We start from the raw sequence: 204,774 nt of genomic DNA on the forward strand, positions 1-204,774 counted from the left end.
AGCTGCAGTGGGTCCACGATGCTCCCCACCCTTGGCACTGCTCTGAGACAAGAACCAGCACAGGCTGGAAATCACCATCACACGACTGTTGTTTCCTAAAGGCTGTTGACAAAGGAGCCGGGAAGTTCAGCAATACCTTGCAGAGAGAAAATATTTACACAGCCCTTCACTTTGTACTAATATTTACCCCTGGTTCCCATCACTGGGGTGGATGTGACGACTGCGCCATGACCCGGACCCCACAGGCAGAGATGGGATGCAGTGCGGGAGGAGGGACCCAGGGAGCCCCAAAGCTGCGGTGTGGCACAGCCCAGGGATCCCGCTTTGCGGGAGGAATCCTTGGCCAAGTTGATGTTAGGAACTACCTCAGTGATGTTAAATGGGATGAGGGATGGAGGGAGGGGGATTTTGGTATCTTTGCCGTGGCATGGGTTTGTGTTGCCAGGTGTCCCTTTGGCTGTAGGGTCCATGCAGGTGTGGGCTCCAGGCTGGCACATCTCCATTTCCATCTCCATCACCATCTCATCTTCATCTCTATCTCTATCCATCTCTATCTCCGTCTCATCTCTATCACCATCCTCCTGCATCTCCAGACACCAAAGAGGAGAACCAGGAATAGTCCTACCAGAGACAAATGAAGTCTGCAAGAGCTGAGCTGTGCAAACACTCAGCTTAAAACCAGCCCTTGGAGAAGCCCTCCATTTGCAGAGCGTGGATGCTAAGATCCAAACCAGATGTTGGGGGACACTGGTCCCCATTTCCCACATGCCATGAGCCCACAGGCTCCAGCTGACTGTACATTTCCCTTCCTTTCTCCATTGTAAGGTGCATCGTAAGACGCCCTCAGCCCTGCAGGGTTTGGATGCTGTGCTCTCCCCATCCCAGCAGCTCCATGCTGCAGTGATGGGGAGCAGCCGGGCTGACACTAAGCAGGAGCACGACCCTTCCTTCCTCCCCTGGCTCCACCTCTGATATGGTTTATCTGAGCAGAGCCCAATGTAAACGCTGTCAGCACGGGATTAATTCCCAGCGGTTTGGCAGCCGAGGGATGTGAGAGCAGCGCCAAGGGAGGGAAGTGAGCATCTCAGATAGAAAAATCCTCTGGGCTTATTTGCAGCCAGGTTTCCTTCTCTCCTGGATGCTGAACTGAAGGCAGGAGGGGACTCAGGAGGGACAGTCAGCTGCATCCTCTTTGTCCTACCCCATGGGAGAGCCCTCATGTTGTCCCCAGGATGGGGAGAGTGGGGAGAACTGGGATGTGGAACAGGGATAATTGGGATATGGAGTGGGGATAACTGGGATATGGAGAGGGGGATAGCTGGGATATGGAACAGGGATAATTGGGATATGGAGTAGGGATAACTGGGACAACTGGAATATGAAGCGGGGATAACTGGGATATGGAGAAAGGGATAACTGGGATACGGAACAGGAATAACTGGGATATGGAATAGGGATAATTGGGATATGAAGTAGGGATAACTGGGATACAAAGTGAGGATAACCAGGACATGGAACAGGGATAACTGGGATGTGGAGTGACGATAACTGGGACATGGAGCAGGTCCCTCACGCTGCAGCAGCTCTCAGCCTGTCCCTGTGCTCAGTGTGGGGAGGACGGGGCTTTCAGCATTCCCCAGGATTTATTAATGTTTATTATGAATCCTTTCTTTTTAATATAAAAAACCTGGCGGTGTGTTTGCTTTGAGGCAAAGCTTCAGAGGACCACCTGGCAGATGCTGTTTGTGTGTTCAGGCGGCTTCGAGGCTGATCATCCAAACAGATCCTCAAATAAAATAAGCATCGGCTCTGCTGCACGGCGGTGTTTCTGTATTCGAGCAGGACAGCGCAGGGATTTGATTCAGGGATGTTTTCTATTCAATAGTGCCAAACCATTCACCCGGTCTGAGGCACGGAGAGGGGCTGCCAGCACCAGCCAAGGTCAGGCTGTGCAGGAGGAGCCTTGGGAAGGCAGGTAAATAGCAGCAGGAGATGAACACTGCTCCTCAAAGATCAGCCCCTCTGTGCTGCTGTGTGTGCCTGCTGCAATCCTTCCTCCTCCCCGTGCCATCCCATCACAGCGGGCATCAGGCAGAGCCTCCCTGCACCGCCAGGCAACTCCTAGCCTTATCAGAGCCATCTAGCCTTATCAGAACCCCCATGGCCAGCATGTGGCCCTGCGACAGGCACCAAGGGAGCAGCCCCTGTGCCTTCCTGCTCTGCTGAATCACCCCAGTGCCTTCCCATAGGTTTGTTCTATGGGAAAGCAATAATAAAGGAGGAAAACCCAAAGGAGAAACTCCCACCAGCCTGTCTCGGTTTCCCACCGCAGGCTGACAGAGGAGGGAGCAGCAGTGAAGGGGGTACAGATGGGAGGAAGATGGGGGTGTCAGCTCACTGTGACAACACATCCCACATGGGCTGGGGGTGACAGCTGTGCCACCGCGCTTGGCACTTGGATGGGACACAAAGCTGTATGGGATGGACACAAGTGCCAAAGCTGCTGCTGGGCGGTTGGAAAGGCCGAGCATCCTCTGCTGCTGCTGCAGGGAACAGCTTCAGTGCCTGCAGCGATTGTGGCCTGGCCTCTGCTGTTCGTGCTGGGAATGGCAGCACTGCAGGCAGTGAGCTCCAGGCTGTGCGGGTGGCACTGGGCCATACTGGTGGTACTGGGCCATACTGGTGGCACTGGGCCACGCTGGTGGCCCTGAGTCGTGCAGGTGGCAATGGGACAGGTGGATTTCAAACACATGGGTTGTGCCCAGGAGTTCCACACCTGGCTGAGAGCTCTCGGATAAGCAGCTGCAAACAGCCTCAGCACATCTCCTGGCCCCAGCACGAGGTGCACAGCAACGTGTCCCCTCCTGCAGCTCTTTGGGGACAATCCAGCCTAGGCACACTGCCCGGCCGCAGGTGACTCAGTGTATGGCACCCAGGCACACTGGTGCAATGCTGTGACGTTGCTCCCTTGGGGTTTTTTCAGTCCCTTGCTTAGCTTCCTTATTGCCCAACGCTCTGCTGAGTTCACAGAGGTGACCCTCATGGCCTCTTTGTTCCCGAGCCTCAGCACAGCGCTCCCACAGGGAAGGATGCATCCCCTATCCCAGCACGGGCATTTTTCCTGCAGTCTTTGCAGACCAAAGATCAGAAGGAGCTGTGAGGGTGACACAAGGCAGAGGACAAGTCTTGCTGCTTCCAAAGTCCCCTCTCAGGCACAGGGAGATGTCGGTACTTGGCACCTTGGCACAGGTCCCCACTCTCCTCCCTCCTGGCCCAGCTTGCAGCCCATCCCAGGGAGGTTTAGTGCCAGGGACACCCCCACCTCACCACTCCTCATTGTCACCCCAGTGCCACAGGCACCTGGCTCTGCTTTGCTCCACCCACCTCCAACCGCAGCTTCCAAGCAGCTGGGTGAAACCCAAAGCTTTTTCCACCCTCATTTCTACCAGGAACAGATTTGCTGGCTGGTCTCACTGACGTGAAGGTGCCAAGGGGAGGGCTGGCTTGGAGCCTCGCTTCTGTAGGATGCGACACATGAGAAGCTCTCAGAAAAGGGCAGGGACTCAGTGCTGGGAGGAGGCTGCTGGGGGTGCAGCTGAGCTCTGTGCTGCAGGGAAGGGGGCTGCAAGGTGTGAAACAAGGGCTTATGTTATGGCAAAACCCAGGAGGTGTTTCCCCATATAGAAGCCTCAGCAGTGCAGGCATGCCAAAAGCACGCTGCAAAGGTCTCAGCACCATAAAGCTTATCAATAGGGGTGGGATGAATCTCAGCTTAGGGCTGTTTTCCTGGTGTAAGGGACCACAGCAACAGAGGTGTTTCCCCATGGAATTCACTGCCAGCCCTTTCTGGCCAGGTCACCCCGTGCAGCACATATGACTGGCTCTGCAGCCCCACAACAGCCCCAACTTGGAGAATGTCTCACCCCAAATCCAGCCCAGCCAGCAGGATGTGCCCAGACCTGCAGTGCCCTCTGAGGTGCAACAGCCACAGTGTGTCTGCCAAGCTCCCAGCAGTAGTGCTGGGGGTACCTTGGGGAGGACTGGGGGGTCCTGATGGGGCTGCTGGAGGACAGGGGGCAGGCAGCCCCAGTGTGGTGGCTGAGGTGGGGAAGATGTTCAGCTTTACAGCTGGATGTGAGCAGCGGGTGCCCTCTGCCTGCACAGAAGCCATGCCTGGGAATGCCCCGTGTTGAATTTGGCCTTGAATTGCACCACACAGCACGTGGCTCCAGTGCTCCCTGAAGAGCCTTTTAGTGCTTAAAACCCAAAACTCCCCCCGTGGGCTTGCAGTGCTTGGTCCCACTGCGGCAGGGACTCAGACCTTGTGAGCACCAGCCGGAGGGGGGAGGAGGGCTCCACCAGCAGCCTGCAGGGAGCACCCATGTAGGGCACAGGGAGTAGCCACATGCAGCACCAGGAGCATCCACGGATGGCACTGGGAGCACTCATATGGCATGGGGAGCAGCCATGTATGGCACTGGGAGCACTCATATGGCATTGGGAGCAGCCATGTAAGGCACTGGGAGCACTCATATGGCATGGGGAGCAGCCATGTACGGCACTGGGAGCACTCATATGGCATGGGGAGCAGCCATGTATGGCACTGGGAGCACTCATATGGCATTAGAAGCAGCCATGTATGGCACTGGGAGCACTCATATGGCATGGGGAGCAGCCATGTATGGCACTGGGAGCACTCACATGGCATTAGGAGCAGCCATGTATGGCACTGGGAGCACTCATATGGCATGGGGAGCAGCCATGTATGGCACTGGGAGCAACCACGTGTAACACCAGGCGGGGCGCTGTAAGGGGGCGGGCCCAATGCGAGACCACGCCCCCATCCCGATCACGCCCAATCGACGCCCCGCCCGCTCGCATAAGCCCCGCCCCCTCGGAAAGCTCCGGCCCAGGTGGAGGCGGCGGCGCCGAGGAGCTGCGGTGGGAGCGGGGCGTGAGTACAGCGAGGTGAGCACGTTGTTACCGGGCCGGGTGGGGGCTGTTTGCTGCTGCTGCTGCTGCTGCTGCTGCTGCTGTTGTTGTTGTCCTGCATTATTTTGTCCCCCCTTCCCGCTTTGTTCCCGGCCGCCTTCCTTCCCTCCCGCCTTCCTTCCCTCCCTCGCTCCGCCGAACGATCCCGCCGCTCTCCCGTCGGAGGGTCCCGAAGTTCCCCGTAGCGCCGCCCGCTGCGCACCCCCCGCCGTTCTAACCCCGCTCCGGGACCGGCTTTGCTCGGGGGATCTCAGACGGAGCTTTATGGCCTCCGCTCCCAACGGGAGGAGGAAGTCCCGGCCCCGCAGCGTCACCGTCCCGCGGCCGCTCGGGCACCGCCGGGGGTTCCCGCTGGGCCTGGGGGGGGAGGGCGGATCTTTTGGGGTCCTCTGTAACTTTACAACCTCGCTTTGGGGTCTTTTGGGGTCCTTTTTTGGGGGGGTCCTTTTTTGGGTCAGCCCAAACCCTCCCAACCTCTCCCGTTCAAACAAAGCTGGACCCGACCCCACCTGCAGTGGGATGGATGTCCCCGCAGCCCCGTTCTTTGTGTTCCCTGGGGGGGTGGGCTTTGTGCTGCAGGGGGTTCACACAACGCCAGTGAGTTATTGGAAGCTGAGACCTCATTACTTCTATCCATACAGCCCGGTGTGGGATGGTGACAAGTAGCTGTTGGAAAAGCTTTTATCTAATGGTTGTTGGGGCCTGGGGATGTCCTGCAAAGCAGTGTGAACAGCCAGGATTTAGGGTCGTTGTGGACCTTCTGGTGTTTGGGGTCGTAATCTTTTCCCCGGCCTTTGAGTAGTGCTGAGAGCTGAGCTTTATCTTGCAAGTATCATATACAGCCTTGCCTTTCTCACCCTGGGTCCTTCCAGTACCTAAAGGGAGCCTATAAACAGGAGGGGATCCAACTCTTTGAAAGGCCAGATCATGGCAGGACAAGGGGGAATGGTTTTAAGTTGAAGGAGGGATATCGGGGGAAGTTCTTTACTATGGGAGTGGTGAGGTGCTGGAGCAGGTGTCCCATCTTTGGAGATGTTCAAGGCCACATTGGATGGAGCCCTGGGCAGCCTGGGCTACATAAGGAGGCTGGTGGCCCTGCATGCAGCAGGGAGGTTGGAGCTTGATGATGCTCGAGGTCCCTTCCAACCCAATCCATCCTGTGATTCAGTTTCTCACATGATTGCACTGCAGCAGGGCTCAGCCTTGGTGTGGGGGGGACCCAACACCTCCCTGCTGCCTGCCCACCCCTCACTGCCCTCATTTTGCTCAGAGATTTCCACATGTGTTGAGCGGGCAGCTCGTTTTTAACACATCGCCTCGTGTTTCTCCACCTGTGAAACGCCACATCCGCGTGGGTGCAAAGCCATGTGCTGCATTGATGTGGGGTGAGCCATGCAGAGATGCTCAGCACCATCCGTGACCCCAACCCGGGGGCTGCACTGTGTGCCAAGGGACAGCAGGTCGGCTGGGAGCTGTGGGTTTGCCCATAGATGGAGCAGCTCGGAGCAGGGCTGTGTCCATGCGGTGTGCATTCATGCTGCCCAGCTCCGAGGTGCCGCCGTGCGTCATGCGGCAGCTTGTGCTGGGGATTTGGCTGGGTTATCCCTGTAATTCACTGGCTGTGGGAATGCTGGAGCTGAGGGGAGGGCTGGGAGTGAGTGTGCTGTGGGTGGGGGCCCTGTGGATGCAGCCTGTGCGCCAGCTGGGAGAGGGGAATGAATGGCAAAGCCTCCCTGGGGAGAGAGAGATGGGTGAGTGAGTGCTGGGACCACACCAGCTTGAGGAGGAGGAAGGCAATGGCTCATGGCATACAGCTGTGATGTGCAGGAGTGCTGGGCCTGGGGAGGGCTTGGCAGCTCACAACCATGCAGGGAGTGGGGCTGGGGTGGGAGCACAGCGTTGTGTGGTGTTGCTGTGTTTGGGTGCTGTGTACTCCGCTTGTGCTGCATTGGATGGGATGTGTGGGACAGGGTGGACCTCTCCCAGCTGGGCTTTCCCATGGGGAATGCAGGTCTTGCATTGGGAAGGAGTGGATTAAACCTTCCTGGGTGGAATTTGGGAGAGATGATGAGGCTGCAGAACTGGCTGATGCTTTGGAGGAGGGGTGGGTGTGCGTGCAGTGGTGGGACAGTGACACAAGCCTGGGGGTGGCTGCGTGCAGATAAGCATTCTGCTGCAGGAGATATGAGCCTGGGGCCAAGTGGTTCTCCTCATTGTTTGTCCGTGGTGAGGGCTGCACTAAACGCCCACAGGCATCTCATGCATGGGGTGAGTGGAGTTTCTGCACAGGGCTGAGCATTACCTCCTCCTACGCATCCCATAGTGATGCTCTGAGCTCAGGGGGAAACCCCCAGTGAACACAGGGACCCCCCCAGGATGTTTCTCCCAGGAGCAGAGCACTGAGGGCGATTGCAGATCCTGCCTGTGTGCTCTTTCCAAGAGCAGCTCTCAAAGCAGCAGCGTTTTGCAGATGTGGGGGAAGGAACGGCTGCCTGTTGCCCTCTCACACAAAGACTTTTGCATCAGACAGGGAAGCGAGAGCAAAGCGGGGGACAGCCCGTGGTGTCAGAGCCATACCCTGCATGGGGGGACCCAGAGCCCAACCAGGAACTGGGGAAGCTCTCAGGGACTGTGCAGCTCAAGCTGAGTTAATGAAGCCCAGCAGCTTGGGCAATCTGTGCTGCACGTGGTGCTGGGATGCATGCACAGGGAGGATGTGGAGCTACAGCTGGGCTCACAAAGAGCAAAGCAATGGGGTGGGGGGTGTTTGGGTATCAACCCATTGGGCAGAGGGGGACGTGCTGGGAATGAACGTGCACATGCCTTGGGAAATGGGCTGGGAAAATCCCCATCCAGCTATTGTGGGTGAGACCTTCCCTTTCCGTGCAGATAGTGGTTCAGGAAACCCAGAGGAACACGGCTCCTGGAAGCATTGCTGTGGGGAGAAAATGGTCCTGATAGGGGGGGGGCAGTGCTCTTGTAGGGATGTGCCATGGGGAAGTGCTCCAATGCACGGCAATGCTGCAGGCACCCGCCTGTCCTCACCTCCTTAGCCCAATGCCCGAGCCATGTGCAGGTGGGAGGGGAGGAGGAAAGCCTGGCTCAGCGTTATCACAACCACCAGCACACCCCGTGGGTTGGCTGCCTCTATCTCGGCCGCGTGGTTTTGCTTCCTTCCAGGGTGTGCCGAGTGCCTGAAACTCATCCGGGATGAACAAACCACGCGGCGGTTGCCCAACGTCCTGCTTGCTGTGGGAATAGGCAGAAGGAAAGTAAGGAGCATTTCCCAATTGTGCGCCCAGGGAACCTGTCAGGCTCCTGCCTGGCCCAGCTGCTCCCGGTGAGGTTTTAGCTTTGGGCGGTCATGCTTGGGAGAGCCCGTGGAGGTGCTGGGTAGGTTGAAGAGGTTTGCTTGGCAAGGCAAAGGCAGCTCTATATTGCAGCACAACCAAGAGCAGCAAGGCTCCAGTGCTGATGGGCAGCTTCAGTGTGCTCCTGAATCATTTATGGGCGTGCTGGTGGTGTGCTGCTCTGCTAATGGAATGGCTCTTTGCAGAGGGGTGTCTGCAGTGTCTCATATAGGGGCTCTGTGGGTTGGTGCACGATACTGCTGCCGGTCCCTTTGCTCTGGTTCCTTACACAGAGCATCCTGGCATCGCCCTGCCCTGATACCATGTGTGAGCTGCGTCACTTTCTCCACCACTTTCCTCCCTGGGTGTGTTTCCTTGGGTCAGCATCTCATGGATCAGCCCAGAGCCCCAGCCCTTGCCTGGGTGAAGGCAAAATCCTCCTGCCTGGCCCCCATGGGGACTCTGGGCTGAGCAAGACTGGGCCCTGCAGCGCTGACAAACCCCTCTGTGCTGTGCTTTGGAGGGCGAAGGGCTGTGCTGGCTGTGGCTGCAGCTTCTTGCAGCTTGCTTTGGGCTCAGGCTGCCTTTTCTCACGCTGAGCACATTGAGTGAGAGCTGTGCCAGCGCTTGAAGGGCTTCATGCCAGTGCCAAGCACGTAGGGGAACAGATAAATGCATTCCCAGCCCCATCCCAGAGGCTTTTTGCTGGCGTGGGGTGAAACTTCCCACACCTCATGGGATGGATGCTGCCCAGCCCTGTGTCTGGCTAACCCAGGGGACTTAGCTGGCAGGGGCTGCTCCCATCCTCCTGCTCTCTGGATGCCAAGCATTGCATTAATTCAAGGAGCCGTGAAAAGTGCTCTGGCCACATGACTGGGCCCGCAGGTGCCTGATGGGGTACAGCTGCCCAACTGCTGTGCCCACGCTGCGTGGGAGGGCACTCGGGTGCTTGGATGCATTGCAAACGTGCTTCCACGGAAAGCATGAAGGTTCTCACCTGGAGCTGTGTGGGAGTCTGATGGAGCAATGAGGGATGGGATCAAGGGCACAAACAGCACCGCTCCTTCTGCATCACCAAACGGCAGCATTGGCTCCAAGTTCTCCTTCAGGTTCCCCTGCGTGCTGCTCGCTGTGCTGGGTGCATCCATAGCAGGGGCAGCACTCAGGATGCTGGTGGCCATAGCAGTGTCCACAGCTGTGTGTCCCCATGCCCAGCTTGTTCCTGCCCCCACCACCTCCTCGGGCTCCCTGGAGCCAGCCCTGCCTGCAGCTGGCACCTCATTGCTGGCTGCCCTGGGAGGAAAACAAACAGCATCTGCAGTTCCCCTGTGAGATGGAAAGTTTCACTTGCTGGGGCCGGACCGCCTGGCTGGCGCCTTCCCAGCTCAGTAGTCATCAAATACTTCTGCACAGCACTTGTGTTTCTTTCCTGCTCTTTTCTCACTCTGTTGAGAGCTTTGGGTGAAAAAATTCCCCTTCAGCCCTGTGTTGTCTCAGCCAAGGCGCCAGGTGCAGTGGCTTTCCCTCACCCTATGCCAATGACCACAGCATGGTCTCCCATGTCCTGTGGCTGCCCGGGGCCATGCAGTGCTGTGGCTTTGTGGCTTTGTCCCAGCATCCTGCCCTGATGTTTTTGGATGGCTCTACCCTTACCCTGATGCTTCTGCTCCCTTTCACAGCTCTGTCCCCAAAGCTTTTCTTGGGAAGGTTTCTGCAGGCCAAACCTGATCTCTCATCCCTGCCTTTCTCTTGCAGCACCAGGCAGAGCAAGAGAACCTTGGCCATGCCCTGGGGCTCCCCTGCATGAAGGACAGGAGAAGGAAGAAGGAGCCTGTTGAGAAGCACTGCGCGGGATCCCTGCCACTCTTATGAGGTAGGGACATCCTAGATAGGCTCAGAGATGGGGGGCTTCAAACATCTGGTTCTAATCACATTTGTGGCAGTGGTGCCTCTCTTCTTCCCATCCAGATCCCCTCCATCGATGACCCTCTGCAGCCCCATCAAAGCTGCTGGGGATTGGGGTTAAGTGGGGAAAGGGAGCCCTCTAAGCTCTCTGTCCTTCACTATGGGTCAGCAGTGTTGTGATTAAGCCCTGCATGTTTGGGCTGCAGCACTGGGCTGTGCTGGGTTGTGGCTGCCCTCTAGTGCCAATGTCCCCAGGGAGTTCATCCCATGGGATGCCAAGCTCCTAAGTGCTGGCACATGGATGGGGAGAGGCCAGAGGGCTGAGCATCCATCCCAGCAGGAGCCCCCTCAGTCCCTAATAGGATTTAGGACTGCTCCCTCGTGCTCAGATGGAATTACCTCTCCCTGCTGACTCATGAGGCTCTGTGTGGTGTCACAGGGCAGCGGGGGGACTCTCAGGAAGGGGTTGCCTGAAGATTTAACTCCTGGCTGTTCCGCTCTGTGCGCTGGGAGGATTTTGGTGTGCTCTGCCTTGTCCTGCTGGCCCAGAGCCCAGTGTGTGCATGAGGGAACATTTTGCGTGCCTGGTCCTATGGACACTGTGCTGATGCAGTGGCCAAGAGGTGCTGAGGATGCAGCCTTGGGGCTGTCCCCTTGTCTGGGATGCCTCAGCGCTGCCCTTTGGGGGCTCCCAGGTAACTGTAAGCCATTGGAGGAGAGTGAAGCACATCCCTCCCAGTGCTTGCAGCATTTCTCTTCCCTCTGGGGTTCTCCTCAGGCAGAGCCCCATTAACATTAATGCTCCTGCTGCCATTTCCACACCAATGCACTCACCCTGCAGAGAACAGGAAGAAGGGATGCAGCAATAGGGCTGTGGCTGCCTCCCCCCTACTCACTCCCTGCTCCTCCCCCAGCCTACTCCTTACTCAAGATGGCATCCAGCAACAAGAATGGGAGCAGCCGCGCCAGCAGCAGCCGCCTGCAGAGCAAGAAGCCCCCCAACCTCTCCATTGTGATCCCCCCATCCCGGGAGGCGGAGGATGATGGCACCCGCAAGGAGGTGAGTTCAGGGGGGCATCTCTCCATCCTCCATAGGGTTTGGTGTGCCCATTGTTACCCGCTGTGCTCTGTAACCTCGTGTTCTGCCTCCCAGCCCTCTAAGGTGCCCATCTATCGGAAGAGCAAGAGCCTGCAGGAGCCACGCTCCAAAGGATGTGACAGCTCAGAACGGCGGCCGGCCTTCCGCAGACAGACATCTCTGTCCCAGAGCATCCGCAAGTGAGGGCTTGGGGGGTGTCCATGGCAGGGATGTGGGTACCAGCCCAAGGGAAAGCCTCAGAGGAGCCTTGTGGCTCAGCTGTTGGATGAGCCCGTAGTAGAATTGGTTGGGAAATGTCTTGGTGCTGTAGGAGCGAATGCCTCGAGGTGTGTGCATCCTGTAGTAGGGTATCTCAGTAGGCTTAGTGGAGCAGTGTCCCACCTGCCCCATCCCATGGATCTGTCAGCTTAGAACCAAGCTGAGCCACTGAGCTCCAATCTGCAGTTGGAGGGCAGAGTGGGACGGTGGCACTGGGGGGCTGACAGAGTGCATCCATCGCATTGCACACCCAGGAGCACAGCAGAATGGTTTGGTGTCAGCGGCGACTGGGAGGGGAAGCGGCAGCACTGGCAGCGCCGGAGCTTGCAGCACTGCAGCATGAGGTACGGCAAACTGAAGGCTGCCTACCGCGACATGGAGCTGCCCAGCCAGGAGGTGCCTTCCTTCCAAGGCACCGAGTCACCCAAACCAGCCAAGATGCCCAAGGTACAGCTCAGGGCACGGGGACGGGGCCCATTAACCCGTCCCCATAACCATCACCAACTCACCTCTCTCTCTTCCAGATCGTGGACCCGCTGGCCAGGGGCCGTCCCTTCCGCCACCCCGATGAAACCGACCGTCCCCATACGCCCCACCACGTCCTGCCCCCACACACCCCTGGCGTTGCATCGTTGGCATCCCTGGGCAGTGCCCGCTCTGGCTATGGCCGCCTGCCGCGCCGCAAGAGGCTGTCTGTGGCACACATGAGCTTCAGGGCGGCCGCCGCGCTGCTCCGTGTGAGTGCTGGGGAAAGGGATCGTCCTCCTGATTCACTTCTCTGCTGTCTTTGTTTCTTGGCTTTTTGCTTTGCGCGTAGACCGTTGTTGGACTCTGCTGCGTGTTGGGATGGGGAGGTGGTGGGTTTTAACCTGAAAAAGAGAAGTTTTGGTGGAAACTGGACCAGAAAGTGGAACTGTCTTGCACGCCATCCCTCGAAAATAGCAGCCTTTGTGTCAAACCAACAACCTTTTGCTGCAGGGGAAGTTTCTCTGGTGCTTTCTGTCACCTGGGGAGTCCTCTGCAAGCCGTGCAAATGGGTCTGTGTGCAGAGACCAAAAAGGGGATTTAGAACTGTGCCACCTATCACGGCCGTGGCCCAACACTGATGGCTCTCGGGAGCAACAGGCAGCTGTGTAACCTCTGCACAGGGCCATGGTTGGCACTTAATGTTTGCCACCACTTGCTGGGCTTTGGGGGAGGCTATGACAAAGCCCCCCCACTTTCTGCAGCACTGAGGCTTTGTGTTCCTTACCCTCATTTGCTTCCCCTGTCATAGGGCCGCTCTGTCTTGGAGCCTCTGGCTGAGAAGCAGAGGAGCACCAAGAGGAGCTTCATGTACCCCAGCTTCATGGATGAGGACGTGATGGATACTGCTGACACACTGGACTCCTCCTTCTTCAGTAAGGCAAGCGCTGTTCCACGCCAACAGCTGGAGCTGGGGGGGGTCCCAGTGCCCCATGTGGGGCTGAGCAGCGTTCTGACTGGGATGGTGGCTCACTGGGCAGCCCTGTTTGTCCCACCCCCTTTGCTCTTAGCATGGCTCAGGGTTGGTCTCTTACTCAAATGGGGTTTGGAGCTGCATGTGCCAATGGCCCTTGTTGTCTGTGCTTTAGCCCTGCCCCAAGAGCGAGGTCATCAGCGGGTGTTGTGCCCTGCGCTGCAGGGACTCAGTGTTGATTGCTGGTGATGTGATCATGGGCACTTCGTGTGGGTGTAACATGTGGTCACTGGGATGACGCTGTGGTCCCCCTCCCTTCCATGCTCCTTCCAGATGGACACACACGACGAGATGTATTCCATGCCGGATGACGTCTTCGAGTCCCCACCGCTCTCAGCCACGTATTTACGCATGCACTCAGTGGGGGAGGATGTCAGGGCATCCCCAGAGGTGGAGCAGATTGCACTGTGAGTGCCAGCCCCTATTTCAGGGTGTCTCAGGCTGAGTGGGGCTGCCCACGGGGCTGTTACCTTGCTGATGGGTTTCTCTCCCTGCAGACGTGAGGGTGCCCGTCTTGCTGCTGCCTCAGCTGGCCCAGCCCCGCAGAGGGGCAGACGCATCGCTTCCAAAGTGAAACACTTCGCCTTCGACCGCAAGAAACGTTACTATGGGCTGGGGGTGGTGGGGCAGTGTCTGAACAGGACGTACCGCCGCAGCCTCAGCAGCATCGTGCAGTCACAGCTGGAGATCACCGACAGCCACCGGTGAGGGCACAGCTTGCAGCCCACCAGGGTCAGCCCCGCTCCTTGGGGCTCCCCCAGGTGCAATTTGGATTTATGTCCCCATCAGAGTTGGGCTCTGGGCTCTCCCCAGGTTACTTCAGCATCCTTGTGCCAACAGGAAGCTGTGACCATGTTCCCTTTGCTCCCCCAGGCCTTATTTCACCTACTGGATCACCTTTGTCCACATCCTCATCACCTTGTTGGTCATTGGCACGTATGGCATCGCTCCCATTGGCTTCACCCAGCATGTGACGACAGAGTTAGTAAGTTTAAGAGCTACCAGCTGGGGCTGTCCCCTCCTGGGTGCCTGGCTCCTGAATGCCGTCCCTCAAGTACATAGTGGGGGTAATCCTGTTGGGGTGAGGGATGCAGCCCCTTGTGGACAAAAGGGCTCAGCCTGTGCAGGTGGTTGGAAGGGACGTGGCACTATGGGGCTGTGCCCTCCATCTGTGTGAGCCTGGTTTCATTCTGCAGGTGCTGAGGAACAAAGGTGTGTATGAAAGTGTCAAGTACATCCAGCAGGAGAACTTCTGGATCGGACCCAGCTCAGTAAGTGATTCCCCAGCCCGAGGTGGGGCTCTCAGGGTGCTCCCTTCTCTCCCCTGGCTACATGGTAATAATCCTAGTCCCAACCTGCTGCTCTGCTCCTTGGTTCTCTGTCTGTGAGCTCCTCCTGCCTGCTCCCAGGGCTCTGCAGCACTCCCCAGAACCAAAGCATCACCGTGGGATGCTTGGAAGACAGCCTGTCCTCTGCCCACCCTCCATTCGTTTGGGTGGGATCTCATCAGCAGGACAGCAGTTGGGAAGGGAGGTGGGGATGGGATGCAGCCCTCAGAGCATCCCTTCCTTCCAGATCGACCTGATTCACCTGGGAGCCAAATTCTCACCCTGCATCCGGAAGGATCGCCAGGTGGAGCGACTCATCCAGCGTGAGCGGGACCGGGAGCGTAACTCGGGCTGCTGTGTCCAGAATGACAAATCAGGCTGTATCCAAACACTGCCACAGGACTGCTCGGTGAGGGCACGGCTGGGGCACGGAATGCACGTGGGGCAGAGCAGTGCCCACATAGCCACACTCTGAGCATCTCCATCCCTGCAGGAGACGCTGGCGACGTTCATCAAGTGGCCCAACAACAACACGCCGACCATGGGCTCCGGTGAGAAGCGCACGTCAGGGGCTGTGTGTCACCAGGACCCCAGGTGGGTTGTGTGGGGCTGGGTTTGCAGCTTGAATGCCTGGAGTTGATTTGCCTCTGAGGGGTTGGTGGCTCTTCCGTGCTGTGGGGCAGTGATGAGGAAGAGAGAATTGGTGGGGAAATGGAGGTGAAGTCTGTTCTAAGTGTGGTGGGTGAGACAGAAAGCTGCCCGAGGAGCATTGCTGTCCTGAGCTCGGCCCTGCCTGCCCCCATCCCTGAGCTAAGCAGGGACACGTGGCATTTTAAGGGGACGCTCAGTGGAGTTACCTAATGGCTGATCTGGCTGCAGTGCGTTTCACTGTAGGATATTGAGCATCTCTGAGTCTAGAAACTTTAAGGGGGATGGCTGCAGGTCCCCTTTCTTTTGCCTGGCCTCAGGCTGGTGGCAGGGTTGTGCAAGGGGAGACTCAGTGACCTCCACATCCTCCTCCTGTCACCAGGACATGTGAAGAGCCAGCCTCAAACCCTCCCCATGTGTGGCCAGACGACATCACCAGGTGGCCGGTAAGAGCCTTTAGTGAGGTGCCCACCATCCACACCAACACAGCCCCTACAGGAGGTGAACAGCCTCAAGCGTGGTGTGGGGGCTGTAGGAGGCTCTTAGCAGCCCTTGCACTGCAGTTCCTTTCCCTTCTCATAGATCTGCACCTACGAGACTAAAACCAACCACACAGGCCTCCCTCACATGGACTGCCAGATCAAGGGCAGGCCCTGCTGCATCGGCACCAAGGGCAGGTGAGGTACAGCCAGCAGGCACCAAGCCCAGCAGGTTGTGCAGTGTTCCCTGCACCTTGGTGCCCCCCATTGATGTCCTGAGTTGTACCAAGGATAGAAGGAGACTCTGGGGGTGAGGGTGGGATATGCAGTAACAGCAGGGCTGCTGCTGGGGGTGCTTGGAGCAGGGAGTGCACCCTGCCCCAGGTGAGCCCACTGCCTGCCCTCTGCCCAGCTGTGAGATCACAACGCGGGAGTACTGCGAGTTCATGCATGGCTACTTCCACGAGGAGGCAACGCTCTGCTCACAGGTGAGGGGCTGCGGGGGGAACACAGGGGGCTTGGGGTGAGCAGTCTGGCTGGGCATCACTGTGCTGGCACTGGCAGGATGGGCTGCCTCCTCATCACCTCCCACCCACGTCTCCCTTGCTAGGTGCACTGCCTGGATGAAGTCTGTGGCCTCCTGCCCTTCCTTAACCCTGAGGTCCCCGACCAGATCTACCGCCTGTGGCTGTCCCTGTTCCTGCATGCAGGGTGAGCAGCAGGCTGCGGGCACCGGGAGTGGCTTGGGATGGTGGCATCCTTTGGGACAGCCTGTCTGTGGTCCCTGATGGGCTGGGAGGGGAGATGGGGGAGCGCTCCCAAACTACAGCAATGCACGGCATCAGTGGGGGACAACTTGTGAGCTATCTTGTGGGTGGGAGCACTGGGCAGGGGCTGTGGTAGGGCAGGGGTCTAACAATGATCCTCCACCTCCAGCATCATCCACTGCCTGGTGTCGGTGACCTTCCAGATGACGGTGCTGCGGGACCTGGAGAAGCTGGCGGGCTGGCACCGCATCTCCATCATCTTCATCCTCAGTGGCATCACAGGCAATCTGGCCAGTGCCATCTTCCTGCCGTACCGGGCGGAGGTGAGGGCAGCTTGTGGAGCTGGGGGGGCTCTCCCCATATCTTTGCTCCCCCCTCAATGAGCTCTGGGTGCATGGAGCATTGCTGCCCTTAGCTTCGTGGGGAAGGGGCTGCAGGGCCCAGCACAGAGATCTCACCTCTCAGCAGGTTTTGCATGCATGGGGAGGGATGGGGGGGGTCTGTGCCCCACGTGCGAGGCTCACGTCGCAGTGTGCCCCACGTGTTGGTGTGTGCAGGCTGGCAGATGGCTAATCTGCTGGCAGCAGAGCTGGCAGGCTTTAGAGGGGATCACACCAAGCTCCCTAATCCCCCCCTGCTGTGTGTGATGGGTGTGGGAGGCACCCTATGCCTGGCTCTGCCAAAACAGCACCAGCACTGCCCGTGGCAAATGTGTTCTGTGAGGGGAGACCCTGGGGATGTGGGCACACAGCTGGGTGATGTAAGTGGGCTCTGACCTCTTGCAGGTGGGCCCCGCCGGGTCACAGTTCGGTTTGCTGGCCTGTCTCTTTGTGGAGCTCTTCCAGAGCTGGCAGGCGCTGGAGAAGCCATGGAAAGCTTTGCTCAACCTCTCTGGCATCGTCCTCTTCCTCTTCATCTGCGGCCTCCTGCCCTGGATCGACAACATTGCCCACCTCTTTGGCTTCCTCAGCGGCCTCCTGCTCTCCTTTGCCTTCCTGCCCTACATCACCTTCGGCACGATGGACAAGTACCGCAAGCGAGCCATGATCATCGTGTCCCTGCTGGTCTTCCTGGGCCTCTTCACCTCTCTGTTCATCTGGCTCTATGTCTACCCCATCAACTGGCGCTGGATCGAGTACCTCACCTGCCTGCCCTTCACCAGCAAGTTCTGTGAGAAGTACGAGCTGGAGCAGGTCCTGCATTGACCCATAGAGGGGCTGCAAGGCTGAGGCTGGCCTGCCCAGGCCCTGCTATAAGCCCAGGACATCTTATGGGGTGAGGCAGCAGCCGGACCCCACGGTGCCAATCCTACTGTGAACATAATGCCCTTTTTGCATGGGGCACTTTTGTACCTACAGCTCCTGGCCGTGTCCATCACCTCTGGGCTGACGGGGGCTCTGAGGCTGCACTCTGGTTCATCCCTTTCTCCAACCTGCCCCAGTGGGGATGGGCTCCTCCAGTACATCTCAGCCCTGGGGTTTTTAATTCTGGGAGGGCTGGGGGTGTTTTCCTGAATGGGCTGTTTGGGGACCCTGGTGGTTTCCCCACTGTTGGACTTTTGGAGTTGGGTTTTGTTTTGGGTTTTTTCTTTTTTTTTTTGCAGTTCTGACGCTCTCAGAGCTGAAGATTGAAGGTATTTGTCAGCCCCCTGTTTGCTCCCCAAAGGACTCAGGAGCAAAGCTGGGCTCCTTGCTGGGTGCTCCCCCACTGTCACCTCTTGTCCTTCAGGGTGTAACCAGGTGGCTCATCCAGTGCTGTGGGTGACAGCGCTGTTAACAGGAGCAGCACGAGTCCCCCATCAAAACAAGCATCTAGTCTAGGTGTCTCAACCCCATATATCCCCCCCCCTTTCTTTGCCGCAGGCCGGCTGCAGCCCCATTCCTTGCTCCTGCAGTGCTGCTCCAGCCAAAGATTGGCGCCTCACCTCACTTGTCTCTTTTTGATACTTTTATTATTATTATTATTTTTTAAGAAAGCTGTGGAATTTTTTTTCACCCTGAATAAATTTCTACCTGTATTTAATGAGCTCCACGAGGCCTCGATTCCCCTCCGTGCTTTTGATGGGAGGGATTTGGCAGCAGTCAGTAGGGCTGTCCCTGTTCTGCTCCCTAATTCCCCTCTTAAAACCCCCTCTTGGGGCAGGGATTTGAGGATGGTGCTCTTGGCTGAAGGTAAATGATCCACGGAGCCTCCATCCACTGCCCCAGGGCAGCATGGCCCCAAGTGCGTGCCCCACCTTCCATCAGCTGCCCTGTTCTGCCCCTTTTCACTTCAAGCTGAGCCACCCCAAAAGGCAGTGGATGGCTCTGGGCTGTTTGGCTGGACCTATCTGTGCACGGAGCTGGGGGGGCAAAGACAGGCAGGCGTGTAGAAAACAACCACTGCGTCTTTATTTGCTGCTTCACAACAGACCAAGGCTTTTGCAGGGGGCTCTTCCTGGGCAGGTGATTTCTGCATGCATGACTGGCCCTGCAGGGAGGATCCTGGCTGTGCAGTTTGGGGTGGCTGTAGGTGGGGGGACACCCCAGGGGTTTTGTGCCGTAAAGGTGCCTGCAGGCAGGGGGTGGCTGCAGGGGCTGCTCAGAGCAGGGCTTGGCTTCGTGCGTGGTGTTGGGCTGTGCTGGAGAGGGGGACCCTGGGCTGGGGGCTCAAGGTTTTCAAGGCTCTGCTGAGGCTCTTGGCTTTTCCATCCCTAACAGATCCCGTGGGGGCGCAGCCCTCCTGTGGGCTCCCCTTCATTGCCCCAGCTATAGAACTGGGGGCGCAGGCTCGGTGCTTGCAGGCTGGGTATTTCCCCAGCCCTGGGAGAGTGAGGCACAGGGATGGGCTGGGGGCCAGGCTCATCCCTTGGCCAAAAGGCAGATGTGTGTGAGCAAGGAGCTGCGGCTGGGGCCGGCAGGGAAAGATGTGCAGCCACGGTGGGGATGGAGAGGGCTCACAGGCTGCCGCGTTAGCTGGGCTGCGGGGCTCAGCAGCCGCTGTTCCTGCGCATGAAAGCGTGGCCCCGCACCTCGTGCTGCATCTCAATGAAGGCCAACGCGCCCACCGTCACCTGGCAGGGACCCACAGCCTTGAAACCGCACTTCTCATAGAAGGGCACGAGGAAATGTTCGCACATGAGCACGGCGCGCCGGGCGCAGGGCAGGCAGCGCAGGTACTGCAGGTACCGCCACATCAGGATGGAGCCCTTGCCTTGCTGCCGGAAGGTGCGGTGCACGGCCAGCACGTGGATGTGCACTGCCGTGCCCCGCGGCTTGTGCAGGGTCAGAGCTGCCTGTGGGGAGGGAACGGGGCCGTTAGCGGGGCCGTGCAGGGCAGACAGAGCCTCCGTTCCACGTAGCCTAGGCCCGGCTCCTACCTGGCTGAGCCTGTCCTGGTCCCAGAGGGAGCCGATGATGAAGGCCACCAGGCGACCTTCCTCGAACCAGCCGAGAGAGAGCTCCGGGCACAGCGTCAGGAAGTGCCGGATCTCATCCAGGTGCAGCGGGCAGTCGCCGGAGACGGAGATGAAGGCTGGAAGGGGACGGCGCTGAGCTGCCGGCTCTGACACCGGGCTGGGGTAGGATGGGGACGGGGCAGCTCCTTACCTTCCCTTTCGATCTCGAACACACTGACGGCATCCTCGGGGCTGAGGCAGCGGAACTCGCTGGCGGGCAGCGTGTGCCGGCGCTGGCGCCCGGGGGAACTGCGGGGACCCTGCGGGTGGGTGGGCTTCAGGAACGGCACCGCGCTGAGCACTGGCATCCTGCTCTGCTCCCGGCTGTTTCTCTAGGGCAGCTCTGTCAGCTCCGGGCCCCAGCAGTGGCACTGCAGCCTTAATTTCAGCTTAATTTCAGCCAATCTCTTCCTGAGCTCTTAGCTGTTGAAAATACCTGTTTGATTATGCATGGGATTAGGCTACCTGCCATCCTTTAGCTATATATGCACGTGTGTGCATAGATACAGCAAATACCCACCCACAGCAAACCCTGCTGTCACCCCTGGGAGTCAGCACGAGCTGTGAACTGCAGCCAACCTCCAGTCCCAGGGGTCTGGGCAGTGGGATGGAGTTGGGGCTGAGCATCTTGTTCCTGTCCAGGGCATAAAGGTGACATTGGTGCTGTGTATGCACCAGAGATGACCAGCCCGGAGCTGCATCAGGGGATCAGGTTGGGGATTAAGGAAAGGTTCTGCATCAGTGGGTGCTGGTTGTGGAGCAGATTCCCAGGGCAGCAGGCATTGAACCGCCAGAGCTCAGGGAGTGTTGGGATACTGCTCTCACATGTAGGGTTTGGGTGGTGCTGTGTGGGGCCTGGGCTTCCACTTGATGATCTTTGTGCATCCCTTCCATCTCAGGGTGTTCTGTGATTCTGTGTCATGCTTGTGCTGTTGGGGGTTTGTTTGCTTTCCCAGCTTGTTCAGGAGGTAAAATGACATGGCTTAGCCCCAGCCTTGCCCAAAGAGCCCTTATGTGTCCCACAGCCATACCCCAGGACTGTCCCTGCTGCTCTGTCCCATCCATCACCACCCGCCCTACACAGCTCAGCCAGATCCCTTTGCTTGAGTCAGATTCTGTGTCATAAATCCACCTCATGTTTCATGCCCGATCAAACCAAGTTAATAAACCCAGAGAGAAGCGCAACCCGAGCACCCCTGGCCTGCGGGCAGGAATAGTGGCAGCAGCTCCCAGCCAAGCGGGAGCCACAGGTCAGCCAATATTCAAAGCAATTCACAGCAAAGCCAGCATGGAGCCAGGTCAGTTCTGATTACTGTTCAAGAGGTGCCGGCTTTCCTTGCTAATTATAGGCTTGCCTCCAGCTAATAGGATTTATAGAAACAAAAGCATTACCAGCACAAGCCTTGCACAGGGCAGAGCCAAAGCAAGCTGGGAATTTTCCATCTGGAAAGGCTGAGAGCTGGGTGCTGGAAGTGGTGAGACGGGGTGTTGCTGTGATTCCCTTTCAGTGAATCACTGGGTTAGCTGTGGATGTGCTCTCTGGGCACAAAGGCCATCAGGGACAGGGGAAATATTTAGCATCCCTCGTGCCAGTTCTCATTGCCAAGGGGTAAGTGCAAGACTGGTGCTGGGAATGAGTGCTTCGTGCTCGCATGGATGGGATGGGAGCGAAACAAGACAGCACTACAGGAATGGGGCGCTGTGATGTTTGTAGGATTCGCAGCTTGGTGTCAGATCTGCTCACCCCCTGATTGCATCAGGGCTATGCAGCAGGCTGGGCTGGCTCAGACACCCCCCGTGCTTATAGGAACTTCTCAGCACCCCAACACAACAGGAGTGCTGTGGGGTACAGCCTGCTCTCAGCTCCTTCTCATTGAATCTTTTTCCCCTCCAGCACTTTTGGCAGCTCAGGTCACACAGTCAGCAGGCTGCTGGAGTTGTGTTTCTTTTCTGGAAACAAGCTTTTGCTTTTTGCTCAGCTCCTCAGCTCCCTGCACACACAAAGGTCTTTGGCATGCAGGGAACGTGCACACTGAGATGGCTGCAGGTCGCTGGGAGTGCAGTGAGGGATAACCAGAGTTAGGAGGAAACCCCTCCCATCTCCATCAACCCATCTCCCCCACTCTAACACAGCTCCCTGCATGTTCCTATAGTTGTTTATACCCTGGGGTATATTAAGCTTGTGGCTCCTTTCCACATCCCCGTATGTCAGGGTGCACATATTAGCACACCAACTACACACCGTCACATTGTCCCCTCCTTTAGTGTTTGTGCATTACAGAGCCCAAAGCACCTGCACGGCCCACAGAGATGCTCTCACCTCCAAAATCCAAGGCAAGTCAAGCTCAGTGTCCCAGCTCCCTCCCTTCTGGGGCAGTTCCCCATAGCCCAAAACAGCACAGCGACCCCCATGTCACCAGCTATCCCCAAGGCCACGGGGATCACCAGGTCCCAGAAACTCTGGGCTTACCGGCTGTGGGATGGGGATGGGGATGTGCTGCTGCTCCTCTCCAGCCTGATCCTGTGACTCCTCGTGGCCGTGGGACAGCAGGGATGGGGCTGCAGGAACACGCAGAGCCTCGCTTATATAGTTGTTATTTATGGAGCACGTGATGAAGTTCTAAGGGGTTTATAACCGTGATGAAAGACGAGGTGAGAAGCTTTAAGATGACGAGCAGGCAAAGGATCCCGCCAGGCAGCTGAGGCTGATTTCTTTACCCTGGCGTGACTGACTGCGGAGGGATAAAGCTGATTTAGCTGATTGCTGCGTGCTTGGGCTGAGCTGACAGGGAGAGCCGGGCTCAGGCAGGGAAAGCCACAACGCATCCTGCTGTGTGCCAGTCCTGTCCTACACCTTCCTCTGCCTCCGCTGCAGGGATCCGTGCATCCGTACATCCGTACATCCGTACATCCGTACATCCGTACATCCGTACATCCGTACATCCGTACATCCGTACATCCGTGCATCCGTACATCCGTATATCCGTGCATCCGTACATCCGTGCATCCGTGCCTCCCTGCCGGCCCGCACACACACACCGTGCAGCGCCGGGCAGCGCCCGCGCGATGGCAGCAGCGCCCCACGCACCGGAACCGGGCCGAAAAGAAACGGGCTCTGAAGGGTTCGGTGTGTGCGGAGCAGCGCGTGGAACGGCTCTGAACGGGGACGGTTCCGTCTGCGCTCCGTGCCTATGGCACGTGTCTGTATTTCAATCGCTACGTGCAGCGGGGGGTGGTGAGAAGCATCGCTGCCGTAGCGGTGCTTGGAAACCCGTCCGTGGAGCTGTGAGGACACAACGTCCGAGCATCGCTTCTCCGCTCGGAGTCTCGGACAGAGATTACAGCCCATGTAACGGAGCGAAAGGCCGGGACGTCCCGGAGCAATGAACGCACCCCCCGCCCGCCTGCCCTCCTCCCTCCGCTCTGCCCCTCCCACCCGATGGGCGTGGCATCCCCTCGGGCGTGTCCAATCAGCGGCCACGCCCGCCCCGCCAGCGTCGCCGCGCAGTGGGCGTGGTCCCGCCAAGCCCCGCCCCCTGACGTTCTATGCGCGCCGCCCGCCCCGCCCCGCCCCTCCCCCATCCCGTGCCGGCGGCCGCGCGCTCTCCCGCTCAGCCCGGCGCCATGGCGGAGCTCCCCGCTGAGGTGGCTCCGGCTCCCGCCGCCCCCGCCCCGGTCCCCGCGCTGCCTTTACCTCCGTCGGCTCCTCCGGGCGGTTCGCAGCGCCTTCTCTTCTCCCACGACCTGGTGTCGGGTCGTTACCGAGGCTCGGTGCGTTTCGGCCTGGTTCGCCTCATTCACGGCGAAGACTCCGATTCGGAGGAGGAGGAAACGGCGCCGGCGCCGGGGGGAGGAGGCCGAGGAGCCGGAGGAGCCGCCAGCTCGGGGGGCTCGGAGTCGGGCGGCCCCGGGGCGGGCGGCACGGAGGAGGGCCGAGCCAGCCCGCTGCGGCGGGGCTACGTGAGGGTGCAGTGGTACCCGGAGGGCATCAAGCAGCACGTCAAGGAGACCAAGGTGAGGCCGTGCGGGTTGAGCCCGGCCTGGGCCGGGGGGCTGCGGGCTGCCGGGTGGGCTCTCGGCACACGGAGGTGCCGCGCTGGGCCTTGTTCCCTGCGTGAAGCCTGCGGGGCTGCAGTGTGGGGCTGTGTGAGAGGCCTGGCTGGCGGGGTGCAGCGTTCAGCCTGCTGCCGCATCCCGTGTGCGTGTGGAGCGATGCTTGTAGCATCCCTGCAGCTATAGGGAGCTGGCAGCGCAGCAGCCGTGTGGCTCTGCTCTTGTTTACGCCAGCGTTGGTTTGAGCTGCACGTAAATCTGTGTCCTCCAGCTGTGTGAATGCGACCCTCCGGCTCCGTCCTGCAGGGCTGGGTTTGCGGGTTGGGTGTTAGGAAGGGTTTCTATTCAGAAGGAGCGGTGAGGCAATGGAATGGGCTGTGCGGGGAGGGGGGGGAGTCACCATCCCTGGAGGTGCTTAAGGAAAGAGTAGATGTCATGCTTAGGGACACGGTTCGCGGTGCTGCTGGTGGGGAGGCAGCTGGAATGGATGATTTGAGCCATCTTTCCTCTCCTTACTGATTCTATTCTGTGTTTCTGGGGCATCCCTGCTACCCAACGCTCCGACAGCGCAGAGACAAAAGAGAGAGGGGCACTGTGATGGAGCACAAAGGGGCTGCCAGGCACGGGCCTTGTGCTGAGTGAGGCAGGAGGCACACACAGGGGCTGCTGGGCTCTCTGCTTTGACTTCTCCCAGCAGCTCAACATGCCAAGCAAGGAGGTGTGCGGTGGTCCTGCGGGGATGGGTAGGATGGTGAGCAGTGGCAGGATGAGCTATATTTAGGTGATAGTGTCATTAAACACGTGACCGTGTTGGAGATAAGCAAAATGAAAACGGGCATCAGGGAGAGATATTGCTGTGTTGTGTGTTTCCAGCTAAATAATAAAAAAAGCCTTTTCTTTCCCTAAAGGAATCACGGTTCGATCGCTGCAGCTTTCAGATACAAACTGTGTGTGCTGTAGCAGCACAGATTGGCCCAAAGTGGGCTGTGTTTTCTGACATCCAAAGCCACCCCAGGTTGGGGGGAGCTAACATGGATTGAATTGCAAAGTGCTCATTTTGGTGGCTGGATAGCTGTGCCCCTGTGCAGCATTAGGGAGAGCTGGGCTGGGTTGGGGGGGGATCAGAAGGCAATTACATAAATAGATGCTCTTCCTTTTTGTGGTCTTGCTGCTGTGGTGTAGGCATCTCTGCACTCAGGTAATAGACCCCGGGGAGAAGTTTCTTAAGTGCTTGAAGAATTCAGGTGTACTTACCGTATTGATTTTTCCATTTGAAAAGCTGCCCAACAACCAAATTGCCTGGCATTGTGTACAAGCTGCTCTGCAGTGTGGGATTACTAAAAACAAACCTGACGCTGCTGGGAACACACAGGGCTTGCCATCTCGTGGTGGTAAGTGAAGTCTTTTGGCTGTCTGCTGACCCGGCCCCTTTGTGTTATGGCACCAGGTGAGCCTGATGTCCCTACCTGGGCTGAGGGGAGCAAACCACGGGCACCACGTGGTTGTCTTGGGCCTGAGGTTTGCTGGCTTGTGGCTGCTGTTCTCAGCTGTGTCTGCAGGTACATCTTCTGGCTGCAGCTCTGACTTTCGAGTACCTTTGGCTGTGAGTTTGTTTGATGCCTTCAGGAATGTTAACCTGGCCTGGTATAGCCGGACCATGGGTTGCAGAGGATGCTTGTTGCCATCCAAAAAGCTGCTCTGTGTACCCAAAACTGGGTTATGATCTGAGAGCTTTCCTGTGTTTTCTTTCAGCTACTGGGGGCAGGATTTATTTTTTTCTACTAGGGAAAGGTAAGCTGATAGTGGTTACTGTTGCCTCTAGAAGCTGAAAGCTTTTGCTCTCTCCTGTTAGAAGTGGAAGGCAGGCTGCTGCTTAAACCCCACCACGCCATTCCTGATGTTAAGAAGTAACAGAAGCTTTCTCTTGAGTTTGAGCTGACGTTTGGGACAAAGACCCATTGGCTCTTCCACCTGAACAAGGGGTTTTTCCAAGCCTTTGGTTCTGATAGTCATTAGCAGCATCGTGACATTCACGTGAGTAAAAAGGAGCCAGGATTTCTTCTCTCTCTCCTCCTTTCCTGCCTTCCTCGGCTGCTTTCCCAATTCAGAGCATAGGGAAATCATTGTTGCCAAGTAATGTAAAACCCAGACAGCCCTGGAAGGAAACACTTCCCTTTCCAGAGAGGTGTGCCAGCCATGTCCTGTCTGACCCAGGTCCTGTCACACAGAGAACCTGCAGAGCAGTTCTGGCTGCTAGAGCCACCCTGCTTGTCTTCGTGGTGCTGCCTCAGTGCTGGATGGATGCGTTGCTCAGAAGTTGCATTGCTAAGAGCTGGGAGTACCTGCTGCTTTTTCTAATCAACGAGCAGAGGTTCGGACCCAGCAGAATTGTAATGTCAGAGTTGCTCAGGTGTAGGTTATATTCCTTCTGCACACTTGAGCTGCCTTTGGGTTCTTTGCAGAAGTGCTTGACCAAGTTGGGTAGTAGTGAGTCTTGTAGGGTGCTTTAAAACATGGCTACCTTCCTCCCTCTTCCTCTCACCTGGAAGCTTCACTGCTCTTCCCTGCCTTTCATTTTCCCAAAGCCTGTGCAAGGCAGATATGCCTCTTCTGCAGATGGGGGAAGCAGAAAGTGCAGGTGTTGTGTTTCAGCACCTTATCAGAAGGCCTTCAGCAGGGCAGGCTGCTGAATTCCTGCCTTGCGCTCTGCCTCGGGATAGAACTGCTTGCGGCAGCACCCAGGTGTGATGCTGTGTCCCAGCAGCACCTTCTGGTTTACATGGCAGCCTGTAGAGACCCCATGGGGTCTCTGGGGAGTATTTAGCTTCCAAACCACTTGGTTTGAATGGCTCTCAGTCTGTTCAGCTTCACTTTGCTGCTCAGTTCAAACTGTCTGGGGCTCCCCAGGCACAAATCCCATGGCTGATCAGCTCACTGGCTGCAATTGTTCTGATGCTATCTCCTCGAGTCTGAATTCAACTCTGCTTCATCCCACACAGCCCTTCTGTTCCTTCTCAGCCTCCACTGCTGTGATTTCTTGACCTCAAACATTGAGATATGAATATCAGGTTGCAGGAGAACTTTCTGAAGGTGTTATTCCCACGTAAATTCAATATTTGCATGAATGCTTGTCTGAATCCTCTCGTGCAGTCACTACTTTGACCTAAACTTAGGAGTCATGATTTTTCTCTCTGTCCCACGGGAGAAGGAGATGCTCCCATTCACTGAAGGTCTGTGCTTCCACCTCTCTGTCCCTTTGCAGCCACCACCAGCCCAGTGTGAGCACTCCAGACACAAGACCTCACTGATGACCGCCTTGCAACTGCAGAGTGAGCGCATAGAGAGCCTTAAAAACCTTCTGTCCCTAAACCTGGGCAAGGTGTCCGCTGCCTAAAGCATGGTGATGCAGAACACTCAAGGCTCCAGCAGGTGACAAGGGGCAGTTCTGCTGTGTGTGGGTGCAGCTCCTTCTCCAGAGCCAGCAGTAAATGCTGCTCAGTGCGGCTCTCGGATTCCACACACATTAACCAATAGCACTGGTTTGTATCCCTTGTGAAGCTATATCCAACCCTCTTCTTGCATCTGATGTTTCAGTCAGTCTCCCAGGGGTGCTCTGAAACCACCTGACATCCGTAGCCATTAGAGACAGGAGGGAAGAAAGGACTTACTGGAACTGCATAAAACAGGAGCCACGTCAGACAGTCCTGCCTGTGAGTGCTCACCACAAGGTCACGTACCCACAAGTTGGTTTTTTTGCTTTATTTGATGCTTGCCAGATCGACTTGGGGATCATCATTACTATTTTACTGCAGAATGGACTCCTGTGCAACACAAGTATGGGTTGTTACTGTATGGAGAGTTATTTTGTGTGCGTGGTGAGCTGATAATTTGGGAGCACAAGCGGCCACCTGGGCTCAGCAATTAATTAGTGCTCCTCCAGCCCCAAGCAGGAGTGTTATTCTTAAAATGGACAAAGCCTCCCCCTGAGCAGGCAGGTCTGTGGCTCACAGGTGTGCTGGGTTAGCTAAAAGGGAAGGGAAAGAGACAGCTCAATTAGTGATGCTCTTAGGACTAACACACAGCCTGAGGTGTGCTAAAAGCTTCAGGAGGAATCAGTTGGATCCTGAGATACCTGCATGAGAACGAGCGAGGTGTTTTGCTGTGACTTTCTCATGAAGTTTCCCTTTCATCTATGCTGTGCAGCTCCAGCAGAGGCTTCTGCAGGGACCTGGCTGTAAGCGACTCGGTGAAGTTGCTTTTTTTGGCTGAAGTCCTGTGTTGAAGTTAAGTGGCACAAGCTTGCAGGGTGGTTTTTGGGACAAGGTCTTGCTTATGCCAGCTGTCCTCAGCTCCCTCCTCAGAGCAAAGACGCTATTTTTACTGCTCAGCATCTGCGTTGGTGCTGGGAGATAACTGGCATTTGTGAAGCTCAGAACCTCTTCTCCTGTGTTTAATTGCTTGTGGGATTTCAGGGGCTCTGAAGGCGATGACACCTTCCTGAATGCTCCTTGGGAGGAACCTGCCTCGTTGTTTGCACACTCCTTACCTCCCACCGTCAGTATCAAACTGGTGCTCTGAGCTGAAGCTTCTACACTTGCTTTTGGTGTTGCCAGCAAGGCCTGGAGCTGAGATGTGAGATGACAACGTGGGCTTTTCTTTTCATGTGGTGGTGCTTGGAACGCATAACACATAGCTCAGGTTCTGCCTTGTGCGGGTTGTATGTCCCACTCCAGAGGTCTTCAGGGCTGCGGTGAGGTAGGAGGATGCTAACTGTGTCCTGGGACAAAAAAAAAGCCTGCAGGGAGGCTTTGTGGTGGCACTGGGGCTTTTTTCCATGCACTTTGCATTTAACAGTGAGGTCATTGGGCTTGACCGAATGAAGGCAGTTCTTGATAGAAGGTGTCTCAGTGCTCACCTCCTGCATTGGAAAGCTGATGGGAACCCAGAGGGATCCATGTCAGCCCGGCTGAGGGCTGAGCGGGCAGAGGAGGGCCCAGGTGGAAACTGGAAACCAGGCAGGAATCTTCCATGTATGCTGGTGTAGGTGGAAGCTAGGATATGCTCCTTGATGATGTGTGTGGACTCTGGTATCAAACTGCCTTGGATATATGCCTGTGCAGGGAAAGGATAGGTGGTGCTACGTTGGTTCTCTGCCCTTTGTGGTGTGGGCTTTGACTCCGCTTTATGGAGAGAAAAGAGGTGAACAGCTGCAGCCCTGCTCCCCCTGACTGCATGGCATGTGTGCTGGGATCAGCAGTGGGTAAGGTCTTAAAACTGAGCAATCTGTATCTTCATCCACCGTGATTTCTTTTTTCTTTCTTGGTTTTTGAGAAATGGCTTTACCTGCAAGCATGGTTCATCCTTCTGTGTTGTTGTGAGGGCAGAGATGTGCAGGTCAGGAAGGGTGGGTGCTCTGTTTTGAAGCTTCCAGACAAGGAGAGATTGAATTCACAGCTCCGTTGGCATTTGCAGCAGTTTCCTTTCAGAGCCTGTTGCTTGGCTGAGGAGGAGCTGGGCAGCTCTGCCCTCACTCTGTTAGGCAGCCTTCATTTTGTGACATCAAATTGCAGCGCTGTGCCATGTGGTGCTGCACTCAGCACAGCTCCAACACAGCCATACGTTCAGCTGCTGGAGGGAGAGTGCTGCTGAACCTGAGGGGATGGGAGCTGCATGCTTCTAACAGCAGTTTTGAGCCCAAAGCTGGGACTTGCATGCACATCACTCCTGCTGCAGCGACCAGCAGCGCTGTCTCCTGTCTGTGGCTGAGCCTTCTGCTTAATGTGAAGTACACTGATTGGGGGAGAGCTGGACTTAATTCCATCACAGCCGATTTCGGGTTTCTTTACTTACTTTGGAAAGGATACAACTGCAGGAATAAAAGAATTTTGCATACGAATCGCTTTTGTTTCAAGAAGCAGCCCTGTTCCTCTGATGATAAGGATACTTAGTAAGTAGCGTTTTTAATCTTCCAAGTGTTTCCTGGTGTTGATGTGGCAGTGCCTCTGGAGCTGTGCCTTGGCAAGGTGACAAATCTTCCCCACAGGTGACTCCAGCTAACACCTGCGTGGTCAGTGCTGCTGGGCCCTGACCTTGCTTTGCTGGTGCTGTGGTTGTGCCTTTTCCATTTGGCCTTTTCTTAGCAGGGCTGGAGTGCACGAGCTGTATGGGTGGTGGGAAAACCTTTGCCATTCCTCGGTGTAATTACAGACTGTGTCTATTGAGACAAATTATTCTCACTCCAAACTGTAATGCATGGGTTATTCTGAATGTGGAAAACGGAATGCTTGGAAACTGGCTGGCATTTTATATACCTTTCTATTGAGGGACTCAAGCGTGATTTGTTTCCTCAGATGTGTGAAGTGATGGGTAACCTAGCGGCTTTAGACTTAATTTGGGTATAACTGCTGTAAGCTGTGAGGATATTGCAGGAAAGCAATGCAGCCAGAAAGTGCTGGATCCGCAGTGAAACTGTTGACTGCAGCTGTGCTGGTACAGGCACAGAACCTGAGCAGCACAGACCAGAGGCACCTTTGTGCTTTCCTTACCCAGCTTCACTCCACAGCTGCCCTAAACCATCCCCTGCCTTCCCTGCTGCTCAGAGAGGAGTTCTGCTCACTGCTGCGCTGACTGTGCTGCCTTCCTGGCTGCTCCCCCCAAAATCTGGCTTTTCAGAATGAGAGGTGAGTGCATAGAGGAAGCACTGCCCAATAGTTTTGCTCTGATCAGATTCCCAGCAGGGCCCAACACTGCAGTCATCCTTTGGCTTTGCTCTTCGGACAGCTGTGGAAGATGGAAGTTGTTTTTCCCTGGAAGGTAGGATGCACATCGCATCCAAGTGAAGAGTTCTCATGGCTATTGCAAGAAATATTCATGCTTCTGTTCAGCATTCGAGTCCAAGTTCCTTGAAACACCATTAGAATTGAGGCAAAATAGCCACGTTTTCTAAATTTAGAGTTACTACACGGTTGTGTAACTGGCTGTAAATGAAGCAGCTCTTCAAAATGATTGTTCTGTCCTTAAGTCAAGCAGCTTCTGTCCAAAGCCTTTCTATCCTCCTGCCCCAGGATGCCTGCAGGGGCTGAGCTGTGGAAATTCCCATGCAGAAGTACCATCTCCTCTTAGTGAATGGTCTGCAGAGTGGAGATGTAAGCAGAAAAGCGGGGCTGGAGGGAGGGGGGGAATCTGTCCTTCTTGGAAAACTTCTGGGTTTGTTGTTGTTGAAGTCTGCAGATGTGGATGATTCATTTGCTTCCTGTCAGAGCAGGCTGAGCTGCATTGTGGTGTTCCAGAGCTTGGGAAGCTCTTCCTAATGAGGTGTGGTGGTATAGAATGTTTCCTCCTTGAGGTGTATTTAATGCAGCCTGGGAGTGATGAACACATACCCGGTTTATTCTGACCATGGAAGCTTTCTGAACTGCAGCAAACCTCACAGGATGCACCGGGCTGCTTCTCAGACTGTGCACAGACTGCATGTTCCTGAAACATAAGAGAGGAGGACACCCTGCAGGATTACCCAGCAGTAAAAGTGATGCCGTGCAGGAAATACCAGAACCTGATACCTGGGTTCCTGGATTTACCAAATAAAGAATCCTGAAGTTTCTGTTGAGCACAGCAGCTGATGCTTTTATCCCCTGCTGGTGCTGTATGCTCTTACTGTGCAAGTTTGGCAGTAAGATTCAGGCTGTGTTGCTGAGTCGGTCACTGCCTCGTCCCTCAGGCACATGGGGCTGTGCTGGCCTTTGCCCCTCTTACATGGGGCTGGAAGCTTCTTCCTCTGTTGAGTTCTATGTGCTGGTGGGGGTTGTTCTGTTACATGACAGAGCTGTCTCTGCTGCACTGGTCAGCTCAAGGACCTGGTTGGATGGCATTAAAGCTCCTCACCTGGGGCTGCTGTGATCCCAGTGTTAGATGAAAACTTAACGCTTTCCATTACGAGCACCCTGTGTTTCACAAGAGTGTTGTGCCCTCAGCTCTCACGTTTCTTGTTTTGGTGGCATCTTAGAGCAAGGTTAATAATTTATAGGAAGTAAGCATCACAAGTAGCGTTAATTGATGTGGTCACTGTAACGCATACATAAAACCTTTAATCGGAGGAAGCTTTCTTTCTCCCTCCCCCCCATCCCCTCTGTGTTGACACTTGGAGATCTGCAACAAACCCAGCTTAGGTTCCTGGCTTCCTTACTCATGTTGTGCCTGTGCTTTTTCTATTCTCAGCAATACGGTTTGGTACCAGGCTGTCATCTGTCACCACTGATTACCATTTGGAATCTATTTGCTCCTGTGCAATGATTAAAAGAAGCAAGAGTTGAGTTATGTCTTACAGTGACTGTGGCACGAGTGTCAGCACTGCACCAGTTCCATGTATTCTCCTCTTTAATTGCCATTCAGATGGAAACACGCTTTATATTCACACCTAATGTCATCTCTCCCACGGTGCTCCTTCAGCTCCTTTTGTTTTTGCCCCGTGCAGCTTTTCTTTTCAGATTACAGCCTCCTTTCTGATGAGCACATGTGCAGCCCTGCAGACTTATAGGGAAAATACTCTTATCTGAGAGCTCCCAGCACTGCCGTGCTTGCTGCAAAGTGAGTGCCCGCTGCAAAAACAGGTGGGTTTTTTACTTAACGTGATTGGAAAGTGCTTGTGAGCCCTGTGTTGGGTTTGACAAGGTGTATTTAACCTCCTTGGCCGTAGCCTATGGGGTGAGCTGCTCCACCCAGCCTGCTTCTGCAGTTACAGCTGCTTGCTTTGCTGCCTGCGGTGACTGACATGAGCCTGAACTTTCTCTCGCAGCGGTTTAATTTGAGTTTATCTTAATCTCTTCTAATCTGGCACTGAGAAGTGTTTGCTGTCAGAGGAATCCTCCAGGGACTGAAATGATGGCCTGGAGAGGTGGCAGGTTCTGCTTTGCTGCAGGTGCTGCTTCTGAGCTTTGCTCTCACACAGCTAAGGGTAAGCGTGGGATGGAAGCAACAAGCAGTGGGCAGAGCTCTTTTTGGAACTGAGATCTTTGTGCTTACCCCATTTGAGCTAGCAAGGCCTTTTGAGAAGGCATTTGTGAAGCCTTTGAAGCCTGCTGTGCAGCTCAACATCTGCCTCCCCTTGGTGCTGTGAATATGATGATGTGAAGTGAGAGTCCGTCCCAATTGTTTCGGAGAGCAGTCAAAGGAATCCTTGCAGAGTGCAGTTTGTTCCCAGTTGTGTTGCTAACTTAGCTCCTTTCCAGTTCAGCACGGGGTGACTGCCTGTGGTCTGTACTGCTGGCAGTGCTTAAATGAAGGCTTGGAACAAAAGATCAAGGAGTAGGCACAGAGTGATGTCTGTAGCATCATTGTCCAACCTGTATGTGCTATTGAGCATGGTAGGAAAGGCTTCTTGGGTCGTGGCTCAGCTGGTTCCTGCTATGCTGTAAGATCAGGTTTGTTGCTGCTACAGCAGACTGATGGGTGACACTGTGCTTTGTTTTTAGGTCTTCTCACTAATGAATAGCACTGGTATGTGAACTAGGAGGGGGCTGGAAGTGGAGAGGTTAGCGTTATCTGCATTCTGAAGAGTAAAACAAAGGATGTTTGTTGTGTTCCCATGTGAAAATAAGGCCCTGGTAGGAGCACCACAAGGTTAGTGGTGTGTGTGTGTATCTGGTACTGCTGCTTCTGGCTTCACCTCATCTAAACATTGCCTTGGAGTTTATTTGAGGTTTGCAAGAATAGGAGGCACTTGTCATGGTCAGCTAGGCTGTGATTTAGCAAAGTGGCAAATCTACTTTAGGGACCGGGAAGAGGAAGAGCTTTTAATCACAAGTGACAACATGCAGTGTGTGATTGGAACCCAGGCCCTGAGCAATGGTGAAATCCCTCTGCTGCCACCTGCCTGGCTGCAAGGAGCTGTTATTGCAGGCGTGGGGGCTTCTTGGTGCTCTGTTCCAGCAGTTGTTGGGATGTCACACAGAGCTGTGGATTGCTTTCCTCCCACCCACACTGCTAACTTGTTTTTAGGAAGATGTGCTCTTTCATTTCCCTGCTTTAGTGCACGTTGGTGCTTTGTTAGGTGAGCTAGGAAGGGGCTGGTAACAAATCTCTCAATATTCAAAGCCCGTGGCACTTGTGAAGGTGCTTCCAAGTCGTGCTCTGCTTGTGACTGTCAAGGAGGAGCAGTGCTGACTCCTGCACAGTGCTGTAGCTGTGACACTGCAATCACAACAAGGTTCTGGAACGTGGCCAGGGCAGCAATGGACAGCGTGTGCCACACCACCATATAATGACTGTTGTGACTTCCCATCTTTGTGAGTGACCTGAAAGCTAAGAGGAACTCCAGATCTGGGGCTACAACATGTATTTGCTTTCAGTGAAGGACGTAGATCTGGTAAGGATTCATGAAGGCTACATATGTCGGTTTCCTCACCCAGGAAAGTAGTGTTTGCTATTCTCTTGTGGGTTGAAAGTGCAGATTTCAGACAGGAGAACTGTATGGCTGTGTGCTGTTCAATCCATAGGCTGCTGGTTATTGCAGCACTGCAACAGAGACATCCGTCAGCACAACCCATGCAGAGGTGGGTCGTGAAGAACTGCCTTATCTTATCTGAAGGTGTGAACGTAGCAGTAAAGAGATGAGATCAGTTTACAGCAGCCCTTAGGGCTGTCACACAGCTGTCTGCACCAACCCTGGGTGACAGAGCTGAACCCTGCAGCGCAGTGGGTGCTCTCTGCACGAGGAGACCTCAGCTGAAGGCTCTTCACTTGGGAGCCCACCTTGCAGCCATGGCTGTAGGGGAACCACAGTGTGAAAGGGCCTTGCTGCTCTCTCCCTGCCTTTTCTCGCTCCTCTCAACATGCAGCCCTAATTGCAGCCCTAATTACAGCCCTGGCAGCTTACAGCTGGAGCTGTTGTCCTGTCCCAAAGCTGCCTGGCTTGGCCTTTCTCAAATCTGATTGCAGCTTCACCTTACACATCAAAGCAGCTAGCCGGGCTCCTTGGGCTCTATGCATTTGCCTGCCCCAATCTGCATCTGGTGGCTTTCTGTGCTCTCTCCTGGAGCTCTCATGTGTTGTGTTGGATCTGGAGAGACACGAGGCTGTTTCATCTATCCCTGCTGAAGTGCTGGAGCTGAGCAGCCAGCATCCCCTCTGGAGATGGGCCTCCCTGGAGCCAAGGAATATGGGTCAAAGTTAAGTATGTAGAATGAAAAAGAGACCTCATTGTAAGGCAGCGTTTCACCTAGATAATCCAGTGAGGTCCTCACACTGATGGGAAACCTGTTCTTACATATACGATGTTTTATATGACTCATTGAGCAAACCTAATTAAGCAGCAGCATCAGCCCTGCTAAATGCCATGGCACGTGGTCCTGAAGGCTGCAGGGCAGGCACCCATTGTGTCCTCTGTCCAAATCCATGCTTTCAGTGCCTGAGGCCGTGGGTAAAGGATGAAGGAGTGGAGGTGTGAGTTCAGCACCTGATAGGATGAATGGAATGGTGCTGCATGGCAGTGTGAGCCCAGCGTGGAGCTGCAGGGAGTAAGGCATGAATCTGGACAGGTGAATTGAATGGGCTGGAGGGCAGTGCTGCGTGGGGAAGGCAATGCTTTCTGTATGCTGGGTACAGCTGCTGGAGGTGCATGGTGTGCCATGCACACTAAGTGTGTACCAACGCAAACCTGACATGGGTAAGGAATGCCTGTCAGCAGCCAGCATAGGGCTGGCTGTGTGTTATGCAGATGTTCATGCCTGAGGGCCTCTAGCTGTGGCTTTCTGCTGAATCAGGTGCTTTTTGTTTTAAGTTTCTAATAAGAACAAAGCATGTCATTTCATATGCAAGGCCAAAAAGTCTTCCTTTTTACTGCCTTCTGTGTGTATGCTTGGCATGCTTCTTAATCTTGACAGTATCCTGAGCAGAACATTTACATGCAGGTGAAATGCTTTGTTCTGACTTCTTGTCCCCAGTGTAATGATGCATGTATTCCTTCCTGGCTTCCATGTTCCACCCCAGTGCCAGCTGCCCCAGAGGGGCTGATGGAGCTGCAAATGTGTGTATGTGCAGCCTGCAAAGCTGGGTGATGCTGCTGGGCAAAGGCACTGTTGTGAGCATAGGAGCATCCTGCTGGAGGCTGGGCTGACTTGGTCTGGGCTGTTGCACGTCCTCATAGGGATCTTGCCACATCTGACCAACATACAGTGGCAGTCAGTCAGCTTTGAAGGGAGTACATAGAATCTATTCCTCGTTAGGAATGACAGCGCTTACACAGCAGCCTAAGGCTCAGCCACCTTCATGCCACGTGGCTCCTGGGTGCCCTGCAGTCTGCAGCCAGCTTTGCCCATCTTTGCAGGGTTCCCAGGACTGCCCCCACCGTGGCATTCAAGCAGAGGTTGTCCAGCCTGGGCTTTGGGATGAGGAGGGAGCAATGCACCTCTCCAGCTGTCACAGCTTTCTAAATCATCTCGAGGGTGTTTTGCTATAGCGTTTGCAAACTCCAGCTGCGCTTATGGCTCAGTGTTTCATTGGGGTTGTGAAGGGCTGGAAGCCCTCTGTGATAGCTGAAGTCATTAAAGCAAGGAGCACGTTGTGTGTATGGCCCATAACAGCCTGATGTTAAAGCAAAATGCTCCCTTTCTCCCTGTATGTGTTCACAGAGATATATCCTCATAAAAAAGTCATTGTAGGAAGTAGACATGGAGTGAATTACAGCTCCAGGAAAGATGGGGCTCCCTGTCAAGGATAACTGACTTGGTTTAAGAAGGTGAAATGTATCTTGCAGACGGTGGCCATTGATTAGTTGTTCTCCAGCCTGTTTTTATTGGGTGTGTGGATGCGAAGGCATCCAGATGTACAGAGCATCCTCTTGGAGCCATGCCGGGATGGGGATCAGTGCCTTTGGAACCGATGAGCTCCATCATTCCTCATCAGCATTTTTCCCTCCTGATGCTGACATCCCCAAGAGGCCGTTAGCACAGGTATGGAGTTCTGTGTCTGAGCTGGGAGTCAGTGCCTTTCTGCTCTGAAAGGCAAACTCTTGTTAAAGAAAGGGGGAAAAGCATAAACAACCTCTCTGTGTTTGGAGGCAGATCTGCTGACTCCAGGCAAGCAGGCTTTTACTGCCTATTGGTCATGCTGTCTGCAGTGAGCCCTTGTTCCTATAAGCAGAGCTGCTCACAGCTGGTGAGTTGCACCTGGGAGAGGCCCCCAGAGGTGGTGATGGTGCTTAAAATGAACCCTGTCAGCTTGTCCCAAACCTCAGCAGTGAGCAGAAGGAGGGCTGGGAAGGATGGAGGGGGACAAAAGCACTTTAAAGTGCAGTGTTTGTCAGAGCTATTGAGTCAAATGTGATGCATTCCGATGCTATCTGAGCATCCTTTGTAACCAGCTCTGCGCTGAGACATCTTACAGGTGCTTCCAGGTGGTGATACCTGCTTGGTGCTGTCTTTGGCGTTGGTGGGAGGATCATTATCTGCTGAGTTCTGTTAACAGTCAACCTCCCCCTTGCTTTTGTCTCTAAGATCTGTTAGTGAAGGGGCAGCAGAATGCTTTTAGTGTAGATCCCAATGAAGGGGCAGTGGTACGCTGCTTAGGGAGCCTGTCCTCTTGTTAAGAACAGGAGGTTTGCTGCTTGGCCCAGAGGTGCCTTGTGGCCCTGGGAGACTGTGGGCCCTTCTGGAGCCTAAGCTGGGTCTGAATACCTTGGTCCTGCAAGCAGCTTGTTGATGTCCATGTCCTATACCCAGAGGATGCCAGGCTGGCAAGGACTACTGCAGGTATAAAAGATTTTACTCATAAAGCCCATATGCAGAGGGGGCCACTTAATTCACCTTCAGCATGTTTAGAATGGAAATTCAACGGACTTTAATAGGGAAAAATAATAATAATCAGAACATCTGACTTTTGTGTCACATCCAGTGGTTGAGTGACAGCCACACAGCGGGGCTTTCTGCTTGCTCAGCTAAGAGATGGGGCAAGCAAAGGATCCCCAGGTTTATCACCTTCAATTATTATTGCATCAAATGTGGCTCCAGGAGTGTTAGGTCGGGCTCTGGAAGGCTCTCTCAGCCCTGTCCCTGTTACATCATTGCTGTCACCAGTACTTGGGGGTTTTCTCTGTCATTGGAGGGAATGGGAGGTTGTTTGCTGTTGCGTTGCAGGGTGCACTGACAGTGAGTACAGCCTGCTCTGGTTGGAAGTGTTTGCATCTCCCTCAGCCATTCTGCAAGTGGCGGATTCCCTTCCTGAATAAAAAGCTGTGGAACAACACAGCAGTAGCAGAAACTCCATTGTGAAATCAGAGCTCCCAGAGCCCTCATACAGATTCCATAGGGTCTGTGCCTTTTTGTAACAGCCAATACAGCACTTCTGCACAGGAGACATAACTGGAACTCCATCAGTGAATAGAAAACGCAGTTGAGGTTGGTTGGTTTTTTTTTTGGGCAATGATGCAATTGTGCTGCATTGTCCCAGCAGCATTCACACACACTCATCTGCAGTGTGAGCCGGGGGAGTGGCTTTGCTGTTTGTCAGGAATGAAAGCTGTACGGGGTGCCCGTGTTGGCACTGAGTTTGGGGTGGGCTCTCTGTAGCATTCCAGACTGTGCATGAGCTGGTTGTAAAGGCTTTGAATTACTGGTTTGTTTGTTTTTTCCATGATACCTGAATGCATCTGGCTCAGAAGGCATTGTTAGATAACAGAAAGCCATTGCAGAGCACTCGCTGTGGCACGCAGCCACTGCTAGCTGCTGCACCCCCTGAGTCACTGCTTGCCTTTGCTCTGTGCTGGGGCATTGGGGGTGAGATGAGCCACGCGTCCCTGTCTGGAGGTTTGCTCTCATTGCAGGGCAGGAGAAATGGCTCAGCTCTGTGTGCTCACTGCTCGGGAGCGTGCCATGACACAGCACTGCTGTGCTTTCAGCTTGAGCTATTTATGCATGGGTTTTCAGCGTGGTTTTATCTGCTCCACTGTTTACTCCATAAAATAATCCCACTTCAGTTCAGTAAAATTGCCAGGGTTCCTTACCAACTAAATGAGAGTTTTTTCAGGCAGCATTGCTGCCGCTGAGGCTTGCAATGCATGAGTCTGTGAATCACGTTAAGGCACCTTAAACTGTTCTTCCTTCCTTGCCTGTTGCCTCAAAGCTGTTTGCAGGTCCTGCTGTCTCAGAATAATTGTGAACAATTAGAAGCTAATTTAAATGGCTGGTTTGCATTCACAGCAGCGGTGTATGAGCTAACCAGCTGGAAAGGAGGCAGGGTGATTTTGTTGCTATGTCTCTGTCTCCCTCTTCTTGTTCCCTGGCAGCTTTTGCAAGGCAGATATTTGCATTGGGCCAGCATTCAGCTCCCCATGTGCATTGCTGACCAACTGCTGTGTGCCCCCCATGCACCCAGTGATCAGTGACTGATTCCTACAGCACACATGCAGCCCAGCAACAAAGAACCTGTTGCATGGTAACCACCATCTCCATCCTGAGGCAAGGATTTGAAGACAGGTAAATCAGAGAGCTGTTAGGTGCTCTTCTTGCACAGGGAAGAGCACAAGCTTCATCAGCATGGCTGCTGGGTTCCCAGCAATTGGGCTGCTGGCTGCAGCGTGCTCCTTGGTGTTAGGCAGTGCCCAGAGCAGCTTCTCTTTGGGGTGGGTCTCCCAGCAAGCAGGTACATCTTGTTCTTTAGACCCACTTAGAGTCTAAATCTGGAGGTCCTGCACAAAGACCAGCACAGCTTCTGCTTGCAGTCACTTTCTGAGGTTCCCATTCCTTAACCAGGCATTGCTCAGCAGGGTCAGCATGTCTGCACAGGGCAGTGCTGCCTTCCCATTGCAGTGCACTGCAGCTCCAGCCTGCTTCACAGGCTCTGGGGGAGGGATGAGTCCATCTGCAAGAAGTGTTGGCTGCTGTATAGGCAAAATGCTGTCTGCTTCTAGCCAGCATCTCCTGTGTCTCTTAGCTGCAGTCTCATCTGGGTTTTTTCAGGTAACAGTGCCATCTGGTGCTGGATCCTTGCTCTTTATCAAGCTTTTCTCAGATTCTTAGGCAGAGGTGGTAGGAGAAGGGCTGCTTTTAATCAGCCATCTTACTGTGAAGCAGTGGGTGGGGGCTGTGTAGCATTGCTCCTAGGGGGAGCAGCTTGGTGGGCTGCCTGGGCTGTGTGTTAGCTGCCCCAGAGTCTGGGTGTGGGAAGCAGGGCTGTCAGAGCTGGGTGCCTTCTGTGTCTTTATGCTAAGTACCATTACCATTATTGTGCTGTTCCTGGGCTCTCTTTCAGGTCTTTTGTAAAGCTTTTTGTCCTGGCTTCTCTACCCCTCCTTCAGCTCCCACTTGTGCTGTTTCCCATTGCCTCATCCCTTTTGTGATGGCTGACAGTGCTCTGCTTCTGCAGGCAGGACAGAGGCGGTGGGGATGACAAGCTGAAGGTGCTACTGCCCATTCCAAAGCCATTTTCTTTCCAAGCAAAGCAGAGGAGTGGTGGCTCTGTGCAGCTCAGGTCAGTGCTCACCTGCTGCCCCTGTCCTCCCAGCCACTTCTGCCAGTGCCGTGCTCCCTCTGCTGGGAAATGCCTTCAGACTTCCTCCTGTCCCATCCAGCAGCAGCCTGATAACCTTCCTGCCTTCTCATCTTCCTTCTCTTAGCTATTGCCCTGTTCTCAGCCTTCCATTTTGGATCCATGGGCTCATCAGGCCAGGGAACGTCTTTGCAGTGATTTCCAAAATGTCGTGTACATCTGCAGAGCTACAGCAGTGATGTTAGTGGTACAATAAATAGCGTTTGACATTCTAGGAGGAGGGAAATCTAAGGAAAAGATTTATTTTTGCTGAGAGAGATATATTATGAATCCAGATTCCTCTGCTCTGGGCACTGTGTTTACCCACGTTATAATTAAACTGAACTTTTGCTGCATCTGATGATTTACTCATATATTTATGTATATGTATTTTATCTTTTTTAGCCAAATTCCTGTTGGAAAATGAAAGCAGAGCCTCTCAGGGAAAAGGAAAGCAGAGCCCCTTGGTGTCCTGCTGCCATAGGACCTGGAGGTGTTTGTTGGGAGTGAGAATGCATTGCTGTAATTGCTGTAAGCAAAGGGCCTGCAAGAAAGGCTTGTTACTTCCATGGCAGCGTGGGGCTGAGGCTGCTGCTGGCAGTAGGATCCCTATGGACCACCTGTAGGTGCTGCCTTCTGCTCTGAACACACGTGCTGGCTGCAGAGTAAGATTAAACCCAAGGTTTGCTGGTGCTGCTTAGGGTAGAGGGGGGCGATGCATCCCACATCATGCTGAATGCCAAAGGGTTGGTATGTCCATGGCGCCGTGAACAAGAGTTGTAATGGCAGCAGTCTGCAGGTAGTGCTGGAGCAGTACTGATGCCATCTTAGGTTCTGTGAAGTCCTTTAAAGCCTTTCTTTGAGATTTAGGGAGAAGCAACCACTGTTCTGTCCTTCTGCCCCTGGAGTTAATCATCACCTTGATCTCATGCAGAGCATTGTTTGCACTGCCCAGAACAGCCTCACCAACACACTACTGTGCCAAGTGTAGGAAATGAAGGTCCTGTTTGCTGTCCTTTTTCCCTCCTTCCTTCCCCAGAGCAGCTCCTGTCTGGAGCCTGCAGCCGCTTCAACTCAGAGCAAACCAAGGCTCATCTTCAGCAGGATTCTCCTTCTGCCTTCTTTCCTCCCTTCTGCCTTCTTTCCTTCCTTCTCCTGCTTTCTAGACAGCTCACGTGCAGCAGAATACGATCAGTGTAATAGAAACGTCTTTCAAGAAGGGTGAACTCTGTTATGCAGAGCATGTTTTTATAAGTTATCTTTGTTGCCACCGATAGCGTTGATGGCTGAAGTTCTCTTTAAACCATCTCAGCTTCAGATCTTTGGGATCTTTGAAACTCTCAACCTTTGTCATCTCACTCCGTGCATCCATGCTGCATTTGGACAGCTGACTTGTTATTTTGGATACCTCGTTTGGGTTTAAATGAGCAGCTTGTGTTGATTGCCGTGCTGCTGTTGTAGCTGAAGAGAATTTGGGGGTGCAGTCAGAGTTTAAAGTAGAAATTAAGGACTGAAAGCAACAGTGACGTGTTAATGAGGAGACCTTGGGGCAGTGATGGATCTGAAAGGTGTTTTTTTCCTATCGCCCTTTCTTCTGCTGAGGGAGCTGACTGTCCCTATCACAGGACAGGCTTTATGAAATTGCAAGTAATGCTTTCTCTATCTTTATTTGCAAATTCAGCAGGGCTGTGTGGAGATGGCTTAAGTGAGAACAGTTACACAAGCTGGATGAGGTGGAGAAGCAGCCAAGAAGGAGCCGCAGGTCTTTGCTGGTTAGGGCCTGGAAGCCAGGCTGCTGCTGCTGTGCTGCTCCCATGCTCTGCTTTGCTCATGGGGAAGCACTTCCACACTGCACAGAGCCCATGTGGCTGCTGGTAGGTCACTGCTGGGGGAGCTCATCCATCACATGGCAGCACAGCCAGCCGCCAAGGCTTCATGTGCAGCAGTTGTGCATTCCTATCTGTTAGTTATAAGCAGTTACCAAAAGGGAGGGTGGGTGTCTGCTGCTTTTTCTCCTCCATGCTTGTGTGTTTATTCACAGAGTTCTTGTTGTAGGGAATTAAACCTTTGTCTGGCATAGGAGCTGGGACTGTGTTGGAGATGGGGGCTGTGGGATCACACCAGCACCTTTCCCAGGTTTGATTTTTTGCTGGACAAACATTGCAGCTGTCAGAGACAGCAGTGGCACAATGTGAACTCAGTTTAACTCGCTGTTGGCGAGAGCTGTGCTGGATCAGGTGTCATCCTCACAGCCAGGCTGAGCTGGGCGCTGTTGGGAGCTGAGCACAAGTACCAAAGTTGCACTGCTATGGCTCACCCAGATGGAACATGTGCTCCCAAATCTTTGTGCTTCTGCATATTGAAGGCACAGAGTTGAGACATGGTCAGCCTTGGGCTGAGGTGGATCACAGTGCTGGGAGGTCTTGGCCATCCTGGTGCCCACACTGTGCTGTGGAGATCCTCAGCACGGCTTGGTCTGCATGGTGCATGGAGAAGTCCCCTGAACATGGTAAGGAGCCCCTGAGCTGCAGGCTGGTGTGTGTGAGAGCAGCAGGCAGTGACTGTGGGAAAGGCGTGCTGATTGCTGGTGTAAGAAATCATTGGGCTGAACAAAAGCTTAATGATGTGATGTTCTTTTCTATCTCCCAGTTTTAGGGTCCAGCAGCTACCCATCAAGTGAGAGTATTCAGCTGAGAGTGGGAACATGGTTATGTTGGTGCTCGTTCCCTAAGCAAAAACCCAAATGCTTTGTACCACCCCCATGCAGTACAGAGTATGACCAGAGCTGGTGGAGCAGTCCAGGTGTTCCTGCTTTGGTGGTGTTGTGCCCCTGAGCTTGGACCCTGCTTCAGTGCTGAGTACCTGAGTGCCAGGACTGTTGTGCCTCTTAGGAGCTGCTTGGCTTGTAGTGGTCCTTACCCATGGACCTGGTGTGTGTGTGCTGGCCTGCCCTTCTGCCTGGGTGAAATGTGTATGTGGTTATGAGCATTGTTTGCTTTTTGAATGTAGGTTAATGCGGATTAAAAAAGGTGTGAGGGCAACACAAACAGAGCATCCCTGGAATGAGAGGTGTTGGAGGTGTGTGGAGGATGCTGAGCTCAGCTCTGTGTGCTGCTGAGTGCATCTCTGGGGAGCTGAGAGTTCTTGTTCCTGGGTCTGTTGGCAAGGCACTTGGCTAGAGCAGAAACAAACCTTGAGCCATGTTAATGCTGACTTTCATGGAGGCAAATATAGCAGCTGAGCTGTAAGTCCCTGTTTTAAAAGTGTATGCAGTGCTGAGTGAGAGGCCAGCCTCCCATGGATGATGATCACACCACAGGGATAACATAGTGCAGTCACTCTTCCTCTCCTGCTTTGTATTCAGGAACAGCCACTCTGGTGTGCTCCGGTTGGGTTTGTTTTGTGCTTTTAATGGTCTTTGCATGATACCAGACCTGCAAAGTATTTATTTCTGGGCTGGTGTTCTGCCTACTGCTTGACTTACTTATCCTAGCAACTGAGGCAGGTGGGTCTGGTGCACAGAGCTGAAAATAGTCGTGCTGCCTTTGCAAATAGAGCCATCAGAGAGCAGGTTAAGTGTGGTCCCCTGCAGAGAGAGCTCGATGCTTTGCTTTTGGAAGGAAATGCATGGTTGCATCCTTCAGGTGCGGGTGGCTGGGAAGGAAATGCTTGTACAGCTTCCCTGATTTACCTGGGATGCCTAATGTACAAATATTGCTCATGCCAGGCAGCGTCAGCTTGGGTAATTCAAGTGTTGTTCAATTTAGTACGAAGCAGAACAGCTCAGTGGTGGGTGATGAGTTGGTTTAATCTGGCATTGCCCTAATGCGTGTTGAAATGAAGCTGTCATTACACACCAAGCTTTGCATTAAGAGAACTCTTCACTTAAAACCCTCAAACTGCTGCTCACAGGTGTGCAGTTACCGGCATGTGACTGTTGCTGTGACTGTGGTTCTGGATGTGAAGGGCTCTCTGCACAGTGCTTCAACAAATAATTTTAGAAAGCATGATAAAAATGGATCTCTATCTATGCCCTGGTGGGCTGTGGGAGGCTATGAATGCTTCCTCAGGCTGTGGGAGGCTTCAGGTTTCCTTCCTTGCTGCAGCTGAGACTCAGGAGCTGCCCTAAAAGCCCCACTGGCTGCCTTGCTTCCTGCCTTACTGAAACAGCACCATCAAGAAGGCAATAAATACTCAGGTGCTTCTCTTTGATTCCGGATCCTGAAATTATAGATTTATGTCTTAATTTTGCTGTGCAGGCTGTAAGCCAGGGTGTGGGCTTGGATGAGATGCTGACAAAGCACAGTGGGTTTGGGGATCAACCAGCAAAGTGATGCACATAGCAGGAGCAGGGAGTCGAATGCTGGAAGTGAGATGTGAGGGAGGCTTTGTCCCTGATCCACAGCTCATGTGGTGCTTCCTGAAATGCTTGGTATGTAGTTAATGTGTTTGTAGGGCTCAGATTGATGCAAATATGCTCCTGAGCACTGAAATGCAGATGAGAAGTGGCCCTGTTCTGCAGGGGGAAATCTTAACCAAGCAGCCTTGTGTCCTCCCCATTAGTATGCTGAGGACGTTATCCCTCATACAGCATTTTTGTCATGCATTAGATGGGAATTGGGTTTTGCTGTTTTAAGCCTATTAATAACACTTAATGAAGCAGCGTGCTAGTAGACTTCAGATGAGTGAAGCAGCTTGATGAAGGGTCACTGCTGGGAGGACATGGACAGATTAACCGGCCAGGAATTGTTGGGTCCATGCAGTGCTATCTCCCCTACCAGCAATGTGTGGGGAGTGTTGGAAGCCTCTTCAGTCCAGGATGAAACGCTGTGCGTTTGTTTGCCATGTGAAGTGCCAATGCTAAGTCCAATCTCTCTCTTTTTTTCTTCCCCTTTAGCTGAAGCTTGAAGATCGCTCTGTGGTCCCTCGAGATGTGGTCAGACATATGAGCTCCAGTGTAAGTGCTCTTTTTCTTGTCCCTGTTTGATCGTAACGCTGCTGCATGGATTTCTCAGTCTTGCCAAATTGCCTGAATGGAACTGAACAATACTGATTTGTGTTCTATTTTTAGTGTGTCTAATAGAACTAGCAGCATCCCTTGAAAATGAGATACCGATAAGGCTGCTTCGCTGCTGTTGTGTATCTGCAAAGGTCTGAGCACAGGCAGCCTGGCAGTGTCAGCTCATGAGACAAACCTGCCCATCCGGGTGTCCTTTCAGTTTCAAGTCAAGCTGCTCTGAGATGTGGGGAGTGCAGACCTGCAGCAAATCCCAGCATTGCTGAAGCAAGACACGCACCAAAGCATCTGACACAGCTAGGTTGGCAGAAAACAAGCTGGCTCTTAATCAGCAGCCTGTAATCGTTACCTTGATGCTTTCCTATTTAAGCCCTAGTCATTGTACGCTAGCTTTATGGTATTTGTGCACATCTGAGTGATGGAGATTTGTTTCCTTGTAGGGCATACTGGGTGCACTGTCCCAGTATTGATCATCCAGTGAGATGGGATCCCTCAGGAGCTTAGCTGGGCTGGCAGCTCGGTGCTGCTGCTCACAGCTAACCTATAGCCCTGAGCCATATGGGCTGCCAGGTGGATGCTTGCATCTTCTCTTGACTTGCTGCCCATGTGGTGCTGAAACAAACAGGCACTGGTTGCTGTGGTTGCACCACATGGGGAGCTGTGTGCTTGGTGAAGGCCATCCTCTGACCTGTGTTTGAAGTAAAGCCTTTTTTCAATCCATTAAGGGAAAAAAAAGGCAACCCAGTCCTTCTGCACAGGATGTTCCAAAGAGAAGAAAAAGGTAGGAAAAAAGAAAACAACGTGAAGGATAACTTGAGAAATGCTGAAAGCAAGCATTTCCTTGAGAAATCGAATCCTTGTTTGAAGTGGAAATTTGGATTCAACGTATCTGAGTAAAACTTGCAGCTCTGTGAAAACATTTCAATCCAGAACAAGGAGCTGCTGTCAGATGGAAATATCAGCTGCTCACGGTGCTGTACCTGGCACAGCTGGACCCTGCTGTGTATCCTCTTGCTCAAGGCAGGGTGTTCTCTGTGTCCTGCCTTTCAGTTGTCTGTTTCTCATGCTTTTTACCATCCTGAAATCTTAAAGTCACTTTGAGCTTTTCTCTTCTTGGCAAATGAGGATACGCTGCTTTTGTTTGCGATTTCCATACTCTTTGGAGCACAAATGGGCTTCTCCAGCTTGCTGCACATATGTTGGTAGGTACACTGGTGTGTCCCAGCAGGCATCCAGCACGCTCTTATTTTCAGTTTGCATGTTTAGATGTTGGCTTTTACTTGACCATTTGTGCTAGTGGCTGATAGCATCATTTTATCAATAGGATGGTAGCTAAATAACTCGATTTCTTTCCTCCCCTCTATTCAAAAGCATGGTGTATCTGGAGATGACCCATGCTTCATTTCAAGTGTATATTAAATATCAGTGGTAAATAAAGCAATGAAGCCCTTCTGTCCCAAAGAAAAACATTAGATGTATTGCAAACAGTCACTACCACGTTTACAATAGGAGAGCTGTGGGTGTCAGCCTGCCCCACACCGCTTAGCCTGGCAAGCGCACAGTGAGGAGCTTGCTCTGTATGCACTGCACTCCCAGGGCTTGTTTGTAACCTTGGGTAGGAAGGACTCGAAATCCTCTGTTCCTCAAGAGAGGAGCTGACTCCAATTCAGTGCTTCTCGTCTAGCGCTGAGCGCGAGGAAGGAATGCCTAATGCATGAAATGAGGTCATTTTCTCTGATTGCGGTTGGGCTCCCATGAGTCTCATCCAGATGGATACAGAATGGTGGCAGACTCCATTTTTTCCAGGTGATGCTTGGGGGGGGGGGGGGAAGATCAGAAATAGGGCTGCAATCTGTCAGGGATCAGGGCTTGTTGCTTTTGGAGGTTTTTGGGTGTTGCTGCCCCTTTAAATTAAGCGGTGGTGGGTGGAGATCTTGTTAGAAGGGAGCATTGAGGGAATGAGTCGGATGGGAGATACGTGGTGTGGGGTCTTGGAGCTTGCTGAGCTGCTGTGCTCTCAGATGGGAGTCTGATGGGGTCAGGGAATGAAACTCCTTTTGCTTTGGGACCGCATTGCTGAGCGCTGCTGCAGCCTTGCAGTGATTCAGCAGAACTTCCCTGCCCGCAGCACTGCCTCTGTGGCGCAGGGTGATGCTTCATGTGACAGCGAGGTAAATAAACCCAGAACAAGCAGCTCAGCAGCAGATGAGAGAGGAGAGCCAACATCCAGTGCTCCTGTTGCTTCTCAGGCCACTCGCAGTGTTGATCTCTGCTTTCTTAACTGTTGCTTGTAAGTCTGTTCTCACTCAAGAACTTGGCAACTGGAAGGGGACATGAGCTGAACTAAACCCTCTGCTCCATCCCGTGAGCAGGAGGCACCCAGCTGCCTGACTCAGGTGTGGTTCTGGCACAGCCTGCTTGGCTCTCTGCAGAGGTGTCAGTGGGCAGCAGGGCTCTGCAGGGCTCCTCCTGGCCCTGTGCAGGCTGCTGGCTGTGCCAGGCTTTGTGCGGCCATCGGCTGTAGCTGAGAGAGTTGGGAAGCAAAGGGAACCTCTCTAGAAGTGGCAGTAATCTGTAGAGCAGCTGGAAGGGATGAAACCCTGCTGCCCTGAGTTGTGCCAGCCCAGCTCCCCAGCCCTGCTGATACACTGGCATGACTCTGCGAGGACGTGGCACGAGGACATTGCTGTCTTCATTGCCTTGGGAGCTGTACCCTGCAGGACACAGGCTGCCGTGATGCCAGGACGGAGACTGCAGCATGCAAGGTGGAAGTGCAGCCAACCTGCGCTGAGCAACCTGCCCAGGAGCCATTCTGGGCTGTGGGATGTCTTGGCTCCCAACAGGAGGTGGGGTGAGATGAGCTGAGCACCAGCAAACTTGTGGCCTTCCAAAAGGGCCGCCCAGAGCTCTGGGTGAAAGCCTTGAATAAATATTTGCTGTGACCAAGAGAACAGCATGCTTATAAGTGGACCGAGCAAACAAATCCACCTCTCACCCAGTGTAAGCCCTTCCAGCATTGTGCTCAAGTCCTCTTGGTGCAGTGACCTTCGTGTTTGAGATAAGGGCAGCCTTGAAGTTGCTGATAGGAGGGCATTTGTCACACTGCCCCTCAGTCCCACTTTTATGGTGACTGTGGGCTTTAATAAATGTAAGTATGGATTGTCCCAGCTGTCGAGGGCCAGGGCAGCTGCAATGTCTGACAGTGTTTGGGTTAGCAGCCTGCCCTTGCAGGCTTCTGCCATATGTGTAAGCAGTGTACGTATTGCCAAACGATCCCCAGAAGGCTCCCGACAGCATGTGGTGTTTTCTTTGGGACAAAAAGGATTAAAACTTCGCTCAAAAAGTGGCAGAGGCAATGACAGCCACCGCATAATTGGATCAGCTGTAAATTATCTGATGTGAAACCTTGACATCTGCAAGGTGCCAGATTTTTTTTAGCATGGCAGCAGGTGAAGCCCATTTATAACATCCTGCACAAACAGGCTTTACGTGAGGAGTCATAGATTGCTGTGTGCAGGTTATGCACAGAGTGTGTACATCTGTGTGTAGGACCTCCTCTTGGTTCTAAACCCTTCTCTTTTGTGCTTCCAGGACAGCCAGTGTGGGACTGTAATTGATGTCAATATAGAGTGTGCTGTGAAGCTGGTAGGAACCAACTGCATCCTGTACCCTGTCAACAGCAAAGACCTGCAACATATCTGGGTGAGTACGCAGCCAAAACAAACAGAGGAACCAGGGTTTTGGTGATGGGAAGAGTGCTGCTGTGTTCCAAGCGACTTGTGCAAAGGAAGCATCTGTGCAAGATGTACCTGCAGCTTGGTTTTATTCTAAAGCATCCTCTGTGGGAGAAGGTGGAGCATCTCCTCTTCTCCCCATCTGCTCTGTGTTTCTGAGCACCTGACTGAGCTCAGGCTGACTTAGAAGACAAGGTTGTCACTAAGTTGTGAGAGCTTCTGTATGGAGATTGCCAGGTGGCAACACGGTTGGAGCAGCCCCGCAGCACTGGTGCAGCAATGTTGTTAGTGCTTAAGCAATTGGAATGCTGAGGGGAGCCAAGCATCTTTCTGTTGAACTGAAACATTCCTGGCTCTCCCATTTGTGCAGGTGGGGGATTTTGGGCTGCTGGGTGGTGTAAGGTTTTATCAGCTACAGAAATTCAGGGCTGTTTAAGTGGAGAATCTGTACTGTGCTCTGACTCTTCAGTGTACCTTAATTCAAGCTTACAGCAAGGTCTGCAGCTGCTGCCTGAAATCCCCTCTGAGGTTGCTATCCAGTCTGCACTGTGTGAGGATTTGCTCGCTGGTTCAGAGTGGAAGGGCTGATGTTTATAAGGCTCGTTTCCCGTTTTCTTCACAGCCCTTCATGTATGGTGACTATATAGCCTATGACTGCTGGCTGGGCAAGGTGTATGATCTGAAGAACCAAGTCATCCTTAAGCTTTCCAACGGAGCCAGGTACTTCCTTCTGTCGAATGCCCCCTAGCTTTCATGATCATAATCTGTTTTAGGAGAGCTAGATGCAGGCTGAGCTTCTCATTCATCTGTTCCTGTTAAGTCATCTGCTTGCTTTATCCTCGGATATGGAGTACAAATACATCTTTATCTATAAACGCCACTGATTACCCTCTGGAAATGTGTTATCTGAAGGGTGTTATTTTTGTCAGTCCCAGCAGATCAGCCCTCCAGAACTAAAATAAGTTGGTTTTTAAAACTGCACTTCTGCCCTGGAAGAAATGGTTGTTTTGACATATCGTGAATCCCAGACTTCTCAGTAGGAGAGCGTGCCTCCTCCGACAGGCAGCGAGGGAGGATTCTTACCTTAAAGCACCTGCAGAAACGCAGGAGCTTGTAGGCTGGTGCTTTCTGTGAATGATGAAAAAGCAGCCCAAGGTTGAACTTAAGTCGCTACGTTCAGCACTGCTCTATCTGCAGTGTTATTTACAACAGCGTTAGGAATGTTTTTAACAAAGATGTAACCTAAAGCCACACCTCCTGAGGGAGATTTAACCAGAAGCATTGCAAGAGATTTCTTCTTACCTCGATGTGTAGTTCTGCAGAGCCAGTAAATGGTTTGAATTTGATCCTTGAGCGTGTCAGACGGGAACGTGTCAGTTGAAGCCCTCTGAACTCTGTGATGGTACTGAGGTCTGTCTGGTCTGAGTGATGCAGAGGAAGGAAGGAGCCAGCGGAGGGCTGGGAGGCACGCAGGCATGGCAGCTGGGAAACAGCCCATCTGTCGTGTAAATTGGATGGTAATGATTTAAAACAAATAGAGAGGGGGAAAAACAGCTTTGCATGCAGCTTTTTTCTAAGATAAGTGAGCATTTCAAAAGCTATAAAAGACGACTGGCGGATGCTTCTGTGGTTTTCTTGACTGCTGGAGTTTTTGGTTAACCCAAACTGGAAGGTTCTTAAACATCTGTTAAACTGGGAGTGAGAAATAGCTGCTCTTCTCTATCTGCACCACCTGCAGTTACTGGTGGAGCTTAAAACCTTTCTGTTAGCGACTCACACATAGCTGTGTCAAATGAGGTAACTGTTTTTGAAATCTCTATAATGACTCATTTGAAATCCCCACAGAACTTAGTCTGGACATAAAGCTGTTACTGAAGCAAACGTACCCAAACTGCCTTTAGTTTCTTGCGCCGGTGTGGATAAGCAATGAGGCCTCTGCAGCAGACAAATCTTGACCAGTACCTCACATATTACTTCATTTTCTTGTCTTCATATTACTTCATTTTCTTGTCTTTTACTTGCTGAATGGAGCCTTTGAATCCCAGGCAGTGTTTTTTACAAGCCAATTCTGTTCTGGACCATAAAGGCTCAGCAATATGCGTATGGACAGACCCACTCAGGCAGCAGCAGTTAATCTGGTGCTGTTTGGCTCTGGAAATGTGACTGTGTCTCTTGTCTGCTCTCCAGGTGTTCTATGAGCACAGAAGATGGAGCCAAGCTGTATGACGTCTGTCCTCACGTCAGTGACTCGGTGAGCTTCTGGTTCTCCCGAGAGCCTGTTTGGTCAACTTTAACTCATAAGGTTTTTGCATAGGAGGGAGAGGGGGAAGGCAAAACCACAGGTATTTATAGATGCTGAAAGTTAAGTGATGCATTACATCTGAAAAACACTTGGCTGGATCTTCTCTTAAGTAAGGTGTAACAAGCTGTAGCTTAAAGGTATCCCTGCCTATAGCAGAGAGATTGAAAGTGGATGATCTTAAAGGTCCCTTCCAACCCAAACCATTCTAGGATTACTAACAAGTAGGTTTTCAGCAAATACTAAGTGTATCCCACTGTGTGTTTTGCAAACAACTTGTATGATGCTCGGTCAGATGGCTGATGTCAAAGAGGTTCACTGTCTGCTCATTACATCTGTATGTGCTCGAAAAGGCTCTTGCTCCATTTAATACTTTCAAAATGTAAAGCTTTTTTCTGGAAAAGGGCACGTTGTGTAAAAGATGTTCTGCTAGAAGCACGTTTCTAGATGGTGTAGAATACTCTCTTGCTGTTGTTGTCTGTTGCATTCTCTGAATGGAGAGCTGCCCTCGTGCTGGAGTTTTCCATATCGTGGTGGGGAAAGTTCTGCTGGCATTTCAGCTTTGTGCTGATGGAATCTCAACTTCCTCACCTTCCAAAGCAGACAGCAGCTTGCTTCTCCTTCCAAACGCCATCAGCAGGGCTTCGCTGCATTCCCAGCAGCTTTATTTGGAATTGGCTGAGAGAACGGTGTGTAATTCATAAAAACTAAAATGCAGCCAGGCTTTATCCATCCCAGCCTTCATAGCAAAGATCTCAAACTGCATTTCTGTTCCTGTTTCATGAGGAGCAAATGGGATATAATTGTAATATGATGCGCTGCTGTGGCTTTCTTGTTCTGCACAGAAAGGTGTGGTCTGTTGCTAGACTTTCTCTGGTATTTTAGTCTCTGCTATTTTGGGTTGCATGGCATTATTGTGCTCGCTAAATCCGCATTGAAGCAGCATCCAAATTCTGAGTTGATTTTGAGATCTCTTTTTTGAGCCAGGCTGCCTTCAGAACACATGGAGTCCTACAGAGGCTCACGGTTTTGTCTTAAACTTGAGTTATCTCCAGTGTTACCCTTGATTCCCACGCTCAGAATTGCTGTGTTAAGTGCACACCTGGCCTGGATCTCATTGCACTGCTCTTATCCTTTCTGACAAATTACAAGACTTGCTACATTTCTGTGCTCTGTATTCAATCTACTCTAAACTGTTCTGTCCGCCCCCACATCCTGAATCTTGGCTCATCAAATCGCTCTGGATATCAGTGGAAAAGACTTCTAGGAAATAATTGTTTTCTTTACAGCCCTGTTATGTTTGCATAGGATTGTTGTGTTGACTAATCCACCCCAGGCAGGAAGAAGGCTTTCAAAGTTAGTCTGACAGATGGAGGAGTGAAGGCAGGAATCCCCTGGCTGGCTGATAGCTACAGGAGCTTGAACTGGAGCATGGAAAAGAGATCAGGTGTCTCTGCCCAGGACTGTGGCCTCTGTGGCTGCTCGTTACTGAGAACATAGATGTGAAATCCATATCTTTTGTTTCTTGCAAATACCTTTGCTTCTCCCCTACTGAGTCATAATCCTGTATGAATGTGTGATAGAACAGGTTGCTATAGAAACTGCTGGGTTGGCTTCAGGAATGAGCTTTAAGAGATGGGCAACTTGCTGGTGAGACTTCTTCCTTTAAATTAGTCTTGCTGATCACGAACAAGGGAAGGGAAAGGCTGCAATATAAAACTTCTGTCCTTTATGCTGTTTTTTCCTCCCTTTCCCTCACAGGGTCTCTTCTTTGATGATTCATATGGCTTTTATCCTGGGCAAGTCCTCATTGGGCCTTCTAAAGTCTTCTCCAGCGTGCAGTGGCTCTCGGGTGTGAAGCCTGTTCTGAGCACAAAAAGCAAGTTCCGAGTGGTGGTGGAAGAGGTAAGAACTGCCAAGCTGACACAGGGCTGCTTTCTGCACAGAACATCTCCATGGCTGGCAGCTTGGAGCAGAGTCAGCTTGCCATGGTAACCTCCCCAAGAGCAAATGCACCGTGGTTCTGTTCTGAAGTGACAAATTTCTCACTGTGGGCTGACAGGACTTTTGAGCATGGTTTGGCTTTTCCTCCCAAGGGTCCCTGCTGGCGCCTTGTAAGGTGACCATGTGCCAGTACACTCAAAGGCTTGTAGGGCTGATCATTAGGGTAGTGGAAGCACCTCTTCCTTTGAAAGTTAATGTTGCGTGCTATCCAGAAAGGGAGGAATGTTGCTGACTCCTTGCTGAAAGAGGGAGCAGCTCCAAGTCCTTTAGTGTGTCTTTGTGACATTGAACTGCTGAGCTGTATGAACTATAGCTTCCTTCCAAAGCCAGATGCCATCTTGAAGTTAAAAGCTGTAGGATCACTCAGGGTTGCCCACAGCCATGCTATGGAGAAGCTGAAGTGGTTCTGGATGTTGGGAAACTACACTTTGCCACCTTAAATGACAAAAGCAGATTTGCAGCTTTTCTTTACTTAAATTTTCAGATCCAAGACACAGATTTGGGAAAGCTGAAAGATGAAACCCCTTTCTCTTTGTGTTGCAGGTACAGGTGGTAGAACTGAAGGTTACTTGGATCACTAAAAGCTTCTGTCCTGGAGGTACTGACAGTGTGAGTCCTCCACCGTCGATAATCAGCCAGGAGAACCTGTCTAGGTGAGAGCAATTGAAAGCCTTTTGCACTGTCAGGGTCTGCATGAAGGTGGGTGACATGCCTGCAGCTGGTTGGACAAAGGGCTGTTTGTTTTTTCCCCTCTCCTTGTTTATATGCCTGTATTCCAAAACTGCAAAAGAGTGAAGGAATAACAACGAATCCTAATGCCCCACCGTCCTCTCTGAATGCTTTCCAGTCAACAAATGCATACCCTTGTCCTTCTGTTTGTGCCTGAAATAGGCTTCACCTGTTAACTGTGTGTGCAGTAAAACAAGGTGTCCTGCTCCGGACCCACACTGGTGCTTAGGGAGCATCTGGTGCCCTCTGCAGGCTGCAGCTGCAAAAATGGGCTGGATGAAATTCAGAAAGAAAAGTCAGATGAGTAACAGTGCAACACAGCATAGTTCTACCTGGAGCTCATAGGGAAGCTGGAGGAGGGGAGCTCTCAGATGGCATCAAAAAGCACTGCCCACTTGAAATACATCTTGGCAGCTGTCTCTGGGAAGGAGAACTAGAAGGAGTTACTGGTGTTCCACCCGATCCCTTTGTGTCCCTAAGCAGTCCTTTGAGAGACTTCCCACTCCTCCTTTGCAGCTGTGTGCCTGGGAAGGCTTGGTGTGATGTGAGCTTCTACCACCCCAAAAGTGCTGTTACTATGAGGATGTGCCAGCCTTGTGAAGGCCCTGGTTGCAGTTAGGTTCTATTATTGCCTTTTTGCTTTGCTCACGACTCTCCTTTCATTCTTTTAGGGTAAAACGTCTGGGGTGCTTTGACCATGCGCAGAGGCAGCTTGGAGAAAGGTGCCTCTATGTCTTCCCAGACAAAGTGGAACCTGCAAAAATCACCTGTGAATGCCCTGAGAGGAACTGTGTCCTGGGTGAAGGATCTGTGGCCAAAAAGGTGAACTTGGGGGAGGATAAAGGGAGGGGAATGTGTCTTCTCTGACCGGTTCTGATTGCTGCGGTTTTTAAAGCATAAATCTTCCTGCGGTCCAAAATGTGACTCCTGCAGTGACTGTAAAGAGTAATGGCTTCTTGATGCCAGCAGCGAAGTCACCTTGTGCAGCAGTCTGGCTGCACTGGGAGAGGAATGCAGCTAATCCATGAGGACACTGAACATAGGGGTGTTGTCTTGCAGGGGTGAAGCTGTGCTCTGACAGCCTGGGCTTATGCTAACAAAAGCACGCACCTATCCTCAGGTGTCTCCTGGAGCCAAAGCATTCAGTCCAATCCTTACTGCAGTGATACTGAGGAGTACCTGCTTACTAGGCCAAATGAGTCATGCTGTGACATTACATGTTGGCTGTAGAGCAGTGGTGTTCCTAGAATAACAGGATATCAGCAGTGTGGATGGTGACCTCCCTGCGCAGCTGCGTCTTGCATAGATTAACTTGTGCAACCTGTTGTGACCTTCCAAAACAAGAAAGTTCAGAGCTTGCTTAAAATAGCTTGAAAGAGCAAAGCTGACTTGCTGCAGACTAGTCTGCTGCTGGTATTTGCTTCTAAGAAGGTGAGATGGTTGTAATGTTACCACTAGCATGACTCTTCCTAGTTTGCACATTTCACTACACCAGACTATTCTGCAGAGACCCCTGGAGTGCCGTGTTCCTCTGTGTATAGAGTTCACCGTTCCTGGGTTATCTGCCGGTTTGCTGTGTATAAGCACGTTGTTTGACCCAGATCTGCTTTCTGCAGGTGAGGAGACTGCTGAAGAAGCAGATAGTGAAGATCATGTCGTGCTCCCCAGAGTCTCAGGGTACCGCTGAAGCCCCAGACAAAGAGCCTGCTACAGCTACTGACCAAAAATCAGAAGACCTTAAGCCTGGCTCCAAGTGTGAACTGGAGGACTCTTCCAACGGTGCACCGAGTGCAGGGGAGAGGAAGGAGGAGCAGCCTGAAGAAACAGGGAAGGACAAAGTGGGAGCAGCAGTGAGACAGCAGCAACCTCCCTTTCTGCTGAAAGATGAGGGATCAGCTGATTACAGGCTGCAGTCCATGGAGCAGGATGCTGATGATGAGGCAGCTGATGACACGGATGATACCAGCTCTGTCACCTCTTCTGCCAGCTCCACTGCCTCATCCCAGAGTGGCAGCGGCACCGGCCGCAAGAAGAGCATCCCTCTTTCCATTAAAAACTTGAAGCGGAAGCACAAGAAAAAGAAGACCAAGATCTCAAGAGAATTTAAGCCAGGTGACAGGTGAGTTGGGTTTCCAAACCTAGGCAGAGTTGCTACAATCCCTTTCAGATGTAAACCACCTCCTCAGCGTGGGTAGAGGAGGATGATGGTGTGCCTCACGATGGGACACTGCTTGTTAGCAACCAGGAGTGATTACCTTGCGATGACTGTGCAGTGGCCTATGTGAAATCAGCTTGATCTCAGTCCAGCTTCTGATGAAACTGTGGCCACGTGATGTGACTCTGATGCTGGTCCGGCTCAGTTGTGCCTCAGGGCATTGGCGGAATATCTGTGCTGCACTCAGCTCTGTGCACAGAGCAGGAGGTGAATAAAGATCACATAGCTTAGATGTGACACTAATTGGGTACTTGGGTGGTGGTTCTGCAGAGAGAGGCTGAGGACAAACCACAGCAGTGTGACTGGACAGCTCATCCTCACAGAGCTCAGTGCTGGCAGGGCTTTGTACTGCAGTGGGTTCTGCTTTATCCTCATCCTGCTCTGCAAAGGTATCTGCAGCTTCTGCCAAATTCTGTTTTTTAATGGACAAAATGCACTGCTTGAAAGCCTGGGAGGAATTGATTTCAGTAGCCTGGGAGAGGGAGGATTGCATCTTATCAGCCCACTTGTAGAAATAACTGCATCTCTTGGCATTTTCTATCTCCTTCTGAACTTGAGAATGTTTGCACTATTTTCAGAGGGAACAAGGACACCTGGCAGCTGGGGAACCTGCCATGCTGGTTTTCCTGGATGACTTGTATAAAAATACTGCATCAGAAATAAACTAATGCAAGTAACATGTGACAGTCCTTCCAAGAAAGTGCCACCAGGATTGAAGGGACCCAGTAGTCTGAGACTGCACTGGACTTTGTTCACACTGAGTTTGGGTATTTTAGCTTTGCTGTTCTTATTCCTCCTTGAAGGTCACAGTCCTCAGCAGATCGCTATTGGAATGGAAGCAAAAACAGGAATAGGGGATAGCATTACTGGGAATGCTGTGGATTCTTTCTCACTTCACTTACATTTTCTGCTGAGCATCTCTCCTTCACTAAAGGCTTCATTAGGGAAAGCTTAGATGGGAGAAATCCCCATGGCAGTTCTGACTCCACACAGAGAAACTCAGAGACCTGGCGTTGAGACACTGCAGCCATGACTGTGTCTCCAAGTATAAGACATGCTGGCTTTTTCAGCTAGGGTTTCATCTGTGTTTATACTTTACAGGACACATGCGGCAGCTGGCCCACAGCTCAGTGTGAGTGCTCTTTGCTGTCTGAATATTCAGATGAAGCTCTGGTGGGTGCACTGCCAAGCACTGCTGAGAGATGCAGAGCAGATGGGTCACTCACCAGATCTGATGTGTCAGCTCAGGGCCGCCTCTACCTGCAGGGTGCCAGCTCAGCACGCTGCTTTACCGTCATATTGAGACTTCCTGCAGCTCTCTGGGCAGCACGTGGACCCCTGAGAATGCAGACTGATATTATTTCCACTTAAAAATATTTCCCTGATGACTTTGATTAAAAAGAGGGCTGGGGAGGGATGGGGGGAGCAGCCTCTTGTGTCTTCTTCACATTTTGACTTGAAACCAATGCAAATGCAGCACTTGTGTTGTGTCTGCGAGGCCTGGCCAGCAAAGTCAAGGTTGTGCTTCAAATCAGCACAAGATTGAAAAGGCGAGTTGTGTGAAGCCAGGCAGGATGGAGTGCAGGCAACTTGGGCAAGCTCTGCTAATGAGATCTTCATCTTCCACACGTCTCCTGCAGCACAGGATGCATCCAACCTCTGTCACGCTCTGTGATGGAGTACCAGCACGTGCTTTGTGGCTGCATGCTTGGGATTCATTTTTGAGCTGCAGGCAGATGTTATACGTGTTTGGACAGCTGGGAAGGAGCTCATGTTCAGCATGTCTCCTGTTGTGGACGGGCTGATATAGATGCTGAAGTTCCCTCTGGTAACTCACTGTGGCTCCGTGTTTGCAGGGTTGCAGTGGAGGTGGTGACCACGATGACTTCAGCTGACGTGATGTGGCAGGATGGCACCGTGGAGACCAACATTCGTTCCAACGAGCTGATTCCAGTCCATCATCTGGACAACAATGAATTCTGCCCTGGGGATTTCGTGGTAGACAAAAGAGGTATCAAGTGTCAAAAATATGCCCTACTCAGGGAGCAAACATGCTTTGAATGGCAAAGTTTTCTTCCTTCTGGACCCCCTAGTGTGTGTTGCAGCCCATCTCATGGTAGCTGTTAGAAATGGTCAGGTAAAGGTAACAGAAGAGCCTTACCAGGGACTGGCAGTGATTCAGGTGACATGTATCAGCACACAGCTGTTGTTTAATACCAAGGTTGAACTGTGACAGGCAAGCTGTGAAAGGAATAAACACCAAGGAACAAAACCAGGATGCTCAGCGTTCTGTAGAAGTTGCCTGCTTTCTCCTTGAAAGTGGGAATGGCACCGAGTTCTGTCCCAAACCCAGGGCAGGAATGAACAGCTGATGCTGTGCTGCTTTCCTTGAAGGACCTGCTACTGTGCTGGGTAAAAGGGCCCCCAAAGTGCTTACACTCTCCAATGCACCATCATCTTGTTTCACCATCAATTCATACCCTATTCAAATGCAGCTCCTTAGCTGAGGACAGTTTTGACTGCTTAGGAAGAACTGTTTCCTACCACTATTCACGAATGGAAGGTTTCAGCTGAGAGCTGAGGCTCTGACATCCTCGGGTGTGTGCAGAATCTGTGCTCTTACACTGAACTTGCTTATTTTTTTCCCCTCCTACCTCTGCATCCAAAAGCTCAGAGCTCCCAGGACCCCGGTGTGTATGGAGTCGTGCAGTCTGGTGACCATATCGGCCGTACCTGCGTGGTGAAGTGGTTCAAGCTGAAATCCAGCGGAGATGATGTGGAGGTAAGTGCAGGAGCCACGCAGTAATGAATCCCTATAGGTAAACCTGGCAGTCAGATCTGCAGTGGAGCTGGTCCTTGAGGCTGGGAACAGTCGTGTGCTTTTGGGCCTAGAAGTAATCACATACAGTTGGTTTCACATACAGTTGAGTTCAGTGTCAGAGTTTCTCCCCCACGGTGTCTTCACCAGTTGGTGGAAGGAGAGGATCCATCAGGATAGTCTGGGGAGGCATTCCACTTCACTGCTTGTTTGCTGTGACTTGGGAGCTCCTAGCACTCCTCTAATAAAGAAAAGGAAAGATATTTTCCATCAGTTGACAGGCTTTTTATCAGACATTTCCTGTTGCCTCAGATTGTTTCTAAAGTAAATGCTCTTCTTTGGGCCCCGCTGAACTGCCTTGAGAAATGTGGCTGTTCAGAAGGGAATGAAACAACCTTGCGTGTGATTGATGTGGAACCGGAGGTAAAGGTGAGGGTGAGCAGGGAAGAGAGATACTACCCATTTCCTTTCATTAGAGCTCTTTGCTTGGTGTGCTACAGGATGAGATGGCAGAAGGAACGTGAGCAGTTCCTTCCTGCAGTTTAAGGCAACAGAAGAGTGACAAGATGGAACACAAAGCAGTTCAGGTGTTGGAGGTGCGCTGGGAAGATGAACTCAGCATCCCAGGGCTGACGTGTCTGCGTTCTGTCTCCAATGCAGCTGATTGGGGAGGAAGAAGATGTGAGTGTGTATGACATTGCTGACCACCCAGACTTCCGCTTCCGCACCACTGACATCGTGATTCGCATCGGGAATTCGGATGGAGCCACAGCTAATGAAGATGAGGTTGGTCCTCAATGCTATTTATACGACTGTTGTGTCACCTGGTGTTAGTGCTGGGGCATGTGAAAAGAGTCAGTGGGAGAACCCTGGCCTGGAGCCTTAGGTTCTGCGTGGGCATCCTGGACTCTCCAGCTTGATGGATTATTGTTATTGTATCCTCTGCTGTCTTGAGAAACATAGCACATCTCCTGGGCTGGCAGAAAGAGTGTGCTGAAATGCTTTGATTGGGTCAATGGAGACTATAGCAGAACAAGAACAAAGTTAAGACGAGGCTTAAGGGTTGCTTAGGATTTGAGTAACCTCTAACATGAGAACGTTCTGTGCATTCCTGTGCAAGAGTGGAGGCGAGTTTGTTGTGTAAACCATTTCATTGGGCCGCAGAAGAGTGGGGTTCTCATTTTTAGATGACTATATATGTGTTGATTTGGATCATTGTGCTGATCTGGGGAGAGAGTGAGAGCACTCAGTTTTGTAGAGGACACAGTTTGCTAGGAAGCAGGTTTCCTTATTTTACCTGGAAGCCCTCCAGCCACTGAGACAGCTGCCCTAATAAAGGGATAGCTGGTGTAGGATGGCTCTTGCTGCGGTTCTTGTTTCAGCAGCACGGAGCACATCCACGCTTGCTCGGCTGACCCAGATAACCTCCTTCCAGTGCTGCTTAATGAGCACAACCTGGGCCAGCTGCAGCTTGTCTGTACCTGTCTGTGCACTCTGGAAAAGCTGCTGCCAGCCTTCCTGGGGGGGCCAAAGTGCAGGTCCCGGCTCGTGGCACCCCACTAGAGGGCAGCCTGCTCCAGGGGACTGCCGTGTCCCTTTTCTGGCAGGTACCCCAATGGTGCTGCCCTCGGGAAGGCCGTAGCCCCAGGGCTGCTGTTACTCCTGCTCAGCTGGCTCTCCAGCCAAGCTGCAGGCATTGCTTTGGGGAGGTCCAGGTTTGCAGGTCACCAACATAAGGGGCATCTGTTTCTCAGAAGCTTCCTGCTCTGCACTGAAGTGCTTGGAAAAGAGATGAAACTGACCAGCTGCCCTTGTTTCCACAGCCTTCGGTCGGCCAGGTGGCTCGTGTGGATGTCAGCAGTAAAGTGGAGGTGGTGTGGGCTGATAACTCCAAGACTATCATCCTGCCTCAGGTGAGCTGCTGTTCCCAGCTTGTGACTCCGCAAGTCTCGATGTCAAATGCAGGCTGCAATGAAAGTCGGTGTGCGAGGGAATCCTGCTCTATTTATTATTGCCTTCCCATGACAGCAGGGCTTCCCACTTCTGGTAGCACACAGAAATTCTCACTTTTTTTAAGGCTGACTGATCAGTTAATTAGTCAACACGGCTTTAGAATATACAGAATATTATGCTGCCAGGAAACGGTAGGCAGACTGCTGGTTGTTTTGCACGCACTGCACTGCCTGTTCATGTCTCTGACCACAGCCTACAGCACCTGCTGCTTTGCAGAGTGGGTTGCAGAGCTCAGCGATCATCAGCTTTAACTTGAGCCCAGATTCACTGTGTTGCACAACTAAAGCACAGCTGAAAAAATATTGCTGCTTCTGTCTGGCTTGTGAAACAGCGCTGTAGTGTTTTGTCTTAAGAAGCTCCCCCAGAAGCTGGATGAGAGCCACAAATTGTGACCTTACCTACATAAGGGTGAGATCCAAATGTCTTCCTGAGGCAGGGAGGGAGAGGAGTTGAGGGCAGGCCAATGTTGCGCCGTGTTGCCAATCCATGTAACCCCATTCATTTGTCCTCTGCATTGTTCTATTTTCAGCCTCATATTGTATGGTCTTGTATTTGTGTTCGCTGTTCCACTTAGTTCCATCCCACATCTCTTCTCCTTGTTGCTTTAAATTAATCCAGACAGCCTGAAGAGAAGAGCAGATTTGCTTCTGTAGGGTCCCATCTCCAGCAGCGTGACAGTGAACAACGTTGCTTCTGCAAGGAGAAAGTCCTTGATCAGGATTCCATTTTAAGCCAAGCATCTCTGCATTAATTACAGTAGAATAGTCAATGCCTGCACTATGGCAGTGGACAAGAGCGTTACAAAGCAGGCTGCTGTCTCCCTTCCCCCTGTTGTCACATGTGCTTGGATGCCAGGCACAATCAGAGGTCTGCTGTGTGCCCCACAAAGGGCTGCTCTCACGCCGCAGTGCTGGGGCTCCAGCAGCTCCTGTTGTGTCACGCTGGTCCCTTCCATTCTGCTTGTCTGCGTAATTATGGGAGTTGGGGAAACGTCAGGAGTGAATTATCAGTTAGTAAAACTGTGATTTCTCAGTGCCTGCCCGTATGCCATAGACAAACTGCCTGGGTGCTTTTTCTCAGCTCTAAAAATAAAGATGGCATAACTGGCTAACTTTCCATCTCAGAGTTGGATTAGCTTTAAGGGCGCTGCGTTTTGATGGCTTTTCCTGCCTGCAGTCACTTGTGTTAAACCCAACCAACCCCCCCCCCCCACTGGCTGCCTGTCTCTGGGTGGCACAGAACTGGCTGAGCAGGGCTGGTTCAGCTCCAGGCTTTGACAAGAGAACTGAGTGTCCGTGTGCTTTAGCATCTGGGATCATGTCTTGCAAGATTGGGAGGGCCCTTGGGCCATCATTCAAGCGTCAGAAGCAAAGTTGTTCTTGCTCTTCTGCTTCTGTGGTGGAGTCGAGTGCATCTCTGAGCCTCTGCAGGGAACCTCACGAGAGATGTAGTGTGTGCAAAAGCATGATTAGAGCAGATGAGGCTGGATGGAGCGTGGATGGGTTCTGCTTTCGGTACTGAAGGGGAAGAGAACATTTTGTGTAAGAGCTTATTCAGCAACTTGAGTTAGGCTTTATTGTCCCAGCTGAATTTTAAGTGGTAGTCACATACAGCAGCTAAAGCAGCATAGCAGAGCTCTGACAGCAAGCTGTGTGAGCCACAGAAGGAGAAATCTGGTGTGTGAATTTTGTTTGCTGCTTCCAGCATTGTCTGTGGAAGGACAGAGTGTGGAGGCAGCCAAAGCAGCATATTCTGTGCCAGCGCAGCTAGAAACACAAACTCCACTCATAATACCCAGCACCTTCTGAGTTAGCTCTGTGTTCGGAGCCCCTGGGACATTCGGGTAGCTGGTTGGCACTAACATGCTCTTGTTGGTGGCTCTGTCCCAGCCATTGGGAAGGTTGCAGCCCGCCTAGACCTGCCCTCATCTCCCCCCAGTGCCCTGCTTTGACAGGTGGAGGATGGGGCTCTGCTGGTTCAGTTTGTGTGGGTCATCCATTAAGATGTTCTATGGATCATGTCTCACCCACGAGTAGATGGAAGGGGTTGGAACAGCCTCACAAACTGTAGCTGGCAGCTCCCTTTTCATGGGTGGGGGGACCTGACTTGTCTCCATTTAATACCAATGAAAACACTGCACTTTGGCCTTAAGTACTCGGTGCCTTTTCTAACTCTGCTCTACTTTAGCACTTATACAACATTGAGTCGGAAATCGAGGAGTCGGACTATGATTCTGTTGATGGCAGCACCAGCGGGGCGTCCTCTGAGTGGGAGGATGAAAGCGACAGCTGGGAGACAGACAACGGCCTCATGGAAGACGACCACCCAAGAATCGAGGAGCTGGAGCCCGAGGAGCCGGCAGCAGAGGAGGTGAAAAAGGTGGAGGAACAAGTGCAGGGAGCCGTGGCTATGGCAGTTGCAGATCTTGCTGCAGAGAAAGCTGGCAAGGATGGAGCCCCAAAGAGCTTCAGGGAACTGAAGGAAGCCATCAAGATCTTGGAAAGCCTGAAAAATATGACTGTGGAACAGCTGCTGACTGGTTCTCCCACCTCCCCAACTGTGGAGCTGGAAAAACCCACTCGGGAGAAGAAATTCTTGGACGATATTAAAAAGCTGCAGGAAAATCTCAAGAAAACCTTGGATAACGTGGCTATTGCAGAGGAGGAAAAGATGGAAGCCATGGTGGAGACAGAGAAGAAAGAGGAAAAAGCAGAGGCGCAGACGCCGGTGAGGTCGGAGTGGCCCAGTGAGACACCAGTGCTGTGCCAGCAGAGCGGGGGCAAACCTGGAGTCACCTTCACCAGTGCCAAGGGAGAGGTGTTCTCTGTGCTGGAGTGTGCTCCAGGTGAGTGCACCAGGGCAGGCCATGGGAAGGCCCTGTGCTGCCATGGGAAGGCCCTGTGCTGCCATGGGAAGGCCCTGTGCTGCCATGGGAAGGCCCTGTGCTGCCATGGGAAGGCCCTGTGCTGCCATGGGAAGGCCCTGTGCTGCCATGGGAAGGCCCTGTGCTGCCATGGGAAGGCCCTGTGCTGCCATGTTCCCCTTTGCATTTAGGCCTCTAGGGTTGGATATTCTGTTATCTTTCTCGTAGCTGATTAAGTGGGGAGGAGAAATTAAGGCAACTTTGGTAGAGCAGTTCATTCTGGGAGCTTAAACCTGGCTTCCAGGTGGCATCTCTAGGCGCTGAGCTACTTCCCAAGTCTTAAGATGGATTTCCCTTTCTTCTGCATTGAAAATGAGCTTTGGAGGGCTGTGTAGATCAGACAGTTTAAAGTGCTGGAGTTTGCAGGAACAGCTGGTGCTCTTGTGCTGGATGTCCTTGGTTGGGTGAGCGTCCTTGTTAACATTCATCTGCCAAAAATAAAGAAAGAGCATCTGGTTGTGTGGAACACAGGTGACAGCAGAGCCCAAAGCACTCGGCAAGCCCACCAGCTAAGCAGTGCTGGGGAGGAGATGTGGCCGAGCTCTTCTGAAGCTGCAGGTGTGTGCAGATAAAAGCAGGGAGCTGGGCTCTGGTTCCTGCAGGTCATGGCTTGGTGTGCATTGCTGTCCCAGCAGAGTGACAGGGACCTTTGCAAGACCAAGAGAACAGGAGCTGCAGGTTGTGGCTGTTGTACCGTGTGGGGAAAAAGCAAATAATCACTGGACCGCCTCCTGGCTCAGCACCAAAGTAAGCTGAATTGCCCTGGGCTGATGTGTGAGCTGGGCTATATTGAAAAGCTTTAGGGCTTCCTGTCTTTGGGGTTCTTCAGGAAGATATTTGTGCAGCTTCTGCTGATGTCCCCTATCTCTTTTCATCTGAAGGATACGCTTAATGCATGGATAGATCTGCCTTCGTAAGGAGCTGGTGGTGGTTTCCAAGGCAGGCTTTAATTCTGCTCTCTTCCTTGACTCACAGATAGCCATGCCTTCAAGAAAATGGAGTTCCAGCCTCCAGAAGCAAAGAAGTTCTTTAGCACCGTGCGGAAGGAGATGGCTCTGCTGGCCACTTCGCTGCCAGATGGCATCATGGTTAAAACCTTTGAGGATCGAATGGCAAGTGTTTGCTCTCCGATTTCTGTGTGTTAGAACTGGGCTCAAAGTCCAGCTGGCTTGGAACTCCCTGCTTAGCCTCAATCCCTTACATTAGAGCCACAGGAATGTGAGCAGCATGTGAAATCGTAATTACTCTGAATGGCTGCTTTTGCATTCCCTTAGTGGGGGTGGCAGACAACAGAGATTCTCCACTCTTCTCACTCTCTTCTTTCACCTTTCTCTGCAGGACCTCTTCTCAGCACTTATAAAAGGGCCCACACGCACACCCTACGAAGATGGCCTCTTTCTCTTTGACATCCAGCTCCCCAACATCTACCCTGCTGTGCCGCCTCTCTTTCGCTACCTCTCCCAGTGCAGCGGGAGACTGAATCCCAACCTGTATGACAATGGCAAAGTGTGTGTCAGCCTCCTGGGGACGTGGATAGGCAAGGTAATGCTTCCTTCTACCCATCCCCACAGGTCACAGTGGTTGTGCCAGGCTGCTGCTGGAAGGAGGTGCTTCCATCCAGGCCAGGAGTCCTGGGTGATGTCTGCTCTTTAGTGCTTAAACTTGGTGCAGCTCAGGCTGTCCAGATGTCTGGAGGTGGATCGGTTGCAGTGCTGGGACTGGGACTGATGTGGTGTGTGGTTCTACACCATTCCAGGCAGACGGCATGGCCAGGCCACGTGCTGGGCTGACAGAAAGTAAGGAAGATGACTTGGTGTTGCAGGGCCACCAGCACGTCCTGTGTTTGTTGAGTCAGTCCCTTGTTCCTGCTGCAAACCACAGGATCTTAGTGGTGGGGATGTAGAGAAACTGGGGTCTTGCTTCATCCAGTGGTTATTGCTGAGCAAACCAGTGGTGCTTCTGCCCTCTGATGCATTTGTGTGTGTGTGTGTTTCAGGGGACAGAAAGGTGGACCAGTAAATCCAGCCTCCTCCAAGTACTCATCTCCATCCAAGGTAAATGCTCCTGCAGAACCTGTGGGACAGGAAAAAGCAGGGGGGAGTGCAAGCTTCTGTCTGGCAGGGGGTTGATACGTGCGGTGCCAATTGGGCTGCTGCTGCCTTTTGCTCTCACCTCGCTGGACAAAGCAGTGTCCTTATCTCTGCAGTTCAGCATTCCAAGCAGGTACAAGCTTTTCTCATGCCTTGATTTTTCTTGGCTGTGTCCCAGCTCTCTGAGACAATGCTTTCCCTTCTTCTTCCTGCAGCCACTGAGCTGTTCTGCTGGTTACTCGGAGCTGACAAAGGTGAACCTTTTTGTTCCCAGCCAGTCACCGAAGTTGCTACTAAACTGGACTTAATTTACAGGACTGTTTTAACCCCCACTGAGTCATCTACTTGGGGCACATTTTTGCTCTTGATGTTGCTGTTTACTCTCCTAAAGCAGAATAATCAGGGGTGTGTCGAGGCCGGCCCCAGGGCTTCCTGTCAATAGAGCTTTGCCCTATAATATCCAGTTTGGAGGCAGTTTAAATCGGTTCTCCACCTTAAGGCCAACTTTCTATGCAGGGAGCCCAGGAATGTGACTTGAGAAATCTTTGACACAGAACAAAGGCTGCAGCCTCGAGTACACGGGGACTTTGCTCCTCCCAGCCCGTCTGTGCCCTCCTGGACTCCACAACAAAAGCCTTTTCTCATTTACAGAGCTGAGCATCCAAATGTAGGGGCTGAACTGCTGGATGTTTCACTGGAGCAACGCGTGGTGCTGCTGGGCAATCTCCCTCCCTCCTTCCTGCTGCCTGGTCTTGGAGAGACTCGTGTTGTCACCTCCACCAGCTCTAATGCAGCTTGTGGCAGTATCAGTGTCTTTGCTACCTACATAGAACTGCAGCCTGACAGAGGCAGGCAGGGGAAGCTCCTTGTGGGTGGTTTGTCACTTTGTTCCCTGTCTCTGCACTGCCCTGGTGGGACTATACTGGGTAGGATGGTCAGGTGAAAATATGGCTTCCTTTCTTATTCAGAGGAGGAAGGGGGAAAGAAAGCATGTATTTAAGAAGAGTTTGGGTTACGTTTGCATTCTCTTTTTGGCTGGGAAGAGAGGGAAAGTTGTGACATGTATTTCCTTCCACCCTGTTGACCTCTGCTGCTGTGTGCCCTCTGCACCACACCGGTGGAAGCCTGTTCTCCATCACTGCTCTCAGTGGTGTCAGGGATCCTCCCATGTGTGAGCAGAAGGCTGCAGAGCCGTTCCAAGTGCTCCTCTTTGTGATAACACCTTGTGCAGAGTGCTGGCCTGCCTTCAGAAGCAGGAACCAAAGCATTCCCTCACGTGTTCTCCTCCAGCCCTTCCTGCTGCTGGATTTGCCTCCCAGCGAGGCGCTGTGGGTGCCGATCAACAAAGCAGGCCCCTCCTTTAACCCACCGCCCTCCGTTTCCTTCTCCAGGTCTCATCCTAGTGAACGAGCCCTATTACAACGAGGCTGGCTTCGACAGCGACCGGGGCCTTCAGGAGGGCTACGAGAACAGCCGCTGCTACAACGAGATGACTCTGATCCGGGTGGTGCAGTCCATGATGCAGCTGCTGCGCAGACCCGTCGAGGTCTTTGAGCATGAAATCCGCGAGCATTTCCGCTGCAACGGCTGGCGCCTGGTGTCCCGCATCGAGTCCTGGCTGGAGACCAACGAGCTGGTGGAGAGGAGCCACGAGCAGAGCAACGGGGCCGATTCCGCCTCCCTCCTCTCTGCAGGCAGCACGCTGGCCGACAGCCCCGGAGACAACAACGTGGTGGGGGAGTACGGCGGCTCCGCAGAGCAGGGAGCGGCGGCCGAGCTGTCCGACTCGGCGCTGGATGGGAAGGAGGAGCTGGACGAGGCGGAGTTCACAACCTCGACACCCAACGCCAGCGACCTCCACCAGAACTCAGACTCGGAGAGCGCGGGCCAAGCCAGGGGGGTGGACCTGGCCAGAGACCGAACGGACGAGGGGAAGGCTGCCCAGGACTCTGCCTCGCAGCCGAGCGTGAAACCAAAGAAAAGGAGAAAGAGCTACAGGAGTTTCCTTCCGGAGAAGAGCGGTTACCCCGATATTGGGTTTCCCCTCTTCCCTTTGTCCAAGGGGTTCATTAAAAGCATCCGCGGTGTCTTGCAGCAGTACCGGGCTGCCTTAGCAGGGGCCAATATCCCAGAGTGGACAGAGGACAAGTAAACCGTCGGGTTAGGGACAGGCAGGTGCAGAGGAGAAGGGAAGGCAGCAGAAAGGAAATTGGCAAATGCTGTTACCAGTAAACTGGCTTCTCCTTCCAGCTTTTCTTCCTCAGCTTGGTTTGTTCCAAAGAAGGTGGTAGGCCTGATTTGCTCCTCCGAGGAAAGGTTGTCTAAGCATGGATCTGCCCCCAGCCCTCCTTCCTTCCCCCTGTCCCACATAGTTGCTCCTCTTGCGAGTCTGACCCTGCGCTGGTAAGATGGGAGCCCCGCACAGAAGCAGTCTTGCAGCCACGTTCCCTCTGCACTTTCATCTTGGGGCACCTTTCCACGCAGACTCTTCCCACCCGGCAGTTTCTGCTGCTGGGGTTGGAGCCAGAAGCGATTGCTGTAGGATCTGGAATTGAAGGGCGCTGCCCTCTTTCATTTTTCTCTGCATTACCGTGGGTTTTTGAAGCATACCCGAGCTGATACGTACTGAGACGTTGGATTGTTTGCATTGAAGTTGTCTGCACCGTATGGAGTTGCTCTAGTCGTAGTTGTTCACCGATAGCTATGAGGTTCTGATCAGAACTGAACGGGCAGAACCAGAACTCTGTGCTGCCCTGTTAGTGCTGCGGGGTTTCCATCCGCTCCTGTGACTGCTGCTCTTTGTCCTGGGATCAGCTCCACCATCCACACTCTATTCTCCTAGTAAGGCGGACTTCCCTTTCCCCCCCCATGCATGTCTAGAAACACACGAGACGTGGGGCTCTGCCCTCGTTACTCAGCTGTCCAAACCTTCCCTTCAGCCCCGTTGGCAGCACTGGGTGTACCTCAGCTCTCGGCCTTGTGTTGCAGACCAGCGCCTGGTTGAGGAGGGGGGGAAGCATGGCACACCTGCTGCCTCTCCATCACCTGCTGCCACTGGGTCTGGGGGCTGTTGGAGCCGGGATCACCCACAGGCAGGAGCTGATGCAGTGTGGTCAGCTCGTACGGGAGCAGCAGTTTGTGCTGGTTCCTCATCCAGTATCTGGAGCTCATCCGACACTGGTGTGGGCTGCTGCTGTTTCCTCCCCTGGCCAAGTGTTTCCTGTGACTGCCTAAACCTGCTGTGGCTGGTAGAGCTGTGGGCGCAGCGCATCCTATCTGTGTGCTGCTGTTGGGCCTCTGGGAAGCAGCTGGGCAGGGCAGCACAGCACTGACAGAGCCGGGGACCTTCAGCACTTTGCAGCAGCAGCTGCCTCCTGGCTGGGCACCTCGCTGGAGCCTTTGTGTGCACTCAGCGTTCACTTGTGGAGCTGGGGGGGTCCCATCAGCACCCAGGCAGCAGTCGGGCTGTGTCCCTCCAGCCGTGACAGCAGGGAGAGCTGGGAGCATCCAGCAGTAAGGATGGAGGCAGATCTGTTCTGTCAGCGTGGCTGGGGTGGAAGGGAACACGGCCAGGATGCGGCCGCCTTCTGCCCCCCAGCACAGCAGTCTGCTCTCAGCATCTCCCCGCTGTGCTTCTGACCTGCACTGTGGCTGCCCTTCACTCCCTCCACGTGGCTGCTTTGAATGCTGTTGGTCAGAGGGATGAACCAGCTGCTGTCTGAGCTCCGTTGTGTCCCTTTGCTCCCCAGCACACTCAGCACAGCCTGATCTGCTCACAGGGATCCGGGCCACTTTCCCCCCCCCCCCCCCTTTCTTTCCCATCACTCAGAAGCAAAGAGCTTTGGGCTGGGTGCCCCCCCAGCAGTTGGGTGCTGCCCTGCAGGGGGTTTCAGCCCCAGCACAGCACACGGAGGTTTACAGGTTTTCTAAGCTTTTGATAATGTGAAGCTCCCTGGTGACCGGGTTGTGGTGGCTGAGCAGACTGCAGCTCTGTCATTTACCCCCCTCCCCTTTACCCCCCCACACCCTGTGTATGTATGTAATATTTAAGGGTAACAAGAGTTACAAAGGCTTCGAACCTTAATAATAATAATGATAATCATTAAAAAAAAAAACCACACACATTAAAAAAAAAGGAAAAAAAAAATAACAAAAAAATAATAATAATAAATAGCCAAAGCATGCTGCATTTTGTTGGCCTTAAAACTGGCTACACGACTGTGCGAGGTGCAAAGCCGAGCAGCCTGTAACTGTTTTAAGTGCTGGGGGTTGGGGGAGAGGAGAAGCATCGCGAGGTGGGTTTGTTTGTAGCCTTGGATTCCGTTGTACAGTATTTAAAATGAACTAAAAACCAACCAAACCAAACCCCGGACCCGAGCATTGAGGCCATGCTTAGAGGTGTGTCGTTCACGTTGCAGATGTGGATGCTTGGTTGCTTTCAACGATATATGTATAAAGTGCTGTGTGACCATTAAAAAAAAAACCCTTTTTTTTACCTGCAGAATTGTTTGGTGGTGGTGGTGGTGGTTTGGCCAACCCAGGTGTAATAAAGGAGGGACGATGACTTGCCATTAAATTCCGCCTCTGTGAGTAGTTTGGGCTCAGTCTCTTTTTCTTCCCTCTCCTTTATCCCCCCCCCCCTTTTTGTGCAGCCCCTGCAGGCTGTGCTGCCCGGGACCCCCCAGCTGTGTGTGTGATCAGTCAGGCTCTTCTCTCCATCCCCCCATCCTAATTGCATGCTTTGTAGATGAATAAACGTGGCTCTTTGCCCTCCTTTGTGCCGAGAGCTGCCACTGAGCTGTAATTACTGCACAGAAGGCTGTGATCCACCCCAGCCCAACTCCTGGGAAGGGCCCCTCGATGAGCTGTGAGGGGAGCTGTGGGTTCCCAATGGCCGCATTCAGCCTCACCTCCCCCCCTTTAGGCACTGCACACCCAGGGTGTGTCCTTGTGTTGGGGTTGGGTGGCGTTGGGTTGCTTTTTTTTGTTGCAAACGCTCCGTATTTATTGCATTTCTCACAAGAATAAACTCTGCTTCTACGGGGAGCTCTTGGAAACAAAACCAAACCAAACCCGGCGGGTGGTTGATTTCTCCTGGTAGGTGTTGATTGGTCCCGGCTCAGCCCGGCGGGGACACGAGCGGTGCCACCAAACCTGGGGATGTAGCTGTGCCGGCGCAGCCACCCAGGATGTGGGGACGTCGTACCGATGGCACCAGGACGGAGCTGGCACTGAGTTACCTGCTGCGGCTCACGGCTCGTCAATGGGACGGTGCCGTCCCCAGCAGGGTAAAGCTAAGCAAAAGGCCGAGTGCCCGCGGGCACAGAGAGCTCCATGGGCACAGAGAGCTCCATGGGCACAGAGAGCTCCATGGGCACAGACTGCTCCATGGGCACAGAGAGCTCCATGGGCACAGAGAGCTATTGCTGGAAGAGGAGGTTCCTGAGTGGAGGAGGGCTGCCTGCCCGCTGCCGGCCCTAGGAACCAGTGGAACCAGTGACCACGCGGCACATGTGGCCGTGGATCTGGCCCTGCACGGGCTCACACGCCAACGCCTCCCCGTCCACCGTCATGATGCCGGCGCTGCTCCGCGGCTCCAGGCGGAAGGCGCGCACCGGGACGCAGTGCAGGTGGGGGCAGTTCAGATCCATGTGCGTCCCCCTGCCCATGGCCAGGAAGATCTTCAGCAGCGCCACGCGGCTGATGCCGGCCCTCACGTAGAAGAGGTGGATGCAGCCGTCGTGCAGCCGCGCCGTGGGAGCCATCAGCAGGTTGGTGCCCAGGTGGGACTGGTAGATGGCGTAGACACAGACGAACTCCTCCTCGGGCACCACCACCCAATGCGGCGGCACCGGCTGCCCCAGTGGCACCAGCAGCGTGTCGGCAGGCAGCGCCCCGTGCCCGCTCAGCACCTCTGTTCCCGCTGCTGCTTTGGCCTGGTGACCGGGCGCCTTGTTGTCCCTGGGGGTGCCCGGCTCGGCGGCTGCAGGCAGGTAGGAGAGGCGGCCCTGGTAGACACGCAGCCGTACCAAGCACTGCAGCGTGCCCAGCGTGAAGCGCGCATTGCCCAGCCGCCGGTACTTCTCGCTGTCGATGTCCACGTCAGCGATGAAACCCCATCCGAAGCCCAGGAAGGAGAAGTAACGTTTGCCTGAGGCTGTGCTCAATGAGACCAGGTCCATCGGAGCGTGCAGCCCCTTGCACAGGATGAAGGTGCAGTTGGTCAGCAGTTTCTTCTTGGCCACGTGGTCGTTGCTGAGGGGGACAAAGAAGGGTGAGGGTGAGCTGTGACCCCCCCTAAGGATGCTGCCTTTGTGCCGTGGCTGGGACACATCCCAGCTGGTGCTGGTGTCTGCTGGGGACGGCTTCAAGGACAAGCATAAATCAGCTCTTAGAAGAGAACCGACGCACCGAGGCTGATGGTTGGGTACGGTTCCCATTGAGCTCTTCTCCCATCCAGAGGATGCTGGCCTGGGCCAACCCCAGTCCGACCCCGGGGCACTCAGCTGTACAACAGGATCAGCCGCAGTGCTCAGCCCAGCCCCACAGTGCTCAGCCCAGCCCCACACTCATTGGAGTGAAAACGTGGCACATTCAAGGCCTGGAGAGAAGAAAGCTGCAGCTCCCCGTGCTCTACAGGGATGAACCACGCTGGGCTGCTGTCCCCATCCCACACACCCCCCACTCACCCCGCGTAGTAGTTGATGGAGGCAGCCAGTGCATTCCCAGAGCCCCCGGGCAGGATGCACAGCGGTGTCTGCAGGGCCTCCTCCCAGTCCGGCCGCTCCATCAGCCCATTCAGCACCTGCAGGAGGAAGGTGTGGGGGAGCTGGTGGCACGTGGGGCTGCACAAAGACCCCAGTGACCCCACGGTGCCCCGATGGCTTCCAGCTGGGTTTTGTCTCCACATCTCCTCCCTTTTTACCCCCAGTCCTGCCCAGGGGTGTCCCCGGGCGCTCACCTCGTGGAGCAGACCATCCCCAGACATCACCACCAGCACGTCCCACTGCGACAGCTCTTCATCCCGCACCTTCTCCTGAGCGTGGTGGGCTCTCTCTGCAGTGCAAAGCAGAACGCTGACTCCTCCACCCTGCCCACTGCCACCCCATAGGAGCCCATCCCAGGTGGGTGCTGGGCAGGATGGAGGGTCCTGGGGGACTCACCGGTGACAAAGATGGTGGGTGTGATGTCGGCATCAGCCAACATGGGCTGCACCACGGCCTGGAAGTCCTCAAGAGCGCGGCCAGCGCCGCTCTGCGGGTTCAGCAGCACCAGCGCTCGGCAGGGCCGGGGCAGCACCCCATAGCTGGCACCTGGGGGGGAGCAGGAGGTCAGCATGGCGGGGTTGGTGGGCTCAGTGAGCAGCCTGCTACCTCCTAAGGGACACGCAGTGCTGAGTAGGGGCCACAGGGGGGTCTGCACTGAGAGACCTGGGGGTTCATCTGCTCAGTGAACAGGGGATGAGGGCTTTGGGGGGGGGGGGTCAAGCAGAGCCGGCACTGCCACCTGTGCTGGCAGCTGGATGCTTTGCTCCCCACGGGGCTCAGGTTTCACACACACCCGGCCCCAGCCGTGCTGTAATTACAGGCTGGTGGGGGCTGCCCCACGCCCTGCTGTCCCCGCATCCCCTGCAGCGCTCACCCCGTGCCCTCCCCATGCATTGCTGTGACCCAGCAGCACCCTGCAGCCCCCGGGGGCTCCTTGCAGGGACCAGAGGGATGCAACGTGAGCACAGCACCGCGATGCTGCGGGTCGTGCCCTGCGGTTGTGCCGCAGCTCCTTGGAGCCCAACGGTGCCAGCACAACAAACACAGGTTCGGGGGGGGCTGAGCAGGGCTGATGTTGTGCATATGACAGCGCACGGCCGCGCTCCGTCAGCAGCGGTGAGTCACGAACGCTGACAGCGTTTCCCAGCACGGCGCAGCCCGGGAAGCCCCTCGATACACCCGGAGCCGCGAGTGCAGGAACACGCCGTGAACGCGGGGCAAAGGCCGGTTGGGCTGCGCAGAACCTGAGAGTGCGGCCGGCCCCGAGTCCCGCAGGCTGGGTCCGGCGCCGGCCCTCACCCAACAGCCCCGCACGGCTCCTTATCAGCCGGCAGCAGATGGGACGGGACGGGGCTGGCTGCTCTCGGGGCGCTGCCCGCAGCGATGGCCGCGGCTCAGCACCGCTCCGGCCCCATCGGTGGCACCGAGCGCCCCACAGCACAACCCCACAGCCGGCTGATGGGGTCTGCTCCCCTCCCCGCACAGCAGACGGGGGGGGTCGCAGCGCCGCCCCTTTGCACGGGGTGGGATGCGGCGTCAGCAGGAGGAAGGGGCGCCGCTCAGCCCCCAGCCACGTGCCCCGCGCACGGCACAAGGATTGCCACAGCGGCACAGCAATGACGGCAGCGCACGAGGAGCCGACGTGCTGCGGGCAGCCTGCTGACCCCATCACACCCCGCTGACCCCATCACACCCTGCTGACCCCATCACAGCCTGCTGACCCCATCACACCCCGCTGACCCCATCACACCCCGCTGACCCCATCACACCCCACTGACCCCATAGGGCAGGACGGTGCTGGCGGCCCCGGGGGAACATCAGGGGGAGAAATGGGCTTCGTCCCCAAGGATGACACTGCGGTGCCGTAGGGTGGGGTGGCTGCCCCCCCTGCTGCAGGTACGGGGTGCCCCGATCGCCCCGCACGCCGGCGGCCTTATCTGCCCCGCACAAGCACGGCGAGCACGGGGCGTGGTGAGAAACATCGGCACCGCCGTCCTGAACCGGGGGAAGCAGCTCCGTAAATCCCCGGCGAGCGGAGAGCCGCAAATCTCGCACGGCCGCGTCCCTCGGCAGCGCTCCGCTCCGCCCCACCGCGCTGCAACGCCGGAGCCCGGCGGCCGTTCGCTCCCATCGGGCCTCGGCTGTTCGGTTGTTCTTATTTACGAGCTGCTCTCCACCAAAAGGCCGCGTTTGAGAACAGCAGAACGCGGGCAGCAGAGCGATGGGAGAGCATCCCTCCATCCCTGCCTGCCTCCCACCGGAGCGGGGACTGCGCTGAGCAAAGCCGGGCGGCCGCGTTAACGCTGCGGTGCAGAGGAATTCAACCTCTGCTCCAACCGGGGAAGGGAGGAACGTCCTCCGTCCTCCATCCGCTGCCCCTCCGCGGGTTGTGCCCGCGGGTTGTGGGGGGTAATGGAACACACGGAGCTGTGCGCCCCACCGCTGCTGCGCTCCGTGTGTCAGCGGACTTTCCTCCCCCCGCGGCCGCCGCTTTTGTTAAAGCTTCGCTACTCATTAAAGCGGTGGAAGGAGGCGGCGGTAGCAGCGCAAAGGGCCGCGCGTTGCGGACGGACAGCAGGACCCCACGGTGCGCTGCGCTACGTCCCATAGTGCCGGCACACGGTGTGTGTGTGTGTGTGTGTGTGTGTGTGTGTGTGTGTGTGCTGGGGGGGGCACAAGCGGGGTCGCGCAGGCCGGGAAACTTTTTCTCCCCCCCCCCCCCAGACCCACGCGCGGAGCAGCCGCTTCTCACCGTCCCGCGTGGGCGCTGCGGGCAGCGAGAGCTCTCGGATGCGTTGGCTCCAGGCCTGGGCGATGCGGAGATTCTCCTCGGCGTCCGAGTGTTGGTTAACGCGGAAAGTCCTCTGCAGGCGCTGCCGGGCGGGGGATCCCCATCGTGCCTTACGGAACGGGTAACCCACGAGGGAGAAGCAGGCGGCGGAGGGGCCGGACGGGAACGCGGAGCTACCCACGCAATCGGCCAAACGGAGCGCGGCGTCGGGACCGCCGGGACGCAGCACCTGCAGCTCCCGCTCGGTCAGAGCGACGGACCAAGAGGCCGAACAAGGAGACGGTACCGGAGAGAAGCGGCCCCGCAGCAGCACCGCACCGCCGTCACCGTGCGAGGGGACCCGGCGGCCGGCGGCCATCGGAGCGCGGAGCGGGGCCGGCACGCACCGGGAGCGCCGCCCGCCGCTGCTCGCTGCTGACACCCGGCGCGCTGCTCGGCAATGGCAGGAGGCGGCCCCATTTAACACCCCCCCCGCTCACACACCCCGCTCCGCCGCCCGGCCTCGGTTTCCCCGAGCGCTGCCCTCCGAGGGGCGGGGGGTTGCGGTGGAAGCGGGCGGCTCCCGGGGATGCCAGCCGGCCCGGTACGGCCCCCGCCGCGCTGTGCCTGCAGCTGCCCTTTGCCCCGCAGACCCAGAACCACAAGCACAGATGCCACAACCCAGCCCGGATCCCACAACCCAAAGCACCAGCCCCGTGACCCGGTGCACAGCCCACAACCCCAAGTACAGACCTCCGTGACCCAGCACAGATCCGTAACCCTGAGCACAAACCCCATAACCCAGCCTAGACCCCACAACCCAAAGCCTACACCCTACAGCCCAGACCCCATAACCCTGAGCACAGACTGAGCACAGACTGAGCACAGACTGAGCCCAGGCTGAGCACAGACAGCACAGAGCCAAACCCAGCGCTGACCCCACAACTCCCAGCACCAGGGCACCATCCCCTTCCCACTTCCAGCAGCCTTCTCACCCCCGCACCCACTGAAACCCACCCTATAGATGCAGGGAGGATGGGGGGATGAACACCCAAACGTGCACAAGGCAAAGCTGGCTGGGTTTTGCCTTATCGGGATACCTAAAAACAGAGGAGCCCCACAGCAGGGTTCGGTGCTCGGTACTTTCTAAGGAGATTCCTGTTTGAAAGCCGAGCGGGGCGGAGCGGCCTTTTGGGGTGGGGGTGGGTGGGCTGTGCCGTGGGTCAGAGCTGACACCCGTGCAGGAAGCAGCCGCACGCTGCCTGCCTTCCTGGTGACTCACACACGGTGTATTTCCGCTCAGCACGGGACGTGGATGGAGGAAATGAGGAGGTCCCGCTGGCAGGTGCCGTGGGGCTGAGTGTTGGGCTGAGTGTTGGGCTGAGCGTTGGGCTCTGCCCTTGTTGTGCCTCATCCCGAAAATGCTTTGGTGAGAGTCAGCACCCTGCCATGCTGTGTTGTGCTGTGTTGTGCTGTGCTGGGGGCAGGGGTGAGGGCTCGGTGCAGAAACAGGATTGCTTCCATCACAGCTCAGTGCTGATTGGGGTTATCTTAATGGCAGGGACCTCAATGCATTCCCTTGCATGGGAGGATCTCAGTGCTCGGGAACCTGCAGGCATTGGGTTCATCCCGACCCACCTGGAGGTGGCCCTGTAGGGTTGGTCCCCATCACCACATGCTTCTCAGAGCCAGATCCCCACTACCCCCATCTAATGACTCCTCCCTCTGGTGTAAGCCACAGTGTGGAGCTCTGCCTGCCTGTGGGAGCTGCAGCCATTTGTGTCCCAGCTGCTCTCAGCCCGCATTGGTCTCTTTTAGCATCACGGCACGAGTCTCAAGGTGGAGCCAGAAATAGCAGTGTGTTGTGCTGTGCTGTGCTGTGCTGTGCTGGGCCTGGCTGGGCTGCAGGGCTTGGCTGGGGGACAGGCTGGTGCTGCAATGGGAAGCAGGCATAGAGCAGGAGGGGATGGAATCACACGAGGTTTGGGGCTGCTCGTCCCCACAGCTGATGACTGACACAGCGAGATGTCTGAGCTCACCTCCCTGCGCTCCCACACCAAGCTCAGCCCAGTCCCGGAGCAATGGAATCCAAGCTGTGGCAGCTCCATCTCCTCCAGATGCCGGCGGTGCTTCCACCACTTCCCAGCAGCGGTTTCCTGCAGTGGGATGAGCAAAGGCATATTTGGGAGCTGACTCATAGGCTGCAATGGGAACCACCTGGGGGACGGCTGCTCCCATAATAGGCACTGTATGGCATTTGCGATGCTCAGGACCCCCCTGAATTGCCCATTGCCCCCCCAGCTCTTCTCAGAACCCCCCCAGCCCCACTCAGGGCCACCCAGCCCTGCTCAGGACACACAAGCATTGTCCATTCAGCCCCAGCATTGCTCAGGTCCCCCAGCAGGGATGTACAGTAGGGATCTCAGGATGCCCCCAGCACAGCCTATTCCCCCCCAGCACACCTCAGGACCCCCCAGCACTGCCCATTCCCCCCACCGTTGTGTTTGCTGCCTTTTCACCTCTCTGTGCTCACAGAAGGCCCCGTCCCCGTGTGGGGCTGAGGCAGGTAGGCCTCAAGGGAAGCGCAGATGGCCGATGGGCACCATAGGACAACGAGGGGCCGTTCTGAGACAAAACACGGCTGGAGGACCCGCAAGGGGCGGGGGGGGACACTGAGGAGCCTGGCCGAGCTCTGCCGGCCGCATCGAGGTATTGAGGAGCGAAACTCCGCCTTTCTACGGCCGCCGCCTCAGGCAGCACAAGGAGCGTGGAGGACCCAGCGCCGCGCCCCGCCCTCCCGGCTATAGAGTGAGCGCAGAGCGTCCTCACGTCGCTTCCGCCGGCGCGGCGGCCATCTTGAGCACGGGCAGCAAAGCCGCTGTAGCTCTCAGACTGCGCCTGGCGTGTTTTGGAGGAGTGGGAGAAGCACCGCAGCTGCGAGACGGGCGTGAAGCCCGAAGAGCTCCCGCCGTGCTCACCCTCCTCCTCCTCCTCCTCCTCCTCATCATCATCAGGTACCGGCGCCGTTTACCCCTCTCCCCGCTGTGGGGGCAAAGCGCGGTGGCGGTGCCCTCACCCAAGATGGCGGCGGGGCCGGGGGCGGTCTCTTTCTGTGTGTCTCCCCGCGGACAAAATGGCGGCGGAGCTGCGCGGTTCCACACAGCTCCCACAGCTCCCACAGCACCGACAGCACCGACAGCCCGGGACCTGCGCCCACAGCCGCCCTCCCCCTGCCCTCCCCGGCCCTCCCCCACCACCAGCCCCAGCCGAGGCCCCGCGATGCGATGCGGTGCGGATCCCCCCGTGGGGCGGTGGGATGGTTTCTCTCCTCCTCCTTCCCACCCCTCAGTGGGCGGCGATAGCGGCGGGGAGGAAGAAAAAAAAAGGATGCCACGGAAGCTGCTGTTGCCTTATAAATCTGTTTTTCCTCCTTTCCGAGCTCCCAAAGGGCTGCATGACGGTGTGGCGATGAACGCGGCCAGAAGCGGCTATCGGGTTTTCTCGGCCAACTCCACAGCGGCCTGCACCGAGCTGGCCAAGCGCATCACCGAGTAAGTCAGCCCGGAGCCGGCAGCCCAACAGCCCCGCTCCGTGCTGAGGAGCTCCGAACAAGCCGTGGTGGTGCTCAACCAGCTCCGGAGCTGGTGTTAGTTTGGGAGGGGAGGAGGTGAACGTGTTGTTGTTGTGCTGGGAGCTGCGCTGCTCGGCGGGATGGTGGAATCACCGTCCCTTTAGGCGATGCAGAGCTGTGGGGATGCGGCACTGAGGGACCTGGGTTAGTGGGGGCAGCTGGACTCGGTCTGAGGGGGCTTCTCCAACCTTCATGATGTGCTCGAGGCTTTGTAAGGGGACTCGTGGCTTTGTGCTCTCAATAGAGCAGCATGCAGCCCCAGCCTGCAGTGGGTTTGTTGCTCCGTGGGCATTCTGGAAACAGGCAGCGTATGCTGACAAAGAAGAGTTGAGGGGTAGAAGTGTGTCCCTTGCTTTCACCTTGGCTTGGTGCTAATGGACACGCTGGGTCCTGCTCTATACGTGACAACACTTCACAGTGCAGCACTTGGAGCTCAGTTCCCACTCATGCTTTTGGGTTGGGTTGGGTTGGTTCAGGGGGCTTTTCTAGGCAGCAGGGATGTGCTGTTTTTTGTCAGCTGCTGTTCTAAAGCTGGATATTCTGCTTTAATCAGATACAGCTTATAGGAACCTGCTTCCAAAATAAGAGACTTTTATGCTTGTTGGCCCAGAGTGGAGGGTAGCATCCTTACCTCTGCCCATGCAGACTGCTACCTGCTGCAAGGCAGTGCTTAAACTGGAGATAGTGCTGAATACAGATGTGCTGCTGCCTTAAACTGAAAGAACATCCTGCTACTTCTCCAGCTAGCTTAATAAACAGTGCATTCGGTCCTTAGCACAGGTAATCTGCACAGAGCTGACTGTGCTGTTCGGCAGGGATCACTGGTGTCGATGGGACCAGCGTTGGATAATAGTGACAGGCTCCTATATGTGAGGTGGGGAGGCAAATCCTTGTGCTGGGCAAGGTGTTATTGGTTCACAGGTGGGTTGTTTTTATGCTCTATTTGGTCAGTTCCGTATCACTTTCCCTTCGTTGTTAAAACACTGAAAATAAAATCTGTATAAATATGTATTTTAAAGAAAGAAAACGTATTTTTTTTTGCTGCAACAGGTGGGACAAGGGAAGGCCTGTCCTGTTGCGTCAGCATGGGATATAACTGAAGTCCCCTGGGGATAGGGGACGAGCTCCAAGTTCTCGGGACTGAAAGAGCGAAGAGGCAATCTTTATTCTCGGCTCTCTGTCTCAAAAATAGCTCACTTTTCTCTATAGATGTAATGTGAAAAGACGCAGAGCAGGCTCCTGCAGGCTGTGGCACACAGCTGGCTGCGTGAGGTTTTAAGTGTCTGGAATTTCTTCCTGCCATAGGGAAGCACAGGCCCTGCCATGTGTGCTGGGGGCTGTAATCCCCTTCAGGTCTTGTAGTGATGCTCTGAGACGGAACAGCAGCAGGATCCAGAGTGACCTCCTGGCTGTGCTTCGTGATGTGAACTTCTGATAGAGGCAGGATGGGCTCCTTGCAGTGGTGAGGGTGCTGGATGCTTCAGCAGCGGTATGAGCACATGAATGTGTTGCACTGCTTTAAATGGGACTTAAAGCCATACTGTCTGTAAAACGAGGGCAGTGATCACTCAGATGTGTCAGAGGTCACGTGCGAGAGGGGTTTTGTTGGAGACAGATGTAAAACCTTTGAATAAGGTGGTTTTGTCCACAATGAAGTCTCCCAGAAACTCAATGGTATTTCTCAGCCTCTCGTGCCGTAGTTTCGTATTGACTTCCCTTAAGAGCTCAGGAGCTGTTTCAACACGTTTATAATGCATCCCTTGTTTTTTCAGGTTGCAAAAGATGTGCGAGTGCTGGCTTTGGCTTCCCACTGTGTCCCTTCCCAGCGCGTACTTTGCTGGGGGGTCAGTTGCACCTTTTAATAGAGTTGGAGCAGTCCTGTAAGGGTGAGTCTGTCCTCTAATATTGTGCGTTCTTTTAAAAGTGAGTTCGTTCATTCTTCAATGGCCTTCAGCGTAAATAGCGAAAGACCTTTAAAATAACACACAATATTAGGAGCTGGGCTGGTTGTGGGGTGAGGGCTGAAAGGTTGATTCAGCTTTCCTTTTGAGCTTTCATCTCTGGTAGTTTAGCTTCTGCCAGGAGGGAGGAGCTGGTGCTGACTCATGGGAGCCAAATGCTTTGTGAGGATTCTAATAGCTTCTTAGAATCAGGATGAGTGAAACATAAACAAATCGTTTGTTTTCTCCAATCTTGTAAATTGATGGGGGGCTCTTTGTTGAATCCTTTCCCTGAAGGAAGGAAAACTCTTGCTGTAATTAGGATGCTTGGCATCTGATTGCGTCTGCTAGGAAGAAAGGTAATTTCTGTGAGTAGTTCTTATCTCTGATGGACCTTGTGTGCTGCTGGGGAGGGAGAGGGAGGTCTTACAAGTCTATAAGAGATGAATTTAGATCTCCCTCTAGCTGCAGTGTTTGGCACACAGGGTATAACTACCGCATTCCCCTTACTGCTTGTGCTGGGTTGGAGTGCATCTGATGACTGAAGCTTGCTGATGTGTCCACATTGCTCCTGCAGGCCTGCGTTGTGTAGGACATGGTGTCATACGCTCCTTGCAGGCACAGAATATTTTACATGTGCATTTGCTTGCAGCACAGAACATGCTGGTGGTCTAAAGGTGAAAGCAATACTATAAACCTAAGTAATGCAGATTAATGAGGAAAAGATGGAGTCCTTTATTCTGATCTTTGGTCACAGAGCTCTGTATGCAGCAGTGAAACCAGTGCAGTGTTTTCTGAGGCAGAGCTGAAGGCAGATTCTGCTTCTGGAAGAGATGGTGTGTTAGGAGGGCTTGCAGTAACCTTTTTTGGCTGAAGGAAGGAGTGTTTTTGTTGGCATGGAAGTGATATCATCCTGCTTTCCTCTGTCTCCAGACTCTGCTGTTACTGCCTGGGAAGAGCTTGTTGTGATGCAGCATCAGGAGAGGAGCTGGCACCTGCTCCTTGCTGTCTTGGATACAGAAGCTCTCACTGAGGCAAGAAGCTGATAGATATGGCAGGGTAACACTGCACCAAAGATGTTTGGGCAGAGTGAAACGAACAACCAGTCAGACAGTGTGGTTGGAGGGAGTTAGAGATGGGACACAGTGCTGGAGTAGGGGCATTGTAGAGCGTGGAGTTGAGCTTTGAGGTTATCTGTGTGACTGGGGCATTAACACAGCTGGGCATCTGTGTGATAACTCTTTGTGCTGGTGTGATAACTCTTTGTGCTGACTGATGCCAGGTGTAGGGGCTGCTCAGTCCACAGAAACACACGGTAAGAGCAGGGCAGAATCTGTGCTGTGTGTGCACAGCTTTGGCAGTGGCTGGAACAAACGATGCACGTGCTGTGTCCTAGTGGCAGATGGATGGCATAGGCTGTTCCAGAATCCACTTGTGCTGTGTGGATGGAGAGAGGTAAGGGGCTGAAATGGTTATAATGCTTTCAGAGCAGATTGCTGCGTATACAGAACAGTGCTTTGTTTCCTTCTCTGGTCCTTGAAGGAGGAGGTTAGGAAAGGCATCCCGGAGCTGCTGCTGTGTTAGCTGCACGATTTGACTGTGATCCTTAAGGATTTGCTTCAGTATTGAAACAAAACACTGCAAGTGAATTTACATCTCACGTTTTGATTCATCAAGTCTTTTTCATTGATTGTCCTTTGTCTCAGGAGCCTGGTGCTGTGGTCTCTGACAGCCTTCAGAAGAGCACTTTAAAGGCCGATAGGACCTTGGTTCTTTTCCTGCAGTCCTGCAGCACGTCACTTCCTTATTGAGCTCCAAATGGCTTCTGGGGTGTTCGCATCTAAACTGCACTCAACACAGGTCTTACAGTCTTGTATCCACAGCTTAATATCTTCTTGGCACCTGCTGAGACTTGAGGAAGTTAGATCATAGCAAGGGATATGACAGATCAATATACGTTTCGTACTAATTGTATTGAGTAAATAGTTTTTAAAGGCATAAAAAGAGATTTTTCTCTTGCATTCCAGCAGGTCCCAGAGGAACTGAGTCAGTGGCAGAGCTGGTCCAAGGACTGCAGGGCAGCAGGGAGTGAGGCCTTTTGGGAGCTGTGAAACCTTGCATGGAAACAGCATTAAAATCCTGAAGAGATGGAGCAGCCTGGAGCAGCAGCATCTCTTCACAGGGCCCGGTGGGCTGTACACAGCTGTTGGAGCACATCCCACCTCTGAAGACTGATGGTTTTTAAAAGCAAAGCCAACACCAAACCAAGTTCCTATCTCTGGGGTGGAGAAGGGAGCTGGGAGTGCCCTGAACTGTGGTACTGGCTTTCCTTAGTGAAGATCTGCCTGTGTCTGTGGTCACCTCCATTGGGTGGTTCGGACAGCCCTTCTTCATAGGGCTGAGCTCCTGTTGCCACACACAGAAGTTTTTGCTGTCAGTTTAATTCCTCTATTGCCTAAAGCAGTGAGCACTTGTGAACCTCTGCAAGGCGACGATTTAGAGGGCGAGGAGTTGGGAATGGATGTGAAAAAGGGAGAGGTGATGGGAAGTGGAAGCTGTCCTTTGGTCTCTTACACATGGTAAGAGGCTGTTTGGTGGTGCAGGGTGTGCTCTGCCCTCGGCTTCTGTGTCAGTCTTCCTTTTGACGCAAGCCCCGTGCAATTTGCTGCTTTACAGCAGGAGCTGAAGGAACAGCCCTCCACTTTTAGTAGCCTGGACTAAGTCTAGGTTTTATCAGACTCCTCCTCAGGCTGAAGTCTCTGATTGTGCAAAGCCTTCTGCATCAGATAGAGTGAAAGGTGCGCCGCTGAGTAAACACACCTCAGCTTGGAGCACTTTGGAGCTGCCCGCTGGTCCTCCTGCTGTGTCTGCAGCTCAGATCATCACAGAACACTGCAGGCAGGGTTGATGTATGACTTTATGGACAGTTTTATCTCATATCCTTCCTATTGCTGCCTCTCTTGTTTATTTGCAATCAACGGTTGGGGCAGACGTTTTATTTATTGTCTGGCCAGAGCAATCTACTACTGCTTGTGCCAGTTGGCTGCTGCTTACTGTCTCTTCTGCTGTTATCTGCATCCAGCTTTGATAAGCTGAGCTGTTTTGTGTCCCTCTTTCCATCAGGAAGCAAACTTGCCGTTCCTATTTCTCGCTCCAGCAGCGCAGATACTGCATTGCTGTTGTGCTGTCTGAATTGAGGAGCACTGGGCTCTCTTTTCTTCTCCAGCACAGTTGGGATCTTTCTGGCTTACATCCTCACCGAGTGTCACAAACACTGAGCGTGCCACCATTGAGGGGTGTTTTGCAGAGGTATTTCCAGCTGGATGGTTCCTGAAGCTTTCCCTCCTGTCATGAGCTGCAGGGCTGACCAAGGGCATCTGCATGTTGTGCTAATGGAGGATTTTTCCAGCAGTGCAGCATACAGTGAAGTCAGGGCACATGTGCCTCCAGAAAGAGCTTGTGAGACGTGCTGTGTGGTCACGGAGAAACGAGTGAATCATTCAGCGTTTACCCACACATTGATTTGTTCTGTGTGTGTGATTGTCCAGCTTGTTTCCACTCGGATGCTTTAGCAGTGATTGGGCTGCACGTTAATGTTAGCAAATGCATTGCAGTTATCAGAAGGATTGCAGGATCCCAAGGGGCAGCAGGGAGTGTCTGGCAGATCTATGTGCAAACCTCACCTTTGATGTACACAGACTTGGTCCTGGAGATCTTGGATCTTGGCTTTGTGTTGCTGCTGTTTTCCACAGCATGGGACCAGACAGAAAAGCTGCAGTAGAGGTCTGGGTGGATTTCTTGCTTTGGTCTGCACAGCACCTGCATGTGCTGCAGCGGATTCCCAGGCTGGGCTGAGTCTGCACATAACCACCCACATCCACAGTTTACTCACCAGCCTCAGTCCTGACAAGACGTGCTGCCAAACATGTGCACCAAGTGCTTTGTAACCAGTGCAGCAAGCGTGTTGTGTTGGAGTTGGCACTGCTGTGCTGGTCTCATCGCTTTCTAGGACAGCTTCTGGCTGATGTTTTCAACCTGGTGGCTCACAGCTGAGTCCAGAAGCCGCTGGTTGGCCAGCAGCATGCTGGTGTTGAACACACCTGTCTCTAAATAGGTATTAATGCATTGCTTGTCAGCAGGGTTAAATCCAAAGTGTTGCCTGAGGTTATAGTTGGCACTATGGAGTGTTTTAAAAACGCTCTTCAAAATGAGTCATTATTATAAAACAAATGCAATTAAACAGAATAAAAGAGGGCTGCTCCTGCTGCTCAGGTGAAACCGGAGCCAGACCAATGCATTGACCAAGGGGTCAATGGCTGATGAGGATGGAAAGCAGGCAACAGCCCTGCAGTCACACAGGGTGTGTGTTTGGGCAGCTGAGCCCATGAGTGCATGCCCATGTGAATGGGGATGCTGTGTTGCTCTGCAGCTCGGCTGCTACATTTGGGTCCTCGTTAGGCAGTGCTTTGCTTTGTCAGCATGCACACAGGTGGGCTCATCTGCTCTGCACGGTGATCTGCTCAGTGCTTCCAGTTTGAATTTCCTTTTCTTTTTCTCCAGGCGTCTCGGTGCTGAGTTGGGGAAGTCTGTGGTGTACCAGGAAACCAATGGAGGTAAGAGAACTCTAGTATTTGCAAGCCTGTTTTGGGCTCATTTTAGCCATGTGGATAGATAGATCTGTTGGCTAAACCTGCCTGGTAAGTGCAGTGATTCATCTCTGATGTTACTCCTGATCCTGGCAGTGTTAAACTTCTGCATTTAACCTTAGGTGAACCAATTAAGTGTGTTATGACCTTGTTTCCTGACTGTCAGCTGTCTCATCTGACATAGATTCCTCCATCAGCTGTTAGTAGCTGCAAAATACGTGCTGTGGTGCTTAGGAAACCATCTTCCAAGTTGAAGTAATGGCCTTCTTTCTGAGTGTCTGCCTTGCAAAATTTAAGTCATTCACTTCTCCCAGTCCTCCCGTTACTACAGGCAGGTTATGGGCACCTGCTTCTCTTTCAAGAGTACAGGTTTGTGGCTCTGCTGGCGGCTGTTTTCATCTCTTTAAGTTTAGCAAGTGCCCATTTTCAGATATCCTTGCTGGTTTGAAGCACAAGGATGCTGTCTGCCAGGACAGGCAGGCTATGTGTAAACCTTTGTGCAGCTATGATGAGATTGTCTGTGTTCATGCTACTGAGAGTTTCCTGCCCTCTGGGCTTAGTTTTAAATCAGGCTGCTTGCTTCAAGGCCTGAAGTCATTCCTCATCACTGCACAACAGATCATTCTCCTTTCGTCAGAGTCCCTTAAGGCTGCTGCAGATGTCTGGGCGATTAGACTCTGAATTCTCTGGTTGTGAAGATGGGGGAGTCCTCCCTGTCAGCACTGCTGCTGGTGTGGTGGTGGGCTCTCCAGCCTGCACAGAGCTGGCCCTGTAAGCTGCAAACGAGCCAGGTTAATGTCTTGGTGGTACTGGGGAGGATGTTCTTATCTAGTAAATGTGGTACTGACAGCTTTCAGCCCTCAGCACAGAGACATGAAAAGGATCTCTCATTAGGAGTTAAGTAATGGTAACAAGGATTCAGCCTACTTTCACGTTGTAAATACGGCTAACTCACCAGTATGGAATGCCAGCTCCTTGCTTCCCAGGACATTTGGAATATCCACTTAGCTCCCCTTGTATGCATGGTGTAAGTGTATGTATGTGGGAGAAAGGAGCAGTTCCTGCTGTCTTCACTGATTTATGGGCCAAGTTGCCTTCTCACTGGAAATCTGATATTTGGGACTAAAACTGTGTTTTTCATCCTATCCAGAAACAAGAGTTGAAATAAAAGAATCTGTCCGGGGACAGGATATCTTCATTATACAGACCATCCCCAGGTAAGGGTTGGTGTGACTTAGCTTCATGACAGTGCTGTGGTTTTGATTTCTGGTTCAGCGGGTGCTTGCTAGCCATTAGCTGGCATGTTAATGTCTCTTTCCACTATTGGTGTTGCTTTGACTTAATTTAAGACACAACACAGTGTTAAGCTGTTAAAAATCCCAGAGGGTCACTTACACCATGGTGAGAGCTGAGAAGCTTCCCATCAAATAGCATGTTTGTCACCTGAGGCAAGAACAAGTATGATGTATGATGGGTCTAAATGAAACATCCCTGGTCTGTGCGGTGATCTCCTTGTAGGATCAGTTCCTTGGTGATTTTTGACTGCTATTTTCACTTCAGGATGTGTAATTCCCTCTGCCTCAGTTACCCAGCAGCAGAGCCAGCAATGAAACATCAGTGATGGCTCTTGTAACAAGCTGGGTTGCTCTTCCCCTTTCACTATAGTGGTGTAAAACTCAGATGGAAACCCTCAGCTTCCCTTATCTACTGTTGTAGTTCTTAATGGTGATATGCTGTTTTCAGAGATGAGGCATTGATAGCAGGCAAGAACAAAAGTATTCGTGCAGTGATGGCTTTCCCCAAGTTACCAAATTCTGCTCCGATTTTGGAGATGACGAGGTATGATAAGAACCAGAGTTCAAGCAGGTAGCAGAATAACCTGGGAACCAATATTTTCCCAGCTTGCCAAAGAAGTACAATCCACTGGGAATTCAAGTTCATTTCCTCTTTGTAATGCTTGGCCTGTTGTTAAAGGAAACAGTAGGACTATAAGGTCAGCTTGCTCTCTCCTGGAGTGCCTCTTGGAGGCTGCTATGTTTTCCTAGAGCTCCTCTCTCTTGAGAGATGTTTTGAGTGTTTCCTCCCCCAGGGAGCAGCTAAATCTCCATGAGAAGAGAACCCGCTGATGCAGGATTGTGTTTCAGGTGAATGGTGCCATTCTGTCCTCCCTGGGGAGAGAGTTCTCTGAAATAACTTGTAACTGAGAGCTTTGTAAACATGAGACAGGTAAGGTAAGAGAGACAACTCAGACTAACAATGATTTTTTTGGGAGGGGAAAACCTCTTTTGCCCTCAAATTGTCAATCCATTTGTTTTTCTGTAAGCTGAACTGAGTGTTTCCAGGTCAGAGAATGGGTCCTTGTAGCAGAAATGCTCAGCTCCTCCAGATGACGAGCCACTGTTGTATAGACAAGTCATCTGTTATTCTTCAGCTGCAGCTGTGCTTCGCTGCATTGCTTGAGAGGACAGGTTCAAGGACATCTCCATTTTGCAGAGGGTTTGGGGGAGCTTTTAAATAGAGTAAAATCAGCAGTTTTGGATAACCTGAAAGTAGGACTTCCACACTTATTAGCAGTTTGAAAAGCAAGCAACACAGTAGGAATTAATAGGAAGGGAATAGAGAGGGAAAACATCCACCGTCTGCATCTGAAGTGCACAAAGAGAACAGAAAGACCCAAATATTTGATATGAGCTCCCTGTCCAAAACGAATATTGCAGAAGTAAAGCAGTTACAGTGACAGGTATCATCTGAGGCTGTTAGTGTGTGGGTTTGCATTCGTATGAGGGAAAAATAAACACCTTGGTGCTGTTCAGGCAAAAATAAATAGCTTAGTACTGAGCAAGGGGGGGTGGGAAGTCTGTTAGAGGTATTTGGATTTGAGTGGCTTGGAACACGTCATAGAGGCTCTGTGAACAAGGTGTCAGGTTCAGAACACACCGAAGGGGGTGATACTTTCCATTATGAATTGTCTAGCCTCAGAATCTCCTTACTGCATAGAGCTGCCTGGACCAAGAGTGTGTCATATCGAAAAGCTGCTAGACAGATTGGTGGTGGTAGGGATGGGGAATACATTATGGACTATTAGGGACACAAAGAGCATCGACATTCCTCCTCCAGCACTCCCTGCTCTGGCACGTGGGGTTACTGCTACCAGCATCCCACAGCAGAACCAGGGCTGCTGGTACCTCATGGAATGAGGGTGGCCTCTTACAGAAGCAGTTCTGTCTGTTTTCTGGTCCTTCTGTTTCCTTTCAAAGTAACTTGAGAAGTGATCATAAAAAGTTTTGGGTTTCAGGGGTGACCTTCAAACAGACTTAAAGTTGGTCACTTTGTTTTTATACTGTACCGATAGCAGAATCATTTTCTCCTTTCCCAGCCGCACTGGCACGGCTGAAACAGCAAAGGGAAGAAGTGGTTCTTTGTTAGCTTGCTGTCCTACGTGGTGGGGGTTATGTTTTATGTAATTCTTGGCTGGGTGCTTCGGGGCCAACAGAGCTTTCTTGTGTGTGAGCAGCATTGTGCATGAGGGCTGCCAGAGCCAGCAGGAGAATAAAGAGGCACAGAGCACGCACAAATGAGGGGATGCAAATGGAGGCTAATTCCCAAAGGAATGGGGAGCAGAGGAGAAATGGAAGGAGTTGTAGATTTGTGATGTGTTGCACATGAAGAGGAGGAAGTGTCTGAGCTCTTGGGGTAGCCAAGATCAGGAGGATAACAGTCCTCAAGCAACATGTGGGTAACCTCCAGAAAGCTCTGCAGGGTTTGAGGATGCTCTGTGCTGCTCATTGCTCTGCTGCATGGCCAAGTCAGCTTCTGCTTCCTTACACTGCAGCTCTGCAGCACTGCCCTCCTGCTCTGGAGATGTAGTGTGCTGTTTGGGGCAGCTGGAAAACACGAGCAAGGGTGGATTCTTCAGTTTCCAAATGGTCTGGTGTTGCTCTATGATAATGAAGGCAACGTGAGGAGTTAGGGCTTCCCTTGGTGCTGGTTATAAGGAATTAAAAGTGCTTGACCAGTTTGTTTTTTTCCCCTTTCCAAAATGAATTCAGATGCAGATGAATGCACTCCTACCACACCTGTCACTGCGGTGAAGCTGACTGAAGATAGAGTTTTGTGTGTGTTCCTTCTTGTGGTTGGGGTTTATAATGCTGCTGTTACTTCAATCACAAGATGAGTTAGTGGGGGAAGAAAATGAGTGCCGTTGTTGTTGTGATGATGGAGGAAATCATCATACACCTCATCTCAGGAGACAAAAAGCTACATGCTGTCCCACAGCTTTTGTGCTGGAGTCAAATCCTGTGCATACAGCAGCTGATTGCAGTGTGCTGTGGCACAACAGAAGGAGCTGTAGGATTACAATGTGGGCCTGGCATAACGTAGAACACAATTTATATGTGAATGCTTGGTGAGGTGAGAGGGGTGTGGGTGTACTATGAAAGGGAATTGCAGTGGGGGGAAAAAAAGCCCTAATATTTGGAATGATTTTGAAACCTCATAGGGATGTGAATACTGCTGTGATGGAGCTGCTGATAATGGCTTATGCACTGAAGACTTCCTGTGCCAGGAACATCATTGGGGTCATCCCTTACTTCCCCTACAGCAAACAGAGCAAAATGAGGAAGAGAGGCTCCATAGTCTGCAAGCTGCTGGCTTCCATGCTCGCTAAGGCAGGTGAGTGCTGTGGGCATCCAGGGGGTGCCCATCCTTCTCTTGTCCCATCAGGTGTGTAGATGTGCTGCCAAACCTGGGGGATAGTTTTCTTCAGTTTATTCTTATTTCTTGAAGTCATGGCTGGGGAAGTGGCCTAGAAGTGTCACATTGAAAGTCACTGTCAGTCTGGTGCTGTGACTCCTGTTGCATTGCTATGGCTCTTATCACATCTTTGAAACTTTTTACATCACCTTCTTAAGCTTATTTTAACACGTGGCCCACTAGTCTGACTAACAGTGGAAGCAGTCTGCAAAGTGGAGATGTTCAGGGAACTCCAGCCATGAGGAAGTTGTCTCAATGAATTATCTTTGTTTTTGTTCTTAGGTTTAACACACATTATCACTATGGATCTTCATCAAAAGGAAATTCAAGGCTTCTTCAGCTTCCCTGTAGACAACCTGAGAGCATCCCCTTTCTTGATTCAGTACATACAGGAAGAAGTGAGGTTACTCTAGTTCTGTATATATCCACTTGTCTTTAAGCAGTAGTGGGGTTGAGGTGGTGTTTCTGCAGAGGTTGTGTTGTCAGGCTAGGTCAACTGTCCTGTTCATCTTTTTTTATTGTTATTATTTTTTCCTAAGGAAGAACCTCTTGCATGTTTTTCAAGTGGGAGAATGTTAACTTAGGTTGTGTGATTGTACTTGAAGAGAAATGGAGTTCTTGACCATAAGCAGAAGAGGAGCTTGAGCCCTCAGCTGAAGTTCATTGCTCTCTATGGAGCTGGTGCCATCTGAGAGATGCTATTTGTGCTCCTCCCTCTAATCACCTCTTAAACTGTCTGTTAAACTGTCTTTCCTTGCCTTTTGTTCTGCCGTGGATGTCTGACTGATCTGAATTATTGATAGGCTTGGGCTGTTCTCTGGAATGCTGAGCATCGGGGGCCTGAGGGTGGAGGTTGCATCTTCCAAATGCAAAGCTTATGATTTATGATGGTGTGGTGAGAGCAGTGCTTCTCCATGTGGGGGAGCCCTGGCTTTGGGCCTGCAGTGGGCCCATGTCTGGTGCAATTCACTGTTTAACCCACCCCCTTGCTCATTCTGAGCACAAGGCTAACACCTGCTCTGTGCAAGCTGAAGCCTTTGGTCCCAGAGCTTGTTGCTAAACATTCCTTTCCTTTGCTATACCCTGCATCTCAGGCAGCTGCAGTTAGCGCTGCAGGTGATGCCATAGCTTGTGGATGCCAGTAGTGAAAGGAGGCACTTAACTGCAGTCCTGTGCAAAGCAGGACCTGTGAAAAGGTTACATCATGTGTGGTCTTGCCAGTGTTAAACCTATTTGTATTGCGTTTTGCATAGAACATGCAATGAAGGTGTTGAAAAGGAGTGCAATTGCTTTGCAATTCTTCTTACCACAGAGTGAAGATTTGGGGGTGGGGGAAGCTGTTCTTCAGCTGCCTGTCAAATCAGTTATGAGTTCTCAAGAAGATCTTTACTTAAATAGGTGTTTGTTTGTTTTTTTATCACATCCAGATTCCAGATTATAGAAATGCAGTTATTGTGGCCAAGTCTCCTGATGCAGCTAAAAGGTAAATAGATTCTTTACTAGCTGGTTAAAAGTAGCTCAGAAAAAAATCTGGGCTGATGTCCTATATACTAGAGGGAGAATATGGGAGGGTGTGCAAATAGATCTTCAGTCTGATCCAAAAGGCTTTTGTGTCTGCAGACCTCAGTGCAGCCTTTGTTTGCCTGGTTGGATCTGGGAGAGGCCTGCTTCACTGGGCTGAGAAGCTGCAGCAGCCCAGCATCTTCCTGACACACTGTGTTTGTCCCACAGGGCTCAGTCTTATGCTGAGAGGCTGAGGCTGGGGCTGGCAGTGATCCACGGCGAGGCTCAGTGCACAGAGCAGGACATGGATGATGGACGTCACTCCCCTCCAATGGTCAAAAATGCAACTGTGCATCCTGGTCTGGAGCTGCCATGTAAGATTGAGCTTCTCTGCTTATCCTTGAGGAGGGAGGGGGGGGGGGAAAGATGCTCATAGATATAACCAACCTAGGGGCAGCTGGAAGAGTAGAATTTTCTCATGGAAAGATTGATGTTAGCAAATTGTTGGAGGAAGTACAGGGAGAAGTTCTTGTTTAACTCCTCCTGGCTTTTCAGAGCACCAGGATTGCTCCTGTTAGCTGTGTCAGACTAACAAACATCTGCTGGAAGTCTGCAGAATAACGAAGAACTCATTAAAACAGGAAAGAAGTCCAAAAGTGGAGTTAAGAAGGAAACAGACATTGAGACAGGCTGCTGTCCTCAACTTGGAGGGATGGGTTGGCCTTTGCTTTCCCCTCTTGTTCCAGCCATCATTACTACTGGAAGCTTTCTTCATCTTGAGAGCCATGTAGTCACCTTGCAGTGTCTGCTTTGGCACAGTTTTGATGGTTGTGTGGCCAGTGTGAGCAGGTTCTCAAGGAGCATTGTTGAACTGGTTCCTGTGCTCTTGCTATCGATTGATAAGCTGCTGACTTGAGAGCACAGTGCAAAGAAAACAGCAGGAAATGTACTCTGGGAAAAGCAGTCTGTTTAGCATTGCTTGTATTCTTGCAACAGCAGCAGTCAGACAATAACAGTACAGTCAAAGTCCAGCTCCTGTCTGGAAGGGTTTTAGTTTTCTAGGTAAGTGGTGATAGGACAGGAATGATGGGGGCAGTGAATGTGGCTGGGAACTGACTGTGGGAAATGCAGCATGCTGCTGTGTGTGATCAAGAGCTATCCATCAGGCAGCCCAGCTTGATTATACTGGTTGTAGCTAGGGCTACTGATAAGCAGCTCCTCTTGTCTTTTGAAGTCTGGGGAGAGAACATCCAACCAGTTTGAGGACAAGTCTGGGAGGAGGAAGGCGAGTAAGACTGCAGGCATTTTACATTAGCCCTGTGCTGCTTGCCATCATGAAATCACTTAAACAAAGCTTATGTTACTGGTGAAACTCCTCCTGGGCCTTGGGGGACAGGTGGGGTTTGGCAGTGAAGTTTGGAATTTCATCTTGCTTGTCTCCTTTCTGATAGGAGATTTCTTCATGCACTTGCAGCAAAGCAGGAATTTGCATGGTTGCTCTTGGCCTTTTGCTTTCTGTCCTACTCCGAAGGGGATTCCATCCTCCAGGGTGTCACATCTATCTGCTGTCAGGGAATAGATGCAACTGTGTCACATCAAGGAATCTCAGCTGTGGAAGCTGCTGCTGCTGGACAGCCCCATGAGTGTTCGCTCACACAGCAATTTGCCTTTGTCCAACTCGGTTTTGATTTCAGTAGGAGAATGTTTTCAGTCTTCAGCTATCCAAACAAACTAATTTGCTGTGTACCAGCACTGTTCACCTCCTGCAGAAGCTCTGCACTTGACCTTACATTCCTGCATGCCCAGCCAATCAAGCTGTAGCTCAGTAGCTATCTGTCATGGGGGTGGGAGGGTTATGGTACAATCTTGTCCAAAACTCTCCAAAGAAAGCTGTTTTTCTCTCCTGTTTTCTAACCTTACTAGATGCCTGGTTTTGAGTGTGTGTGCTGGGCTCTGTTACTGGAGGATGCTGAGGCAGTACCTGTCTGAGGGCAGTCTGTAAGCTGCTGCTGAATCCTACCTGTCTTGCATCCTCTGCCACCCATCTGCTATCTATGCGGCAGGGTTAAGGATGGCAGTGCTGTGAGTCTGGTACACCTCCCTTCCTGTCTGATTCAATTGTTAGAAAGGTGTCTTCCCACCTCGAGTGGCACATAAAATAAAACCCTTGATCAGCTCTTCCTGCCTTATACCATCACCAGCAATCTCAGAGTCACAAGGTTTGACGACAGAGTGGAGTGAAACGTGGCTTAGCTACGTGTGTGTTTGTGGAACTGGCCAGAAAAACCTCAGGCTGCCAAACCAGTCAGTCTGCAGCTCTGCCTGGCTCAGGTATCACAAACACTTGGGAAGAAGTGGCAGTGCTCCTGGGGGCTTGCTGAGCCTGAGGGCCCCGCTGTGGGCTGCATGCATGTTGGTGTGGAGCATCCTCTCTCTTGTCTCCACAGTTTGGTGCTCCAGGGGCACTGCCACAGCCAGAAATGAGGTAGAACCCAAGGCTGGGAGCAGTCCCAGAGCCTTACAGCAGTTATGCTTTCTGCAATTCCCTGTGGGCTTTCTAGTGAATTGGCCAGGCTCCTGCAGCTGGCACGCACCTCTCCTCTCTGTCCTAATAGCAGCGATCACGTGCCTTTAATTAATAATTGTTATGCAGCATCGTGGCTTATTTGCTTTCCTGAGAGCGTGACCCGATGCGATGCTCTGATCAGGTGGCATGTGGAGCTATTGCAGGAGTGCCAGAGGTGTTTCCAGACAAGCTTCCTCAAGTGCTGTGCTGAAGTGGCAGCAAGAGCTCCAAGTGTTTGTCACTCAAACATCAGAAATCAGAGCCTTTGAGGTAGGATACCACTCTGAGGTTGTGCTCTTTGGTTGTGCACTCAAAGCTTGCAGCTGGCTTGGGGCTGTGCTGCAACAAACACACGTGGAAACTTTACATGCTCACCTTAAAGGAAAGGTGCAGAGCACCACCTGTTAATTGTGTTTCTCTAGGATTGAAATTGGGTACTTTCTACATAGAGGCAATGGTCAACTTCAAACCCAGAGCCCAGCAAGCTGCTGTGGAAGAAGACAGTTGGGTGGGAGTACTGGGGTGACCCTGGGACTGTTCCCACATCCTCCCCATGTTCAGACTGGGGTGCAGGAGTGTCACCTGTCCTTCCAGGTCTGTCTCTCTATGTTACAGTTTTGGAGGAGCCTTTAGTTCACAGCTTGTGTGTTTAATGCACTGTTATTTTACCCAGTGATTTTTGCTTTGAGACACATGATGATAACGTTCAGCTCCAAACAGAATTTCTTTTAGCATTCCTTAACCCATTTTTTGACTGCTTAATTGAAACAATGGGTTTAAGCACCTGGGAATGCTGCTGCTTCGTGCCATGATCATCTCACCTCCAGCACGTGGTGCTTGGTGTGTATCACTCACAGCAGGATGATGGTGCAGGTTAGGCTGATGGGCTTCATTCCCCAGCACCCCCATGTTCTTTAAATCCTCGTGCTGTAAAAATGATGGTTGTTTTCTCTTGGATTCCTACCAGTACAGCAAGCAACTGTTCAGACTTTCCAGGAAAAAATAGCAGCACTTTTGAGCTAAACTCTCAATAGTCGAAGGGTTTTGTGTTTGGGAAGAGGCTGTTCTTCATTATTTGGAACCATTTTTGAAGCAAGTTGACCACGATAACCCTTGCATTCACTCTCATCACGTTGCAGCGATCAAAGTTCTCTTGCAATTTGATGTGGTTGGTTGTGGGTGGATCTTGGCTTGCAATTTTTTTCTTTTCTTTGCAGAGAAAATTGAACAAGGAAAAGGGAGAACATCTCTTTAGGATCCGGGTAGGTCGACACGTTGCCTACCATACTTTAAAAATAAAGCAAACTTTGAAATACAAGCCTTTCAAAGCAGACGAAAGATGTGAAGCACTGCTAACGTTGCTAGCTGCTTGGTTGGCCTTTGAGCATAGCAAGGAATATATTGGCTCCCTTGGTGCAATGGGAGGGCTCAGGTTTGCTCAACCTTCATGTGACCGTCAGTAAAACGGTGCTGAATTTCAGTTCCCTGTATCCATTAACTGTGGCTGAGAGTTTTCCCTATACCGGCTCTTGTAAACAGAGCTGGTGCTCCTTTGGGTGCACACACAGGCTGGAATGGCAGCCAGATGTAATCCTCTTGGGTTTTCTTCATAGCTCCCACCAGGAGTTTTGTTAATAACTAATCTGAGCAGGTAGGTAGTGCCTGTAATTGAAATTTATGGTCTGCTTATCTCTTCTGAAGCTTAATCCGAGTTTATTACAAGTTCTCCTCCTCCTCCTTCTCATAAGAATATTTTCCCTTCAGGATTTAGACGTGACTTTGCATTTGATAAGAGGCTCCAAAATAACAATGCAGAGACTGAGGAATGTGCACTGCATAGAGCAGTTAACCCTTAAGCCCGAGGGTAGCTGGGGTGTCGTTTGGATTCATGCTGCTTTGCAAGGAGTAACATTCCTCTGGACAAAGCAGAGTGACTGGGCAGCTGTTATGCAGTTCTGATAGGCATGAGGGAAACCAGCGAGCAGAGTTTGTTGTGTACATGAAGCAGCAGCACTGCACGTGAGTCTTTGGAGCTGTGGTCCTCATAACTGCTTTCATCACATCCCTCAGCGTGACTCACCCTGCTGTGCATGGACTGATGAGCTGTGGGAAGAGTTACTGGATCAGCCTGCTGTGCAGGATGGGGAGTTTCGTGTAGGTCTCCTCTGACCCAGGAGGGCTGAAATCAGTGCTCAGACAAGGCTTTGTGGTGGGCAGCAGTGTGAGTTATTGCATGGAAGCAGGTTGTCTTACGATAGATAGCAGAATGGTTTTCCTAGGTCTTAATACTCTGGATTCAAGAAGCTGTTTGACCAGAGTATTTGCAGGCCCAAAGTTTGCAAAGAGGAGCGTCCTTGGTGGGACACTTTGCTGCATTCCTTGGAGGCAATGTGAAAGCTGGGGGGTGCAGGCCTATGGCTGTTAGAAAACATGAGGTGTTCTTTACTGCAGTGGTTGGATCAGCCCAGATCATCGCCCGATGAAACTCTCATACCCACCACTGTGTCCTTTCCACGCTGTGAGTTTTCCTGCAGTGTTTACTGCCTACACAAGCACCCTCTGGCAAGTGGGAGGCATGGAGTATTGATAGCAACGTCCCCATCCAGTCCTGGAGCTGATTGCTGGCTGTATTGCATCTGAACAGTGCTTCCTAGTTTGTATCTCCTTCCTTTTTTTTTTCCCCCCATGGTGCTGCTGAAGGTTTATCAGGATGAAGGTTAAAGGCTGATCCAGGTGTAGTTTTTGCATGAGTTTTGTATGTGCAGAAGTAGAGTCAGGAAAGTGTGGAACCTCGTTTCCTGGTACATCTCCTCGCTGTGTGTCAGCATAGCTCATCAACATCTATTTCTGCTTCCACCTAACTGCTTGCACTGCGACTGTAGAACTGAGTTGGAACTGAATGTTATCCTGCTCTTTCTGTTAACCTGCTTATTCAGCAGATTCTGCTGCTGAAAGCTGCCTGGAGTTCCCTTTGCCTGTGCAGGTGTTGGTAGGGTGCTTCTGTTATCTGCCAGATCCCTGCATGTTTGGTGAGAGCAGAGAAAGCAGGCGGTCTGAGTCAAATCCTTGAGACAAACCAGTGAGGCCAGCCAGTGCAGAATGAAGCGTTATAATCCACGTGCCCTTTGAGAAGCGTTGTGCAAAGAAACCCATTTGCTGTTGATGAGGCTCCTCTCCTCAGGTCCCGTTTTGGAGCGCAGGCAGTCACTGTCGTTAGCCATAAACGAGGTCTGTGTTGTAGCACTCTTGCACAAAGCTCTGTTAGATGTCTGGAGCTGCTTCTGTCACAGAGATCAGTAGTTGGTCCCCGCTGAAGTCGCAAGTTTCATCTTCAGGCAGCAGTGCTATTTGTTTAAAGAGAAATGCAATGGTTAAGGCAGTGGTTACCCCCTTCGGTGGGTATCAGGATGATGTAAAGCACGTGTCTGTGCACCACCATAAGACTCTGCTAAGCGGGACTGTTGCAGTTTGACTCAAGGCTGACTGATTTCTTTTGTTTCTTTCTTCTTTAGTGATGATGGCCAAGGAGAAGCCACCAATAACTGTGGTTGGAGACGTCGGAGGAAGAATTGCCATCATTGTGGTACGAGCATGATGGAGAGGAGGGGGTGGGGGTGGTTTCCTTTCAATGTGTTTCCTTGAGCTGAGCTGTCCCTGAAGTTAGGAGGGGCTGCTGGTGTGTGATGGGAGCGTGATTGTTGCCACTTCTTTCTCTGGTTCTGCTGGTGACTTTGGTTTCTTTCTTCATTCTGAACTTTCTATTGAGGAACCATTCATAGCGCAGCCTTGGAAACCCCAAATCATCTTGTCCCCTTGAATCTGCAAGTATCAGCATCTGCTGATCTTCAACCAATGTAGTATATGTGAAGAGATCTCCTAAAGGATTTAAAACAAACAAAACACCTTGCTGAGCTTCTCATCCATCCCGTGCCTCGCTGCTGCGTAACAATTATCCTGCAGCTACTATTGCAAGGCTAAAATAACCCTGCTCAAGATAAGCTCTGTTCTGCATGTGTGTGCTGGGACTGCATTGTTTCCACAACACAATATTGGTGTTGTACAAAAGGAGCTGTAAGTGTGGTCTGTGCTATTCACAGACCTGGGTTTTGCAGCTGAAATAGCCTGAGGATTATTATTTTCCTTTGTTCATGACCAAAGCCGCATTGCTTTGCAGATCCATTCCTGCACTGCGGGCATGATAAGCTTCTGGGTTTGATGCTGTTTCTGTTTCTTCTCAGGATGACATCATTGATGACGTGGAAAGCTTTGTAGCTGCTGCAGAGATCCTGAAAGAGCGTGGAGCCTACAAGATCTTTGTGATGGCCACTCATGGGCTCCTGTCTGCAGATGCGCCCCGTCTCATAGAGGAGTCCTCCATTGATGAGGTGGGTATCAATTGGAACTGCGGAGGTGAGGCCTGGCTTTGGTGTCTGGATTAATTTAAGGCACTAAGAAATAGAAACTGAGCTTCTACCTCTGTCACTTACCTCATACCTGTGAAGTGATCACATGGGATGCTTTCATTTCTGGTTCTTCGTAGAGAACTGTGTGATGGGTAAATGTTCAGGTCAGGTTTGTGTCTCTGTGTGTGCATGTAGGTGAGTCATCCCTGCCTGGGCATTTCCCGCAGCACAGCTGGCTGTGTGGCTGCTTTCTCACAGTGCAGCCCTTCTGCCTCTCCCATTTCCCCAACTGATGATGGGTCACTGGGTGTTTTGTGGGGGAAAACACTTTGGACCTGGACCTCAGTGACAAAATGCATCAGATCCTGTGCTCTAAATGGACCCATCTGTCTGTGTGGTGGTAGCTGCCATAGAGTGCTGATCGTGATGGTCCCCTGAGCAGATGGTCTGTCACTTGGGGGGCACCATTTAGTTTAATCTCCTTGCTAACCTACAAGGATTCCTCGGGCTGTGTGTGTGCTGCTCCTGGAGCCAAGCTGGGATAGCAGCTCAGTGAGAACGAATGCATTGGCAGCACAGCTGATGGGCTTTTCTTTCTGACACCCCGTAGGTGGTGGTAACCAACACAGTTCCTCATGAGGTACAGAAGCTGCAGTGCCCCAAGATAAAGACTGTAGATATCAGCTTGATTCTCTCTGAAGCCATCCGACGGATCCACAACGGGGAGTCCATGGCCTATCTCTTCCGTAACATCACTGTTGATGATTAGACCTGCCCCTGTCCTGGCTCCCACAGGAGAAGGAACCAACCATGCATGAAAAGGCAATACCATAAATTATAGGTGTAACACAACCGTTTATTCTTGTAGGAGGGGTGGGAGTTCTCAGGGCATTCAGCCATGAGAGCCAATAGAAAAAGAACAACCTGACCAGCACTTTACAGTTGAACAGAAGAGGCCAGTGGCAGTGGGGAGGGTTCACAGCTTGGAGAGAGATGTGGAAATGAGGAAGGTTTGAATTCTTAAGCTCCTTTTATTATTGTTTTTTTAGTGTTATCTCTTGCTCTGAAGGGTGGGGGGGGAGGAGAAAAGCAAAAGGAAGAAAGGCTGCCAGCTTCTGAGAAAGGAATAGAGAGCACTCGTTGCTGCGTGTGCATTGCAAGAGGAAACAACGTTTGGGTTTCTGTTTCTGCTTGTGGCTTGCCTGAGGGAGAGCACAGAAACAAAGTGAGCTGGGCTGCCCTGCTCACTGCTAGCAGAGCAGAGTGCCAGCTGAGCACCCTCTGATCTCTTGCATGGCATTAACAAATGGCTTTCATCAGATCCAAGTTAGCGGAACAGCCAGAAAGGGGCAGCTCAGGGCACACGGTGCAGGGCAGCTCTGCTCCCCGTGACTGGGAACAAACTCCCACGTAGCTCCCAGCAGGGTGAGGGGTGGTGCTGGGCATTTCATTGTGTGAGCCTTGGGTCATCCCTGTGCTTCAGCGGGGAGTCATGCGAGGCTCTGGGTCGTCACTTGAACACTTTGCACTGCAAACCCAGGCGTGATTCCTGGAGCTGCCCAAAGCTGCTGAGTGGGGGCAGAACCTTCCTGGGTAGGGGGTTGGAACAGCATCTGCCTCCAGCACAGCTGGGCTTTCTGAAACAATAACACTCAACCTGCACTAAAAAGCATAGGGTTTCTCATTGGTGGTGCTTGCAGTGACCCCTTTGCCTTCTGAGCAGCTGCTGTGTCTGAACCACGAGGCTTTTGCTGTCCATAGGCTCCCTTGGCAGCTTGTTGCCTTCATCCACAGCAAAGCAGGACTTGCTCCTTCCTTCCTGGAGCTGTGAGCTGCTTGTGGAGGGCTGCAGCTCCATGCAAGGATCAACCCTAAACTGTCATCTTCCCCCTTAATGAAGCAAATAAACGCGCTCCAGTGCAACCTGTGCTACCTTCCGGCGCTGTGCTGAGCAAACCCTGCTGCGGGCAGCGTGTCCTGCCGCCCGTGGGCTGGTGGCTCCCGTTGCCCGTAGTGTTATGGCACAGTGGCATCGCGGTGACAACGAGCGGCTCCGGGTCACCGCGTCGCGTAGTAACGGAGAACGCTCCGCTCCCGTCTCCAGTAAACACCGACACGTGGGCGGCGGCCTCGACCAATGAGCTGCCGGGCTCAGAGGGAAGCGGCCAATGAGAAGGGGAAAGGGGCGGGATCAGTGCTAGGGGCGGGGCTAATGCCGGAGCGTGCGGGGCCGGAGGTGCCGGGAGTGGGAAGGAACGGGAATGGGGATGGGAATAGGGATGGGAATGGGGATGGGGATGGGGATAGGGATGGGAATGGGGATGGGGATGGGAATAGGGATGGGAATGGGGATGGGAATGGGGATGGGGATGGGAATGGGGATGGGGAATGGGGATGGGAATAGGGATGGGAATGGGGCTGGGAATAGGGGCGGGGGGGGACGGGACCGAGCCGGGGGGTGCTGGGGAGATGGAGGAGAGGCTGAGCTGCTATGGGAGCCGTAAGGAGGGCTGCCCTACAACAGAGCCCTGCCCTACAACAGAGCCCTGCCCTGCGGGGAGCTGCTAATGCCCGCTTGCTGCTAGGGCTGAGATTCAGTCGCTGGGCGCTCTGCCCCCCACCCTGAAGCCCCCCCCAATCCCCCCTACGCCCGCAGGCCGCTCTCCGTTCCTCCCGGCCATGGCCTCACTCAGCCTATCCGAGCTGCTGGACGCGGCCATCGGGACGCCCGAGGTTGGGGCCGTCAACTTCAACGCGCTGCACAGCCTGCTGTACGCCATGCTGCAGCACCTGGGCCTGCAGCACCTCCCGGCTGCGGGGCGGGCAGCGACCCCCGGGGAGCAACCCCAGCAGAGGGGGCAGCCACCGGGAACTGCGAGCAGCACCGCGGCCTCTGGTGGGAAGAGGGAGGAGGGAGAAGGGAAGGACGGCGCTGACGGCGGGGGCTCCAAGGTGAAGGTTCTGCAGGGGGCTGTTGTGCAGATGGCGGCTTCAAAGCACGGTTGGGTGTAGCCGGGCACTAAGGGGCCCCCAGCACAGCTGTGGGTTCCACACCTCCTCTCCCTTCCAGGCTGTGCCCCTCTCCCAGAACCTCCTCGAGGAGCTCGGCGGGATGAAGGCAGCACAGTCCCAAATGGGAGAGGACCTGCGGATGATTAAAGGGATGCTGGGTCTGGTGAGTCACCCCCATCTCCTCCACCCACTCCATACAGCCCCACTCCATACAGCCCCACTGCTGCAGCCCTGCTTGCTCCCCACCCGGGGGAGCCGTGGGTGAGGACACACACCTGAATCCCTTTGGGGTGGCCCCGTTAAATCCCTGCTCTGTGCTGCCCTCTCAGGGGGACGACCGGGACGCCGCAGGGCAGCAGTGGGGCTGGCGCGATGGGGTGAGTTCAGACAGTGACATGGGACGGCCACGAGCACATCTCCAGCCCGTGGTAGGAGTGGATGTACCCCAACTGATGGCACGGTGCAGTCATTAGTGGCTCCCCACGTTCCCACCCCGCTGCTCAGCCTGCCCACAAACTGCCTTCCCACTGTTTCTTCCTCCCAGGGATCTGATAGCGACCGACTTTCAACCACCGAATCCTCTGAGTCTGATGAAGACACCCGACGTGAGGACAGAACGAGGGGACCCAAAGGGAGACAGAGAACACGGCCTGCACCCGGGGATGGCAAAGGGACTGCAGGAACGCAGCCTGACTCCCTGGAGACACAAGCAAGGATAAGGAGAGCATTGCAGAGCCCCGAGCAGTCGGCAGGCGCTGCCTCAGATCAAGCATGGACATCTGGTGCTGCTGCCACCACCCCAGGGACACAGCTGGGGTCCCCTGGCACACAGGTCACCAGCCCAGGGATGCAGCCGGGATCCCCTGGCACCCAGATCACCAGCCCAGGAACACAGATGGGGTCTCCTGGTGCCCAGGTCACCAGCCCAGGGATGCAGCCAGGGTCCCCCAGCACACAGCCCATGGCCCTGGGAACACAGCCGGGGTCCCCTGGCACCATGGGGACACAGCCGGGGTCCCCTGGCACCATGGGGACACAGCCGGGGTCCCCTGGCACTATGGGGACACAGCCGTGGCCCCAAGGAGGAGCAGTGGGGGCTCAGCCAGGCGCCCCCAGCACAGCACCCCACACTCAGACCGTCCCTTCCGGAGCCACCCCCGGTGCCATGGGGACAGGGGTGGATGATGTATATTCCAAGGGCAGAGGTGAAGCTTCACGGCTCCTGTCACCCACCGCTCTGGGAGCTGAGACCTCTGGCATCGACACTGGCTCCGCATCCCCTCCACGAGGGCTGGCAGTGCCTGAGGTCTCTGGCCATGACGTGGGGACAGCGGAGGCTCTCAAGCAGCTCAGCCACCTCTGCAACGCCCTGGAGGAGCGGGTGGCCAAGCTGGAGGTCGTGAAGTTGGACCGCAGCGAGCTGGAGGAGCTGCGTCTGCCTTTCCTGGAGGGAGGTGGGAACCCATTGGGCCCTACAGGTGGCGGTGATGGGGGCCTGGGGGCTCAGCCCAGTGGGTTGGGTTCACTGCATTGAACAGGGGAGATGGAGGGGGTGCCTCAATGGGAACACCTGGAGGTGGGGTTTGGTTGGAGACAGAGCCGGACCCTGACAGCATCTCATCCCTGCAGGCCAGGAGAACATCACCATCGTGCTGACCGACCTCCGGGACCGCGTGTCTGCACTGCAGGGCATGGCCAGCGACCTGCAGGGAGAGAAGGAGAAGGTGAGTGGGCAGCAGTGCTGGGGGTGGGCAGGGAGTCACCAAAGGACCCTCACACACAGACCACGTGCCACTGCTGTTCACAGATCAAGCAGCTGCAGGACGCCTTCGAGAAGCTGGGAGTGATGGGGGCCGATGGGAAAGTGGATGGCAGCCTGCAGATGGGGTAAGAAAATGGGAGCGAGTTTGCTGCTTCTGAGAGCAGAACTGTTTGGGGCTGAGGGTCAGGAGGGGGTTCCATCCGTGTGCCCATCTTGCTGGCTAGGTCCGTGCTGCAGCAATTGAAGAGGGAGCTGAAGGAGCTGAAGGAGAAGCAGGACGCATCCAGAGCCGTGCTGGAGCAGCTGGTGGCTGATACTGCCGGCCGCCTGCAGGAGCAGGTGGGGGTGTGGGGAGGGGGCACGGGGCTGTGCTTGTAGGGAGGAGCCTTGAGGCCATCACAGCTCACCTCTCCCTTGCAGCTGGACGAGCTGCGCTCCATGCTGGGCAGCACCGAGCCGGCCGGGCACCCCCATGGCAGAGCAGAGCAGGATGAGGTGTGCCCGGTGTGCAGCACGGATGTGGGGGCACAGCTGGGCCGGCTGCTGCAGCGCTACGAGCAGCTCCAGGAGTTGGTGGAGTCGGTGTCAGCACGGCAGGCAGCCAGCAAGGCGGGCAGGCAGCGGGCGGGCAGGGGGCAGGTAGGGAAAGTGCTGCAGCCCTGGGTTTGCTTTGGGGCCTTTTGGGACTTTGGTGTCTCAGCATCCAGCCCAACAACCCCGTGTCTGCTCCGTGTGGCTCCTGCTGTGCGTCCTTCACACGGTGCTGGGCTGCTGCCTTCCCAAAGCAGGATGAGGAGCTGCTGAAGCACATCCAGGCTGCCATCGCTCAGGTGCAAGGGGACTGCGAGAAGCTCAGCTGCGTCACCGGGAACCTCATGGACGACCGTCACCAGAGGCAGAGGGACATCGAGGTGGGACTTGCAACATCCTGCAGGCAGCCGCAGTGCTTGTAACCCTCCAGCAATCACAGAGGGGAGCAGGGCGGGTGGCTGAGAGTGGGGCCGTTCTGTGTTTGCAGGCTCTGTTCCAGTCCCTGGAGAGGCTGGAGAAGGAGAAGGTGGACAAGGAGCAGATGGTGCTGGAGATCGACGTGGTAAGGATGTCGGAGCATCCCAGTGCTTTGCAGGGCAGGAAGGGAGCAGGGCAGGACCGGGACCCCGTGGTGATCTGCTGTCTCCCCATTCCAGAAAGCCGACAGAGCCTCCCTGGCTGGCAAAGTCAGCTGTGCCCAGTTCGATGCAGCCATGGAGCAGCTGAATGGGATGATCGAGGAGATGGTGAGCAAGGTGACGGGGCAGGAGCAGGACTGGCACCAGATCCAGCAGAAGCTCATCGAGGAGCTGGACTCCAAGGTACAGGGAGGTTCCCACACACACACACACAGTTGGGGTCTGAGCATCCCACCGAGCGGGGTCACCCCGTCCCTCCTGCCTCCCTCTGGCGGCACTGATGGGGACACGAAGGCTCTGTGCCCACCTCAGTTGGACCGCCTGGAGTTGGCCCCGCTGCGGCAGCAGCTGGAGGAGCGCTGGAGGAGCGTCCTGAAGCAGCTGAAGGAGAGCACCCCGCGGCTGGAGGCTGACGATGCTGCCGGCATTCGGAAGTGGGTGCACTAGGGACGGCTGGGGACAGAGCTCTCTCCGTTTGGAGATGGAATTGGTGCCTTTCCCTGCCTGTTTTTGCTGCACGCAGCCCTGTGCGCCGCCCTGCTGCACCGAGGAGCTCGGGGCAGGGATTTAACACGGGACTGTGGCATGAGGCCCCTAAATTGGCCACGCTCGCTGTCAGACAGACCCCACGGCACAGGACAGGGTTTCCAGTATTTCTTTGCTGGTTTCCTTGGGGTTCGGGTGGCAGAACTTGTCCCAAGCTCCTAGAGGCAGATGCAGGGCTGGAATATATGGACACACAGGACTTGTGGCACCCCGAGTGCCCCCCCAGCCCCTTTTGCAGCCACATTCCCAGGCAGGACCCCCGAGATGCCATCCCTTCTGCAGCACCCGATGCTGCCACCGACCCCTGATCTCCCTGCAGGCAGCTGCTGGCCCATTTCCACTGCATGTCCTGCGACCGAGCCCTGAACATGCTGGTGCCTGGACCGTGAGTTCTGGGGTGCTCCCTGGGTCTGGGTGGGTGCTGGAGGTGGGACCTGCCTTGTACTGTCCTGCCTGGCTCTGAGCTGGCAGCATGGCACGGGGACATTGCCCCCCATTATCCCCTCTCTGCCCTCCAGGCACATTGTGACCATTCCACCGCTGCCAGCGCTGCCTTCACGCGTCCCCGTGCGTCCCCGTGGTGCCACCTTCCAGCCAGAGCACGTCCACAGGTGGGGGATGAAGGGACGAGGGGCTGCTTCATGGCACAGAGCTGGTCCCAGCCCTGAGCATCCATCCCCACCCCGCAGGGAGCAGGGAGCCCCGTGTGGGTTGATGCAGGTGCCGCGGCACTGTGGGGGGCAGCACACCGTCACCCACCCGCTGCAGCGCTGCCCACGACCCCCACACGGCCCCCCCTACTGCCCCGCACCACCACAGCCCCATGGCAGCATCGGCAAGGAGGTAGGAAATGCTCTGGGGGCGCTGTGTCAGCTGGGAGCACAGCCCCGTGGTGCTGGGGGGGCTCCTGCCTGGGCTGTGCATCCAGCGCTGGCACTGCTCCCTGTTCTCCTTCCCAGCACGCCGAGATGGAGCTGCTGGGCCAGGATGGGCACATCTACAAGGGCCGGTGGGACGTTCAGCTGCCTGCCCTGGCAGGGAAGGAGGGTACAGCTGTGGGATGGGGTGTGGGGTAATCCCGCTGACCCCAAAACTGCAATGGGGGGACCCCAACTGCTCTCATGTTCTCCTCCTCTGGTCTTTCCTCCAGGCTCACCGAGGGATAAGGCCAAGCCATCCCCCAGGCAGTGGGGTGCTCAGGACACCAACCTCCTGCCCATGCGGCCCCACAGCGCCCTGTATCCACTCAGCCAGCCAGGTACGGCCCTGGGGGCTTTGGGGTGGGAGGGCACTGAGGTGTCCTACAGCAGGTTGGGGTGATGGGAGGGTTTGTGCCCACAGCCTGGTGGGGTGGGATGGGGGATTGGGGTGCGGGGCAGAAGGGGAGGGTGAGGACGTGCATAGAACAGGATGAGTCCCGGACCCAGTGCTCATCCTGAGCCCAAAGCCGAGGCCATAAGTGGGGCTTTAACCCTTTTGCTTCCCCCCAGGCACCCCCAGGCTGCAGGAGCAGCGCCCGGTGTCATCCCATGGCCGCCTGCCTCACCTCTGGCCACCGCAGGGCAGAGAAGAAAACCCCAGAGCAGAGAGCAGAGGGGGAACCCCGTATGAAACCCACCCCTGGGCACCGGGTGGGCCCATGGGCTGTGGCCAGTTGCAATAAAGAGCAGTGGATGGGATTCATCTGCTTAGTCAGGGTTGGGATGGGGTTGGTTGGTATTGCCTTCAGCATCCCCCTTCTGTATGTATGGACACCTCGTCCTTCACTACCTCCATCCATCCATCCATCCATCCATCCATCCATCCATCCATCCATCCATCCATCCATCTATCCATCCATCCATCCACCCACCCACTCCTTGCTGCCTATGCAGGTGATGGAGCTGACCCCCCCCCCCTCCCCAATTGGCACATACAGGGAAGGACCAACCCCCGCTGTGGATGCAGGGGGACACAGAGCTGGGATTTCCCCATCCTGCACTCAGGGTGCGACTGCAGCATCCCTTATCCTGAGCCCCAAAGGGCTGAATACCCACACAGGGCATCCCCCACCCCACCAGCTCCCAGTGTGGGACTCCATGTCCCTGGGGCTCCTCGTCCCTGCCTCACCTGCTGCAGTGGATTGCAGCTGCTTCTCACTGGTCTGATCTCCTGGGATGTGTTTGTTTGGGATTTGGGGGTAGAGGTGGGAAAGGGAGCAACGCTATGAAGGCAACGTGGTGCTGGGAAGGTGGGAAAAGCACCAACAAATGGGTCTGGGGTCCCACGGTGCAAAAATAAAGAGGGGAAAGTCAGAGCAAAGCCCATCAGCAGGATAAGGCCCAGCTGGGACACTGCAGGGTGCTGAGCTCAGCCCCTCCCCCCTCATGGGTACCCACCCACACTGCTGGTCCCATAAGCACCAGCACCATCCAGCCCTAGTGCTGCTGTGCTCAGATGGTCCCATAAGCACCAGCACCATCCAGCCCTAGTGCTGCTGTGCTCAGATGGTCCCATAAGCACCAGCACCATCCAGCCCTAGTGCTGCTGTACCCAGAGCAGGTGAGCTGACCCAGGTGGGCTTTGCTTTTCCTTTGTGGATCATCCCTGTCCCTTCCTTTGCATCCCCAGCTCTGGGGGGGGGGGTCTCAGCCCATCCTCTCATTGCAGCACTGATGGGAGCTGAGCTGGGGGGGGGGGGGGGGTTGAGTCAGAAAGGAGCAGTGATGTTGGGGCTGAGTTTGGCTGGGCGCTGCTGGCTCCCCCAGCAAAGAGAAGAGGCAGGAACAGCTGCTGTTAAAAAAAAGCCATTATTATTTTGGTTTTTAATTGGTTTTAAATTAATTAAAAAAACAAAAAACAAAAAACCCTTTTTGAGCTGTTTTTTTTTTCCCCTGTTCTTTTTGGGTTTTGGGTTTTTTTTGTTGTTTTTTTCTTCATTTTTTTGGTCATTTTGTCTCTTTTTTTTTTTGTCTTTTCTTTTTTTAAGCAAGATTTGATTTGAAAACCTAAAAAAAAACCCCAACCAACCAACCCCCCCCCCCATCACCACCCAACAGCCCCCATCCCCCCCCTTAGTTCTCTCCACTGCCTCCACCAGGAAGGGCCCACAAGCAGCAGCTATGGGAGCATCACCCCCCCCCCCCCTTAGGAAACCACCCAGCTGGGCTCAGGGGTTGTGGGGCTGATCCCAATAGCCACAGATGCACTGTTGCTCTCAGGCACCCCAAGCTAAAGGTGTGGGGGGGGCTGTCCCAATGGGATTGGATGCTGGCAGCTGTCTTCATCCCTTTGGGTTTGTATCTTCCCCCCCTCCCCCCCCAAACCCCATTCCATTCCCTCGCTTGCATTTGCCCCCTATGCCCTTCTGCATTTATATACATTAGATATATTTATATATTATAGTTATATATTTAAAAAAAAACAAAAACCAAAATAAAATAATAATAAAGAGGGGGGAGGAAAAGACCAGCTGGTAACTTATATGGGCCTTCCCGGCAGCGTCCCCCACCCCCACCTCCCCATCCCACACCCCCCCCCAATAACCAACAAAGGATAAAACCTAGAAAATGATTCCAGTGCGTTTCTCAATTAGCCCCCCCTGCTGCAAACGCCCTGGCCCTATTTCCCCCCCGACCACCCATCCCCCCCCTTATCCCCCCCTTATCTCTGGCTGTCCATTGTGGCCATGGCTTTCTGTGGGGGGGCGGCAGGGGGAGGTGCAGGGGGCCAGGAGGGCTGCGGGTGATGCAGGTGGTGGTGGAGGCCGTGGGCTGTGGGTGAGGAGGGGGGCAGCCAGGAGGGCTGTTGGTTGGGGGGTGAGGAAGCCCAGAAGGGGCTGAAGCTGCCCGGGGGGGAACAGGCCATGGAGGTGATGGGGCTGTTGCTGCTCTGGAGGTTTTCGGAGGTTCGCAGCTTGGAGAACATGGCGAGAGCATCCGGGAAGTTGGGAGGAGTGGCCGGTGTGTTGCTTGGGGTGCACATCTGTGGGGAGAGGAGACAGGGGGTGTCAGGTCCCCGTGGGTCGCTTTGGGTTCCCACTAAGGGTTGTTTGGGGTCCCTGTGGGTACCAATGGGGTCTGCAAGAGTCATACAGCCAAAGCGCTACGGGGGACACCAGCACGTGAGGGATGCTCAGAGCTGAGCTCAGTGCAGTACTGGGGTCCCCATGCAGTGCTCTGGGTGAGCCCCCACTGGGCCCTGGGTTTGTGCTGATCCCACTCCTGTGTTGGCTCAGGACTGTGGTTCCTATTCCCAGAGCTGATCCCAACGCTGGGAACCTGGCATGGGGTGTTCAGCCCCACTGTTCTCATTCAATCAGATGCTGACAGTGAGGAGCGGGATGTGCGAGTGCCCAGCATCAAGGTAGAGCAGCTCTATTAACTGCACCTTGTAGGGTATTTTCCTCCACGTTACACCGCAAAGCCAGCACTGCCTCTAAGTTCCCTCACCACCACACAGCCAGCTTTGCCAACCCAGCAGAGAAGGGACTCACTGCAAATAACCCTCACCGTGCTGTGCAACCAGCACCGGGCACGTTTGGCAGCGGCTTTGTGATAAGCAAACCCTGGGCACCAAAATAGCCCAGTGGGTGCCCTCCCCCTTCAGAAGGGGCTGGGAGCGCTGGTGGGACACAGACAGTGTCTCACTTTGCCACTTCCCAAAGCCATCAGCCTGGGCACAGACCCAAACGTGGGGGGGATCCCTGCAGGACCCAGCTGTCCCCACTGCTGCTCCTTCCCAGGAGTGCAGAGCAAAACAAAGGAGGGCCCCAAGGTTGTGTCTATCCGGCTAAATTTAGCAGGGCTTGTGCTGAGCTGGGGAGAGGAGGAACATCAACAGGGAGAGAGAGTGAGGCTGCACAAGGCAGACACTCAAACCAAGGGGAAGGAAAGTGCACAGAAACTCCTTGTCTGCCTTGGTTATAGGGGAGGGGTGCCCACCCTGAAGCCCTTTATCTGGGTTGCTCTCAGCACGACGCTGGGGTTTGATTTGTGGGGTCTTTAGGAGGAGCTCTATTGGGGTTCGGTGCTCTGATGGAAGCTGTAGGGCACACGGGAGCTGCTGCAGGGGGGTTTTGTGGCTCCATCTGCTCCAAGTGCCCACATCCCATATGGAGATGCAGCACTCAGTGCTGGGATGGGGCTGAGCTGAGCCAGCAGGGGGGTCCAGCAGTGTTCCTCCCCACAGCCTGAGGATGCTGCTACCAACTTGGGGTCAGGAAGCACAGCACCGTGTGCTTCCAGCAGTGCTGTGCTGCTCCCAGACCAGCTGCAGATGCCACCTGTGCTGCTGCTGTAACAGAAGATGGGGATATGGTTGGGTTGTGCTGGGCTGCCCCAGAGGTGGGTCCTTGTCCCAGATGGAACCTGGGGTCGGGTGTAAGGGAAGGGAGGGGGGGGATGCAGCTTAGGCTTTGTGGTGTTTGCAAGATTAAATAAACAAAAGAAAGGAAGAAAAATAAAGAGATGTCATTATTTGCCTTCTTTCTCCAGTGCTGTTATTTCAAGGAGCTGCTGCGGATCACTGAGCCCCTTGTTGTATCCCATTGGGAACAGGACTGCTCTGTAGGGCTGCTCAGAGCCAGAAGGGGGGAAAGCAGCAAGAAATGCAACACGGCAGGACCCGGTGAGCACCACCTCCTTGTCTTCACATGGGGCTGCACTGCAGAGCACCGTGGGGTTGGGGGGAGCTCTGAACCCCATAAGTGCCCTGTGGGGTGGGAGCAGAACGTGGGCCCTATTCTGGTGCGATGGATGCAGTGCTGCTGCCTGCTTTGCATGGCGCTTCCTGCAGGCTCCTGGGGCAGAATGGCTGCGCTGAGCACTATTTGTACAGTGGGTTTTTGTTTGGTGAACTGAAACAGCTCCTCCTGCCTCCCCTCCCCAACTCTAAATGGGGTTTTTCTTTGGGGGGGGGCAGCTCCGGTTCAGGGTTTGACCTTCCCTCTGCTACTGGATAGAAACATGGGGTGTATGGGGGCTCTGTGGGACCCCCCCATGCCCTGAATACAGGAGAAAGTCACAGTGAGAGCCACCCCAGCCTGAGCAAGGGGGGAAATCACTACAAGGAAGGGGGGGGGGTAACACGCATAGGTGTGTGTGAGGCCCAGCCTGCGGCCTATGGGACGGCATAGAAACAGGACAAACCAGGCCAGCCCAGCTGAGTGTGCTCAGCCCCATAAGTGAAGGTGGGGAAGGAAAGCAGATAACAAAATGTCCCCCCCCCCCCCCCTTCCATCCTGCTGTGAGGGGTGCAGGGCCGCGGCCTTCCGCACGGCACAGCCGCTTCCTGGCAGACATCTTAGCTCGTGGTGTTTACATTCGCCGGCTGCGTGCTGCCGGTGGCACAGCAACATGGTGGAGGGGGCTGACAGAGGGGAGCCGGGCTGGGATGGATGGGGGGGGAGGCTAAGGGGGGGTAATGGGGTGTATGGGGATATGGGGGTTAGGGGGGGCGGCTTACCATCTGGTGGTGGTGGTGGCTGTTGGGAATGTTGGTCTCCTGGAAGAAGGCGCTCAGGGCGGTCTGTGGGGGCACAGGGTGCGTGTCAGGCTCCCCATAAGGGACAAAGAGCCCCAAAGGTGGAGGAGAGCCCCGAAAGGGGCAGAAGGATCCCCCTCACCCCCCCACAGGACTCCGCTCCCTCGCTGACCCCCCCCCCTGCCAGGCCCACGCTCCCTAAACCCACTCGGAACCAATTCCCCCCTTCCCCTTCATGGGGTCCCTCCGCCTCTTTTTACACCCTTTTCCCTTCCCCCCCCCCCACACTCACGGGCTGTGCTCCCCCCGCGGCCCAGCCGGTGGATCCGGTTACGGCCCGGGTATAAATAGGGTACAAATAGGGGCAGCCCAGCCCGAAGTGAGACCTCTCCTGCCCCCCACAAACGCTCCCTTTTGGGGTGGGGGCTCACTCGAGGTGCCCGTTACCCCCCTTTGGCCGAACCCAGCGCCATCCCCGCGTGTGCGTGGGCCGGGGGAGGGGTGAGAAGGGAGCACGGGGGGATATAGGGCCGGTATGGGGGGAAGGGGGGTCCCGGCGATAAGGGGGGGGGGGTTCCCGTACCTCGAACTGCCAATGGGCCGCCTGCAGCAGCTGCTTGGCCTGATCGGCGGCGCAGCCGGCAGCCAGCACGAACTGGTTGATCATCACCTGGTGCCGCAGCTCCTCCATGTTCACCGACATGGCGGGGCCGGCCCAGCCGGGGGGGGGGAAATAAGGGGAAATAGGGGAGGGGGGGGGGGCAGGAGGGGACCCCCGCCGTGGGTGCCCGGAGCGCGCCCCGCGCCGACACCGCGCGGGGTGGGGGTGGGGAGCGGCGGCGGCACCGGGACCGGGATGGGGGGGGGCGGCGGTGGGCGGGGCGTACGAGAGGCCACGCCCCCTCCTCCCCGCTCGCTGATTGGTCAGCGCCTCGCCGCCCGCCCCGACGGGCGTTGGGTTCGAATCTTCCAGCTGCTCCGCCGCTCCGCCCCGCCCCGCCGTTAGCTCATTGGTCGCCGCTTGTGTTTTGGCTGTAGGAAGCGCTGCTATTGGTCGTTGAGCCTACGCGGGGGCGGGGCGATGGAGGAAAAGCGAGAAGCGCTCGTTGATTGGTCTCTTTGGTTGGGCGTTTGTGACGTCACGTTCATTGAGCACGTTCATTGAGTGGCGCTGTGGGGGGTCCCGGCGGAGCCTGGGGGCTGGAAATAGCGCCCGGCGTTCGGTACTTCCGGTACGGCCGGGACCCCCGGGTACCTCCATCATCATCATCATCATCATCATCATCATCATCATCATCGGGCCGGGATGGTTCGCAGATATCCGGGTGCGAAGGGAAACGGGAGCTCGTAGTTAAAGCAGAAATAAAGTGGGGAAGAATAAAAGCTGAAAGAAAGCCTACGGAGATTGAGCTAAACGGGGAGGGGGGTGGGATTAGGGTCGGGGTGGGATTAGGGTCGGGGTGGAGCAGGACGGGATGGAAGCGGTGCAGCTGGTGCCTGCAGAGCCGTGGAGGCGGCCTTGCCTTCCCCAGTGCCCCCTGCTCCTTTGGGGGCAGCGGGTCTGGTGCTGGAATGAATGGAGCCTCAGGGCAGCGTGAGCTCTTCGGCCCCACATCCTGCACAGCAGCTGGTGCCCTCCGGCCTTTAACGCTTCCTTCGTCCATCAGATTCTTCCCCCTCTTCCCCACGTTGCTGTTTGTCTACCTGGAGCTGATAGGGATGGGGGCAGAGCAGGAGGGAAGCAGAGCTCTGTGTCCCCGAGCTGTGCTGGCAGTGCCTGCACTCCTCGCTCCACTGCGGCACTGTCCTACAAAACCCTGTGCTGCAGCAGCGCACGGAGCTGATAAAGAGCCACGAGCTGTGCAGTGTGCGGGCAGCAGCTCGGCGTGTAATGAGAGCTGCTTTATGGATCTTTATGGGGCGAACTTTGAGTTATTGTCTGCACTAAAGCCCTGCAGTCTGTTGTGTGCTGTTAATGACGTGCCGGCTCCATCTCACCCAGGCTCTTGTTCCTGCCAGGGCTGTTGCTCGCTGGTAGGAGGCAGAGGAATGGGTTCGGGGATGGATTTGGCCCCATGGGATTACCCTGGGCTGTCTGTGCAGGAATATGGGAGCAATTGGGGTCTGGGGGGGGGCTGCTTTGTCATGCATGACCTGAGCCAGGAGCTGCCCCTCTTTCCTAAGTCTTGGGAGACCCAGTGAGCCTCAGCTCAGTGTAACCATCCCCACTGACTGCAGGTGCAGGGTTCAGGGGGGGAGATCTGGGCTGCAGGGTGGGGGCAGTGAGATGCAGCCAGGCCTCAGGGACCCCCCCCCCCTCCACACACACACACACACACACACACACAAACACACACACACACACACACACACACACAAACACACACACACACACACACTCTGTGCTTTGGCTTTCACAGCTGTGCTCGGGGCAAAAAGCAGAGCATCAGGGGAGGGCAGACGTGCATGGCCCTGTGCAGGGGGGTGCCGAGTGGGGAGCCCTGGGGACAGCACTGCTGAGTAGCTGAGGACATCGAGGCGGCTCATCTGCCTCCCCACACATCTCTGCTTCAGTATTTATAGCACTCATGTTATCAACTCGAATCAAAATCATGTGACGCTCCACTAACTTGCACTGCAGGATTAATTCATTGCCGGCGTTTTCTGCCTTCCCCCTCCAAAGGGAAAACCCGAAGGTGCTCAGTGCTCCCATCTGTGCTGGGCAGCCGGGCTGTGCTGCGGCTCTGGGTGCAAGGAGGGATGTGTGTGTGTATAGGGATGGGGGGGGTCGGCTTCTCCCAGGGGACACCGCAGGATGGAGGGTGGAGCGGTCCACGCCGTCCCCATCCCTGCACTGGGTGTCCCTGGGGAAGGGATTGCTGCTGGGGGTGCGGGTGGGAGGAGGATGATTATCAGGGGCAGGTGGGGACAGTGGGCTGCTGTACTACTGGGGGGCACCTGCGAGGGTTGGGGGGGGGGGATGGAGGTGGTATCTAGGCGGACATGAGAGGAAGGCAAACGGGACACAGCGGGTACAGCCGTAACCCCGTGCCGTGCCGAGCGGGCGGGGCGGATGGGCCCGGCCCAGCCCCGCATTGGCGCAGCAGCCCCGGCGCTAACGCGGAGGCGGTGCCGGGTGCGGCGCAGCGCGGGGGATGCTGCGGGCGGGGGCCGCCGCTGTTCAGCCCCGGTGCCGGTCCCGGGCCGGAGGGCGCCCGCTGAGCCCGGCCCGGCCATGGGGGCTCTGACCAGCCGGCAAAACGCAGGGGTGGAGGAGGTGGACGTCCCCGCTAATTCCGTCTATAGGTACCCCCCGAAATCCGGTAAGCGGAGGGAGTGGGTGCCGGTCCTACTCCGCGTTGGGGATGGGGGGACAAGGTGCGACCTTGTTCCGGTTATGGAGGGTTTCCCTTCATCCCTCGCTGGGGTCGGGGATGCCCCTGTGCGCCCCAGTGCCTGAAAGCCCCAACATTATGGGGTTAGTGCTGGGGAGCACGCAGGGGGCAGGGAAATCCCTGGGAACATCCTTGGGGCTCCCCATTTCCAGGAGCCCCGTTGCTAGCTCAGCCTCTACAACTTGCCTGAGTTGTTACTACTTTAATTCCCTGATTATTTGTATATGGGATCTGAAAGCCTGTGCTCTCTTTGCAACTCCATGAGGAGCTGGAGCTATTTGCTGTTCCGGTTTAAATTCCCGGGAGGATGCAGGACGATGGGGTGGGAGGGATTGGAGGGGACCCTTCCTTTCCCTCTGCTCTGCCCCATAGCAGCCCCCCAGCTCTGCCCGTCGGGCTTCTTTGCCCTCCCCGAAGCACAGCAGGGATGTCTGTGCCGCCCCGAATCCGGCCCTGTCTCAAACCTTGTGCGTGACCTTGGAAAATTGGTCCCTCCCCTCTGTGCCTCGGTTGGATGGAGCTGGTGACCGCGGGGGGGGGGGGGAGAGGAGAAGGGGTGACCGTGTGTGTGTGGGAGTGGGGGGTCGCAGCAAGGGAGCTGTGTCCTCGGGGGGCACTGAAGAAATAGGGGTATGTGAGGATGGTGCCCGGGAGCACTGTGGGGATTGCTACAGCATCCTTGCGGCACGGAATATTATTAATAGGTAACTATTTTGGTAGTTAATAGGATAAAGGTAAATGCTCGGATCGTTAGCGCTGTGACAAATTACTTGCTAATTACGAATAAAGATCTCCTTAGGAAGAATCAGAGCCGGCACAAACCCTACCCCGGTCCTGAAAGCTGTGCCTGGCTCTTCTCTGTTTGATTTGAACCCCTCAGCCCAGCTGGACCAGGGCTGCACGTCTGCTGGGGGCTCACTGGGGGCTGAGGCAGCTTCCCCACCTCCTGCTTCTATGTGGTCTGAAGGCCTCCATCACTTTGGTGCCAGCTGGAGCCAGACGAGCCCCTCTGTGGGTCTGGCAGGGGCCTGGTGCTGTCAGTGAGGAGCTCTGTGTGCATATAGGGTTTTTGTGTTGTGGAATGTTGTCCCTGCCCCAGGGTAGCGATTACGCCCAGCTGAGCATCCCTGGGTGCATCTCAGCTGGAAGAGGACATCAGGCTGATGCTTACCCACAGCTTTCAGGGGGAAACTGGGGTTTTCAGGTGTGCTCAGTGGGGCTTCAGGTGTTCCAGCTGGCAGAGCTGTGGGGCCATATCCTTGGGGAGGGGGCAGGAGGTGCCTGGGTGACAGGAAGGGATGGGACCATCTGCAGTGTGCGCAGGCTGGTGACTGCAGGAGATTAGGGCTGTCCTGCTTTAATCTGAGAGGGATTTGCCTCTGGCACTGCTGGCAGTGATTGCACTGTGTGCTTGTGGAAGCAGCCACCAGCTTGGTATGGGGCGGTGTGGGGCTGTGGGGCATGGCCCTCTCTGTGGATGTGAATGTGGGGTGATGCTGCGACCACTCCCTGACCCCATCAGATGTTTCCTTTTCTCCTCCTGGGGGTCTCTATCTCTGGGCAGGGCACAACTAAGATTAGTTAAAGCTAATGTTGTGAAGGATGGGATTTCTTTTAGTGGCTCAAACCTGGCAGGGAGGTTGGAAGAGAGAATGACTTGGGGCTGCTTTATGGCTGTTTGGTGTGGGGAAAGCTGCAGGGTCCCCAGCTTGGGGCAGGTCCCTGGTTGCAGTCCCAGTCCCTGGCTGAGGTTGATGCTGACCCACAGGCTGGGGACAGGATGAAGGGGGTCAGCTCAGTGGGGACACCCCATGTAGCAGGGACACCCCGTGGGTTCCTGTGGCTGTGGGGTGAGGGCTGACACAGCAGATCCTCAGCCAGGGCTTTGTTTCTCCTCCCTCTCCAAAGCAAATTAAATTGAGAATGAAGCAGCCCACAGTGCACAGCTCCTCAATGCCCTTGGGGAAGCAGGGACACAAAAAGCACCTGGCTGTGGGTCAGTGGTCTGGTGGGGACCCCATGGCCATCCTTAAGGAGATGCTCAAGGAGAAAAGGGGCTGACGGCATTAGCAGCATTGGCTGTGCCTGGGCACATCCTGCAGCACGGTGCTGGAAAGCGTGTGGATGTGGTTTTGTTTGCCAGGATCATTGAGCAATTTGGTTTTACTCCTATTGAGCAGCCACTCGGTTCCCCTTGCACACAGCCGTTCCCACACGTTCTCTGGGCCTCTGAAGTTTAATATCTCATTAAAGCTCAGCTTTCCCTCTGCAACGTAACTGTCCTTGACAGGCTCTCCTTCCCCTGGGGCAGGTGTTGGGGAAGGGATTATAATTAGCTGATAATAAGAGGGCTTTTGCTGGAGAGGTGCTTCCCTGTCTGACGTGCCTGCAGTCTCTGGCTCCGTGCTGCTGGTTTCCCAATGGTTTACAGGGCAGAGCCTGGCACAGCTCAGAGCTCAGTGCCTCCTGCTCACCCTCCTTCCCGTGGGGAAGACAAAATCGCCGGGTTTTTACCTCCTGCCTCTTTAATCTCTCTTGCTGCCGCTGATGGCTGCAGCACTCAGCCCATGTAAAATGTATGAGCCTACTGCCAGGCTGCCTGCCTGGAAGCAACGAGGTCAGGGCTGCATCCCAGGAGCTGCCAAAGGGATGCTGAGGGATGCAGTGGGGAGCCTGCAGCACCCAAGGGTGCTCTCAGCCTCCAGTGTGGAGGTTGAGTGACAGCAGCTTGGACCCCATAGCTGATACTGGGTTGGGAGTTGGAGGCTGTGGGAGCCTCCAGCAAGCCATGATTGCAGCTATTGCATGGAGCCTGTGCTCTGCTCTTCAGCTTTCCCCCCACTGCCTGCATGCTTCCCTGCAGGTTTGAACACTGCCTTTTTCCATCTCCTCCTCATGTCCAAAGTCAGTGTCACAAGAAGCTCAGGATGGCTCTGGTCAACCCCCCCCCCCCTCCAGGCTGTGCTTTTCTCTTGGGCTTTTTCATGTGGCTGCATCCTTCCTGTGGGAGCCACCTATAAATTATGCACGTGGAAAATGGGACCAGAAAGCAGCAGGCATCAATAATTGAGGGTTGGTTTTTCCTATCTGGAGCACTGCATCCCCACGTGGCTGCTTTGGAGAGGTGGCCGTGGGGACAAAACCACTCGGAGCCATCTGTGGCTTTGCGGTGGCATTGCTGCCGAGGGCTCAGGAGCTTCGTGTGCTCCGTGTGCTCAGTCGCGCTCTGTGTTTCCTCCCCAGGGAGCTACTTTGCCAACCACTTCATCATGGGAGGCGAGAAGTTCGACTCGACGCACCCCGAGGGTTACCTCTTCGGAGAGAACAGCGACCTCAACTTCTTGGGGAACCGGCCTGTGGTGGTAGGGATCAATGGCAGTGGGCTCTGCCTGCCTGCTCTCCATCCTGCGTGAGGGCAATGGCTGCCAAGAGTGCTGGGGGTGGGCCCGGTGGATTCTCTGATGTCTAATATAAAGGTTGAGCGCTGAGTGCAGCCTGTCGCTGTGGGTCCTGATCCACGTCCTCTCTGGGGCTGTCCGTCCACTTGCAGGACTGGAAGTTGCTGCCATGTCCCTCCTCTCTCTGAGCTGGTGGAGAGGTTTGTGAGTGGCTGGGAGCACCGTCAGGACAGGGCGATGGGTGCCATCTCCCTTCAGTGCTGCTCTGCTGTTGCCCATCTCTCCCCTGCCCCTCTACTTGACCCTGCAGCACTTTTCCTTCCAACTGCTGCTGGTAAATGAGTGTGGTTGAGCTCCTTCCCATGAGATGCAGGCAGTTCTATGCTTGCTGCTTCGTGTTCCACCTGCAGGGCAGTGGTAGCTGCAGGGAGCAGTTCAGGCTTGAGAAGCCCTTAGTTTCTATCTTCTCCAAACCTGTGGGTCAAGCAGCAAAAAATATTCAAGGTGACGAATCTGATGGCACCAAAGCTTTGCTACTGAGCCCAGATGAGCATGCCCACTCCATGTGTTTCAGCTTTTGGATGTTTCTCTCCTTGCTGCCTGCTTATCCAGTAATGAACACTTGGCTTTCGTGCCCTTGCTCCAACAGTGAGTCAAAAGTAGCAATGAAAGCCTCAAAACTGCCCACCGTGCAGTTCCCATGTCAGGAATCCCGATAGCAGACTGTCAGGAGCAGCAGGGAAGGCAAAGGAACAGCTTGGAAACAGCAGAAAGAATTAATTCAGCACTGCAAATGAAATCACATTGCTCAGGCTTAATTAGCGCCGGATGCGAGCGGCTGCGCTCTGCTCTGCGGCTGCTGTCCCCATGCACAGGGGGAGGTTTGGGGTCATGGGGTGTGCAAGGAGTGAGGGTTGGGGGTCCTACATGGCACTTGGATGTGGCACTGGGGCAGAAACAACGCAGGTATCTCAGCTGCTGCCTCCAAACCTTTTCTTGGCTGCTATTTTGTGTTGTGGGCTGCTGTGATAGAGATGTGGTTGGGCTGGAAATGTCAGAGAACGCCGATGCTTTTTATCTGGGGGTTTTATTTTGGGCTCCTTTGAAGTCCTCGACGAGCTGAGAGCCCAATGTCTTGGAAGAGTCGGCCTAAATCCTCTCTAAGCTGTGGATGAAGCATTAAACATCACTGAGCTGCAGGGAGGTGCCATGCTGGCACACAGGGAGCATTTGCACTGAAGATGGGGAGGGGTCTCTGCAGAGAAAACCACCCGGCTGTGCTTGCAAAGAAACCCCAAGGAATATTTTTGAGGGTGTTTTTTGACTTTAATAGGGGCCGGCCTGGATCAAACATCACCAGGGGTGTGTGGACTGTGTTCTAATAGGGAGCAGTGGTTGGGGGTGAGGGGTTTTTTTTCTGTTGTATTTCAGCTTGATTTAAATCAAGGGGATTGAAAAACTCCTTTAAATGCCCCTTTTGTGACTGAGCAAATTTGGCTTGCAAAATTTCATTTAAAAAAACAAAACAAAAACAAAAACCCCAACCAAACCACCCAAAATAGGGCCCACATGTGGGTGTGAAGGAGCCCAATGATGACAACCCATCAGTTTCTGTTGCAATTTGCCTGCAGTGCTTCCCCATTCTGCCCACCAGTGCCTGCCTGCAACCCCAAACTTGTAGGGGTGGCCAGAAGGGTCCCCACAAGGGCTGGATGGGGTGATGTGCCCTGGGTCCCATGCTGGGTGCTCCTCCACCAGCCATCCATGAGAGCTGTGCTGTACCCATTGGTTCCGGACAGCCTAGTGGGGCCATGGCATGTTTAGAGTATGCCAAGGTGTAAATGAGCAGACAGGTTGGATTGCTTTGTGGTGGAAGATGGATCGTGTTGTGGTGTAGGTCCAGCCCATGAGCTGCTTCTTGTGTGGGTCAGGGCTGTGGGTCATGCTTGGCTCTCAGGCATTTGCTCCCTTCCAGCTACACCAGGCAGTTCTGCCAGTGCCCGTGCAGAGCTCCTGACTCCTTACAAATCTCATTAACTCCAGATTAATGACTCAGCAGCCCTTTTCTCCTCCCTCAAGGGAAGGGAGAGTGTGGCAATTTCAAGGTGCCGTGGATTAATCCTCAAAGCACCTTGTGCCACCCACTGCCCACACCTGGTCCTGTGGGCTGAGCAGCTCCAGCCTGGGTTCAGCTGCTCGTGGCCATCAGGACCAGACAAGAGGGACCAGCTTGGGGTCCTGCTGTGTGTGTGTGGGGTCCTGCCTGTTCCCTGCTTGTCCCCCACCCCATTGAGCTCTGCAGCCACAGGGAAAGTTGCAGTGACTTTCCCACGTGAGGGCGCCTGGAGCATGGAAAATGGGTACCAGGAGGGATGAGGGGACCCGAGCAATGAGGGGACCCAGGCAACTTGGTTTGGTCCCTGTCCCAAAGCACCAGTTAAATCCAAACCTCTTTGGCTTTTGCCAGTGTCTGCCATCTGTGCAGGCACTCGGGGCTCTCCTGGTGCTTGGCTGTCCCTTTGACATACAGTGACAGCTCGTTGGTGAGCCAGGCACTAATCCCAACCTAAGCTGCTCCAAGCTCCTGTCACTCTGTATTTAGAGTCCCCAGGGGAGGTCAGCCCACCTGGGAGACATCTGAAGAAGGGGCAGAAATGGGGGGAGATGCAGAGAGGTCCTTGTGTTCCCCCCGGTATCTCCCATTTCCCTTGGGCAGTTGGGTGGCTGCAGGTGACATGGGAAGCACAAGGTCACCTTGGAGGGTAGTATGACACCTCTACTCCTTCCCTCATAGTGTTGCTGCCTGCCCAGCCACCCCATCAGCTCCCATTGTGGACAGAGGCTGATGGGGACCCCACAGCTCAGATCCCATCCATCGCTGGATGAAAACAGAGACATGTGTGTCTGTTCTTTGCTGCCAGGCACAGAGATGGCTCCGTGCTCCCTCTGCCCAGCCTTGTGGGTCAGCTCTGTGCTGCAACAGCAAGCTAAAAATACACAGCAGCTGCCTGTGGGGCCGGGGGGAGCCAGCCATGAACCTCGACCCTATTTCCCCTCATCCTACACCCAAAGTGGTTTGAAACAACCCTTCTCTGTGTGCTGGTCCCCTGGAAAGCTGTCCCCTGCAGGGTGATGTCCCTGTTGCCGTAGTGCTTTGTGTTACAGCATGGGTATGTGGTCTGCTGTGGCTGGCGGGGGAGTGTTGGGATCTGGTTTAGCCCCATTGTGGATGGCTGGGGTATTTAAAGCCCCCATAGTCAAAAATGAACCAGCTCCCAGTGAATGTGGTTACGTAAGAGAAGCAGGTGGGGAGAGAACAGCCCCTGTGATGGTGTGTGTGATGGTGTGTGTGATGGCTTTGGGGTTTGGCTGCAGGGGGGGAGATGCTGCTGTCCCACATCACTGGCTGGGGGCTGCTCTGGGGGCTCTACGGGGCAGGGAATGGCTTCACCATCACAGCCAGACCAGGGCTATGGCCACGTAACTGTGTCTCTCTCATCCTCAGTTCCCTTACGCTGCTCCACCTCCTCAGGAACCCGTGAAGACCCTCCGGAGCCTGATCAACATCCGCAAGGACACGCTGCGCCTTGTCAAGTGAGTGCCTGGGGACGGTCCCACCCCACTGTGTCACATCAGAGGGGGCAGAGCTGTCCCTGTGTCTGCATGGCACGACTGCACCGGGCCACACTTGCATCCTGGTGGGATTAAGCAGAGTTTAGCACTGACTTTGAAGAGATTTGCTGTTTTGTTCCTTCCCCCACTTCTGCTGAAGGCTTTGCCAGAGTGAGGCTGAGGTTTGGGATTAGGGCTGAGAGCCACCTGCAGCACCCTTCCTTCTACAAGCCTTGCCTTCAGGTCAATTACACCCTCCCGGTGTGCCTCAGTTTCCCCTGGAGGAGGGTGGTCAGTCTGTTTGTTACGTGCTGAGGGGACTTTGACACCCTTTGTGCTCCCCAGGTGTTCGGAGGAGGTGAAGACCCCAGGGGAAGAGGTCAGCAAAGCCAAGGTGCACTACAACGTGGAGTTCACCTTCGACACAGATGCCCGTGTGGCCATAACCATCTACTACCAGGCCAGTGAGGAGTTCCACAATGGGGTGGCGAGGTGAGGAGCCCCAGCCTGACATGCATCCTCCCAACACGGTGTAACCCCCCCACAACCAGGGGGACTCTGCTGCTGGGCTTGGAACATCTCCCTGCAGTATCTCCTCTCCTCGTGGGAGCTGTGGCCATGCTGAGGCTGCAGGTGGGCTCCTCACCCCTGCATGTCCATCCCCATCACTGGCCCCATATGGCTGAGGTCTTTGCAGCCTCCAGTCCTGTCTTGCTCCTTGCTGGAGCTGAGACCACGTCCCATCCTGTTCCCACCAGGGCTGTCACTGTACCCTCTTACCCCATGAGTTATTTTAGCCCTTTTTAGGACTTCTTGCCCCAGCCCTCAGACACATCCAGCAGGGAAGCAGAGAGCCAGTTCTACTCGCTCCCCTATTCTCCGTGAGCTGGAGGAGCTCAGGGATGGTGGCACTGCTGACCCTGGCCTCTCTCCGAGGGCAGCTACATCCCCAAGGACACCAGCCTGCAGTCGGAGACGGTGCATTACAAGCGGGGTGTGTGCCAGCAGTTCTGTGTGCCCTCCCACACTGTTGACCCCTCCGAATGGACGGAGGAGGAGGTAAGCGCTGCCAGCCCATAATGGACACAAAGCCTCTCTCCTTGCTGCTCCTGAGTAAGCTTTTCCTTTGGTCTGTTCACAGCTGGGCTTTGATCTGGACCGGGAAGTGTTCCCTATGGTGGTGCATGCAGTGGTGGATGAAGGCGATGGTGAGAGAAGGGAAATCCATTTTCCTGGCTGCCATGGGCTGAGCTGGCAGCACAGTCTGGCAGCTCCTGCCCTCATGCCATCCCCCTTCTCCTCATGGGGTCTCAGCCCCTGTGCCACCATGGCTCTCTGTGCCCTCAGCTTCCCTATTCCTTGTGTCTTGCAGAGCACGCCGGGCACAGCCACGTCCTGCTGGCAACCTTTGAGAAGGTGAGTGTGGGGTTGAGGCCGTCCTGCCCCCTCCCAGGCACTAGCCAGAACCAGGAGAAGCTCTATGGGGCTCAGGAAGGAGTTTGGGCTGCTTTGGGGCCACTCATGAATGTGCAATGGGAGCAGGGGGCAGGCAGGCACTTGGGTGTACTGGGTCAATCCCAGGGGGGGGTCCACCTCTTTGTTTTCTCCCCCAGCATGCTGATGGCACTTTCTGCGTGAAGCCCCTCAAGCAGAAGCAAGTGGTGAGTGAACTTCAACCCTGGGTGTCCCTGTAGGAACCGGTCACACCACGTCCCCATTCCTTACTTTCCCTGTGCCACTTCCAGGTGGACGGGGTGAGCTACCTCCTGCAGGAGATCTATGGCATCGAGAACAAGTACAACACACAGGACTCCAAGGTAGAGCCTGCCCTGGCTCTTTCATTGGCATGGCTCAGACCCCTCAGATGTGACCCTAACCCTGCTCTATGCTGAGGACCCAGACCCAAGTGGTTCTTATCTCCCTGCCACGCAGGTCGCTGAGGATGAGGTGAGCGATAACAGTGCTGAGTGCGTCGTCTGCCTCTCGGATGTCCGTGACACCCTCATCCTGCCCTGCCGCCACCTCTGCCTCTGCAATACCTGCGCTGACACCCTGCGCTACCAGGCCAACAATTGCCCCATCTGCAGGCTGCGTAAGGGAGGAGCTCCCACCTTGTTCCTGGGAGAGCCTCAGGCTCCAGAACAGGGGCTGCTTTTGTGGGCTTTAGAGCTCCTTTGGGATGTGCACCAGGTTCAGTTTGCAACCTATCTCTCTTCTTCCCCCTTTTTTTCCCCCCCTCTTACCCAGCTTTCCGAGCTTTGCTTCAAATCCGAGCCATGAGGAAAAAGCTGGGACCCCTCTCACCCACCAGCTTCAACCCCATCATCTCCTCACAGACCTCTGACTCTGAAGAGCACTCGGTCAGCGCTCAGGAGAGCTTCGGGTGTCCCACCGGGGTGGGTTGGGAAGTGCTGGGGTTGGAAATGTAGGGAGGGGGAGGGGTAAGGGTTTTTAAATACAAGCTGGGAAATGCAAGCAAAAATGCAGGCTGAAAAACTGCAAATAGTGTGGTAGGAACAAGCATTGCCTGGCTTGTATAATAATAATGCCTGCTTGGTTGGAAAGACTGCAGATCTGGGGCTGTCATGGGAGCGAGGAGTCTGCCTGGCCTCCGGTTTTGGGATGGGAATGGGGGGAGCAATGTAATAACCAGGGGGGGCTCTCACCCCATTTCCCCCTTCACAGTCCTCAGAGAACATCCCCCCAGGCTACGAGGTGGTGTCGCTGCTTGAAGCCCTCAATGGGCCACTGACGCCCTCGCCGGGTGCAGGGCCGATGCGGATGCTTGGGGAGGGTCCCCCCGGTGCAGGACCACTGCCCTCCTACAGCAGTACCGGCCGCCTGCCCCCCCTACGGGCCCTCTCGCCCCTTGAGCGGCTCTCAGAATGTGCCCCAGCAGGGCTCAAGCTGAAGAAGAGCATCTCCAAGTGAGTTAATATGGTGTGGGAGGTGAGAGGGGAGATGTGTGTGTGTGGGGGTGACCCCTCTATTCTACTCCTCTATCCTGTAGGTCAGTATCCCAGAACTCCTCCATCCTGCCCGAAGAGGAGGATGAGAAGTCGTGTACTGAGTCAGAGCCCAGGGTCCCCAGGAGGAAATCCCCCGCCAGGCTGGAGGAGGTGAGTATTCATTGTGCCCCGGGGTGAGGAGGTCTGTGGAGGCACAGGGTTTGGGGAGAACTTCTTTATCCCCTTGGGAACCACAGAGCCTGGATGTGGGTTTTTCCTTTCCTGGTCATCCTTTGGGTGACAACCCAAGAGATCTGGACCTGCACCAACTTGGTACCATTTCCAACAGCAAGTGGCTCTATCCCTTCCTAAAACACCCCACAAAGGCTCCCACCCACCAGCTCTTCTTCCAGGAATGTGGCATGACACCAGAGAGCGAGAACCTCACGCTGTCCTCATCGGGAGCCATTGACCAGTCCTCATGTACCGGGACCCCGCTGTCCTCCACCATCTCATCTCCAGAAGGTACATCTGACTGTGACCTTCATGGCCTCAGAGGGTTTGCACGACCCTTGCTCCATGTCCCACTCCTCTTGTTAGACCTGCTTTTAATTACCCGATGCTGTGCTCCCTTCAGAAGCTGCCAGCAGCAGCCTGGCCCAGTCCGTCATGTCCATGGCCTCCTCTCAGAGCCAACACTCACAGATCAGCACCGACACCATCTCTTCCATGTCCGGCTCCTATGTGGCCCCTGGAACAGAGGAAGAAGGGGACATGCTCCCCTCGCCTGCAGCCGCCAGCGCCACCGCCTCTGATGGAGAGGTACAGAGGGTGGCAGCCCTCGTGCACCACCATTGCTTTCTTAAGAAAGAAAATAACCCGTTCTTTCTCCCTCTTTCCCACCTGTTCCTGCAGTCGACACCTGTGGAGTCCCCAGATTTAAACTTTGTCAGCATCTCAGCTGAGGAACACGATGCTGAGGTACGGCGCGGTGCGGGGAGCCGGCGCTCCCGGTGCGATGGGGTGCCCCATTGTGCTGACAGCCACTGCCTCTCTGTGCCGCAGGGCAATGACGTGCTGGAGGATGAGGATGTGTCACCCACACAGGAAGATGGTAAAAGGCCCAGATTGCTGTTTTTTCCCCTTCCACTTTCTGTTTGGTGTCACTGGTGGGGTGATGCTGTGCTGTGTACTCAGTTCTTGTGTCGTATGGGAGAGCACCGGCTGCTTTACAGGCACTGGGGTTGGGGAAGCACTGGCACAGTGGAGTTGCCCCTGGATGGGTCAGACACGAGCAGGATGGGGACACAAGCTGGGTAGCCTTGGGGACCCTGGGGCACGGAGCAGGTGATGACTGGAGCTTAGGATGTGAATCCCTGCAGCAGGATAGGTGGCAGTGTGGAACCAGGTACCTGGTGGGGCAAAGTGTCCCATGCACCGACTGTGCTGGGTGAGCAGCAGCTCCCCAAGGGCTGTCCATCCAGGAAGGGTGATGCTCCTGCAGCCCATCCATGGGATGTAGCTGGAGCTGCTTCCAGGGTGCAAACGGAGAAAGTGTCTTCGAGAGGGTTTTATTTCCTTGCCAAGAAGGTCTCTCAGCATCTCTGGAAACCTCTCCCTTCACTATCCCCATCTGTGCTGGTTTCCATAGGAAGGGGTTGCAGAACTGTTTCTTTTGGGCTACTTTCCTCTTTTTTGCTCGTCCTCGATGTGCTTTCACAAGTCAACATGTGCACAATGAAGGCTCCTCTTGCTGCCTCCCATGCACTCAAATAGCCAAGGAAAGACTTTGTTTCCCTTGTGCTACATGGCCTGGATTACTTTGGAGAGACAGGAAGGCCCCCCAATGTGCCCCCTCCTCTGTTTGCAAGGATCTCGCTAACAAAAAGGCATCAGAACTCTTTCCCTTTCAATCTGAACTACCAGCCAGGCTGAGAACCATGAGCCTGGTTGTCTTGTCATCAGCAAACAGAGCAAAGCACAGCCCCTGTCCTGCAGGAAGGTTCTTGTACATGGTGAGGTCCAGGCAGGGAGAAAGTGGGGGCTGCTCCTGGCCTTTCCTACCACCCCAAAAGCCAGCACCACCCTCCTCATGGGGAGCTCGGATCAGCTGTAAGCCTGCTTGATCAGACACCAGGAATGAACCCGTATGTGCTATCAACAATGCTGCCGGTGCTATTTGGGATGTCCCCCCTGCCCCTGCAGCTGTGTTGCAGGCATCTTATGGATGCACGTCACCCAAGAGCTGGTCTCTTGTCACGTATCTGGTGCTAAGAAGCAGAGCTGCCTCTCTTGCCCCCCCCAAAAGCTCCATGCCCCATGCAAAGCTTGGCTCTTCAGCTTCCTTGGCATCCCCGCGGCTGCACTGACGGTGCCAGAATGAGGGGCTGTGAGCCCCCAACGCAAGGAAGGAGCAGCTCAGTGCTATGTTTGCTTTGTTTGAAAGGAGGTGGGGAGAGGAGAATCCCCATGCCCCCCTCCCCACATGCACGCCCCGCCGCGCTAACTGCATTAACTCCCTTCCAGGCCCGAGGACAGGCGCTTTCCTCGGTCTGAGGTGTGACAATAACAATGACTTGGGCATCGCACACGTGAAAGCGCTGGACAATAAACTGTGCTCTGAGGCCTGCTTACCTGGTGAGTGGCCACTTGCTGAACATGAACTTGGGGTGGGAGGGGATGCTTCCACTCCTCCTTGCATCACCCCTACCCTTCGGATCCCTCCATCTCCATCCCATCCATCCCATCCCTTCCAAGTGGTCCTCACAGCCTGTTCTGCTGGGCTGGGCACCAGGCACATAAGCACCCCTCGGTCTGGGTGTCCTCCCATCCCCACTGCAGTGCCTGCAAATGTGCTTCACTGAAGGGTTTGTCCCGTGGCTGGGATCTGCTGGGATGTGGCACCTGAACGGGCACCATCCTCTCCTCAAGTGGCTCAACCAGATCCCACAGTGTGGTTTGCACTATTCTGGGTGAGGACATGAAGCAGAGATGCTCCAGCCTCAGCCAGGTGCTGCTGGATTGGAACACTGAGCTGCCTGCCTTCCCTTCTCATCCACCATGGAGATAAGGCTCTCCAAGTCCTGCTGTCCTCCAGCACAGCCCCAAAGCTCCATCCCTCTTCTCCATCTTTTCACACTATTTCTCCTCTTTCCTTCTGCCTTTTCTCTGTTCCTTTGCTCCTTCTCTCCGTCCCTTTTCTCTCCTCTTTCTCCCCACCCCAGCCTCCTCCATCCACGTGAAAGTTCATGTTCACTCTGTGCCAACCCCGTGCTTGTGTCCCCCTCCTTGCCCAGAGTTGCTGAAAGGTGACAAATGTATTGGCAGTAAGTGTAGGGGACCTGCAGCTCTGGCAGGCTCCTCTCCGTCAGTGCAGGGGGATACAAATGGGGGTTCAAAAAGAAAGAAGCCAAGAGGAGCCCCCTTGTTCAGCTCCATTCAGTCCATGGCAATACATTTGTGGGCAAGCTGAAAGCAACTCTGCCCCCACCTATGACTTTAGGCAGGGGGCTGGAGAAGGGGAATGGGGTGAGGGGGGGGGAGGGGGTGAGAACTGCCTGGCCCCACTGGGTGGGGAACACCCTTCCTTCCCCATTCCCTCTGGGAGAGCTTCCCACACCACTGCCTCACCTCCCGGCTGCCCTGTTCCTGGTGGCTTCTGCTTGGGAGAAACACAGCGAGGCTCTTGCAGAGGAACAGGCACCTGCCACAGCCGCCCTGTGCCCCTCCAGCAGCACCTGGCATCCCTCAGGTGCCCCTTTTGGTGCCCAAGCCATCCCCAAGCGCATCCCCCTCCGTCGTGCCGAGGGACGGGGAGCTTTGCAGCCCAAGCAGCCGCAGAGATGCTCTGGCAGCGAAGGATGAGGTCTCCATCCTTTGGTCCTTGCGTTTGCCTGGTGGCTGCTCTGCTTGCGAACCCTCTGTAGGCATTGCCTCTGGGGCTGATGGGAAGAGTGGGGAAGGGGCTGCCTGGACTGCGGTGCCGCAGGATAGCAGTGGGGATGGGAGCGCAGCTGTTGGCATGCAGGGAAGGCAGGGGCTCTGCCTTGAGGGTTTGGAGAACGCAATGTGCTCCATGCATGGTGGAGGTGCTGGGCTGGTTTGGGTGCAGCGGTGCCAGAGCTTTGGCAGAGGTCGTAAGGCTTTTAGCAGTGAACCAGGGCAGTGCTTCCCTCCTGACTCCAGCAGTGAGCACATCCACAGGACAGACACAAGCAAGAGGGATTTTTGCTATGGAGTATCTTGAAAGCTTAGTATTGTCTTGACCAAAGAGGGCTTAGAGACTGGTTCAGCTGTGATTAGATCCGTGGGCTGTTTTTAGCTCTTTCTATAATGAATGAAGGTGCAGGACATGGCTTATCGATGTGGAAATGCTCGTCTGTCCCTAGCGCTGCTCTGAGATCTTTCCAGATATCAATTTGGTGGGTAAATGCTTTGGGAAGAGTCAAAACGCTGCGTCCTGGGGGCTTAGGATGCCAGTGTTTGAGCAAAACCCACTGAGCTGTGTCCCCAGGAGGGTTCCCTGGGGCAGAGCATCCTCAGGGGGTCCTGCATTGGTACAGAGGCACCAGAGTGACTTATGCAATATGGAGCCCTTAATGCGATGGCTGCCTGTGCCCATCTGTGTGCCCTTCTTTAATTACCCAGTCCCTCCAGGATCTGCAGCCTTGCCTCGTTCTTCAGCTCCAGCTCTCTGTGTAAAGCCATTGAGAATCACAGCCGTCACCTCCCATACCAGCACTCAGTGGGGACGTGATTATTCCCTCTGACAAAGCCTCGGTGCTCTCCCTTAGCCTCAGGGTGCTCCCATGCAGCCCCCCTGGGGCTCAGAGCTGCCCTGGCCGTGGGGCTGAACCTCACCATGATGTGCTTTGTGGGTGCCCCCCCTCCAGCAGCACCAGCGCTGCCCGTTGTGGTGTAGGTGGTGGTGAGCACATCCCAAGCTCTGCCCATCCATGAGCAGAGGTGCTCCCTCATCCTCACCTGGGGTCACCAGCAGTGCCTCCTCCTCCCACACCATCCCCATAGGGGAGCAGCCCCAGCACCAGTCCCTCGTGCTCCTGCGTGCTGTGATGCTGTGCCTCTCACACTCACCTTGTACCTTCTGGTCTCTCCCTGCCATATAGCTGCAGTTCCGGACTCCTGCCCCATTGACATTGAGGAATAGGTATGAGAGCTGGCGGTCCCCACGCGCCCCGGGTGACATCCCTTAGTGGGATGAGGGAGCAGGGGAGAGGTTTGGGTTGTTAAAGCCCAACCAGGCTGCACAGTGCCTCCCCCATTGCCCTATCCTGTGTCAGGGAACCCACATCTCACCCTGCAAAGAGGCAGCCTGGTGGTGCTAAAAGGGAAACCCCTATCTGATGCAATATTCTTGCATGGGAACAAAGATTTGGGGTTTCCAACTAAACTGCCCACATCGGCAGCACTTTGTCCCCCAGCACGGAGGGTCTCCACTCCCCTGGGGGTGTTGGGGTGCAGCTCCAGGTGATCAGCCTCTAACCCCCTGTTTTCTCTCCCAGGCCCAGAGGCAGCCAACACCAATGTGTGGCTCTCGTGCTCCCCCCGGCACCAGCCACCCGGAGCAGGCAGCAGCCATGGGAGCACTGCCCATGGGTGGGCTCAGCCTGGGGGACACGCAGCCCCCTGCCATGCACAGAGAGTCCCAGGCACTGCCACCTCCACCTCCAGCCATTGGAATGATGGTAACCTCCAATTCTCCTCCCTGTCCCCCACTGCAGGATGGCCGGGTGTCACCTCCAAGCCCCTCCATCAGCACCTTCCCTTCCCTTTTACACACCAAGGTTGGGCTGGGGTCCTCCTCCTGCCCTATGTGGGGTCTCGGGGCACTGGCCAGAGGGGAAGGATGGCACAGAAGTGCCCACAGTTGCGTGTGAAGGATAAGTGTCAGCATTGGCAGCCAAGGTTCACTCTGGTGACCGTGGTGGGGGGCTGGACCCCCCCAGGATGCTGACACGTCCCCATGCCGTGCCATGGGATGTCCCCACCGGTGGTGATGGAGCTCTCCCCCATCCCCTCTTTCCTCCTGGGCAGCGTGTGGGTTCCCATAGGGTGGCTTGTGTGCAGGGATGGGGCCATCACCAGTTGAACTTCACTGTCTTCCACCACACCACGAGCTCGGGGCTGTGCCCTCTGCCTGGAACAAGTGCCAAAGTCGTCACCCAGTAGCCCAGCCCCGCTCTTAACATCACAGGGGTGGACAAAGGGGATGGGAGCTGCTCCCCCCCCCCCCCTCCCCCTCCATCCCCATCCCCTGCAGCCAGTGCTGGGCTGCACACGTGGGGTTTGCTCAGTGGGCACGCAGGATGCAAGGATGCAGCCACACACCTTTGGGGACCTCAGCATCCCAACACAGCCAGCTCAGGCTGTGACTTATGGGGGGGGGGAGCAGGCAGCCATTGCTCCGGAGGGTCCTGGCAGGTGAGCAGTGTGGTTTCCTGGCTGCACCCCCCCCCATATTCTCCCAGGGCAGCCCTCCTCCCAGCACCCTGCACCCATCAGGGATATTTAAGAAAGAACAACCAGATTGCTGCTTCCGACTCTGCTTCCAGCATGTTACGGGGTCGAAGAGTGCGGTTAATAAAGGGTTCTCTTCCGTCCATCGCAGTGTCCGCAGTGGCTGTGTGAAGGCGGGCGGTGTCTCGGGGCTCAGTGGGTGACCCCAAACCGGGACCTTTCCCCTCTGCTTCATCCCGGCCGGGATGGAGCTGGTTGATGCTAATGGGGCGCCCGAAGCCCCTCCTGCCCAGCGCCCCCCCCACCCCTATATACAACAGCCAGTAACAGCTCTTCGCCATGGCAACGCGACAACCAATCAGAGGGCTCGAAGCTGTTTACGGGGCGGAGCGTCACCGTGGCAACGCGGGAAGCCTTGCGGAGCCGCTACTTAATGGCGGGCGCTGCGCTGCCGGCAAATCACGGCGGCGGGGCGGGCAGCGCCGGGGGCACGAGTGGTCCCTAAGGGGGAATAGCGGAGCCCCCCCACCCGCCTGCCCTGCGGACGAGGCCGCGGGTTGCTTTGGGTTTGGTTTTCTTCCCGGCTGCTGTTTCCAGAAGCTTCCTGCTCTTTGGGAGCCCGGGGGGGACGTCGCTGGGACGGGGTAAGGGGGGTAACGCGGTGCGGATGGGGTGCCGGGACGGCGCTATGGGGCGGCCACAAGCGGGGACGTGCGGGTTGGCGTCGGCCATCGGGGCCGCGCGGTTGGCGCACGGAGCGGGGGGAGCCATTCATTGCTGTTAGCAGCCCCCTCCTGGCTGCAGCCGGCGGAGGTGACGGGAGCTGGGAGCTGGACGGGCTCCCGCTGTGCTGAGCCCGCTCTTGGGGGGGAAGTTGCTCCTGTTTGAGCAGCGGGGCGAAGGGTTTTGTGCCCCCCCACCCTCTTCCCCAGCCCCCCGACTGTTGGGGGCTGCATCATTTGAATGGTGGAACCCACAGCCCAACGGCTGCTGCCCAAGGGCTGCCAGTGCCCAGGCCGGCTCGGTGGCCGCCCCATCACCGGGTGACACCGGGTGGCATTGGGTGACGGCTTCATGGCCGCGCTGGGGGCTGAACACCAACCCAGCAAGAATGTCTGAAGCCTGAGCCCATCGGATCGCTCCCAGGGTGGGTTCAGGTTCTTACCGGTTGTTTGGGGGGTTTGGGCTGCCGAGAGCAGCTGCAGCTCGGGGAACCTGACCCCCTTCCGCCCCCCTTATGTCACTGCAGGACCGTCCCGTCCCCTCCCGGTGCTGCTCCCCGTGGATGCTGGAGCCGCCGCAGAGCCCAGGCATGGCTGAGGGCTGGCTGAGCCTGCGGGCAGCCGAGGGGCAGCAGGGCGGCATGGGGGACTCGAGCAACCTGGACGACAGCCTGACCAGCCTGCAGTGGCTGCAGGAATTCTCCATCATCAACGCCAACGTGGGCAAATCCTCCTCGTGCCCCAGCGGCCCCGATCCTCACGATTGCCATCACATCCCCGGCTTCGCCGCTCCGTGTTCCCCCCTGGCTGCCGACCCAGCATGTATGGGGATGCCCCACACCCCCGGCAAGCCCACCTCCTCCTCCACCTCGAGGTCAGCACACCTGGGTTTGCACGCACAGCCACCTGAGGACATCGACTACAAGACCAACCCGCACGTCAAGCCGCCCTACTCCTACGCCACTCTCATCTGCATGGCCATGGAAGCCAGCAAGAAGACCAAAATCACCCTCTCTGCCATCTACAAGTGGATTACTGACAACTTCTGCTACTTCCGACACGCCGACCCTACCTGGCAGGTGGGTGCTTTGGGGTCTGAGGGTTTGGGATGTGGGGGTGCGCCGTGGGGTGGAGGGGGATTGGTCCCCGTGGGGTTTGTGGTTTGCACAGCGATGGAGGTACTGATGGGAAAGGGAGGGAGGATGAAGTGCTTTGGGACAGGGATTGTGTGTGCAGGGATGGCAGAGGGAAGGAGCCATTACAGGGGAGAGCCCAGGGCCATTTTAGGAGCGGGGAGGTGCATGCTCGGTTCTGGCATGTGGATGCCTCTGTCCCCAGTTCCACCTTCCTGCAGCCCCCCCTTGGAGCTCAGTGTGTGTGCAACCCCCAAATCAAGGCTCTGAGTGTGGAGGGGAGGGATGGGGAGGGCTCACAGGGTGATGCTGCACGTTGGATAAATCCCAACTTGAGGAGGCTGAGAGCAGAAACGCTGCAGCTCTGCAAACAGGGCGGAGGGGAGGCTCTTCTCTTGGAGAGGCCAAGGAGACCCCATTGCTGTGATGAGATGTGAGGCCTCAGAGAGAGGCTGGGCTGTCCCATATCTCAAATGAACCCATCCCCAGAGGTAGGGGACAGCCCTCAGCAGCTCCAGGCACGGCCCAAACCTGGGTTTTTTTCCCACTCCCCTCCGTGCAAGGTCACTGGGAGGCTTTCAGGATGCAGGATCCCACAGCCAATCTGCAGTGCTGGGCAGCACAAGGCAAAGACACTGCAAACCCTCCAGGCTGCCTTCTACCCACATCTCCAGCAGCTCCCAAAGCCCATCCTGGGGCAGGGAACCCCTTTATCCCTCAGGATTGCCCAGCACTTGCATCCTCATGGTGAAGACAGCACCTGCACCCCCTCCTACCCCCCCAGATCCTCCCTGCACCGCTCTGTGCTGTCCTCAGGGCCACCCTATATTGCAGCACAGCTCTGGGCAGATGGGAACATTGGGGCACTGTGCATCGCTGGTGGGGGTCTTTTATTGATGGGGGGTGGGAGTAGCACTGTGCCAGCATGTTGACTTTGCCCTGCAAGCTCCCGGCTGGCTAATCACCGGGATTTTAATTAAATGTGTTTATTAAAAAGAAAGAAAGAAGGGTTTTCAATCCCTCCCCACAGACACGCAGGGGGGGTGGCAGGATTGTGGCAGGGAGGAATGATAAATATGTCCATGTAACGAGGGCTGAATGAGATGTGGGATGGGGAGGGGAGATGGGGAGCCCGGAATTCAGCCCACAAAGCTCTGACCCTCATAAAATGTCATTAAATGGTCAGCTTGGAATCGCTGCAGCCTGGAATGTCGGTGGGGATGTCTGTGATTCCCCTTCTTCTTTTCTTTCTTTTTTTGCCCCCTCTTTTTCTTCCTTCTCTTTCTTTTCTCTCCCTTTTTCTTCTTCCTTTCTCTTTATTTTCCCTTTTTTTTCTTCCTTCCCTTCTTTCTCTTCCTTTCTTCCCCCCCCAACTCCCTTTTTAATCCTCTTTCCCCCTTTCTTTCTCTCCCCCCCCTTTCTCTTTTCCCCCTCTTCCTTTCTTTCTCCCTCTTCCTCCCCCCCCCCACCTTTCTTTCTTTCCAAGCCCGTTTTCTCCTCCCCTACCCCAACTCCCCTATGAGCACACAGCCTCCAAAGGTCATCCCACCCGTCCTCGGGGGGGAGATGGATCTATTCCTGTGGGAGCTGAGTGCTTTGGAGGGGAGCCAGCGCACCCAAGGAGCTCCAGCCCAGCACTGGGTTTTGTTGTATGTGTGCCTATGTGTGTGTGTGTGTGTGTGTGTTTTTCAACAGCTCTGAGCATTCAAGCCTTGTTTTTCCTACTCGGCACTACGGATTATGGATGAATAAGCATAAAGATATCCAGGCAACATTAAAGGAAAAAAAAGGGGGAAAAAAAAAAGCTCTCTACCATATCCAATCTCTTAATACGGTCTTGGCTTTGTGGAGCCCAATGCTGTGTTATTTACCCGATAACTGAGTTTCCCTTCTGATTATTCACATCACTCGAGGCACATTCAGGGCTTCAGAACAGCTCAACGGGAGCAGAAACTCCTCTTCTTCCTTTTCTTTCCAGCTACTTTGTGCTGTGGCTGATGAAGATGTGGTGAATTCACACATCCTGGGCCAGGAGGAGCCCCTAGGGGCTGATAGCCCAGGATGGCTGTGCCCACCTCCCCTTGCCCCTAACAATTGGCACAAATGACCTTTGGGGGTACAGGGATGGGTGATGCCAACCCCATGGTGCTGCCCTGTTTTGGCCATGGGGATATCAGTATGAGCCCCACCTCATGCAGAACTGGAGCTTCTCAAGTGGGTCTGGCTTGTTTCTCCCAGCGCTCAAGCCCTGTGGCCCCAATTTACAGCCAAGGAGAGTTTCCCAAATGCTTCCTGATGGCTGGCAGGTCCCATCTCAAACCCTCATCTCCTGCTGCTTCTTATCTGGCTGTGAGGAAGGGAAACGACACACTGGAAACCCAAAGAGGGAAGTTCCTGTCGGGCACATGGCCTGGATGTCACGACAGTGCCAATTCTGCCTTATTTTCCCCCAGGATCCCAGCTGATGACGTTATACCCATACAGGTAGGTGCAGAAGGCAACTCTCAACCTCTCTCTTTTCTCTTTTGGGTGTAGAACTCCATCCGGCACAACCTCTCCTTGAACAAGTGCTTCATTAAAGTGCCCCGTGAGAAGGACGAGCCTGGGAAAGGCGGCTTTTGGAAGATCGACCCTCAATACGCCGACCGGCTGATGAACGGGGCCTTCAAGAAGCGGAGGATGCCCCCGGTGCAGATCCACCCAGCCTTCACCAACAGGGCCCAGCACCAAGCGTGCGGTGTCAGCGGTCCGGTGCCTTCCACCTGTGCCAATGGCAACGTCCTCAACGTCAACACGGAGTCCCAGCAGCTGTTGAAGGAGTTTGAAGAGGTCACCGGTGAGCAGAGCTGGGATGGGAAGAGCGGCCGCAAGCGCAAGCAGCCCTTACCCAAACGCACAGCCAAGGTGGCCCGGCTGCTCAACACAGCCCTGCTCACCCAGGAGGAGCAGACCGAGCTGGGCTCACTGAAGGGCAACTTCGACTGGGAGGTCGTCTTTGACACCAACCTCAATGGAGATTTCGCCACGTTTGAGGAGCTGGAGCTCACACCACCCATCAGCCCCATTGGGCGCGATGTTGACCTGACAGGCCATGGGTACCACGACAATGCACAGGAGTGGTGCGTGGCCGGGCCCGAGCAGCCCCTCTCTGAGCCCAACCCCAACAACCTGGACTTTGACGAGACCTTCATGGCCACCTCCTTCCTGCAGCACCCCTGGGATGAAGATGGCAGTGAGTACCTGTCCGGCTCCGTCAGCATGGAGCAGCTGTTTGAGCTGGGTGACGCCTCGCTGCCTGCGGACATCAATGAATGGAGCGCTGTGGGATCCTTTCTATAAGCAAAGGACCCAACCAAACCCACGGGGGCTATGGGAGCACGCTCCCTTTGTGCTGCTGGAACTTGCAATGGACAATATTTTCTATGGACAGACTCCCACAGCAGCTTGATCAGCTTTGTGGTTATTCATAGACACACCGACGGGGAGAACACAGCAACACAAAAATTGCTTGAAATACCTTCAAAGGACACACCAGAAGTCTGAGGTCCACGAGTTTCCTCGAGAGAAGAGGTAGAGCAGTACTTATTTTTTTACTTCTTAAGAAACAAAATGTAAATTACCATTTTTGTTTCCTTGCATGGACATGGACACGGCATGCAGGCCTCCTCTGCAGACCCAACAGACAAGATTCCTGGTGACTTCGGACTCCATAGACTACGTGCAATCTTCTCACTCCTTCTTCTCTCTCTTCTTCTCTCTCTCTTTCTGTCCGGGTTCGTTTGTAGGTGTAGCTAATTAGTTAGCAGGCAAACAGAGTCCCCTCTGGATTCTCCAAGTTCAACCTCCCTCCTGACTCGTGTGCCTGGGGAAGAAGGAAAGATCCATGAATTCAGTCTGCCTCTTTAGATGTTTTTATATAATCTATTATATATTATATATTCAAAGGAACCTCTATTTTTTAGCATTAGGACTTCTTTTCAGAGTGGGGTAGGGGAAATGTAGCTTGGGGGGGGGGGGGGTTGTTTTGTATTTGGGCTTATGGCAGTCGTCCTGCAAACCAAGACCCGCACAGTGGCTTTGATCATCATTGGGTCACCCAACTCTGTGTCAACATCACCACCGTTCCTGCAGCCAAACTGTGCCGAAACTCGACCCAAAGCCCTTGGATTCCTCTGCTCCTCTTCCCCCACGGGGGGTTTTGGGTGATGTAGCTGCTGAGTAGGAGTAAGGAAAAGCTGTAGTATCAGTGCTGTGTGTCTTAGACTCGCCAAAAAGAAAGAAATGGGAGACTGTAAAGACTTTCTTCTTTGGTTGCAGAAGCACTTAGGATTGTTGTTGTGAGTTACATAGCAGGAGTACAGCTGTAGCACTAGAGTCAATAAACCAGCCTTGAAAAATAAAGCCAGAAACAGCCTTGGTGTGATTTGCAATGGGGGGGTGGAGTGGGCACCAAGGCTCCCTGATACCCCACAGCTTCAGTGGGGCTGGGCCAGGAGCTTTTTCATGGAGAGTTATTTACAAATTAAAAAGGAAAAGAAAAAATAGAGGTTAAACAAAGACTTTTGAATCCTTGCTTCCCTCCAGCACCGCCTGGCTGTGTTTGAGCCTCTCCTGCATGGGGCTGAGTATCTCACCATCCCAGTCCTGCTCTCCACCTCGAAGTGGGCTCAGCAATTCCCCATAGGGAAACTGAGGCACAGACCTCATGCATGGCACCACTTTCACATCAGGGGGTCCTGCTGGCTTGGGGACACTGGGAGCTGCTCCCAAGCCCTGGAGCCTCCTTCTTTGCTCCTGGGGGGTGATTGTCCCTGTCTTGCCCCGTAGGAGCACGAGTGGGTTGTGAGCCCTCCTGGGTGTGGGGTGGTGAGAGGAGCTGCACAGCACTGCAGGAATAGACCAACCCTCACGGGGCCAATTACACTGAGGAGCAGCTAAGGCTCTGCAAGAGCAGCAAAGCAAAGCAGCGGCTGCAAAGCAAGTGGGGGGGTGGGGGGTGTCTGTGTGCTTTGGGAGCCATGGGCAGGGAGCTGGGACATGGGGCTCAGTGTGGGGGTGGATGGACTGGGGGGACTCATACCTGTATAGTGGGATGGTGGGAGAAGGAGGGACTTCTGCTCACTTCTGAGTACCTCTAGGGCAGCAATGTCCCCTCTAGACCCTCCCTGGGGATCAGAGCCTCAGCTGGACCTACACCAGGATATCCCAGCCCCTGTGCCTTACGGACTGGATGGGCACTGCAGCAGCAGCAGCAGCAGGTGCTCGCAATCACAGCTGCTCTCAATCTAGGTAATCTCAGCTCAAAAGAAGGGCTGGGCTCAGCTTGCTGCTGGACGTGCTATTGCTTGGTGCTGGGAAGGTAGGGGGGCTCCCATAGGCAGGGACTGGGTCTCCTTTTGGCCTGGGGAGTATGAACTCCCAAAGGAGAAATGAAGGGCTGGGGGTGGTCAGGTGCTGAAATGGGCTGGGGGGTGGTGGAGTGTGAATGTGGGGGGTGTTAAAGAGATGTGAGGATGTGGCACTGAAGGATGTGGGTCAGCGATGGGATTTGGTCAGTGCTGGTGGTTGGGGAGATGGGATCATATAGGCTGGAAAATAAACCACAATTCTATGGCTGGAAATCTTAGCAGTGCATCTCCTCCTGCCCCGCTCCCTCTTGTTCAGCACGTGGGCTCTGCTCTCTTATTTCTCCTTTTTAAGGGTGTTATTAGCAGGGCTGGGAAAAGCCAGCAGCCCCTCACTGCTCCTATGGTTCGCTGCTTCTTTTGCTGGCGAAAAGCCCACATTTCTGCTTCACCCCCTTGCAAAAAGCAGCACCCCGGGCACCCACCCCTGCACAGGCACTGCCAGCAGCCAGCATTCCTGCCAGCCAAGGGGGGGGGGGGGGAGGAAAAGGGAGAGCAATAAAGGAGGCACCAGGCAAGGCCCCAAAACAACAACCCAGTTTTGTTCGGCTCCTGAAAGCAGCGCTGCAAACTTGGACCTGATGGGTTTTCCCCTCCCTCCCACCCTGGGGGCGGCGGGGTTTGGGTGGCAGCCATAGGATGGGGACACGGTGCTCCTGCCTGCGGGTGGCACCGACCTGCCTGGGCCTGCCATGTGGATGGGAAGCGTCCCGCTCCCTCCTCTGCCCCAATAACCTTTGGGTTGTTCAACCTGTGGCCGTAATGCCTCTATCAGTGGTTTCTCTTCTACCCCTTCCAACGCCCCTCATCCATCATCCACCCAACACCTCAACCCCAATCTCTGCTTTGCAGAGAGGGGAGGGGGGGAGAAATATAACACACAGCCCCTTCTTGTCTCTGCTTTTCTTGTGTCTTTCTTTCTCCTCCATTGAGCTCAAGGCTGGCAAGGAGCCATGCTGGCAACAGCCGGCTTTCACTTGCTAATCATCCCAAATATTGAAAATCTTACGCCTAGAATAAACAGCCCCGAGATTGGGGCCATCTCTGAGCCGGGTGGAAATGCAAATCCTATCGCCTTTTGTTTCCTGCTCTGGGTTTGGTGCTGGGGGGGGTTTAGAGGAGGTGGCAGCTCACCGGGTTCCTCCCTGCCCCCAAATTGGGTTTTATTCTTGTTTTCTTTTCCCTCCCTCTTCGAGGGGTAAAATAAAAACAAACGGGCCTGTTTTAGGATCCCAGGCTGGGATGGGTTGGAACGGTGTGGGGAGAAGGGGGAGGCAAGGATGGAGGAGGGCAGGGGATGGACTCGCATTGCATAGCAATGAGAACCTCCAAAGTTTGGGAAAACAAATGGGTTCCCGTATGTGCCCTTAGGGGTTTAGGTGGGTGAGGGCTGGCAGGACACTGTGGCAATGGGGTGGGGATGGCACGGGGCAGGAGGGAGGATGCAGGTAGTGGTAGTGCTGGGGGGTGGCTTTGGGGGTTCCTTGTGTTTTTGCAGGGCATGGGCTGTGCTGGGGGTGTTTGCACCCCAAGACTGATCTCAAACAACACTTTGCCATGTGATCTTGCAGCTCTTTTCCACGCATCCTCATCTTTCCAGCTGTACTTTTAGATCTTGCATCCCCCCCCCCAGCACAGCACAGCTCCCTGCCTTGCTCTGTGCCCCGGGATGCCCGTTTGGGTTCAATGGGCCATTGCCAGCAGCCGTTCCCCACGGCAGGGCCGGCACAATGGGGCAGGCTGCAGCTTGCCCAGCACTCCCCCAACCGCAGGCAATGGTCCCTGCGTCACGGCTGTCACAAGGAGACGTGGGGTGTGTGGCCCTTCCTGCTCCTCCAAGCATGCCCAGGGTGGGTATGGAGGAGGAGGGGGGGTGTCCTTTGGGTGTATGGGCTTAATGTGGGGTGATGGGTCCTGTGGGATGCTCCTGTCCCATGCATTGAGTTGGGGGCACTGGTATTATGAGCAGCAGGTGTTAACCCGGGAATCACAAAGAATTTGGCCTGGCGTGGTGCTGGTGGGAGGTGTGCCAGCCTGGCAGCCTGCAGGAGCTGTGGCTCTGCTCCCAAACAGCACCCGGTTTCTTTGGCTGGCAGTTGCCATCTGCATGGGGAGCCCCCCCTGTTCAGAGGGGATGGGATGCTGGGGTGCAGGGAGGTGGCTGCTGGGCTGTAGGTGTGGATTTCCAGCCAGGGAATGAGGAGAGCAGCACGGGGATGCCGTGCTCTGTCCCAATGGCTTTTGGTTAGGAGACACATTAACAGGCAGGAATGTGCAAACAGCCAAAGGTCGGGTAAGGCGGCCTCACAGCCCCTGAGAGCACAGAGAGTGGAGGCAGAACCCTACAAGGGCAATGTGGGAGGATCCATGGGCACGGGGCTCCTCAGACCCCATTGATTGCTGTGCCCTCCTCCTGCTAGTAGCCCTTAGGGCTCACAGAGCACATTCCAGCTGAGGGGGTGGCTCTGGCTGCTGCCCCACACCTCCTCCTCAGCCCCATCGTGTGCGGAGCTGCCGACCCACAGAGCAAACACCCCCCGCCTTCCCCAGCAACGTGGCGTAGGGAGAAAATGAGCATCATCCCCATCCTGGCCCCAGAGCGTGAAATACAGCACCATCAGTCCGTGCCAGGACTGATGCTCACGGTGTGCACTGCCCCAAACCTGGCCCAGAACCTCCTTTTCTCCTTAGATTGGGAACTGAAGGGCTTGGGTACGTGAGAGGGGACACTGCGGTGGTCCCTGCCAGAGCAGCAGCCCCGGGGCTTGGCTGGAGGAGGGGTTCTGCACCCCATCCATAACAGCAGCACTAAGTAAACAGTGCCAGGGGAACCTCGTTAATCCTGATCATTCATTTACAAAAAGCCATTTAGAGCCGGCTATGTGGGCAGCTATCAGAGCACCGGGGAAGGTTTCCCAGCAGGACCTTAATTCCCTCTGCAAATAAAGCTGGAGGGAGGGAGAGCACAGCTTGTGTCTGTGCAGGGCCAGTGGATGGGGTTGTGGGGGTACTTATGGGGCCAACCCTTAGGGACTGATCCCAACCACCTTACAATGAGCCAAGGGCTCTGCTGCTTCATCTTCACCTTTTGTGGGGTGAGCTTTACTGCTGTACAGGCAGCTGGGAAGGGATGTGCTGTGGGGGTCAGCACAGAGCACACAAAGCAAAGCAAAGCAAAGCCAGGTGCTTCCTGCCCCATTGACCCCAGTCAGGTTCCTTTGCTCCTTGGCAGCATTTTGGGAGCCCAGCACCCCAAAGTGGCCATCACATCCCTGTGGGAGCAGCAGCCACTTCTTCATGTCTGCAGCACCCAAACCTCCCATTGTTGAGCAAGGGGGCTGCGATGCCATCCGGACACTGCATCCAAACAGCACAGAGCCATCAGGTTCTGATCAGATCCCAACCTGCAGTTTTGGAGCAGCGCAGCACCACATTTGCTCGGTGCCAAATGGACTCATCAGCGCTCCCGTTTGCACGCATTGCGGCCCCAAACCAAGCGAGCACGGTGCCAACTCGGCCGTTGGTGACACCCTCCCACGGAGCAAAAGGAGCAGCATTCCTCCATGCATTGCTGACTCACTGCCTTTCATCCTCCGCGGCGGCAGCTTCGGCGCGGAAAGAGATTGTTGGCAGGGTGGGAAGGCGGCCGTGAGCGGCGGGACGGCAGCAACAGCCGGCGGGATGGGGGATAAAGTGTGCTGTTGCCTTCCAGGTGATGCAAAGGGTGGTTCAGGGCAGCACCAGGTGTGGATCGGCAGCATAAAATCCCTTCCCGATTGCAGCTGTGCTCACCTCAGCCAGTTTGATTCTTAGGGTTGTTAGCAGATGCCAGGCTGTGTCAGGTGCAGCAAATGCATTGCCCTTGGTGAGGGCCAGCACACAGCTGTCTGCAGCGTGATAAGGCGGATCATAAAACCCACCTATTGTTGAATAAAAAGACCCATTGGGCTGCCTCAGCTCCTTTCCCAAGCACAGGGTGGGCTGATAGATGGGGACACAGAGCTGACCCCCATAGCAGGAGGTTGGGGTGTCTGCTTTGTGGCAGGGTCACGCTGGGGCACTTCCCTGTGGTGCACTGCCTTCCTGCAATGGGTGCAGCACTATTCTGGCAGCAAACAATGCCGGGGCGCACCGAGCTGCTGCATTTCCTCCTTCTGTGGGCAGCCCCTGTGCGTGAGCACAGTGTGCTCAGTGGGCACGGTGCGGGTGGGCTGGGCTTGGGGGTCTTCAGTGATCCCAAGGCTGTGGTGCCACTCAGTAGGCAGAGCAGGCCTGGTCCCTGCCATGGTCCCTGGTTTCCCTCCAGGTGCCCCCCCTGGGCCCCCCTCGTGTCTTTTAGTGCCGTTGCTGGCACTGGGGTCACTCTCCATCCATCCCGGCAGAGAAAGGGTGCCACAATGGGACACACCACGCCCCTCCCAAGATGGCGGCGCAGCCTGCACGCCACACCCAAGGTGGCGGCCAACAATGCTCTTGCGCATGTGCGTTATGCCTCCAATCCTCCTTCCGGCTCCTCTACGCCGGAGGCCACTCTCTAGATGGCGCTTTGGGTTTGTGCGCATGCGCAACGTGCCTTGCCGCACCTAAAATGGCGGCGCGGCTGTAACCGACCGGAAGAGGGCTGTGGTAGTGGGGTTTCTCCGTGGAGCGCGGCCCCGGCGCCCCGCAGCACCATGATCCCCACCGAGGAGATGTCGGCCCGCAGGAGGGAGATCGAGGACAAGCTCAAGCAGGTGGGGCTGGGCCGGGAGCGCGCTGCAGGCCCTGCCGGTGCTCGGAGGTGGGGTCGGGCCTGCAGCCTCAGCGCGTTGCCTCGGAGACGGGCCTGGCGGCTCCCGGGGCTCGGAATGTCTCCTCAGGGTCGGGGGGTGTCTGAGTGCGGCCTGCTCGCTGCTGGGGCACGGCGGCTTTCTATGGGCTCTGTCTCACAGCTGTGGTGTTCAGTGAGCTAAATGCCCTGAATGAAAACTGCTTTTCATCCCGGCTGCAGGAAGAAGAAACTCTGTCCTTTATCAAAGAGAGTCTTGAGAAGAGCGACCAGCTCACGAAGAACATGGTGAGGAACTCCTTGAGGTTCGGCCTTAACGCTGGGTCAGGGTCTGTTCATCCTTAGGAAAGCTCATGTTCAAGGGTGGTATTTTGTGCTTGTCTGAACAACACAGAGTAATAAATCACTTGCTCTTACACTCCACAGGCTGGTTTCCAACCCGTGCTTCCCTCCTTGGGAGGTGTGGGTGCAAAGCAAAGGCTCCATCTCCTTACAGTCTGTCCTTTTTCTTCTTGAAAGAAATGATGCGAAGTCACCCTCTGTGGGCTTGCTGAGGTTTTCCACAGTTCAGAAGTGGCAGACCCTCTTAAAAAACAAATACTTGCAATATAAAAGAGCGTTCATGCTACGCTGTGCCTTTGCGCTGTACTTCTCTGTTTTACCTCTTAGTGTTATGGAGTAAAGTGGCTGCCAGGTTATGTTTTTATTGATCTCTTTTTTTTCTAAGGCACCTCCAGGCATTTCCAGTGGCTTTGTTTCTTGCTGTCAAGTAAAGTTCTGCTCTTCCTTAGTGCTGTTTTGCATGCTGTACAAATGTAAGGTTGGCCTATCCTTGACAGCAGGTGGTCTGTATTGTAATGATTCATTATTCATTAGGACAGAGAAAGTTTAGACAGCCTGCTTTAAGGGGCCATGGCAAATTTGTATCAAGCCTGGAACAGAAGTGGGGCCTGAAGGTGCCTGATTGCCCTATTCTAGCTACTAACCTATAGTGTGAATTCATGTGGAGGGATGTCCTCAACTCTTTTTTCTCTCTTGGCATGTAGGTTTCTATCCTTTCTTCCTTTGAAAGTCGTTTGATGAAGCTGGAGAACTCGATCATCCCTGTCCATAAACAGACAGAGAATCTACAGCGCTTGCAGGAGAACGTGGAAAAAACCTTGTCCTGCTTGGATCACGTCATCAGTTACTACCATGTGGCTAAGGACACAGAGAAGATCATAAAGGAAGGGTGAGTTGGGTAGCTAGGTCTTGCTGGGGTGCTCCATCCTACCAGTTCTTGGGGCAGAGGTAGGCGCTGACTCCACACGCTTTGTGTTTTTCTTCTTCTGATCCTTTTTGTTTTTGCTTTTATTTTTAGCCCCACTGGCAGACTGGAGGAGTACTTGAATTGCATGGACAAAATCCAGAAAGCAGTGGAATACTTCCAGGACAACAATCCAGACAGCCCAGAGCTGAACCGTGTGGTAGGTCACAAGTCTGGAAGCTTGCATGGGTGAGACAGGGACAGCCATAGAGCCACACTTACTCTCTTGCAGTGAGAGGTTGGTGGGCTTGCTGCCTGATAAAGAATGTGTTTGGGCACAGCTGAAAAAATGATTGCTTTGGTTTCAGTCTGAACCTGACAGCAATTTTGCTTGTGATATTTTGCTCTTTTCATGCTTTATATACTGAGCAACTCCCAGGCATTTCCATATGTAACTAAGTCATTAGAAGTCTCTTAGCTACAGGCACTGGAGTTTGAAGCATGCAGTACTGGACAGTGATTAGAAATGCTGCAGAAAGTGCAATCTCATGCAGAAAGACTTGTGAGTGACTGATTACAAAAACCCTGTTCTTCTGTCCTTTGCTGGTTTGTGCCAGAAATCCCTCTTTGAGAGGGGAAAAGAGTCCTTGGAATCCGAGTTCCGCAGCTTGATGACGCGACACACCAAGCCTGTCCCACCCATCCTCATCCTGGACCTGATCAGTGGAGATGATGAAATGGACACACAGGAGGAGATGGCACTGGAGCACCTCCCAGAGAGTGTCCTGCACGATGTCATCCGCATCTCTGGCTGGCTGGTGGAAAATGGCAGGAATCAAGGTTGGCAGTGCTGTGTGGGGTTCCCTTGTAGTTCTGTATTGAGTCAGTGCTCTCCACTGGTCACCTGAGGGCCGGGTGTTGGAGCTGCAATCATCTAGTGCTGAGATATAACAAATGTGCAAGGCAACGATGACTTTCTCCCTCTTGTGAACGATTAATGAGCAGCCATTTTTAATTAAACATGACCAAAGAGGGCTATAAAAGCAGCACAAAATATTTTCCTCAGTCAATATATCTCTTTCCTGTTTTGCAGCATCAGAGTTTACCTACATCCTTATATTCTATTACTGACTTTTCCTTTGGTTTGGAGTGATTTAGTGGACCTGTTACAAGAAACCTGTTCTTTCACATGCGTACAGCTACTAGAACTACCCCCACTGCAATGATTTAATTCTGAGCGGGGATTACTGCGCCAAGCAAGTATGACAGACAGCCTTAAAAGCTGCTTAAGAATTTTTCCATGATGAAAGGAAGCAACTGAAGTATATATGGCTCGTTCTTGTTAGGCAGTTTATATTCTGCTTTCAGACAGTGAACCCCCCCTCCCCAAATTTAATCTCTGTGAGTCGTGACACCTGAGAATTATTTGAGGTTTTTCATGCTGGAAATAGAGTGCTTGTATTGATTTCATAGTGTCTTGCACAGATATCTCCCATCAGTTCCAAAACTGATGCGCTTTTGGTTGTGGCATGCATTTACTCTTGGGTGTGGTGGGAGGGTCTGAGTGAATACAGTAGAGGAAGGAAGCCTGGTCTTTAAGAAAGACAAGAAGGCTTTCCAATGGGAATGGAGGATTCACCGGGACTGCCTGGGTTCTATTTCAGGTTTTACCATCTCTGAGTTATCTGTCTGTTTCAGCTTCTCCATTATGAGATAGAGAGGCATCTGCCTCCTCTGTACTGTTATTGCTTTTGCTATTGAGTCTATTTGTATTTTAGTTTCTGGATTTAGAGTTGTTGGATTTTGATATTCTGGGAGGGAAAAGCCCTTATTTAGTTTCCTACATCAACACCATTAAAGTCCCCTTCAGGCCATGGTGTTTCAGCAGCAATTTTTTTCTCTTCTTTTGTGTTTCCTGTTTGCTTATAATCCTGCTTCTACTTTGTCTCCTTAGATTTCATGACAGTGTACTTTCAAATCCGTTCTGTCCAGCTCGACCGCTCCATCAAGGGGCTGAAAGACCACTTCCGTAAGAACAGCTCTTCTACAGGGGTCCCGTATTCCCCTGCCATTCAGAACAAAAGGAAGGACACTCCTACCAAAAAGCCAATCAAGAGACCAGGTGAGTCACTGAATGGGGGGGATCTCTGTACAGTGTATCATCTTGCCTGGGTGTTTGACACATGCGTGCAGGACCTCTCGCTGCTGAAGTAGATTCTGTGCACTTTCCAGGCCAGAGGAGAAATGGGATTTTAGAAGTAAGCAGCACCTCTTCTCTGCCCTGGATTCAATACTGAGATTATAGACCTTATCTTTGCTTCTCAAGTAATTGGGTCTGTTCTCTGGGCAGTGTAAAGAGGTGGGGTGGGCTCTGTATACAGGGAAAGAACAGGCTGTTACTTTAACAAAAGGAGGTCAGTTAAAAGAGACCTGAGAGAAGGAAATGAATGTGATTTGAGAACATTTGTCCTCAGCCTTGGAACATGGAATATCTCCTGTGTTACAGCAAAATGGAAAACTCAGACCTGATAAAGCATATCTCTTTGATCACTAGTAAATTATTACTGTGCTATAGGAAGCTGAGAATTCATCAGGAGCTGGGGCAGGGACTAGGCAGGTGCCTGCAGATCCAAAGTTGTACTCATCAAATTTTGGAAGGGCTGTTAAAGCTTTTGCCTCAGCCTGTCTGTGGCTCTTGAGTTATTCTGCCTGTCCTCATAATGGAGTTTTACTGTGTAGCTGATGAGGCTGATCACTCCTGTGCACCTCTCCAGCTGGAGTGTGGTGCTGGGGTTCTGGGCTCTGAAATATGCCATCTAGTGGGAGCATGGCTGGGAGGGACAGCAAAAGCTGGTGCATGCCTCCTATGGCAGAGCAGTGATGTTATCCCCCTGTGTCTGTCCCAGCACCTTGCTATCTCCAGAGTAAATAGGGATGGAGGTCAGTAAAGAGTGGACTGCTGTGGGTTTGTTTGGGGAAAAAACTCTCTCCCAGCCCAGTATTGTTGCCATGTTGTCCAAACACTTCCCATGGGTTCAGGAAAACAAGAAATGTGGATAGGGAATGGGAATAGATGGGGTGGGGAGAGAGAGGAAGGAACATCCATTTTAATTGTGTTGTGTTTATTTCTATAATCCCGATGTGAATGCAGTCCTCATCCCAGGTAATGTATGTCTATGTGCGTGTGTGTGCTGACCCTGATGCTCGCTTTCTTCACTTCTGAACGGAGAGGCTTTGTTGGACCTCTTTGTGCTAAAGCAGAGGGTGTGCCTGGGATATTTGGAGAGGGAAACCTGCCTGCAGAAGTCTGTACATTCAGAGATCGCTCATCTGGTGCTTCTGAATCAATCTGTGCCATTACTGCTGTGCCCTGGAGCTGTTCCTGAGAGCTGATGTGTTGCAGTCAGTGGATGCAGCCAGCATTTTACCACGTTTGACTTTCCTATGGAGCTTTAAAACTGTTCTTTAGTATTTCTTTTAATGAGTCTCAAATCTTGGATGCTTACACAGAGAGAAAAGTCTATGTAAGCTTTTGTTCTCTACAGACAAGGCCTCTCCTCCAAAATGGATGCATTTGGACATCCAAGACTACAGAATACCTCAGCTGTAAACTTGCTAAGAGGTTTGGCTTCTTTTTGCTCCGTTTAATCACAGTTTGTGAGATGGGCCAGGTAGCAGTTGCAGAGTGCAGTCTGAGTGTACTCGCACAGCTGACAGTGTGTGAAGGACGGAGCATTTCAAATGATCTACTGGGGGTGTTGTCAATCTCAGGGGTTGTCTCCAGTCTTCTGTGAACAAAGGCAGAGAAACAGACTGTGGCTCTTGAAGGGCAGGAGTGGTTAAACCCTATACGACACCCATCTCGTATGGCACTAAATTGTAATGAAATGAAATTAGATAGTAGGGAAAGATAATCTTCAAGCTTAGGTTCCCCAGTATTTCTGCAGTTCTGTCAGCTTTCAAGGACAGCTCCTGAGGTGAAAGTCTGATCTTCTTTTCACGCTGGTACAGTGATTCTCTTAATAATCATATTCACCTGATGGCGTTTGATTTGCCTGATTTTTAGCTTTTGTTCAATTACAGACAAATAATTTTGGTATTTTTTTTTCCTGTGCTGTTGTTTCAGTAAGGAATGTCCCACAAAACTGTGCTTTAGGTGAGGGGTTTTCTCACTGTTTGAATAAGGGAGTAGATTTCCTTGATCCTCAGGGAAGAGTATCCCAGTGCACACCCCAGCGCACACTTTAACCTGTTGCAGGCGATCAATAACAAACTAAATCTGATGTTCTATAACCTTTTTACCCACAGAGCAAAGTGGAAGGGAAGTTGCAGCTAGAGGGAAAGTGAGATATTAGGGACAGGGTAACAAGGCAGAAACTTCGTGTCCTTGTATTGTGTCAACCTTCATCACTGTTTCATTTGTTGGTGGTATACCCTGCACTGTCTCTTGTTAAAGCATGCAATTAGAAGCACCTCCAGCAGTCAGATTTTTAAAGCCAGATCATCTCCTCTGAACTGAAACTTGCCAAGTTGAGTTGGAGGAATCTCTGCCGTTTGCTATTTATTTACTTATCATTTTTTAAGCAGTTTGCTGGGAGCTCTTTTTCAGTTGGCTTCCTTAGCAGCTCGGTTTTACCCAGCAGCAGGGTGCTACCTGAAGACAGGCTGTGTGCAGTCTTTGTGTGGCAGAATAAAGAGACTGTTCCTGCTTCCCATATTGATCACTGCCTGGCTCAAATGTGATGCTTTCATTAGTAGTTGAAATGCCATCCCATTTGGTCTGAGAGCTGCCTGACAAGGGAAAGCAAGCGTGGAACAAAAGCATTTGTTTTGCACTAGAATGCATTAAAGGCTAATGACAACACTAAGTAAGAGGGATATGGCAGCACTGAAGCGATGTCTACAAACATTTAGGGTGTGTGTCAGTGTGTACGCTGGTAATTGTGCTTATGTAAATGAAGGCAGAGGTGTTTCAACTCTCATCAGGGAGGAAACCATAGGGGTGAGCTGTGGGGAAGTGCTCTAACAGTCCCTGCCATGGGAGATCCTGCTGGCAGCAGCAGTAGTACTGTCTGTTTGATTTTTTAAGCCAGAAACAAGGTTTCTGAACGTAGCTAGGGATGAAGTGGAAGGGTTGGGTGTGAAAAGCCTCAGGAGGCTTGGAAGAAGTGATGTTCTTCCCTCTCACTTGATTGCGTTTAAGAAGCTCAGAGTGAATCCATCAGCACAAGGTCATAAGTTGTCCCACTGCCTGGTGTGGGTCTAGAGTTTTCCTGCCAGCTGAATGTGGTTTACAGATGGATGTACTCCTGTTTATTGTAAACAAGCATGCATGTACTGTTCATTGCAAGCCTTGGAGAGGCACTTTGGTAATTCACTGGGAACCTCTGTCCCATTCCTGTGCTACTCAGATTGAGACACCATGTCTGCAAGATGTGACGATTCCATCAGCCTGCCAGACACCTGGTCAGTATGTAGGGTTAGGATTAGGGAGTGGAGAGCAAGGAAGCGCAGTACCCCAGTGTGAGGGGGGAGCTGCCAAAGGAAGATGAGATGAGCTGTGCCAAAAGGTCTCAGTGTAGGGTCCTTTTCAAGATGACCCCAGATGGGGTGTGTGTTGGAACTGGTCAGTGCCTGCAGTTAGGGTTAGGTGAGACAGCGCAGTGCCCTGTGATCCTGTGCCTCAGGGCGTTGTTTTGCAGTGTGCTCTTGTTTTTCCTCCAGGGTTAGCTGTCCTCAGCTTCTGCCAGTTGGCACTCGTTTCCAGCCTGCACTATGTTGAATGTTTACTGGTGGATGCAGGCATTTTCTGCATGTTTGAAGTATTTATTGCTTTAAAGTAGGGCAATGATTCTTAGTGTCGTTGGCAGCCCCATTTTTATTTCTTTGATCCTTTTTCATTTACACAGCCCAATTCTGTTTCATCTGGGTTTTCAATGGAGCGTCCTTCTGCCTTCCTAAAGCTTTCTATTCCCTCTTGTGCAGGCAAAGGTGAAGCTCTGCTGTGGAAGGATGTCCATGTGCTTGTGATCACTGTAGCTTGTTGCATGACCGCTAACCTTTTAATGTGGAAACAGTGCTTGGTTTTAGTTGTCCCATTAATGCTTTTTTTTGTGTATGCTTTTAGCTGTATATCCAGCACCGGCTTTTGTTCAGTTCTGTCTGTTTTTTATTTGTGTTTGTTAAGTACAAATCTTTTAACCCACTGTTGTTGTTGTTTTTTTCCCCCATGGTTTTAATTGATTTGAGGTTCCTTTAGAAGAAGAGTGTCTTGGGGGTTAGAGTGACTTCATATGAGTTAGACATGGGTGGGCAGTGTCCATTATTCTGATTCCTGTGGTGGGAATTGCTGCTGCAATTGCTCTCTCGAGTCCCTGAGGTTGTCACTCTTTTATCGCTTCCTGGAATGCCAGAGATCATTCCTCCTCTTGGCTGTGGGGATCTGTATTGAGCATGCTCAGAAAATACCCCTCAGAAGGGCACCTCTTCCTGCAGCCCTGAGGATGAGCTGTGCTTGTGGCTCTGGGAGCAGGTAGCACCATGCTGGATGGAAACTGTCCACGCCACAGCTCAGGGGAGGCTCGTCTGCAAAACAGCCAAGTATATTCTGTAGCCTTGGCTGAACTTCATATCCTCCCCTGGAAGAAGGGGGGCAACCTAAACATGCCATTGTATTATCACGTTTGGACATGAGTTTTGGGTTCTTCACGTGCTGAGCATGCTCATTGGTGCCCAGCATCCTCTCGTTGGGCCCAGGTGACAGCTGCTGGTGAAGGGCTGGTGTTCTGGGTTTGTTCTCTTTCACTCATTTTCTAGGTCTTCTTGTCTCTTCTCTCTGGCTCTGGTGACAGGCACGATCCGTAAGGCTCAGAACCTTCTGAAACAGTACTCTCAGCATGGTCTAGATGGGAAAAAGGGGGCCTCTAACCTCATTCCTATGGAAGGTAATCACAGCTCCAAGCTACTTCACCTTTGAGCTTCTCTGTGTTATCAGCCTTGCTTTTCCAGGTGGGGCTTCCATTAGCCGAGTGCTTGGTGGACAGCATCATAAGCAGAGCTATCTCTGGGGAGCTGGTTCCTTGGAAAGTACTGGAAGGCCAAATTAGGTCTCTGAATTTAGTGTCTAAATTTCAAAGTCTCCGTAGACATAAGTGTAAACGGAGAAGAATCCTACCTTAAAGCAGTCAGTCCATCATGGGAATGTGGCTAATGGAAGCTCTGCTCTGATGACATCTGCCTGCGGTGTTTCTGTTCTTTTCTTTTTGCCTGGACTTTGAGACATTGAGTTTCCTAGTGACCTTTCCAAACCTGATGTAGAAGTGTCACACCACAGTGAACCCACTGCATCATCTGTGAAGACCTACCTAAATGGTGTCCTTCCATATTCCAATCTCCTGTGCTCATAGCAGTCTTATCAGAGAGGGAAGGTCATTTGCCTCAAAGCATCTGTAAGACCTTTCTAACTCCTGCTATGTATTCATTTGAAGTAGATCTCTTCAGCACCTGCACTGTTGTCTACTGAGTCCCAGACAGTGACTAGAATCACTCACTGGGGGGAAAAATGTTCTCAGTGCTGAGCAGGAGATGGGCTTAGAGTTTGGTTTGTAATGGTTGTGGGTACAAATTGGACTTCTGGTGCCTACTATTCATTTCAGAGCTTATGACTCTGAGGAGGTTCAAGCAACACCTGTGGCCCAGGAAATGACTGAACTCTCACTTCTCATCAGGTTTCAAAGGGTTGCTATTTCTACATAGCCCCATACAGGGATTTGGTTAGGTAGCTTTCCCAGGATTGTGTAGGGAAAAAAATGTCAATCAGATGAAATAAGCCAAGCTTGAAGCAGCTTCCAGCCAGTGTGAGCATCCATGCTGTAACCACCCTGGATAAATTGCGCCTTCTGTTTGTGCCGGCTGACATCTCACTAGGTCATGAGCATGATTTACGAGTTAAACACCTTTCCGATACCCTGAGCGACAAGCATGGGCCGGTTGCTGGTAAGTACCATGTTGTCACTTCATAACAAGCTGGCTAACATCCCTTCTTTTCAGCATGTTTCACAGTAGTCTCATAGCCAGTGGCCGTTCATCTACGTGGTAGGCTCGGAGCATGGGCCTTCTCTGTCTGTGAAGCTCTGGCTCGTCTCAGTAGAATTCACTCCTACTAATTGCACACAGCCCAAGCCCTCAAACGGGGGACCCCAGTTTTGCCTAAGCAAAGGCTGATGGCCACCGTGCTGAGGTGCTCTTTCCTGCAGGTAGCTACTGGCTTGGTTAGTGCAGAAGTGAAGCAAACAGGGATCACGTGTGGCAGGTAGCACACCGTAGGCCATGTGTAATACCACATCACATTTGCTTGTCACTTGCTGACCAGAACCTTTAAAAGATCATCCCGAGGTACCTGTCAGTGTTGGTTCTTTCTCCATCTAGAGTTGCTGATGCTGCTGGCAGGAGGGAGGCAGCAGCCTGCAGCTCAGAGAAGGCCTCTCTGCATTAGTTTTGCTGTTCTATAATGGTTACTACAGGAATCTGAGTTCTGCAGGATGATGTGAGTCTGTTTGCGTCTGTCCTGTTGACAAATCCAGCTAGTGGCTGGCATGAGTTGGTGTGTGCCTTTGTATCTTACTGGCACTTCTTATGCCTACTCTATAGGTTCCTTGCTGGGTCTTGAGACATTCATATGCTAAGAATTTGAATATTTGTGCACAACATTTTGTGGCAGATACCTCACCTAACTGTGTCTGTATTCCTGCTTTGTAGGTTTTAGTTGTCCTTCTGCCTGTTGTTCTCTTTAGTTACTGCCTATGTGAAGAGGCTGCCTTCCAGTACAGCCTTGATTTCCCAGAAATGCGGATGCAGTGTGGCAGTTGTTCATCTACCTGACAAATGGGGATAAGGAAGCCTAAAAATACAAGGAGAGGCATTGAATAATTCACCTCAGACCATCCTTAGTGTAGAACTCTTTGTTCAAGCCCTTGTTTAAATTAAGTTTGCATCCCAGAAGAGTTTCAAACTTGCCTTTTGTCATGAGGCTGGGAAGAGCTGATGTTATCCTGATGTGTCAGTTTCTTGAACCACAGATAACTCTGCATGCCTCCTCTGGGGTGTGCAGAGCTTTCCACGCACAAACCAAAGGGGCACCAGGACGGGCACAAAGCCAGCACTGCTTGTTTAAGAAGAACTGTGTGCTTTTTGTGTAATCTGAGGCCTTGGAGTGAGCAGAGCTGCTGGAAGTTCAGTGCGTATTTGGTTGTCTTAAAAACATCTTGCCTTTACAGGGAGGGATGATGTGTTCGACATCGAGATCGATGCGTATATTCACTGTGTGAGTGCCTTTGTCAAACTGGCCCAGAGTGAGTACCAGCTCCTGACAGAAATCGTCCCAGAGCATCACCAGAAGAAGACTTTTGATTCCCTCATCCAGGTCAGTTGGGCCTCTCCCCTTGGTATCCCTTATAAAGAATACATACAAATTCTTTTTCCCTGCTTTTTCATTATGAGGATGTGGATTCTTCCATCTGCTGTGGATGCACCAAGAGCACCAACACTGTTAATGCTGTCCTCCCAGTCCTGTGCAGGGAACCATTGCAGCTGGTTGTGGAGAATGTGTGCTCTGTGTCTGGGTACCACAAGTGACCCAGCAGCTAAATTTACATACTTGATGGGTACCAAGCAGCCCCTTATGCTGTTTGGGCAGAACTCACTTCTTACTTCTGACTGTCTGGCTTTGTTACAGGAGTCATTAGATAACTTGATCATGGAGGGTGATAACATTGTCTCAGCAGCCCGGAAAGCCATCATCCGACATGACTATTCAGCTGTGCTCACCATCTTCCCCATCCTCAAGCACCTCAAGCAGATGAAGCCAGAATTTGACCAGGTCTTGCAGGTGAGTACGATGGGAATGAAAGCAATCATATGACTTGGGTTTTACTGGAGAGCTTTGGAAGAGATGACTACAGTGGCTTTGAACAAAGCAGTGTCACCTCTGTTCTTCAGCATAGCTGCACCTGTCACTCCCAACGTTGCTTCTTTTGTGATGTTGGGTCAGCACTTCTCAGCAGCAGTTCTGTCTTGTTTGTCATGACCTGGTGATGGACTATCTACATTATTCTGTAGCATACATGACCACTGCAGCGTTTCATCTGACACTGCACTGTTGAACTTAATTTAAACGGTGCTTGCTGATGTCTGGACCATCACCTCCTCTGAGGAAAGCCTGCTTGGACCATGCCATGAGATGCTCCAGGTATTAGATATGACATCCAGGTATAGCAAAGCACTTTTCCTTCTGCTTCCAGCTGGAGCTGATGACTGATTCACCAACCTGCTCTGTTAGGTACTGCACAACAAGAGATACAAGAGGGAGCGAGTCCTGGTTGTCGTTAATGTCACAGCATCTTCTTCTCCTGTCACACCAAAGAGTGCAGGATTTCGCTCATTGTTGATTAGGGCTATCAGGCTATCAGTATTCTTTCAATACGTGGTGAATGAGATGATTGGGTGTGGGGGAAAGAGAAGGATAGGTGCTGGACAAAGGGTCAGATATTGCTTGTTTTCTTTCTCTGATCTGTTATGGGACTATTTCAGGGAACTGCAGCAGGCACAAAGAACAAACTGCCAGGGCTGATCACTTCCATGGAGACAACTGGTGCGAAGGCCCTGGAAGAGTTTGCTGACAACATTAAGGTATGATTACCTTCGCTATTCTCTCTAGCAAGACAAACGAGTTTAGAAAGGGAGGTTTTATGAGCAGAACTCCCAGCTGAGCTTTTCACTTTCCATGAATGAGACAACTTTTTGACTCCAAAGCAAGGCTCTGCTTGCTAGATTGTATTGGATGGTTGGCTGCAAATATTGAATGCTGGTGGCTGGTTTCAAATACAAGAGGCCTCCATGAGATATTCAAGTCAAATGTCAGAATTTAATCCTGCTTGAAAAGAAGGGAAAATTGCTGACTTCAGAAGTTTTGGAGGACTCTGGCTAAACTGCCCCCTTATCAGGTGGGGTTTGGTCAATGCAGTGACCTTTAAGTGAGCTGAACTTTTGATGGTCATGTCCTGAACAAAACCCCTGTGATCCTGAGCTGCCAGTGCTTACTGAGCACCAGGAGGTGGCACTGTGAGAGACAAGTATGGAGGTGCTGAGAGGCTAAATGAACAAGCATACAGCTCGCTTGCAGCAGTGGTTGTATTGTAGATGCCTTCAATTTCCTTACATGCTCACCATGTCTTTTTCTTTCTTCTTAGAATGATCCAGACAAGGAATATAACATGCCGAAAGATGGGACAGTTCATGAACTCACCAGCAACGTACGTGATGATGATTTGAATCATTCGTAGTCAAAAACAACCCCTGAAAAGGTTTTAGGAAGAGCAGCAGGGAAATTTCTGGTTTTAAATTAAGCTGTGACAGCTGTCTTGGTGTTAGAAGGGCAGTTAACCAGCTTCCATGGAAAAAATTAGCTGATTGCCTATACTAAGATGTGAGGTGGTTGTGTGGGTAAAACCCAGCAACTCAAAAGAGCACAGTAATCTGTTTCTTGAAGGCTTCTGAGTAAGAAGAGATGTGTTCCTTCATGATCCTTAATAGCGGAGCATAAAAACAATTGACTCTGTTTCCTCACTTCCCTTCCTCTCTTCCAGGCCATCCTTTTCCTACAGCAATTGTTGGATTTCCAGGAGACAGCAGGTGCCATGCTGGCATCTCAAGGTACATGCATGGGGTTTATTTGGGCATGCAGTTCCTTTCCCAAATCGCCTGGATGTGTTCCCTAAAAAGATCAAACCTCAGCGTGCACTGTGTGAACTGGTTCTCCTCCTGTCCTTTGCCTTATGGTGCGTCCTGTCCTCCAATCTGCCATGACCATATAGTTGGTTTTGTGGAGAGCTCCAGGCTATGCAGAGCGTTTCTCTGCTGGCTTTCCATGTTTGCTCTTATCAGGTACTTATCAGATCGATTGATACTGTAGTGTTGAGAGTGGATGCCTTAAAAAATTAGCTCTAAATTTGACACAGAACCGATTCCCCGTGACTGTACTGAACAAGGTCCACTTTTAGCTGTAGCTGGGCTACAAGGTGATGAATTACCTTCTTTCTCTGCCACATTCTCTGGTTAGAGTACAACAGCAGTAGCAAGAGAAGTCTCCTCAGTGTCCAGCCACTATCAGGTTGGGCCTCCTGAGAGCTACTCATGCTCAGGTGGGAAAAGTTTTAGCTCTGCTCTTGAGGTCGCTAAAGAAACTAGTTCCAGAAGGAAGTACATGTATCAAAAGCTGAGAGCACTGGCCTCATGTAGTGATTCTGAGCATGCTGCTGCTTATCAGCTTGACTCTTGGTTCCGTGCAGAACAGCAGCTCCCAGCTCTGCAGTGAGCCCTTGGCCTAGACAGAGCTCATGCTTTCAAATAGGTCAGAACAGAGCAGGTTGGTGAGGTGCAGAACTGGAGCACAGCACGGGACATCAGTGCATGGCAAGGCTGTCCTCATTTTGAGTTTCACTCTAGTTACTGAGTTTTGGTCAAGTTGTAGTTCCTGTTCAGGTGACCTGATGTCACTCTAGACAGAGCATCATCAGATCAGAGAAATTTAGGAACATTTACCTCTGTTAATAGAGGTGTCTGCTCTGGGATGTTGAATTGCACCCAAAGGTGCTTTTCTAATGACACTTTTCCAGTTGCTTGCACAGATGTGGATGACTGGAGCTGAGTTTGAAAAGTCTCAGAGCAATCCCAAATGATGGGAAATACATGCATTTGTTTTCTCTGCAATGTTCCCTTCAAGTAGTAACAACAATTGCAAAGCTTACCAGTTAAATGCAGTGACTCCAATCTGATGCTTTTACTGCCTGCAGGGCCGCTCAGCAGGGCCCTGTATAACCACACAGAGGTAGGGTGGGATGGTTTTATGTAGCTTCTTGGAAGGGTTACATGGGCTGTGCAGTGCATTTCAAGGACCAGTGAAGTGCTGCTGATGTGTGAGAAGGTTTTCTGTTGTCTTGAAAGTTAGCTTGAAGTGACTTGGAGTGAGGTTAAATGCAAACAATGACAATACAAACGATGTCTCTAGCAGGGGAAGGAAGTTAGACTCAGCCTTTTCTCCACCATTTCCAGCTCCATTTGTGGCCTTGGAGGGATTCCTGCCTGCTCTCTTGTGTAACTGTCTGTGGCTGCTCTGTGTTAATATCTGCTTAGTTCTCAAAGGGAAGGTGGTCTCTAACCTGTGTTTTTGCACTTTGCATTTCTTTTTCTCTCTCCTCCCTCCCCTTTTTCTCTCTGCTCTGCCTTAATCCTTTTAGTTCTTGGGGACACATACAATATTCCTTTAGATCCCAGAGGTAAGCAGACTTACCCTCACATACCCACTTATATTGCCTTGGACACTTGTGATGTATGTTAATTCTTTGTTCTCTGGGAGTGATAAATAAATTAACACATAAAAGGGGAGAAAAAAAAAAAAAAAGAGACACATAATTGAAAAGGGAAAAAGGGGAGGGGAGGGTAAGTAACTCTTGCCAATGAGCTGGAGAGAATAGGGCTTGTCACCTGCAGACAAAGAGAGATGCCACATGAGCTGAAACAGGCTAAAGGCACTCTCATGGCACTGAGTCTGTTTGGCATGGGTAGCAAATTGGCCCAGCTGGTGTCATGCCTTATCCCATGTGTGCTTGGTTCCTCATTGTCCAACTCCTGGCAACAGGAGCCCTGAGGCCTTTCCCAGGGGGTGCTTACTAACTCAGACCACCCGAGCTAGGCTTGGTTGCCAGACTCTCTGGTGGGGAAGGAGGAGATAGCTGCCCTGTGTGTCCCAAGCCCACAGGTCCTCAGGGGCAGAAAGCCATCCCTCTGGTGCGCAGACAGAGGGACACATGCCAGCCCACAGCCACTGCTTGCCCATGAGTAGGTGTTCGTGCTGGTGTGGTTTCTTGTACAGAGCCAAGCAGGCCCTGTTGGCGACTGTGGGGATGGCTGAAACTTTCCAGAGCTCTTTTGCTTGTTTCAGTTACTGTTGTATGCCTGCTGTTAACAGCTCCAGCTCGTTTGCTCTCTGCCTGCACATTGCTGTTGCTTAAAACCCTGTTTTAGATGGTGGGGGAAGGATGGGGAGGATGCGCTTCTAATCAAGAAGATGGAGGTTGTCCTCTGAGCACTAGGGAATGGTTTCTGCTAGGGTGCCCAGCACCTGTTGCAGATGCAAGGATCATCCTCACCCTAAATAATCCACTGACAATCATCACTGAAATAGGGAGCTAATTTCACTGTTGATAGGAGCTCAGCACTAATTCCATAGCAACGGGGAAGGGGCTTGTCTGCGTAGAATCAGGCTGATCACGTATGCCCTCCTCTTTCCCATGGCATGTTAACTGGCCTGAGACTTTCTTCTTTTCAGAGACCAGCTCTTCAGCTAGTAGTTACAGCTCGGAGTTCAGCAGGAGGCTGCTGAGTACCTACATCTGTGAGTACACTGCAAACCTTCCCACATCTGCATGGGCTGTTTTTTCACTTGACTTCTTGGGTGAAGAGCACTCTTCACCCTGTGTGATCTTTGTGTGTTTGGGCTGGGGTATTATACAGAGGTTGGATAGAAATAGTCAGGCTGGGTGTTTTGTCCTGTTACAATTAGACAAGACAAAGTACAATGCAGAATTTCATTTTGCTTTTATCATCAGTTGCCTTAAACTATTTTCCCACTGTTCTTTGGGCTTTTAGTCCTGCTTCAGGACTTCAGGAAGGTCTCTGTAAAATCTCTGTTTTCTGTTTAACAGTGAAAGGTTCAGATGAGTTCACAGTACTGCCTTGTGGTGATCTGTTATAATGGTGATCAGGTCTGTCAGGTTCCCTGTGATGAACCTCTGTCGTGGTGAGGCTGATTCTGATCACCCATGCTGGACCTGAAACTTATTCTGTGTCTGTGTTGCCATCTGCAACCAAGCACTCATTCACTAGGAGGTTTTGGTGACCTGCTGAGGAAAGATCTGTGTAAAGCTTGTTGTACCCCTGTCTGTACATTTAGTTGAGGTTCTGCTATTTGCTTTGCTGTGGATTCCCAGGAACAGCACAAAGCACTCTCTGAATTATCAGTTACAAGAAGCCTCACTGCAAAAGTCTTCATCCTCTGTTGTTCCCTCTTTAAGGCAAAGTGCTGGGCAACTTGCAGCTTAACCTTCTTAGTAAATCCAAGGTTTATGAAGACCCAGCTTTGAGTGCCATATTTCTGCACAACAACTACAACTACATTCTGAAATCTCTGGAGAAGTAAGTATGTAGTATTGGAGTTCATCTCTCTAAATTAGGATGATGCTAAGTGCAGTTTTCAAACAGGTTTTGGTGTATTGAGTGCATTTACCTGCACGTCTGTCCCAACTCTCCTATACTGCATTCTTGAAGCTGCCCTTTTGAAACCTTTGCCCTATGGATAAACATTACATAAGAGTGGAAGATGAAACCATCAGAGATGCCTTATGTTGCAGAAAAGCCTTTAATCTTGAGAGGATTGACAGTGTTGCTTTTGAAAGCAACTTGGAGCAGCTTCTGTCACCCAGCTTGTGCATTTCAAGGTCCCTTTAGAGTAAAAAGGCACAGATCTTGCTGATAGCAGTTGGTTCGTGTGCTTCCTCATGTCTTCTGTTCTTCTTTCAGGTCTGAGCTGATCCAGTTGGTAGCTGTGACACAGAAGACAGCTGAGAGGTCTTACCGGGAGCTCATTGAACAGCAGATCCAGACCTACCAGCGCAGGTCAGGTGGCATCCTCCCCTCTGTTCATCCCTCAGTTTTTGTCATAGTTTTTTAAGAGCTTCTTGAGAGATTTGTGGCCAACGCTGGTGGAGAGTGGGAGAGATTCACCTAAAACAGAAACTAGTCTGAAACCAAACCCAAACATTCTGTTTCCCAAGCAATTAATCTAACTTAGAAACTGGTCACTGTGGAAGGTTTTGGTGGATGCTTCATCCAGTTTGGCCTTTGGGTCATGGGTGAGAGCATCATAGCTCTGGTGAGGTATTACTAACTCCTTCTCTTTGCTTCTTTCCCATCTCATCTTGGATTCAGCTGGTTAAAGGTGACAGATTACATCTCGGAGAGAAATCTGCCTGTCTTTCAACCAGGAGTGAAGGTGAGAGGATGGATAAGGATGGTTTTTAGATGATAGAAACTGCCAGAATCTTCCTGGTCATTTTCAAGAATTCCCATAAACGTTTGTTATATCCCATACCAATATTGCTGTGTGGAGTGAATAATGTGTCTGGGATGGGGCAGGGAACAGCACTGCCTTCTAATCTCCCCTGTCCAGATCCACACAAGTCTTTTTAATTTCTGCCTCTAGTCTTTTCACCTGAGCAAATGCTGCTATTTTGGATTTGCTGGGCACCTTTCCTTACAAGCAGCTCAAAGCATAAGGAAGTCTATTTTTGTGCCTGTTCTGGGTGAAAATTACCCTCATTAAACATCAGATGGAAGCCAGTTGCTGTATGTAGGGTGCACTGCTCACTGCAGATTTTTCTCCTCCCTGCTTTGGGAGAAGCTTGAGCTGAATGGGTAGGATTTCACTTAAGTTGGATGGGGAATATGTGAGCAAACTGTGATGTTGGATTTTTACTGCTTTCCCTCCTTGTTGCAGCTCAAGGATAAGGAGAGGCAGATGATAAAGGAGCGCTTTAAGGTAAGGAGGCATGAGGTGGCATAAGAACATCCCATGATTGACTGGGATAGAGAAACAGGGATCCCTGAGATCTGCCTAAGGAGGAAGCCTGTCCAATGGCGGTCACCAGTGGAGGGGAAGAATACTACAATAGAGACGCAATTGCAGCTGGGGCACTGACTGAGTTTTATTTTGGGCAGGGCTTTAATGATGGGCTGGAGGAGCTGTGCAAGATCCAGAAAGCCTGGGCAATCCCAGACGTGGAGCAGCGGGACAAAATTCGCCGGGCACAGAAAACCATTGTGAAAGAGACCTATGGTGCCTTCCTGAACAGGTGAGAACCTCTTGCAACATTGTCATCTCCTCTGTGGATTTACTGAGGTTTTGGGGGCCTAGGCTAGCCAGAGGTAAGGCAGTTTGCTACTGTCCTGTCTTAGCTTTACTATCTTGCACATTGAAATGTGCCCAGGGGAGTTCTATTAGTTGTCAACATTTGCTTGTCACCCTGATTCCTTGCTCAGTGAGTGCAGGTGTTCTAGTTAGCACAAAGCTCTGAGCCACTTTAGATTGTTCATGTCAACCTCGGGAGACCCGTTGTAGATATCCTGTCAGATTGAAGTGGAACATGCTGGAATGGAGCTGATTTCTCTGACAGAGGAAGGAGATAGGTGGGAGCAGCCTTACTCAGTGCGGACAAGAGGAGGCAAGGGTTAATGGGTCTTTTGCTCTGTTCCAGTTGCTTGCTACCTGTGGGTTGTTTTCCTTTGCAGGTATAGCAATGTGCCCTTCACCAAGAACCCTGAGAAGTACATCAAATACCAGGTCGACCAGGTGGGAGAGATGATTGAAAGGCTGTTTGACACATCAGCGTAAACCTACAACTTGTACTCTTCAGCTGCCAAGTACGAGTCAGTGCTCTTTCAGCAACCTTTGTGATTCCCTTCCCCTCTCCCCTGCCCCATTGTTGCGGGCAGGGTGTTATTCTTGTATTTATCAGATTTATAAACCTGTGGAAACAACCTCCTGTCTGACTTTGCCTTCTTCTCTGGACACTGAGCAAGTACTGAAGATGTGCACTGCAATGCTGTGTCTCGATTTAGATCTGTGCATCTTCAGACTCCTTTATGAATACTCATTCTTTGATGCACAGCTGACATGGGGAGTGTGTGAATCCTTATGGATACAGTCCTTCCCTTTAGGACAACAGGCTGTAAGCTCCAAAATAGTGCTGTCTGCTCCCCTGATGGGTTTTGGGAATCACAGTTCTGTAGGATACCAAAGGATTTTTCCCGTGGTTGCTCTTAACTCTCATTAGTAAAGAGATGAGATTATAATCCTGAGGTATAGTATTGTCTGTGGTAGAGCTCAGCAGACCTGCAGCTCCACTGTGTACAGGGAATGTTGTACCCTAAAGCTTCGTTAGCTGTCCCAGTAGCAGTTGTCTGTCCTGTATGAGGCCATGGTAGAAAGGGCAGCAGCATGCTGCAGTGGGTTTGGAGGGCAGTGAGAACCAGAGGGAGATCCTTGGCATTCTGTCTGGTTGCTAGTCCTTGATGTGAGGCAGAACATGTGTAAAAGCGTTCCCATAGTGATGTCTGAAGAGCACCCTCTTTACAATTCTTCTTTGTACCCTGTCTTGGTACCTGATGCTTCTCTTTCCTGCAAGCAGCCAAGTCCATTCTCTTCATATAACCCATGAGTATCACATGAGAAACAAATGCTACCTCCCTAGCATCATTTCCTGGGCACTAGTCCAGCCAGCAGTGTGACTTGGAGTGGTACTTGCAGGCTTTACTATGAGAGCTGAACTTGGCTGTCTTCACACCAAAGCCTTTCAGAGCTTTGGAGCATGTTTGTCTTTCTGTGTTCTCTTCCTCCCACCTCTCTCCTGCTGCTTGCTCTATTGTGGGGTCTTATCTATCATTTGCCTATCACAACACTTGAAATAGGGGTTTCCATAGAGCTAGGTGTGCTCACAATAGCTGCTACTTTGCAATCTGGAGCAAGTCCATTATTCACCTAAGCATGTGTTTACAGAACTGAATGTTTGCTGGCATCTAATTAGCCTGGCAATGGAAGAGTCATTGTGTCACCATCCAGGGTGCTGCAAAACAGAACACTAGTGGAAGAGGAGAGGAGACAACAAGGCAGACTTCAGTGTGAAACAGAGAGAGCAGATGGTAGAAAGGTAGGAAGCAGCATTTTAACCCTTCTGCTGCTGTGCATCCACCAGGTTGCAGTGCCAATGGATAAAGACTGGCTGAGGGCATCTCTTATGTTGTGCATTAGTTGGATGTTAGAGCCTGGATGAGAACACAGGTCCTGCCATGGCAGAGCCTGGGCTGCTGCTTGCACCGACAGCTGGCTCTCAGGTACTCTTGGCCTTTCTAAACCTCTGACCTTTTAATTAAAAGCCTAGATCCAAGTGTGGTTTGAAACACTCAGATGGTGTTGGGATCTCCTTTAAGACAATAACAACATCAGCGATGCCATTTGAGAGGTTAGTCCAGCCCAGATTTGTTCCACTCGGTTGGTTTAAATCTCACTCACATCTGCCTGGCCCTTTGGGTTCGCAGTAGCCACCTGAGAGCCCTCTCCTCTGCCTTCTGACCTCAAAAACTTGAAATCTGAGATTTCAATGCTATCTGTTTTCCCTCTGCAAGCTCTGAGAAGCTCTCCAAGGCTGGCAGGTCCCGGGCAGAGTGTTTTTAAGCATAAGCAAAGCGCTGTTGGCACGCATTATGTGCGGTGTCAAGCATGCTGGATGCACACTCTGACATTCACCAGGATGATCTGGATTCCATCTTTCTGGATCTATTTCTGCTGCAGCAGTGATCTGAGGTGTATTTCTTTTCTCTGGGAGAGCGGGTGGAATTTGTTGATGTGCTCAGGCCAAGGCTATAAAACATGTGCTTTATTGCAGCTGGTTCCAGGACAAAGTGATTCACCTGGAATGGTTGCAGGCAAAACTGAGAGAAGGAAGCAGAGGGGAGCTTAGCAGCCTTCCTGTACCTAGCAGGGACATACAAGAAAACTTGAGAGGTACTCTATGTCAGGGAGCTTAGGTGATAAGACAAGGGGGGAATGGTTTTCAACTAAAAGATGGGTGATCTAGATTAGATGTTAGGGAGAAATTCTTTGCACAGAGGGTGGTGAGGCATTGCTACCCTGAGAAGCTGTGTGCCCCATCCTTGGCAGTGCTCAAGACCAGGCTGGGTGGGCTTTTAGCAACTCAGTGTACAGGAAGGAGCTCTTGTTCCTTTGGGCTGCTTTGAGGGTTCTGGCAGTGGCCAACTCTGCACAGTGCTCAGGACCAGCACTGCATGCTCTGTGGCTTTTTAAGGTAAGGAATGCGTGTGCAACACGTTAAATAAGAGTGATCCTGCCAACAGTGCAGTGGTTCCAGCTGAGACTGCTGGCAGAGGTGGCAGCTGAGGGCTGCACAATGCTGCTGGGCCTGACACACTTTTCCCCCTCACTTCCCCTAAGGATCTTGCTGGTTTTAAGGCCCTTCTCTCTCCTCCTTTTGCAGCCCCAAGTTCTGTTCTGGCTACCAGTGCATTCTCTAAGCCTCATAGGCAAGTGTTTTTGTTTCCCAGTATTTGGCTGGAGACCCGCTTCTGTTTCAGGAGTGCTTTATATTACTGCAGGGGGCCGGACTGGAGGGCTGTGCTGGGGTTTGGGAGTGCTACCTGCTCTCATGAAATCCTTTTGCTGCCCCAAAACAACAGGTCTTAAACTCAGCAGGGACGGTGACATGGGACAGAATCCCTGCAGGTTTCCTGCTGCTGCAGTTTGCAACTGGAAGTCAGGTACAGCAAAAAGCAGAGTGGGGGGGCTCAAAAACCTCATCCCCCCCCCGGATTCCATTGCAATGCCAGGCAGTAAGTTTGGCACAGTAAGTGTTTAAAAGCAATTCCTGGAAAAACAGCATTAAAACTGTACTCTGGCAAGCTCACGTTAACCTGAGCTTTCAGTCTGGTCTCTGTGAGCTCTGCTGGGCTTGATGAAAGCTGAATTTAGCTTATTTATTTCCTTCTCCCCATTGAATCTGCTTTTATTCAGCTTTAACCTTTACATTTTATTAAGCGTTAAGATGCTGAGGCTCAGTATCTCGCATCTCCTCCTCCTCTGCTTGAGGCAGCTCCACTCCTCCTGTGTGCACCTTTGTGCTTGATTCCAAGCTTTCCCACCTCTCTGGGTTTGTGCTGCTTACAAGCCCTTGGCAGCAGTCACAGAGGCAGTGGAGCATCTGTTCTATTTCTACACCATCCTGTAAATGGTGTAATGGTCCAGCAGCCAGCATGGGCTTCCATCTTGTTGCCTGTGAACATGCAGCTATGGATTTAACCCAAATCCCACCTGTAAGGAGGTGCAAGAAGAGTGGGCTTGGGCTGCTGGAAGAGGCAGGAGGTCAGCAGATCCATGTTTTGGGATGTGCTGTTCAAAGCAAGGTGTGCTGGGTCTCCAAGTGAAGCTCCCTTCCCCGTGTGCTCCATCTCAGCTCTACTGGCATCCACCAGCCAGGGAAGTTGGGCAGCAATGAGTCATTGCAGTCAGTTTTTGGGAAGGTTATGTTAAATATAATTAATGGATGTGCTGAAAGTCTCTGCAGATCACTCTCCTTGCTCACTAAATCGTTTCTTGTTAGGTTAGAAGATCGCTTGTCCTTTCTTTGCTGATATTTTTGCATCTCCACATTAGCCTGTGTATTGATTCTGTGTTTGACTGCAGCATCACAGCACTGCTTTCCCATCTCTCCAGCTGAAGATGGTTCCTGAGCAGCTCCGTGGGGGACCCAGCTCTGCTAAGCTCTGAGGACAGCTTTACTTTTATCACTGCTATCTCCTCTGCAACGGCAGCCAGCCATGCCAGCATGGGCAACCTGTCATTGGGGTGGTAAGGAGATGGTGGGACAATGCCCCTGGCATGAGCAGGGATCTGGGCGAAGCAGCATGGGTTGCACCCCATGGTGCAGGGTGCTGAGGGCAGGAGGAGGCTTTATGCTGTGCTGCTGTTGCAGTGCTTCCCTGGCTGGAAAGGGTTCAGCAGGGAAGGCAAATACAGATATGAGTAATGGCGCTGTTTATATAATCACACTCTGTGACTTATGCTGTGAGCAGGACTAGACTAAATATAATGGTTATTGATAGGAGACAGGGGCTGATTTCTGGCCCTCCATGTGGGGACAGGAAACGGATTGTAATAACACTCAGTGGGGGAAAATGAGTGTTTGACAGCCCTGAGGGAGGGAAGGCCAAGCCCTGCGAGGGGGACAGAGCAGTGCCAAGGAGGAGCGGAGCTGCGGGGTCACAGCCCCCACAGCGTGTCCTAAAGCTGTTTTAAAGCGTCCTCACCTCTGCCCATGATTTCTCCCCCCAGCCCCTTACCATCCTTCATCCCAAGGTGAGCAGAGCAAGCAAAAGCTTCATCCCCGCCCCAGCTGCACTGAGCAGGAGGGAAATGGAGGAGGCAAATGCTCCGGGAGTTGCAGGGTATCCTAAGAGAGGTGACACGAGCTGCAGGATAGGAGCCTGTAGGTCTTTATTGCAGCACATGGACCCCATGGGGCCCTGCAGCCCAACTTTGCTCTGGGGGGATGCAGCACATGGGCTGCGTGGGTTCTTCCCCACTGGAAGGGCAGCGCCTGGGCTGAGGTCTGAGTCCTGCCTGAAGGGCCCACGCTCCCCCAGTGCTGACCCCAGCGTCCCACCTGGCTCCTCTGGCACTGGGACCTCTTCCAAGTGGCCCCAGCATGCAGCCTCCATCCACCCTGCAGTCCTTATAGACTTCTGGGGCCTCACCTGCACCACAGTGACAGCCAAAGCTGCTGTGGTTGGAGGTCAGAGCTCTCATGAGGGGCCAGGTGTAGATGATGCAGCAGGGTGCAGAGGAACAGGTGATCCTACATTACAATGGATTCAGGCTTTGGATCTCCCTGCTCTCTGCAAATCCTACGCTTGGCTCTTTGGCTGAGTCCATAAGAATCAGCATCATTTCAACACTTCTGATGTTTGGGAATGTTTGAAGGGGAAAAAGAGATTTGACACAAACCCAAAACAAGGTCCATCCCCAAGCCTGCCATACTACAGGAGACTGCAAAATACAGCGTGAGGGGAGCACCGCTAGGTGACGTGGAAGGTGACGAAGGAGCCACCATCAGCTTTCTGCCCACATCCCCCCAGTCCTGCCTCCCCCCAGGGCTGAGCTTTGCAGCGCACCGAGGAGCAGCCAGGCTCGGCCTCACTGAGCCGCGTCACCTCGCTGAGCTCTGCCTCCAGCATGCTGACCGTGTTGGTCCCCTGGGCTGCGTGCACCTTGTTGGCCGCCTTCTTGTGCAAGAGGCAGATGAAGATCTTCTTGAAACCCTTGCGGAAGTGCTTGGAGACGAGGGCGTAGACAACGGGGTTGACGCAGGAGTTGGCGTAGGAGATGAGGTGCGAGAGGATGCGCAGGACGTACGTGGTGTGGTTGAGGGGAAAATAGCCGAACCAAACGCAGAGGATGAGCAGGTGGTGGGGCAGCCAGCAGAGGCAGAACAGGACAGCCACGATGATGATCATCCTGGTGACTTTCCTCTTGGCTTTCTTGGACTCTGACATCTCTTGGAGAGGGTCCACAGACCTCCACAGGTAGCGGATGGTCCGCGTGTAAGTGAGGCTGAGGATCAACACCGGGATGATGTAGCTGAAGATGAAGGTGCAGAGATCCATGACCTTACGATGGGAGATGGCCCAGACCGGGTGGCAGACGGTCAGGTTGGCCAGCTGGAACTGTTGGTAGTAGCTGAGGTAAGGGCTCGAGAAAATGAAGGAGAGTGCCCAGATGAAGCAGATGGCCACCAGTGCGTTCCTGGGTGTCCGCAGCTCCCGTGAGTGCAGGGGATATCGTATGGCCAAGTACCTGCATGGGAAAGGAGAGGGACACAGCTCTGGGCAAGGCATGGAGATCAGGGAAAAGAGCTGAAGGGATGGACTGGAGCTTCCCAGGGCTATCAGCCCCGCAGCTGATTCCTTGGTGCTTCCAGGGCTCTCTGCAGCACAATGGGGTGAGGAATGTCTTCAGCCCCAACCCTGTGCTGTCACCCTCTCTGCTCCTGGGGGGCAGGCAGGGACGGTCCCCTCCTGTCCCAGGATCCCCAGGGCACATCCAGCACTTCCTGAGGGAGCTGCCCTGGGTCTCACACCCAGCAGAGCCAGATCTTCTCTGGCCGCTGTGAGTTTGGAACTGGGAGCCTTTGCAGTGCCAGGGGCTGAGATAGCTCAGGGTGAGGCAATAGGCTGCTTTTTAGCAGAGAGCTTTTACACAGCTTTCCCTGCACCCCCTGCTGAGCAGGCTGGGACAGTCACCGCAGTGAGGAACACCACGGGGACAGAAATTGGTCTTTTTGTTCCTAAAAGAGGAAGATGGAAAAAGCAGCATCCAAGCTGAAACATCCCCAAGTTTTTCCCTTCCTTGTGGGCTGTGAGCTATTTAGTGCGCAGCCAAAGAGCCCCAGCGAGAGCCAGTGACAGAGCTTTGCTTCTCTCTGCTTCTCCATCCCCTTTTCCACTGCTGCAGCCTCAGGACACACCACGATCCTTCACCTTTGGGGTCTGAAAGCACCTGGGGCTCCCAATCCCACCCTTCTCCATCCTGCAGCAGATCCCCAGCCCTCAGCACTCACATCCCCTTGCACCCGCAAGCAGGGAAATGCTCCTTGGATCCCCAACAAGTGATCACTGCCCTCTCCTGCCTGGGTGGGCTTTAGCAGAGGGGATGCCATGATGCTCAGAATCCTCCATCCCTTTTCCTACCTGTCCAGGGAGACGGTGGCCAAGGTGAAGCTGCTGGCGTACATGGTGAGGTAGATGAAGAAGTGGACGGCTTTGCACAGGAAGGACCCGAACACCCATCCATCCAGGGTGTAGATGGTGGCTTGGAAGGGGACGCAGAAGAGGATGAAGCAGAGGTCGGCCACCCCCAGGTTGAGGATGAAGAGGTTGGTGGTGTTCTTCACCTGCCCGTTGCGCAGCAGCACCGCCAGCACCAGGCAGTTGCCCACGGTGCCCACGAGGAAGATGAGGAGGTATGCCAGGGGGATGAGCACCGACTCGGGATGCCAGCCCTCATCCCAGCCGGCTGCTGACCCGTTCATGGCCAGGGGCGTGCAGAGTAGGGGGAGCACAGAAAGCACTGCAGCGTGATGCACCAGGATGCCCAAGGTGGGCACAGACAGCACGAGGGGTGCCAGGGGGCCAGCAATGAGACGCTCTAATAGGATGCAGGTGGGACGAGAGAGCTTCGCCTCCCTCTTGCTCGGGAGCCAGCAGCCACTCCGTGCTGCTCCGTGCTCTCCCTCCCCCCGAGCAGAAGGAGGAGGAGGAGGAGGAGGGCTCCGGGGAGGTGGCAGCTCCTGCCCGGCCCCTCGCAGGCTGTTCCGTGGGGATAAATAAACACTGAAACCTGCATCCCCAGCAGAAGGGACCCCCCCAGCCCTGCCTGCTGCCCCGGACAGCCCTGGGGAGCTGGATGTGGTGAGGGCAGCGAAAGCTGCCGGGTGCTGTGCCACCCCATGGGAAGGGGCTGGGGGAGATGGGGCTGAGCATCCCAACGGGAGAGCCCTGAGCGCCCGGGTGATTTTTGCAGCACAAGAGCTGATTATTGAGAGCTGGGGCTGCAGGGGTTTAGCAATGGGAGTCCTCTCAGATTGCAGATGGGTAAATTGCCCAGCGTGCAGCCAAGGTCCCTGCACCAGAACACTGCAGAGATGAGTACAGGTTTCTATGAGAATCCATTTCTTCTCCCCAGGGTGGGGGTGGAAGGTGAATACACTGCACTAAGAACAAACCTTTTTTTTTCCATGTCTCTTTTCCTGCCTGCAGAAATCGCCTGCTTTGTTCCCTCCCAGCCTTCACAAGTGGAACTCTCATCCTGCTCAGTGCAATCAGCTCTGCTGGCATTGCTGCAAGGCCAAGGGATGCTCACCTGCTGCACGGACACGTACGGCTTCTTCCCAAACTCTGGTGCAACTCGCAACCTGTTGCGTGCAAACATCACCACCAAGACTCCGTGTTCAGAAACTGCAAAACAAATCCTCCCCCTGCCTTGAGATGCAGATGCACGATATGGGCAGCAGTTGGCTGGCTTGGGGGTCAGGTTTGCAGTGTCTGTTTTACCCCTTTCAGCTTTCCTATCCAGAAGAGGGAACGAGAGAGATGAAAGCAGCAAGAAGAGGCCACAGCTGAGCCCTGTGTGGGGGTCAGTGAGCAGAAACCAGCTGGTTGCATTGCAGCAGGCTGAGCTCGTGCTGTGTGAAGGGAGAGCCTCCTTGGGCTGCTGCTGGTGTGCAGATGGGAATGGAAACGGACCCAGAATGGGCCAAGAGCATCGTCCCAGGGGGCTGCTCCCAGAAAACAGGTACCTATGGGGGCTGTGGTGTCCTGGCTGCACAGGGCTATGGCTGAGCGCACACACAGCCCATGCACAGCCCATGCACAGCCCATGCACAGCCCATCCCATACCCTGTGTGCTCTGCCGGGCCGCAGGGCAGGAGCTGCCCCGCTGGGCTGGAGGAGCGCAGGGACCAGCCCCCTCCCCTGGGGCCGCCGCGGTCCTCCGCGATCCCATCGACCCCCGCGGCGGCGGCCGCTCTGGCCGCGTCGTCCGCGCGCGGCTCTACTGCCTGGGCCCACGATGCACCGCGGCGAGCGCTGCCCGCGTGCAAGATGGCGGCGGAGCGGCAGGGCGGCCGCGGCGGGGCGGAAGAGAACAAGGAGAACGAGCGGCCGGCCGGGACGCGGGGAAACTGCCTCAGCGACAGCCTGGGCTTGGAGAGTATCCTCCGGAGCGGGCGGGGAGGCGGGATGCGGCGGGATGCGGCAGGAGCTCCGCGGGGTGGTGCGGACGTGGCGGGGTCGGGCCTGGCCGCTTCTTCGTAGGTCTCCGCTTCCCTCAGTGCCGAGCGGGGCCGTTCCTGACGGGGCTGCGTGGCACGGCTGGGCCCCGCGCTGTGCTAATGCCTGCTTTGATGCTGGCCTGCTGAATGGCGGCTTTGTGCTGCTCGCCTTCCCAAGTACACGTCAGCCTTCAGGGCTGAGCGCCGGGCTGTGGGAAGCCTTTGGGTTGGTGTGGAAGCAGCCCAGCTGCACAGCTGCGATCGGGGTGTGTTTTACCTTCTGGGTGATCCGTATGAAACAAGGTTGAGGGTTTCAGGTCAGCGTGTGGCAGATGTTTGGATGTGTGTGACTGCAGGGCAGGAGGCGGAACAACCACTGCCGTGGTTGAATCACAGGGTGGTTTGTGTTGGAAGGGACCTCGGAGATGATCCGTTTTTAACCCCTACAAGGATGGGGCACCCAGTGCTTCTCTGGTACTGCCAGGGAGGAAACCTAAGGTGTCAATAAAATAGATGATATGGCTTCAGCAAGTAATGGCACAGCCTGAGAAAGCGGTTTGGAAAACATCTTAGAATTCTAGAACCGTTTGGATTGAAAGGAACCTTTAAGATCAGGTAGTTCCAACCCCCTGCTGTAGGCAGGGACACTTCCCACTAGACCAGCCCCATCTGGCCTGGCCTTGAATGCTTCCAGAGAGGGGCAGCCTGTTCCAGTGTCTCACCACCATCACAGTGAATAATTTCTTCCTAGTGGTAAATCCTTCTCTATAGTGGTAACTCTTAGGCAGACAGCGGGGTGGGGAATGTGTGCCCTCCTGGGCATTGCAGTCTGACTTATTTACTAATGCAGGCTTTCAGTGCTTAAACAATGGAGGCTTTCTGAGAGGCAGCAGTGATTCTGCTCAGCACTGTATAATACACGTCTCCTTTTCCTGAGAGATGTGTTGTTTAAGGTCAGGAAGGCTGCCCTGCTCCAATTGTATCAACATAACTGTGTCACAGTTAAGATGGGAGGCGATGCAGTGTAGCTGGGGCAGTCAGTTATACTAGCTAGGATGCTTCTGCTGGTTAATCTTTTTAGCTGGGAACAAGGCATGCCAGCAGCAGGACTCCTGTGGTCCTCTGTAAACAGAGATGCTTGCAATGTGTGTTAGTCCTGCCTGTCGTGAGAGACATAAAGCTCCAGATAAAGCAGTGGAGATTATTCTTCCAGTCACTTCTTACAACTGTGGGTCTTCAGGAGGCTTTTGTGTGGGTCAGTCTGCCTTAACACGAATCCCAGTCCTTCAGATCGTGAAGGAATCCCAACAGCAGCACGGTTTACGACATGGGGACTTCCAGAGGTACAGGTCAGTGAGCGGTGTGGATCTCTTGGAGTTGCTGTCTGTCACACAGCCGCTGTGACTTGGTTTGCTTTATTGGCACAGTAACATTTACAGTGTAAACCTGCTGTAGCAGTCAGCAAAATCAGTCTGCCAAGTGGCAGAGTTGCTCTTGCATCTTGCATCTCTTGGCAAGTTGCTTCATGGCTTTTTTTCCTAAGGAAGCCTAATATGTAACAACTGTACCATTGAGGAGCGTAAAAACTGCTTCTTGTTTTAGAGTTGCTTTTTAAGAGCTCGTTAACACCTCACTGTGCTCTTACACTCATTTTCAATGAGCATAAAGAAATTAGCCAATAGGGAGAACATTAATCTGATTTTTCAAGATCAAGACTTGTTGCATGTCTTCCTACCTTCTTCTGTTTATTAACCACTGGCTTACAGGTCATTGCTTAAATACCTCTCACCTTATGCCATATATGAAGTTCTTAGTTGTTAAAACAATGCCTGGCTCAGCCTTTAGTGGCAGCTTTCCTTTTCTGATTGATCAGCAAACATGTGCACAAATGTGGCCTAACTGACCATCCTCTTCTTTTCCTTAGGGGTTATTGCTCCCGTAGGCTGAGGCGGCTCCGGAAAACTCTCAACTTCAAGATGGGGAACAGGCACAAGTTCACTGGGAAGAAGGTAACAGAAGAGATTCTCTCAGACAACAGGTATGGCTGCTGGCTGGAATCCTGTGTTAGGGAATGGTTGCTTTCTTTCTAATCATTTATTTTCATGGGGGTGTAGAGGAAAACTGTTCCATGCAGTATGTGTAGATATATTTCTATGAGGGCATTTGTGCTGTTGATATTAATAAAAGATGAAGGTTCAGGCTGCTGTGCATGGGAGGGGAGCTGCTCTTGTACTGCTTTCATCTTGTGAATAAGTGGGGGAAGGAGTAGCAACAGTCAGTCCTTTTTTTTACCTTACAGTCATTGAAATGGGTTATTTTCATAGTCAGTAAAGATTACCTGTGTATTAAAGAGAACATACTTAAGAAAACATGCAGCAAGGGGAGGCCTATGAATGCTGATAATTCAGGTGCTGCAGCCAGCAAGAACGTGACTGGAGATATAATCCGTTCCCTTTGAACAAAAACACTGGCTTGCCATTTTTATGTAGGCTTTCAACACGTGGCAGAACGCTTGTTTGACACGTGGGAATAGCCGAGGGCTTGGGCTCATTTCCCAGCTTTTAGAGGCACTTGAAGTGTGTGCCGTGTTGTCTTTTCTTGGTGTTGTTGAGTCAGGCACATTACAGCATACATTGTGGGGATCACAGATGTGTTTACCCATTTTTGAGCCTGTTTGAAAAGCAGCCTGAAATCATAGGTACCTTTTTCTCAGCGTGTTTGTAGGACTACAGAATTGTATCAAAATCTCTTCCTTCACTTCTGTAATAAGAAATACAGAAGAGATAAGGATAATATAGGTCTGTGTTCTCATAAAGTTAAGTAATATAAATATATACCTCTTATTAGCCAAGCTAAACTTCTATTGGTAAAATTAAGGGTTGCTTGGAGAAAAACTATCAGTGATGTGGCAGTACTTGACTTAAACATCATCATCTTCTCATTAATCTTCCTCCCTCTGCAGGTATTTGCTGTTGATTCTGATGGATGCAGAGAGAGCGTGGAGTTACGCCATGCAGCTCAAACAGGAGGCCAACACAGAGCCTCGCAAACGATTCCACCTGCTGTCCCGCCTGCGCAAGGCTGTGAAACATGCAGAGGAGCTGGAGAGGCTGTGTGAGAGCAACCGAGTGGATGCCAAAACCAAGCTGGAAGCTCAGGTATTCACTGATACTTTGGTCTTGTTTTACAGCTCGAGCCAAAGAGGGAACGTCTGGATTTTAGGTGAAGAGATTATCCTCACCTAGCAGCAAGTGATCAGAGTGGGCTGTTTCTTGAATTGGATGATGTTTCCACGCTTGGGTTCATTGGTTATTGCTGCTGCTAGGATTGCAGAAATAACAGTGACACCAGCCAGGCTGAGGGCTTTGTTTATGTGTATCAAGTGATTGTCTTTACTTTGAAAACCAACAGTAAGAAGAACTGGTAGGGAATAAGTTCATAGAATCATGTCATAGAATGGCCTGGGTTGAAAAGGAGCACAATGCTCATCTAGTTTCAATCCCCCTTCTGTGTGAACGGTCACCAGCCACCAGACCAGGCAGCCACATCCAACCTGGTGATACAACACATCCCCATAAGCTATAGTTACCTGTTATCTGCTTCATTGATGTCTCAGAGTAGACACCAGGAGTATAATCCTTGTGGCTTCAGTTCCTGGAACACAGAAAGCAGCTGTGTTGTGAGCCTAGACTCTGTGAATATGGCTTGCAGTGCTGCTCAGCCAAATGGTTCTTTTGTGGTTTGCTGTTGAAAAGAATGTCTTGTGACATTTGTGGGCTGTGCTCATTATATAACAAGCAAGAAACATCTTTACTTCCATCTTCTTAGAAATGTCAGCTTAACAAAACAACAAAAAAAACCTTCCTTAGGCAGTAGCATGAAATTTAAATCGATTTGTTTCTGTGGGAAGACCAGACAAAAAGGGCAAGGGATGATCACTTACTCTAGATGTCACAGCAGCCTTTATGCTAAAGGTGGTACAGACCAGGCTGTCGGTGTTGGGAAGATCAGCTTGCTTACCCTTGTGTTGTCTGCAGGCATACATGGCTTACCTCACAGGGATGCTTCGTTTTGAGCACCAGGAGTGGAAAGCAGCAATGGAGGCGTTCAACAAATGCAAGTGAGTTCCCTCACTTTGTTTACCATGGGGATAAGCCTGGTGGGTTGATGTGCTGTGTGTACAATAGATGTGAGGTGATGAGGTAACTGCATTTAACCAGGAGTTACCACTGAAGAAATAGCATTCTCCAGATCATAGACATAATATTGCAGTGTTAATGTGTGTTCTTTCTGGTAGGACCATCTATGAAAAGCTGGCCAATGCTTTCACAGAAGAACAGGCTGTGCTGTACAACCAGCGTGTGGAGGAGATCTCTCCCAACATTCGTTACTGTGCCTATAATATTGGTAAGGGAAGTGGGATGCTTCGCCTCCAAACACAAACAAGCTTGCTTGTGATAAGGGAATATTGACTTGGCATTTAAGTACTGGTCTAAGTGACACAGGAGCAAGCCTATATATATACATATACATATGTAGCCTATATGTAGACTATATATATATATATATTTATAGTTTGTTCTAGGTCAGTTTAGCCATGTTAAATATGTTAATTTTGCAAGTTTCTTTTTCTTTAAGGCAAAATATTAATTTTCAGTAGTTTGCATATGAAGTCAGAGTAAAAATACATGTGAATCCTTACCCATAAATCTCCAGTTCTCCAGTAGAAGATGTGTTGGTTATCTTTCCTTTATTGAAACAGTTTCTGAATTCAGATGAAGTAAGATCTTGGTGTGTTAACTCTCACAGGTGACCAGTCGGCTATGAATGAGCTGATGCAGATGAGGCTGAGGTCTGGTGGCACTGAAGGTCTTCTTGCAGAAAAACTGGAGGTAATTTCTGAGTATTTGAACCCCAAGCATGCAAATATCACTTGTTAGAGCATAAATATTGCTGCAGCACGCCACTCGAGTATGTATCAGGAGAGCATGAGGAAGCTCATCTGTGGGTAGCCACTCTTGGGTGGCAGGGATGGGGGGGGAAGCCTTTTGATTTCATTGTTTATGGATTCTTTAAGTTTGGACTCATAATCTCAGTCCATTCTCTGCAGGCACTGATTACCCAAACTCGAGCAAAGCAGGCAGCCACAATGAGTGAAGTGGAGTGGAGAGGAAGAACTGTTCCTGTGAAGATAGACAAAGTGAGGATCTTCTTACTGGGCCTGGCGGACAATGAAGCTGCTATTGTCCAGGTAACTCAGGAACCATCTCCAGTGTCTGTTCTAATTGTCCTCTTTACTTCAGCCTGTGAGACAAAGCTTGATGTCTGTGCTGAAAGCTTTAAAATAACCTTTTCTCAAACTTGTGGTCAAAGGGCTAAAATTAAAAGTGGAGAAATGTGTTGCTCAACTGCTCCAACTGAAGGGCAAGCAGAAGAGGAAAATGTTCTGTAAAGATCACCTCTTTCCAGCAATGAAAAGCAGTTCTGCCAGATGAAGCGGCCACTGGGAGGTTTAGAGCTCTCTCTTGTTGCCTTGTGCAAATCTTCCAAAGCAGGAAGATGGTTGGTAAATGTCAGGAGGCAAATTCACCTCAAATGTAACTCTTCCAGTGGCACACAGCATGCATGATTTAATACTGCAGCCAAGATTTTTCTGTGGTGTCCAGATGGTGTATTCTGCAGACAAGCATCCTGGAAGAGGCAGTGCAGGGGAGGGGTCTTTACTAGCAGTTGTTGCCACTGATGATGGGCTTTATAGAGCATCAAGAAACTACACATCAAGAGGAGAAAAATGAGGATAAATATCAATGCAGGAGATACTATTAAGAAGGCAATCTAATTAGACAGGTAGGGCTGGGTAGGAAACATCAGTGTTAAATAGTTTTGCCAGACGATAATGAATCTGGTGTTGCTGGGTTGTTTTTTATTAGGTAGTACATTGCTATGGCCAGCAGGTGGAAGTGCAGCTTAGAGCTCACTGTTCCCTCCTTTAATTTCCATCCTTTGAGAGCAGCAGACGGGTGGTGTCAGTGAAGTTGCCCTCTTTGTTCTATAAGGAAGCAGCAGAGCAGCGATCTGAAATCTTGAGTCTTGCATTTTGTGGTCCTTGGAACCTCTATGTAAACAGGAGCTGTGTCATCACAACTAGCAGTGGTGAGAGCTGAACACAGAGATCAGTATTTATGTTACCAGAGGGTTAGAGCTTGGCTGTTCTGCAGTCAGTTGGTCCAGCTTCACCTAAAGGAACTGTCATTGCTGGGATCTTTGGCACCTCTCAGCTCAGGACCAGCAGAAACTCTCATGTATCACCAGCATTCCTTGGAGCTTGTTTAGAAACAAACACAGATGGATGAGTTTAGAGCAAAGGTGGAGATTCTCAGCCTTCATTGGCTTGTTGGCACCTAGAGAAACAACAAGTGAACCAAACTGAAATACAAATCCAAGCTTAAAATTGTTTCTTTCATCCTTTTTGTAGACCTGAATGCATGACTTCAAGAGCCACATTGGTTCTCCCTAAGCAGGTGCACTTGTTTCTCAGTTTTACTGCCTGGTATCTTGCAAATCAGAGCATGCACGTATTTACATGCACAATCTGCTTAACCTTAGGAATTTCTGCTTAAAAACGAAAGCCTTTGTTTCACTGCATGGCCCAGCCCTCTCCCTGTTTGTGCTCGACTGATGATCTCGCTGTGTCTGTTTTCATTTTTGTGCATGCAGTGAGATGGCTGCGTTCTGCTGGGTGAGGCTGAGAATGCTGCCAGACTCGTCTCTGGTTATTCTCAGTAGTCCATCCCACCTTAGAAATTCCTGCAGCAAAAACACACACACACACAACCCAAAACACCAAGAACCCCCCACACCTTCATTGTAGGTCAAGATACGTGAGGCTTTGTGAGGCAGGAAAAATACCATTCCTTCATAGGTTTGCAAACCTTACGAGAGGAGAGGCTTTGAATGGTAAAACTCAGCAGCTTTGTTTTTGTTTTGGCTGGTTTCAAGTTAAATTTTGCTCTTTCCAGGTTAACCATTCCTGCAATTGCTGAGGTTGGCATTTGTTTCTGGGCAGTTTCATTGTACCCAATCAGTCAGAGTGGTTTTGGGCGTGTTGTTTAATTGGGTTTGTCAGTCCCATGAGGCAGAAATCAGGCTTCACTTTGGGTTTTTTTGTGTGTGTGGTAGTTTGTTATTATTTTCTTCAAAGGTGTTTGCAGATTTTGTTTTGGGGGCAGGAGGCCAAAAACTCCTTCGTGTTTTGATCAGATTTGTAGCGACAGCAGAAAACGACTAACGACTCATTCATCCGTGCTGCTGAAATACAGGATTGCTTAAAAGAAAATGCTTCAAACAAACTAATTATTGCCACTGAGCATCACTCAAGTGGGAGTGTAGGAAAGATAGTCATCTACGTGTTTGTACCACGAGAGAAAAGCTAAATCAGCATAACAAGAGCAATCTGCATTGGTGGTTTGCCAGGTCGGTAACGCTCAGCTCTTCTTCTGTTGTTGGGCCTTTCCCACAGCATGGTCCAACCTCAGCAGTTCTCAGAGCAGCTGTGGGCTGCTGGGATGGCAGCAGCTGCAGGGCAGGGTGAGGAGAGCTGCCCGTGCTGGGCCTGCAGTGCTGTGGAGCTCTGGGCACTGACCACGTCCCCTGCAGCTTTTGTCCCAGTTCTTGGCAGTTGCTCCCCAGAAGTGTATTACAGACACATACAGGTTGGAGTTCTCTCTACCCATGGGTGTTAAAGCCACCATTTGGGCAAGACTTGGTTTCATCTCCTGTGTTAACCCTTGTATTACGGGATGCAACATAGAAAAATGTCTGACCTGTCTTCGTTTTGCTCTCCTCTTAGGCAGAAAATGAGGAGACAAGGGAACGTTTGTTTGAGTCTTTGCTCAGCGAGTGCAGAGATGCCATTCAGGCAGTTCGGGAAGACCTGAAACCAGACCAGGTAAACACCAAACATTCGTGTTCTGCATTTAACTTTTCTAATAGCCCTTTTTAAGCCACTTTTGCTTTGGGACTTGATTCATTATTGTTTAACTCGGTTTGCAGCAAGAATGTTTATTTTGACTTTCTTTAATAGAAAGTTCCAAAGTAGTTTCCAAAGGGATCTGTTAATATTCAGAGCTGGTAAGAGCGAGTGACAATGTAGAAGCCCAATGTTGATTCAGCTTTGTGATTTACCTGTCCCTTGAGTTGTTTTCTATTGCCAGCAACCCGTGTAAGTGTGTCACGTAGTATTTTGTCCCCAATTTCTACAGAAGCAACGGGAACACTCTCTGGAAAGTGATTCTGGGAAGGTGTCCAACATGCAGTACTTACACAGGTAATGGGCAAACACTGCTGCCTGTGCCAGCGAGAAGAAATCACACTCTTATGTCAGTGTTTTATTTCTGTTTGTTTTATGAGTCCTTTGTCTCGGACTTCTCAGGTCTCAAAGGGTGACTGTACAGATAAGGATCTGATTCATGTGGCTTTGAAAATATTTTGCTTCAGACTTCCATGTTGACCTTTCGGATGTTTTTTGCTCTTATTAGTATCAGCGTGGATGGGGGGAGGGGTCTTTTCAGAACAAAGGCACGTCTGAGCAGTTCTGACAGCCTGCTAATGAGGTACCTTTGCAGTTATTTGACTTACATCAAGTTGTCGACCGCCATCAAGCGCAATGAGAGCATGGCAAAGTCCCTGCAGAAGGCACTGCTGCAGCAGCAGCGATCAGAAGAGGATGGGAAGCGCACACCGAAGCCTCAGGACCTGATCCGTCTGTACGATATCATTTTACAGGTACACACAGAATGGGCTCCCTCCAGTTCATCCTCCCCCTCATTTATCCTCCAATGCAGTTTTCCAGTCATTTTTCTGACTGTTTCATACAGCACCCAACAGCTGCCTTACCTTCTGCTGGCTGGAGAAAGTAGCAACTAAGAAAGCCCTGTACTTGTTCTTCACAAGCAGTTTCTCAATGTCTCACATACATTTTCAATTAACTGTGGGAGCCTGTGGCTCAGGAGGTTATGAATGGGAAAGGAGCTGGCTTAGGAAAGAATTACTTCATGTGAAATCTTAGGAGTCTTTGTCCTAATTCCTATTTGTGTCAGGAAATCTGTCCTGAGGGCAAACATGTCCAAGTTTCAGTGAGTGTCCTTTGCAAGATTAACACGCTGATAATTAGAAAACTGGAAACTATGTTCATGGGAGTGTAGTGTTGAGTATTAAAAGGGACAGCTTTCCAGATTCCAGAGGAAAACAAAGCTTGCTTGAATTTGTTACTCTGTTTTGCACAGAACCTCGTGGAACTGACACAGCTTCCTGGCCTGGAGGAGGACAAGAACTTCCAGAAAGAGATTGGATTGAAGACACTTGTGTACAAAGCTTACAGGTGACTGAGAAACAGCCAGCTGTCCTCTAGCAGACATATTATGTATTCAGAGGTTGTTATCCCAAGGCTTCATGCACATTACAGGGCTCTGATGGAGTTTCCTCAGCCCTTTTGTGAAATGAAGAGTGGTTGCTGAGAGGAAGTTGGCCAGACATGCTTAATGGGTTCTGTTATCTTTGATTTGGGTTGTTAAAGGTATGGATAACAAACAGGGTCACGTCAGGGATCTTCTGTTTGCTCTTGCAGGTGTTTCTTCATTGCACAGTCCTACGTGCTGGTCAAGAAATGGAGTGAAGCTCTGGTTTTATATGAAAGAGTGCTGAAATACGCTGGTGAAGTTCAGTCAGGAGCTGGAGCTTTTACAAACAGCTTGAAGGTAGGAACCCAATCTTGCGTGCAGAGTGGAGCTGAACTTAATGAGAAAGCCTTGGCCCAGTATTTATTGTCAATTAGACACCAGGCCATTAAGATTCAAGGCTGATCTTAAAGTAGCAAAATTAATAATACTAATATGAGTTTGTAAGCTGCTGTACTAGAGACTCTGTGGGGGTGTGGAGCTGTTCTGACAGGCCATGTGCTTTGGAGGAGGGCTGGCCTTGCTGTAAGAGCTCCATAACACTTTTCCATGTTTTCTGTCAAGCTGTATCTGTAGCTCCTTAAGGGCTGTCCTGGAGCTTGTCCTCTTCTGGAAAGGCTTATTAGCTCTAGCACTTAATTTCTCAGTTCCTTGTCGGATTTGACTTCTGCCCTACCTCTTAAACTCTGGCATGTTTCAGGCTTTCACCTCCATTTCTTTAATGCCTTAGGAGCTGCCTGATGTCCAGGATCTGATCACTCAAGTCAACGCAGAGAAATACTCCTTGCAAGCAGCAGCTATATTGGGTGAGTTCTAGAATCACACTAGAGTTATGACTTCTCTTGAATTATCCTCTGCAGCTACTTCATTTCTTTCACTCCATTTCTGAAGTTCCAGGTGTTTTTCCACATAAACTCTGACTCATGGAGGCTCCTGAAAATTGTTTCTTTCCAGTTCTAGCTTTTCCAACCTGTTTGTAGTGCAGCAAGGCAACCATTGACACTTGGCGTCTTGCTCCCTGCTTAGAGTTGCAAACATTCTTCCTCAGGACATGCATCTGTTTTCGGTAACCTGCTCAGAATACTTTGCTTAGTGTTTAATTTTCCTCCTGCAAACAAATTGGATTCAGTTGTACCACTTCCTTGGCAATAGCACTCACTCTTGTTGACCTGACTTACCTTATATTTGCCTATCTGGGGAACGTGCTTAAAAGAGGGAGAGAAGCGTTGTTCTGCTCCTGGTCAGCGTGGACCAGGTTAGGGGAGCTATAGGGGGATGGATAAACTCTGTGACTTCTTGAGCTGCTGGGAGAAGATAAACGACACGGATTGCCTTGACTTCTGTTGCCTTGGTGTTGTCTTTTCATTATCTCTGTGCTCATCTCAAACCGGTGCTTCTTTCAGGAGCTTTAAGCCATGACATGGGGATGCTCTCTGTCACTGCAGCGCTCTGATGCCTGTTACTCAGTCTCTTTGTCTAGAAAGCAAGTTGCCTCTACCACAAATATTGTTTTATTCATCCCAGAAAGCAAGGTTCATAGCTCAGCATAGGGAGCAGCTGACTCTTCCCCTGCATCGAGATCTTGTCTGTCATCCTTACCACCTTTTCTTTAATTTTGCAGATGCAAACGATAATCATGAGCCCGAGGCTCCATCTCAGGTCAAGGATGGCAAGGTAGGAGCGAAGAGTTGTGTCAGATGAAAGAAGTGTTCTTTAATGAAAGGTGCTTTCAACCTGTCACCTGAGCGTCTCTTGTAGTCAAGAAGTGTCAGGTTAACTGGGGTTCTGTCATGACTGGAGTGGGGTGAGAGGTTTTCATAGTCTTGTTTTCCTCCTGTGAGTGCCGAAGGTGGCTGGCAGGGTGGAGTTCCTCAGCTTGGAGCCGCTTGCAGCTTCCTACATGCCACTTTATATTGTTGTTTAGTTACTTTTTACCCTGTGTTTGAGGAGGTTGTCTAGAGTAAGGCTGCAGCAAGGCTTTGAGAGGGGGATCAAAGCATTCCCAAGGGCCCAAGCTGTCACACCTGGGATTTTCAGCTTTTGGTCACCTCAGTGCTGTTAATTCCTCTGTGCCCGCTGGGCTGTGTTGAACTTGCCTTTTTGCATTGCTCTCTTTCAGCCACTCTCAGAACGGTTTGAGACCTTCTGTCTGGATCCTTCTCTCGTCAGCAAGCAAGTCAGCCTCGTGCATTTCCCTCCGGGCTTCCAGCCCATCCCATGCAAACCGTTGTTCTTTGACCTGGCCCTTAACCACGTTGCTTTCCCACCTCTGGAAGACAAGGTGGAGCAGAAGGCCAAGAGCGGCCTCACAGGATACATAAAGGGCATCTTTGGATTCAAAAGTTAACCAGGACCCCTCTGAGGAACAGAGGTTTTATTCTGTATTGAAGGCAAAGCTCCAAGAGGTTCTAAGACATCAATATCTGCACCTGAAACCAACAGAGGGAGGCGTTACCATCTTTCTTCCCTGTGCTCTGTGTATACGTCTGTGCACTTCCATTCTCTCCCGGTGTATTAAAGGCCAGAAATCTGCTCAGAAACTGAAGTACACGATAAATAGTTGAAAATAATTGAGAGCACAGAACAGTTCCATTCTGCTCAGAGAGGTTGGGGTGTGCGTTGTGGCCGCGCTCGGGGTCGGCACACATTCACTTAGCGAAGCACAGACAGAACCTGATTCTTCCCCTGCCCTGTTATTTGGCATAGATTTGTTGTTTCGTTTGTGTATGATGGGGAAACGAGGCAAAATTGAATCAGCAAAGTGAGGCTGCCTATACAAAGCGTGTGCAGATGTAGTCAGGGGGGTCTCCTTGCCTTTCAGCTCTCAGCCGCTGCTGAGGAGCATATATAGTCCTGTAAGGAGAAGTTTCTTTAATGCTCAGCAGTCACAAAGCCTCTTTCCTTATCAGTAGGGATGTAACTGCTTTACCAACTGCTTGTGGTTGCACCACTCATGTTGGAGTATGACTGCAGTTTGTGCTCGGGGCTGGTAGGGTTGTTCTTTGTTGGTAGGTGCTCCGTTAGGTGAGTAAATACTGTATAAAACCCATTCCTGCAAGGCTTTCCTTGGGAAGCTGTAGCTTCATGGGTGGCTGCAGGGAGAACTGCTTGATCTTCATGGGAAGTTGGGTCTCTTGGTGTTGATTTTTCTCTCTGATTGAAATCTTACCTGAAAACGAAGATGATTTTTGCCTGTTGCTTTTCCCTCACCCTTTGTTGGTAGCTTGTACCCGACAGGAGGAACAAGCAGCAGCACTGCTGGCTTCAATGGGGGCTCTTGGTTTTTATACAGTGGGTGGGTGCTTTCAGAATGCCATTAACTTCATAGTCACAGTCATTAAGGAGGGAAGGGAATGGGGGGGGAGGAGGGGACAACCAACAAGCACATGGGGCAGAACAGCTCCGAAATACAATGTTTGGAAGCTTTCATCAGCCAAGGTTGGGTTCCATTTCACTGTTGTGGGGATGGTGAATGAGGGGAATGAATTCCCGCTGCTGCAAGCTGGAAATGTTTGCTGCTTTGTTGTGAGCTCTCATCCCGTTTGGTTTGTGAGCCAGGCTCCTTTCTGCCCTGCCACAGCTCTGTGATACCTGGATGGATCCCAGTGAAACTGGTATTGCCAACCAGCCCAATTTGTCACTGTAACAGCAAGTCAGGAGCGACACAAAGCATCTTGTAAAAGATAACTGATTCCTTGGGTGCAGATAAGGAACCTGCAAACAATAAAGTCTTGTTCCCGACCTCTGAGGCGTGCAGTTTGTTGAGCACAAATGCTCTGAGCGTTCAGAGGATGCAGCCCCACGAAGTCTGGAATGGCACCAAGAAGGTGCAGGAGCTGTAAGGGAGCAGCACAGGTAGGTCTGTGTGCAGCACAGGTAGGTCTGTGTGCAGCACAGGTAGGTCTGTGTGCAGCACAGGTAGGTCTGTGTGCAGCACAGCTGGGTTCCCTTGGAGCTGCTGTGTGTTCAGTTGTGCTGCCGGAGCACGGAGCAGGGCACGGCTTTACGATGTGTACAGACCTGCTTCCTTATGGCTCAGTTCGTTGGTGTTCTCTTCCCATGCCGTGCAGTCCATGTGAGCGCCCTCCAGCAGGAAGCTCCAGGCTTAAGGTGATCACCTTCAGTCCGTCCTGCAGCTGCAGCGCGCTGCCTTTGGGCTCACGGTGCTGCTTTAATTACGGGCTGAGCAAGCTGTGCCCGGTGCTGCTGCAGCCATCAGAAGATGGATCTGCTGCTGCTGGAGGCCGAGGGCTGCCACGTGCAGGTGGTGCCTTAAGCCACGTTCACTCCTGGTCCTCCACGCAGGGGCCCATTGACACCAGGTCGGTCTTGAGGAGCTGCTGGGGGCTGAATCATGAAGGGAAATGATTAACAGAAAGCAAAGCAGGCGGCTGGAAGAACCGGGGGAGAGGTGACATGGGATGGGAACAGGCTGAGCTGAGCTCCTCGGTAACAGCATCTGCCCCAGATTCCTTCCTAAAGTACCCGCTGGGTGCACAACAGCTGGGATGGAGGGGTGGGAAGTCCCCATTCTCTGACAGCAGGATTGATTCTGCCCACCCCGTGGTTTAGGGTGTAAGCTGGGGGTTACCACCTCCCTGCAGGGGCGGGTTGGTGTGATGTGAGATGTAGGGACTGTCGTAAAGCACAGAGGAAAACGGAGGTAGGTTTGGCTTATGGAAGGAGCAGAGAGGGAGATCCGATGGGAGCAGGGAGGGGTGCGAGGTTGGTGCCCCCAGCTCCTAACAGGAAGCTCCAAGAGGAAGTATGGAACACGATAAGAGGCACGCTGAGCCCGAGGGCTGCCCAGCACTGCTGGGGTTGTGCTGCTGGCTGCAGCCTCTGCCTTCACCCTGTCCCTGCTCCAACCCGAAGTGCCGAGCAGCCCCTGGCTGTGGGTCTCTGCTGCAGTCCCTCTTCACCTGGGATTCATGCCTGGCACAGCAAAGGTTGGTGCTCTGGGGGTTCACCCTTTGGGTGAGCTCTGCTCGGTGTGTCACTTTATGGCTGGGAGCGGCTCGGAGCTTCGTAACCCAGCACAGTCACTGCTGCTGTGTGCCAATTGCATCGCTGCAACTGAGCTTCCAGCTCAAAGCAGGGAGCTCCATCCCTCGGGTCTGTTTGCTGTTGGGATCTGTGCTGCTGCTCCCCATCCATGCACGGAGCTGCAGCGCTTTGCCCAGGGCCCCCCACGCAAGAAATACAATTAATGGCTCCGTGCCATGGTCAGCACAGGGAGCCCGAATGGCTGAGGAGCAGCATCAAAGCCTCTGAAACATCTTCTTTTTTTCCTATGGGGAGAGCTTCTAATTTTCTCAGCGCACCCAATTAATGGGGGCAGGCAGTGCCTGGCTGGGTTAGTGCTGAGGGATGGATGTGTCCTACTCAGAACGGGGTGAGGCGATGGCAGCCCCAGCACGGAGCTGTGTGGGTCCATCTCCAGCATGAGAAGCTCTGGGGCTGCACTGGGCAATGCAGTCAGTACCACCCTGAGCCCTGCAGTGACTGGGGTTGGTGCAAGGCAGTCTGCAAACTGCTCTGTGTGCAGCTGTGCTCATCCCATGGGTTAATTCCCCCCCGGCGCTGGGCCGGCTGCTGGCTGAGCCTCACTCAGATCCAGTCGCTCTGTTTGTTGGAACAAAATGTGTTTGTAGGTTTACCGACGCGTTGAGCAGGTGGGGTGTTGTGAGGATCTGCCCTCGGTGCGTGTGGAAACGGTGCCGTCAGCGCCCTGCTGGCTCCTGGGGAGAGGAAAATGAGGGTAAAGCAATGGGTGCTACGGGGCAGGGAGCTGCGAGGAGCTGCGGGTTGATGCAATGAGATCAGGGTTGGGGCAGTGCGTCCTTTTGATGTCTGAAGGGTCCGGGGTGAGCGTTGCCCTGGGACGGAGCTGCTAATGAGCAGTGAGATGGTGCGGTGTGAGCCTGCCCTGTATTTAGAGACAGGCAGAGGAGCGCAGCTGGGACTCTCCATCCATTCACCCAGAGCTTAGAGAGGAAGAGGAGCAGCTCCTTCTGCCCTCCCCATCTGCATCCTCACTCCAGTTGTGGTGCGGTTTGGCAGAGCCAGCACAGCATGCGGGACACAGCTCCAACACTCAGCCCCATTCATCCCCCGGAGCCCACAGCACAGGTGAGGCTGCAGCGTGGTTTGCTGACTGCTCCCAGGATGGCTGACACCGGGATGTGGCAGCTCAGCATCTCTATGAGCGTTATCTCGGAGCAGAACTCCTTCCCTACAGCTAACAGAGGTGCTGGGCTGCTGAACTCGATCAGCACGTCGTGGGGTGAACGGTCCTATTGCCTAACAAATGGGATCTCTGCACAACCAGGGCCTGGGACTGTTTGTAGAGGGACGGAGGAAAGCAGGCGTGTTTCCATCCCAAAGGATAAATAGCTTTAATCGATGGCAGTAGGTCAGTTGTGAGCCGTGTTAAGCCCTCATCTCCCCTGTAAGAACTCAGCAGTGAGGTCTGAGATTCGTCTGCATGGGGAATGCAGACAAGGAGAGGTGGGAGCCGCGTCCCTAAGCCCTCGTTTGGGTGCGTGGTTTTGGAGGGCTGCGCTCAGGCACATGGAGCTGGGATGCTCCTGCCCACAGCTTTTGGGCTGGGGCCCAAAGCGGGCACAGCTGTGGGTGGCTGTGGTGAGGGCAGAACGGGTCAGACTCGTCTCCCAACCTGCAGCTTCTTGCAGAGGCTGGATGAGCGTGGCAGGATGGGTGCTGGGAGCCGCAGGATGGGTGCTGGGAGCTGCAGGATGGGTGCTGGGAGCTGCAGCACCGCTGTTGTGCTGTGTGTTCCTGCAGCACTGCCCAGCTCCCATTGCACTGTGCTGCTTCTCATCCTTGGTTCTGCAGCGGTGCTCACCAGCAGCATCACCAAACCACATGGCCGGGCTGTGCTTTTGTCTGTGAGCAAAGCCGTGGGTACAAAGCCCTGCAATACAGCCTGGTCCCATGCAGCTGTCCCTCCAATGTGATTTGTTCTGTGCTGGTTTAAAGGGTCAGCTGGGAAGGGTTGGTGGATGCCGGGCTTTTGCTTTTGGCCTTGGGTTGTTTTAGGCTGTAAGAAATGGGGAAGAGCAGCACAAACTCACTCCGGTGTCACCCTGCTCTGCCAATTGGTTCCCCAAACGGTGGTGCTGCGTTGGTTGGCTTTGCCCACAGGGCTCCTGCAGCCTCTTTAGCATCCAATAACGCCGGCACGAGGCTTCGTGTCGAGCTGTGTCCTCGCAGCATCTCAGCTGCAGTTTTGGCCTTTACTCCCTGTTGAGGCCCCGTCCCTTTGCTGGGACGCAGCGCTGGGAACGCTCCCCACGCCGGGGCGAGGTCTCCCATTCTCCCTCTGGGGCTCAGTTCGGTTCCTCCCCCCCCAACCACCCCAAACTGGTTTTTCGAGTCATTTTTTTCGTGCAGCTCCATCTCCGTGGGGAGGAGCCTCTCGGAGCCGCTCCTGGGCTCTGCCTCCCTCCTCCGAGTCCCCACGTCCCGACCCCGCAGCCCCGACAGCTCCAGCATCGCGGCCGCAGCCTCAGCAGCATGTTCAAAGCGGCGGGCAAAGGCTCCCCGAGCAGAAACGCCCCCAGCAGAAGTTCTCCAGCCAAACCCAACAAGTAAGTGCCGTCCTCGTCATCCACCGCCCGGGAACAGCAGGGGGTGGGATGGGATGCGAAGGGCTTTTGGATGCTGCCCTAAGAGCGTTGCTCCTGGTGGGTCGGCTGCAACGCTGGGGTGTGCTGGGAGCTGGAGGCCCTGGTTGTGTTAGTCCTCATTTTTGGTGGGCTTTGTGCTCTGGTTGTGGTGTGTCCCGGGGTTTGCAATGCTTGAACGTGCACTTAGAGCGCTCCTCATTGAGGAGCAAGCCCTGTTTCGGCAGGAAGGAGCGAGGAGGACACAAATGCAATCCTCCTTGCTTGGGTGGAGCAGGCTCTGCTGGCTGGGGAGGCAGAAACACGCTGGGATTTGGGATCCTGGGATTCACTGAGTGAGGTTGGTGAGGTGCTGCCCTGCAAAGTGAGCCCCCAGGAGAGGGATGCTCAATTTGGGGCTCCCAGATGGTAAAAATGGGTGAGAAATGGGTCTGCACCCAAAGAACCCAATGGCCACGTCGTCCTCCATGCAGATCCCCTCATCTCGGAGATGTGTGATGGGACCAGGGAGGGAAGAGACGTCCTCATCTCAGCTGTGATGTCTCCATCTCACGTGTAGATGTGGCCGGTGGGCAGCGTTGGTGGTGGGAGGATGGTTGGACTGCAGGGGGATGGGGTGCTGATCACAGCCAGCTGCCCCATTGATGGGGACCAAACCCAATGGCAGCCAGCCATGGGCTGTGTGGGATGGCAGCTGGAAGCAGAGCTGCAGCATTACTGGGCTGGTCCTGCTCAGTTTTGGAGGCACCATCACATGATGGCTGGTTGGTTTGGGGCTCAATCAGTGCCACCATTAGCTGAGGAAATGAAGGTGGATGAGCTGTGCCCAGCTACCAGCATGTGCTCTGCAGGTGGCTTCCAGAGCACCTTGGTGGCCAATGAGTGCACCTGGTGGCCCCAAGGCCAGAGCTGAGGTCAGTGCCTTTGGGGATCCCAGTTTCCATCCCTGGGATTATGGTGTGGAGCTCCCAGAGCCCTTTTTCTGTCCCTGCTTGCTAAGTGGGTGCCATGGTCCCACCTTAAGTACTGGGATGGGGACAGTCCTCTGCCTGTGATGTGACGTTGTCCCTTGCGTGCAGTTGGATTGTCTGGGAGGCATGAAGTGGTATGAGGGATGAACCAATTAATAATGATAATGATAATAATGGTGCTGTGAGGCCTGAGATCGCCCTAGGGAGGAGCAGAGCGCTGTTCCCAGCCACCCCAGTAAGGTGGTGGATCCCATATCCTGTCTGCTGCCAGGCTGCCCTCCTGCAGGGCTTCCAGCATCCTGAAACACGGGGCTGTGCTGTGCGTGGTTCATAGTGTGTGAAGGCTGCTTGGGGTGGAAGGGCCACATCCATGGAATGGGATGGGAGGGACAGCCCTGAAGGATGGAGATGGGGCTGCATGGTGGGTGTCAGCGTGGATGGAAGAAGCCAGCTTCCCTCTCTGCATGGCCTGGGATTGGGATAGGAGAGTCTGCAGTGGTTTGGGTCCTTCTCCAAGCATGCAGTATTTTTAGCCCATAGCTTTGTGGTGGCTTGCTCTAAACAAGGTTGCTCCACGCATCCGTCCTTTTGAACCCAGAGCTGGAGCATCCCAGTGGTTCCTTGTCCAGGAAAAAGCATTATGGCCACATACCCTGTGCAGAAGGTTGGGTACCAGGATCCCACAGTGAGCTCCTCCCCAGTGGGAGCTGAATTCCTCTGGGCACTGCGGGGTGACTCACACTCTCCTCCCTGCACAGTCTGGGCAGGGAAGCTGGGTGGTGCAGAAGTGTTTGCTCATGGGACACCGCCTCATTCCAGGTGTGCTGGGAGGAGTGGGATGTTGTGTAACCCGCTGGGGAGGGGGCACCTCCTGCACGCCCAGGGACACAGACACCAAGCCCTGTGCCTCCTGTGTGGCTTGGGGCCGCCCTGCCTATCCCCGAGCACTGCAGCTTATGGGGCACAGATGGGATGAGGCTGCAGTTACAGTGGACCGAGCTGAAACATGAGCTTGGCTTGGCTGTAATGCTAAGTGACACTTTGCTGTCACCTGGGGCTGTGATAAATGGCTGCTCTGAACTGACCCATTCAGCCACGTGACTGCTGGAGCCTGGCAAAGCCATTGGGGCTTTCAGCTGACCCCGCTGCTGCTGCTGCAGCTCGTCCCAATGATGAAGATTGTCCTTCTCCACCCCCCTGTTGTGCTGCTCCCACCCTCAGGTCCTCAAGCAATGAGCTGGCCGTGCTCATCGCCCGCATGCAGACAAATGCCGACCAGGTAGAGAAGGACATCCTGGATACGCAGTCCCTGCTCACACAGGTGAGATGTGGCACAGGGCAGTGGGAAGGTGGAAGGCTTTGGTTGGAAATGCAGTGCCTGGAACAACAGGGGAGGTGTCTGCTCCGGGCATCAGACTTCTTTCTCTGTTTTTGCTGGTCTCCAGGATGTCAGCAATGAGCAGAAGAAGAAACCCTTCGAGTTCCAGGCGGAGAATGCCAGGAACCTCAAGGAGGCAGAGACGCTGCTGAAGGATCTCTTCTTGGATGTGGACCGTGCCAAGAGGCTGAAGCACCCCCAGGCTAATGAGATAGAGAAAGAGTGAGTGCAGTGGGGGGAGCTGGTGGGATGGAGAACCTCCAGCCCATGGAAAGGCAGAGCTTCACTCATCTCCCCATAGACTTCAGACTTAAAATCATTGCTTCAGCCAACCCAAGCAGAGAGAATTGGCGTCAGGTGTTCAAGTGTGAGGTCTTCATTTGGCTGCTGGTGCTTTGATCCCCTTCATTCTCCAGGTGGGGAGCAGGAGGGTAGAGTTGTTTCCTGGCTGGGAAGAGACTGCCCTGGTCTTGGAGTCCTTCATATCTCCTTCCTGGGTTGTAGCTCCTGGGGCACCTCTGGTGATGGAGAACCCAAGGGACAGAGTAGAACCATAACAAACTTTTATGGGTTTTATGGGTGAAATGTGGGCTCCTCGAACTCCACCTTGGCTCTCCTCATCCCACACTGACACACAGAACTGTGCCTGTTCTCCCCCGCAGCATCCAGCAGCTCCATGAACGCGTGACACAGCTGTGTGCAGAGTATCGGGACCTCTATGAGAAACTGAACGTCCCCGATATCGGGCCCAGGGTGGACTGGACAAAGATCCTGGACCAAAAGATGGTAAGAGCAGCTGCTTTACCAGCTCCTCCAAGGCTGGATAATGCCCATAGGGCTCTGCCAGCCGTCATGTGCTCAACATCATGCAGGGATGGTATGGGTTTGGTGGTGGAGATTACTTAAAAGCCATTGGAGGACCCTCTGGATTGACCCATTCAGATTAAGAGCAAATAGAAGGGGAATAAGTAGAGATGCTGTGATAGAAGGACAGGGATGGTGGTGTCTTCAAGGACTTTTAGCCCTTCATCCTAGGGAACACCTAAGATACTGGGTGCCTCGACTGCCCGACTTGTTAAAACCACTGAGATCCCCTTGTTAAAACCACTGAGATCCCCTCCCTTCCTGCTACATTGGTATCAGGTCTTTCCATACCCTGCCAGTGTACACTCTGATTTCTCCCTGAAATATGGTATTTTGCTTTACCTTACTTCATCTGCACAGAAACAAGTCAATGCAGGACAGTACGGCCCCGGCATGTCAGAGCTGGAGAAGCAAATAGCTGAACACAATATCCTCCAGAAGGAGATTGAAGCTTATGGCCTTCAGATCAAGAACCTGCGCTGCAGGGTAAGGCAGCCCCCTCCTTGTCCCCTCTGCTTCACCTGAGACCCCAACCCTGCGTCCTGTGCGCCCCTTGTTGTGCTGCTGCAAAGGGCAGGAGACTGGAGTTCAGGCAGAGGACAGGGAGGTGGTTCCATGAATGAGCTCCCCAGCATCTATCAGTGATGGTGCTTTGGTAACAGCTATTGTTTTGTCCTTTTTTTTTTTCTCTCTTGGTCTTGGCTGTGTTATAACTCAGGATGTGACAGATCTGAAGAGCCAATACAAGGACTTGCTGGTAAGGTTCTTAGTGGTTTTCCAGACAGATTGGGATCACGTAGCAGAGTAATTCCTTTCCTGATGGGCAGGGAATGCCCAGGTCAGGGCAGGAACTTCCTCTGGGGTTGCACAGTGGAGTCACGTCCCTCATTTTCTTGGGTGCAAATTGAGGGCTGTGGGTGAAGGTTGCACCTCTTTATGGGCTGTTGGTCTGGAGCTGCAGGAGGAAACCCCATCCCACAGAACATCCTTTGGGATTGCAAATGCTGAGGCTTGCCCTGATCCCTAACGAGGACTGTGGAGAGGAGATGGGCATCTGGAGCAAAGGAAGTGACCCAACGCCCTGGGCTTGGCCTTCTGGGTCCGTAGGGTTTGACGTTGAGGAATGCCATTATGAGAAACATAGCAGAGCTGGGACTGCTTTCAGACTGCCCGGGGCTTCATCCCAGACCTGGGATTCTGGTTAGACAAACTCGGCCTGTTTGTGAGCGAGGGAAAGGCCCCATCAGATAAGAACGAGCAGAGATGTCTCACTGAGGTCTCTGGGATTCTTCCGGTGGATGTGCAGCACGAGGGGCCATAGGGAGCACCAACACCTCTCTGTCCTCTGCAGAAAGCTTCCATCTGGCGAGGGCAGAGCCTGGGCAGTCTGTACCACCACCTGCAAGGCTGCACCAAGGAGCTGGGCTACCTGACGGAGCGGCAGACCCGCATCCTGAAGCAGGACTGGAGTGACCAGATGACGGATGTGCAGAGCATGCGGCGGGAGTACGAGGTGAGCTCTGGGGATGGCAGCACGTCAGCACATCCCTACCATGCCCATGAATCCCAGCTGTCACATCTCTGTGGTTCTTGAACACTTTCAGGGATGGTGACTCCACCAATTCCCTCTTCCATTCACTCTACCACTTGTTTTGCTACTACCCGAACCTCCCCTGGCACAACTGAAGGCCATCACCTCTCATCCTGTCAAGTTTCTCTTCCCCTTCAGGAATTCAAGTCCAAAGAACTGCTCAGCCAGGAGGAGTTTGTCAACAACCTCCAGGACGATGGGGACAGGATGATTGAGCTGAAGCATCCCGCCGTCAAACCCATCCAGGTGGGGAAAGGGCTCTCCTTCCAAACCCTATAAGAGAATGAGGATGCTTTAAGCAATCTGTGCCCCGGGAGGTTGGAGGAGCCCACTGAGTCACACTCTGTGCCAACACAGGCTCACCAGGAAGCCCTGAAGAACGAGTGGCAGAACTTCCTGAATCTCTGCATTTGCCAGGAGAGTCAACTGAAAAGTGTGGAGAACTACAAGAAGGTAAAAAACAGGGAGGAGAGCACAGAGCACGGGGATACATGGCTGTGCCAGGGTGGGCAGGATGCTTGCTGCCATTACCCAATGTGTGCCTGTTGGCATGGCTCACAGCGTGGAAAGCTCTTGTCCAACCCCATGCTCTAGGATGGTGGTGGAGTTCTGTGAGCTGTGGGAGTTTAGCTGGGAACTGAGACACCCCACGAGGGACAGCAATGTTCTCCCACCTCTGACTGCTTTTCCTGCCCATGTCTCCAGTTCCAGGATGATGCTGAGACTGTGAGCCGCTCCCTGAAGAAGATGAGCTCCGATCTGGACACCAAATACACCAAGTTCAACAAGGACAGCCCTGGAGTGGTGTCAGATTTGCTGCTCCATCTGGAGGTGAGGTCTTTAGGGCTGGTGGCACCATCCAGACTTTAGGAGATTGCACAACTGTGGCACAAAAATGCTATAGCTTCATCCCTAAGATGAGAGTTGGGAATGGGAAGAGGTGGGTGAATGACCCTCCTGGGGCAGCTCCTCCCATCTCAGTGCCACCAAGAGCAAGGGAGGGAAGAGTGAAGTCTGACCTCAGGGGAGAGGTGCAGGTTGGAAAGGAACGCTTGCCCGGGAGAGAGGGAAGGGATACATCCAGTGTGGGATCTTCCCATACCATTCACTGCCAAGAGGTGCTGGGATCTCAGGAACTTCTGACACTGGAATGCAGTCGCCTTTTGGCAAGTCTCTGCTCCTTGTCTGAAAAGCAAAACATCTCTAAGAGGTTTAATCTGAGTCTGTGTGATCACCAAAGGTTAACTCGGGCTGTCCCTCCGAGGGCAGATGTGCTGGGAGGGAAGGAAAGAGAGAAGAGTGGTGATATAAGTGTACTGCTGGATGCGGTTTAGTGGCATGGTGGGGATGGGCTGATGACTGGGCTGGATGATCTTAGAGGTCTTTTTCAACCTTAATGATTCTGTGATAACAAAAAGGGGGAGGAGGGGACACTGAGGGCTAAAGAATGGTGAAGCTCCATCATATCAGTGAACTCACAAGGATGGAGAACTGCCCCCCCCAGGTCCCCAGTGCTGTGTGACCCCTTCTGCCTCCTTTAAGCACTGTCTCCCCCTGCTTTGTCCAGAATGATGAGAAGGCAGTGAAGCAGGTGGAGAAGAGCATTGCTGACCTGAAAAAGAGGAGCAAGGAGATCAGCCCTCTAAAGCTGCGCAGGATGCGTTCCTCCCAGCCCATCACTTTGGACACCCTGTGTGACTGGGATGCAGGAGAGGTGAGAGACTGACTGCTGGGTCCATCAGAAGAGGCAGGAGTTGGATTCTTCTCCAGATCTTGCTCCCATGCCTGGTGCTGCAGAGGTGAACCCTTGTGTGGGTTTGGGTTTCTCCCAGGTGCAGCTGACCAGAGGTGACAAGTACACCCTGAAGGACAACAGCAACCCAGAGATGTGGGTGGTGCAGAGCAGCACTGGTGTGGTCCAGGAGGCCCCTTCTGCTTGCTTCTCCATCCCTCCGCCAGACCCCGAGGCCATGGACAAGGTCAATAGGTGAGTGCGGGTCACGACTGCCTAAACCCCAAGCAGAAAGAAGCACAAAACACCATCTGGTCTCCCCATTAAAGGGTAGTTCCCTTTGACCCAGTGTCTTCTGTCTCCATTCCTCAATGTTGTGCACCATACAGACCTTGCTGTCAAAGCAGTTTTGGCAGACAGGTTCCATTTCCTCACCCAAACACGTGACTTGCATAGGTTTGACTGAATTCATTGCAGAATCAGACTGCAGCTTGGGACTTGCCAAACAGGATGGAGCTATCTGTGCAATCTCCTTTCTGCCTCCCCCAATGGGGAATGGCAAATGTCCCTCGAACCATGAACCACCATTCACTGCTGTTTGCTCAGTTGGTTTATGAGGTTCCCACAGGAGGTGGGGGGGGGATAATGCTGTGAGCTCTGGCATTGCTCCTTTATCGTGGCCCCAGGTGCTCAGATAACTCAGCACTGCTCACATACTGCAATAAATTTGCCCACAGCCCAAATTCAGCATCACTGGGTGAGTCTGTGGGGAGAGTTTTGTTCCCAAGTCACGAGGGGATAATTCTTGCATTATGGAAGCCTTTGGATTTATGGACTTCAAACAGAAAAGGAAAAACTTGCAACATCCCTCCTAGATAATAGCACCAGGCTGCAGGCTCCCAGAGCAGGTGGGGTTGTGCTGGGACTTGCTCTGTGCTGTGGTTGCTGATGCATGGCTGATCTTGCAGGCTGGAAGGGGAGCTGAATGCGGTGAAGCAGAAGCGAGCAGCAGCTCAGAACATGCTGAGGTGCAGCCATAAGGAGACAGTCCAGCCCAGCCAGCAGGGTATGTGTGCTCACACCCAGCTCCATGCACACACGGGGCAGCCTGGTTGGCATTGGGGTACATTGTGTCCTCCCAAAAAGAGCAGTGATGGAGTGATTTGGGTCCCAATGTTTGCCAACCTTGGGCACTTCAATTCTCTGCTGCCCTTCTCAGATTTCTGTGTCTGACCTTCAGCTCCATCAACAGTTGTAGGGTAGTTAGGATTAATGGAGGATGTACCTATCGTAATCTTAATGAAGCCTTCTTTGGGGTTAAGTTTCTTCACTACCTGAGGGATGTGGGATAAGAAGGTAATAATGGCAGAATCCCAACCCTTGGCTCACTGTAGTGAGAAGTAGTTGGAACTCTGGGGACTGTGCAAGGGAGAGCTCAGGGGGAAAAGTCTGTATTCCAAGACTGGGATGGAAGATGTGCAATTAGATTGAACCCAAGCTGTGTCTCGCTGCAGTGCTGCCCAAGAGCATCCCTGTAGTCCAGGATGACCCCCAAGCCGACCAGCTTCTGGGTAGCCTGGATCGTATTGGCAAGGACCTGGTCCAGGTAGAGAAGGAGGTCCTGAACCGGGTGAGGTCCCCAGTGAGCTACACCGACCCCACGGATGACCTGGCCAGGAGGATCAAACAGCAGCAGGTAGGTGTTGTTGTGTGGAGGGAAGCACTGTGGTGTGGGCCCAAAACAGGGCTGACACCCGAGTTACACAGGAGACGACTTCAGGCCTTGAAGTGGGTCTGGATAAGATTGATGATGGAGAAATGCAGTCCCTTCCTTTGGCCCAGCTTCGTAGCCAGATGGCCCGTTCATTTTGGAGCCACGGGCCAGCCAGCCTTGGGGAATCCTCACTCTTATAGTGGGGATGCTGTCATTGTTTACTCTCAAGTCTGTAGCATAAAAGACAACAAGATATAAGGAATCAATCCAAGGGCAAGCTTTGGGTCAACAGGTGGGTGGATGTGAAGGAAACAGGAAAACTGAGAGCGTCCTGGAGCCTCCTTCCAGTTCTCTGGTCCGTAGTAGTAGTTCAATGCATCTTCACCCACGGGTATTTAACCAGCCCTGGTAGATGATGGGCTTGGGTATATTTCTTCCATCTTCCTTCCCCACGCCCTACCATTGCCAGACAGCAGCAGTCTGGATGCCCATGAGAAGGGCCACCACACCCAGAACCCCAAAAGCCACCCCTGAGGGAGACCCGTTTTTGCAAGGGCACTGTTATGACTACACTGAGTGACTCTGCTCCCATCTGATGTGCCAGGAGACAACAAAGAAACTGGAGAGCCTGGGGGCGGCCAAGGATGCCTTGCAGAAGGAGTGTGAGACCTACCTTTCCAAAAAGCCCACCAGCACCTCAGCTTCCCAGCTCCCCGTCACGCTCAACGCCCTCAGGAGCAAATACAGCGATGTCAACATGCTCTCCAGCCTGTACAATGAGAAGTGAGTGGGAACGAAGGGAGCAAGGCGCTGCTCAGATGCGCCAGCAAAGGGCATGAGAGAAAACGCATGTGGTCAATGGGTTGAGGGCCATCTAACCCAGGGGAGATTGGAAACCTTCCATCCATCGTTAGAGGTATCCCTGCGGGACTTTCTGTATGTAACCCGTGGTCAGGTACCACAACGCTGTACAAAGTCCACAAAACTGATGTGTGTCCCAGCAATGCTTTGTGCAGTCAAGCACAACGCGCCTGGCTCCTGGCAGGGCTGTTTTGTTGCAAACTGCTTGTTCCCAGCCGTGCTGCAGAAGCTTTGCTGTTAAATAAGCTTAAAAATGTGGAAATGGAGTGAAGAGGAAGAAATGAGGTGGTCTGGTGTAGGTAACGTTGTCATTTTTCCCTTCCTCAGGGCTAAGGCTGCCCTGAACCTGGAGACTCAGATTGAGAACACAGACAAGATTGTCAGCACGTTTGAGGCCAAGCTGGCTCAGGATAGCGTCATTCCTGCATCTCCAAATGCTCTGCAGGACCGAGCCAATGACCTGCAAGTAAGGGAACATCGGTCTCTTTGTTAGAGTAGGGAGGTCTCTCAGCCCAGTGGGGAGAGCTGGATCTGGCTTATTGGAGCACTCCAAGAACCCAGAGATGGAGCCTTCCTAAGGTTCTGTTCCTCGTGTCTGAGCTCCCAATCTCACTTCCCCATCCTTAATTTTCACCCCTTGCAGTGACCCCAAAACTTCTCCCTTCTGCTCCACGCTCCATCCAGCCCATCTTGCTTCTTATATTCTTCCATATTGCTTGTCTGTCTTGGAGAGCCCTAAGAGCTGCAAGTCAGGGATGGCGCTAAGGAGAGAGCTTCTCTTTGGTGCTGCCAACCCGAATGCATCTCACCCTACAGAAGATGAAGCGGGACCTGGTGGCCCAAGAGGACTGCGTGCTGAAACTCAACCGTGGGCTGAAGGATGCTGAGCACAGCTGCAGCGCCGTGCAGAACAACTTCCAGGAGTATTGCCCTGATCTGCCCCGGCAGAAGCGAGAGGTGCAGCTCCTCAATGACCGCTACCACGCTGTTGCAGACCAGCTGGACCAGAGGTGAGGAACTGCAGCTCCCTCAGCACGGCACAGGCTTGCAGATGACATCAGGCCATTTGCTGGCCCAGAGAGCCGGTTTGTCAGCCTGGTGTTTTTGTTACCTCGGTGTGACATTCACCAAGGTGACTTTTTAGGAACTTGCTTATGAATTTATACCCTTCTCCTTAATATTTCTATTCTATGCAGAGAGAAGACCCTCCGAAATATCATCCTCGCCTACCAGCAGTTCCAGAACTCCAACGAGAACCTGATGTTCTGGATGAACAACCTACCCAAGCACCAAGTGAAGACCACAGATGGGCCAAGCCAGATCAATTACAAGCTGCAGGCACAGAAGGTGTGTTTCAGGGCGAGGACCACAACATCACAAGTATGGAGGGAATTCGATGTTGGGAATGGCATGCAGAGTGGCACCAGGCAGCTCTTGAGCAGCCCCTAAGCTGGCTCACTCCGGTGATGGGGCCTCTGGGTGGTATTTCAACCCTTTCTTAACATCATTCATCTGACTTGCAGAGACTGCTGGAGGAGATTGAAAGCAAGGAGCCCGAGAAGAACGCCGTGGTCAGACTGTCCCGGAATGTGCAGTCCACCCTCAATGTATGGCTGAGTTTTCCTATGTAGCAATTCCTTATCACCACCTCAGCTGAGAGATCCCAGCTGACCCTTCTGTTTTGGCTCTGAACAGGACTATGAGCTCCAGGCAGGCAAATACAGCTCTTCTCTGGACCCTGCCCTGACAGATTTTGCTGCCAAGAGGCTGCGGGTGACCCCTCTACAAGAAAGCATCCAGGCCCAGGTATAACATTAAGATGAACACATGGAAACAGTTCTCTTGCTCCTGTGTGCTCTGCAAGCCTTAATCCACCCTTAGAGCCACACTGTGACCCTAAACCCAGGGACAAATGTTACTGGCCTTTGGCAAGACTGAGACAGATCTCCTGTGTGCTCTTCCCAGTTACAGCCCACATTCTATGTCACCTTGACTTTACCAACTGCCATCCTTGCATGGTTCAAGGTGAATCTGGAAGCCTGAACCCTATGCAGGGCAATAGGCTTCCAACAGCCATTCAGTGAAAGGGGACACACTCTCCTGCATAAGTACTTAAATGCTCTGTATGTCATTTTCTATAGGAAGTCAGGTGTGATGACACCGTTCCCTGGGGTAATGCAGCACCCAACGTGTGTTGGGTGAGAGGATGGGTTGGGAGAGTGTGACATCCAACACATCTGTGTGGGACGAGGCTCTCACTGCTGCTCCTTTTCCAGGAAAATGATGTATCCAAGCACTACATGGAGCTGGCAGCAGAAAACAGACAGCAGCTCAACCGGCTGGAGTTTGCCAAGAAGATTGCTGAGAAGGTACCTGCTAAGAGCTTGTGGATGGTTGGGGAACGCTGGGTTGCGGCTGGAAACAGTCCTGCAGCTGTAGCAAGGCAGCACGAAGCACCCTCCTGCACTGCAGCACCTCCCTGACAGGGGGAAACTCTTTGAGGTGTAGCTGCTTGAAATGGTGCTAATGTGTCCTCATTTGCCACTTACAAGTGGCCTCATTTAGGTGCTCCCAGGGGTTATCTACCATTCTGTCTCCTGCTCTGCCCTGCTCCGTGCCACCTTTGGAGTGACTTGCTTTCCCAGCTTTTGTATTTTCATTTGCTTTCTCCTTGCAGAAAGAAGTGCACGAGGACATTCAAAGTGTGCATGAGCAGACCCAGCAATCTGCAAACAAAGCCGTGTCAAGCAGGGAATCTGAAGGGCTGAAAATGCAGCTGGAGGAGGAGAGGAGGAACGTGGCCAGGATTGAAGAGGACCTGGAGGAGCGCAGGAACAAGCTGCTCATGCTGAAGACTCAGAGGCCCGTTGAAAGAGTGGAAGAAAAGGAGGTGGTGGAATATTACAGAGACCCACAGCTGGAGAGCAACCTGACCAAAATGACGCAGCAAATGGAAGAGGAAGGCAAAAAGAGGCAGAGCCTGCAAGAAGACATTGAAGCGATGAGCAGAAAACTTGCCCAGATGGAGAGCGAGAAGAAGGCGATTCCTGCCCAGCTCCTCACCAAAGAGATAACAAAAATTGAGAAAGATCCCAGCCTGGATAGCGAGGCAGCCAGCCTTCGGCAGGAGATCAGGCGTCTCCAGGAGGAAAGCTTGGCCTCTGCTTCCGAACTGGAGCAGTGTAAGAGAGAGCTGCACGTGCTCGAGAGAAAGCAGCCCAACATCCGAGAGAAAGTGGTGGTGAAGGAGCTGATCAAAACGGAGAAAAACCCAGAGATGCTGAAGTCTGTGAGGAACCTGCAGCTACAGATCGATGAGGAGTCCTTCAAGAGGAAGTCTGCAGAGGAAGCAATCGTGAAGGTGAAGAGCAAGATTGAGGAGGTGGAAAAACTAATTGATGCTGCAGAGCCCAAAATTATTGTGAAGGAGGTGAAGCAGGTAGAGCAGGATCCGGAGTTATTGAAAGAGTCTTCCAAGCTTAAAACTCTGATTGAAGAAGAGAGGAGCAAGAACTTGGCGCTCGCGGGTGAGCTGGGAGAGCTGCAAAGTCAGTGCAGCATTGCAGAGAAGCAAAAACCAAGGGTGGAAGTTAAAGAGAGGGTCAATGAGATTTTCATGGTGGATCCTGAAACGGAGAAGGAAATTGCTCACCTGAAAAGAGAGCTGCAGGAAGTTACTCTGAAAAGGACAAAGATCGACAGCGAGGTGGAAGAGGCCTTGGCTGAGCTCAATGTCCTCAGGTCACAGAAGCCAGAGGTGGAGCTTAAAGAGGTTATAGAGGAGGTGGTGAAGCATGAGAAGAGTCCTGAGATTCTCAGAGAAATCGACAGGCTGAAACAGCAGCTGAATGAACTCGTGAACACCAATGGCAGGACCCAAGAGCAGCTCATCAGGCTGCAGGGTGAGAGGGACGAATGGAAGAGGGAGAGATCCAAGGTGGAAACAAAGCTGGTCAACAAGGAAGTCATCCGGTATGAGAATGATCCACTCTTGGAAAAGGAAGCTGACCGCCTCCGTCAAGAAGTGCGCAGCATGTCTCAAAAGAGGAGAGCTGCAGAGGATGCTGTCTATGACCTGCAGAATAAATACATGCTCCTGGAGAGGAGAAAGCCGGAGGAGAAGGTCATCGTCCAGGAGGTGATTCTGACTCAAAAGGATCCCAAGCTCCGAGATGAACACAGCAGGCTGAGCCGGAGTCTGGATGAGGAGGTGAGCAACAGGCGGCGTCTGGAACGTGACGTGCAACAGCTTCGTGCCCTGGTGGAAGAGCAAGAGAAGCTCCTCAACTTCCAGGAGGATCGAAGTAAGAGGCTTGCACTTGAGAAAGAGATGAGGCAAATTACCTTGAGAATAAAGGAGCTGGAGGAGAGCCCAGCCCCAGTGCAAGAGAAGATCATTATGGAAGAAGTGGTGAAGTTGGAGAAGGATCCGGTCCTTGAGCAGTCTGCCAGCAGCCTGCGCTTGGAGCTGGAGCGGGAGAAGATGGAGGTGCTCAACCTACAGAGAGAGTGCAAGAACCTGCAGATGCAAGTTGACGTCCTGCAGAAAGCAAAGTCCCAGGAGAAGACCATCTACAAGGAGGTGATTCGGGTGGAAAAGGACAGAGCGCTGGAGAGCGAACGTGCCCGCATCTGGGAACAGCTGAGCAGGGAGAGAGGGGCTAAACAAAAGGCAGAAGAGGAGGTACGGAGACTGAGGGAGAAGATCGAGAGAGCTGAAGGCATGAAGAGGACGTGGGCTCGGGAAGAGACAGAGCTGCAGAAAGCCAGGAACCTGGCGATCCAGGAGAGAGCCGGCCTGGAGAGTGAGCTGCGGGAGCTGGAGAGGCAGAAACAGCAGAAAGTTCTTTTCCTTCGGGAGGAGTCCAAACTGCTCAACCAGCGGACTGAGAGTGACCGGCAGAAGAAGAAGCAGCTGGAACAGGAGTTTTCCATGCTGGAGGCAGATATCCTGAGGGAAAAGGACCAGATCTATAATAAGGAGAGGTTCATTCGGGATCTCCGGTCAAGAGTCAGCAGGGAGGAAATTAACCACGAGACCCAGATGAGAGAGACCAACCTCTCCACCAAGATCTCTATACTGGACCCTGAGACGGGGAAGGATATGTCCCCTTACGAGGCCTATAAGAGAGGCATCATAGATAGAGGCCAGTACATCCAGCTGCAGGAGCTGGAGTGTGACTGGGAGGAGATCACCACCCTGGGCCCAAACGGGGAAGTCTCGGTTCTCCTGGACAAGAAGAGTGGGAAGCAGTACTCCATCGATGATGCGCTACGGCTGAGAAGGATCACAAAGGAGGAGTACCAGCTGTACCGGGATGGCAAGATTCCCATCTCTGAATTCGCCTTGCTGGTGGCTGGGGAGTCTAAGCCTCCCTCATCCCTTTCTATTGGTTCCATCATCTCCAAATCCCCAATCCAATCCCCCACTACCCCACAAACCCAAAGCTTTTTCCCCCCCAGCTCGCAGAAGGGCTTTGGTGACGACACGTCCCCCATTGCTGGGGTGTATGATACCACCACTGATACCAAGTACAACATCAAGACTGCTGTTACGAAGAAGCTGCTTGATCCCATGACAGCTCAGAAGCTTCTGGAAGCCCAGGCTGCTACAGGGGGCATCATAGACCTCCTTTCTCGGGACCGATTGTCGGTCCATAAAGCAATTGAGCGGGGGCTGATCGACAGGACCTACATGCAGAGACTGCTCAACGCCCAGAAAGCTTTCACAGGCATTGAGGATCCAGTGACCAAGAGAAGGCTGTCTGTAGGGGAAGCAGTTCAGAAGGGATGGATGACCAAGGACAGTGCCTTCCCCTATTTGGAGGTCCAGCATCTAACTGGAGGGCTCATCGACCCCAAGAAAACCGGTCGCATTCCTGTGCTGGAAGCTGCTCAGATGGGCATGATAACGGGTGACCTGGCCAACAGGCTCCAGGATGAGTCCAGCTATGAGAAAGATCTCATCGACCCCATCACTAAGGAGAAGATAAACTACAAGGAGGCCATGGCTCTCTGCCAGAAGGATTCTCTGGGCAGCCTTCTGCTGCTCCCAGCCGCATCAGAGGGCTACCAGCCCTTCCGCTCCCCCAAGCTCTCGAGGTTCAGGCATTGAACGGATTGGCCCTTTCAGGAGTTCATCCCTTCAAAGCACCTCTCCCTGTGGAAGCAGCAGCGATCGTGGGAATGGAGCATCTAGCATTTAGAGCTGCATACTCTTCTATCTTAGCTATCCCTGCTTCCCAACACAGCTTGGCCGTGCAAGGAAGAAAGTGTGATCGAACACGTGCAAGGCCCTGGGCACGCAGGTCCTGCTGTCCCCCAGGGTTGCTGTGACAGCAGAGGGAGTTTGCTTGCAAGGACTCTGATGGCAGTAGATTAAACTTGGCTGTAGCCAGAAAGGGGGAGATGCAGAGTGTTTTCAAGCTGGGTCATTCTTCTGCATGCAATAAACGTAGAAAGTGCGTCTCTGTGGCTGTGTTCTCTCTGCAACCTGTGGCTGCAAAGTGGCTGAAAGTAGGGGAAGTGTTCCCATGCAACCATATGCCTTATTTATAGAGGGTTTGAAGGCTCTTGATCACACAGATCCCACAGCACTGAACAGAAATTCCACTCTGTGAGTCCACAGTTGTTAAGATTTTGCTATACATGGTGCCAGTGCTGTTGGATGCCTTGGGCTGGTTCACTGAGCTGCTGACAGATGAAGCCATACCTCAAGCAAAAACCCAACCAAACCCCATTGAAGTGGGAGGCTTTGGGGCTTGTCCTGCACCCATGCCAAGGCAGATGTGTTGCAAGGGCTGGGCTGACCTTCAGTAGCAGTTTGCTGATGTTTGCAATCCACAGTGA

General features: G+C 53.2%; 13 protein-coding genes across 35 annotated transcripts; 9 read left to right on the forward strand and 4 right to left on the reverse strand.

Annotated features, from left to right (window-relative positions):
• The first annotated feature begins 4,864 nt into the window (after positions 1–4,864).
• RHBDF2 (rhomboid 5 homolog 2) lies at positions 4,865–18,354 on the forward strand. Of its 3 annotated transcripts, XM_072351823.1 has the most exons (19): positions 4,865–4,968; positions 10,098–10,215; positions 11,162–11,307; positions 11,401–11,525; positions 11,859–12,051; positions 12,129–12,341; positions 12,881–13,009; positions 13,376–13,509; positions 13,600–13,806; positions 13,976–14,087; positions 14,299–14,373; positions 14,678–14,839; positions 14,924–15,024; positions 15,461–15,524; positions 15,661–15,755; positions 15,970–16,045; positions 16,168–16,268; positions 16,494–16,647; positions 17,110–18,354. In XM_072351823.1, the coding sequence occupies exons 3-19, from the start codon at positions 11,179–11,181 to the stop codon at positions 17,527–17,529; spliced, it is 2,490 nt and encodes an 829-aa protein (XP_072207924.1). In that variant the 5' UTR covers positions 4,865–4,968; positions 10,098–10,215; positions 11,162–11,178; the 3' UTR covers positions 17,530–18,354. The 3 variants fall into 3 exon arrangements, with proteins under 3 accessions (XP_072207924.1, XP_072207922.1, XP_072207923.1); XM_072351821.1 differs by having other exon boundaries at positions 4,886–4,968; positions 11,162–11,525; XM_072351822.1 differs by having other exon boundaries at positions 4,886–4,968; positions 11,162–11,525; positions 17,131–17,672.
• A 338-nt stretch (positions 18,355–18,692) lies between these two features.
• AANAT (aralkylamine N-acetyltransferase) lies at positions 18,693–23,146 on the reverse strand. Of its 2 annotated transcripts, XM_072351974.1 has the most exons (5): positions 22,849–23,146; positions 22,231–22,492; positions 19,912–20,196; positions 19,683–19,837; positions 18,693–19,598 (listed from the first exon to the last, which is right to left on the reverse strand). In XM_072351974.1, exons 3-5 carry the CDS (start codon positions 20,066–20,068, stop codon positions 19,293–19,295), a joined length of 618 nt encoding a protein of 205 aa, XP_072208075.1. In that variant the 5' UTR covers positions 20,069–20,196; positions 22,231–22,492; positions 22,849–23,146; the 3' UTR covers positions 18,693–19,292. The 2 variants fall into 2 exon arrangements, with proteins under 2 accessions (XP_072208075.1, XP_072208076.1); XM_072351975.1 differs by lacking the exons at positions 22,231–22,492; positions 22,849–23,146 and adding an exon at positions 20,281–20,350.
• Positions 23,147–23,315: 169 nt separating this feature from the next.
• Positions 23,316–70,736, forward strand: UBE2O (ubiquitin conjugating enzyme E2 O). Its single transcript, XM_072351622.1, has 18 exons — positions 23,316–23,774; positions 45,226–45,285; positions 48,937–49,047; positions 49,702–49,799; positions 51,267–51,330; positions 53,140–53,283; positions 53,926–54,035; positions 54,783–54,933; positions 55,728–56,230; positions 58,183–58,337; positions 58,996–59,108; positions 59,805–59,930; positions 60,968–61,057; positions 63,345–64,002; positions 65,056–65,192; positions 65,419–65,622; positions 66,077–66,134; positions 67,562–70,736. Exons 1-18 carry the CDS (start codon positions 23,385–23,387, stop codon positions 68,320–68,322), a joined length of 3,933 nt encoding a protein of 1,310 aa, XP_072207723.1. The 5' UTR covers positions 23,316–23,384; the 3' UTR covers positions 68,323–70,736.
• Positions 70,737–71,161: 425 nt separating this feature from the next.
• On the reverse strand, positions 71,162–76,219 carry SPHK1 (sphingosine kinase 1). Its single transcript, XM_072351623.1, has 5 exons — positions 75,690–76,219; positions 73,334–73,483; positions 73,132–73,226; positions 72,860–72,975; positions 71,162–72,425 (listed from the first exon to the last, which is right to left on the reverse strand). The coding sequence occupies exons 1-5, from the start codon at positions 76,084–76,086 to the stop codon at positions 71,648–71,650; spliced, it is 1,536 nt and encodes a 511-aa protein (XP_072207724.1). The 5' UTR covers positions 76,087–76,219; the 3' UTR covers positions 71,162–71,647.
• A 2,287-nt stretch (positions 76,220–78,506) lies between these two features.
• On the forward strand, positions 78,507–101,085 carry PRPSAP1 (phosphoribosyl pyrophosphate synthetase associated protein 1). Of its 6 annotated transcripts, XM_072352328.1 has the most exons (12): positions 78,546–78,721; positions 79,147–79,258; positions 81,111–81,224; positions 85,839–85,891; positions 87,075–87,141; positions 90,423–90,595; positions 90,959–91,074; positions 92,104–92,159; positions 92,408–92,553; positions 98,258–98,328; positions 98,984–99,130; positions 99,759–101,085. In XM_072352328.1, the coding sequence occupies exons 6-12, from the start codon at positions 90,442–90,444 to the stop codon at positions 99,915–99,917; spliced, it is 849 nt and encodes a 282-aa protein (XP_072208429.1). In that variant the 5' UTR covers positions 78,546–78,721; positions 79,147–79,258; positions 81,111–81,224; positions 85,839–85,891; positions 87,075–87,141; positions 90,423–90,441; the 3' UTR covers positions 99,918–101,085. The 6 variants fall into 6 exon arrangements, 5 of the variants coding, with proteins under 5 accessions (XP_072208427.1, XP_072208429.1, XP_072208424.1 ...); XM_072352326.1 differs by lacking the exon at positions 81,111–81,224 and having other exon boundaries at positions 78,507–78,721; XR_011905514.1 differs by lacking the exons at positions 78,546–78,721; positions 81,111–81,224 and adding an exon at positions 95,963–96,007 and having other exon boundaries at positions 78,972–79,258.
• Positions 101,086–101,358: 273 nt separating this feature from the next.
• QRICH2 (glutamine rich 2) lies at positions 101,359–107,429 on the forward strand. Its single transcript, XM_072352322.1, has 19 exons — positions 101,359–101,384; positions 101,805–102,100; positions 102,219–102,323; positions 102,490–102,537; positions 102,705–103,614; positions 103,790–103,884; positions 103,968–104,047; positions 104,147–104,261; positions 104,343–104,561; positions 104,711–104,833; positions 104,941–105,015; positions 105,110–105,274; positions 105,404–105,525; positions 105,957–106,022; positions 106,156–106,248; positions 106,327–106,480; positions 106,597–106,684; positions 106,788–106,895; positions 107,128–107,429. The coding sequence occupies exons 2-19, from the start codon at positions 101,828–101,830 to the stop codon at positions 107,298–107,300; spliced, it is 3,012 nt and encodes a 1,003-aa protein (XP_072208423.1). The 5' UTR covers positions 101,359–101,384; positions 101,805–101,827; the 3' UTR covers positions 107,301–107,429.
• Positions 107,430–108,409: 980 nt separating this feature from the next.
• UBALD2 (UBA like domain containing 2) lies at positions 108,410–112,925 on the reverse strand. The gene is made up of 3 exons (XM_072352329.1): positions 112,683–112,925; positions 112,082–112,144; positions 108,410–109,600 (listed from the first exon to the last, which is right to left on the reverse strand). Exons 1-3 carry the CDS (start codon positions 112,800–112,802, stop codon positions 109,280–109,282), a joined length of 504 nt encoding a protein of 167 aa, XP_072208430.1. The 5' UTR covers positions 112,803–112,925; the 3' UTR covers positions 108,410–109,279.
• Positions 112,926–115,126: 2,201 nt separating this feature from the next.
• RNF157 (ring finger protein 157) lies at positions 115,127–132,072 on the forward strand. 7 transcript variants are annotated; one of them, XM_072351967.1, is made up of 20 exons: positions 115,131–115,422; positions 118,738–118,856; positions 122,425–122,486; positions 122,850–122,996; positions 123,446–123,563; positions 123,646–123,712; positions 123,877–123,920; positions 124,118–124,165; positions 124,250–124,321; positions 124,437–124,596; positions 124,752–124,864; positions 125,190–125,431; positions 125,515–125,623; positions 125,866–125,977; positions 126,090–126,274; positions 126,368–126,433; positions 126,518–126,566; positions 127,979–128,089; positions 130,579–130,619; positions 130,975–132,072. In XM_072351967.1, the coding sequence occupies exons 1-19, from the start codon at positions 115,173–115,175 to the stop codon at positions 130,617–130,619; spliced, it is 2,115 nt and encodes a 704-aa protein (XP_072208068.1). In that variant the 5' UTR covers positions 115,131–115,172; the 3' UTR covers positions 130,975–132,072. The 7 variants fall into 7 exon arrangements, with proteins under 7 accessions (XP_072208064.1, XP_072208065.1, XP_072208068.1 ...); XM_072351966.1 differs by having other exon boundaries at positions 115,134–115,422; positions 122,398–122,486; XM_072351965.1 differs by having other exon boundaries at positions 115,136–115,422; positions 122,398–122,486; positions 124,752–124,900.
• Positions 132,073–132,385: 313 nt separating this feature from the next.
• Positions 132,386–138,176, forward strand: FOXJ1 (forkhead box J1). Its single transcript, XM_072351917.1, has 3 exons — positions 132,386–132,573; positions 133,179–133,730; positions 136,320–138,176. Exons 2-3 carry the CDS (start codon positions 133,215–133,217, stop codon positions 137,121–137,123), a joined length of 1,320 nt encoding a protein of 439 aa, XP_072208018.1. The 5' UTR covers positions 132,386–132,573; positions 133,179–133,214; the 3' UTR covers positions 137,124–138,176.
• A 5,583-nt stretch (positions 138,177–143,759) lies between these two features.
• EXOC7 (exocyst complex component 7) lies at positions 143,760–162,851 on the forward strand. Of its 9 annotated transcripts, none has more exons than XM_072351797.1 (21): positions 143,760–143,922; positions 144,180–144,245; positions 145,004–145,188; positions 145,318–145,423; positions 145,821–146,043; positions 147,158–147,325; positions 148,355–148,366; positions 153,130–153,198; positions 154,479–154,624; positions 154,937–155,089; positions 155,791–155,889; positions 156,450–156,512; positions 156,846–156,912; positions 158,496–158,534; positions 159,587–159,652; positions 160,332–160,452; positions 160,837–160,932; positions 161,245–161,308; positions 161,813–161,854; positions 162,034–162,167; positions 162,604–162,851. In XM_072351797.1, exons 1-21 carry the CDS (start codon positions 143,863–143,865, stop codon positions 162,704–162,706), a joined length of 2,082 nt encoding a protein of 693 aa, XP_072207898.1. In that variant the 5' UTR covers positions 143,760–143,862; the 3' UTR covers positions 162,707–162,851. The 9 variants fall into 9 exon arrangements, with proteins under 9 accessions (XP_072207898.1, XP_072207894.1, XP_072207896.1 ...); XM_072351793.1 differs by lacking the exon at positions 148,355–148,366 and adding an exon at positions 152,055–152,147; XM_072351795.1 differs by lacking the exons at positions 148,355–148,366; positions 158,496–158,534 and adding an exon at positions 152,055–152,147.
• A 4,509-nt stretch (positions 162,852–167,360) lies between these two features.
• GALR2 (galanin receptor 2) lies at positions 167,361–170,196 on the reverse strand. The gene is made up of 2 exons (XM_072352000.1): positions 169,630–170,196; positions 167,361–168,736 (listed from the first exon to the last, which is right to left on the reverse strand). Exons 1-2 carry the CDS (start codon positions 169,968–169,970, stop codon positions 167,959–167,961), a joined length of 1,119 nt encoding a protein of 372 aa, XP_072208101.1. The 5' UTR covers positions 169,971–170,196; the 3' UTR covers positions 167,361–167,958.
• Positions 170,197–171,435: 1,239 nt separating this feature from the next.
• On the forward strand, positions 171,436–184,905 carry SRP68 (signal recognition particle 68). Its single transcript, XM_072352001.1, has 16 exons — positions 171,436–171,649; positions 172,993–173,059; positions 173,635–173,748; positions 174,673–174,868; positions 175,748–175,830; positions 176,008–176,117; positions 176,520–176,602; positions 176,821–176,961; positions 179,560–179,658; positions 179,972–180,036; positions 180,335–180,494; positions 180,995–181,089; positions 181,336–181,465; positions 181,896–181,971; positions 182,787–182,839; positions 183,285–184,905. The coding sequence occupies exons 1-16, from the start codon at positions 171,541–171,543 to the stop codon at positions 183,510–183,512; spliced, it is 1,809 nt and encodes a 602-aa protein (XP_072208102.1). The 5' UTR covers positions 171,436–171,540; the 3' UTR covers positions 183,513–184,905.
• A 6,101-nt stretch (positions 184,906–191,006) lies between these two features.
• On the forward strand, positions 191,007–204,040 carry EVPL (envoplakin). Its single transcript, XM_072351624.1, has 21 exons — positions 191,007–191,106; positions 191,231–191,385; positions 191,826–191,949; positions 192,388–192,513; positions 192,746–192,784; positions 193,379–193,540; positions 193,757–193,864; positions 193,976–194,071; positions 194,324–194,449; positions 195,186–195,332; positions 195,451–195,605; positions 196,319–196,416; positions 196,865–197,046; positions 197,669–197,847; positions 198,253–198,391; positions 198,742–198,935; positions 199,122–199,272; positions 199,449–199,532; positions 199,621–199,731; positions 200,202–200,294; positions 200,603–204,040. The coding sequence occupies exons 1-21, from the start codon at positions 191,044–191,046 to the stop codon at positions 204,038–204,040; spliced, it is 5,970 nt and encodes a 1,989-aa protein (XP_072207725.1). The 5' UTR covers positions 191,007–191,043.
• The last annotated feature ends 734 nt before the right edge of the window (positions 204,041–204,774 follow it).

Source organism: Excalfactoria chinensis, chromosome 17, assembly GCF_039878825.1.
Source record: "Excalfactoria chinensis isolate bCotChi1 chromosome 17, bCotChi1.hap2, whole genome shotgun sequence".
NCBI lineage: Eukaryota > Metazoa > Chordata > Aves > Galliformes > Phasianidae > Excalfactoria > Excalfactoria chinensis.

What these genes read in the sequence shown, in the direction of transcription:
- RHBDF2 (XM_072351821.1), top strand. Translation starts at nt 11,179, where the DNA reads ATGGCATCCAGCAACAAGAATGGGAGCAGCCGCGCCAGCAGCAGCCGC. An exon ending in GAGATCACCGACAGCCACCG is followed by an intron (nt 13,807 to 13,975) that starts GTGAGGGCACAG and finishes TTGCTCCCCCAG; the next exon opens with GCCTTATTTCACCTACTGGA. An exon ending in TCCCTGTTCCTGCATGCAGG is followed by an intron (nt 16,269 to 16,493) that starts GTGAGCAGCAGG and finishes CTCCACCTCCAG; the next exon opens with CATCATCCACTGCCTGGTGT.
- AANAT (XM_072351974.1), bottom strand. Translation starts at nt 20,068, where the DNA reads ATGCCAGTGCTCAGCGCGGTGCCGTTCCTGAAGCCCACCCACCCGCAG. An exon ending in GTTCGAGATCGAAAGGGAAG is followed by an intron (nt 19,838 to 19,911) that starts GTAAGGAGCTGC and finishes GTCCCCTTCCAG; the next exon opens with CCTTCATCTCCGTCTCCGGC. An exon ending in ACCAGGACAGGCTCAGCCAG is followed by an intron (nt 19,599 to 19,682) that starts GTAGGAGCCGGG and finishes CCCTCCCCACAG; the next exon opens with GCAGCTCTGACCCTGCACAA.
- UBE2O (XM_072351622.1), top strand. Translation starts at nt 23,385, where the DNA reads ATGGCGGAGCTCCCCGCTGAGGTGGCTCCGGCTCCCGCCGCCCCCGCC. An exon ending in TTTCGTGGTAGACAAAAGAG is followed by an intron (nt 58,338 to 58,995) that starts GTATCAAGTGTC and finishes TGCATCCAAAAG; the next exon opens with CTCAGAGCTCCCAGGACCCC. An exon ending in AAACCTTTGAGGATCGAATG is followed by an intron (nt 65,193 to 65,418) that starts GCAAGTGTTTGC and finishes CTTTCTCTGCAG; the next exon opens with GACCTCTTCTCAGCACTTAT.
- SPHK1 (XM_072351623.1), bottom strand. Translation starts at nt 76,086, where the DNA reads ATGGCCGCCGGCCGCCGGGTCCCCTCGCACGGTGACGGCGGTGCGGTG. An exon ending in CGCAGCGCCCACGCGGGACG is followed by an intron (nt 73,484 to 75,689) that starts GTGAGAAGCGGC and finishes GCTCCCCCCCAG; the next exon opens with GTGCCAGCTATGGGGTGCTG. An exon ending in GGGATGGTCTGCTCCACGAG is followed by an intron (nt 72,976 to 73,131) that starts GTGAGCGCCCGG and finishes TTCCTCCTGCAG; the next exon opens with GTGCTGAATGGGCTGATGGA.
- PRPSAP1 (XM_072352323.1), top strand. Translation starts at nt 78,987, where the DNA reads ATGCGATGCGGTGCGGATCCCCCCGTGGGGCGGTGGGATGGTTTCTCT. An exon ending in TTCAGTACATACAGGAAGAA is followed by an intron (nt 91,075 to 92,103) that starts GTGAGGTTACTC and finishes TATCACATCCAG; the next exon opens with ATTCCAGATTATAGAAATGC. An exon ending in AGGAGTCCTCCATTGATGAG is followed by an intron (nt 99,131 to 99,758) that starts GTGGGTATCAAT and finishes GACACCCCGTAG; the next exon opens with GTGGTGGTAACCAACACAGT.
- QRICH2 (XM_072352322.1), top strand. Translation starts at nt 101,828, where the DNA reads ATGGCCTCACTCAGCCTATCCGAGCTGCTGGACGCGGCCATCGGGACG. An exon ending in AGTGGGGCTGGCGCGATGGG is followed by an intron (nt 102,538 to 102,704) that starts GTGAGTTCAGAC and finishes TCTTCCTCCCAG; the next exon opens with GGATCTGATAGCGACCGACT. An exon ending in GATGCTGCCGGCATTCGGAA is followed by an intron (nt 105,526 to 105,956) that starts GTGGGTGCACTA and finishes ATCTCCCTGCAG; the next exon opens with GCAGCTGCTGGCCCATTTCC.
- UBALD2 (XM_072352329.1), bottom strand. Translation starts at nt 112,802, where the DNA reads ATGTCGGTGAACATGGAGGAGCTGCGGCACCAGGTGATGATCAACCAG. An exon ending in CGGCCCATTGGCAGTTCGAG is followed by an intron (nt 112,145 to 112,682) that starts GTACGGGAACCC and finishes GTGCCCCCACAG; the next exon opens with ACCGCCCTGAGCGCCTTCTT. An exon ending in GCCACCACCACCACCAGATG is followed by an intron (nt 109,601 to 112,081) that starts GTAAGCCGCCCC and finishes CTCTCCCCACAG; the next exon opens with ATGTGCACCCCAAGCAACAC.
- RNF157 (XM_072351962.1), top strand. Translation starts at nt 115,173, where the DNA reads ATGGGCCCGGCCCAGCCCCGCATTGGCGCAGCAGCCCCGGCGCTAACG. An exon ending in CCCTCAAGCAGAAGCAAGTG is followed by an intron (nt 124,166 to 124,249) that starts GTGAGTGAACTT and finishes TGCCACTTCCAG; the next exon opens with GTGGACGGGGTGAGCTACCT. An exon ending in CTGAAGAAGAGCATCTCCAA is followed by an intron (nt 125,432 to 125,514) that starts GTGAGTTAATAT and finishes TCTATCCTGTAG; the next exon opens with GTCAGTATCCCAGAACTCCT.
- FOXJ1 (XM_072351917.1), top strand. Translation starts at nt 133,215, where the DNA reads ATGCTGGAGCCGCCGCAGAGCCCAGGCATGGCTGAGGGCTGGCTGAGC. An exon ending in ACGCCGACCCTACCTGGCAG is followed by an intron (nt 133,731 to 136,319) that starts GTGGGTGCTTTG and finishes TTTTGGGTGTAG; the next exon opens with AACTCCATCCGGCACAACCT.
- EXOC7 (XM_072351793.1), top strand. Translation starts at nt 143,863, where the DNA reads ATGATCCCCACCGAGGAGATGTCGGCCCGCAGGAGGGAGATCGAGGAC. An exon ending in ATTCTGAAATCTCTGGAGAA is followed by an intron (nt 160,453 to 160,836) that starts GTAAGTATGTAG and finishes TTCTTCTTTCAG; the next exon opens with GTCTGAGCTGATCCAGTTGG. An exon ending in TGATAAAGGAGCGCTTTAAG is followed by an intron (nt 161,855 to 162,033) that starts GTAAGGAGGCAT and finishes TATTTTGGGCAG; the next exon opens with GGCTTTAATGATGGGCTGGA.
- GALR2 (XM_072352000.1), bottom strand. Translation starts at nt 169,970, where the DNA reads ATGAACGGGTCAGCAGCCGGCTGGGATGAGGGCTGGCATCCCGAGTCG. An exon ending in GCCACCGTCTCCCTGGACAG is followed by an intron (nt 168,737 to 169,629) that starts GTAGGAAAAGGG and finishes TTTCCCATGCAG; the next exon opens with GTACTTGGCCATACGATATC.
- SRP68 (XM_072352001.1), top strand. Translation starts at nt 171,541, where the DNA reads ATGGCGGCGGAGCGGCAGGGCGGCCGCGGCGGGGCGGAAGAGAACAAG. An exon ending in AAGACCTGAAACCAGACCAG is followed by an intron (nt 179,659 to 179,971) that starts GTAAACACCAAA and finishes CAATTTCTACAG; the next exon opens with AAGCAACGGGAACACTCTCT. An exon ending in CTCAGGTCAAGGATGGCAAG is followed by an intron (nt 182,840 to 183,284) that starts GTAGGAGCGAAG and finishes GCTCTCTTTCAG; the next exon opens with CCACTCTCAGAACGGTTTGA.
- EVPL (XM_072351624.1), top strand. Translation starts at nt 191,044, where the DNA reads ATGCAGACAAATGCCGACCAGGTAGAGAAGGACATCCTGGATACGCAG. An exon ending in GGAGGATCAAACAGCAGCAG is followed by an intron (nt 197,047 to 197,668) that starts GTAGGTGTTGTT and finishes CTGATGTGCCAG; the next exon opens with GAGACAACAAAGAAACTGGA. An exon ending in AAGAAAGCATCCAGGCCCAG is followed by an intron (nt 199,732 to 200,201) that starts GTATAACATTAA and finishes CTCCTTTTCCAG; the next exon opens with GAAAATGATGTATCCAAGCA.